This window comes from Lacerta agilis, chromosome 12, assembly GCF_009819535.1.
Source record: "Lacerta agilis isolate rLacAgi1 chromosome 12, rLacAgi1.pri, whole genome shotgun sequence".
Lineage (NCBI taxonomy): Eukaryota > Metazoa > Chordata > Lepidosauria > Squamata > Lacertidae > Lacerta > Lacerta agilis.
Genome location: NC_046323.1, coordinates 34,571,214 through 34,859,571, shown reverse-complemented (window position 1 = coordinate 34,859,571; position 288,358 = coordinate 34,571,214). Strand labels below are relative to the sequence as shown.

Here is a 288,358-nt window from a genome sequence, read left to right as displayed (position 1 = left end):
TGGTTGTGAGGTTTTGTTTTGTTTTTTTATATAGTTATGTTGTTATGTATTGTATTAGTTTTGTGTTTTGTATTTTGTATTTGTGTTTAGTATGTATTTTTTGTATTCTTTTTAAAAATATCAATAAATTCTTATATATAAAAAAAGAAAACATCAGAAAATAAGAACATTAGAGTTGCATTCTTGGAGCAAAAGCTTCCTGAAATAAAACTGCTCTGACCCGACATCTGAAACTTTGCAGGAATGGTGTCTGCCCACTGGGAAGAAGTTCCACAGAGTTGGGCCCACTATGCTGAAGGTATGACTCTTTGACATGAGTTTTGCTTCTGGACCACTAATCATGCTTCCCCATATTATTCTGGTAATCACTTGGGACATATGGGACAAGGCAATCCAGTAAGCATGTCTAGAATTGCCTGTGAAACTCATTCATATTATGTAGTTGGTTGTAATACTTACAAAAGAGTTAATGGAAGTATATGTAGCAGTGTTTTTGAGGAAAAGATATTGGTAGAAATGCACCTGTCGCAATTTGCCAATAGGTCAAACGAATATGGGCAGCATACAGAAGCCATCAAAAAACCCATTGTTCAGAAGGAAACATGAAGACTTCAACTGGGGAGTAGGGGAGTTACCAGAAGGTTGGTCATGGAGGAGGGTAAGATCCGAAGGTAGCATGTGTGCTCAACTGAATATGCTTACAAGCCTCCTTGTAATCAGGTATGCTGCTAAGATTGTATCCTGAAGGAGGATGTCGCTGTGTACCTGCTGGAACACTGAACAGAAGCACTCCTGTTAGGGCTGGTGAGACACTGCAACATTTGGGGGTGGGGGTCCCACTCATGTGAGACAGTTCTATGAACAAAAGCAATTGGTTGTCTCATCTCTCTAACTGTACCAAATGAATGCTGAATGTCCTTGTGCCTCATTAACGTAGTCAAATGTTAATTTATCCTGGATATTAAAAGTAAGTAAAACCATCAAACTCAACATTTCTTAAACTAGTATATTATTTTGGTCCATTCGTTTTCAGCAACAGGGGGTGGAGTTTTATATCTGCATGCAGTGGCGGAGTAAGGCTCCGCGGTACCCGGGGCGCCAAAGGAAATGCCCCGGGGGCGGGGCGCCGTGATGGCACACTGTGATGTCACAATGCCCCGCCCCCAGGGCGTTTCCGGGAGTGCCACCGCTGCTTCTGCAGCCCCCTTTTAAGCTCTGCGGCTCAAAAGGAGGCTGTGGAAGCGGCGGTCCGACTCCGTCGTCGGGCCGTGCGCTGCCGCTCCCAGGGTGACGCTCGCTCCGTTGCCCCGGGAGCAACAGCGCACGGCCGAGGGAGCACCCTGTCCATGCAGCGCTGCTGCTCCCAGGGTGACCGGCGTTGCGTGGGGAGTGGCGGGAGGGGCTGCCGCTTGTCACCCCTGCCACCCGGGGCGTGCCGCCCCCACCGCACCCCCCTAGCGACGCCCCTATCTGTATGTTTCCATTTTGGGGAAAGCCCACATGAACACAGAATGAGGATTAGTGCTGAAGGGCCTAGATTCGATTTCAAGGCCATTGGCAAGCTTCTAGATGGTATCATCGCCTTTTTGTCATTTATTTTAATCCAATAAATCTCAATAATAATGATCCACTTCACAAGATTGTTAAGTCCTGCAAGGTCCTATGCATATTTAAAAGAATACTTAAATGTTTAATAAAAGCTATTTGAGAGAAAGCCTTGCACATCCTATATCAATTTTATTTCCTATGAAATAATGATTGCATTTTTTGAGAGTATATTGTGTATTAAAACCCAGCATAAACATTTCCCCTTCCTGCTTCCCTTGTCAGGAAGGATAGGAAACTACATCTCCTAAACATTCCAGTGGGAAATTATGTGTCTGAGTGGCCAGGTCAGGCAAGGAAGGGAAAGGCCTACAAGGTCTTTCCAGTGAAATGTCCCCATTGTAGGAGACACCTATTCCCCTCACAGAGCTACAATTCCCAGAGTTCCTTGGAAAGAGGGATTGATTTTAAACCACTCCGAGGATTGGAGCTCTGTGAGAGGAATAGGGGTCCCTTAACAACTCTCAGCACCCTTAGAAAATGACACTTCCCATGATTCTTTGGGGGAAGCCATGTCTGCTTAAAGTGGCGGGGCACTGCTTTAAATGTAGAGTGCAGGTGGGGGTCAAGGTCTGTTCAGGTGATCATCTGGAGCCTCATCTCTATTGACTTCCAGCTCCTTTTGTCCATGGTCGCCATTTTGTCCATACAGTAATTGGCACTGGCACTGGCACACAAGCAACATTTTCAGAGGGAGTGAAGAAGACTGAAGCTCCACATGTGCCAGGGCTGGTTCAGATGCAGGCCAGAACTCAAGATGCAGAGAAAAGCAGAAAAGTTAGCTCATTTAAAAAACAAAAACAAAACAACAACAAAAACAACCAGCACACCAGGCAGCAATGCCTGCAAACAGGACTGGCCCTCATAAAACAATTACCAGGGCTGAAGGTCTTTGTCTCGTACATCCCACTAAGTCTCCTCCCCAGCTGGATGTCTCCCTTGCAGCCTTAAACTATGTCAGGGAGGGGCCACCTCTGCTATACTCAAAGCTCTCCGTAACCTTGGAGACAAGTGGGGAGGGGAGATTATCATAATAGGAAAAACAAGCTCCGTGGATGCTTCTTCAGCCTTCTATGCTTCAGGTCCTGAGTCTGCATTGCTTTCTGGCACCTGGCTCTTCTCTCTCACTCAAGCCTGTTGCTTCTTCAGCCTCCAACCATTCTGCCCCTGTAGTGGAAACTCGCGGAAGATCTTTGTAATCACGAGGAGTCAGGTTACATGTCCTATTCCCTTTTCCTCCTCTTATTAGCAAAGTAAGGTTGCTTGTGAGGAGGATGCAATTAGTCGAGAACACCTTCAGCTGCCAATGACCTTGGCCAAGCCACACTCAGGTGCCTGATTCCCTGACCATTCGGGAATGGTGCCTGATAGCCAGGTGAAAACAATCAAACTTAAGTCAGCTATATAAGCAAAGGAATGGAGGGGACAGATTGGGGCTTCGCCACAGACTAGGTCCTGGGTGCTGTGGGGTTTCTGGTGTGAGGGATCTCTCCCGCTGCTCTCTTGAAGCCCCGGGCGGCAGAAGAGGAGGAGATTTGTGTTTGAGCGTTGGTCAGGTACGCTACGTTTGTCTGATTGTATCTAGAAAATTAAAGCATACCTTTTTGTGTTCTTCTTCCATCTGTGTGTTTTATTGGATCCAGATTCAAAAAAAGGAGAACCCTGCCCCTTGGCAGAACATTTGGCGCTGTGAGCAGGATCTGGAGACAATGCCCTGGTGGAAGAAGAAAAGCCCTAGGCAGGAGGATGGCCAGAGCCACATCCCTGGTTGGCCCAGCACTAGTGCTTGGGCACCAGTGGCTCAAATTTTGAACCAGTTGACCCCACCAGTGTCATGGGATGCTGAGATGGCTGGGTTTGGAGGTGCTACCCCTATGGCTGTGTCTAAGTGTTTGCAGCTAATGGGGATAGAGAAAGGTGCGGGGCAGAAGACAGTGGGGGGGCTTGGATGGGTCCTACTCACTGCGCTCCGGAGTGTTTGGGAGCAATTAGAAGCCTCTCAGAGGAAGGTACAGCAGCAATTAGAGGACATCGCTGCTTTAAAGGACCAGCAGGCAATTCTTAAGGAGGTGCTAGAAAGCGCTCGGGGGAGGGAAGAACTGGCTAAGGAGCGGGCTGCCACTATGGCTATTCGCTTCGCTAAAATGAAACACCCAAAGCGGGTAAGAAAGAAGTGTATCCCTAACCCTCGGAAGGTTAGAGCCCTCATTGCTTCCCGGGAATGGGACCCCAAGACATGGAGTGGGGACATTTGGGATTCTAGTGATGAGGAGTCAGAATGGACAGAGGGAGAAGATGAGGGGAATGAAGAGGAATGGGTTGCTGAGGCACGTCCTCTAGTGACCAACAAGAGTAAGGGACCGCCAGGTAACCCACAGGCGGCCCAGGCCACCCGGATAGTACGGGATTACACTCAGCAGGAGTTGGCGGAAATGGCAAAGACAAACAGGCAAAAACCCGGGGAGGGGTTGAGCCAATGGCTGGTTAGGTTGTGGGACCAGGGAACTACCAGTCTTTACTTGACGGGGGAGGAGTTGGTAAAATTGGGAACCCTATCCCGTGATACATTGGTTAATCAGTTTTTGCGCATGCCTAATTTGGGTGCAACAGGTTCCCTATTTCAGTGGTGTGTAGAGGCTGTATACGCCAGATACCCCGCCCCAATGGATTGGGAAGAACAGCCAGGCCCCTGGCAAACCATTGAGGAAGCCATAGAACAGCTGCGTGGCATGGCTTTGCAGGCTGGGATCTATCAGCAAGGGTTCCAGGGACCAGAGAGTCAGCGTCTCACTGCCGGCATGAGGGCGCGGCTGTTAAAGGGCGCACCTTCACATATGCGTGGCCCATTGTTAGCGCTGCTGGGCCCCGCCCAAGGGAGACCTGTTGGTGAAGTTGTTCTCTTGATAGGACAATTAGGGGAGGCAGAGAGAGAAAAGAAGGCTCAGTTTGAATGGGGGGAGCTGCAGGAGAAAGCTCTGTCTGATGCCAAAGCGGCCGTGGCAGCTGCTATGCCTTTAGGTCCTTACCTTAAAGGGCAACCATTTGAGTTACAAGTCTCTGCAAATAAGGAAGTTGCAGTCTGGAGCTTGTGGCAGAAAAGCCTGCAGGGGAAGCGCGTCCCCCTAGGATTTTGGTCTCGTAAATTGCCCACCGTTCAGTACACCCCTTTTGAAAAGCAGCTTTTAGCATGCTATTGGGCCTTGGTTGAAACTGCTAGGCTAACTGGATCCGACCCTGTTGTATTACGACCAGCCATTCCTATCATGGCTTGGGTGAATGATAATTCTACCAGTCCCAGGGTAGGGAGAGCTCAACAATCTTCCCTCATAAAGTGGAAGTGGTATATTGCGGAAAGAGCTAGACCTGGTTCTCATGGGGTGAGCGCACTGCAGGAGCAAGTGTTGGCTGTGACTCCTACAGGGGAAGAAATCCAAGAAATTCCTAGCTTAGAACTTAAAGATCCCCCAGCACAGGAAGCTCCCCCGTATGAGCAGGTTACTCATGACGAAGTCTGGTTCACCGATGGCTCCGCCCGTTACCAGGGAAATGAGCGAGTCTGGCGTGCCGCCGCTTTAAATCCTCGAAAACAAATTACTCTGACCAGAGGAGGAAAAGGGAAGTCCAGCCAATATGCTGAGTTAATGGCTGTATTAATGGTCATGGAACATGCAATTGAGCAAGGAGGGGATGTTGTATATATCTATACTGATTCTTGGGCTGTGTTTAAAGGGCTGACTGTATGGTTTCCAAAGTGGAAACAGGATGGCTTTTGCATCCACAACCGACCATTGTGGGGGCAGGACCTCTGGATAAAACTGGATCAGATGCTCTCAAAAGTACAAATGCACATTGGACATGTAGATGGACATACAACAGGGACACCTGTTGCCCTGTACAATCAGGCTGCTGATCGGTTAGCAAGAGTACGGACAGCTACTCCAGAAGACGAAGAAGAGGAGTTATTGGTATTAGCACGCTGGGCGCATGTCAAGGCAGGGCATCTGGGGGCCAAAGCCACCAAAGAATGGGCCATCAAGAGAGGCATTCCATGTTCAGTGAGTGCCGCTGCCACAGTGGTTGCTAATTGTCAAGTGTGCTCCCAGGTGAGACAGATGCCTCTGTCTAAGACACCCATGGGAAAATTACATCGGGGAAGTGGTCCTGGGCAAATATGGCAGATTGATTATATAGGACCCTTACCCAAATGTGGACGTTGGCAGTATGCATTAACCATGGTAGACACCTTTTCAGGGTATCTTTTGACTTACCCCTGCGCACGAGCGAACCAGCAGAACACCATAAAGGGGTTGGAGATGTTAATACGGAGGTATGGAGCGCCCCTTCAGGTACAGAGTGACAATGGGAGTCATTTTGCAGGGGGGGAGGTAAAAGATTGGGCAAATGAATGGAATATCCAGTGGATATATCATATTCCTCACCACCCACAGGCTTCTGGGTTGGTAGAACGGCTAAATGGGTTACTAAAGCAAAAGCTTAAACAGTTGACCCCCACCCATACCCTGAAGGGGTGGGGTAAAGTTCTAGATCAGGCGGAATTTGAACTAAATAGCCGTCCACTATGCGCTGGCCAAACACCATTGCAACGAATGATAAGTTTGCCAGCGCCAGCACCAGTGGAGTACCTAAAGGTCTGGAAACTCCAACCTTATGGCCAGCCACCCCTCCGAGCGACGCCCGATAGTGCTGGGGCTGACCTCATAACCCCTAAGGATGTGGTGGTACCAGCCGGAGGGCAGGTACTAGTACCCTTGGGGATTGGGGTCACCGTTCCCCATGGAACCTATGGGCGCATCGCACCTCGATCCAGCCTAGCCTTAAAAGGCTTGCAGGTTTTAGGAGGGGTGGTGGACGCCGACTACCAAGGAGAAATGAAGGTGCTCCTCCATAATGTCAGCACTCAAGATGCATCTCTGCTAACAGGACAACGAATAGCGCAACTCATTTGCGAGCGTATCAGTGTACCCGATATTCAGGAAGCACCAGGTCCACCTCCATCTACTGTCAGAAGGAGAGGAGAGTTTGGATCTACAGATACCACTCTCACCTCTGGACAGAAGGTATGGGTGGTATACCCCGATCAGCCAAACAGACCTGGAGAGATTGTTAGTAAGGGACCTGGGGCCACCTACTGGGTGCTTTTGGCAAATGCTACTGCACCCATATGTTTAGATGCAGCCAAGCTGAAGCGGCGAGAATAGTGACTCTCCTATTTCTTTGTAATATACCGCCATAATAATTTTCTTATTATATGCTTCTAGGACACCATGAATTGGTGGTGGTGGGTAATAGTCTGCCTCTGTGCGCACATCTATGATCAATCGAATCCTCCTGAGTTGAACACGACTACGCTGCTGCTGTGTGAACAACCAGCTCTGTCTCAAAGGCGATGGCTCCCCGGCATCCATGGCAGATGTATGAATGTGACCGGACAGGGGACATGGATGATGTCTGCCAAATAACTGAACTTCTCCATCCCATGGACATATGATAATTTTACGCTGTCATGGTCCATCACATGGAATACAACGGATAACGCAGGGGAGTTGGCGGGATAAAGATTCCAGAGGACAGATTGAGGGGGGATCATATAGATAGTCATGAGTATAGTTTTTTCTTTGTAAATTTGATTAGAGGAATGATGTTAAAAATTAAACATGAGGGAGCAGAGTTAGTGCGAGTGATGCGAGATGTTGGGGATCTCACTGTGCATCATTGGTGGGACATATTCTCCGGATGGAGTCCCACCATGACCAATATTTTGAACCTGGCCTTGCATCCGGTTATCATTGTTTTGGTGATTATATGTATTTCCATGATCTTCACTTGTTTTTTGTTTGTTAAAATTAAGCAGCTGTATGCAAAGGTGCAACCTATGTGGGCTATACTCAATCAAATGACACCGAGGATGAAAAGGAAATAGGATATGTTAAGGGGTGGAGTGTAGTGGAAACTCGCGGAAGATCTTTGTAATCACGAGGAGTCAGGTTACATGTCCTATTCCCTTTTCCTCCTCTTATTAGCAAAGTAAGGTTGCTTGTGAGGAGGATGCAATTAGTCGAGAACACCTTCAGCTGCCAATGACCTTGGCCAAGCCACACTCAGGTGCCTGATTCCCTGACCATTCGGGAATGGTGCCTGATAGCCAGGTGAAAACAATCAAACTTAAGTCAGCTATATAAGCAAAGGAATGGAGGGGACAGATTGGGGCTTCGCCACAGACTAGGTCCTGGGTGCTGTGGGGTTTCTGGTGTGAGGGATCTCTCCCGCTGCTCTCTTGAAGCCCCGGGCGGCAGAAGAGGAGGAGATTTGTGTTTGAGCGTTGGTCAGGTACGCTACGTTTGTCTGATTGTATCTAGAAAATTAAAGCATACCTTTTTGTGTTCTTCTTCCATCTGTGTGTTTTATTGGATCCAGATTCAAAAAAAGGAGAACCCTGCCCCTTGGCAGAACAGCCCCCACTTCATCCTCCACCACTACTTCCCAGGCTCTGAGCCTTTCTCCTCTGAGGCTTGGCTTCCCTTGGCGGTTCCCCAACTGGTGCCTCTCACCACGCCTCTTCAGCCAGCCAGGCCCTGACAACATGCTAATAGACAGACATATGAAAGATCCACATATAGGTCAGCAGTAGATTTGGATACATTCCAAAAACAGATTTCAACATAGCATAACTCTAGCTGCACATATTTGCGAGTTCCACTGAAATTAATGGGAGCTACTATTCCGTGGCAGCATTCTTAGGCATAGGGTGTAAAAAGAAATAGTGTTAATTAATAGATATATTGAAAAATATTTGAATATTGCAATGTTTTGGTCAGCACTCCGGTAACCATCACAATTAGCAATCATATTTTGATTGAAATATATCTGTCCCATCAGCTATTACCCCACTGTAATGTGAACCATCTGATTCTACTCCACATTGCATGTATAAGCTGTGTGAAAATGAGTTTACCCGTTACAAACTTCACTTTTCAACCAGACGAAAACATTTTCCTTTACATTTACATTTGCCTGAAGAGTCTTCTGTTATAATGGGTTTTATTACACAGAAAAAGAGAATGCAGCAAATAAATAAATAAAACATTTCCATGCTCAATCAAAGTAAATTAGCCATTTTAAAACTCAACTCTATTTAAAACAAAACAAAACCAAACAACTTGTTTAAAAAAAATTACCCTGTAAAAATGAGTAAACTGCTAGTTAAATTTGCTTATGCTCCAAAGTAAATGCTTAGCTCATGAAAAGCCTGAGATGGTAAAAAAAAAGGGGGGGGAGGAAGCGAATAAAAAGGAGGGGGGTTCAAACTTCCTGCTATGCATACAAACAACAGAGACTATATTAGGCAGAAAGAACTTAGCTATGCTTCGTTCCCATTGAGTTTATAATAATGTTAACCAAGCCACACCCCTGTTTATTCTAATAAACTCTTATCTCTCATTTATTCATACTATCATTCAAAGGTAGCTGAGGCTGCCCCAACCTAACACTGTATCCTAACAATCAGCTGTAAGGGCAATTACACATGTAACAAAGCAAACACCTGTTGTATACACATACATATTGTGAATCCTGGTCTAAGCAGTGCTGCTTGATACATGCAAATAACTGTTTAAAGGAGGACTAGGATCTGGGAGACCAGGGTCTAAATCCCCTCTTGGCCATGAAGCTCACCTTGGGCCAGTCACCATCTCTCAGCCTAACCTACTTTGAAGGGTTGGTGTGAGGATTAAATGAGTATGCCACCTTGAGCGCCCATCTATTTTGAAAATTGGTTTGTCTGTCTGTCTGTCTGTCCTCTATAGATTCGAACACCTCTTGAGATATCATCACCAAAATTGGCACAAGGGTTCCAAGTGGAAGTCATGGTTTTCATTAGGACCTTAGAGACCAACTAAGTTTGTTCTCGGAATGAGCTTTCATGTGCATGCACACTTCTTCAGATACACTGAAACAGAAGTCACCAGACCCTTATATATAGTGAGAGAGTGAGGAGGGGTTTTATATTTTATATTTTATTTTTCATTTTATTTTGTTTTGACTATGGCAGACCAACACGGCTACCTACCTGTAAGTGGTTTTCATTGACGTTTAAGATGCTGGCTGCCATTATGAATCAGGATGGCAGACCAAAATGTGACTTTTGCATGACTATACCCATTTTGGGACATAGGTTCAGCCACCACTTGTAATTTCATCACCAAACTCAACACAAAAATGGTACAGTACCATTGCAGCCTATGAAGTCACTGTTCCAGATTCAATCTGCTGCAGAGCTAGCCTGCTGGCACTAGGTTTTGGGGGTCCCTAATCTCGTCTTCATTGCTGATACCAGTGAACATTCACTGCCCTTGGGTTCCCAATATACACAGTTAACCAAGGGAGAGGGCAAGGTGAGAAGAGGCTTCTTCTTACTCCTGCCACTGCTCATTTGCTTAGAAAAAAATACCCAGGTAAACAAGCAGTGACAACAAAGAGGTGATGCAGAGTGGCTCCAGGGGTTAACTTTGCCCCCACCTGCTACAATGTGGGCCTTTGCAGGTGCCCAAAAATGCCATCCTAACATGATAGAAACTCAGGAAGTTGCCTTATGTGAGTTGTGCTTAGAAATAGTTACTTATTTTCAAAGAGTGTCTTCTCCAGCCAAATAAGCACTCCATATTTTCCTTTTGGTGAAAATTTCCCTAACCTCTGTCCCCAACCAATCACTCACAACCAAGAACAGATGCTTATACAGACTCCCAGAGCCTCAAGCTTTTCCTGCTTCTTCCGATTTCAAAGTTGGGTCAGATGTTTCAAGAACAGCTTGTTTATATTCACCCTCTGATCAGAACACTGCCTAAAGCCCTCTGGTGTGAGAGTCTGCTGCTTACTTGAAGCTTCACTGCAGCCTCATGGAATAGTTTCTTGTGGGAATATGTTTGGAACTATCTTTTATTTAAGATGAATTACGCTTATGTTTGTTGTATCCTTCCGCTCTGGAAAGGAAAGTGAAAGTAAGGATCAACAGGCGTTTTACTGCCTGGTTCAATCCGCAGGACTTTATGGCTCCAAACTTAAAAGTTATCAATGGTCAGTTAGTCTGCTTTCCCACCCAAGTTGGGGCAACAACAGTGTTCTGATTGGTTCATGTTTATATGATGACGTTGGTTGTTCATTCAATAAAAGCTGCCGCTCCCTGTTTGTGGTGTGGAAAACGGTGGAGAACGCGCGGAAAAGCCCAGAGAGAGCGTTGCATGACAAGCAAAGAGAAAGAGAAAGCGAAACCATCCAGCCATGCAGGGCAGCTAAAGCCGTTATCCTCCAGACTGCAGTCTTTGTCTTAGTGTTTTATTTTCAGTTTTATTTTAAAACCTTTTCTTTGGCCGTTCAGTTTTGGCCACCTTTAGCATTATTTTCCTCCTCGGAGTTTTGTAACCCGACAGACGCTCGCAACCATCTACGAGGCACTCTTCGAAGAACTCACAGAACTCAAACCCTTCAGGTCACAGCCAGAGGTTCTCTTCATCCACGGCACGGTGTGAGCTGGCTCCGGAATTACCGGCCGTCCCGTCTTCAGGCTGCTTACGGCTGGTGCTCTTTAAGTGCCGGCCTCCCCAACCACCGGTACCCCGTGTGAGGCGACTCTGCAGCGACTCTCCGCGTGCGGTACCGGCTACCTATCCCCACAGTTTCTTGCTCCCCTTAGCCATCAGTTCTACCCTTAAGGTCTTTTCTCAGCAGGATTCTCTCTGACAGCCCATCTTACTTTTTCCCGACTAATAATAATAATTAGAATTTATATACTCCCCCATACCTGAGGGTCTCAGGGCAGTTCAGGACTGATAACCAATGGTCTCCAATTGATTATGTTCTTCCCCAGCTGGAACCTTTGTCCAATCATGTTCGTAGCCCCATCAGGGTCCTCACCTATTGGTCTTCTTTAATAATTAGTGGTTATATATGGACCTTCCAACCACCAATACCCCTTGACCCCTTCATTGTTCCAAATTGTATTTCGCCATATAAAAATAATTATAGCGTATCCCACTATAATAGTGGAATGGTGATGAGGTCAGGCAATCTGGTGGGACTGCTGCATTGGCTCTGCTGGTGCACCTGCATGGCCTTGACCTCATTTCCACCTCCACCTCAGACTACCTGTATCCAGATGTTCTTGGACTCCAACTCATCAGCCCCAGCAAGCGTATCCAATAACCAGGGATGGTTGGGGTTGTTGTGGGCACCTGTCTGTCTTGAGACAATGGGAGCCTGTGTCATTGGAAAAACTCTGGGGCACAAGCCTGGGAAGTGTATATGGAGGTCCTGGGCTGCCCAGATAACAAGACCCCCTTTCAGCCTCATTGATGTAGTCCAAAGGAAAGCAAAACAATACATTTGGCACCAGTTGGGCTGCAGGATTTGTCACTGGCATACAAGACACCACCCAACTGTCTTAGGGACACCACTCTAGATTTGTGTAGGGTTTACTCCTTGGCTTTTTCTTCTCCCACAAGCCAGTAGACATAGATTATTCCTCAGGGTTTACTCTTGAAGCCTTTCTCATGAATGAGTACAGCCACAAGGCAGCAGAAGTTTAAGGTCAGAGTTTTCCTTCTCCTAGATGGGCTACCTTCCCAGATTGATGAGCCCCATCTGCGGTCCAGCAATATCTGAGGGCTACAGGTCTACCACCCCAGCTGCAGCGAGGAGGAGTTTTCTTCTTAATTTCTTCATATACTGAGCCCCCTAGCACCCTAAACAGGATACCATAAGGAACCTGACTTTGGGAAGGAAGTGCTTGGGATTTGTCTGGAATTCTACGTCTGGTCTGCAGTTTCATGTAAGTAGTCTAAGCCATTGAATGCTAATTACATTTAATCATGAGGTAGCCTCTGTGGCATGGACCTCTGCCATCCAAGAACTCAACTGCTGTTTTTGTTCTCTTACCATTACCCTTATCAACTCCTAAACCAACCAATAGCAAATTATAGTGATTACACACTTTCTGCATAAACAGTTCCTGGCAACTAAGCAATACTACACTGTTAGGCAACAGCAATGATTTATTGTTCTTGGCTAGTGATACAGTCTTATGATTGCATATTTATAATTTCTTATCAACACATGCATTTTTCTTTCTTTTTTCAATAAAATAAGAGCATTTCAGTAGTCTCAGCTATTTCTAACACATTTGTGCTTTGTTGTTGTTCAGTCGTTCAGTCATGTCTGACTCTTCGTGACCCCATGGACCAGAGCACGCCAGGCACCCCTATCCTCCACTGCCTCCTGCAGTTTGGCCAAACTCATGCTAGTCGCTTCGAAAACACTATCCAACATTTGTGCTAGGTGATATTTTATGCTTCAGTATGACTAACAATTTATGGATGCGGGTGGTGCTATGGGTTAAACCACAGAGCCTAGGGCTTGCCGATCAGAAGGTTGGCAGTTCGAATCCCCGTGATGGGGTGAGCTTCCGTTGCTCAGTCCCTGCTCCTGCCAACCTAGCAGTTCAAAAGCACGAAGTGCAAGTAGATAAATAGGTACTGCTCCAGCGGGAAGGTAAAAGGCGTTTCCGTGCGCTGCTCTGGTTCACCAGAAGCCGCTTAGTCATGCTGGCCACATGACCTGGAAGCTGTATGCCGGCTCCCTCGGCCAGTAAAGTGAGATAAGTGCCACAACTTACAAGATAATATATAGAAGTTTCCCTACTGGGTGCAAAGTTAGTTACTGATACACTCTGCTTCATGCAGAAGGTCACATGAAACTTCCTGCTTGAAGAACAGCAGCTGCCTCATTGGACTAGATTAAAGGCTTGGTCTACACAGGATGAAGGGGCAGACTCCTTAGGTAGTAATGTTCCACATCAGAACAATAGGATAGGATTATGTTGTAATATATAGTTGCTGATTCACATTTGTGTGCATGAAAGGGTTAGCCTGAGTGCAGGTTGCCAGTGGGGGTTGGAACTTAGCAGGAACGCTGCAGCCTTTTGTTTTCTCCCTCCCATTCTTCTCTGTCTTTGTGCTTCCTGGAACAAGCAAGGGGCCATGAGATAAATGGCTCCCAGCTGCAAGAAAAACTAAGTGAATGAAATCTCTCCAAAAGGGAGATTTTACAGTCTGCATCTTTGCTAAACCAAAGATTGCATGATTCTTTTTTAAAGGAAACCAAGTACTTTTATTTTTACATCATTTGGAACCCTTTTCATCTTCGTTTTACTGCCAGTAGATGGAGACTTGTTTGATGTAACTTCTGGAAACTGAGCAAAATACTAATTTGCAAAGCTAAGTGTGATTTGTTCTAACCTAAGTATTTTCTTGGGGAATATTTGTTTAAAGGTGCATTAGGACACGTCCTAATCTAACCGAGTTTTTTTTTTTTTTTTTATAAGATTTTATTATTTTCTATTAAAACAAATGAAAAACATAACATAAACAACAACATTAGCAATACAAAAATACAATACATAAACACAACACAAAAACACAATCAAACAATTACAGTAAAAAGAGACATATACAAACCTTTAAACTAACACTTATCCTCTTATTTTTCTTGTTACTATCTTCTCTGTTTTGGGGGACTTCCCCCATTCCCTCCACTGTCTTCAAAATCATATATACCTTCTAGGTAGCTTTGTATCTTATTCTGTTCACATTTGCTCAATTTTTAATGTGCTTTACTTTACTTAATCATATCTTAACTTAAACACCAAATCTTAACATATTTTCTAACAATTAAATCTTTCACACAAAAATATCTTACTGACAATTTTATCTAACATATACCTGCTAAAGCCGCTATTCTATTTAATTCTGCTCAAATATTCAATTTTACTGATTTAACCAAATAGTCTTTAAATTTCTTCCAATCTCGTGGCACCTTCTCCTCCCTCTGGTCCCGGATTCTGGCGGTCAGTTCTGCGAGTTCCATATATTCCATCATCTTCATCTGCCATTCTTCCACCGTTGGTATCTCTTCGCCTTTCCATGTTCTTGCCAATAAAATTCTCGCTGCTGTTGTGGCATACATAAAAAACACTCTATCCTGACTGGGTATCTCTTCATTAGTTATGCTCAGGAGAAATGCCTCTGGTTTCTTACAAAAGGTAACCTTCATTACCTTCTTGAGTTCGTTATAAATCTTATCCCAGAAAGCATTTACCACTGGGCACAACCACCACATATGAAAAAAGGTACCTTTCGCATGTTTACATTTCCAACATACATCTGACATTTTGGTATTCATCTTTGCTATCTTAACTGGTGTCAAATACCATCTGTAAACCATTTTCATTATATTTTCTCTTAAACTATGACAAGCAGTGAATTTAATACCTTTTTGCCACAATCTCTCCCAGTCATCCATCATGATATTATGTCCTACATCTTTCGCCCAATCTATCATTGATGATTTAACCAGTTCATCTTTCGTATGCCACTCTAGCAAAAGATTATACATTTTGGAAAGGTTTTTAAAGTTCGATTCCATCAGTTCTGTTTCCAGTTTTGATTTTTCTACTTGAAAACCAACTTTTTTGTCCATTTTGAATGTTTCATACACCTGATGATAATGCAGCCAGTCGGGGACCTGGCTTTTCACTTGATCGTAGCTTTTTAGCTTAAAAGAGTCCCCTTCCTGCTGCAATATGTCCATGTATCTTAACCAGTTTGCAGACATATTCGGTCTCTTATAGGCCTTGGCCTCCACTGGAGAGATCCATCTAGGGGTCTTTCTCTCTAACAAGTCTTTATATCTAATCCAGACCTGATACAAGGATTTTCTGACTATATGCGTCTTAAAAGTTCTGTGGATCTTAGCCTTGTCATACCACAGGTATGCATGCCAACCGAACATATTATCATATCCTTCCAAGTCCAATACATCAACGTTCTCTAGTTTGAACCAATCCTTTAGCCAGCAAAAGGCCGCTGCTTCAAAATAGAGTCTTAAGTCCGGCAGGGCAAAGCCTCCTCTATCTTTAGAGTCTGTTAAAATCTTAAACTTGATTCTTGGCTTTTTGCCCTGCCATATAAACCTTGATAAGTCCTTTTGCCATTTCTTAAAGCAATCCAGTTTGTCCAGAATTGGTATGGCTTGGAATAAAAACAGCATCCTTGGTAGGACATTCATTTTTATCACGGCAATTCTTCCCATTAACGACAATTTCAATCTAGTCCATATCTCCATGTCTTTCTTTATTTCCATCCACAGTCTTTCGTAGTTGTCCTTGTACAGGTTCAGATTCTTGGTTGTGAGATTGATACCTAGATATTTTACTGTTTTGACAAAATTGAGGCCAGTGCCTTCCTGTATTCTTTGGATTTGTTCTGCACTCATATTTTTTCCTAAAACTTTGGTTTTCTGCTTGTTTAATTTGAAACCAGCTACAAGTCCAAATTGTTCGATTATTTCCAAGGCTCTGGGGACACTGCTTTCCGGTTCCTGCAGGGATAGCATCAAATCATCTGCAAAGGCGCGTAGTTTGTATTCCTTCTCTCCCACACGAATTCCTTTTATCTGTTTGTCCTTTCGTATCATGTTTAGGAGGACTTCCAGGACCGTGATAAAAAGTAAAGGGGAGATAGGGCACCCTTGTCTTGTTCCCTTTTCAACTTCAAACTCCTCCGATATCACACTGTTTACAATTACTTTAGCTCTTTGTTCTGTATAGATGGCATTAATTCCATTCAAAAACTTTTCACCAACTCCCATCCTTTCCAAATTCTTTTTCATAAATGTCCAAGAAACTTTATCAAATGCTTTCTCTGCATCGACAAACAATAGTGCCGCATCTGTATTTATGTTTCTCTCCAGTTTTTCTAAAATGTCCACAATAATTCTCGTATTATTACTAATTTGTCTTCCTGGCAAGAAACCTGCTTGGTCTCTATGTATATAGTCTTTCAACACTCTTTTCAGCCTCGTAGCCAATATATTTGCAAAAATCTTATAGTCCACATTCAAAAGGGATATTGGACGATAATTTTTCATTTGAGTCACATCCATATCTGGTTTTGGAATCAATGTGATAAAGGCTTCCTTCCACGTCTCTGGTGCCCTATCTCCTTCTAATATCTTGTTGCAAACTTCTCTTAGTGGCTGCGATAGCCAGTCTTTCAATGTCTTATAATACTTTGCTGTTAATCCATCCGGTCCTGGAGCCTTCCCCAATTGCATGTTATTTATTGCATCTTCTATTTCCTGCGTCGTTATTGGGTGGTTGAGAGTAACTAATTTTTCCTCTGGGACCTTTTGCAATCCGTTTTTTTCCAGAAATCGGTCTATTTCTGCTTCATCTATCTTCTCCTCCTTGTACAGTTGCTTGTAAAATCTTTGAAAACACCATCTGATTTCCTCTGGTTTCTCCACGTTTTTTCCGTTTACTACCAAGGTATTGATGACATTTACCTTTTGTCTTTTCTTCAATTGCCAAGCTAGTAATTTTCCACATTTATTAGCCGATTCGAATGTTCTTTGCTTCATCATTTTCACTTTCCATTCAATATCCTGGTTCATTATATTGGCATATTGGGATTGCAAGTATTTAATTTCTTTTTGAATTTTAACGCATCTGGGATGTCCTCTTAGTTCTTTTTCCTTTTCTTTGATTAATTTCAACAATCTCTCCATCTCTACATTTTGTTGTCTCTTCTTTTTTGCTTTTTCACTAATGAGAAATCCTCTCATTACAGCTTTACTTGCATCCCAAGCAATTCTTTTCTCCACTTCGGAGCTCCAATTTATCTGAAAATATTCTTTCATCTTTTTCGCCGCTCTTTCCACTAGCTTGGTGTTTCTCATCAAAGCGTCATCCATTCTCCATCTAAAAGAATCCTTGGAAATCATTTTTAAATTTAACTGTACAGGGTTGTGGTCTGAAAGAGTTTTGGGGCCAATTTCTGCCTTTTGTATTTTTGGAGCCAATTCATTCGAAATCCAAATATAATCTATCCTCGACCATGACTGCTGAGGTTCGCTGAAGTATGTTGCCTCTGTATCTGTGGGATTTTTTAATCTCCAAGAGTCCACCAAATTCAAATTGTCCACCATTTCGAAAAAGGTCTTTGGGAGTTTCCCATCATTCGTTAATTTAGTTCTTTGAGATCTGTCCATTAATGTGGAAACTGCACCGTTAAAATCTCCAAGGCAAACTAATTTGTAATCCAAATAGTCCAACAGCAAGTCATGTATTTTCTTATAAAAGATTGACTTTCCATCGTTTGGTGCATAAAGTCCCAGAATCAAGAATTTTTCGCCTTGTATGTTAATTTCAATTGCGATGTATCTCCCTTCTTCATCTTTAAAAAGCTGTCTTGGGCTATATTTCTCCTTTGCGTATATCACTACTCCTCTCTTCTTGACCTTATCCGATGATATAAACTCTTGGCCTAGTTTTTTATTCTGTAATAATCTTCTGTGACGTCGGGCTATGTGGGTTTCCTGTAAGCATATTATATCCAAATTCTTCTTTTCTATGCTGTAAAACACTCTGCGTCTCTTTGGTCTCTGGTTCAATCCCCGGACATTCCATGTCATTAACTTGAGCGCCATTTTCCTTTCTCTAGTCTTCTCCTCCAGTTGCTTCTCCTTTCTTGTCTTCCTCTGGATCCTTGCCTGGACTTGGTAGACTTGGTGGTGGTCCCGGCGGTGGTGGGAATACCTCTGGGAACCTGTAGAATTGTGCTGGGTCGAGTGGTGTGCCTTTAAATTGTTCCAGATGCTTGTCCAAAAACTTCTGTTTCTCCGCCAGGGACCTTATTCTTATCTTTTTTCCTTCAAACGTGAATGCCAGGCCTTCTGGAAATTCCCAACTGAAGGGGATTTTCCTTTTTCTAAGCTCAGTTGCCAAATCGTTGTAAGGAACTCTTTTGTCAAGGAAAAATCTGGGGATATCCTTATAAAAAATTACTTTATTCTGCTCTACCACCAGGTTGTTTCTATAATGCCAGTCCAGAAAGAAGTCCCTATCGTGTCGATCGTGGCACACAATCAAACAGTCACTGACTGTTTTGTTACTTTTCTTTCCTCTGGAACCTCTTGGACCAAATCTGAAGGCCTTCACTATGCGCGCTGAGACGTTGATTTCTTCTATCTCCCAAAATCCTGAAAATAACTTCACTATGTAGTCTTTTAGGTCTTCCCCTTCCACTTCTGGAAGATTTCTTAGGCGGATGTTGCCCTCTCTTTGATGTAGTTGCAGAAACGCAAGGGACTCTTCCACAGACCTCTGTCGTGTTCCAATATTCTCTATCTGTTCCAAATCTAAATTATCCAATTTTTCCTCCACCTTTTTTATTTTTTCCTTGACCACTTTAATTTCCTCTGAGTCCTTTTTCAAGGTGGTCACCTCTTGCCCAATCCTATTGATCTCTTCTCTGTTCTTCTTTACATTCTCCTCAATTTGCCCAATTGATTTTTCTAGGGTCTGCGTAGAATTTTTAATATCAGCTTTTATATCCGCTTGAAGTTTTTCTATCGCTGAATTCACTGCTGTATTTCCTGATGAGACTTGATCTTGTGTTTGCTTCAGCCCATCAGTAACGCTTTTCAGTCCTGCTGCAATTTCTGCCACACTAGCAACCAATTTCTCCATTTGTTCCTGTAGAGTTAGGGAAACAGAGCCTTTTCTTTTCTCAGAGCCAGTTCCTTTAGATCTAGTTTCCATTCCCTGTGGGCTCTGCAACTGTAATCTCAAGGTCACTCCAGTTGCTGTGGTAACAATCTCAGACATTCACAGTAGAAGGCCAACAGTCCCAAAAGTAAACACCAGGTGGCCAGCAGATCAGTTCTGAGAACAAAGAGACTGCTGAGCCAGGAGCCCACACCAGTCCCAAAAGTCCAACTTTTAGGCAAAGAGTTTAAATTCCAAAGTATAAATTCCTTAAAGCCAAGAAGGGTCCACTTTCATGTAGCCCAAGTCAGTAACAGTTCTTGGCTTGCAGTGTTACCACCAAAGTTTATAGAGTAGCTTGTATCTGGTTACAAAGAAGTCAAAATATCTCCACTGGTAAACAGTCACTGAGACACCAACAAAGAAAAAATGGCAACAATATATCACAGCCCGCTACTGACCCGGAATCCTAATCCAGAGGGTGAGGGGCGTCTTCTTTTGCCATATCAACTGTTTTTAAGTCTTAAAACAAACTTTAAGCAACTTTTAAACCACTTTTAAGAAGTTTGGCAGAGTTCGCAAAACTTTTCCGTTAGTCGCGGCTTTGATCTTTTAGCGCTACCACGCTCGCGCGAACAGTACAAAGGGAACAGGCTTCCTTTTGCGGTTTCCTCTGCAAGCAGTGCTCTTTAAACTTGTAAAAATAATCCAATTCTTTAACTTACAGAGTTTCTTTGGAGATTTCTATGCAGGAAGTGCCGGGTGCTCGAGTCTGGCGGGATCGCTGCTTTGATCCTCCGCAGGCAGACGCTTCTTCAGTCCCGTGCCGGCGCTCTGCTCGCCCGATTTTCCCCCTTACGAGGGTCAATCGGGAACGGAGACGGCACGTCTGGGACCCACGAAGCTCAGGTCCACGGGACGCTCTTCCCGTGGCTTTAAGGGACCCGTGGCGCAGGCACGGAAGTCCCTAAAGCCTAGCGGAGGACGGAGCCGTCGGACTCCCGTCCGCCATTGACCGGCACCTAACCGGAACCCTAATCTAACCGAGTTTTAATGTGCTTGAAGCAATTGCCAATGTGCCCACTCTGCTACAATAGAATAAATTATTTCTCTTCCAAACCTCTCTCTGTAACAGATCAGACTAAAGACCTATCTAGGTGAATATCCCTTTCCTACTTTCACAGGGGATAAATAGTCTAGCAAAAGTGTGTGAATATTGGAAAAGGCAGCACACCTTTAAAGTCAATATAGTATATCTAGGAAAGCTGAAATCCCATCCTAGTTTCAGGAAAGAAACAGTTAAAGGGTCGCTCTGAAAAATCCAATGTTGTTGCAACCCGATAAAACTTAACAAGATAGAAGTAATCCCTTTACTACGGTAGTGGCTAGTTTTAATCTCCCCACAGTGATTGCTTTTAAAGTAGAGGAATAATCGGCGTATGACCTCTTTTGTTTATCCTTCTTGGCTAAGTACTTTCCCTTCATAGCCTTAATATACCAGTGTGCCCACAGATAAAGCAAGTCAGTATATGTACTCAGCTAAGGTATATATATATTACACAAGTGGCTGTTTTGTTTGTTCATTCTGAGAGCAGAAAAGCCATGGTATGAGGTGTAAAGGAACCTAAAACCTTTGCCTGTACCTAAAAGCATTCTTTTGTTGCAAGGTCTCACATATATGCTCACCTGGAAATTTCACTTGGTTCAGTGGCCCTGTATTGAAGGACATTGATCGTTCTATCCCCCAGCTTCCGACTGAAGCTTGCCACATACTGTCCTTATATGCTTTCTGCTACCAGGTTAGTATGCATTTTCTTTCTTTCTTATTTGTTTACAGTATTTCTAGGTTGCCCTATAAAAAGTTCTCATGTGGACTCACACCAAAAAGACAAATAAAACTTTTAAAAATTCAGTAACTCAATAATAAAATTCAATTCAACCATTAAAGTACAAAGGCGGCATAAAAAGAGGCACAGAGTTAGAGAAAGACAGCTGGAAATACTTGGAAAAATGAAAAAAGATAACTGGCAGATGCAAAAATGACACAAAAAAACTGGCAGATGCAAAAATGACACAAACAGTGCAATCCCAAGCATGCCTTCTCAGACATAAGTCATATTGAATTCAGTGGGGTTTACTCCCAGGTAATCAGGGCACCTCTGAATCTACTCCATTTGATTATCTGGGTGGTGTTTATTGGCTTGCAAAAGCTACTCAGAAATATTAAAATAAAATAAATGACAAGAAGTGATGGATGACTTGCATTTGTGAAGCTTTCTCATTAACTCATAGGAAACTGAACCGTTGTTCAATGGAGGATCTCATAAGAGATGCATGACTTGTCTATGATACACATTGCTGAAAGCAAGAACAGTTTCTGCACATCAGCAACGGGGAACCTTTTGCCCACCAGATGTTGCTGGACTACAACTCCCATCAGCCTTGACTATTGACCATGCTGACTGGGGTTGGTGGGAGATAGAGTTTAGCAACATCTGGAGGGCCAAAGGTTCAGTGCCCCCATCTCTGCATAAACAGTTGGCGTGCTTCCACTTTGCCTTACTAATAGTGCAATTGTATTCATGCCTATTCAGAAGCAAGCCCCAGAAAGTTCAGTGAGATGTACTTCCAAGTGAGCTTGAATAGGATTGCCACCTTAAACTAGCAAGTTCCTATTTATCATAGTGACATGGAAGCAGTAATCAAACTACCACACTTTAACGAGGTTGCCTTTTAGAATTCAAATGTACATCTGTACAAAACTAAAGGAGGCAGCTGTGCATTTGAAGTCACCTAACTGAATGTGACTGAGTGCAAGAAAGATGTTTTAACTCATATGGAATAATTCACTAGGCCAGAATGAAGTTAGATATACATCACAAATTGATTAAGGGCTGCATCAAACATAATGTTGAAAGAAAGTCCTTGCAAGAATGCATGCTGGTAGAGAACGTAATGCATAATTAGGGACACCCATGGGGCAGCCACACGTTCCTGGCAGCAATTCTATTATCAACAGCCTGGATGAGCAGCACTTAGGGGTAGATCAATCTGCCTTTATGAATGGTCCAGGTCGTGTGGTGTTTTCATTATATGAATGTGTCTGAGTGACAGTCAGAGTGCATCATATGGAGAAGGTTGTGAAGATCTAAAAGAAATTCTTTGTGGTAGAAAAACACACTTCTGTTAATCCACACAGAGATGCACACAATTCCTCATTTTTTCAGCTCACTCTGCCATAACTGCACACTTTTACTTAACCACACTAACTGAATACCACTGAAGCAAGGTCAAAGCCAGAGACTCTATTTAATTGAGTTCTTTCTTCCTACTGCTCCCTTGATTAAGGGCTGGTTATGATTTCCTTCTAAAGCAGAGATGGGGAACCTGGGGCCTCTGGATGTGTTGGGCTCCAACTTACATTAGCCCCAGCATGATACAAATGTGTATCATCGTCAGGGCTGATGAGAACTGTAGTCCAACAAGAGCTGGCAGGCCATAGTTTCGCCAACCCTGCTTTAGAGAACAGTACAGGTGGGGAGCCATTGTGCCCCCCTCCCAACATTTACATCACTGCTGTTTACCTGGGTTGAGATGGGGCAGTGATAAAGTCGGGTCCACACAGCTGCACCAGTGTGAAAGCTGAATTAGTAACAGTGATGGTCCTGCTTGTGAACTCATGTAGGCCTGACTCACTGTCATCCTACCTCAGCCCCAACCAAGTGGCTGTGATGCCTGTGTGTTGGGAGGGTGGCTCTGTGGCTCCACCCCAGTGTACCCCCCACTACTGTTAGAAAATGCCAGAACCTGAAGAACCCAAGAAGTGAATAAACAGCTGGCCAGTACTACAAACACACAGGAAACAATTTTGGCAAGAGCAGGAGGCCAAATACCAGAGCACTGTGTTCATTCAATAACTGCATTCCATTTTTTTGTCTTTTAAAGATGCAAAAGGATATTTATAGTTTATTGTATGGTGGGTAGTTGGGAAAATCAGTGGTGCTATCAGGGCAGGACTTGGGTGTGAAAGTTGACAGCCCAATTCAGCAGAGTTAGCAGGAAGGACCCAAAACAGAGGAGATGGCTTACTGTTGGAGGGTCAGGTGGCCTCTGTGGCGAGGGATGTTATTTGCAGCTCTAGTTCCAGCTGGTTCCCCAGCTAGGGCCCTTTTTTGGACAGAGATGACTTATCCATGGTACTCCATGCTCTGGTAACTTGGATTACTGCAGTGTGCTCTGTTATGGGGCTGCCCTTGGAGACAACTCAGAAGCTTAAATGGATCGAAAATGCTACAGCAAGATTAATGGCTTGGGTTCCATTTATTACTCACATGACCCCTGTTTTAAAACAGCTGTACATCAGTTTGTTTCCAGGCTCAATTCAAGATACTCACCTTAGTGTTTAGAACGCTAAATGACTTAGGCCTCAAATATCAAATAAAATGTCTCTTTCCCTACAGTTCTTCTCAGTTGTTAAGATCAACAAAGGAGACCCTCTTGGCCAGGTTTCCTCAAACTCAGCCCTCCAGATGTTTTGAGACTACAATTCCCATCATCCCTGACCACTTCCATAGCTGTCAACTTTTCCCCTTTTTTGCGGGAAATTCCCTTATTATAGCATTGGGAAACATCAGGGAGGGTTGACAGCTATGCTGGTCCTGCTATTTTAGGGATTATGGGAGTTGTAGGCTGAAAACATCTGGAGTTTGAGGAAGCCTACTCTTGGCAGTTCCACCACCCTGAGAGGTTCAGGATAGTGTTGGCCCAGGAGAGGGTACTCTCTGCAGCAGCTGCTTGGTTGTGGAATTCTCTTTCCACCGTGGGGCATCTGGTACCTTCTTTATATTGCTTTTACTGTATGCTGGAGAAACACCTTTTCGTGTTGGCCTTGACACCTGAGATAAGTATTTTTGAGGTGCACCCTATTCCTGTGTGATTTGTTTTAACTGTTTTATAATGTTGAATTTTGGAATGTAGTAACTCTCCCTCGGACGTGCTGGTGGAGGTGGAGTTGTTGTTTGTAATACGCATTACTATCTAAAGAGAGATGCCACCCCTTAAAAGCATTAAATTCAGTGTGTATAACATGCCCTAACTGCACTACTGGAAGAAATGTAAGTATTTTAAAGCGTAAAATCTCATAAGAGATAAATATATGATGCACTGTATACACGCATAAGGCAGAATCTGATCACAGATAAATATAGATACATAAACTAAATGTGGGTGGTTTTCCCCAATGGAAGCACAAGCTCATATAAAGAAAATACGTAGTTAAATATGTCTGTATTACAGGAAACAGGCTTTTTTAAAAAAACCCTCACAGAACACTTCTGATAAATATGCATTTGATAAAAAGCAGCTCTCATATTATATCTCATAATAACATGCATAATTTTAGGAGTTGCCGTGGAAAATGATCAACTTCAAAACAAATACAAACAAGTAATTATAGTGCCTAAATATACTTCAAAAAGGGTTAGAAATGCACTCTTGATTGACTGATTTCCATATTCATAGGAGGCATGAAAATTCATTTTTTCACATCTGTATGGATTGCAAGCAGTAACTCTTAAGCAGAAATGTGAAATTGCAGACTGTAACTCTTAGGAATGAACTATACATTTTTATAGCTAGAAAAGAACTTATTGTAGCTCAACCCACATCAGAACAAGCAGTAATATTTTATTTGTGATTGGGAATAAATGTTGTTCCTTTTTCAAAGTAGGGAATTTATAATAAATGTATCAGTGAAACATTCACTAAAAGTTTAATAAAGACTTTAGCAAGGAGTATAAAGCTTTATTAGCAAAAATGAATTAGTATCCTAACATACTTGGCTCCCAAAGCCAAAATTGTTACCCTAAACTTATGGCAGTGTCATAGATGAAATAGTACCTTTCCTGAAACCAATAAGCAAAGGCGGCAAAAATATATCCAAAATCCCAGCTAGTCCCATGTTGCAGAAAGAGCTGGATAGGACATGAGTGTGTTGTTGCTTCTTTCTCAAAGTGATGGCTTTGGGGAAGCTGTGGGGCCTTTAAAGCTGCATCATACACTGCCCTCTCATTGGCTGTGTGGTATGAAGCCATTGTAGCTGACTCCACCCTGAACAGCTTGTGCTCCTTTCCCAGCAAGAAAGAGGCAACACTATAAATTATTATAAAGAGGTGATCTAGAAATGTTGTCCCCATCTTCAAAAAGTGGAAAAAAGAAGGTCCAGGTAACTACTGATTGGTGAGTTTGACATCAATACCAGGATAGGTCCTAGAACAAATAATTAAACAATCAGTCTGATCACTTAGAAAAGGATGCTGTGATTACTAAGACCAAGCATGGGTTTCTTTAAAAAAAAAAAAACAGTTCATGCTGGATGTATCTCACTTTTTATAGTTATAAACTTGGTAGATCAGGGGAATGCTGTGGATGCAGTATATCTTGATTTCAGTAAGCCTTTTGACAAATTCCCCCATGATATTCTTGCAGAGAAGCTGGTAAAATGTGGACAGGATGAAATAACTGGTAGGAGGATTTGTAGCTAGTTGACTGACCAAACCCAAAGAGTGCTTACTAATGGTTCCTCATCATCCTGGCGAAAAGTGACAAATGGGGTGCCCCAGGATTCTGTCTTGGGCCTGTTGTTGTTCAACATCTTTATAAACAATTTGGATGAAGGTACTGAGTAGATGCTCATCAGATTTGCAGATGACACTAAACTGGAAGGGATAGCTAATGCTGAAGACAGAATTGGAATTCAAAATGATCTCAACTAGGGCTGCCATACATTACCGGGATTTCAAAGGTGGAATTGATGTCGGGGGTGGGGCGGGGTTCCGAAAAGTGGTGCTTTGTCCTTGATCTTAGGGAAGTCAATTGAAAAATTGCAGGGTTTTTTTTGTTTGTTTTTTTACTATTTTGAAATATGGCAACCTTATCTTAACAGATTGGAGAACAGGGCCAAACCTAACAAAATGAATTTCAATAGGGACAAATGTAAGTTTCTGCACTTAGGCAGGAAGAAGTCACTGGACAAATATAAGATGGGGGACACCTGACTTGCCAGTAGTACATGCGATATTAATCTAGAGCTTAACATGAGTTAACACTGTGGTGCAGCAGTGAAAAAAGAAAAAAGAAAAAACTATTGCTAGGCTGTAACAACAGAAGTATAGTTTCCCAATCAAGGGAAGTAATAGTCCTACTCTATTATGCGTTGGTCAGACCACATCTGGAGTACTGTGTCCAGTTCTGGGCACCACAATTTAAGAAGGATATGGACAAGCTGGAATGTATGCAGAGTAGGGCAATCAAGATGATCAGAGGTTTAGAAACCAACCTGGTTCCCTCAACCAAGGAACGGTTGAGGGAACCGGGTATCTTTAGCCTGGTAAAAAAGAGACAGAGGAGAAATGATAGCTTCAGGTATCTAAAGGACTGTCCCAGGAAGATGGAGCAAGCTTGTTTTCTCTTGCTCCAGGTGCTAGGACCGGAACCAATGGATTCAAGTTACAAGATAGGAGATTCTGACTAAACAGTGGGAAAAACATTTGACAGTGCAACAGATTCCCACAAGAGGTGGTGGACCATTCTTTCTTGGAGGTTTTTAAACAGAGGTTGGAAGGCCATCTGTCACATGATTTAGTTGAGATTCCTGCATTGCAAGGGGTTGGACTAAATGACACTCCCAACTCTTCAATTCTATGATTGATGCAGTAAATGGAAGGGAAATGAGTATTCCATAACATTGGACATATTCCAGTCAAATAAATAACTTAAAGGTTGCAACCCTATGCAACCCTTGGAGTAAGTTGTTTAACTCAATAGAACTTACTTCTATGTAAATATGTCTAATGTTAATATATCACTCATTTCAATAGTAATGTGATTTTAAAGTTCTTACCTTTGCCTAGAATGTGTTCTTTTCATTTTTAACCTGAATGCAGGTTGGTAATGCATGTAAGCAAATCATCATACTTTAAAAATAAGTCTTAAAGTTTAAGATTGTGCCCATTACTTCCATAAGAGTAGTTTTTAACTACCCTAAACTATTTCTATTGTTAAATGTAAAGTTTCCCACATGGAAGCCAAGAATAATGGCATTTCTTTGCATTTTTGACTTACTCTTCTCAATGAAGATGTTTGTTGTCAGATGTTATTTCCTAATTATTTATACAGCTACAGTTCATATATTTCCAGGTGTGAATGTTGAGTGAAATGCAATGGCTGTCAAGACTGACTGAGCTCCTTTAATGCTAAAAATGCAGTTTTAAAAATAGCTTGCTCATTGGGAATGCCTTAAGCAAAAACTGTCATCGTGGGAGTGAGTTGAAATTTGATTCAATTTTCATTTAAAGGCAAGCCCATCTAATTTGCCCTTTATGTAACAGAATATGAACTAAAACACAGCCATTTTTCTAAATTTGCTGTTTCTGAATTTTGCAATACAATTCTTCAGTCCAGTAATGCACAAGGTTAAAGTATGTGTAACAATGCATATATTAGTGAAAATAACAAAAAGCATCATATATGAGGGAATTGCTTTGCAATACAGTGGTACCTCGGGTTGTGGACGTGATCTGTTCCAGGGTGCTCTTCACACCCTGAAAAGTCCACAACCCAAGCCGCGATATCGTGCATGCACTGAAGCTTCCGGGTTTGCCGCGTTCGTAACCCACACGAATCACAACCCGCAGCGAACACAACACAAGGTACAACTAATAATAATAAAAATACACTAGGCAAAATTGCAACCACACGTGTCTATTATCAGGAGACACTGGCCCTAAAATGCTGGTGAATTTTCATAAGGACTTTATTTTTCTCTAATCACAAATATGATGTGGAAATGTAGAAAACTGAAACTAAACACTGGAAAAATGAGAAACTGAAGCTGATATATTTGCCCATCCCTAACCGTGCTTACTCCTTTGTCTTCAGTGCTTCTCCTTCAGAAGAAGAAGCCAGGGTGGCTATCTGAAGAACTTTTAACTGATTTAAGATTTAAAAGGGATATGTACAAAAAATGAAAAAGGGGGGAAATCACCAGAGAGGAATTCAAACAAATAGCCAGCACGTGTAGAGACAAAGTGAGAAAAGCTAAGCACAGAATGAACTCAGGCTTGCCAGAGAGGTTAAAAGCAACAAAAAGGGCTTTTATGGGTATGTCCGTAGCAAAAGGAAGGACAAGGAAACAGTGGGGTCACTTAGAGGAGAAGATGGTGAAATGCAAACAGAAGACAGAGAAAGGGCAGAACTCCTCAATGCCTTCTTTGCCTCGGTCTTCTTCAAAAAAGAAAACAATGCCCAACCTGAAGAATATGGAGCAGATGATTCAGCAGGGGAAACACAGCCCAGAATAAGTAAGGATACAAGAATACTTGGCTAGTTTAGATGTATTCAAGTCTCCAGGGCCAGATGAACTACATCCAAGAGTACTAAAAGAACTGGCAGAGGTGATTTCAGAACCACTGCCAGTAATCTTTGAGAATTCCTGGAGAACAGGCAAAGTCCCAGCAGACTGGAGGAGGGCAAATGTTGTCCCTATTTTCAAAAAGGGGGAAAGAGAAGACCCAAACAATTACCGCCCAGTCAGCCTGACATCAATACCAGGAAAGATTCTAGAGCAGATCATTAAGCAAACCGTATGTGAGAACCTAGAAAGGAATGCTGTGATCACTAAAAGTCAGCATGGGTTTCTGAAAAATAAGTCATGTCAGACCAATCTGATCTCATTTTTTGACAGAATTACAAGCCTGGTAGAAGAAGGGAACGCTGTGGATGTAGCCTATCTTGATTTCAGCAAGGCCTTTGACAAGGTGCCCCATGATAGTCTTGTAAAGAAGCTGGTAAAGTGCGGGCTAGACAATGCTACCATTCAGTGGATTTGTAACTGGCTGACTGACCGAACCCAAAGGGTACTCATTAACGGCTCCTCTTCATCCTGGAGAGAAGTGACTAGTGGGGTGCCACAGGGTTTTGTCTTGGGCCCAGTCTTATTCAACATCTTTATCAATGACTTGGATGATGGGCTTGAGGGCATAATGATCAAGTTTGCAGATGACACCAAATTGGGAGGGGTGGCTAATACCCCAGAGGACAGGATCACACTTCAAAATGACCTTAACAGATTAGAGAACTGGGCCAAAGCAAACAACAACTCTGTCTTACAGGCCTTGCGGAAAGAAGTCAGATACCGCAGGGCCCTGGTCTCATGAGACAGAGCGTTCCACTAGGCCGGAGCCAGTGTTGAAAAGGCCCTGGTCCTGGTTGAGGCTAATCTGACTTCCTTAGGGCCCGGGACCTCTAGAGTGTTGCTATTTATGGACCTTAAGGTCCTCCACGGGGCATACCAGGAGAGGCGGTTCTGTAGGTATGAGGGTCCTAAGCTCCAAGCTGTTCAAACTTCCTGTCCCTACTGCATTCTTGCTCTTGTAGCCATTATAGCCTTGCTAGCAGAGCCTGCCCAGCCTTTAAGCAGGGTGAGGCCACTGCCTCAGGTGAAAGAAGCCCTCCAGGAGGCACGTCCGCATATGCCCCACTTCTCCCACCACCTCTGCCATCAATGAAGAAGCTGTGCCATGATTGGCACCAATTTTGGGCACAGTTGTGTCTGTTTGGGAGATCTCATCCCAAATTGGCTCAGTCTTGCCTGAAATCAGAACTGATGGTGGCATCACTTCTCCACCAGTGGCAGGGTGTGCAGTGGCAGCAGAAGCAGGTAGGAGGTGGTGGGAGCATTGGCAGGGCAGGGCAGCACTTCCTGTTTTGCCTCAAGCAGTGAAATAGGACACACTACCCCTGCTTGCTAGGTTCTGGCTTCTCCTGTAGTTGTCTCTTGACATATTTTTTCCACTTTTCCCAGTTCCTGGCCCTCACCTGGGAATCCACCCAGCCCTACTAACATACCTAGATACTTTGAAACTTTTATTTTCTATGTTTTGTATTTTTTTGCATTTGGTAAAAGTTTAAATAAAGTATGTTAAATATTTATGTCCTGGTTGCTTTGATTCTTCTATACTTTCTACAACACAGCAAAGATGCAGAAGTATAGGAGTGTGCTAACTCATTGTTCTGATCCAACATGGTAGTGCCATGTTCACAATTGGAGACAGACAGATAACCAATCTTGAAAGGCAATCCACTGTCAAATATCAACTTCACACAGAGGACTAGATTTGATGAGTATTGTCAGTGCAGGTGTACTTAATGCTCCCAGCAAGAAGTTTCATAAAAATCGAAGGTTGATGCTTAGAGCAGTGAAACTGACAAGTATATTCTAACTAGCTAACTTTATAGGTGGGCCAAAAAATGCTGGAGGATTTTTAAGAAATATGGATGAGTTTTTAATACATCCTGAACGGAAGTATCGTTTGATGTGGTAAACAGTTTTAGCCATTTTCTGATATGATAAAAAGAAGAATGAAAGTAGCCTCACGTTTCAGTAGCTTTTCCAGCACCTTCTAGTTCACAGTGTCACATCTTTTTTTTGCAAGCACCTTATTCCCTTTAGAAGTCTTTCAGATCTTTCTAACAAAGCCTCATTTCCCAATAGGGAAACATGGAAAAGGAAAGGTTAGAAACGGATGCATTTGTACTGGGGGGAAAATATTGCTAAAAGCCAAGTAGGTGAGCTGGGGATGCAGTGCAAAATGAAACACAAGCCAGAAACAAGTTCAGCGATACATCAAGAGCACGAAAGCAATTTCTCAAAGGTGGTGAAAGAAAATGTGCTCCTTTTTTAAGGTCTCTGGAAAACAGGTGCAAAACTAATTTTAGGATCTTTATTTTCCTGCAAAATATGCATTAAGAAGAACTCTTGATTACTCATTTCTGCATGGCTGCCTTTCCTCCTCCTCCTCTCCCCCAATCTTGGGTTTTCACAGGCAGGGATACATCACGAGGCCCAGTGTCCATACCCCTGGTCCTTCTCTTCTGTACACAAATAACCACAACCATTGGATTCTTCAGTTTGCTGTTGCTTATTAGGGGCAAGGTATTACATCACACACTCACCCCCCTTGAATATCCTCCAGAAGTTCCTTCTTAAGATACCTGTTGGGCATAGGCTGAAGCTGACACTTTGCTGTAGCTAGGCTACTTGCCCTTCCAATTCCTTTCCAGCACCTTCTCTTTGTTGAACTTTGGCTCCATTGGAAGTCCAGTAAAGCCTGCCCTTCCCAGTTATAAGGTACTCTGTGGCCTCACAGCCAACAGTTGAGTCTCTCCCCAGTTATTCCACATCTGGCTTATCTCCCAGGCATTCTCCAACAGGAAGACCTGCTGACCAGAGACCTAATCCTGCATCCACACAGGAGGGATGCAAAGTTCAGGGGGCAGTGAGGTGGTCTCTGGCAGTCCTTCATACCTGATTTTATTGGAATAGCCAGTGTGGTGTAGTGGTTAAGAGCGGTAGACTCGTAATCTGGGGAACCGGGTTCGTGTCTCCACTCCTCCACAAGCAGCTGCTGGGTGACCTTGGGCTAGTCACACTTCTTTGAAGTCTCTCAGCCCCACTCACCTCACAGAGTGTTTGTTGTGGGGGAGGAAGGGAAAGGAGAATGTTAGCCGCTTTGAGACTCCTTCAGGTAGTGAAAAGCGGGATATCAAATCCAAACTCTTCTTCTTCTTCTTCTCTTGGATTGTCCTTGGAGAGAGATCATAATAACCAACAATTCAGTAAGATTAATAACAAAGTAGCCACCAAAGTCAGTGGAATCACACTAGCTCCAGGTTTTCAACCAGTGTGCCGTGGCACCCTGGGGTGCCTTGAATGGTGGTCAGGGGTCACACTGGCCTCTGTGTCTCTTTCCTTCCCTCCCTCCTCTGATGCCCTCTCATGTCTCTGCCTCCCAAAGGCTTGCACAGCTGTTTATTGCAGCAGCCCTGGCTATAAGCTCCACAGGCAAATGGTGCCTCAGGGAGGCACCTCTCTTTAGGGCAGTGGGGGGCAGCTCAGAGACCGGGGGCAGCAGCAGCAGGACTCCCAAGGAGAGGGGAGAGGAGAGGAGGCTGAGGGAACACTCCACAAGAGAGGGTGTTTGAAAAAAAGGTGAGAGGCTGCCAGCTCTGCAGGCAATGGGTGACAGACCATACTTTTCCATCTATAAGATGCCCCCTTGTATAAGGACCCCCTATTTTGGGGGACTAAATTTTAAGAAAATGAGGGGAGATGGCCCAAAGTTGTTGAGCCTCTTGGAGCTATGGACAGGAAACACTCCCTAGATCATTTCCCAAGCGCAGTGGCATCGGGTGAATTTACACTCTCACCAGCCATCCAGTTTTTGGGAGCGCAACCTCTTCTGATGCCGCCACATGGGGAAAACGACCCAGGGAGCGCCAGCCGCACGCAGCGGCAGCGTGCAGCTTCTCTCCCCCCCCTTTCAGCTGCAGGCAGGAAACAACCCCCAGATCACACCATGTTCCCACCAACCAATGCCACTATCTGTGTATTGGACAACCCCAGTTTTTTGACGTGTTTTTTGAGTAAAAAAAAACCCTCGTCCAATACACGGAAAAATATGGTAACTGGGCACAGGGATGCCGCAGAAAGAATGTAATTGGTTAAGGGAGCTGTGGACTCGAAAAAGGTTGAAAACCTCTAGGGTAAGGTTACCAGATTTTTTTCAATGAATCAGGGGGCACTTTTCAACTTCCTACTAAATAGATGGATTTTGTCAGGAGACTGATTTGTAAATCCAGGGAAACAGGGACATCTGGTAATCTTACTCTAGGGCTAACTTTCATAATGAGTTGACTCCCTCAACATGCAGTTGAGACTCAGTGCAGCAGCCCAACAAAGTCCACAGCACTTTCTTTACATCCCTAGATAATGGAATAATACATAGGTACTTAATGCATACTAGTGGTCTCAAAGAGATGGTGCAGATTTCCCTGTTGTATAAATTTATAGGATGGAGTACTAGATTTTTGGTGTTCATCAGGACTAGCTGAAATATTGTTTCTCTTATTCCAAGCAGACTGGCTGCCAAAACTTAACTTTAATCCTGGTGACGAGACAGTGCTCTTCTCCACACCTGAGGGCAGCAAATTAATGAAGAAGGTCCAGATCCATCCTCTAAGACCTTGCTGCAGGTAACTCATTGGACCTAGGATGACATGGTTTTAGGAGCTGCAGCTGAAAACATTAGCAAGTTGCCTTGTCCTTTTCTTGGAACCATTGTGGAGTTGCACTCGCTAATAGGGCATTTTGTGGCTAACATAATAATCACATAATTAGCATCAAAGATCCCACAGCTGCCTGCAGATCAATATATCTACAGTACAAGATTCCAGACCATACTCAGCAGGTGCAGAGATTCACGTTCTGGTATCTTCCAAAGGCACAGGGAGTTGCTGCTAAAACAGATATATTTTGAGATTTAGTGGCAGTGTAGCTTAATTGCTACTCAGGGGTATTGAAGAGGGAAAAAAGAGGCAAAGTGACAAAAAAGCATGACTTCAGTGTCCAGAGAGGGATTTTCAGCAGGATAAACACTGGCTGCCTTCTGTGCCAAAATGCTCCTCAGATAGTTTTGTTTTAAGATGGGAGAAGCGGAAAGTGTATTTATGTCTCAATACATATTAATAACCATTTCCGATGATGCGAAATCCTTCAAGCGTTTTTCTTTTCCACAGGAAGAAGAGAGAGCTAACTTACCCTAATGCTTGAATACATTAATTGCCTTTGTTGGTGGGAGAAATGCAGGATCAGATCTAAGGTATAAGTGGAAGTCAGGCATGGAGCCTTCTGCAGGGACCTTCCAGCTCGCTCCAAGGTTTGGGCAGCTCCAAGTGCACAACAGAGATGCAAGCACAAAGCCGGTCCCGAAATTAATTGAAGAGCTGATGCTCACATGGGAACTCCAGATGTACATCAGAGCCTCTGGCTCATGGTGTGTGTATCTTTCTGTAATAAGTAAGGAGAATGTAGCTTTTCTGTTAGCATAGATTGATGTTTCCAGAAGGAAAATAACAACCAAGTTTGCACAGCACACTGAGCCACGCCTCATGGTTAAGCTTTCTCCTCACCAACCTTGAGTGCTAGGAAAGTGCAGCACAGCAGCCAAAAGGACCACCTATGAGGTCCTCTCTAGGAAAGGATCTCGTGCTTCATGTGGTCTTCCAGAGCCAAGGTGGTGCTGTGTGAATCAGGCCAGCATGGAATTTCCTGGCCATATGGGTTGAACCAGTTGTTTATTACATTTATATACCACCTGGTGGCTGGCCCAAGGTTACCCAGTGAGCTTCATGGCTGAATGGCGATTTGAACCCTGGACTCCAACACTGAAACCATTACAGTACCCTGGAATCAAGGGAGTTTGACACTCCTCTCTCCTTGGAGCACAATGACTGTGCATAGAGGAACTCATTAATTTGTCCTTAGAAGGGGAAATATTTGTTTTATTTTGGATGTTGTAGCAGTTTTGTTTAAGCAAATGTGCATACTCTGGGTTTAGGCAAATTAGGGGCCTGCAATTATTTGCTTGTTTAGCTATTATAATCATGATTAAAAGCTCATTAGTTTAGATATTCAGTAATTAAAATCACAAATATTTTTGTTATTCCACTTTGTTTTCATTTCCAATTTCTTTGAAGAGGAAACCCACCTGCTCTTCTGATGCCCTGCCTGTAACTGTGTTTTCTACCTAAATGCCATAACATTTGTCTCCCCGCTCCAAGGAATCTGGCATGCAAAATTTCAGCTGTACAGAGAAAATGCTCCCATTTCATCAGCAAAGACACTGGGATGGGCAGCCTAACTACTGTCTAAATGCTTTATAAAGAGAACTACTAACGACTCGCTAAGCATAAGTGAATGGGAAATAGAGTGTAATATAGTGTCGAATGGATTCAAAATACTTTAAGGAACTGCAAGAGGTAATGGAAAGGGATCTGTTTTTGCAGAAAGACAAAAGGCGTAACAACAGAAGGACCTGCAGACACATACTCTCCAAGGAGAAATAGCTCATAGTAAAAAAACAGGCAACCCCGACCAAGTATTTGTCTCCCTTTTAGAAAATACAAGTGCATCCCACCACCACTGTAACTGGACAGTTATATGTGGAAAGATATATGCTGGACATCTTACAGTGGCAATCTCTCCTCGCTCCTTTTCTCCGCACCTCTAACTTGACCTATGCTGGTTCCAAGGGGAAATGAATGTTAAAATGGCACCGAGTTCCAAATGAGAGACAAATTAATAAATGATGCTGAGAACCATTTCAGAACACTGGCATTTATTTTTTAATAATACTGAATGAAATGAATGGGCTACATTCATTTCAACTTTCCATTCATTATGAAATGGATGTGCACTTCTAGATAAAATGAGTGCATTTTTTAAAAGATGAATGGACACTGTAGCTCCTCCATCAAGGCACAGAATGTTATGCTCCTTCCATGCGTAAGACGGATAGCGCGCGCACACACACACTCTTAAAACTCTGTAGATAGGGAACAACAGGAATACCTGGAATTAGATCTTTATACTGTATTCTTATTTCCTAAGTGAAGTTTCTCCCCGTGTGTAACAAATTGGTCTCTGATAGCATCTAGACAATCTGAACAGTGTTTTTTTTATAAAAAACAACAACAACCAGAGACCAATTTGTTAAAATCCAGACAATCTGAAGGCAGTTCTATTTAAGCAATTAAGAGCCTTTAGCCTTGGAAGTACTGGGAGTACACCATAATTATATTTACTTCACCAGTGCCACAAATCTCTAGAGTCAACAGGAAGCTTCCCTGCTCCCTTCAGCTGAGTACCTGATTGCAGTCTCTTTATTTCCTCCCATGGAAGTGAATGGGCACCAGGAATTTTGCTTGTGATCTATAATCAAATGGCTGTTGCCATTCCCAGTCTTTCTGCTTCCATGTGATTCAAGGAGCCCTCAATGGTACTAGTCCATCTACTGGGGGGGGGGGAGTGACACAGCTCAGTGGCAGAGCATCTGAAGGTCCAAGATTCAATCCCTGACATCTCCAGGTAGGGCTTGGAGAGAACTCTCTCTGAAACCCTGGAGAGCCGATCCAAGTCATTGTAGACAATACTGAGCTAGATGGACAAATTGATTTGGTATAAGGAAGCTTCTTCCTATATTCTTATGCCACACTTCAGTGGTTCTTCAGCTGCTTGGGATGGTGCAGTAAAACTGCTACTCACCCATAAACCTAAGCATCTCTGTACAAATATCACCTTTAGTGATTGAAATAAACCGCTCTTGTGTTCCACCCCCCCCCAAAAGAAACTGTGCACTAGCCACTGACATATTGAAAGAGATTGAATGAATTCCTTCTCTTCATTTAGTCTTTGGGCTCTCCAGAGAGAGGATGTTCGGTGTTCTGGAAGCCCTTGTTTTGTATTTGAATTTAGTTTTAAACAACGTGTCTCTTTCACCATCTGTCTCAATAATGAGCTCTGACTGCCAGTGTAGTTACTTTTCTCTGCCCATTTGGGATGGCCCATCAAAAATCAGTGCCACTGATGACTCATCTGTCTGCTGGCTCTGCTATCGCAAATGGAACTGACACCCCTTGTTACAAACACAAACACAGCTTAAAGCAGGCAAGTCAACTTCGCTTCCAAAGACATTGAAGTCACACACCAATAATGTGATAGTCTCCCCAATAACACAAGAGATAAGGCCATGGCAGCCCTGTTCTCCCAGCTCAAATCAGAGCAAGGGTCTGTCTAATCAGGGCTACGGGAATCCTGGGCTCCTGTAATAATAATAATAATAAATAATAATAATAATAATAATAATAATAATAATAATAATAATAATAATAATAATATTTGTACCCCGCCCATCTGGCTGGGTCTTCCCAGCCACTCTGGGCGGCTTCCATCAAATATTAAAATACATTTAAAATATCACAGTTTAAAAACTTCCCTAAACAGGGCTGCCTTCAGGTATTTTCTGAATGTTAGGTAGTTGTTTATTCCCTTGACCTCTGATGGGAGGGCGTTCCACAGGGCGGGCGCCACTACCGAGAAGGCCCTCTGCCTGGTTCCCTGTAGTTTTGCTTCTCGCAGTGAGGGAACCGACAGAAGGCCCTCGGCGCAGGATCTCAGTGTCCGGGCTGAATGATGGGGGTGGAGACGCTCCTTCAGGTATACAGAACCGAGGGCATTTAGGGCTTTAAAGGTGAGCAACAACACTTTGAATTGTGCTCGGAAACGTACTGGGAGCCAATGTAGATCTCTCAGGACCGGTGTTATGTGGTCCCGGCGGCCACTCCCAGTCACCAGTCTTGCTGCCGCATTCTGGATTAATTGCAGTTTCTGGGTCACCTTCAAAGGTAGCCCCACATAGAGCGCATTGCAGTAGTCCAAGCAGGAGATAACTAGAGCATGTACCACTCTGGCAAGACAGTCTGCGGGCAGGTAGGGTCTCAGCCTGTGTACCAGATGGAGCTGGTAGACAGCCGCCCTGGACACAGAATTAACCTGCGCCTCCATGGACAGCTGTGAGTCCAAAATGACTCCTAGGCTGCGCACAGTTACCCCATTCAGGACCAGGGTGTCCCCCACACCCACCCGCCTCCTGTCCCCCCAAAACAGTACTTCTGTCTTGTCAGGATTCAACCTCAATCATTAACGCCCCTAACAGGAGTGTTTCTTTCAAGATTCATAGTCCTCCCTGCTTTTCTTTCCCAACCAACACTCAACATTCTATGCTTACTGAGCATGCTCAGTCCTCATAAGATGTTTGCTGTTGCTGTGTGTGACCCCGAAACTTGAGTTGTCCCCAAAACATGTTGCCACGTCGCCTTCTTGTTTCCCAGTGGCCCCATTTTGAACTCCAATCCTATCTGCGTTCTCCACTTGAATTTGCTCTGACAGAGAATGATGAAAATGAATGATCTTAGATAGCACAGCTCATTTTATTACTCAGCATTATTGATGCACGTGCCTCGCTAGAGGTGTCAGATAATTCAGATGAAAACAGGAACAGGAGCAGAAATTGCCAATATTTGTTTATTCATTCCACGTCCAGGAAGGGAATCAAACCAGCAAATACAATTGGCATTCACTGTTGTTGTGGTGGTTGCTGCTGCTGCTGCTTCCTGCCCACAAACAACACATAATTAATTCTGTCTCTCCTCTCCCCCCATCCACATTGCATTTTTTCATTGAAATGAATAGGGTTGAATAACATGATAATGTACCCTATGTAATTAATTATTTACATTATGTAAGTTACATAATTTCAACACAGCGAAGAGTAGGACAAATGTGGTTTTCGGCAGAAGAGGAACGACGGCAGAATGAAAACGCTGCTGCAAGGGGGGGGGGAATATAGGACGAAAGTGAAAACAATGCCTTCTAACATCCCTAGTGTCCATGCCAGGATGTGTCCCGGCATCTGTTTTCAGGATTTGTCCAAGGCTACCATCGTTGCTATCTCCATGTTACCAGGCAGAGGGCCTTCTCAGTAGTAGCACCCACCCTGTGGAACGCCCTCCCATCAGATGTCAAGGAAATAAACACCTGACTTTTAGAAGACATCTGAAGGCAGCCCTGTTTAGGGAGGTTTTTAATGTTTGGTGTTTTATATTGCTTTTAATTCTGCTGGGAGCCACCCAGAGTGACTGGGGAAACCCAGCCAGATGTGTGGGGTTTTATTTATTTATTTATTTATTTATTTATTTATTTATGGTGTGGTATTTTTGACCACTCTTCTGGGTTTTGTTCTAGAGAAGTCACTAACACCAATTTGTCTAATAAACTTGTAAGAACTGGTGGTTGTCACTTTTTTGTGGCAATGAATAACATGCTGTGGTGGTATTGAGAATTGTCCATCTGGAATGCATTTGAAGGATACAGTGGTGGATCTTGGGGCCTCAAATTTCAGCGGCGCCTGTGTGATGCCAGAATTTGGCTCCTGTCACACTTTATTCTAAATCATAGCTGTGGCGCCCCTGGTGGCACCCCTGAGGCTATCCGCCCAGAGCAACCCAACCGGTTGTGTGCCCTTAAATCTGCCTCTAGTGGGGTGCATACCTTCCAAGCTCCCCAGAAAAAAAATGGGACACCACATTTCCCCCCTCAAGAGATCTTGGTGGCCATTTTGGGTGCTGTGATCTTGTGCACTCTCACCCTGAAAAAGTGCTAGACCAGGGCTGCCATAAATCTGGAATACAGCAGTTGGAAACAGTATCCGGATGGAAATTGCTGAAATGTCCATATTGTAAGTGTAGATTTTGGCAAATTTCCTTAAAAATAGCTTTAAAACTTCACTTTTTGAGAGTTTGCCCCACACCAAAAAAGCTCAACAACTTTGTTAAAGAAAGCTTTTGTGTCCAGATTTTCACCTTTTGAAATATGGCAACGCTACACAAAGCTTCATGTTGCTCTGCCATTTTGTTTTCTGTGCTCTCCACTTTGCTGTGCCTCTTTCTTTCTTTCTCTATGCTAGGCTAATGGGCTCTGCATGATGTGAAGCTGGCCAACAGCTCCTGTGGAGCACTGAAGAACTCTGGATTACGTATTTCCTTTTAAGCGTTTTGTTAAAGCAGAGCAGTGAAGAGACTTTTTAAGAGTTAAAAAACGTTCATTTAACTTTTAAAGAAATCATCCACTGCTCTGCTTGGAGGGGTAAAAGAAATCCTCTGAAACTCCTTCAACACACTAGAGACATTATTAAAGGTAGACCCGCCTTTTAATGCTTACTGGAGGACATCTCAAAAGGCAAACAAGCCTCATGAAAGCTGAACTGGATGGGGTAAAGCTGTTGATTTTTTTAATTATTATTTTTTCAATCAGCAAACAAGAATATACAGCACTCAGCCACCTCTGAATAGAATCTGGAGTTCTAGTTGGCCTAATAAAGGTATTGCCCTAATATGGATTATGTAGGAAAATGAACCCCCTTTAATTCCCTCATTAAAAACAAACAAACCTGGACCTAAAATTTGGCAGGCCTAATTCACGCTGTAGGGGATCTTGTGCCTGTGAATTTCATTTGCTTCTGCCAAAATGGAAAAAGGCTATAACCAATTTTAGTTACCCAGTAAAAGTGAATGGGAAACACAGAGCCCCATTTTATATAGAGCAGCTTAAGCAGAATAATAATAATAATAATAATAATAATAATAATAATAATAATAATTTATTTATACCCCAGCCACTCTGGGTGGCTTCCAACAAAAGATTAAAAAATACATTAAAACAGGCACCCCAAACTGTGCCCTCCAGATGTTTTGGGACTTCAACTTCCATCATCCCTCACCACTGGTCCTGTTAGCTAGAGATGATGGGAGTTGTAGCCCCAAAACATCTGGAGGGCAGAGTTTGGGGGATGCCTGCATTAAAACATCAGCCATTAAAAACTTCCCTAAACAGGCTGCCTTCAGATGTCTTCTAAAAGTCAGGTAGTTGTTTTTCTCTTTGACATCTGATGGGAGGGCATTGCACAGGGCGGGCGCCACCACTGAGAAGGCCTTCTACCTGGTTCCCTGTAACTTCACTTCTCGCAGGGAGGAAACCGCCAGAAGGACCTCGGAGCTGGACCTCAGTGTCTGGGTTGAATGATGGGGGTGGAGACGCTCCTTAAGGTATACTGAGTTGAGGCTGTTTAGGGCTTTAAATCAAATCGGGGGCGTTATATACAAAAAGCAGGCACAAAGCATATCTTGGGGGGGACACACACATATACCACGTACAGACTACATACACAGTTGCCACATATCATGTGACACACATGCTCCTCCCCATCCCCACACTGTGATTGAAGACAGGGGGGATTCCATCTTTTGCTTTTCGCAGATTATTCTGTGGCCACAGTGAGAATGAGATGTGCCGTTGGCCTGATCCAGCAGGTTCGTCTTATGTTCTTCAGCCTGTGGGCTGCAAGTTCGTAACCTTTGTACTAAGGGTATTGATCACTTGTAAAACTGTACGGCATTACACAGCTGATTTTGTTGGCTGGTTTGTTTTATTCTAGCCATGTTTTCATGTCAGGAATGTCTCTCCATCCCTCCCTGTCAAGGGTTTAATTCGTAATCATGCCACAAACAATTATCCCATGGAAAAATGGCATGTCATCTCGTTACATAAGAAGATTCTTATCTACGCCACTGACAAAGCTGCATTCACATTTTATCTGCTGACGTACTGAGGTTTTTTTTTATTATTTGCTTCATCTGGATTTTAATGTGCCTTATTACATCCACCAATCTGCTGAGCATTTTAAAAGACCACTTGGCTAATGTCAGAAACACTATAGTCATCATCCTAAAAGCACCAGTCTGCTAAGCATCTAAGGATACTGGAATCCCACATAAATATTTTGGTACAAATTAATCTTTTCATGTAAACCTTTCACTAAAGAGCAGCTGGTCCCTACACAGTTGCCAAAGGAATGTGGCATGCTCTTTCTGCACAGCAGACCTCACTGCTGTTATGATTGTGCAAGCAGAAATTATTTCATTTACTTAAATATTTCTTAACCGCCCATCATCAGATGATCCCAGGACAGCACGCAAAACCATGACTAAAACTGTTCATACAACATGTGAATGCAATAATTTTTTTAAAAACACAGCAATATACAAGAGACTGCAAGAGAAAAGACAGTCAAAAAGCTGAAGAGTAGAGAAAATGGACTGCAAAAAGATCAAACTTATCCATCCTTAAAGAAATCAGCCCTGAGTGCTCACTGGAAGGACAGATCCTGAAGCTGAGGCTCCAGTACTTTGGCCATCTCATGAGAGGAGAAGACTCCCTGGAAAAGACCCTGATGTTGGGAAAGATTGAGGGCACAAGGAGAAGGGGGAGACCGAGGACGAGATGGTTGGACAGTGTTCTCGAAGCGACTGGCATGAGTTTGGCCAAACTGCGGGAGGCAGTGGGGGATAGGGGTGCCTGGCGTGCTCTGGTCCATGGGGTCACGAAGAGTCGGACACGACTGAACGACTGAACAACAACAGAGAAAATGGCATCTAAAACAGGTGTGGATAACTTTGGGCAGTCTTTTCCACTGTCAAACAGCTCACACCATCAGGAAGATATTCCTGACATTCAGTCTACCTCCTTTTTATTCTCATTTGAATCAGTTGGTTTGGATCTGACCCTCCTCAGCAACAGCAAGCCAATTTATTATACCATCTCTCTGACAGCCTTTTAAATATTTGAAGATGGCTCTCTCACATTGCCTCATAATGACCTCTTCTCCAGGCTAAGCATACCCAATTAAACAGACACAAACACACACTGAACAACCAAGCCACTGGGCCTTAACAATATGTGCAACATCATTGCTGGATCAGAATGATCACCATTAAAAGCTAAGGAGAACGCTTACGAAACATTTAATTCTGGATTTGTCTCACAGTCCAAATTTGTGCTTCCAATTATAGTAGCAGGATTCTTTGCCAATACTGACACTTAACCACAGACGTTGGAGTAAAGAATCATATTTGTATCATTTTCAATCCAATCAAGTTAAAAACATGGGAAGTATAGATGACCACAGTTAACTTCATTCCAGTCTTGCTTCCAGTATTTGCCATAGTGAATCAAAGCAGGCATGAATGGCATTTCCCTATAGATATCAGTACCACACGGTCACATGAATATGCCTATTGTCCAAAGTAAATGGATCCAGTGTCCTGAACCCTTGGCTTACCTGGAGGCAAGCCAGTATGTCAAGTCCCCAGTCCAGGGTTAATCCACATGTCAAAAGGAAGCAGAGTCCCACAGAGATCCTGGAGCACCCAAGCTGAAGTCCATCCACATAGGGGGTTAGGCAGAAACAGCACTTCAACTCTGCTGCCCTTTAGTACTTTGCATGCTGGTTGCAGCACCTGGGCTGAGGAGGCAGGTGACCCTCATCTGTTTCAAGCCAACTCCAGCTGAGGAATCACACGGCTCCTCCCAGAGCTAGTGAGCCCCACCTGGCCAGCTAGGGAACTGGGCTGTGGGTGCTTGCCTGCCTCAGCCTCCTTCCGCTGCTCCCTCAGAGCGCACTGTGTTTGTGGAGACAGGGCCCCCTCTGGGTCCTGCTGTTCTGGTACCTGTGCATTAACCCCCATCCCCTTGTCATTCTCCGTCACCCTGTGAGTACTTCCAACACCAACCTCTCCTTCCCCATCCCCAGCTTGCCCCAGTGTGTCCCAGTCCTGGCTACACTCTTTGCTGGGATCCTCTTCCTCTTCCCTGTTGTCCTGCCAAGTTCATGACACCCAGAAACTGCTCTCTGTGTATTTTCTACAATGCAACGGAATTAATGAATCGCCCCAATTCTCACATACTGGTTATTACCATAAAGCCTAGACACTGGTGCTTTTTGGGGAGTAACAACCAAAGATTGAACCTGATACATCATTATTTTTGTTTCATTTAAATTGCTGTATATATCTTTTGTATTATTTCAAATATTTGGTTTTCTAACAAGCAGGTAAGTGTACCTGGCCTGCCTGCCCCGTCCCACTGTCTGCTGCCAAATGACACAGGCATTTCCCCGTTTACAACAATGGCATACAACATTGTAAAATTATCTGCCATGGTTTATTCAGTTATGGCCCAAAGGCACAAACCACTGAGAAGTTCACCTGTGAACATCCCACAGAGAGGAATAGAAGCGTTCTAAAGCAACACAAGATAGTCTGTGCCCAAGATGTTCACTCTCATGTGACTCTTTCTTACCACCAGAGGTCCTTAAACTAGACGAATTAAGAGCAGTGTCGTGGAACGCATCTGTTGAGGAGGATTAACACTGTGTCGCAATGGCCATAACGGGGCTCTGGAGTGACATGAATTTAGTAAGTGGTACAAGTATCAAGCTTGGCACCATGAGCAAAATATGCTGTGCATCCATTCATGCGTCAAACTAACAGCAAGCGAACATTCAGTAATTGTTACATTAGGCCCATTTTTATTGGTGATTCATAATTTGCTGTCTGGTATTTGTGATCCATAAGAATGAGCATTTTCCAGGATTCTACATGTGGTGTATGCCATCTGAATTAACAGCCTGTGGCAATCAAAGATGCCCAGGAGCAAAATCAGAATCCCTTGGGCAGCTACAATGACTCCATGGCCTTTGCAGGCTCCACAATATAGATAGGGTGTCTGAAGAATGTCAGTCTCATTTGCTACACCATTAATTAGCAGTACAACTGCTGAGTTTCTGGGACTAAAGACAAAATGCATCTCCCCATATCTTATTAGTACCTTTGTTATTACAGAACATTACCAGCTATTGAAAATAGTAGGCTGTGTGATTGCACAATCATAATTTGAATTATTATTTACTCCTCACATTGCTGCATTGGACAAGAGTGTGTTTCCCTGACTGCATTTATCATTCTCCTCTTATACCACTGATGGAAGGTATTCAGTGGCTGTAAGAGAGGGAACCTTTGGCTCTCCTGATGTTATTGGATTCCAGCTCCTATTCTTGTTTATCTTCATCCAAGCTGATGGGAGTTCAACAGCATCTGGACCATGTGTCTCCATGCCATGGCAAAAGTATGGTGGTTCTTGTCCATGAGATGTTGCTTGCAGGTGACGCAGCCTTGACAGCACACTCCGAGGAAGCTCTACAAATTCAACAACCATTTTTCACAAGCATGCAGGGACTTCACACTCACCACCAGCCTGACAAAGACCAACATCTTCGGTCAGAATGCCACCAGCACTCCACGCATCAGCATTAGTGATCACGCGCTTGAGGTGGTAGATGACTTTGTCTACCTGGGTTCCATCATAACCAGCAACCTCTCCATAAACAATGAGCTGGACAAGCGAATTGGCAAGGCAGCTACACCAATGGTTTGCCTCTCCAAAAGGTTATGGGAGAATGTGATGCTAATGTCCGATACCAAGATGAAAGTATACCAGAAGCCCTTGAACTCTAATAACTGACTGGATGAGAGCCAAACAACTGAAGCTCAGTCTAGATAAGACTGAGGCACTGTTAGCGGGTGGTTCCCTAGACCAGACGGATGGGAGGTTGCCTGCTCTTGATGTGGTTACATTCCTTCTGAAGGAGTGGGTATGTAGTTTCGGGATGCTTCTGGATCCACTGCTGCTGCTTGAGGCTCACATGGCCTCAGTGGTGCAGAGTGCCTTCCATTAGCTTTGGCAGGTTTATCTGGACAGGGACGGCCTAACTTCTGTTGTCTACGCTCTGGTAACCTCTAGGTTAGATTACTGCAATGCATTATACATGGGGCTGCCTCTGAAGACAGTTCGGAAACTTCAGCTGGTGCAGAATCCAGTGGCCAGGTCGCTCACCAGGGCAAGACAGTTTGAGCAGATTACGCCAATCCTGGCCTGACTGCACTGGCTGCCAATCAGTTTCTGGGCTCAATTCAAAGTGCTGGTTTTGACCTATAAAGCCTTAAATGCCTCAGGACTGCAATACCTCAAGGACTGCCTCTCACCATATGAACCTACCTGGACCCTGCGTTCATCATCTGAGGCCCATCTTCATGTGCCACCTCCACAAGAGGTCCAGAGGGTGGCAGCCTAAGAATGGGCCTTTTCTGCAGTGGCTCCCCGTTTGTGGAATGCTCTCCCCAGATCATAGCTGTCAACTTTTTCCTTTTTTTAAGGGAAATTCCCTTATTCCGAATAGGATTCCCCGCAAGAAAAGGGAAAAGTTGACAGCTATGCCCCAGAGAGGCTTGCCTGGCACTTTCATTATACATCTTTAGGCGCCAGGTGAAAACATCCTTCTTCAACCAGACCTTGGGCTGTTTCACATCCAATACCCTTTTAAATGTGTTGTGGGAGGGGTGTGCTGTTGGTTTTTTCTTGTTCTTCTTCTTGTTATTATTTATTTTGTGTTTTTTCATCTTGTATTTTTATGTTGCGAGGAGCCCTGAGATCTACAGGTGAAGGGTGGCATACAAATTTAATAAAAGAATAATAATGCTAATAATGCCTCTAGTTTGTTTAATTGGAGGATACTGAGGTGTGTTGAGATAAAGGTAAACTTTACATTTTTGCTCCGTGCTCCTTTGCCTCATGCCCTGTCTATCAGTGGCCCCTGGAAGGTTGCTCAGAAGGGAATGCGGCCCTTGGACTGGAAAGGTTTCCTCACCAGTAATCTTACTTGGCACTCAGATGAATAAACATCTTGTTTCCTTCTGTACAATACAGCCGTCCACCCAGACCTGTCACTGGAAGAATGAATCATAGAATCAGAGTTGGAAGAGACCACAAGGGCCATCCAGTCCAACCCCCTGCCAAGCAGGAAACACCATCAAAGCATTCCTGACAGATGGCTGTCAAGCCTCCGCTTAAAGACCTCCAAATGGGAGGCCCCTGCACAGAATGAGTTCTGGTTTGTTACCAGGAAAAGGAAAAGTCCAGGAAAGGAAAATGCTAATTAACAGTTAACAGTTTTGTAGTTAAACCACTGCTTTCAGAAATGTCCCATCTTCTTCTGGATGACTAGTGGACACGCATCAAAATGAATCCAACAGAGGAAATAATGAATACAGAAAATACAGTATTGTATTATTTACTGAAGGAAATAACAAGTAAAAATCATGGAGGTTTTGTTTCCCCCTCTTTAAAAAAACCAGAACCATACAAGTATTGATGTGAAAATGTAAAGAACTGTGTTATAAAGGTGCAACCTGAAAAGGTATCTGAACAACCTGAAACTACTATGATTCAAGTGCTGCTGCTCATATGGAAGGTGAAATTAATGAATGGGTTTCACAATGCAATAATGTCCATACAAAATCTGAATAGACATTTTAGTAGCTCAATATATATTGCCCCCTTTCCATCCAAAGAAATATTTCACTGGGAGTTTTCTTTAAAAAAATATTATCTTTCCCAGTCAGGGAAGGAAAGGGTTTTGTTGTTTAAGAAACCGTGGCTTCCAGAGGCAGGCAAAGTTATAGCACTGCAGATAAATGAACCACTTTCCCTATACAACATAAAATCTTATTTTAATATTAAGGATTATTTTACAACTCAGTGGAAATATGCAGCAATGCAATATATTTCCATCGTCCGGATGGCAAAAAAGCACTCTTAACAGTCACAAGAGCCTGCCTTGTGTTAGCTATAAAAAAAATAGATTTATATATATATATATGTATTTATATATATATATGCATGTATGTATGTATGCAGCTACTATGTGCATTAAACAATACTTCTACGTGAATCTGCAGGGATTGCAACACATTTAATGTTTGTCTTGGGGTGGAACCAACAGCACTGTTCTCAAGTGACCTGTGACAGAATGGTAAGAGTTAAAAATGGTAATAATTTTCTTTTGTGTTTCCGGGCTGTTTTCCCCCCTGGCATCAGCCAGACACATCTGCCACTTCTGTTTCAATCCACATTTCAGGAGCATAAGCAATATCCCTGAAACTATCAGCTAAATACTAGGCGTGGTCACTCAAAACTGAGTCCCACTGAGCTCACTCCTAAGCGACTTACTCCCAAGCGAGTGTACCTGGCAGTGCTGCCTCTGTCTCACTTTCGTGAAGATCAAAACTGAATATTAGTCCAATTTCTCTGTATATTCCAGCAGGACAGCCCAATTTCACCATAGTGAAAAACCATGTCGCTTTTAAAAAAAAAACACGACAACTCTCTAATGCTTTGTCAACTATAGAACTATAGTTGTGATCAAAACAATAATAATCGCAGTTCACGGGATATAAGCCTACAGAATACAAGAAAGACTCCTGCTGTTTTCAGATGTATATCATGTTTCTGGATTTGGGTGGGTGGAGTTTATTTTATTTTTAGAAATGAAAATTGCATTACTCATGAACTGTAGAAAACTGCTCAGCTATGCTATCTGCATCAGATTGATCTCACCAGCACCCTTGTCAAACGAGGAGCATTGCCTCTGGGGCTGAAAGGATAACCCACCGGTAACAGCTGGAATAGAAAAACCGTCACTTCGCTGGATCAAGAAGGGAAGCACTGTTCTGAACTAAAGCTTTATATCTCGAATCACTCTACATCTCTGATACCTAGAGAGCATGGCAATTAAGTTCATCATTCTCCTACTGTAGGTGTTTCTGAGGGGTGCTACTGAAACATGGTGTGGTGATTTGCTGTGAGGGGGGCAAAAATATATATATTTGAAAGGGTAACCGGGTACCCTAGACACTTTTCCTTGGAGAAAGTTTATCCAGAACTCCATTCTGTCTCTCTCGGGTTTACAGCAGCTTAGATTTCCATTTCTTTCATCCGAGGCAGAGCAAATGTCTCACACCTGTAGGCCAGTACTGGTGATCTGCCTTAGAAAGCCTAGCACTGCTCTGACACAATGAAGCCTTCCTTTTCGCCAACAGGTTCCACCTCGGCATAGGCAGGGTGTCCAGAGCCTCTCCGAAATTTCATTGCAGGCCATCTGCTGGGGCGACGCTAGAAGAGTGGACACACAAACAAAGGCAGTCAGATTCTAGCAGAAGCTGTCCCTAGCTCTACATCAGTGTTAGCCAAACTTGGGTCTCCAGCTGTTTTGGGGCTACAATTCCCATCATCCCTGACCACTGGTCCTGTTAGGTAGGGATGATGGGAGTTGTAGTTCAAAAACAGCTGGAGACCTAAGTTTGGCCAACACTGCTCTACATAAATCTATGTAAAAATGTAGGGTCGGTTCCAGACCTAGGCCACATTCACACCACACATTTAAAGCACCACCATACTGTTGCATGCGAAGGGTGCTGAGAGTTATTTGGAGACCCCCTATTCCCCTCACGGAGCTACAGTTTTCAGAGTGGTTTACCCTCTTCCTCCAGGGAACTGCGGAAATTGTAGTTCTGTGAGGGGAGTAAGTGTCTCCAAACAACTCTCTGCATCCTTAAACTACTGTTCATTGAGATATTAATCAATGAGACTTCAGTTAGTCAATAGTTCTATGTAACTTGCCTGATGACACACAATCAAATGGATTCTAGAATTTCAGCAAAGCTGCCTGGAAATATTCACGTTCTTTGTGTAAACAACCATTTCTGATGTTGTAAATCAAAAATAAAAATAATCAGTTTATGTAAGATGGGATGCAGCTGTCATACAAGAAGCGAAAACCCTGCAAGTTACTTGAAAAACTTGAAAATTGTCCAAAGTACATCTTTCCACTCATTTTCATGTGGGAGAAGATTTTTTTTTTAAAAAAGTTTTGCTTCTGAAGTTTCCCATTAATAACAACATAGGCAAACATTCAGGGTTATCTAATTGTACCTGTCAAGCCATGAAACTTTGACAAGAGCTATTATTACTTCACTTGACTGAGCTACCGATCCAAACTCAAATATTTCAGCTATTAATTGATAATACAAATAAAAAGTTAATTGTCCTGGTGGGATGTGCAGCTCTTCAAACTCCTGCAGTCCAGGAGAAACCAAATTAACCTCTCATCATTTTTAGTCTTAGCAGTAGCCTGAGAAAGGGTAAAGGATGGGGAAGAAGTACCGTATATATTACAGACCTACTTCACAAACACTGATTAAATTTTATATACTGCATATGAATGGAACTTTTTTAAAAATTAAAAAATGTATCTACAGAATACGTCTCTAGGACTGGAGCTCCAACTATGGGCAGTGGTATTGTGGAAAGCATTTTAGCTCACCCCCCCACCCCCCGAGCAAGGCAATTATGCAATCTGCTGGAGTACCAGGGTAACTGATGAACCTCATTTGCTCTGGAAACTAAGTGACATAATCACTAGGTTATGAAGTCTGTGACAGTTTAGTATGAAAGCCGTTAAGAAAATGAGGGAAATAATGAAGCACAGGCTGGTTACTTTCTTCTTTTTCTTCAATGATGTTCTTACTTCACACTAGCTGTTCAAATGGTAGCATTTCAGTTAGTTGAAGATTAATTTGTTAAAGCTCAATGTGTTTTACACTTTTTCTTTTAATTCTCCCTGGGCCTATGGTTAAAGGGGCAGCCATGATGAACTGCTGAAATGGCCTTGGGACAATTATGACAAAACATTATCTACTTTATTCACACATATCTTTTTCAAACTAAATGTGCTTTTTGTAGTTCTCCTTATGATCTCTGCCCTGCATTGCAATGGTGGAATCTAGGGTTTCGAAACTGGTACCAAAGATGAAAGATGTAAACAGGAACCAAACCAAAAGTTTAAAACTGAGTGGGAGTGTTACCGAGTATACTTAGAAAAACATTGTCCCCAAACAAAATCCTTAATATGCTTTGATTAATTTTCACAAATTAGATAACAGACAGATAACGTACCCCATGTAAGATCAATGAACTAAAAGTTGAAAAAGGACATAGTTAAAAAGAAAAAGAAGAAGGATCCGCAGTGAGGTGGAGGGAAGTCATTTCTAAAGACTTAAGGTTGTTGTTGTTTAGTCGTGTCCGACTCTTCATGACCCCATGGACCAGAGCATGCCAGGCACTCCTGTCTTCCACTGCCACCCGCAGTGCCCTCCATCTTTCCCAACATGAGGGTCTTTTCCAGGGAGTCTTCTCTTCTCATGAGGTGGCCAAAGTACTGGAGTCTCAGCTTCAGGATCCGCCCTTCCAGTGAGCACTCAGGGCTGATTTCCTTAAGAATGGGTAGGTTTGATATTCTTGCAGTCCATAGGACTCTCAAGAGTCTCCTCCAGCACCATAATTCAAAAGCAGTGTTATTTGATGTTGAGTTATTCTGGTTTTTCTTTATGTACCTTATTATGTTTTGAAGAATGAATGAAATAACTGTACTAATAATCAAACTCAATGAACAATATTGGGGGGGGGGGGTCCTTAAAAAACCAAAACAAAGCTTGCTGAACTGAACTTTCCAACTAGATCAGATTTTTGCTTAAGTGTCCAGATGTCCTTAAAACAGAAATGAGCTATTTGTTATTTACCTTTTGAAAAATAAACCAGCCGGCTTCTCTCTTTGTCATGTACTCAAATGAATACTGTAAGCACAACAGCAAACACACTACCAACTGGGCAGAGAACACCAATCTAATTAAGATGATCTCCTGAATAGTCTTCTAACATCTAACAAAGATATCCCATAGTCTATTCAGATGTTAGCCTCACTGAGTACTTGGGGGACTTGTGCAATCAGACTCTCGGGTAAGTGAATATAGGACTGCAGCCACAGAATGCACATGGGAAGCATGGCTGCAGAACACCCTTGTCTTCCAAACAATGAAAACAGTCAGTTAAGGTATTTATTTACGGTGAAAGTGTTACTAAAAACAATGGGAGGGGGAGTGTTATGTGATTTTGTATGTGTGCACAGCAAACCGCTGGGACTAAAAAAAAAAGAAAGTTCTGGATGCTGTGAGCAAATAAGTAGTGGGAGAGATCTGTTATGCACATGCCACAGGGAGATAAAGATTAGGGGATAAGTGATGAAGGAGAAGATTGGTGATAGAATAACTGAACAGATGTGCTCACTGGGGTTTAATGATTTCCACATATTGCGCAAGCACAGGAATATGGGTATATTGGCATTTAATGACTATTTCCCCCATGGCTCCTGATGAAACTGAGAAGCATATTGTTATGCCTTATAATTTTTTATGTACACCAATAACGCTGTACATTTTACCTATTATTGTACAAGAATTCAGTTACAGCAATTACGAGCGCTGTGTATGCTCTGATTCAGTGTTAGTTTGCTGAGATTCTAAATAATCTCTTTATATGCATTTCCTTCCACGAGTTTATTCTACAATAAGCTCATAATGTCTGCAGTGGAGATCATTTCAGAAACATGTTGTTTTGTCCACCAATGCACACAGAAAGGGTGCCTGAAACTATTCTGCATGCTGAGAGACTTGCCAAACCCGAAACATAACAGTTTATCATGGGTGTGTGTGTCTCCATTACATTAAACATCTTTTTTTTTGTTATCTGCTGCATGCAGAGAAATGTAAATTATGAGGGGCCTTCAGTAGATTACTTGCAATTTTACTACCAATTTACTAAACAAGTCCTTGTGGTAACTTGCTACATTACAATATTTATTAAAGAAAGGGAAAATGATAGTATAGGGCTAAGCAGACAAGCAAGCTAGCAAACAAACAAACAAACAAACATGTTTCATTTTCATTTTTGGGAACCACTGAGTCTTCTCTCCCCACCTCCATCAACAACGCCACAGTTCTGTCACTGTTGCTGGTCATAAAGCCACACCCCCCTCTCTATAGACTGGTGAAAGAGCTGTGCAGATTCCAACGAGACATGTCTACTCAAAAGTAGTCTCATTTGAGTCTAGGGTTGTAGATTAATGCTCATATTGAAATCATTTGGCATTTGATTTGTTGATTTCTTTATTCATCCATCCATCCGCTTAGCAATGATGTTGGCGTTCCCATGATGAAATTGCATTGATGACGATCAGCATGCAGAATGGTCCAGTTGCTGTGGAGGTGGATTGTGTTACATATGTGAATTATTTCTACCTTCAGTTGAACCCAGTGAGGCACAACCACTTAACCTACACGAGCAGAGTACAGTTACACTGAGAGCAGTGCTGCTGTGTGGTACGAGAATCTTCACTCCAATTCAGCAGCTTGTCCAGATGACAAGGCTTTTCTCTTCATACCTGTTCCTTGCATACAGTTGTGCAGTGGGTGCATACTTCTGCTTGCATAGGCAAGCATTAAATGAGTGACCAACATGTTGTTGTTTAGTCGTGTCTGACTCTTCGTGACCCTATGGACCAGAGCATGCCAGGCACTCCTGTCTTCCACTGCCTCCCAGAGTTTTGTCAAATTCATGTTGGTAGCTTCGATAACACTGTCCAACCATCTCATCCTCTGTCGTCCCCTTCTCCTTGTGCCCTCAATCTTTCCCAACATCAGGGTCTTTTCCAGGGAGTCTTCTCTTCTCATGAGGTGGCCAAAGTATTGGAACCTCAGCTTCAGGATCTGTCCTTCCAGTGAGCACTCAGGGCTGATTTCCTTCAGAATGGATAGGTTTGATCTTCTTGCAGTCCATGGGACTCTCAAGAGTCTCCTCCAGCACCATAATTCAAAAGCATCAATTCTTCAGCGATCAGCCTTCTTTATGGTCCAGTTCTCACTTCCATAAATTACTAATGGGAAAACCATAGCTTTAACTATACGGACCTTTGTTGGCAAGGTGATGTCTCTGCTTTTTAATATGCTGTCTAGGTTTGTCATTGCTTTTCTCCCAAGAAGCAGGCGTCTTTTAATTTCGTGACTGCTGTCACCATCTGCAGTGATCACGGAGTCCAAGAAGGTAAAATCTCTCACTGCCTCCATTTCTTTACCTTCTATTTGCCAGGAGGCGATGGGACCAGTGGCCATGATCTGAGTAGCAAATCCACTGAATCACATATCAGCACAGGTGGCCATTTGCTTAGATACTCACATGTGCATTCAAACAGCAAAGGACTGAAGTAGATATAGTGGTACCTCGGGTTAAGAACTTAATTCGTTCTGGAGGTCCATTCTTAACCTGAAACTGTTCTTAACCTGAAGCACCACTTTAGCTAATGGGGTCTCCCGCTGCCGCGGTGGCCCAATTTCTGTTCTTAACCCGAGGTACTATTTCTGGGTTAGCAGAGTCTGTAACCTGAAGCGTCTGTAACCCAAGGTACCACTGTAAATCTTCCCTTCTATACCTAGATGTGCTTCCACATACACTGCAAAAGACAACGATCTGGACACAGCCCTATTGCTGAAGCTAAGTAGCAGCAGCAGCAGCAGCAGCAGCAGCAGCAGAGTTTGGATTTGAAACTCTGCCAGGAAGCCACGAAGAAGAAGAAGAAGAAGAAGAAGAAGAAGAAGAAGAAGAAGAAGAAGAAGAGTTTGGATTTGATATCCCGCTTTTCACTACCCGAAGGAGTCTCAAAGCGGCTAACATTCTCCTTTCCCTTCCTCCCCCACAACAAACACTCTGTGAGGTGAGTGGGGCTGAGAGACTTCAGAGAAGTGTGACTAGCCCAAGGTCACCCAGCAGCTGCATGTGGAGGAGCGGAGGCGCGAACCCGGTTCCCCAGATTACGAGTCTACCACTCTTAACCACTACACCACATAAGGTGCTCTTAGCTCTTGGAAAGAAGAGTAGGGTATAAATAATAAAGAAATGCAATTCCTACAGAAACCAGCAGTCATACACATCACGTTGATGCCCACAGCCATGTCTGGAACGAGGCTACTGTCTACTTTCCTATCGGAACAGTGATACTTCAGTGTTTTATTTTCGTAAGTCACAGAAAATGTGCAATAAAGGCACACTGAGTGAAGATGAATTATTTTTACTATTATTGATAATGTCATGTGTTATACTGATATTAACTAGCGTATCATGATGGGACAGTCACATTAATATGGCCAACTATTGCAAAGATGATTCGGAGACAGGGTTGAAAAAAGACTACTTGACCTCAGAAATTTATTCAGCAAACAAGTCAGTGATTCTCCAGATCTGTCACTTAACACGTCGTTTTGGGGGAAAGGTCATGCTCAAGTTCGCTGCAGTTAAACTGGCTTGAGATACACTCCCTGCCCGTTATCATACTGCCCAGCTAAAGGCCAAGCATTGTAAATCAAAGAAGAACAATAGCAACACGACAGGAAAAGACAAAAGCCAGTGCTTATCAGGACTCTGAGAATACTTCAGAGTTTCGGCTTACAGGAAGCAGACCAGCCTCTGACCAGGTTATAGGTGGAAGGTTTGGTGATCTAGTATGACAAACACATCTCACCTCAATAAAGAAGAGACTGGCTGCTGACGTCGGATGGTGGTACATATAAACTGTCACAAGTATTGCCGCTGCTACAATCAGGACCAGTATGAAGATCCCAACAATTAAACCCGCGTGAAGAGTCCCGCTTTTTCTCTCTGCTGCACTGTCATCTGTTGAGGCTGTAAAAAAGAAGAAAGAACACCATAAAACCCCAACCCAAATGGATTAAACTTGGCAAGATTTCATTTTGTTTTCCCTCTTTCTCATACACGCAACAAGGTTTTACCCTAGGAAATTGAGGCGCCTCTTTTCCTGTGAGCTGCATACTCATATATTGCCAATGAAAATGGACAATTTCCAAACGTTCTCTTTATTTCTAGCTCAATAAACAACATTAATATATATAGGGAAAGAAGACGAGTAAGGTAGGAATGGGACATGATCAAGATGTAGAACTTGGGGCCATCCAAGGAAGCTAGGTATGGAAAGAGTAGGGCAGACAAACGAAAGCAGTGCTCCTGCAAGAGACAGTGATGGGCACCAACTTGGATAGCTTTAAAAGAGCATTAGAAAAATTCATGGAGAATAAGCCAAATTCAATGGCTACTAGCCAGATTGCTGGAGGCAGTGTGCCTCTGAATGCCAGTTGGTGGGCATCTGGTCCTGCTAGTGGGCATCCCATAGGTTCTGGTTGGCCCCTGTGCAAACAGGATGCTGAACCAAAGGGGCCTCTAGCCTGGTCCAACAGAACTTTCCTTATGTTCATTGTACACAAAATGTAGGCATCCCAGCATTTCCAAATTAAGCCACATAATGACTCTACATTTTGATTTCCCACTAACGTATGCACCGCTGCCTACAGACATACATTAATTGAATGCTGCAGGTCATCATTACATCTTGCAAGCTTCCAAGTTACAAAATATCACAAATCATTCTGAGGAAGGGTCAATAAAATTGGGGAAGTGCAGAGCATCATCTCCCAAACTTCTGTGCTACAGTGGAGCAGATGGGCATTAAATGGTCCTCAAATATTTTGATCGGAACAGAGCCTAAGTACCATATAAAAATGCTGCCGAAAGCCATCACATTGCTAAACCTTTATGGCAACACGTTCCATGTTGTAATACGTTGACAGTTGAGAAAGGGACAAATCAGAGCAAGTACCATCGGCATCAAAACAATCTTCCAAAAGCTAGCCAACCAGAACTCTGTTTAAAACTGATGCCATGAAGTTTAGTACATTTAGCTAGTTTCTTGGCATCTGGCTGCCAGCGGCAAAGAACAATTGTGCTTTTGGATGCTCTGGACATCTAATGGGATACTGAAAACTTAATATAGGGTAGAATAGGCTGTTATGCCACAAATAAAACACTGCATGGGCATTTGACCAACATTGCCAGATAAATAAGAGTCATCAAAAGAGGTCTGGAGTTCTTAATGAATATCGTTCAAACCCAGGAGTGCAATCCTATGGTCCCTGGGCGGGGCTATATTGGCCACTACTCAGCTGGGAGCTGTATGCAATTGTGGCTCCCTTGTGAGCATACATGAACAGTGCATGGGTTTTCAAGCTTATGTCTATCGCATTCAGAACATGCCCTTAAAACATTTTTAAACATTGCACTGGCACCAGGAGTGGCTCGCAGGGACAGGTGGTGGCATGCACCTGGCTTCATGGCATTGATGATGCTGCAGGTTATTGAGAAGAAAGCGGGAAGCGAGGTTGGTGCTGCACTAATGGAACAAATCTGGTTCACCCATCAGGGTGTTCTTCTCCCACCTGGTAAGCTACAGTGACGTTGCTGCCCAGAGGCCACATGCACAACAATGCCACTCCATGCTGCCTGCTCTTGATTGACACCTGCTTTCCAGTGTCTTGCTTGGGGCCATGGCTTTATTTGAGAATAGGCTACACAGCAGGCATGACCACAGCAGTACTTTGTGAAAGCACTCTCTTCTAATCCAAATCAGACGGACCACAGACACCTGGATGCTAAAACTTGGGAGATTGGCACTACCCAAGTGGAATTTGTCAGCAGAGTTGCCTTTGGTTTTTCAAACTGGAGGACTGTTTTTTTTTTTTTTACTTTCGCTTCCCAAATGAAGTTCTCAATACAAGTGTCCCATTTCCTTGTTTAGAAGGGCAACTTCCGACAAAGCATGGTGGGCTCCTGTATTTAATTTCTGCTATTTGAAGTTTTAGGATCTGTTGAATCAATCATTTCATTCGTATGCCGTCTTTCAAAGGTCAAAACCATGGCCCAAGGCAGCTTACTCTCTCTCTCTCTCTCTCTCTATATATATATATTACACACACACACACACACACACACACACACACACACATTACATACCTACAAGCATAACAAAAGTAGTCATAAACAATAATCTAAACATCAAAAAGTACACAACCAAACTGAACAATTTCCACATAAATCACTAGATACAAAATAAAGATACAAAAGAATAATTATCAACAACAGCAACCCCCCCTAACAATACCCTAGCCCCTGCGTACCTGTACCTGCTTACTGCTAGTCTCTTAGATGATTCTATAACTGATGGATAAATTGATTTATTTAATTGGGTTGTTGCTGTTGTTGTTATTATTATGTTGTTTTATAGTATGTTGGGAAATGCTCTGGGATTCTTTTGCAAGAGAATGGTCTCTAAAAGTTTTGTAAGTAATAATTTTTGCTGCTTTTGTGCTGCCTGGAGTGACATCCACTGACAGACAGGTCACCACCAGAAATGAGGGGCCTGAGGCAGCAACACTAGCCTGTCACCGTAAAGATCTTAACAATGTGGTATGGGAGCAGTTCATTTGTGGTGTATTTCTGATTCCCACCAATAAGGAGCTACCAAATAGTCCCTAACGAGGAGACTGACGCATTTTCCAAGAGTCCACAATTTGCAGTCCAAAACTTCCTGTGGCACCAGTATGTGTGAGTTAAACTTCTCCACAGTAGATACAAGCAAAGCTCTGTTAATAAGAGAATCAGGCCTCAGACATCCTAGATAATGCCGGATTTCAACAAAACCACAAGCCAAGAGAGTAAGAACCATAAAAACTAATACTATCCATTTGATATTCATACCAGTGTTTAGCATCCAGGTTTGAAAATGAGAATTCTGTCACTTCCAGACAATATATATGCCAACATCTTGTCAGTATTTCTGCCAGCCTCCGCTTATGAAGCGCTCCATGTATATTGGACAAAGGGTTCAGCATGCCAAATGCAAAAGGAACGTGAGGTACGTGTATGTGTGCAATTTTAAAGTGTCAAACGGTATACCAAAAAAAAAATAATGATCTGCATAACTGAAGTCCAATAAATTGATAACCTCAAGGTTAAAATGTAAAAGGGAACTCGTTTTTACTCTGTTTGCACAGACAATGAAGAAGGTTGTCAACTTTGAAATACTTTTCGCTGGCAGAGATGGCACCAGACAGTTTCCTTACAAAGTGATGGAAAGGAAGGGAAAGGAAGAAGAACCCTCAGAACCTTTTGCGTGTGAAAAGAATGTATTACATTAACCACAGCTTATCTGATGCTGCCAGGACAATGGAACCCTGCTTGGCTTCTTGGCGCTCCTCTCCTCACCATCTCTGCAAAGTTCATTTGCAATTAAGGTGACCACAAGAAAGTGCACTTAAGTCTCTGACTGCTTTTGATGAAAGCGCTGATGCTGTGCTGTTTTTGCTGTAATTATTAGTATTATTTTAATAATTTCCCCCTCTCTCCCATTCAATATTCAATTGTTTTTTTAAAAAATTACCAGTAGTTTTCTTCTATGTTTTTAGCTGTAAGCTACCTTGAGTCCACGTCAGGGAAATAGATGGGATATTAATAAACACATAACAACAACAACAACAACAACAACAACAACAACAACAACAACAACACAAGGTTGCCATGCATTATTGGCAACATCTGATACAAAGCAACTCTATAAACAGGTAAGTTGCCTTTTTATTACATACACAGGGAAAAGGATTCAGCTACAAGCAACTGCAGTTAAAGGATCTCAGGTAGCAAGAAAATGAAATAATTCTACCTGAAGACCAAAGTAAACAGGATGCTAAAGCTAAAGGAGTCAGCGTAGCTATGAGACTCCAGAGAAGAATTATAAAACTTTTTTCTTTGTACTATTTCGCAATCTAAATTGTTCCCCCACTGGAAGCTGCTATTTCCATGTACCTGTATTTCGCCCACTAAGGATGAAATTACAGTTTGGAGGAGAGGGTTAGATCAGGTAAACAGCATTGGGAGAAAAGGTCCACATCCACCCACCAGATTCCTCAGTGATTCAATCAGGATCTATTTCCACCCCCTTCTGCTTTTAACTTTAAAAAGACAAACAAGCAGGGTATCCAGTAATGGATTTCCCTTCTGTCTATGAAGTGGGGCTGAAAATTTCCTAGTGCTTTATTTTTCCATTTCAAAACTTTATTAGTGACTATGAATGGATGCCCATTGCAAACACATTATGCAAGATTAGAAGTTTCAAAGTTTTTACATTTGTTTACTCCACACAAGTAAAATAAACATGCTAAATTAGATCACTCTCCAGGGCATCACATATTTTAATGATGCAAAATGGGGGGGTTTTCTTATGCAAATCACCGTATGCAAATAACACAAATTTGCTTGGGAAAATTATAATTCAAAATTCTCTGGAAAAACCACTTTTGTCAATCCCCTGCTCTCTCACTGTAGATGACAGAAAACACCAACAGGCTCCGCAGTTATAACTCAGATTGCATCCTGCGGACATTCTGAAATCAGTTGTAGAATGAATGAATCCACTATCATTCGGAATCTCTGTCTCTTCTCCATTATAAGATCCCAGCCCCCCCCCCCAAATGCAGCAGTAATGTTGCATGGATATCACTGAGCATTAGCCTTATAAAGCAAGATCAGAAAGCAACAAAGTATTATCCAAAGAATTCTCCTTCTATGAACCAAATGAAAATTAAATTGCAATCTTCAGATCATTTACCCAGGAATAATTCTCTCTGGAATCACAATAATTGCTGCAGAATTAAGTGATTTGCAGACCACATCTCAATTCCTTTTGGGATTACAAATTCTAAAAGAGTAAATTGATCAAGGAGACATCTTTTAATTGACCTGCATATGCAGGCTTTTGAATGCAACAGAGATCTTCTGTTGGCGTTCTGCGTATTCTCAATCCTGGAGGCTGTTCTGATGCAGCACAAGTTTAAATTCAATGGCAGTCATTTTCCACCTTGCCATTTATATAACCGCTTTTCAAAGCAAAATAAGGTTTTGGCATCCAGCATGGAGAAAAGAAGTTACATTCCCATCACTTTAGGAAACAAACAGTAGTGATTTGAATAATCTCTTTGTTTAATTTCTGCATTATTCTGAACATTTTCAGTAGCAAAGGCTGCAGTCACAAACGGTGCTTAGTGAAGCAGGGGGCTGGGAAAAATCTGGAGCAAATCCAGGCATTTTATACCAACACACTTTTGAGCAAACTCCAAAACCCCATGAAACAAGCTGAAGTGAAAGCAATTTATCAGAGTGACTAGATTAAATTTCCTCAAAGTAAAGATTATTAATCTGGGAAGCTGTTTTCCCAGGATGAATGACTTCAGCACTTTTCTCTTCCGGCAGAGAATTTAAACAAGCCCTTTGTTAAGAGAGAAAGAAGGAGTAAACACCCAGCTCATCATTCCTTGAAACAAATAGCACCACTTCCCTGAGAACCTCACAATGAAAAAGCACTGAAACCTAGCCATACCAAAACAGAAAATGCTTGAGAATAAACAAAGCAATTTTATGGCACACACACACATACATATATATTTTACAAATTTCTGTTACCGGTATTTTTAGCACAGTTAACCAAGACTGCTGATAGCACTGGCAGTGAAAAATGGTTGAGATGAGGCAGTCTGTTTCAAAAAGTGATGGATGTTCATTCAACAGTCATGCAATGTACTGGAGAGCCAGTATGGTATAGTGGTTAGGTTACTGGACCAGGACTTTGGGAGGGCCGAGTTCAAATCCCCACTAAGCCATAAGGATCCCCGAGCCAGTCCCCATCTCTTGGTCTACTCTACCTTGCAGAATTGTGAGGGTAGCACGAGGAGGAGGAGAACCTCGAGCTCATTGAAGGAAAGGTGGCATCCAAATGTAATAAGATGTAAAAACATTTACCACTCCACCTTTCAGGAGGGTTGGGGCTGGATTTTGAACCGTTCAATTATCTATTGAGGGCTCTCCTCTTCCTTTTCCTCTTGTGCTTGGCTTTGATTGTCTCTTGGTTCAGAAGTGCATGCAAATGGGTTGCTTGTGCACTGATCTGATTACAACGGAAGGTTTTGGTAATTCTCCTACAGATGCAGCTGATTACAGAGTCGGATTTCAAAAGGGTATATAGCATTTTCAGAAGAAATAATCTTGTTGCTCATATGAACATAGGTCCAGTAATTAACACTTCTTTGAGATAAAGGAATTTGGTGCCAGAAAAGAGTTTTGGAATACAGAAGCGGGTGCAGTTAAGAATCAGCAATCAGGAGACTGATGAAATGAACAAAAGGAGGAAAAGCAGGGATCTGGGATGATGCCAGCAGGAAGGGTGAACAACATGAGAGGATGGCAATGAGACCAGGAAGCAGTAGTGGCCAATGTGGTGGAGCAGAGTTACTAAACCGACCATCTGGAATTACTGACACCACTTTTCTGACACTACATTTCAAGGCTTTACATTTTCAGGGGGAGCAACAGACGCTTTAGAAGTACTGCAGATAAGAGGAGCTATTACTAAACTTTAGCACAAACTGTTCTAGCTTGAAATTTCACTTTTTAAAAGTCAGCGCAGAAGGTCTAAATGGCTCAAGAGGTTGAAAAATCTTCCAAGATAGGACTTAATTTTCAGCAGGGGTGGACCAATTTGTCAGTTTTGGTTTCTCCTTCTTCCAAGCTTAAATTCAGTTCACCAGATTTCCACATTTTTTTTTTGCAATGAAAAAGAAGTCATCACCAAAAAAAAATCCACAGCATTTTAAAAGTGCACCTCTTCTAAAATAACATTTTTGTATGCAGTTTTGCCTAACATACACATTTCTGAAAGTAACATATCCTAATGTTGTTTTCACATATACATGCATTTTAATGCACAATGTCCCCATACATGTGCAATTTTGGTCCACATATTTTTTGGGGCTGGAGAACTGCATTGCAAAACTCAGAGAAGTGTGAATTTCACAGGATAGCTTGTTTCTCAGTTCATGTATTGCTTCCGGAAGTGCAAACTAAATAGATTTGCATTAAAAGACAAACTGAATTTCTCCCTCATCCCTTCTTAGGGCAGACCCCAGACAGAACTGCTTTGCTGCCTCCACCAATCAACATTTACAATATTCCAAAAAAGCTGAGCTGGAGGACATATAGTGAGACAGACTGTACCTTAAAAAGACAACACACATCTGGATAAACTGTATTTCGAAGAGGCAAGGAGAAGCCAGTAAAAGGGGAATTTACAAAGAGAGACCATTCAGCATTCCCACAGGGGTTTAATGCTTTTAATTACAGGTGAATTCCCCATAAATGTAAAATAAAATAAAAAAGGTCAGAATAGTTTGACCTAAGCCGGCAGTAAGATTTAAAATGTAATTAAGTCACCATGTGATAAATTCTGGCCTTAAGTGTTACAGTGTGAAAGGAATGGCAGGATTATTAAGAATCCTTTGGTTGTTTCTAATCAAGTATTGACTGTGGCGCCCCAAAGGAGCCCAAGTAACGACAGAGCCTCATTGATCAGATATAACTCGCTTCTCCAATTCAATAAGAGTTTAATAGAGGATCTTATTTTGGGAAAGCTGATGGCTTTTTATTTGTCTGGCTTGGGATTGTCTGAACTGCCTGAAAGGCTAACAAAGCACAGCTAGAGAAGTTTTATCAGCCTAATCTGAGAGCTAGGATAAAAAGCAGCGCATAATTGAGGGTGTACCATGAACAGAGCTCCCAATTTAAAAGGTAGCAGTTAGCATTTGGTTCTTCCTCCCCATTTTGTTTGTTTCAAGCAGTACTGGGAAGAAGCCAACAGCATAAGCAAAGTGGGCTCTCTACATACGGTAACTACAGCTTTTACAAGACTTTTCATGCTGAAGTGTCCCACAGACATTCAGAGGAAACTCAGGCCATAAACAAGCTGAGTAAAGACTGACTCAAATGGCGGCCAGGGTGGAAGGGAATCAAGTGCTTCTAAGCTGAGTTGCATGATTATAATAATCATGAGAAGTCAGCCATCCACAGACATGAAATTCCATGCTGCATAATGTAGAGTTTTACAGGTTGTCACTGGAGGCAAGCAAACCTGCCCTTTTGCCCACATGCTTCTAGCAAAAGCTGAGGCCATGGAAATACTCAGAAAAGGAAGTCCGTAACAGGAAAAGATCTATTGCTGTTTTATTTTAAAACAACAACAACAACAACACATGACTGATTTCCAGTATTATAAATTGCATGCAGCAACTCTTCTTTAGACCTGGAAAGCTACAATCAGAACATACTGAGTGTTGAACATTCTGACCTTTGCTGTGAAATGTGCTTGAAATGCAGTGCAGATGAGAGGCAATTAAGGGCTGATTTGCTCTGTCTTCAGAAAAAGGGAAGGGGGGGAAAACAACACTTCCAAAGCATGGTTACTAGCAGAACACAAACAACAGGACTTAAAAAATAAACAATGAAATGAAAAGGAAATGAAAGAATGAGTTGGGGGAGAATTACTGACTCCTAAAGCATCCTTGACATTCTGAAACACAGAATTAATTGTGGTTGACTGATGAAGAGCTACAGTACATCAATAGGGATGGGAGGGTTGTTGCTGGCTGATCAATGTTATTATTCTGTCCCAAATTTCCTCTATATTGTCAGGAGTTGAGCAATGTAGTCTTCTTTGTCTGCCTAAGCTGACAGGTCCTGGAAACAGAAGTAGTTTGCAAGTGAAATGTGTTTTGCACTAGGAACATCAGAGGCACATACTTGAACAGTTAAAAGATAATAGAAGCTATATGAACCTCTGTGACCATATGAACACAGGGAATGAGCACTTAACTTTTGGGAGTATGCAAGAATGTGAAATGCATTAACAAGATACCTTGGGTGGGAAGGAGATTCTTAAGAGAAAGTGCTCTTTTAAGGAACCCGACGGAAGAAAGGGTAACTGTGGTAGACAGAATTCTGGAACCTTTATGAGTTCATCAGATCTGAGCTTAGGCCAGGGATGAGACCATCCAGATGTTGATGGACTCTTAAATCCCACCAACCCTGATCACTGGCTATGTGGCCTGGAGTTAATGGTAGTCCCCATCCCCGGCCTCAACCGAAACTTAGTCATGGAGGCATGACTGACAAAATTAGCCCGTTCTTTTCTCTATTAGAATGTATTGTCCTACATCTACCTTTGTTTTCCTAGTTAGGCAAAGCAGGGCATGTATATATTCCATAAACAAACCAACCAACCAACCAACCAACCAACCAACCAGTGTCAAGTATGTTTGACTAACTGGGAAAACGAATTATGCATTTAATAATGTCAATAATGTAATAACATACTGTGTACTCTCCTAGAATGTCTTCCATAGTATTGTGGTACCAAAAAAGAAAAGAAAAGAAAAGAAAAAGGCAAGTGACTTCTCCTGTGGGTTCAGGACAAGGCTTTCTCTGAGACAGATTAATGTGGTTCCATGGAATGTAGCCAACATTATTTGAACACAAAGATTAGCTGCTCTTACCTCCATTGTCTTTTAGGTGTAGAGCTATCTTGGTATCATCTAGAAAAAAGACAATCAAAGCTATTAGAGCACAGAACTCTGGATAAAAATATGATATAATGCTTTATTTGTGATTCTTATTATTTCCAGTTTATCCTTGGTATTCTATTTGGTCTCACATTCACAATAGGCTGTGCACCTCAGTAATTTCAGAGCATTTCTGCACTACAAATACACAGTAATTTGAAGCAACTAAGGATTCTTGACATTAAGAGGTGCTGATGTTGTGCTTTCCAGTTTCAAATTCCCCAAATGAGGGGTGCTAAGAACTTGTAACATGACTTGGGAATTCAAAAGTTGTTTTGATTAAATTAATACAATTTAGTTTTGCCTGGAAAGTAAACTGTGTGCAGAATTGCATGGAAATCATTAAAAATTATTGCCAAGTGCTTGCAGGTGTTGCTATTTTAACATTACCTGTCATTTTCAGAAGGTAAAAGTAAAATTCTTTGTTTTTCCAAAAGTAGTTTATGTGCTTCTTCATCAAAAAATATACTTATAAAGCTAAATGTTGTCCAATCCAATCACAAAAAATAATAGCAGTTTTGAATTCCTCACACCAAAAAACTGTATTTTTAAGATCTCTCTCTGAAGAAATGTGCAAAAGTTAACTTTCACCCATATCCCCTAAAATGACATGCCCTGCATGATGCCAGAATGTTAATGTTACCTTTGTACAGCAGGGTGTTTTCCTTCCACACTCACACAACCCTCTCTAGCCTCCGTTCAGGCAAGCAAGAGGGTTGATCAGAGTTTGAGGAGAGAACCCATCAAGGAGGGTGCAAAGTGGAGATGCTGCAGGGTGTGGCTCATGAAGCATTCCATGGGTCAGAGAGAGAAGCCAGGAGGTCTGCATTCAGCCACTGGCCCTCCCTTGGTTTGTAGTATCCTTGGATCAGAATCATTACGCAAGGATTGCTTTCCCCAATGTGCTGGTGTCATGTGAGGTTTTCGCCCTAGGAAGCTTAGCACAACAGATAACCCCTTCCAGTTTAAGTTACCTTCTGTGGGTAGGCTAGTTGGCAGATGGGATGTCGTGGCTCCTTTGGTAGTGGTTAAAACTCTGGATCTCATTGTTGTCTGCTGGGCAGCAGTAGTGGTATGAGGAGGGATTTGCGTCGTGTCTACATTCTTCTCACAAATCTTATCTTTAGACTACAGAGCAGGGAGTGGGGGGGGGGGACACAAACAAGAAAGGAGAAAATTGGTTCTCAATGAAGGCCATTTGTCTCTGATCTACAGACATCTAAAGCAAGCACAAAATGTCAGACCGGAGTGAGTGAAAATGGAAACCTTAAATCAAGACCTTTTTTTAAAAAAAATCAAGACAGAATACTCTCTGCCTTGATTAAAAAGAAAAAAGGAAAGAGGCAGTGTGGAAATCTGTAAGATGGGTGAGGATGAATTGCAATGATCAAGTTGGAGTAGGGAAGGATCTCTGGGCATGCTCAGATTCTCTGCTATGCTGGGAATGCTGATTTGTCATGGAAGGGCCACACACATTAGTGGCTGTTGCACTACACAATTCCCTTCATCCCTGAACATTGTTGGCTGGGGTTGATAGTAGGGTCCCATGCTGGCTACCCCTATTTGTCATCATTACTTCACATGCTCTAAAGCTGAGACCTAGGTGTTCCAAACATAACCCAGGGCTTGTCCCCAGCGTGACCTGACATACAAGACCATCAGTATCTACAAAACAATTGGCAGGCTAGTGCTTTGGTACTAAGCCATTCGTTTTGTTACTGTCCAGTGTTTATAGCACATCTCATATTTTCCAATACCATGAATAACTAATAAAAGGAAACATTGCTAAATCTTAAAACTTCAGACCTACTCATCATCTTTAAATGCCATTAACAGCTATTCAAAATGACAAGGTCGTTATGCGTGGATAATACTCTGGGATTCAGCATCCATGCCCAAAAGCTGCTGTTCGGGAATGTGAGGAAGGGGCACCCTTGTAACCAGCATCAGGTGCTCATGGCAACAGTGATGGAGCAGATGTTCAGCTGTCAACCTTGATTATCTCCAGGGGAAGCTGATCCCCCAAATTCTCCTTTCAACACTGGTTAGCAGAGGACAGTTGTATCTCTGGATCAGGGCCACAATCTCAGGTTTGTTTGTTTGTTTGTTTATTGCCCCAGCTGTTCACAAAAAATATTTATTAAACATGGGATGTCGAAACATTACCTCTTCAGGGCATCCACCATCTACCCAGTCTTGCCGATGACGATCAAATCCACTGGAACATCTTTAAACGATGGTAAGGGATTAAAGCGATCCGGATGCAAATGAAAAATAGATTGGTTGGATAAAGAGGGAAGGGAGGGGAAAAGTAAGTACTTTACTGTTAAACCTTTATGATCAACAGAGTATTCACTTCATTTAGGATGATATTCCGAGTCAAAATGATTAATTCTCTCTATAAGGAACTAATTTTCACGATTAGACAATTTGACATGTCAGTGTCTTTTTGCTATGGATAGTTAATTGTTTCATTTTACTATGCAGCAGGAGATTAAGGTTTGATCTCAAGCCTGTGGATTTAAGCCAATTTAATTTATTCTGTCCAGTATTTTCCCTTCATTTTGTATAAGGCCATAAGAACACACTGTACCAAGCAATATGGCTCTGTTTCATCATACTAGGCGATCAGAGATACCAAGGAATCCATAAATGTCTGATCAGTGCATGCCAGGTTTTAGGCAAGAATCCATCCAAAACAGTCTCAAAAGCAACTTTTGAAGAAATTCTTTCCTTGAACATTTCATTTTTACCCTAATTAACTGAAAATTAATGAGGTTGACACCAAATTATAGTGTATGATATACAATGAGTGCATTTTCAAAGCAGCTGGTAGAATTATGCTTTAATTATTCCCAGGGAGCATCCAACAGTGCAAGAATTGTCATTAATTGTTTTAAGGTGGCTTGAGATCTTGAATCGGAAAGTGCTGCAACTATGTAACTTATTAAGCAAGAAGATGTGGAGTAATCAAGCTCAACTTATACGTGAGATGTTGCTCAACTATAGAAATCAACCCAGCGCTATATTGAGAGAAATTATTCAATGCTTGCAATTTAAAAAAAACAACAACAACAAAAGCAAAACACATTCATTTATTTTGTTTCATCAACCATGGCTTGTTGTAAGCCACAAAAACTGGCTCACACCTTAACACTCAGCTGAGAGTCTTCAATGGATATGAAACTAAATTACACAGAAGTCCTGCACTAGGGGCGGGGGAGAGGAAGGGAGAGGCAGTGTGTGGAGATGTGCGCACACAGTGTTAGACCACGGTTCAGTGTGCAATCTTATGCACACTTACCAGGAAGTTACCGTAAGTCCCATTGCACAAATCAAGGCAGCTTTCTGCACTACTGAAGCAGGAAATCTCTGTCTATTAACTGCCTACCTATTCTGCATGAGAGGAACTGAAATAATTCCTGACCAAAACATGTGGAACAAGCAAGTTATCTGGATTACTCTGCCCTAAGGAACTTGAAAGACCTAAGGGCACTGCTTATTTGACACTTTCTGCTGAGGCACTGGTGAGCCTAAAAAGCCTTACTGAAAAGCTGCATTATCAGAAGTGATAGTTTTGGCTCCAAGTGAAGCTATCTGCAAAATGTTTCCAAAGCATATGTCAGAGAACCATCCGTCACGGAGCATATAATCATTGTTGCATCCCCAAATTACGACTCTGTAAGCTATCATTACAATGTATTTCCTGCTTAGAACACAACATTTAATAAGCCTTTCATTTACTGGCACAGCGATAATTCCCCATTGCCATGAAAACACCATGGTAGATTTGATTAGTTATGCCATTTGTACCATCTGTCAACACAGCCGTTTTATAACAGCTTCATTCTCAAAGGATGACCCAAGTCTGCTCCTGGAGAAGCAATTAACAGACCACATTTGAGGACAGGGGAACAAGGGCCTTATTTGAAGGGGAGAAGGGAAAAACCTGAGGATTCTCTGCTTCTCTTGTTTACATGGAACACAGAAATGTGATGTTAGGAGTTGCAGTGGGACATTAAGAGATGTTTACAGACATAATGGTGATGGTTTGAACTGGCTAGTGGCTCTTGATAGGGAACCACAGGGAACAGAGCAGATTTATTCTAGGGTAGTGAATGTAAGAGACAGAAAGAAGCAGTAAACATCTTGAGGTCTCCTAGGGGGTCATTTGTCCCTATTTTTGGCACAGAAAAAATAAGGCTGAGTGTTTATTTACTGTGCTACCTGAAAGTTGTTTTTTTAAAATAAAAATCTTCTCCTTTTATAATGGTCAAAATAGAGAAGTCAAAAACTACCAGCATCTTTAGAAGTTTCTGCATAATGGGATGGATTCAGCATGTTTCATTTGAGAATGCTTCCTGCCCACTACAGAGCTGTCAAGGGCAAAGGGGCACTGCCAGGAAAAATGTGGCAATCCTAATTTAGACAACACAGCCAGAAACAACTTGCAAAAAGGGTCAGTAGTGGGGCAGGAGAACCACGGCTTGGACCCCCCGGGGCCATCTCTTTATAACAGCCATGGTCTGTCAACAAAAGAGAAACGAAAAGATTTTAAGCAGAACTGTTGACTTTAGACCAGGAGAGAGACTAAAGGCTGGTAAGTGGCATGTACTGTCTCAGAATTTGTTAGTTTGCAGCAATATGTGAGGAGACTTCAGAGTATGCTGAGGCCTGTACATATTTTTTGTGGTTGGAAAAGTGGGTGAAGGATGAAGTGTATTGAGGAGGGACGTGTTTTTTGAACATCGTTCAAATCAAATGCTCAGCTGAGTCCACAATGAATCTTGTTCCACAGGAAGAGAAGAGGTATTTTTAAAGTCTGGGAACTGTTTTCAATGGTATGCATGTCTGCTCAGAAGCTGGTCCCATTGATTTCAAGGTATTCGCAGGTAAATGAGCTGAAACAATTATACTAGAAAAATCGAACTAATGATTTATCAGAAGGAGGGTAACGGGTATCAAATAAAACATAATTTCTAAAAGTGCTAGTGTTCAGCATTGTAAACATGAAGACCCTAAAAAGTAGACAGCACCACTCTGTCCTGTAGGCCAGATTTAAAAGGTGTGTCTTTGCACCCCACCTAAAATTCAGTAAGGAGTGAGTCAACCTTACCTCTAGGGGGACAGAGTTGTGCTGAAGGGGCACTACAACTGAGATGGCCCTTCTCCACACCACCTCCCTATATGGTAGTTGGCAGTGGGATTGCAGGGAGGGTCTCCCCAGAAGATCTTAATGCACAGGTCACCAGATAATGGGAGAGGTTCTCCTTCAAGTACATGGAGCCCAAATAATCCAGGGCTTTATAATTGGGCAAGAAATTTTTGAATTGTGCCTGGTAGCATACAGGTATAGGTAGTTAAACACTGTGCAATATTGGTCTTATATGGTCCCAAATAAAACAACCACTCACATCCCTGGTGGTTGTGCTCTACACTAGATGTAGCTTCCAGACAGTCTTTACAGATTTCCTCATGTACAGCACATTATAATCATCTGAACATGAGGTTACCAGGGCATGGTACTTGTTGCTAAACTACAGGTGAAACGCGAAAAATTAGAATATTGTGGAAAGGTTCATTTCTTTCAGTAATTCAACTTAAAAGGTGAAACTAATATATGAGATAGACTCATGACACGCAAAGCGAGATATGTCAAGCCTGTATTTGTTATAATTGTGATGATTATGGCGTACAGCTGATGAGAACCCCAAATTAACAATTTCAACTTTGGGGTTTTCATCAGCTGTATGCCATAATCATCACAATTATAACCAACAAAGGCTTGACATATCTCACTTTGCATGTCATGAGTCTATCTCGGGGGTCTGCAACCTGCGGCTCCGGAGCCGCATGCGGCTCTTTTGCACCTTTGCCGCGGCTCCGGGCAGGGCCGGTGCGTTTAGCGCCGAAATGTAGGGGGCGCTGCGCCGCGCTGCTGGCCCGCCTGTGCCCAGCCACTTCTCTACCTTGCCGGCGGCTGTGCTGCTCATGCGTGCCTCGTTTCATGCCAGCGCAGGCGCAGCAGCAGACCGCAGCAGCTTCCCTCCTTGGCGCCTGTCCCGGCGCTTGTGTTTGGCTGCTGCTGGTGGAGCTGATGTCTGCTGCGGTTCAACGAGGCGCGACGACTCGACGAGGTAAGGAGGCAGCTGCGGGCTGGGCCAGGGGCGGCGGGCGGCGGGCGAGGGGGAAGCCCTCTTTTAAAAAAAGTGGAAGGGCCCGGCTCCAGGACACGTGGCAGTCTGGGAAGGAAAAGGAAGCCCGGCTGTTCAGCTAAGGGCGGCCCAACGGGATGAGATGGGCGTGGGAAAAAGCTCAGGGGACGACCAGTCCTGGGCTCTGTTTCGGGGGCGCACAGGAGAATTCCCTTAAGCAGCGTGGCGAAAGGGGCCCGAGCATGGGCGTACCGACGGGGGGGCAGGAGGGGGCAGTGGCCCCCCCTAGAAGCCCCCTGCCCCCCCTAGAAGCGGGAGTCCCATGGACTGAAAGAAGGGTTTTATCCATTCTGAAGGAATGTTTTCCCGCGACTGCAGGCGGGACATGATCAGCCCCCTGCTTCAGCCCCTCTCAGGTGCCTTGCCCAGCCCCTCTGCTGGCCAATAGTGATTGGGGCAGTGTGCATGCTGTGTGCTTTTGCATAAGTTTGCTAAACTTTTAGGGTTGCATTTGTGCTGTTCATGGGGCGGAAGTATTCTGGGGGGTTGGATTTCCCCTTCTAGATTTGCCCCTGCAGCGTCAGGCGTCCGGACGGTTCCTTTAATACAGTGCTTGTTGTTTGGCTGGAGGGGGGGAGCGTTTCATGATATTTTGCCATTTTGCCTTCATTACCTGCTCTTCATTACCTGTCTAAATTGTGCTATAAGCTTCTGGGTGTTTATAGTGCTTGGAGCCTGTACTTGCATCCGTGTTGGGCAGTGGTTTGGGGACATATTGGAGGTCACCATTTTTGGTGGGTAAAAAACTTTGTGTTTTAAAAGTTACCCTGCTGCATTTTAGAATTGCCCTTTGACTTCCCCCCCCCAGGCACTGTAGCTTAATCGCTGGCCTCTTTGTTATTCAGTTGCCTTGGAATTAGCTACATTGTTCTTTAATAGCTGGGCTATTACCTCGCCGCAACTGGATTCCCAAATTGTTTTTTTTTAAAAAAAGATTTTCTTGGTTTACAAAGTGTGTGCAATGAGAGAAGGGGGAAAGAGGTTTTTGTGCTGTTCATGGGGCGGAAGTATTCTGGGGGGGTTGGATTTCCCCTTCTAGATTTGCCCCTGCAGCGTCAGGCGTTCGGACGGTTCCTTTAATACAGTGCTTGTTGTTTGGCTGGGGGGGGGGGAGCGTTTCTTGATATTTTGCCATTTTGCCTTCATTACCTGCTCTTCATTACCTGTCTAAATTGTGCTATGAGCTTCTGGGTGTTTATATTTTTGTGGGCCGCAATGGTTTTGCGGCTCCCAGTTTTTTTTTCCTCTTCGGAAACGGGTCCAAGTGGCTCTTTTTGTCTTAAAGGTTGCAGACCCCTGGTCTATCTCATATATTAAACTCCAGTAGCTAATGAAAACAATTGCTTACATAAATGGACTTCCCCATGATATTCTAATTTTTCAATTTTCACCTGTATTCCATTCCAGTAACGGCTGTAGCTGGCAAATTCATTGCTACTGAGGTCACCTGAGTATATAGTGTAGAATCAGGAAGGATCACCAAGCAACAAATCTGCTCCTTCAGGTAAGGGCAAACCCATCTAGCACAAACCATAGCTCCAAACCCTGGACATGGATCTGTCTACCATCAGAGCCTCTATCTTGCTGGAATTCACTTTCTGTTTATTTACCCCGATCCAGCCCAATACTACCTCCAGGCACCAATCCAGCACTTGCACACCTTCACCTGGAGAAACAGGAGCTTGGTGTCATCTGCATATTGCTTCCATGCCATTTACCAACAGCGGTGCCTAATTCAATGTGAATATGAGTTACTGCCCTCAACAAGCCTTGCAAATCTGAAATCAATGGAACCAATTCATCAGGATTTAACTCAACATCTATTAATTTTCATGGGAACTAAGTGGATCCAGAAAAATGTCTGTTGCTAATTTTGTTTAAAGGATATTAATAGTGAGTGTTCACATTCTACGACGACCTCAGGCCTGACTCTGACCATCAATCATTTATATCCCATCTTTCAGGATATAAATCCATCTAAACCTCACTCATAAGAATATACACTGTATTGATTTGAAACTACATTTGTGGTTGCCACCAGATTTAGGGTTGAAACATAAGAAGAATTCTTCTAGATCAGGCCAAAGGTTTGTCTAGGCCAGCATCTTGTTTCCCAAATATCTATGGGAAGGACAAGAGTATAAGAGCCTCCTCTTGCTGTTGTTCTCCAGTGACTGGCATTCATAAGCATGGTGCCTCTGGTCTTGGAGAAAACATATAGCCATCACAACAACCTCTGAGTTTTGGAAGTTCTCAGAGATCATGAGACTAAGGAAGATCCTCCCACCCACCTCTTACTTGGGGCTGGGACAGCACCATAAATGTGCTCACCAGAATAATAATAATAATAATAATAATAATAATAATAATAATAAACCATGCTTGCCACCGGCAAGAGTATTAGCTGAATGGCTGCCCTGCTATTCCAGATGTGGAAAGCCTAGACAAATCAGTAAGGCCGACTGACATAGGCAGATGAACACAGTAAAACTCTTAGACTGATTTAATCAACACAGACAAGAAACAAGCTAAGGAAAGCCTTGAAGGTTCCATGACAGATGGTGTTTGTTCATTGAGCTTGGATGGTGTGGGCTCTAAGTTTAAGGCATATTGGGGTTTCCCCCTCCCTTCCCCTCTGGGTTACATTTGTCTTTAGATGAGTGCAAAGTCAAATTAAAGTGAACACACAGCAAAAAAACAGTCAAATGCTGATTACTGATGAATTATAGAAGAGTAGGGGCTCATCAGTTTTCTCATTAGGAATACCCATTAGCACTCATTACACCTAGAGGTGGGAAGCAAATGGTTTAATTACTGCTATTATGTAATGCGTGCATTGGAGGAGTCAGCAACAAAAAATATCTAGGGTGGCTTTTCATGTAACCTTTCGTAGTTCTTGTTGTTACTGGAATCTAAAATGCACCCATTTTAGCATTGGAGGAGAATTTCATTTGCTCTTCATTATTAAGTGAAGCAACCTAATTCTCACCTTGTTCCAAATGGTTTGGAACAAGATTATCCTTCGGATGTTGCACTTCTCTGAATTTTGTGATACTGTTCTCTGCTTAAAAGTGCATCAATATGTGTAAACAGATGTGTATTTTATGATAAAATGTGTTTAGAAATGCATGTATCATGATAAAATACAGACTGATCCATTAGCCTGCATGTAAATGTTGCCCCATTTCATTTTAAAATATGTTGGAGAGGAAGCATGTTTGCATATTTCATTGGCAAATTGCCTCCTTAGTGCACCTACCCACCTTCCATGACAGATCTGTAGCAGTTGTTGTTAAATTTATTACCTGCCCTTCAGCAGCATGTCCCCGGATGGGTTGCAACAATTTAAAATTCAATATTAAAAACAGTTAAGACAAATCGCAGTCACAGGAATATAGCACATGTGCCTTTAGCTATCTCTGTCCAAGTACAAATCAGCGTGGGAGAAACTCTGCAAAACAAAAGCGCAGAAGCACCATGGGAATGACTAGATGCAACTGGACCAGTCTCCCTCAGAGGAAGTCATGTGCTATTACAATCAGGGAGGATGTGCATAGCTAGTTTCCCACACAGTGTTTATGCTGGTCTCCAGGCTGCATACAACTTGGGAAGCACTTCCACATGAAGACACATAAATATATTCAGTCATAGACAGAAAGGTTTATAAATGTATGTAAACATTACCTCCAAATACTAAAATATATAGAAGATAGCTGGAAAATAACCTGCTTTCAAAGTGTTTAATACAACTTTGCATTGGGCCATAAGGACCTTATGAGACCTAAACCAGGGTTGGCTAACCCTGTTCAAGCCAAGGGCTGCATGGGTCCGTGATCAGCAGTTGAGGGGCTGCATGTCAAAGCTGGTGTGTCTGACGTATAAAATTGTGGGGGGGGGGGATTTTGCTGTGGTGGGGGCCGCAATAATCTTTCGGAACCACAGCAGAAAACCTCTAAGTGTGGTTACCTCCCCTTTTAATTGCTTTTTTGTGGGGGAAGAGGAACTTTTTGTTATCACAGTTTCAAACTGAGGTACCTATGGGAACAGTCAGTGAAAATAAATGAATTTAAAATTAAGGAAGAAGACCTGAGCTAAAAGTGCACCCCCGCTTCAAAGATATTTGGTATCATCCAAATGCAAGCAATCCATAAATACAACTGATGCCAATCATGTGAGCCTACTATATTGTCCAGGGTAAACTGAAAGCTTGCACTCTCTCGTATCAACAGTTCCGTACACAGCATATCTGTATGTGCAGCCACACACACCCATTCTAAAGAAGGCAGGGAAAGATCTCACAAATAATCAGAAAAGCTTCCGTATCACAGGAAGGTTTATTGTGCTCCTACCAAATATGCCTGATGGATCTCTCTGATTCAAATCCAGATTAGCTCCACTGTCCTACACAATCGTCATAATATCAACAGTGCATTTTCAAATAATAGGTGACTTCGTATTAGGTAAGTATCTACCTAAGTATCTACCTATGCCCCTACAGTTTTATGCCCAAGTAAACTTCAATATAATAACTTTACAAAGCATCATCTGCGTTACTGCCATTTACATTCAAGTCCACGTTACCTTAGTGTCTGTTTATAAACTTAAACTTAATTTCTTTCTTGGGCAATTACCTTTATTTTCGAGAGAACTAATTATTTCATTAGTATGAGAAAGCAGGGGACACATTGCATGCCCTTTAATCAAGCCTGCCCATAAACGCTTTTGCTGTTATGGATGCTCAGCAATGGTATATCAGTTAGTACTTCTGTATACATGCTTGGCTAAACCTAAGAAAATTAGGGCAGCAAATTAGGGCAACCAATCACATCAACGACAAGTGTTTGGTGAGACATCTAGAGTCAAAGCAAAACCCTTCTGAATTGTATGTAGACGGCTACAACAAAGACCAAAATGGGAAAATAGAAGCGGAAGAGAACCATTAGCAACTTCAGATCCTCAAATATAGCAATACAGGCATTTCTTTTCATGATAAGAGCCTGTGTTTTATAACAGGGATAAGGAACCTCTGGCCATCCAGGTGTTGCTGGACTCCACCTCCCTGCCTACTGGCTGTTCCTGACCATTGGTGATGCTGGCTGGGGGGATGGAGTCCAATAATGTCTGGAGGGCCACAGCTTTCACATTCCTGTGCTGGAAAATCAGGCAACCAGTTTACTAAAGGTCATTACAATTATAGTGACAAAACACGCAGTCATTACAATTATAGTGACAAAACATGCAGACATCCAGTCAATAAAAGCTTTTATACAACTAAGGATAAGAGGCGCCTCTCACTTTCCTCCTCATTTTCCTCTACAAAAGCACATTTCAGGTTTTGTGCCACCACAGCAAAACTGGATACTTCACATGTTAAGTGTTTGTCCTTATTGCACAGTGGGAATTTTATTTTCGTCAAAGGTTATGGGCTTCTGTTCGTGTGTGTATGTGTGTGTTTTAAAGGAGAATTGGGAGTTTTAATTTTTATTCTTTTGCCCTTTCCTTAACTGTAAGGAACTTGAAGAAAATATTAATAGGAAAAGAGCAGGTCATATATATGGGACAATGCAATAGATAATGCCTAAATCTTCCACAGTTTGCAGTCCAAACAGAGGTGCAGAAACCATGTAATATAAATTGATTGCAAACAGAAACAATGGCAGACCTGGAAACATCTTTTTTCTCTATTGGTAAATAAATGGCACAGGATGAAATTTTCAAGCCATAAAGGCTCTTTGCAGTAAGTCATGGAAGGTAAAGTCAAGGAAACGACTTTTCAAAATGTGTCTCTCTTTAAGATGTTGGAAACAAGCCCAAGGTCTGGATGGGTTCTACGTCCTGTTCAGTATAATAATCACTTAATTTATTTTTTAATGGTTTGCTGCACACGTATTACCGTGTTTCCCCGAAAATAAGACACTGTCTTATATTTCTTTTTCCTCAAGAAAACACACTATGGCTTATTTTCGGGGGATGTCTTATTTTAACCGCTCCACGTCGGCACACTGCATAGCCATGCCTATCCAGGCCATCTTAAGTGAGGCGCCGCATCACTATGGCTTATTTTCGGGGTACGGCTTATATTGTGCAAATGCATAGAAATCCTGCAACGGCTTATTTTATGGGTATGTCTTATTTTCGGGGAAACACGGTAGATACACCTTTTTTTAAAAAAAGGTTTTGCTGATCCATTTCCAAAAGCTGTAGTTTATAGTTCCATTAAGACCACTGGCTATTTCTGTCACTGCATTTTGGCTGTTCCAAGTAGCATTTCTTTGGTAATCTGCTAATGTCCATCTGTTCTCATTTAACCTGTTATATGATAGCAGGTAAGTATATATGCACTGCAGTTGACGTTAACCTGAATCCTACACTAACCTGAGTTGCTAGAACAACCTGCTCTGATAACTGCCTCCTCTGGCATCATGGGAGAAAGAAAAATGCTACTTGCCTGTAATTTTTTTAAAAAAATAAAAATCCAATTCTCAGAGATGGCAGGGTAAGGTGGTTGCTCCACTCTGCTTTGTGAACCATGTAGCTAAATTCTTAGAGCTAGTCTAGATGCGCAAAGAAATGCATGTGTGGAGGTGTCATGCCAGTGCAGATTACGGGACTGGAGCGTTACCACACACTGCTTGTGGTCACGTTTCTAGCTGTGTTTGTTGCCTTATTACAATCTCATCTCTTGCTGCTTAACTGCAATACCCAACTGTTACACCTTTCTTAGAATCCCGATCTTCCCAGAATGAACTCAGGCCCTGGTCTAAACTCGAATGAGCAGGTATGCTGGATTTTATTTTATTCCAATACAACGTAACATCACAAATTGCCACCAAACTCCCCCACCCCACCCCATGCTGGCTTGATGCTAAACACTAATTTGTGACGTTGGAAAGGGCTCTTTGGTTTTCAAATAAATGTTCTATTTTGAAAGGTACCATTTTCCCACAACAGGAGCTAAAACTCCAAGACCATGTTATTTGATGGAAATTGCAGTTCATAAAAGCAGTAATACTGTGAATGAGGAAATGGACAAATGCAATGAAACAGCAGTAATCAATTTAGAGGCATTTCCGTTCTTACCCATAGAGATTTGTGAGTAGGCCACCCCACCCTGACACACTTTTTCTTTATTGGAAGCAATGGGACAATGACATACTTTACCAAAGGCAATCATTTACAACACACAGCATGCTCTAAAAACACAGGAGATAATTTTGTGGGGTTTTAGCTGTTTTTAAAAAGCAAAACATCCCCCCCACCCGCCGCCACCACCACCATGAAATACAGAGAAACAAACACCCCAACATCACTGCCAGTTCTTCCCTTTATCAGTCAATGTGGCAGTAGGAAAAGCATTGTCAGGATGGGGGTCTAGTGAATTATTTCTAGCTAGTTTTCGGATCAAATCAGAAATGATAATGGCTGTGTTTGACTCATTTTCGGAGCTCCCAAGTGGCAATCCCTGCTCCTGGGCTGGATCTTGATCTGAGCAGGCAGCTTGATCCTCGTACCCCTTGTTAGCCAGCACCGCTTGTTGCAACTCAGTTGCCAGGTCTATTACAGTCCCTCTATCATCTATTTTATCCTCTCTCCAATCCCAGAGGTGGTCTACAGACCATTCGTGTGGGTGGGGGAGGGGATTTTCTAAATTTCCACATCCTTTTTTTCCCAACTGGAAAAAAGAGGGGACCTTGATCTGCTTTTTATTTGGAGGGATATCCTTGTCACATATGGGTAATATGCCCAGTTCTTTATAGCATTGCCTTGTCAGAACCATGACTAATTTCAAGGTGGTCAGAGCGACTTTAACGAGTTCACGGTTAATCTGACGGGCTGCAAGAAGGGGGAGAGGTTTAAAGTTCCTTCTAACAGAGTCCTTCTAGCAACTCCCGGAATTTTTTGCTGATAAGACTGCTGGTTTGTAGTTATTATTTCTGAATTGAGACTCTTCTCAGTCTCTTTATCAGCGTATTATTGTTATAAACACTCTTACTCACGTAGACAAAGCAGAGGGGTAGCTTGCCTTGACGCCATTATCCCGGAAGTCGATACCCAACAATGATAATCAACAAAACCATTGCATAATGCATTGTGCGGGGTGGGGGTGGGGGAGAAGAGGTTGGGATCTAGAATTTTAGGGGTCTACTTGTGAGGGCCTCCAGCCATTCGCTCTACAAGTGATCCGACAGCTTCAGAGATAGCCAGGTGGGGAGATAAGGATCTGGCCTGCTGGGTCAAAAAGATTCCTCACCCCTCCTCTAGAGGAAGCATCCTGAGAGCTCATGGGACCTCAGGATCCAAGCTGTTGACCCTCCCTAGTGAAACCTGGATCCTTCCCCCAAATGCTCACAGATTCTAACAGACATCTGCGCTCTTGGGCACTGGAGGGAGAGGCTACATTGGGAACTGCGCTGGAAAGGACAGAACTGTGTGCTTGAGTACATATGGACCGGAAGCTACAACATTAACAAAGATGGGTACATCTTACAAAATCTTAGCATGTTTTGAACTTCCTTTGCTGACCAACCCAAATCATGCACACTCAGATTCTGATAACAAGGATTAGGCTTGTAAGGAAGCTATAGCTACACACAATGTAAACAGTTTGGTTTATGGGGAAATGTGCACCGAGTGCTTCCAGGCAACGGCTAAATTTGGTAACAGGTCATTGGGCTTTCCAAAAACAGCTCATTGGCAACTGTGCTTTTGTTTGATTTAGTGGATTTTCTTCATAAAGCATGAATAGGGATTACATTGGAATATCCCCATGCATTTTGATGTCAATGAAGTTGTGAGAATGCTGCAAAATTGGGGGGGGGGAACCATTGCATGCATCAGGAGCACCCACTATAACACAGTCAGGACAGGGGGTAAGTTAGATTTCAAAAGCGATGGGGGAAAGCCTAATACAATGCTGCTGCTTTTGTTACATGCAGGTCTGTTTGGCTCTGTGCCATAATCTTCTTCTATGAAAACATTTTATTTAGGTATAATATGTATAATGTATGTCAAATATTGTTGCCAAAACTAATTGACAAATTAATTAACTGATCTCAAAGGGGAAAACTGAATGACACAACTCATCCCAAGAGGAAACACTCAGAATTCCAAGAACATATGCAACCTTTTAATGTCAGTGAGCCTTTGTCTGTTCTCTCCCAGACCCTCATTAGATCTCTGCAAGCCCCAGAAAAGCTAAAAGTCTTCTTTTCTTTGTTCATTTTCCTTTCACTAACAACGAGAATTTCTGAATCTAATTTCTTGGGCTAAAAGCACAACAAAACATAAAGCAAAAATGAAGCACTAATACAGCCAGGCTTGCATAACAGGAGTTTCTGTTGAATTCATTCAAGCTAACCAAGGTCAGCAGCTGGGGAACGTTTTAAAAGCTAAGACTGTGAAGAATGATTGTGCTCTTTATATTCCAGCTATTTTGTGACTTACAAATTGTCCCTACTGCTGCCATACTGGATGAAACAGTGAAACATTCAATGTCAGTCTTTCCCGATGACCCAAATGAGTGTACAAACTTTTTACCTGTCTACAGAAATAGGCTCCCATTGCTCGGTCCCAGCTCCTGCCCACCTAGCAGTTCAAAAGCATGTCAAAGTGCAAGTAGATAAATAGGTACCGCTCCGGCGGGAAGGTAAACAGCGTTTCCGTGCGCTGTTCTGGTTCGCCAGAAGCGGCTTAGTCATGCTGGCCACATGACCCGGAAGCTGTACGCCAGCTCCCTCGGCCAGTAACGTGAGATGAGCGCCACAACCCCAGAGTCGTACACGACTGGACCTAATGGTCAGGGGTCCCTTTACCTTTACCTTTACACATGTGGAGTTACTCACATGTAACATTCACAAATTTACAGTCTGTGTACCCAACACCTGAGCTGTAGAAACTACCCAGTGCAGACTCTTTTACACAAACACTTGTACCCATTTCTGTAAAACATATGAACAAGCCTATTGTTAGCAGTATACAGTGGACCCTTCGGATACAAACTTAATTCGTCCCAGGGGTCTGTCCGCAACCTGAAAAGTCTGTATCCGGAGGCACCGCTTCTGCACATGCGTACAGCGAGATAGAGCGCTTCTGCACATGTGGCGAAACCCGGAAGTATACACTTCCAGGTTTGCGGCATTCGCAACCCGAAGTTTACGTATCTGGAGGGATGTGTAAGTAGAGATACGACTTTACTAGTGTTTGATTCTGTAACAGTGGGACAATATATTGTCCCCACATGGTGCATTTGTTTGTCAGTGACAGCATTTCTTCAAAGGTTTTACCCAGTGGTAAATTTTGAAGTGCAGGAGCTCATCATGACAACCACCACAGCCCCCAAGGATAGGCATAGGAACACTCTCAAAGAGGGTCAAAATATGTAGGCAACAAGTGTTGAGCCATTATTTAACACAGATATGCATATACACCTGAACCCACCCACCCAAGAGCAGCAGTTCATAGCGCACTGCTCAGTTTATTAGGGTAAGCATGAATGAATACAATCCTGTGCATAGTTTCCTGGGAGTAAGCTCCCTTGAAAAAAGAAAATGGAAATGAGATAGAGGCACAATATGGTGCAGATAATGTTGTGGTGCTCCTCACCAGCATACATCTGTCAGTTAGTCACAGACCTCAAGGAACTGCATTTCACACAGCAGTTACTATCAGAAAAAGCACACTAAGCAGGAATGCATCCCTCCCCCACCCCCGGCAACAAAATATGTAGGCAGATCAGCAAAGAGAGAGGACCTAGCTAAAGGACAGATTTTCAATTTCTTGCAACGACTGTGCAACAATTTAACTCAAGCAAAAATGTGGCCCATCTGGAAATGCCCTGAATATTAAGAAAAGTCCAAGGACCTTTAAGGCTGCTCCAGTCTATTTTCTCTTTTGACTTAGCAACACGTTCCCGGTCTTCTAAACCATGGTTTAGAAGCCTATGGTAAAGGGTACATTGCCCTGGAGGTCAATGCTTACTGAATGAACCTTTCTCCCTGAGCGTGGAGTATGCTGGCTGGTCCTACAGTGATTCTGAGGAAGGAACCTTATTACTTTTATATATCGCAAATTGAAAGGTCAAAACCATCACTTCAGTTGTCAGTAGGAAATAAATCAGCCCAATTAAAAGAATCCCTATGCATTACATAGGGCAAGAGAAAAATGGATTCATTATCAGTGCCATTGTATATCAAAGGCCAGAATTAACTAGTTTTTCTTACCTTTCGAGTTTATTGCACCAGCTGCAGTTGAAGCCAATCTGAGCCGTGACACATGGCCCACAGCTGTTAAACTGGAGGCAGGCTGCAACAAGAAAAGACCCAGGCAGATATAAACTTCACCCTGCAAATATTTTCTACCACCAATAGTTTTCTAGGGAGTAAAATAATGTATTCTCCTTAAAATAATTGGTGAATAAGTGAGTTCCAACCATCTGTCATTAGAAACAGGCTACTATGACACACTATGGAAATAGGCACCACGTATGAAATATTGATCTTTGAGATTCAATTTTAATCCTGTTTGTAAGTATACTACCATTTCTGCAAATCTTCATTTCTTGCCCGGCTCCTAAATTCGCCTTTTGCCATGAAAGCATTCAATTATTTCTTTATGTCTCTTTCCTTTTGAGGTCTTACATTTCATGGCGTATAGCTAATGTTTTTGTCATATAGACGTAATAAGCGGGGGTAGGAAACTGTGTAAGAGCTATAATTGGATTAAGAGGGGGATGGGAGCCGACTCCAGTTTCTACTGATGGTTTGTCTAGCAATTTACATTCCAAGCTTTCTTTAAAGTGTGTGTGTGGATGAGATACAAAATAACCACTTGTCACTACTTCCTTTGCAGGGCTTATTAAGCACCCATGATCACTTGGTGATCAATATACAACTGCCAGATATTGGATGTTTGAATATACTGGCTATTATCTAGAGAGTAACCAGTTAGGTATGTCTGGCCTTTGAAATGTAGTTCTTCACATTTTCTTTTGTTCTGGTGTGTGCCCTGATGTCTCTCTCATGTATTCATGTATTTCCTTATTTAAAATAAATATACAATAAACAAAGGAATTAATATTGAAAAGTACAAATGCAACAAAACAATAACACTGCAGTGTGTGGATGAACAGGAAGAAAATCGTGGCTGCTTAATCTTCTGCCTCTCCTGCTGTGTTGTGCTACTGGGAGCTAAGCCACAGTTTGACTTACTGTTAGGTTCATGGTTTGTTGCTCTTCAAATAGCCATGAGCTGTAACCAAGGTTTCTTATTGGCTTACCACTCACTCATGGTTTGTTTGAGGAGACAAACCATGAGCTTGGATGCAGATATAACAGTAAGCCAAACCATGGCTTAGCTCCCAGCACAGCAGGAGTGATGAAGAATCCAAGAGGTTTAGCTCCTAGTAGCATGGCAGCAACAGGAGCAGAGAAGCAGCAATTTTCCCTGTGTGTGTCAACGTGCTGTACATTCAGCTTTAAGCCATGGTTAACTATCATTTAAAGTGACATGTGAACCAGGCCATCATGCGCTAAGAGGGAAGATGTCTCTAAAGAATTTTAAAACCAACAGACTGTCTTTAAGAACGATATATATCATGTGCTTGTTGGGTCTGTACTTACTGGGTAGAGGAATCATCTCAACAGCTGACAGATTGGTAACCTTTGACATTTGAAGCTCAACTCTGTGATACTCATATATCGTTCTTCTACGGACATCTACCAGGAAGGAAACAACAACAACTTTAAATTCTGCGCTGCAGGAAGCAAGCCCAGCCAGTTTAAATGGTTTGGAGGTGGACCTGAGTGAAGACATGCTTGACCCAGGTCCATCCCCAAAATTCTGCCCAGCAACCTGGCCATGATTGGCCAATTCAAATTCAAAGTGACAAGGTGTCCTGCCACTCCCCGCAACCGGCCGAACCTGATGACGTTGCCAGTCACCTCTGCAGGAAATTTGTGCCCTGCTCTGGCTTGCCTGCAGGCATGCTGGGTCACAACTGCTGCTTGCCACCATAAATGGTAAGCAGTCTTTTCTGTCATGGTGCCCAGAATACAGCAGGTCTTATCCAGCTGGCTCTGGATGATTTTTGATGACTATTGGAAGATTTTTTTGCAGGGCAGTCAAGACTCAATTGTTTTCACAGGCATTTTGTTGCTGAGTATAATATGATTTATTTCAACGCTCCTGGTGCATTTCTTTTGTTTGTGCGCTGCTGTTCCATCCAGTTATTTCAGACATGTCGTTTGTAAGCCAACTTGTAAGCCAATTTGATTACTGGTGACAGACAAGTGGGATAAAAAAAATCCTCAGAATAATTATGTATCACTGGTAAAATATAATAGCAGTTTATCATTCAGTTTTGTTTACAACGTCCTCCTGTGTAATGCAAAACTTTCTCTGAAACTTGGGAGAGTTCACCGAAAAGTTTAAATGGAGGCCAGGAAAAAAATATCACGCATCAACATGTTTTCATTGTATCATCCCACATTATCTCAGAAGTAATTTTGGACAGGATTATAGTTTCAGCTGGTATAGAACTGATGCCAGAACATCTCCTCAAGGCAGAATGTTAATTGCCAAGTCATGAATTGATTGCTTTGAAAGGGTTCTGCAAATACCACTTATAAGCAAAAAGATGATAAAAAATTAGCATCTAATTCTAGCTTTCCTATTCATTATTTTATTATTATAATCATGTTCAGGCCTGTATTACCTTCATGACTACAAGACAATCTTGCATTTTCATACTGTAACACCGAGAAACTATGATGACCTTTTACTCTTGACTTCCGAGTTCTTACAAACTTCTACTAAATGCAATTAAATTCATATTCCTGGGGGTGGGGTGAGGGAGAGAAGGCACAATTTATAGGCAGGCCAGGAAACAAAGTGCCTATGACTAGATGAATGGGTGATTATAATGCAGGAGGTAGGAGAAGGGTAATTAATGGTGGGGCATCCGTACCACACTGAGCATCAAGCAGAATTGGAGAAGAGAGCAGAATCAGAGCAGATATGGATTATTAGATCTCACAGAGAAGCCCAGCATGAAGAAGCAACACTTAGCTGGATAATGAACCGGAAAGACAGAATCAACCAATCTGCAGGATCAAGAAATCCAGATCAACATCATTGACCCCTTTCTCACTGAGGGAGACAAAGGAATCAAAACAAAGACCCACCCTCCTGGAAAAGGATTTTGATCAAAGGACAGTGCTTCACTCATATCCCAAAAGGACCTGGTGAGCAGAATCCTTATAATCCTGAAAAGGATTAATCTAGCTCCCAAAGAGGAAGGCTTCCTCTTCCTCTGGCTTCTCCGCATTTTCTTTTCGCTTTCCCATTATCTTGGCATGAGCAGCTGAAAAATAGGGAATGTAAGGAGTACAGGTAGCTGCCTCAGACAGAAGGCAGGCCCACACCCTACATGTAAAGCATACCCAATGCACATTTAAAGCACATGACTTCCCTCCAAAGAATTCTGGGAACTGTAGTTTGTTTAATGGCACTGGGGGTTTGATGAGGGGGAAACTATAGTTCCCAGTATTCTCTGTGTGGGTTGGGAATGTGATTTCAATGTATGGTGTGGATCTGCCCTAAGTCCATTAAGGTCAGTACTGCCTGCACTGACCAGCAGTAGCTCTCCAGGGTTTCAGGCAGGGGTCTCTCCTGGAGAGTCAACCTGGGACCTTCTGCATATGAAGCGGGTGCTGTACCACTGGGCAAGGTGATATGGGGGTCCTTGACATGTTACCATTTGGGACCTTCTATGAAAGAGGAACCTTCCTATCCCATTTTTCCTACCTTGATTTCCACCTTACTTCCACTGGGGTACTGAAACCCAGACAGACAGAAACCATTTGCAGAAAAAAATACATTCCCCACACAGCATTTAAAGGGATGCGTTCCCCTCTCAGCTTAGTCTACCTCACAGGGTTGTTTCGATGATAAAAATGAGGTTAGTGGCAAAGCTGTATCCATTGCTCCGAGTTTCTCAGAGGTTAACAATGAAAATCAATCAGCAGATATGATTCCTCACTTACCTGCAAGCAAGATGGAGCAGGGAGTGGTATAATCTGCGTGTCAATGTAAGGATTACCATTAGCGTAGCAGGATTCTCTCCCCCACCCCACTCTCTTTGTCCCGTACCCTCCTCAAATCTGCTCTGGGGGGCTGGGGGAACCTCTAGAACAGACTTAAGGGTCAATCGGGGGAGGAGAAATGAAGTATTCCGGTCACACAAGTGGCAATCCTTACATTGATGGGACCCTGCCTTAGTGTGGCTACAACCCAGTGAGTTCAACAAAGCAGCCAGTACTGCCTGTTTAGCAGCAGTAATTTCTGTTATATACTGCCAATGCTCCCTCTACCCAGAGCACAGTGGAGGGTGCTTTTGTTCTTATCTTGTTTCATAGGCACATACTGGCAGGATGTGGCACAGAAACAAATCCACAAATTATTCTACTTAACTTCTTATCATGGCTGAGCACCATCATTGCCAATTAAATCAGCGTGTTATTTAGTTTAGGGCCAATTCTTTCAAACCCTCTTGATGAAAGGCCTCCCCCCCCCCGCTTTTCTCTCTCTTTCCCTCAGATGTGAACGTAACATCCTAGTAAGTGAATAAAATTACTGCCACCCAGCCAGTCTGAATGAATTACTAGGAAGATTCTGGGCTAGATATCTATCCTGGAATGTCTGATACCTGTCTGGCTCTCCAAATGCATTGGGCTAGAACATGTGTGCCGAGGCTAAGCTTATTTGGGCAGGACCTGAGAACCTCTGTTGCCAAGCGGGGAAGATTTATTCTCCCACAGTGACTTGCCCGTATGATGCACCTGCCAAGGCTGAGCACTGCGGGGATGTATTTGAAATGAACTCCTGCCAGCGCCAGAGGCTTTAATTTGTTTCCCCCAAAGAAGTCAGGTCCTTCAGTCCAAAAAAGCAAGCCAATGAATACCTAAATAAAAATGATGGTATTGGCACTTCAGCTGAACCTTTCAGTGTTCCGTCATTAGCAAAGGTTAACTCAGGGCACACTGGCTTGGCATAAGCTGGCAAATTCTGAATGTGCTCCTCAGGAACAGTATGAGAAAGGGACTGTAGGAAGCTATTAGGCCTTTGTGACAACACCTCCCACCAGAAGGGAAAAGAAAGAAAAATGCCCACAGCTGAACTGCTAAGGTGACTGGCTTCTAATAGTGTAAGGCTGCAATCCCATGCCAATTTATCTGAGAAGAAGCCCCACTGAAATTAATGGCACTTACTTCCGAGTAGACATATACAGGAATTTGGGAGGAGTGAATGTGTCCATTTCAGCTTCTCCTTTTTCTAATCTTAAATTCACTTTCTACGTATATATCTGTATCAGTTTGCATTTTAAAAAGGCCTCATGGATATTGACCAGCATTTTACTGCGATTTTCTCCTGATATACATTTTTGCATTCAGTTTTGCCAAATACACACGTTTCCCCAAAGCACTTTTTCCTGATATAATGCATTTTTGCTTGTTAGTTTCACTAACAACCATCAATAACCTCTCCACAGAGAACTCAGAATCATAGGCACAGAGAGCTCAGGATCATAGGTTGGCGCCCTTAACAAACTACAACCCCCAGAATTCTTTGCAGGAAGAATTTTGTTTGCAGTGGTATCGGAGCATTTTAAATGTGTGGCATGAATGTGGCTCAAGAGCACTGCTGGGCCCCGCTGAGGCTCTCTTTTGTATTCTAAACCAAATCCCCACGACCCCTCATCAAACACAATATTAAAAGCTGCTTTTTAATGGATGAACACTTGAGGAGCAGAAAATGTGACTTGAGGCCAAGCATTACAAATATGGCACAATAAATCTTACAGTGTAGTGATTACTGTGAGCATCCTGGCACATCATCTCAGAAGCCAGGATCCAGGAGACACAGATGTAATGCAAAAAGGGGACTCCTGGCGCAAGCACATCACTACAAACTCATATTTCCTACTGACCTGTCAAAGCAGATCCACGTCCTTTAACCTTCCTTCTCTGTCACTTGCCCAGTACTGATACCTTCCCCCATCTCTGCCTGGAGAAGCCAAACAAAGGGGATGCACAGCTAGGTGCTGGGCTAAGACGGTGCTCGCATCTCAGGATCTTGACTGAGTTGGCACTCTGCAACTTTATCCAGTCAGTGAATGAAGAAGAAGAAACCATAGAGGGAGGATCAGGAAGCTAGAGAGTCAGGAAGGACAAGACTGAAGGACTTGAACCTTCACTACAGCCACTGCTTTCAATGCCTGACACCTAAATTGAGAAGGCAAGGTCACAGCACAGATGAGGAACGTGCTACCAAGCCCTCTTTCTTATATCTATATATAGGTTAACTGAAGGAAGTTCATGGAAGGAAAGTGTGCTCTCCCTTCCTATTCCCCACATCCCCATAAACCCTAGCTGGAAGGCTGGGGACCCACCTGAACAATGTGGAATGAGTTACAGGGAGAGGGAAGAGCTGCCCCCAATCTGACCTGCATTAAGGAAGTTCAGAGTTTTATGCAGCTTCTTCCCCTTTCACATATGAAAACCTCTTGAGCAACATTGGATGGGTTGCAGGAGGAGTAGAGAACTTCTCCCAGTTGGTCTTGGTTTTCAAGGTAAGTTGAACTTCACAGAAGAAATCTTTCCTGTACCCTCCTTCCCTTCTGCCCCCAGAAAGCCTCAATGGAGATCCAGCAGTCCTCCTGAACAATATGGGACAGGAAACAGGGAAGTTACTTAATTTAAAGAAGTTCATAGGAAGAAAGCTTCCTGCTGCCTCCTTACCCCCAGCAGCTTCTGTGCCACCTTGTTCAACATTTTTGAAGAGGGTTGAACAAGATGGGAGATTTTGGTTACTGGTACTTAATCTATTTTAGGCTCCAATCCTTAAGATCTATTCCTCCAGAACCACCCACTGGACCTTCTTCCATGTACTCCTCTTTTGAGTTTTCCAAAGCTCTGCTCAAGTATATTAGTGTGGGTTCACAGTGTATCTGTTTTCTTCACTCAGAGCCCAGGGGGATGCATTGGGTCTATTTTTTTGTTACATGGCTATATCATACATTTAAAGATTTCTGGGTGACACTCATCACTGAATGTCTTATGTTGAGTTTTGTAGGAGAAACCAATGACTGCACTGAATCCAAAGTCATTGATTTCTGTGAGTTATTATCAAACAGATTAAAAGTTTGTTATATTCCTATCTATCTCAATTTTAAGAGGATAACTACATGAGTGAATGATTTATTTCTAAGACAATCATTTGAATTGATTCTTTCTTACAACCGAGGCGATAAACTGTCTCAATGTTTAGCCATCTATGGGAAAATCCTGTAGGCTAGATCAATATTTATACTGTCTATGCTCAAGATCACTTAACACAGATTAATTACCCCTTAGCACACCTTCACTGCCCCTTTGTTCACACAATCTGGACTATTAAAGGCAGGAGAAATGCTAAACCCCTCCATCCTCAAATGCATTCAAAGAAATCTAACAGGTGGGGATCCATGGTCCTAACTTTAGTCAGTGGCCGTGCTCCTGCAGAAAATGACAGTCTTGACAATGATGATTTTCTTTAGAGATTACTATCAGGCAACTTCCTGCAAGTTAATTTACCAGTATATGCCAGTGTGAATATGCCCTCTCTGTTATAAAATTTCCCCATCTATCATAGCCCACATGAGTTTTTGACAGAGTACAATGAATACAAATTGAAGGACACTTAAAGGCCTTTTAAAATGGTTCAATCCCCAATGCCGAAAACAGTGGTGGTACCTGTGGCCACATTGCCCAGAGTGAGTCCCACCCTACCATACCCCTGTCCAGTGTTAGTGGTTGCTGAGTTATGGTAAAATTTCCATGCCATGTGGCTTGATATTAGAGAAATTCTATCCATGTCTATTCAGAAATATCCAAATAAGTCCAGTGGGACTTAGTCCCACGTAAGTGTGTATGGAATTGCAGCTTTATTCTCCATGTGATGGTTGTCATCGCTCAATGAGTTACCACAGGGCAAATTGTCTTTTATCTACTCTATATCTGGGCTTCAGGCCAATTATTATTAATCGGACTGTGAAGAATTATGTACTGGTCCAAAAATTCTTTTGCTAATTCATGAGTTTGTGTACATCTGTTGTGCAACTGTTTCCATCCATCCATCCAATTCTATACTATATCCGCAATAGAATCATAGCAATCTCTGTGCCAATACATGCTTTGCTATGCCTCATCCCAATAATTATTTTCATTAAAGACAGAGAGTTGTGTGAATGGTCTTTGGATTTCTCCCCATGGCATTTGGCTCACGAAAAGTTGCCCCAGACGGCCAGAGGGAAAGGTTGGACTTCTAGAATAAAGTGAGTAGGAAGCAAAGGATGGGGAAACTGGCAGAAAATGGGTATGGCAGATGCAGGAGTGGGGGAATGTCAGAAATGGCCCTTTCTTGCATCGCTGCATAATGTATGCCTCCCAGTGGTAGAATGCTCAGTTTGCTAATTTAATTATTTCATAAAATCCACACACCACTCAAATGTTAAAAACAAGTGGTATACAAAAGATAAAACCAAGAAAAAAAGTACAACTCTAAAAGTATGCCCTATCCGAAGAATGCCCTCCCTTGGAATCACATATTGTGCTTATGCCTTTTTATCATTTTGGCACCATTTGTTGTTTGGGCATCTGTAGGCTCCTGGAAGGACAGATCCTGAAGTTGAGGCTCCAGTACTTTGGCCACCTCATGAGAAGAGAAGACTCCCTGGAAAACACCCTGATGTTGGGAAAGATGGAGGGCACAAGGAGAAGGGGACAACAGAGGATGAGATGTTTGGATAGTGTTCTCGAAGCGACTAGCATGAGTTTGGCCAAACTGCGGGAGGCAGTGGATGATAGGGGTGCCTGGCGTGCTCTGGTCCATGGGGTCACGAAGAGTCGGACACAACTGAACGAGTGAACAACAACAACAGGCTCCTAGTGTTTATATGAAGTAAGGTTCTATGGCTTTTATATACATTAAAATGTTATATACATCGAAATGTTCTCCTGTGTTTTTATCTATTCCTTTCTATCTGATTGTAAAGAGCTTGTGATTTTATTTCTTGCCCAGCCTGGGATTCAGTCCTTTATGTATTTAGGTGTAGGGAGACATAGAACAATGCTTATATATCTCTAAGCCTCCTGCAAGGAACAAATACCGTAGTCCCACAGAACCATCGAACAGGCTAAGGAAAACTTTCTCACATCTCCCTTTTGCAATAATTGACTGGGTTGATTTATGGCCCGTTTAGCATCTTTGAAAAGACAAGAATGCAGGAACATGCACACTTAAGGAAAAGCTGACATAGACTCTCAGTGGCCCAACTTGATTTATTTTGTCAGGAGAGTGGTATATTGCCTGCAGTTTCAAAAATATGTATCTGCTTTGCAAAGACAGCTATGAATGAGCCTTTTCTTGAATATTACATACCAAAGGAGCCAAAAGCAACATTTTTTTTAAATAGGAAGTGGGATACCCACCCTTTACAAAGGAGGATTCTCAAATAGCTGCCAGTACTTTTGTTTCCAAATCCTGAAGTTGTGGGACTGCTGGCTGCCCAGCCTCCTGTGCCTCTGTTCAAGGTCCTTCCACAACACATAAGACCTTCTAGAAACAGCTTTCTAGAAAGGGTTATCATTCATTAGGCAAGGCATACCCTCCTACCCCAGGTTGACACATCAGGGCCATGATAGTGCTAAGCATGGAAGTGCCATCACAGTGTTGATTCTAATGGTCTGTGCTGTGATACACAACAAGGACGCTGGAAAGGGATGGTCTGTAATCATTAGTTTGCCAACAAAAGGAAGAGTGAATACTAATTTTAACCTTGAAAGCTAAACCGGAGAGCCAAAGCAAAGATGGTGGTACCAAAGTATTAACACACCGTGAGACGTTTTCCTTGGTTTTTAATGAAGGTATCCTATATTTTCTCTAAACGGTGCTGTCTTAATGAAAGGGAAATCTGTACAGCTGAACAGTTACAATTACGTGAGCAGCTGGGATTGGTTAATTTCAACAAATTTACGTGATCAGCCCGGTACAGGCTCCTTAATCTCCGTTCAAAGAATGAAGAAGAGAAGAGTTTGAATTTGATATCCCGCTTCATCACTACCCGAAGGAGTCTCAAAGCGGCTAACAATCTCCTTTTCCCTTCCTTCCCCACAACAAACACTCTGTGAGGTGAGTGGGGCTGAGAGACTTCAAAGAAGTGTGACTAGCCCAAGGTCACCCAGCAGCTGCATGTGGAGGAGCGGAGACACGAACCCGGTTCCCCAGATTACGAGTCTACCACTCTTAACCACTACACCACACTGGCTCTCTGCCCATGGGAAATTCCAATGTATGGAATTCTCTTCAAAGCAAATATATTCCAGTGGTAACTAGCATGGTGCCATCTAGATGTTGCAGCCCCATCAACCTCAGCTAGTATGATCAATGGTGAAGGATGATGGTAATTGTAGTCTGACAACATCAGGAGGGAACCAAGCTTGCTACCGCATGCTGTTCTGATAAATATTGTTTAATTTATTTCAGCCGGCTTAGAAAGGCATCTTATGTCCAATTTCTTTGCCTCTTCCAAAGCAAAATAAGAAACAACAACAAAACCACAACCATACAATTACTATTCTGGAAAACATGAAGGAGTATCCCATGGAATACAGAATTATACCATCTCCCCCTTTGGGCTAACAGCCACATTTGGCTTTATCGGTTCAAGACAAACAATGAAGCAATGAACAGCTGTGGGAGCTGTAAACCAAAATGAAATTGTATTTAAATTAACAAACTGAGACTTCATAAGCATTTTGTTTTCTGTTTAGTTAAAACGTATTTCCGATCTCTTTAAATTTGTTTTCCACTCACATATCCCCTCCTCTTCAAACACACAAACACACACAGGTTTACGTCACATTCATTAAAAAACATACTGGGAATTTGCTGGATCCTGTGGACAACCACAAAGGCATCTGACAGGCCCACCTTCACAGGGTGATTGGTTGAACTGATCTGCGTCACTGAGACAGGAATCTGCAAGACAAAAATAGACAAATGCCATATGCATACCTATATATAAAATGCTCTTTCTACCTGTACCCTACAATTTAATTGATAGAATCAAATGCTAAACAGAGTCAGAGCAATGCAGCCTGTTGCATCTGAACCCCTACCAATAGGGCAGTTGCCCAGTGATGCCAACCTGTAATGGCATTTCTACTTACCAGCACAACCTTGAATTGTCTTCACATTATCTAGATTCTCTGTACAGCACATGTTAGGCCTTTTATTTTTCCTTTTAATGAAAGGGACAGCTGGATGGGAGCTGACAAAAATAATACTGAAGTGTACTATGAGATTTGGCTCTGGTTTAGTACTTCAGTTTTGATGGACTTGTTAATCAATCCCTCATAAGTACTTTAGCAATTACAATTTCTAGCCTACCTTTCAGTAATCAACGAGGAGAAAGTAAATTTACTTTGCGCCAGCCAATTATAGGCTTCATTGTCAATTCACTGCAGGGAAGGAACTCGCAAAACCTTGAAGTACAATGAATATTTTTTCCTCAAACAGTTTAGCTTGCTTATTGTGTAAACAGGCTCCTTTTAATGCTGTTTCGCTAACACCTAATACAATTCTGCACACAGAGCCACACAGAAACTATATTACATTGGGAAATGAAATCCGTTTCTATTACTGAATATTTCATAGAAATTCTGTTAACTTTTGTAAGCACTAAAAGCGATAACCCATTTTGGCTAAGAGAGGGAAGTGGACTAATATAGTGAATCTAAGAACAGTTTTGTTTTAAAGAGCTGTGCTGTCTATTGCAGAAAGCAATCATTTAATCTTTGCATAAGCGGGAACAAAATAATACTTGTAAGTAGTGCTAATGTTCAGTACTGCAAGTCTTCCACACATAATAAACCACCACTGAAATATCTCTACATTATTTGGTTTAATTTTTTTTTCTGAATTTTCCTAAGGCGACAACTCTTGCCTGCTCATTTAGGCAGTAATGAGCCTCCAGTCATATAATCACCAAGGAGCCATTACAGAAGTTATAACGTTTGCTGCCTTTGCAGAATGCATTGTGGGTGAGGAAGGAAACAGAAAATAGCCCTGGGATAGAGTGTGAAGAGTTTCTTCGGCTACGTGAACACAGGTATGTGATGCTGGAAAGCAGCCAGAAATGGCTGGATCCCATGAGGATTTATCTGCTAAGAGACAATAGTGACATTCAAGCATCACAACATGCTTTCATGAACTTTGGGCTCGTGTGCTTCCCCTTCTTCCTCTCTTCTTTGCACAAAATGGGACCAGATTCTGGTCAAAGTTTGTAACAAAACAGTTTCTTGTTTGCTAGCTAACAAACTAGGATATGGTTTGAACCTGGTTTTATTTATTTATTATTACGTTTATACCCCACCTTTCCTCCAAGAAGCTCAAGGTGGTTGTCACGCTCCCCATTTATTCTCACAACAACCCTGTGAGGTAGGTTAGGCTGAGAGGCAGCGATTGGCCCAATTTCATATTTGATTAATGAAAACATTCTACGCAAATGCTTTCGACTGTGGTTCGCCTTGTGCATCGTCCAGGAATTTCATCTCCAGCGGCACAATAGTTAACAATATTTCGTACAGGCCACTGTTTCCATTTAATCCAAGAACAAGAAACAGTAGTTTGTAGAAACCATAGTGAAATCAGGATCAAACCAACTATGGTTTGTTACAAACTTTGGTTGGCCTGCAACGGCCTGCCCCCATTTAACTGCTCGTTTTTGTCCCCCAGAATATACACAGTGCTCATGTCTGCCTCCTGAGAAACTTTACTGTGAACCATTGGTGTTGCGGAGGAAGAAAGATCAAAGCACCCAGTCCACACCATCAGGTCATGCTGCTGTTTTGGCAAGGGCTGCCAACTGAGAAGAGCGATTGATAGTAGGAAAGTCCCATGAGCAACGCAGGAGTGAGGAAAATGCAAAGGGTATCAAGAATGACCCAGAGGCTACTGCCAGAGGGCAGCTGAGTGCTGGGACCCAGAAGGCAGGAGCTGAGTTGAGGAATCAGAACTGGAGGGACTAAACCAGGTCTCACAGCTAAGGCCCACACAAAGCCAAACCAGAGCCAAAAACACCTTGCTGTCCAGACATAGTCCCAGACAGACAAGGAAGTCCTTCTGGTCTAGGACAGCTTAATGACAAGCCTTGTTAGGCAGGGCCAATCCACAGCCTGAGATTATTTCACCAGCAACATGTTCTTCAATAGCTAGAGTATCAGCAAGATATTTCCAAGCTGCAGTTTTGATAACCCACCATGTGGGGCAGAAGCACCCAGAACTAAAGTTTGAGAACAACAGCTCTAGCAGGTCCTGACATTGTGCTTTGTATTTTTAAAGGTGAATCAGTGCTTAATTTTCCTTTTAAAAAAACTGGATCTACTATTTATGTTGATGGCGTGAACAGGTGACAAGAAAATCATTACGCTGTGACGAAAAGGCTAGGGCAGCATCTGATGACAGGCAACGGACAAGCTGACAGGAGAAATGATTTGTTTTCATGTTAATATTTATTGGTTGAAACAAAAACTTCTTACTGCACCTGAGAGTCGTAGAAACCATCCCCAGGATAAGGTTTTCTCAGTGCCAGCTGAGACATTACTAGAGTTGGCTGGCAGGTGCAAATCAATAGCAGCTGATGGGGCAAACCAGAGCTGGTCTCCCATCACTGCAGCTTACCTGGGGTGGGGCGGTGGCAGGGTCACGTCTGCCCAGACACACAGGTGGAGCCAGCCAGGCTTTTCCAACTGGTGCATCCATACAATCCTGACTTGGCCACCGCCCTGGCCTATCCTGGTAAGCTGCCACAGCGCTGGTGTCTGGAGGGCAGCTCTGTCCAACCACACCAGATTTTTAAAAAAGATTTATTAAATTTGTATACCGCCCTTCACCCAAAGATCACAGGGCGGTTCACAACATGAAAATACAAAATGAAGACACAAAATACAAAATAAACAAAAGCAAAAGCGAAGCAAACCAGTAACTCCCCCTTTCACAAGAGGACCTGTATGGGCAATCCATCCAGAAGACATTTGTATTTTAAGGAGTTTAGTGATCTAACTTGGTCATCTCTTCCAGCCTCTGTTTACTTCCCCTCTATATCTCTTGTTAAAGTTCTTTGATAGCTGAGAGCAGCCTTTAATTTATAATCTGGTGGAAGGAAGAAGTGACAGTGATGGGTACCTTCTGACCTTCTTCGATGGTAGACATTGTTTGGAGGAATGTGCGGTATTGGAAGAGGGGGCTAGCTAATTAATAATCTGCACTAGCTAGTCGGGCAAGGCACGTAGGCTAATAAGTTAGTGATCTATAAATCGGATGGTTTGGGGGCATAGTTCTGAGAAGCTCGTGCATGGACTGATAGAAGGGCCGTGCAAACGAAGGCTACCGAGGGGTCACTTCGCCACCTCTTGAGGGATTCACAGTGGCAGATCGAAGTGCTTGCTTGGTAATGTATATAATGCTTGCTGTTTAGAATAAAATATTTAATCTTCTCACTCACTTGTGTTTGTATTGCTTCTGAATCTCATTAAAAGAACCACCTTGCATTGGGCAAGACAGGACCTCACCTCTTATTTCCATGGGTGTTAAGCTTGTAAGAGGCTTGAACCCTCCAAACCAAATCCAAATCGTATGGGAGGGCACACAGAGCTATTACCGTATTGGCCTGAATATAAGCCACACCTTTAAAATTGGAGGGAAGAAAAGGGGAAAAAATACCCAAATATAAGCCGCTCCCTTCCTCACTGCTCCTGGCTGCATACTTGGGGGGGGGGGAGCCGTGCTGTGTTGCCAACGGCCTTTCCCCTTCCTTCCTCGCTCTCTCCCTTCCCAGCCTTGTGGGAGAGGACAGGGGACTATGCACGGGGCGGGCACCGCTTTGCTGCGCTCCTGGTGCTGTTTGCCTCACACTCCTGGCTGCATGCCGTAAGGTCGCGAATATAATCTGCACTTTAACTTTTCACGGTTGGAATTTGAGGGGGAAAGTGAGTCTTATATTCAGGCCAATCCGGTATATTTAACTAAAAAGACAGCCAAACTGTCACATTAAAGGGCCTAGGGATGTGAGCAGTGAAATATCAGGGCAAGTTAGTACACAATATTTATTCCATAAAATGGGATTGCCGGTTTCCCTCATACTGTATCTTAGAAGAAGCTGCAGCAATCTTCTCTGATGCTATATTGCACACAAAGAGACTCCCTTGTGAGAAGAGTGCTATTTACACCCATTAGATTGCTCTAACACAGGGGTCCCCAAACTAAGGCCCGGGGGCCAGATGCAGCCCAATCGCCTTCTAAATGCGGCCCTGGGAATCAACGTGTTTTTACATGAGTAGAATGTGTCCTTTTATTTAAAATGCATCTCTGGGTTATTTGTGGGGCATAGGAGCATAGGGGTTCATATTTTTTTTCAAAATATAGTCCGGCCCCCCACAAGGTCTGAGAGACAGTGGACCGGCCCCCTGCTGAAAAAGTTTGCTGACCCCTGCTCTAACACCATCCAAACTTTCCTCTAAGCTTTCCATCATGAAATCAGCCTGACGCCTTAATGTGATGTCAACTTGCCCAGTGCCTGGGCAGAGGCTGCACAGATACCTAGAAGCCCCTCTGCAGCTCCAGGAAAGGGTTGGTGTGGGAGGAGGGGGGTGCAGCTAATTCAAAAAGGAGGATTTGGGACCCTGAATTCAACTAGCTCAGTAATGTTTATTTGCTCTAAATAAAAAAAAAATCATTGCAAGTAGTAGTCTTAAACAAATGGCATTATATCTGCACTCTATAACAGTCAAAGTCATTTTCTGCACACTCTTTGTTCCTTTTTCTTTCTTGTGGGGAGAATAATTCCTCACTAAAACCTCTAACCACTGTGCCATACCTCCCAATGTTTTCTGCTATAGCTTCTTCATTTCCTGGATTAGTTCTGGAGGCAGATTTGGTCTGTGTAAAAATGTTTCTGTGAAGCAAGGGAGGCACCGTGTGGTTTTGCCTAGTTCTCCCTCTCTCCTGGGATGACCCTGACCATTCCCTACAGCAATCTCTTAGATGGGAAAAGAGCATTCTTTGAACAACAGCATCTAGTCTTGGCACAGAAAAATAAGTCTTCTGCGTTAAGATGGCAGAGCATTGGGGCTGTCACTCTTTAAATATTTCAGCAGCTTGAAAGGAGCAGGGTTTTAAATTTAGTAAATCATTTCTGTGCTTGAACTCACCTCTTTATAGCCGAATATGATACGCCCATCGTTGAGAAGTGTTGCTTGAAATGTGAAACTGCCCAGATTGTAATTATCTTGTAGATGTACGTGATCCCACTGGACAACCAATGCAGTACCTGTCAAGTTGAAAGTTGCGAAGAGCAGAGGAAAATGTCACCGTAAATTATAGGGTAGCCATTCAGCAGCATCTGATACCATACAAAATGTAACTTTATAGCAATATTATCACTACTACTACTATTGCTAAATAGGCCTTACAGTAGATAGAGCTCTTTCTATTGTTCAGACATGCTTAGCCTACAGAAGAGAAGATAACTTGACCGAGGGGTGTTCAAATACACCTCCAAACATCAGCCGCCCCCTCAGCGGAAAACAGAAGGGAAGGTGGGTGCAGAATCCTGGCATCCAATGAAATGTGAACATGTTAAAAGAGGGTGTTTTCAATGTCGGAGAGCCCAAGACAGTGCAAATAGGAACTGAGCAGCAAGAAAAAACAGTCTTTTTCACACAGCGTGGATTTTTGAGGGGGTATTCACTAACATGTTCCATGAACACCCCAAGAGGTACTCAAGCACCCATGGGTGCCATGCTGGTCACCCCAACTCTATGAATTTGTCCAATCTCCTTTAATGCAATTGAAGCCAGTGGCTACCCCTTATCTTGCAACAGCAAATTACAGTTTAATTAATACTGCAATTTTGTGAAGAGGCTTTATATTTCCTTTAGATCTGTGACTAATGTTGTAGGGTTTGGAGTGGTTATAACAATGCTCATCAAATGAACTATTATACCATTGGGATAATAAATGCCTCCACCCACAGCTGTACCACCTGCCTGAATCTGAGGAGAGGTGATGGGCCAGCCAAAGCCTTCCTCCACTGGGATCAACTGCCATTTGGCTTCACCTCTCCTTATTTTCCTCATCCCTCCTTGTTCATTCTTCTTCTTGTATCATAGTTTGTAAGACATTGTTTTCTATTGCAAACCTCCCTGAGAGCTTTGGCAGAAAGGTGATTCATGAATGAATGAAGATGCACACAAGTGGTCAGGATTGATACTCTGGTACCTAAGAACATGATGTGTTTATTATGGGCTGTCTAGGCTAGTGCCTATACATTGATGCTGGCATACCAAAAAATTCAAGCTAGTCCTTAGAATATATTTTTTTTCAGACTTGGAAGCCACAACAGGTCAGGGCTGAGTGAAACAATGATGTGATATTAAAAAAAATACTCTCTCTGTGTGCAATTGTTTAAAATATTGTTTCCTCTAAATCAAAACTGCTCATTTTCTTTCACCATGGTTTTTTCACTGTATTATTTAGTTCATAACTCACTGCCTATAAAACTTAAGGATGTTTACCAAAATGCTGACACAGAAATGTTAATATTTAAAGCATTCCACTTTCACTTCGTCCATTTATTATGCATAAGATTATCTTTTCTTATCTACTGCAAGCTTTCAGAGTGGCAAGGTATTAAATAATATACATCATTGGTGGTAAACATTAACTACACTGGCTAAATAGAATCACCATGAATTTATGGATGATGCCCATATTAATAATGGTGTTGAGCATCTTAGTTGCTCTTGTCCCACTATTCTTTACGCACGTTGTTTTGTTGAATCCCCATGGACCAAACTGTAAGTCTGCACTCCTTCAGACCTACCAAGCTGGATGCAGCCTATTGTTAAGATTTATACACTGCCCTTCATCTCAGGGCTGCCCTTCATCTCAGGGCTGTTCACAAGATAAAAATACAAAATAAAACATAAACAAATCGTTAAAACAAAAACAAAGGCCCGGTTGAAGAGGAACCTTTTCACTTGGAGCCTAAAAATAATGAAGGCACCAGCCGAACCTCCCTAGAGAGAGCATTCCATAAACAGGGAGCTACTGCCGAAAAGGCCTGTTCTTGTGTTGCTACCCTCTCAACCTCTCATGAAGGAGGCACACAAAGAAGGGTCTCAGGTGATGAGTGCAGAGTCCAGGTTGGTTTATATGGGGAGAGGCAGTCCTTGAGGTACTGCGGTCCTGAGCCGCTTCAGGCTTTATAAGTCAAAACCAGCACTTTGAATTGGGCTCGAAGCTAATTGTCAGTCAGCGTAGTTGGGTCAGGATCGAAGTAATATGCACAAACCATCTTGCCATGCTGATCAAAGCCCTGGCATTGTGGCTTACCATGTGCTGGAAACCCCCAGTTTTTGCAGTCCTGAATATAAAATTCCTGTTGTGTCTTTTTGTTGGGTCAGCAGCTTGAAAATGTATTCCCAGCTAACTAGCATGTCCTACAAAAGTGGGGTAAATCCTTTTTTAAATATAAACAAGGGTGACAATTCTCAGTCAACACATCATTTACTATCAATTTTGCTGACTATTCGGTATATATTGCCTTGACTCCTTTTATAAAAGTGTCTCCACAGCTCATGTACTCGAAAACTTTAAACATAAAATCCCAGGAGACTTTATCAAATGCTTTCTCTGCATCTAAAAACATTAAGGCTGCTTGTTTTTCATTTCTCACTTGTAAATATTCTATTATATCAATTATATTCCTCATATTGTCCTTCATTTGTCGCCTTGGCAAGAATCTGGCCTGATCATGATGGATTACCTCTTTTAATACAGTAAAAGCGGGCAAATCCTGATATCGTCCTGAATACAAAAGGCATTAGGTTGTATTCAATCAACTCTCACTCAGAGTAGAGCACTTGAAATTACTGTACCTAAGTTAGTCATGGCCACAAAGTGTAAGAAAAGCCTGCTGGGTTAGGCCAGTTGCCCATGTAGTCCAGCATCCTGTTCTCACAGTAGCCACCCTGATGAGAAACCTGCAAGCAGAACTGAAGAATAAGAGCACTCTGCCCTCCTGTGGTTTCCAGCAACTGGTATTCAGGAGCATTACTGCCTCTGACTGGAGGCAGAAGATAGCCACCCAATCCTCTTTTAAAGCCAACCAAGTTGGTGCCTCCTGTGGGAGTGTGTTCCATAGTTTAATGATGCACTGCATGAATAAGTATTTTCTTTTATCTGTACCCAAACTTCCAACATTCAGCATTGTTGGATGTCGACATGTTCTAGTGTTACAAAAGAGGGAGAAAAACGTCTTTCTATTCACTTTCTCTGTGCCATGCATAATTTTTGTAATCTTCTATCATGTCACCTCTTACTCACCTTTTCTCTAAACTAAGATGTCCCCAAGGTTTTTAATTTTAACAGGTCTACTCTGAGTAAACATTAGCTGGATGCAACTCCTCTTTAGTAAATATATCAGAGTTTATTTCAGGCATGTGCTTACAAAAAAATGCCTTTTGGACTCAGAACTGACTCATTCCCTCACAGCATATACTTTGATTCACATCTCAACAAGTTTTCCTTGTCAGAGTGACCTAACGACAACTCAAAATGGGTCAGTGTGATTCAAGCTCAATGCACCGTGGAGAATATCTTAAAGCATCACGATAATAGTTCAACAACAACACACTGTAATTTATTCTTGTTTCTTACTAGCACTTTGGCGGAAATAAAAAAAGCAAGTCATTTAAGGGAGGGAATTGAAGCATGTTCATTATGTTATTTTCAAATGGAACTTTCACAATCCCACTGCATAAATTATTTCACTGCATAGCGCATCACTGGATGGTGTGAAACAGACAGACATGTTTGCAATTTACTTTCTGAATAATGATCGAGTTGCTTCTATTTTATTTAAAAGCAATTCTTCCATACAAATATTCATTTTGTCTCGCAAATATTTGGTTATTATGCATATGCAATATGTGCATATATCGGTCCACAACATTACATAGCCTATTTGGTGATTTGACAAGAGATAGATATATATTCATTTCCCGGTAACGAAACCTGAGAGTACATTCCTTGACATGATGTTGCCACTAGAGACTCAGGTGGCCTCACTGTCAAAGATTGCCTATTTCCAGCTCCACTTGGTTCGCTGACTATGGCTGTTCCTGGACCAAGATAAGCAGGTATCAGTAATTCATGCTCTGATGACTTTGCACTGAGATTACATGGGGCTGCTCATGAAAACTATCTGGAAGCTACACCAAGTTTAGAATGCTGTTGGCATGTCATTAGGTGGGGCAGCAAGATGGGAGAATATAACAGCAATCCTAAAAGCACTGCATTGGATTGCAGAGACCTATTCAAAGTGGTAATACCTTATAAAGCCTGAAATGACTCATGCCCCAAGTGCCTCCTCCAATAGCCAACTCGATCCTTATCTTGAACAATGTTCCCCACAAGGATTCATTGTGGGGGGATTTGGTACAGATGGGCATTTTGGGTAGTGGGGCTTCAACGTTGGAGTGATTCAGGCAAGATTTTCACCAGCCTTGTATGCAAGTGTTCCATCACTGTGCTGCCTCCTGGCTCCTCTTTTCCTGGTAGGCTGTGATTCAACCTTCCTGAGCTAATTAACCTAGTTTCGACATTATGCCCAAACTAGGAAATTCCAGTTATCAGGATCGGAACTAACCAGGATCTTAATCCATGGCAAAAGGTGGTTTAAAGGGCTCAAGAAGGTACTTGGGAAAGGGCAGCGCAAGTCTGGCCCCCACAGTTAGAAAGATCATCAACATCCCAGATTAATAAGCCAATATACAGGTATCCATGCCAAGTACAGCATTCTATCACATAAAATTCCGTACCAGGTATTTGACCTTTGGGAGCTGTAGGTAAAGTAAGGCTTATTAGATTATTATATAGGAGCACTTTGCACACCATCTTGATGAGGGTTATTAACCTCAGGCATGCTCTACCTCTGGGTGAAAAATGACTCTAAGCATACAAAATGGTTCCTGTTTAATGTACTGATGGTACCAGAGGGAGCATATGCTTTTGGAAGACTAGAGGGTTGCCTTTTTCAGCTGATGAAGTTAATTGAGATTCATGACTAAAGTAAGATTTAGGACTTTAGCAGCTTGGATGGATTATAATATTGGATAATGTTTTCCAACACAATCTACCAATAACATTTTAAACCACGGTATTTGACTCAGATGGATGGCTAGCCAGATGAATCAAACTTCTGAGAGCTAAATATTAACAAACCGTCTTCAGTGTTTATTTTCCTACAAAGGACAAAAAAAAGAACAGCTAAAGGGTATTCTGGCAGAAGGATTAATACCTACCATTATCAAAGTATCTGACAGTCGAGTTTCTTGACACACTAGGGTCAAAGTTGGCCATCAAAGGTGCGATGTATTGCGTAGCTGTTAGCATTCGATGCACAACTTCCCCTGTATATATAAAACCTATAATAAAGAAACAAAAGAGCAGAATCATGTCAGCCACAGCTGAAAAGTTAATACATGCCAGAGTTAATTAGGTGCTGCCAGAGCTTCAAAGAGTTACTGAAGGAAAATTAATCTCATCACCAGGTTTTAATAATGAATCAAAGAACTGCAAAAGAATACAGAAAAAACACCATAAAGGCCAAGAGAAGAATAGATTCCCATGAGGAACAAAAGTCAGGGCCATATTGTTAGGGAAATAATTCAGGCCAGTGTTCATCAGCTGGGATCTTTAGGCCACTTTTGAGAGGTGGGGAGATCATAAAGCCTGTTGCTAACATTATGTGGAAGACAAAGAGTCTTTCTGGTTTATAGTTCTGTCCCTTACACTGCAATTCCATGCATGCTTGCTCACTCTGTTCCATGGGGCTACCTTAACTCTGTAAAGTGCACAGTATTTATTTGCGTATGTGTTTGCTAATTATTCCACCGTCAAGCTCATAAAGCATTTGCCCTCTTCTGCATTAAATTCTAGCTCACAGTCATATCTTGAATTGTGCAGAGATGCAGAATTTCTCTTAAGAGCTTTTGTGTACTTGGTGTTGAGCAAGCCCCTTGTGTTGCAGTTCCTAAGCACCCAATAACCAGCTGGCTGAAATGCTGTGCAAGAGCTTTTCACAAGTGGGTGGAACAACCCACCTACCAGCTGTTTGATATCATAATGATGTCACTCGATTGACAGGTGGCTTGTCCCATCCACCTGTTCAAGTTGGTGGGCACAAAGTAGACGCACTGCAATCAACACCTGTTGTCAGATTGCATTTACTGTTTCATTGAAAGCAGGGAAGGGGAATGTGTAGCCCTCCCTCCCTGATGCTGTTCGACTACAGCTCCCATCGTCACTGACCACTAGCCATGCTGGCTGGAAATGATGAGCTCATGAACAACTAGGGAAGATCAGTCCTCCCCCTCCCACCCCAGTCTAAAGCAGCACAGCCACATCTGACCAATGCCGCAGCTAGATTCACTAGGACCTAGGTAATACATTTTCAGGTGCCGCTAAAATACTGCTCTGTCAGTAAATGTTGCACTGTGGATTGCTGCCACCCCTGCTCCCAAGTTACAGGAAGAAAGAAAAAGAAAGGGAAAGTAACAAGATGGATAACTACAAGCCAGGAAGCATTTCTGGGATCAAACGTCAACTCTAGACATGCTTCAGTACAACTTGGAAAGAAACACAGGGTAAGTTCAAAGCATCCCACAGATTCAAAGCTTGAATGGACTCCCGCTGAACAGGATATTTTATCATTTTCACTAATACCCTGAGTAAATCGCAAATGTAAACCAAGCATATTTTTGAATAGGCTTGCACAGACATTTGGCAAGAGCTGGCTTATACTGTCTATGACCCAGTTTTCTGATGGTTACATTTGCTCTCTGTTGATTCATTGTGGCCCAGCAAGAATGTTCCAAACCTACAGTTTCCTGAACTACTTAATCTTTCCTTTGTGGGAGGGGTTTGGCATTTCCGGAAAGACTCTACAGCTTGAAACATAAGACACTGTCTTCTGAACTGCCTGAGTAAATTAATCAAGTTACAGCATGGAAAGTTATTAAAGAGGGGATTTAAAATTGTATCATATAGCTTTACAGAAAGACTTTAGACCAGGAAAGAAAAAATTTATGAAAAGCACAGACTGATTAGGGATGACTTGCTGATACAAGTGCATTTCTTGTTGTTTTTTGTTTTTTTACTGTTTTATCATGTGTTTGCTGCCCTGGGCTCATTTGAGAGGTTATAAATTTAATAAATTATATTCAATAAATAATAATAATGATGACGATTCTAACAGTAATAAATAACAACCACTACCACTGCTTTTATTTTTATTACGTAGCATGATTTAAAGGGCTGTCCCTCATTCTGCAACATAAAAAAACAGAACAAAATGCATGCACCCAATGATATAGGATTCTATAGTAATTCTTACATTAGATGATTTGGATCCAAATAACATACAATTTGTTCTGCTTGCCCAAGACAAATCCAAGTGTCTCAGCAGCCCACAAATAAAACATGAAGTCATAGGGAAGGGCCATAGTTCAGTGGTAGAGTACATGCTTTGCATGTAAAAAGTTCCATCTCCAGTAAACCCAGAGAGTGCTGGTAAGGACTACTGGCTGCAACCCTGGAAAGCTGCTTCCAATCCATGTTGACAATACTGAGCCAGACGGACTAATGGTGTAGTGTAAAGCATCTTCTCATGTTCCTAACTTCTTTTGAAACTGAGGGGAGTCAGTTGGTATCTGAAGAAGTGTGCATGCACACGAAAGCTCATACCAAGAACAAACTTAGTTGGTCTCTAAGGTGCTACTGGAAGGATTTTTTTTTATTTTTTATTTTGTTTTGACTATGGCAGACCAACACAGGTACCTTACCTGTAACTGAGGGGAGGCAGTTTGTGATAATGGCATGGAAGTCAATCGTAGTGGTGGTAGGCATTTAGAAATCTTATTTGGTGTACCCAAGCTGCTCAGTGTACCTGCTCTCTGTATCCCAGCCAAATCAGTAAAGGTAAAGGGACCCCTGACCATTAGGTCCAGTCGCGGACGACTCTGGGGTTGTGGCGCTCATCTCACTTTACTGGCTGAGGGAGCCGACATTTGTCCACAGACAGTTTTTCCGGGTCATGTGGCCAGTATGACTAAGCCACTTCTGGTGAACCAGAGCAGCGCACGGAAACGCCGTTTACCTTCCTGCCGGAGCGGTACCTACGGTATTTATCTACTTGCACTTTGACGTGTTTTCGAACTGCTAGGTTGGCAGGAGCAGGGACCGAGCAACTGGAGCTCACCCCATTGCAGGGATTCGAACCGCCAACCTTCTGATCAACAAGCCCTAGGCTCTGTGGTTTAACCCACAGCGCCACCCAAAATAATTTAGCAACCTCAATTTTGGGGCATGCTCATTCCTTCACACTCTTGTCCTCTCCCCTCTTGCATGCATTTGATGAAGTTGACTCTAATCAATGGAAGCTTATGCTGTTAAAAAAAAACTGTTATCCATCTCCCCGGATTCCCTGCATAGTTTTTATTTTGTCAGTTTCTGAAAAGCAGTATCCTTGCACTTCTGAGTTAGTGTACTGAAGCATGAGTGCATTGCTTGAAGAACCTTTCTTCTCTCTCGTGAATCTGCCTGTCTAGTAAGGTTGTCTGTTGCGGCCCTCTGAGGCTCTGACATGTGCCATTGCCTTCTGAGGCAGAGTTGGTGGCGCCTTGCCTTCCTGCTCTAGGAAATTTAAGTTCTCTTCCCCCTTTACTTGTGTTCCAATGGCAACTCAAAGAATTAATTTTCTGAACAAGCGTTTGATTCTGTTGCTGCTTAATGTACCAATTTCAAAGGCTGCTCTTTGCTTCACTGCTTAGTTTTGTTAGTTTGTGTTTTAACAAATGGAATAATGTTTATATAGTTGCTTTTTTTTGAGTGAAGAGAAAGCAGGGTGTTGTTACTTCTTCTTCTTCTTCTTCTTCTTCTTCTTCTTCTTCTTCTTCTTCTTCTTCTTTAAAAAAAGAAGTTGTGAGGTCTCCTTGCTCTGCTCAAAGTTGATTAGGTTGTCTAGGAATCGTTGGATTGAAAAAATGACCTTATTTAAAATGTATAGGAGTTTCTGCATTGACTTAATACTGTGAAAGCCTAAGTTGGTAAGGCTCCATAGCCTCAGAGTCATATTTCAAGCCTACCTAGGGAAATCAGCTGTTTGTCAAAAAAAGACTAATTTACTTAATATAATTTAGATAGTGCTTGGTAGAACCATATGTTAAAAGCTCTGGCTAACACAAAGGTCGGTGCTTAATTAGCTGGAAAAGCAACTGTCTGTCAGTGATGACAGCACAATGAAAGGTTTTGTATGACAGAGGCTTCATCTGGGCAAAACATGCATGGCTCTTTGAGCGTGGAAGCCGATTTGATGTTATTGGACAGGTTGCAGCAGCATATAGAGTAGGCCGATAAGTGCACAGAGTGCCTTTTAAGAGATTCGAGGTCACTTCCTCCTCTCGTCCTAGGGCATTTGGAGACAACAACAATATTGCTTAGAAAATCACTAAATCTTACAGCTTTCCTCTCAGCTTTCCTCTGAAAATGCATTAGTCAGCAAAAACAGGATATAAGAGATACACTCAAACCTTCCAGTCTCTTCAAATTTTATCATCTCTCCAGTTATTACTTAAGCCAAGAAAGAGGCCCTTTGGGAGGAAAGGAGGGATATAAATTTTAACAAATAAATAAATAAGCACATTTCTATCCAAAAATAATTGCACCAGGACACAAAGTGGCTGAAATAGTCTGACCTGGCCTATTAATTAGGCAATTCTAAATTACAGCCAATGGCATATCTTACTAGTTTTATCAGATACCAGACCTACAACATGGCTGGAGCTGCGGCCCACAAGAACCTCCTCCTGCTTTCAGATAGGCTGGCTGAATGCAGAAAATTCACAGGTGCTCAGCCTAGCAAACTACCATCTCCTCCAACTGCTAACATGCTGAAGCTGAGCAAGCTGTTTGTTTGAATCAAGCTGCTTGCCAAAGACAGACCTCTACCATATTAGGAAGTGCATCAGAGGTCCTACTGCCCCTCATACCTCCACAACTATTTGAGCACATAACTCCAGTTCTCAAAAGCTTGCACTGCCTTGCACATTACCAGGCCAGCCAGATTCAAGGTTCTTGTCTGATTTTTGTAAGGCCATTAACAACTTGAGTCCAGAATACCTCAGTCTAGGATTTGTCCTAGATCATGGTCTGTGGGGGCCAGCAGTCTGGAAATAAATACGATACCACTGATGCTGACATCTCTACTGTAAAGAACACAGATAGCCAAGCAAAGGAGCAGTCAAACCCATAAGCAGGTACAGGGTAACCTGAGACCACTGCAGTCTGAGATCAGCTCTGCCTGTACCTGTTTGACAAACATCTCAGATTGAGAAGCCAAGCCAGAGTCAGAGGTTTATAAAACCCTCATGCCCCACCCCCACCCCAATTCTTGCAAAACTGGCAGTTCCACTACCACTTTCTGGCTAATGCTTGTATAAGCATTAGGGATATTTAAAAAAAGGGGGGGGGGGGAGTAAATTAAATGAAGTTTAAAAGTTGGTAAATATAACCCAACTTGTTACATTTAAGGCTTGACCTTTTTTGGGGAGAGGAAGCAGTAAATGGGGCCTACTAAAATGACAAGATTGCACACTTATGTTGCGGTACACAACCTATGTAATTTTGTTTTGGCTCCTCTATGCTCAGATAACCAGCAGAATGTGTGTCACCACACAAAAGGGATGAGTTATAACAGAGGATGTTCTCTAAAGGACCAACACATAAATGGATTGAAAAGAAAGAAAAACGGGGGGGGGGGGATCTTATGTAGGCGTTTCCTGCACTATTTTTCCATAATAGAGAGGAGCTGCCTTGAAAGCAGAGCACTGGAGTGTAAATTTTAAAATCTCCCTCCTCTTTATTGGTGAAACTGCACCCATACTATTGCTATTGCCAGCATGCTGTTCTGCTGCACCAAAGGACAAATAAATACACAGGAATCAGAGAATAGTTAGAACCACAGAACTGTTGTCAGGGACTGGGCAGACGAGGAATGGCGGAGACCACCTTCCCAGCCTGACCCTTCCAGAGAAGAGGAAGACAGTTCAGAATTGCAACAGGGGTTTGAGGGAGGTCACAGCTCAGAGGAAGATGAGGGGGAAAGGTGGGAAATAATGGGAGAGGAGGAGCAGGCAGAGCCAGAGCAGCAGCTGGCTGACACGTTTTCATTAGAAAGCATTCCAGACCCACCATCTCCCAGAATCTGGCGAGCCTTAAAAGTAGGAGAGCAAAGAGCTCAAAGACAGAGGGCATTAAGCGGCACCCATAGAGGAGGTGATGATGATGACAAATGAGGAAGTGGGAGAGAAGCGGGGTGGAGATTCACTCAGGACAACAGCATTATCCAAGAGGCTGTGTTCCAAAGCCTCTCTCTGTAAATACTGAATAAAAATCAGATGGTAAGAAACTTTTCATTGTCTTTGTATGTTCCTGTGCAACTGGCTGTGGAAGTTGCTTGCAGCTGCCTGACAACTGTAGAGTTGGAAGGGACCACAACAGTTACCTAGTTAAGTGGTTTTCAAACCAGTGTGTCATGGCACCCTGGGGTGCCTTGAATGATGGTCAGGGGCAACACTGACCTCTATCCCTCTTTCCTTCCCTCCCTCCTCTGATGTCCTCTTGCATCTCTGCCTCCCAAAGGCTTGCATAGTTGTTTATTGCAGCATGCCTACCTATAAGTTCTGCAGGCGAATGGTGCCTCTGGGAGGCACTTCACTTTGGGGTGGGGTGGGGGGCAGCTCAGAGACCAGGGACGGCAGCAGCAACACTCCCAAGGAAAGGGGAGAGGAGAGGAGGCTGAGGGAACACTCCACAAGGGAGAGTGTTCAAAAAAGGGCAAGAGGCTGTCAGCTCTGCAGGCAAGGGGTGACATAACTGGGCTCCTGAGCCCCACAGGGGTGCTGCATAAAGAATATAGTTGGTCAAGGGAGCAGTGGACTCAAAAAGGTTGAAAACCTCTGATCTAGTCCAAAATCCCTGCAATGCAGGAATCTTTTGCCCAACGTGGGGCTCAAACCTATGACCCTGAGATTAAGAGTCTCGTGCTCTGCTGACTGAGCTATCCCAGGAGAATCAAACTTATAAGGAAGGACCATAACTCAAGGCTGGAGTATCTGTTTTGCATGCAGAAGTTCACAGGTTCAATCCTCGGCATCTCCAGGTAGGATGTCCCCTGGACAGCTGCCGTCATTCAATACAGCTAATACTGAGCTCAATAGACCAGCTTCCTGTTTCCTATAGTTGCTAGACTGCTTTCCAAGGGTGGGTACCCACCTACAACAGCAGGTGAAGGAACTGTTTAGTCTCAACAACTACTGTTGATATCACAATTATATTATGTTGATCTTTTCTAATGGAATATACTGTTTTGCACTCAACTGTTTCAAAGTGGTAGGAAATGCTGTACACCACCTTCTGGAATGCTTTGAATTGAAGCAGTTTTGAAGATTTGTTATGTCCTTCTGAGTTGTATATTTACCAACCCTCAGATTTAGCAGGGATTTCGTGTGCAGCAGAAGCAAACACATCGGGCAGGAGGCACTCATCTTAAAGCAACGTAAGTTTAGCTTAAACAAGCTTTCAGCACAGTAAATTGCATTTTGCTTTTTTGCAAAGGATTACAGCCAGCCAGTTAAACCAGCTACTGATACTGCTGATCCAGAACAAACTCACTGTTTGGTGGAAATCAACTGAAAAACTCTACCAGAAACCAAGAAACCAAGTTGTGTCCCAGGTGACTTGCTGCTGATTTCAGTGAACTTCTCATTTCACAAAACTGTGAAGATTACTTTCTATGCCTTGTTTTTAAACCAAGTATATGATTACAGTTTTCCCTGATACCAAGAGGACGTTTTCTTGATGACTAATGGCATGAAATCAGCCACCTGGTTCACTACTGTAGGATTTATTTCTGAGGAGGTAGCTTAAAGCTGCCTTGTGATATGTGAATGAGCATGGAACAAATTTGTATACAATTTCATTTTTGATCTCGTGTGTTTTTTATACTTATCAGCCAAGTTGGGTTAATACACTTCTCCTGGCACAAACCCACATTACTTCTTCATTCAAGTTATACAGCATCCTGATATTGCATCAATGGCATCATGCAATTCTTGTTGAAATGCAACACATTATGTACAATAATACTGTATTAATGTATAGCATGCAAATTATATGTTCAATAGTATCTTGAGCAATGCTGATAATATTCCACAATTAGGTATACAGCCAGTTATAAAAACTGAAGCTAAAATGTCAAATGTGCACTTCATAACAAAAGCCAAAGCTTAAATGCATAAACATTAATAAGATGTGCATAGAATTCAAAATGGATTTTGGAAGGCACATTGTAATGTTTTTAAAAGGAAGATGCAGATGAAATAGATTTAAAATGGTATCATTAAATTTACAGTTCAGTAGACATTTATGACCAAATAATGGTACAGCTTGAATTTCAGCATTCTTATTTTATGTCTAAACCTGACTGGAATCCACAAAGTGTAGCAAAGGAGGAGGGAATGCATACAAAGTCTGGGTATCGAGATAACATATATATTTGGTTTTAAACCACAATGCTCAATCTCCTGTGAAACTTCCGTGGTTAAGAGCAGACAGGCACAGTAACACAAGTTTAACTACTTAGATTAAACTTCCAGTCTAGAGATTTCAAGCTATAAAAAACCCACCACAAACTTTTTAATCTGAAAATTAACTACTATGTTGATAAATGGGAGCCTTAAAAAATAATCTGCACCATTCTGTGTCACATTGCAAGACTGTAGTTTCCACTGTTATATTCATTGTCAGAGATTCACTCATTCATTCTAGAGAACAATGGTGTTTTTGTGGACAGAACTCTCTTTAAAAGGTTAGAACTCAATAGTAGCCTTACTCATACGGGTGGTTTGCCAGCTTGAGCCTGTGCTGATGAATTTGCTGCGAGTTCAGTGCAAGACCATGTTACGTTAGTAGGGTGCCTCATTCGGCCTAATTCTTATTCTCCCTAAATCACATTGCCTTTCCCCTTCAATAATTCCTTCTCCATCCATCCAGTAGCACTAGACACAGTAAACCTGCTGAGAATGTGGTGGGGTTTTTTTGTCCTGGAGGGAGCGGTGGAGGGGGATCACAGAAGAACTCAGCCGAGACTTTTAAGCGTACAGTAATAGGTAAATGAGCAAAAGGGAGCACCAGGGGAATAACATTCACTGGGAATCACACTGCACACATTCATTAAGCAAAGGGAAGAAACGTTTTTACCAGTGCTTAGTTTAAATGATTCCCTATCAAGAAAACAAATATTTAGACAAAATATTATTCTCACATACTTTAGTTGATCAAAGTCAAGATTTTGTAATGTTAGATGCGAGCAATATAATTATTACTTTTATACAGTTGGTGTATTTATTATTTCATTGTTGCTTGAGCAAGTAATTTGGACTTCACTCCTACCAAAGGACTGCAATTTTGTGCTCGACAATGTAGCCCTGGAAGAGTGCCACACCTTTATAATTACACTAAGATTAGTGAGTTGGGGAAACAAAAAGACAGAAATGATTCCACATCCCTAAGACAATATAAGAATGTTTAAGTAAGAGAGCCTCGCACTCTAATAATGAGCTTGGGACTTGCACTCAAGATTGGGGAAGGAGTGAAGCAAAGTCTCCCACGCTCTCTTATATCGCTTTATTTCTGGACAGGCCAGAGATTCCTTTTGCTTTCTTCCAGCTGACTAGCACTCCATTGATAAACCTTTGTGCCTGGCCAGCAATGCCCACAGAACATCCTTGCAATGCCAGCATACAGTCACCACTTGTGATGGGGCAACCCTTAAGCACTGAGTCTTTGCATTGTGCTATAAAGCTGGAGTCTATATTCTTCTCTCTCCCCCACCCCCCTCTCTTTTGAGAAAGATGCCTCTGAGGAAAAAGCACACACAGGCCACATAGATATGAAGGGTCAGTATGCCAGCCAGCCGACTACCAGCCTATTTGTTATTTATTTATTTGCACACTTTCATGGAACATATCAGGGTGCATTGCAGTCAGGGTGGATTTGATTTAAATTAAATCCATTTAAATCACGATTTAAATCATTAGTAAAGACTTGATTTAAACCATTATATATATATATATATTTTACAGAAAGGCATTCTTGCCATATTTACAACCAGATGAAGGTTTCATTTTTGGAATAATAAATTTTCAGAGTAGTTTTTACAGCTATATAAAAAATTACGGATTTGGTTATACTATTAGAAATACATAGAAAGAAAATTATGAGATTATGGTGAGGTTTAATAAGTTAACCATTTATATTTGGACAACTTTTCTGCTGGACTTTATTGGAAGGAGAAAAAGAACCATTTCCTTAATAACAATTTAAACAATTTATTTAACTAAAACAATAACATTATAGCAGATGTATCCATGTTTGTTAACTGATGTGGTTAAACATTTTTTTTTTAAAAAAACTTAGTCTGATTTTCAGCACACATGGAAAACCTTAAAACAAATCCTTGTTTCCTGATGGCCTTTGGGCTATAATGTAACTTAAACAGAAAACTATCTTTAGAAAGCTTTTTTTCCTCCAAAAGCATTTTATTTTAAAAATCTGATTTAAATAAAAAAGTATCGATTTAAATAAAAAAAATCCGATTTAAATAATTTTTTTATTTAAATAAAAAATCTGATTTTTAAAGTTTTGTTTTTTTAAAACCCATTGATTTTTATCCACCCTGATTGCAGTATATAAAATACAATTAAAATGGTCTATAAATATCTACATAAAAGACATTGATAAAACGTCAGTAAATACTGGTTGGCTCAAGGGGTGTGTGTGTCATACTGTGAAGGCCTGTCTAAACAGTGCAGTTCTCAGAAGATGTCTGAAAGAGGGCAGGAACAGCTCATACCACACTAAACCAAACCACAGGAGGGTGGGGAACCACCAGAAGTGCCCCATCAGAGGATCTCAGTAAATGAGGTGGAGTATAAAGGATCAGGTAGCCCAGAAGGGCTTTGGAGCCCAACTTGTTTAGGGTTTGGTCATTAACCCAAGAACCCTGTATCTTGCTCAGTAGCAAATCAACCAACTGATCAATTGTCAACCTATTATTTGACTGTTGTCAAGTATCATCAGATATTCCAGCTGTGTAGGAGAACAGAGCAGTGTGTGTTACACAGTCTGTCCTGCCCCTTTAGTTCGTTTGTTGCTCTCAGGTACAGTGGAGGACGGTGTTCTTCTACCATTAGTGAAGTAAAATTAAAGCTTCAGGTTACATAATGAGGACAAGGCACTGTCCTCCCTTTGCCTCAGGCAGCTAAATGTCCACTTCTCGTCTATGCATCTTGTTAAGTCGTGGGTGAACACAGCAGACAACACAGTGATTTCCAAACAGCTCTTGTTTATTATCAGGCTGGAACAGGACTGAGCCGAAGGGCTCAGCAACCTGCTTATATAGAACTCAGCTACAACGCAACAGTAACAACATTCTGCAGCTATCCAATCCCTGAGTGTCAGTTTATAATCCTTCATTTGCATATGCTGACCTGAGTGAAAACCGCAGCAGAATGAACTATATACACACACCCCTGGTGGCCAAGGGTGAGAACTTCAATACATAACACATCTCGTTTATGAAAGCGGGTGCCACAATAAATGTGTTAGTCATTAAGATGCCACAAGATACTTTCTTGTTTTCTTCTTTAATGTAGAATTAATTGAGCTCACTAGCTGTTTAAAATACTTTAAAAAGAAAGGGGAAACCCATTTATTCTTATTAAATAAAATGATATGCAGAAAGTGCAATATGTAAAGTCATTTTCATCTCTCCATTATGGGAATAAATAAATCTTTCTCCATCTAGCAGCAAAGGCAGTAACGAGTGCCAAGGGTATGTGGTTAGCAATGACAAGTTGGCTTGTAAGTTAAATGTCAGGATTCAGTATTTGAACCAGTTGGTGTCTCAAATCCTTCACAGTTGTCACAAGGTCCCTGTGCTATTTGATAATTTAGGCAACCTTACATGCAGCCTCCCTTTTCTGACATTTATCTGACGGGGTCAGTTTGCAGTTTGTGAATCCCCTGACACTTTTAGCATTACTACTTGTTAGCCCTGCTAGACGGACAACTTGGTTGAATAAATATCAGTTAAATCCCCTGTGGGCTAAGAAGCAAGTAGGAAGACTGGATTTGTAGGAGTGTATAGAAGAACAAATTGTTTAATAAGCATTCAAGGCATTTACCATGATGGATTATCACATACATGTTCAGTGCACTGCTTTATGCAACCTGAAAGCCATTTCGGCCAAGCAGCAGGACAGATGGCAAACACGTGTTAATTGCTCTACAACCATGCTCAGAATGCAACTATGAGCACACATGTATACTGTCATCCACGCACTAACACTAACCCGGGAGCAAGCTCCATTGAGTAAGCATGCGGGATTTCACATGTAATTGTGCAAAGACCAGAAGGAACACTGGAAAGAGATTGCATTTAGTTCTACAGATGAAACTTCAGCTAGTAGCAAATGCAGGAATTGACTGGGGAAAGCATTCCACGAGAGATAGAGGAACAAATTCCAGCAATGCTTCATGGCCTTCAAGTACCACTCCTTATTCCCGTGCCAAATGTGGGCAATGTAATCATATGGTAAGTTACAAGCAGTGGCAAAGCATCCGTGTTACCTTCCAAGGGAGTACTGTGAAATTAGAGGGTGCCTGCAGGGCTGTTTCCACTTCCCCAGTCAGAGTGCAAGTTACAATGTACTTATGGCTAGACTTAACACAGGGTAATTGTGGCATGTAGTTATGGCACATTTGCCGCAAAACCCCATTTGCTTTCCATGCAAAGAAAACATTTGTTTCGTGAAGAATCTGAGAGCCCTCTTAGGCTTGGGAACTCGCATCGTAAGAGCTGATCAGTTAACCACAGTTAAAAGATCAACAGCAGGCTAGACAATCATGCACCCATTCATGCAGGATAAGGCCCACAATGGTCACGATAGCTACAAATTAATTCAAGTATCAGAGAGTGTGTGCTCTTCATGTATTTCTGGGTAAGACCAGTGGGATTGACCACTGTAGGATTAAAATGCTACTGCATTTTATATGATTCTGCAGAGCTCTTCTTTACATTCAGATGCAGAAATCCTTCCTTCCCAACCAGGATTTTTTCAACAGATTTTGAAGCTAACAATAATCTTGCGGAAAGTCTGGTTAAACCTGAACTTATTTTTAAAGAAGAAGAAGCATGAATTCACTATGGAAAGGGAATGTTTCATTCCACTGCCTGCTTCCAGTAACTTAACCACAATTAAGAAACATGTGCACTGTTCCACCATAAGACGTTCCGGATGCCATACCTTTGGCATGCCCATCCTTCCTTACTTGTTCCCCAGACTTCTATGACCTCATGGTGACTCAGCAACAGAGGAGCTCATTGCTTCAACACAGAACAACCAACTCAAATTCATTGCCCTAATGAAGTTAAGGGACGTGTCCTGGCAGAGAAGACTAAGCTGAGCTGGGAAAGAGAAGCTGAGCATGGCTAAGGGCTGCACATGGACGAGCCTTCTGCCTACTAAGCTTTTCACTCCAAATAAAGGAAGGAACAACTTTGCATTTATTCTGTTGCTATGACCATATATATTCCACACCTTATCGAAGCCTTATGGGTACATGGACTGGAAAATATTAGCTGTGGGTCCTGGAAGACCTGCTTTCTTGACTTCCAAGGCCGTTTTTCACCCACTCTGGGAGGGCAGGGCCCTGACTGCGGAAGCTGGGGGCTGAACAGACTCTTGGGCTGGGGTATTGTCTAGGGAATTTTGTTTGTGGGTTGTTGTTTTTTTTGCTGTTTTTAATATTATTATTTTGCAACTTTATTTTAGATCTTACTATGATTCATGTGGAAATGGCTCTGTTTGGTTGTGTAGTTTTGAGGTTTTGTTTATTGCAGGGGTCAGGAATGTTTGCCTTGCCTGGGCCGGATCAGTCCCGTGGAGATCCCTCCGTGGGCCGGTTGGCCCCCCCCCCAATTTCTGGTGTCTGTGCATGCACAGACGTGATTTCCGGTGTGTGCACATGTGAGATTTCCAGCATCGCAGAAGTGAGTCCCCATGCCACACTGCGCCCGCTTAGTGCAGCGTGCCAGGACTCGCCTAGCGGGCAGCTTGGTTCTGGGGCAGCTTGTGGGCTGGTTAAACAGCCTCTGTGGGCTGCTTCTGGCACATGGGCCGCACGTTGCCGACCCCTGATTTATTGCATAGGACTACTTTTGTTATGTGGTGGTGCAGCAATAAAAATGCTAGCACAGTTGCAAAGCTAAGCAGGGTCTGGTATGGATTCAAACTAGATGGGGAACCGCGTGCTGAGGGTCCTGCATTGCAGGGTGTTAGTCTAGATGACTCTCCGGATCCCTTCCAACTTCACAATTCTATGATTCTATGTTGCAAGCCGCCTTGAGCATGCTTCTAACTATGGAGAAGTGGCATACAAATAAAATCATGGTATGATGGAAGGTATATTTTTGAGGGTGATATTTATTAAACTTTGTTGCTACTTTTTAGCTATACAATTTAACACTCTCCAAAAACTGTGCGTTTTAAGCTTTGAAATAACACCTGCATGTGGACACTATATGAAGATCCAAGATTTTGGGCACCAAATTCTAAGCTGGGACAACCATTAGGATTAACATCTAACTACACTTGCCTAAAACGCATTACACAAGTGTTTTTCACTGTGGAAATCTATTGTAGAAGTGCGCGGGGGGGGGGAGGATTCCTATTTTAAAGTGACCTGGAGGCAATTTATATCCTGGCCCATAACTGCATCAACTCTGCTTACATGGGTTACCTGCCAAATTGCAATCAATGGCAGTCAAAAATAAACAAGGCCAATGCAGCAAGGTGTCTTGTGGTACCAAGACTAACACGTTTATTATGGCATAAGCTTTTATTGAGCAGAGTCCATCAGGTGCATGAAATGTAATATGTTCTTGGGAGGTATATATACACATTGAGGGTGGGAGGAATTGTAGGGAGTAAGGTAATGTAAACGCAAAAAAAATACAGACAGTGGCAATTCTATTCAAGTAAGAGAGTTCTTATTTTGCATACACTCTATGTCCCTTGTGATGCTTTGAAACCAGAGACCTCAAAATGAAGAGGGTAGAGGGGGGTCATGTCACCCTAATATTGAAGCGGGTGGGGGGACTAAATTCCATTGGGATGATAATCAGACAAACTGTCTGACACTGTAACCGTCTCCATCGGGAGGTTGTGGACTCTCCTTCCTTGGAGGTTTTTAAGCAGAGGTTGGATGGCTGCCTGTCGTGGATGCTTTAGCTGAGATTCCTGCAATGCAGCGGGCTGGACTTGATGTCCCTCGGGGGTCCCCTCCAACTCTATGATTCCAACCCATTTGCTGTTACAATTAAGGCTAATTGATAGAGGCGAGGGAGAGATGCGGCTGTGTGACGCAGCAATTGAATGCAGTTACTTGGCTTGGGAGCAGAGCTTAGCAGTGGAGGAAGGAGCCAAGCTGAGCTGAGAGCTAAGGAGAGAGGCAGGCAAAGTTGAGGTTGAGAGTGAAGAGGCTGAGCCATCGACAGTGAGTTTCTAGTTCTTCTGCTGTTCTATAATACTCATGGATGGTGTTTTCAGTACAGCTGAGATCCCTGTTCAATTTAATATTTAACACTGGACATTGCTGAGCCCCATTCCCACCTTAAGAACACTTCTGGAGTGTCTGTATGCAACATACATGACAATGTGTCTTAGAGGCATGCAAATCAGCATGTAGAAACAGCTGCACTGTTATAAAAGGATTCTTTGGATTTAACTGGTCTTTGAGAGGGAAAACTCTTCTGTCAGTTCAGAAGATTTAAAAAATGTGTCTGACACAGCTTTACCTGCAATTTTGTACAAACTGCAGAGTAGTCAAGTTCTTTTTTTATGTGGCACTCTTTCCCTTTCCAAAGCATTCCTAGAAAATTAAACCCATGAAGCATGCAAAACCGAGAGAGAGACAGAGAGACAGACAGAGAGAGAGCATGTGCCATTTCAAGTACAGGAGCCCTCAATATGAAAAGCAGCTACCTCAGAACTATTATGATACTGCTTCCCAGTAAAAAAAAAAGAAAAAAAAGAAAGAAAGCTACACACAGCATGTTTTTCCAAACCTCCATATACAGAAAATGTTATTCTGGTGGCTGCTGTTGTACAAGAGGCCTCCCAGCCATCACCCCCCCTCTCCTTATCTACAATTTTTGTGTCAGGAAATATAAATTGTAAGAGGTCCCTTATATTTTAAAACCACTTTCTCCTTTCCTATTCTGTTCTCATTTCTCACTCTGAAGCCTGACCGTTCCATGTTGCTTTCTATCTTTGAAAATAACTCTATCAAAATTAGCAAATCGCCTACAAAACAAAACTACACAGTTGCCAATAGTGACAGACAAGACAACTCATGCCGCCGCCCCCCCCCCCATTAACTTTTCAGTGGCTTATTTTCTCAAAGCAACTTAGCAGGGATGGAGCATTTCTGATGGCTTAAGATGCATCTTCCCTAGGTCTCCTCCTTATCTATTTTCACAGAGTGGAAAAGGGGGAGAAAAAGCTTTCTTGCCTGGAATTACAGAGTCCATAACATAATCTTCTGTGCACTGTACTTAAATGAAAATCAATAAAAGTTCAGGCCATAACTCTCCATTCTCGTTTCGTAAAGTCAGGCACCAAAAGCCTTCAACATTCAGCCTGTTTGTCAGTGTGTGGCCGACCCACAGTGTGACTGACGTTGGAAACGTGTCTTTTTAAAAAACACGACGACACCTAGCTAAGTGAACAGAGAAAAAGACAGTGCAGGCTGGGAAATGAGAGAAGGGACACAGGATAGCATAAACAGAATGGTATCATTCAGAAGATATGTGGTGTTTGCTCACTATTAGTGCTGAGTAACTGCTCACTGCTCACAGCACACCAGCAACAGATTTCTCTCAATAAGAGATTTTTCTTCTCACTATTTACGGTTATTGCTCTTTATCTAGTTGCTCCTTGCTTATTCTCTCTCCCCCCACCCCCCCCCCCACCTTCAAGCCTGCTTCATTCAGCCTTTTGAAATTGTGGTTGGTCTGCGTATCAGAAGATTGCTCTATCAGGGCTGGCCCAAGACATTTTGTAGCCCCTGAGGCAGAACAGCAAGTGGATCTCCTCTCGCCAACTTTGAAGGCGCACACAAGGCTCGCCAAGTTACTTGGGCACCTGAGGCAGATAATCCCACAAGTGCCGCTTCCTTGGAGTAACAATACATCAATATAGAAGAAAAAGAAAGCAATATGATGCCCAGAATCAGCTGTTTCACTATGCTTTCCAGTTGGGCTGGCTGTGCACTTTATACACCAGCCCAAAACATCTGCACCATTACATATCTTCAGTGCCACAGCTGCTCGATGCATCCAGTTGGGTGTTCAAAGATTCATGCCCTCCTTTTTTCAAAGGGGAAAACAAATCAATGTACACACTAAGATTTGCTTACTTTAATGAACCCAGAAAGCTTTTCAGGGATGAGCATCCACCTCACAATCTATTCACTGATCTGCCACGGTGCAGCCTAACACTTAGCATCATGCCATTATTTTATTTTGAAAATTTCTAAACTGAGACTTCAAAGCATCAATTTCCGAGGAGGTGTGCATAAAAATCTAATATCAAGACAATACCAAATACCATTCTAAAATATAGGCGCGCTTTTACTATCGCAAGACTGAATGTATTGCCCTCGGCTGTACTTGAGGGACGATTCCAACAGATTCCACATGAAAAACGCTGATGTCCCTGTGGAGATGGCAGTCCCGAATTGGTGGCGCATGCCCTTCTGGCTTGCACCCTTTATAAAGACTTGAGGAATGAGATTATCACCCCTCTTTTATTGTCCATTCCGGGTCGCCCAACCACTGCCACAGTGTCCTTTCTCTTGGCAGGTGACAGCAAAGGTTGCAAGGTTTTTAGCTGGGGCAATCAGAGTAAGATCAACCATTTGACTATTGATTAAAAACCCCAAAATGTATTTTATATAATTGACTTTTTATTTCTATTCTTTGTAGGGCTGGTTCAAGACATCTTGCTGCTTGCCATCAAAAGCAAGATGCCACACAGACTCATTCCATCTACTGAAGCCAACCAGACTGTTCTAACCTGTCTCCCTTTCAACCCATTAACTCAATATGTGGCCTGGTTTAAAGGGTGGGTCATGGTGACATTTACAGTCCTAAGCATCTATGGCAGGCATGGCCAAACTTGGCCCTCCAGCTGTTTTGGGACTACAACTCCCATCATCACTAGCTAACAGGACCAGTGGTCAGGGATGGTGGGAATTGTAGTCCCAAAACAGCTGGAGGGCCAAGTTTGGCCATGTCTGATATGGGAACATCTGCTCCCCTTCTTTAACAACTGCTGTAAACCTGAAGGTCCTTGAATAAGGGTTGCTTGGTCCAAACGAATAAGGTATTTGGCATCTGTTGAGAACCTGTTGCATTCTTGGAATTCATAAGCAAATATTTAATCTCAACTATGTAGAAACCTACTGGGTTATTTATTTATCAACAAGTTTGTTGATTTGAGGGGGGCGATAGTTGAGCAGCAAAGCACATGATTTGTATGCAGAAGATTCCAGGTTCATTCCTCAGCATCTCTACACAAAAAAACTGTGCCTTAGACTCTTGAGGGCCACTGTTTATCAGAGTATACAATACTTGGTTAGATGGATAATTCTTCCTGGTATAGCTCTTTTGTCGGTGGAGATAGAAAGGAAAGTGTGCCGGGGGTATTGTAGTACCCCAATTGTTCACTAGGAATGAAATGGCAAGCTACCTACATTTATATGCCCTGGTTGTTCTGCAATGGTTCCCCAAACCTTTAAGCCCTTTCACCACAACATTTCAGGCCACAGGTGAAAGCATTCTATTTTCTGTATGGAAAAATATTTGGACACAAGAGACTTCACTTTTTGTAGATGATCATGTTAAGGAGACAGTTTTCAAGGTTATTAGGGCTCAACTAGACGTGACATGGAAGGGGGAGTCTATGTGGGTTTATATTTTTATTTCAAAGCAGCTGCGTGGGTTGCTAATTTTATGGAGGAAGCAGCTCTGGGAAGTGATGAAGGAATTGTTTAGCCCTCCTGTGCCTTGTCTCCAATTTAAATTACTTTACTAAGGCTTCAATTAAGTCTACAAGGGGCAAAACCTACAGATGCTGTACCTGTCCTTAGTGGACAGTACTTAAACCCAGAAAAAAAATTAATAAGCAGGGATGGAAGAGAATTTTGTTCGGATTGCATTTTTAAGGGAAATGATCTAATTTGCATTTTATAAATGAACACAGGGATTGGAACATAATTATCCTTTGAATTTCACACACTCTGAATATTGAGATACGGCTGGGGAGAAAAGTACCATAATAACATCACAAAATTTTAGGATAAAATACATTTAGAAATGTGTACATTGAGTTAAAATATGTTATTTAATTACATGTTTCGTGATAAACTACACATTTAATTATGAATTTTGGTACAGATTCAGCTCACACATTGATATAAAAAAGGATGGGTTTTTATGAATGGACACATGCAGAACTGACACACAGACAATAAATAGATTGATTCGTCGATCCCATTCATAAATCAGAAGAGGCCAGTGGTAAGAAGGGTACTTTTCATATATCTGCTGGAAATTATCAATGATTCAAGCCTGAATTCAAAACAAGTATATGAAAACTAAAGCGAAAAACAAAACTAGATGTCAGATTGGAAAATCTTTTTTAAAAATCTGCATATACATATACATACACACACACACACACACACACACACACACACACACACAGTGTGTGTGTATCTATATCTCTGCTGTAATTCTGTCAGTGAATCAATGGTTATACAGAGTATTAGCTCCACAATATGAGAACGCACTCACAAGAAATCAATCAACAATGAGCCATGCTAATCCTGAAGATTTCCTACTAATATGGAAGCCTTTTCTAGCTTACCCAGAAGTGAATAAGATCTTAAAATTAACCTCAGATGTCTGTATTTATTTTTGTTTGTGTTCTACAGTATAATCCATTGCATGCCTACTCCATACCCGCCAACTGCCCCAATTCCACCGGGACTGCCATGGAAACTGTGAAGCAATCATGGTTTCTCACTATACCCACAAATCCTGGTTTTTGCAAGCAGGGCAGAGGGGGAATGTGACTGGTGCTGCAACACCGAGTGCAGGGCTTCTGTGGCGGTGCAGCAAGTGCCACCACTATTATGAAGGCAAAAAGCGGAGGCGTGCACCAGATTTGGGCATCACTGGGCGCAAGTGAAATTTCAGGCACCAAGGTCCGCTACTGATAGGGAAAGGGAGCAAGACTGGTCCCTCCTTCTCGTGCCTCTTACAAGCCCCAGCTCCTCTCCCTGCACTGCTTCTCTCTTGGCTGCAATGCACCTCCTTAGGAATAAATACTATTAAACTCAGTGCGACTTTCTGCTGAGTAAATGGGCATATTGTCAGGATTCTATTAGGGCTTAAAAAAACCCCACCTAAGCATCATCAACATCAGGAATTATTACTTCTATTACTACCAGCAAATAACAACAAAATTGTTCCATTGCAGAATTTACCTATTCAAATACCAGAATTAACTGTAAATGACACTGGGATGCCAGCTGATTTGGAAAGGGTATTCACAGCAAAGCCCATTTTAATTAATGCTCCAAATTCTTCCCAGATGTTGCAACAAAGGTTCTGACAGGTCCTTGACCATAAAACAGCTTGAATTCCAATGACATTCAAAGTTAGGGAATTGGAGTTGCAGCATCCAGATTAGCACTGAGTGATAGAATAGAATCATAGAATAGAATCACAGAGTTGGAAGGGACCCCGAGGGTCATCTAATCCACCCCCTGCAATGCAGCAAGTTTTTGCCCAAAGTGGGGGTCGAACCCACAACCTTCAAATTAAGAGTCTCATGTTCTACCACTTAGTTTAGGCGTACTGTTTGCTTATGCAATATACTGATATTTTTCTATCTAAAAATAATAACACAGTGGTACCTCTATTTAAGAACAGTGCTGTTTACAAACAACTCTGTTTATGAAGTCCGCAAAACCAGAAGTAGTGTTCCAGTTTGTGAACTTTACCTCGGTCAACAAACGGAAACCGAACGGTGGAAGGGCACCGGCGGTGGGAGTCTTCATTAGGGAAACGTTCCTCTTCAACCAGGCCTTTGGCTGATTAATATTCTACAGCCTTTTAAATGTTTTTTTTGGGGGGGGGGGGAGTTTATTGTTTCTGTTTTAGCATTTTATTTGTGTTTTTATCTTGTGAACCTCCACTCTGTGATCTTTTAATGAAGGGCGGTATATAAATTTAATACATAAATAAAAATAAATTTCTGATCCTGCTCCCACAGCTACAATCAAAAGATAGAGCTAGAGTAAAGGTAAAGGTAAAGGACCCCGGATGATAAAGTCCAGTCAAAGGCAACAATGGGGTGCTGCACTCATCTCGCTTTCAGGCTGAGGAAGATGGTGTTTGTCCACAGACAGCTTTCTGGGTCATGTGGCCAGTATGACTAAACCCTTCTGGTGCAATAGGACACTGTGACGGAAGCTAGAACACATGGAAACATCTATTACCTTCCCGCCGCAGTGGTACCTATTTATCCACTCGCACTGGTATGCTTTAAAACTGCTAGGTTAACAGAAGCTGGGACAGAGCAACAGGAGCTCACCCTCTTGTGCAGATTTGAACTGCCGACCTTACAATCAGCAAGCCCAAGAGGCTCAGTGGTTTAGACCCAGGGGCATAGGAAGCCTCTGCGCTGCCCGGGGTGGCCGCACTGTGAAGGCACCACACTGGGGGAGGGGCACGACGCGTGCGTTGTGACGTCATCGTGACGTCACGGCGCACGTGGATGCAGCTGAAAGGGGGGAAAGGGGAAGCTTCCCCTTTCCCCCGGCTTTTTTTCTGCGCGAGGGGTGGGCCAGCGAGGAGGGGGTGTCATGCCAGCGACAAGCGTGATGCCCCCTCCTTGCTGGCTCGCCCCTCACACTGAAAAAAAGCCGCTGGAAGGGGGAAAAGGCGGCATGCCCCTGTTGGCAGGATAAAGGGGGCGGCCAAAGTGTCACTCCCCTCCCCTGGAACCCAGGGTGGGCCGCCCCCACCCCTTGCTCCGCCCCTGTTTAGACCACAGCGCCACCCGTGTCCCGGTACTCTTTTAAGATCTTACAGTGAATAGGGGTGGAAACCGCTAATGAAATGCCAGAGCCCCAAACCCTACGCACATTAAATTAATGCATGAAAAATATATAAAAAGGGCAACTTTACCTCTTTGCATTCTAAAGATAAAATGAATTCCGTAGAGGAGGGCTGGGATACAAATTTGACAAACAAATTAAATAAATTAGTTCCCTTCTAAAATAAATTGTGCATTTTATATAAATAAATACACAAAGATGTTCTCTTCTAAAACGGTCTCTTCTCTTTTCTTCTCTCTCTCTCCTCTCGCTCATTCAGTGTTTGCTGGCTTTCACTAGGCATTTAAAGGAGTTCCTCTTCTAATTAAGCTTCTCCTGTGGCTTTAGTTTGTTTAAAACTGAACTTCACACAGTGTGACATGTTATTTTCTCAGCCAAGCCCACAAGTTAATTAGGGAATGTGTGTGCTATTCTGATATTACCTTCTCTGTTATTTTAATTTAATGTTCAGAAACCTCTGCTGTTTCTACACAAGTGGGCACTCGTATCTCAGCAAACAAGACCCCAGATGTGAACATTTCTGGAAAAACAACAACAACAACAAATTAACAAACCTGAAGCTCTCCAGCTTTATTCAGAACAAGGTACAAAGCAGGCCTTTTCAATAAAGCAGTGTGTTTTCTTCAAAAAGAAATCCAGCAAATATCCACAGAAAAGAGATACTGCGTGGCTTTGAGCTACAGAGTCAGTTTTTCTGCAAACAAACAGTTGCCCAGATCCAGGCTCCATCTTTTCTCCTTCCTCTTTTTTAAAGAATGAAGCAAAGTGGGGGGGAAAAACCTATATCCATTTACAGGACTTAATTGCACATAACGCAAAGCCAAACTTTGGCCAATCAAGAATGTGCAATCCGGTGGGTCAACTGGAGTGAAAATTGCAGCCACTTCACTCCTTCACTCCACTTCACTTCACTCAGAGCCAGTTTGGTGTAGTGGTTAGGAGCGGCAGACTCGTAATCTGGGGAACCGGGTTCGTGTCTGCACTCCTCCACATGCAGCTGCTGGGTGACCTTGGGCTAGTCACACTTCTTTGAAGTCTCTCAGCCCCACTCACCTCACAGAGTGTTTGTTGTGGGGGGGAGGAAGGGAAAGGAGATTGTTAGCCGCTTTGAGACTCCTTCGGGTAGTGAAAAGCGGGATATCAAATCCAAACTCTTCTTCTTCTTCTTCTTCTCCCCAGTCCTGCTGTGGCTATGATACCTGGAGTTAAGCCGTGGTTTGGCTTAGTAATGAAGGCAAATGCAGGTTTCATTGCCACCACCGCTAAAATTGGTGCAGTCTTCTGGGGCCAGAAAAAATGTGTTTGGGAGCCTAGATCAGGCCCCTGAACTGGGAGTTAGCCACTTTTGGTGTTGTAAAGGTGGTGTCTCCCCTTCACATTAACAATATAAGGTAATTACCGGTAGGTGTGTTCTCGCCACTGAACTATGGTCTCACATAGTGGGACTTACTGTGCATGCATGTGTGGGTCAGTCCAACCCCCCCCCCCAGGGTTATAATTGCCAAAAGGGAATGTCTAGTTGCCATTTTGGGGCCAGATGGCTCAAAAGTCGTATTTTTCAATATGACTTTTTGGTTCCTGAATTTCACTCCGATACTGCAGATAAAATATCATGGATAGAATTCTAGAGGATGTGTTGCTACTGTGTGAAAACAGTCAAGATCCCCATACATGCACCTCCATGCACTGGTAAGATTTAGACCTGCTTAAGTTTGGCAAGATTTCTTAATCAGGTGCCATCAGTCTATGCCCTAGGACTGCCTGCATGCATTAAAAAATGGAGAATAGAAGCAGAAATAAACTTCTCTTCCCCAACATCTCTATAATGGGAGAAGCAAGTCTAGGAGTAAACTTGCAAGGAACAGGGAAAGTGCATAGGTGCGGAAACATGGAAGGATTTGCCTTGTGGGACACTGCATGGCAGAGAAAGGGAACTTGTGGCTCTCTGAATGTTACCGGACTCCAGCTTCCACCAACCCCAGCCAGCATGGCTAATGGCAGAATAATGGGAGTTGTAGTCCAACATCCTCTGGAGGGCCAGTTTCCCTACTGTAGTGGTTAGCAGTTATGAACTTAGTTGTGCCAAATTCGTTTTTTTTGTCCTTGTGCTATGAAAGCAGTTAATAGGACTTTTGCACATTCTGCAATTCCACAACTATGAGTATGGCTCCTGGGTGCAAAAACAACCATCCCGAGAAACTCAGCTTTCTTCCTCCAGAATTGTCCCACTGTGCTCAATGAGGATTGCAGCCACAGAAGTATGTGGGGAAACACCTGGTGGCATCTGAAAAGCTGGAGCGTTTTAGCAAACTTCCCAAGGGGGCTGCATAATACTAGTGCACAGCTCTTGTCCAGGACTAGCAGGGCCAGAATTATGCAAATGCCAGCAAATCAGTGCAGAACTGTTTAGTTACAGCAAATGCTGGCTGAGAACTGTAGATGCTTATGCAGAAGAAATTCTTATTGCCTGTTCAGTGGACCAGACACAGGTGCATAGGATACCAGGTGTAGGCAAGCTGCAAACTTCAGCCTTTTTTGCAATGGAATTTAGGTTACCTTGGTACAAAGTTTTCATAGTCTATGAGCACAGACTATACACAGGTTATCATCAGCACTTCTGCAGGGCACAGCAATTTCAGCTAAATTGTACAGTGTATAGAGACATGCTGGAGGTTTCTGTTTGTGTTATTTATAAAGTCAGTTCAGTGGCCTGCTGCATCACACAAAGTATCTGCAGAACGTTGATAACGGTAATGTTGGGAGGGGTGTTTGTTTTCTTAAAAAATCTGCTTTAATCTTTACCTGGCGGGCAAGACACTGTTTTGATCAGGCTGGGTCTCGTTTGTCAATTTCCAGCTGCGTTACTATGGAAACTTCACAAAACATATGGAGTGTAGGCGATGCTACAGACCCATCACATTTGGGTAATGGACTGGGGGAGGGCAGTGCCAAAACCTCTTTTGTATTTATTGCCCACCGAAACTAAAGACATTCCTTGAGGGCTTTAAAAGGTTAAGGGGGTTTTCCACGGATCTTTCGTAGCCAGTATAATGAGAACCTCCCACTCAGTATCTCCTTAAGAATCTCTCTGCTCACTTCCCAACAAAGGCACTATCTTTTATTCGGTTCCTCGTGGGGTTTATTACCGAGAAGCTACTCGTCTAGAGCCTGCTTGTATGCCTTCCCACAAAACAGGAATTTAGGCTGGTGCTTCCAGTTCAGCCCTTAAACTCGAGCAGGCGACACACGAATGACTTCATGAACTATCTTTTGGTTTTTCAGAATTGATGACCGGGATGGGGTCCAATGCTTTTTAAAGCTGTAGTAGTCAGCATACAATTATTTACAGTAACTGGAATGGAAACCCCTTTCTGAATTTCAGTAAAGCATGGTGTCTTCAAATCCACGAATTGTAAGAGGCATTCCCGCAACAAAATGTGGCAGCACAGAATGCTGTTGTTCATTATGGTGGACACTTGGTTTGATCTCGCCTCCCTGTATTTCCATTCTTCCATTCTCAATCAGTATTCCATGCCCACTGGCACATTCTTCGTTTTGAGTCCCCACCCCCCCACCCCTTTTATGGCTTTTCTTTTTTTAAAAAAGCTTGGTATTTCTGCATACTTTCAGTTACCACCCCCCCCCCAACCCCACCATTACTGATACATCCCTTCTTATGTGTGAACAGTGCCATTTTGGCTACATAAGCCATGACACTCACAGCATGACCATTATAAATAGAGCTGAAGAGAACATTTTCAAAGAACACTTTGCTGCAGCTCTGCTATGGAAATATCCACCTTGGTTTTGAGGAGTCCACAGTTCAAACTGCACCACAGTCTCACTAAGGCAAGCCATCTCAATATGGGGTTAAGTCTATCCTCTCAGATAATGCATGTAAAGAGATTTGAAACCAATAATGATGATGATGATGATGATGATGATGATGATAATAATAATAATTGTTATTATTATTAAAGCTCTAGCTTTTGATTGTTTTTAATTACAAGGCACCTGGATGACAGTGGGATATAAATGTAAAAAAATATCAAATAAATAAACCATTTTATAAACAAACAAACAAACAAACAAGCTATGAACAGGAATCACCAAAGGAAGCTATTTGGCAAAGTCTGAAACTATAATAAAAGAGACAAGGGAGAAGGGGGAAAGGGTACAGCAACCCCCCCTTAAAGTCATGAGCTACATTTTGCATCAGGATATTGGCAGTCCGTCCCACCAACCTCTTTTTCCTAACCTAATAATGCTGCAGATGTGTTTATTGAGAAAACAGCAATAATGTAGGCATCTAAATATAATCCATGGAGACGGCTGCAGGGGTGTGTGACGACAAATCTGCTTTTGCTGAAAGGCCAGCCTTCATTCTGTTTCTGAAGCAGGTAATAAGTGAAGAGAGTTTCTGTTAAGTGCAAATGACCTTTAAGATCTAAGATGACTGCAAAATGGTTAATAATGAAATAGAAAGTGGGAAAGCCCTCTATTCTTCCTGACAGTTCATTTCAGGCTTGCAAATGTTTGTTGATTATGTCCAGCCAGCTTAGTGCTATCCCCCCATAAGAGGTACTCTCAGCCCATACGACAGAAAAATGCCACCCACGGTTTACCAATATCGTAACACTTCTTTCGTTTATCAGGCAGGCAGGAGAATACATTAGGCAAGGTGTTTCAAAACAATTTGCGGGATCTATTCAAAGAGTTACGACTACAACACTGAAGTGATTAATCAGATGACTAAAACATTTTGATCAACTCAAAAGGTGCCCTCAACTAATCTGGCATTTTAATAATAATAATAATAATAATAATAATAATAATAATATAAACTGCAACTTGCAAGGTCCATATTGTAAAAAATTCCTCTTGTGAGAGAGAGAATAGGACACGCATCTTCTAAGATTATCCCTGTTGTGATATATACATGCAAATGCTAAAATGAAAGATTAGGCTCATTTCTTTTGTTTTTTCCTCTCATATGTAAACATAAGAAGACTGAATCAATTAATTTTTAGAGGTAGCCCTAAAAAGGTTCAGGCCCACAATAGCTCAAGGACTGTCTCCCTCCATATGAACCTACCAAGACCCTGAGATCATTCTCTGAGGGCCTTCTTCGTGTGCCTCTTCCACATGAGGTCCAGAGGGTGGCAACATGAGAACAGGCCTTTTCTGCAATGGCTCCCTGTTTGTGGAATGCCCTCCTCAGGGAGGTTTGTCTGGCGCCTTCATTATATATCTTTTGGTGCCAGGAGAAAACCAGACTTCCCCAACCTGGTACCCTTCAGATGGTTTGAACTACAATTCCCATCAGCCCCAACCAGCATGTGGCTGATGAGAGTTTTAGGCCGAAACATCCGGAGGGTACCAGTTTGGGGAAGGATCCCATCATTCCTGACCATTTACCATTATGTCTGGGGCTGATGGGTACTGGAGTCCTACAACTACTGGAGAACCACAGGTCCCTGTCATAAGACAATATTCAGACACACCTTCCTCCAAGTCGAAAACAATTGCTTAGGTTCACTAGCCTCTTACATTTGAAAAGTGCTACTCCTGTTTAATGCAAGATTAGATTTGATGGTACAATTTAGATTTAAACAGTGTTATTGAAAGGGGGGCACGTGAACACGCTTTACACTGCCCTTTATTCTTGCTGCTTTTCATTTTCTTTGCCGCTACTCTGACAACCCAATCCCACACCTGACTTCTAAGCCCATTGCCAATGCTATATTATTCTCTCCTAAATGAAAACATCTGAAATGTTCTGTCAGGAAGACTTTCTATCATCAGAGAACTGGAAGGCCTCTCGTGGTTTCCTAGGTACCAGAATTAGCATACACAGGAATTCCCCCATGACAGATACGCACCTCTAGAAGAACAGGATTTGATTAATTATACTAATAATGGCAGTGCAAACTGATTTACCTCACAGACATGAATCAAGTAACCTTGGTAAAACATGGACTGAGGGAAAGGATATGCTAATTGCTCAAGCCAACCCATGTGAGTTTCTCTCTCTCTCTTTTTTTCCTCTCTCTCTCATATTAATTGAGGGTCAAAAATCATAATTCAAGACTGCTTGGTAGTGAAATACAAAGGTTGTATGGATGGTAAAAAAAACAAAATTTGGCTTTCTTGATCTGTTATAGATATGATGGAGCTCTTTGCTTGCCATTTAGCACTGTGATATTTAAGGAGAATGCATCGTTTGAGCCCCTTAAAGGAGAAGAAACAAACTCTTTGTTGACATGATAAAAATTGGAAGTCCTAAAAAAACAAGCTTGGCTCACACTGTCACACATAGCCACTGACCAAACCATTGTGATGCCTAAGGCTTGCATGTTCCCTCTTTTACCCCCTAGCATGCCACATCATTTTGGGTCATTTTATGAGTAAAGTGACTAAATCATCATCATCATCATCATCATCATCATCATCCCTCTGGCACCTACTGATTCACTAAAAGCAGTTTTACTTTATGTGTGTATTAGGCAAAGTACTAGTTTCACAAAACATAAGCCATAGTCACTTGTTCTCTCCCCCACTCCCCCAAAATGAATACCATTGCCTGAAGGTCCTCTGTTAGTTGCTCATGAGTAAGCAGGCAAACTCTAAGTTTCCTTTAAGAGTTTTATTGTGCAAACTATGTACAGTGCAGAGCTAATAAGTTCATGTCTATATAAAGTGTCGTCAGAATCCGGGAATGGCCCCTTCCGGTTCTGACCCCAACAAAAGAGCTTCGGTATACGGAAACCCCGCCTCCCATCCTTTCGTTTTACCCCTCAATGCCTTTGGGGCGCCGAAAGCTGCGTGTCTCCTTCATTACCCCTTGAGTGAGAGGAGTGCGGGGTCTCTCCAGCATCCTCAGAGCCTCTTCCCTCCATGCCCTGAAAAGCCTGCCCCTCCCCACTAGAAGCCTTGCTGCTCCCTCTGCTACCAGAGGAGGTGCTGCTGGTCAAGTGGGACCGGGGCTCTCTGTAGCATCCTGAGAAGCCCTTCCACCACCTTGCGCTGCACCGGGGACAGTTCCCTGACAGGACAGCAGGGGAAAAGAGGGAAGAGCACATTATTTCCACCTTTTCCCATATCCCCACAGCCTCCCACATGACTGAGACTGAATGTCTGCAGTGGAGAATCTGCTCTCTGTGGGTAGGCTCCCCACACAATTAAGAACCCTGATATTCCAGCAGAGCAGGCTCCCTGCTGCATACATTTGACCTTCAACATGAGGGGTCTGCAGGAAGAGCAATGGGGACATGCAGTCCTTTTTCCTGTTCTGCATAAAAATAGGGAACGCTGTGGTCTAAACCACTGAGCCTCTTGGACTTGCCAATCAGAAAGTTGGTGGTTTGAATCCGCACGACAGATTGAGCTCCCATTGCTCTGTCCCAGCTTCTGCCAACCTAGCAGTTAGAAAGCACGCCAGTGCAAGTAGATAAATAGGTACCGCTGCCACAGTAAGATAAATGGTGTTTCCATGCGCTCTGGCTTCTGTCACGGTGTTCCGTTGCACCAGAAGCAGTTTAGTCATGCTGGTCACATGACCCGGAAAGCTGTCTGTGGAAAAACGCTGGCTCCCTCGGCCTGAGGCGAGATGAGCGCTACACCCCATAGTTGTCTTTGACTGGACTTAACCATCCAGGGGTCTTTTACTTTTACCATTGCATACAATAGCAATTGCATTGAGGGGTGTGTGTTTGTTATTTAATAAGGCTATGGTTTGCCTCCAGACCACAACTGGAAATTATGCTTTAAGAGAGATTTTAATGCTAGTTTAGAGGTGAACCATCATTTACTCAATTCTGATGTAACAACAAACTATGGTTTGCACAAGTGAGAAAGTGCAGGAAGTAATCTGCGTGCACACATGCTGGGGATTGCACAGGATGCCCTTAGAACACTGATTCCCCCCTGAGAAAGGTTTCTTCTTTTTTCTTGGACAAACAGTAGAATAATACAGGATATTTCTTTATCTATATTTGGTCGGTGATGCCTACTTATCTCATCATCTCGAGAGTTTGCAGGTCTGGTTGAGCGAAGGAGTGCCAGACACTTTTATCTCTTTCATTCCTAAGTATCTATGCCATCCTTTTGTCGCCTATACGTCAACCCCTTTCCTCCATTACTAACCTTGCCATGAATTAAAAGCACACAACCCCTGCGTTACCCCCTCTTAGGTCTGTTGTTAGCCATTCCCTTCCTTTTACAGAAAAACCTCTTTGCCCTCTCAACTCCTCCATTCTAAAGAGCTAAATGACAAAACTCGGATTTGAAATCCTCTCCCCTCCCCTATTCCTTTTCAAAGATGGTCATACATAATTGGCACCCCACGTATCTTTCCATACAGGTGGGTGTCCTGCTTTGGTAACAGGGAGTTATTTGCACAACTTTTATTGTAATGGTAGAACAGCAATCCTCATTGCAGAAGCGGAAGAAAAGCAGTTGTAGCAGCCTACACAAAACACAAGTCTTCTATGGGGCAAACTAGACATGGTTAAGAGCAAATCACATGCTGCTGTGTGATTAAAAGAACATTACTAGCAAGTGCAAGTGAGGGCAGGCTTTTGCAGGAACTGCGGGTGAAACAACTTTCTCCCCTGCAGCCCTTATATGCCACAGGAAAGAAGCTCCTTTTGGCATCAGCGATAACCTCCCTCCTATCTCTAAGCCCTAGGAGGATTTTCTTTAGCTGCAGCAGGGGAGCAAATGGGTAATCTCCTCCCTCATGCATAGAACCCAAGGAAAACTGTCATCCTGCACCTACAATTAATAGTTTCTTTTAAAAAATAAATAAATGCTTAGTTCCATATCTACTTTGATCCTATGCACCAGCCATTTCAGAACTGAAACACTTGCCAATTGATCAACCATTCACAGCAAACTCTTAGCCAATTAACAGTGTAACTGATGCATTTCTAAGTGGCTTGATGGATTGTTGTTCATATGTAAAAGTGAATGAAGAGGTCAAAGTTTTCCTATAATTAAATCTATTCTCACTTTAATATATTTATAGACCACCTTTTAGGGTTAAACTTCTCAAGGCAGTTTTCAACATGTTAACAATAATCTATAGAGTTGCAAATCATGAAATGATGAAAAATGAAGTGTGTGGTGTGATCACACGGCCTTTATAGGTCAGCAACTCCCTTTCCCTTTCTCCCACCATGCATCTAATAGTGAGGGGCCAGGAAAGGTGTATAGAGAAGACATTTATTTAAAATGTTAATCAAATTTTCTGATCCATGGTAAGCACTATTTATACCAGTTTGCTGACACAGAGGACAGGGTGAATTTGAATGAACTGGTGATCTGGCCTATCCAGTTTTGGATAATGCAAGCTCTACCGTAATTCATTCTCTCTCTCTCTCTCTCTCTCTCTCTCTCTCTCTCTCTCTCTCTCTCTCTCAGAAACCTGATTTAAAACATCTGAAACTCTTGTCAGATTATTCAAAAGTGAAACGGGTAGAAAGCCACTTACCCCCAGTTGCCACAGTAATTTCACGTAGGAAATGGCCATAAAATGGAAAATCGAACGATAGATTCACTCTCTGCAAGGAACAACACCAGAAAAGAAAATCAATAATGTAAGGAATAGTAGAGACCCCATTCAATTTAAACCCAGTTCACTGCTGCTTTTGCCTTAAGGTGGTTTTGTTTTTGTTTTTTTACAGTAGCCTTATGCCATCCTGAATTTTGAATCATTTGTCAGTACTAAAAGTGGAAACAATTCTGCATACCAGATAAAGCTTGGAAACTTATATAGGGAGCATGTAGGGATCCCTAATTGCCAAGAGTTCTAAATCATGCATATAGAAAACCTCCCACACCAGAAGCCCTGATCAACACAGAGGGGCAGGAGGAGCCGAATGGCTTTAGGGGTTGAGCGAAATGCAGAGCCCCTTTCACTGCACTTTGGACCATGTACTATCCCTGAAGAGGGTTTGGCTTGTCAGTAAATCCCAGCAGCACACATAGGAAGGAGCAGGAAGCGTCTCTGCAATGGACACTGTCATTACGTAGCCTGTGTGCTGCCACCAGCATGGTTGCTGAACTGTGCCGAGGAAAGTAGTGAAGAGGCTGCCAAGAAGAAGCATCAGCTGTGGAAGAGCTCACAAACCTATGGAAGGAAAGCACCAGGGGGCACAAGCAACAGGGGGCAGCTCTTCAGAAGCCAAGCTTTGCACACCCTTCTGGTGCCAGTGTCCTGTGCCAGGCACATGTTATATTCTTCTTGGGAAAGAGCATGAGGGGGCCATTCTCTTCAACTGTTGCACAGAAGCAGCCTTTTGCCACTATATTGCCAGGCTTCATAATTTGCTATTAATATATCCCAAACTGGCCTAGATTCTAACTGGGAGAAGAACTCAGAAGTTTGTCCTTCCTATGAGTCTCCAACTCATGCTCAGCTGCACTGCTTACCTTGTTGCCACTGCTGCAACGATAGTGGCAGGAGAAGGAAGGAAGGAAGGAAGGAAGGTTTTCCCATTGGTGTTGCTATAATAGCAATTCAAGTGCCAGGAGCACTGGGAAATATAGTTTCTCATGGAAAGTCTTTCTCTTGGGCCTCCTATGACAGCAAATCAGTTGTAGTACTGGTAAATATACTTTTCTCATGGCTCCCAATGGATGGTTGAAGACTCACGGGTGGGTGAGCAAGAGGTTTGAGAGAGCATGGGGTGGAAGAAGGAGTTCAGCAGCTCCTGAGTGCTGCGGGCGAGAGATTTCATTACACTTCAGTTGGGTAAATTTGACTTCATTAGACTTGTGGTGGGGGCAACAGTCTGGGTTAGCTCACCATGCACATTGGTGGCATTAAAGTTAAAAACGAAAACAAAAAACTGGCAGCACCTGTCAGATATCTGGGAAGTGATGCTGTTGTTTTGCAAATATCAAATAAAAATAATCTTCATTTCCGGATCACATTGGAATAGCACAAAAGGGGTAACAGGACAGAGCGGAAGGGCTGTAGCTCAGTGCAGAGAATGCAACCAGTTCCAGGTTCAATCCCCCGCATCTCCAGGTAGGGTTAGGAGATCCTGGGTCTGAAATCCTGGACAGCTGTCGCAAGTAAATATAGACAACATAGTGTAGGGCTTGATGGACCAATGATCTGACTCAGTACAAAACAGTTTCTCTGCTTCTTCCAAATAATGTTGCACATTCCATTCATTGCAAGCAATTGGCCATGTTTAAAAATCTTTCAAACATTTTTTTTCTAACTAAGCTTATGTCTGTCTCATTTTAACTTTCATATTGCCTCGGATATAATTGGTTTCCCCCATCTCTCCAGAAAGGATTAGTTTCTCCATCTATCAGGTATTTTTAATGACTTATTTGGTATGAAATTAATCATTGAATATTTACAGCAGCTTCAAATTAGATTTCTTCTTCTTTTTCATTAGAAGCCAGAATTTGAAAGGGTTTATTTACACATATCTTGTTTAGAACTGGAAGAACTAATTCCATTTAATAAACAGCTCGTCCCAAGGAGGCGGTTGTAGGAGGAACTTCCAAGATACAAGATTTATACTAATTGAAATATATTCTCCTATCTGGTTATTTTATACCTTTTCACTACTTATCAGTATTTAACATGGAATATTACCATTGGAAAAGCCAATTTGGGGGCTTATCTGGTCCCAGAGCAGTCTCGGTAGGATTAAAGCAAAATAAAAAGTGATGTAAATCATTGGTGGCAAAGTGGAAAAAAGCAGAAAATAAGAAAATAAGATATGAATCCATGTTACTGGCAGTACAGCAGTTCACTTTACAGCTTTAGCAAGCAATTCTGCTTGGTCAGTAGGTATTTTGACCATATTTAATGTACAATCCTATGGAGCTGGGGGAGTGTCTTCTGGTGGAGGAACCAAACAAAAGGTGGATTCCTTCCTTCCTTCCTTCCTTCCTTCCTTCCTTCCTTCCTTCCTTCCTTCCTTCCTTCCTTCCCAGTGTTGTGTGTTCCAGTTAGAGTGTCAGACTAGGACCTGGGAGACCAAAGTTCTAGTCCCACTCAACCATGAAGCTCACTAGGTGACCTTGGGCCAGTCACGGTTCCTTAGCCTAACCTACCTCACATGGAAGGGAGAAGAGAAAGAATTATGTATGAAACCTTGAGCTCCTTGGAGTATAAGTGGGATGTAAAATGAACAAACAATTTACCTCCCACTGGTCCCAATAAATATGCCAGCTCCAGGCCTGCTGTAGTTTCCCTCTTCTTGTTCCTGAAGCACACACTCATTGCTGAAGGTGGTTCAGCAATGGTGGCAGCCCTTCCTACCACAGTGTTGGGAAGGTTTCCAACTACTGACCTCCACCTCTGAATGTGGGCCACTTTTTCTGACCATGGAGAGGGAGGACCCCAGCATCCAACAGCCTACCATCCATTCTCCCCACCACAGAGTTGCTCCCTTAGATTTTGCTTTAGTCATTTCCTTTTCCAACTAATCACACTTTTTTCAGTTTTATTTCATCCAGTGGTTTGCAGCAGCAGCTGGTGCAGTGTGGCAAAGTTCCCAACACTGCCACTGCTACAGTTTACCTGGATGGGTCTGGGGCAGGAAGGCAGGAAGGGCAGTGAGACCAGCAATGTGTGGGCACAGCAGAGCGGGTGCCAGATCGACTCTGCCAGTGTGTCTACACAGTCCTACCTTGCTGCCAAACAGCTCCTTACTGGTAATCTGTAGCAATGCCATTGTCAAACAGCAGCTGTGTAGCATTGCCACACAACACCAGCCACTACCACTGGTGTGCAAAATCCAGATCCATGATCTGCTCCTCTCCCACCTTGATTGCTGACAATGCTTCCTACAATACAGCCTGAAATTAATTTGAGACTCAAAGTGAGCTATTACTAGAAAAAGTAATGGTCACGACTCCACACACTTTTCATATAGCAGTTGGGGGTGGGGAAAGACTCCATGGGCTTATATGCACTGCAATTCTAAGCATGTTTACTCAGAAGTATGCCATACTGAGTTAAACTGAGTTTACTTTGCAGAAAGCAAACTTAGGATCACAGCCTAAATTAGCTTGGAACATGGTTCCTGGAAAACCACTCTTCACATATTCAGGTTTAATTCGATAGCTTCAGTTCAGAGTGGGGGGAAATGGCCAAAATTCAAAATGTTGGGGAAAGCTCAACTGCTCTTTTTAAAGTTCAGTTATAAAAAGTCTCCATGGACATCCTCAGATCTCTTCCCTTACTTACCAGCAAAAATAAAGCCAAGATTTTCACTTCAATGCTCTTCACTTTATCTTTCTGTTTTTTCCTTCCTTATTATAGTCCACTTATTCTGTTCTACTATGAAGTCCCAGAACACACACTCTTGATGCCTCTTAGATCTTTCAACTGCCCTTCAAAGTTTACTTCTTCCGCAAGGCCTTCTTTAAACTCTACATTTCTTTACTTCTGCTCTCTGACTTACAAGGACCTGTGTGTTCCAGTATGTCCTACAGAGATATATGAGCTAACTATCTTCAAAAGGAGAGTAGGGATTGTTCTTTCACCCCAGCATGCCTTGCTACAACCTGATGCTTTTTTTGCCACAGGCACAATTTAAACCAGTTATGAGTGCAATCCTATGCTTATTTACTTGAAATATGCATGCCCTTCTGTTTCCTCAAAGCAATGTGCATAGGATTGTAGTCTAGTCTATGTCTACAAAACACATTTCCCTTTTTTCTTAAGACTGTTAAAAGCTGCAGGTGCAACATATATTGTCATGTCCACCAACATCCTGCCTTGATTTGGACATAACATGATTGATAAGCCACAGTTTATAATGAGCCAATGTTACTGAAATAAATACTCACCCTTCCCTTTCTCTGGCTCAACCGCAAAGAGATTGGAAGCAACAACTTCTTCATTTCAGCAAGCTGTAGTTTATCACCACATTGGAACTGCAGTTAGTTTAAACTACAGTTTATTGAAACAAACCAGGATCAGAAACCATGTTTTGCTTTTGACATGTTTCAGTAAACCACAGTTCAAACTAAAAACAGTTCAGTCCGATTGAGATGTAATGGCAAACTATGATTACCTTACAGCAGATGCTTCCAATCAGGGCGGAGCATATGCCTGCCCTGCCAAGGGCGGGCATGCTCCAGAGGGAGGCATGGCACAGAGTGTGCCCTCCTAGGTGCAGGATAGCCACTCAGGTGCACACGGACCCTGCAGTCAGGGGCAGAGCGAGCCACCCATGGCGGACATTCAGTGCACTGTCCGCCCACAACTCCCAAGCCATCCCCCCTCAGTGAGGGCACTAGGGGCGGTCCGCCCCCACCGCTCCCCCTTCCTACGCCACTGCTTCCAATCTCTTTCTGCCAGCTGTGCCAGAATAGAGGGGGCGTGCTGTAGCCCAAGGCCCAAGCAGGCTCTTTTAATAACTTGGAACTGTGGTTTGGTGTTACGTCTGAACAGGGTTTATCTCCCTGACCACTCCAGCTTTTGTTGCTGCTTAGTTTAAGAATCCAGCATGAATAAGGGTTCTGGTAACACTGAAAACTTGCTTAGCCATTTGTGCCATTTCAATTGGTCCTAATATAGGCATTGTGCTACCTGTGCTTTTTGTATATTTATATGCCTCCTGAGTATTTTCACACAGGCACGAACTAATCCAAATACTTGAGTAACCGCAACTATTCTTTGAGATTAGATCCTCTTACGGCAACTCCCTCTCTTCCCCTTCCCTGTCCAACCTTGAACAAAAAAGCAGACTCTTTATTAGTAGAAAAAGGGACAGTTCTTGCTTTGCTCTCCTAAACATCACAAACATAGGTCACGTTTTGCCTATAAAGCCTTGTTGCCTTGTGCTTTTTAATTCTGCCTCAAGTGTACTGAATCATAAAGGTCTCTGTATCTCACTAACTGAACTTGTTCCAATAAGATAGATAATCCTACAGTACCTTCATTGCACCTCTCATCTTCTGGGGCAGCCAATATGGCAAAACAAACAAACAAAACCAGAATACAAAAAAAACACAAAACTCCCCATGGGAAAATATATTTAAAAATCCTGAATTCAGCAAGAATGGAACATTTATAGACAGCTTATTGCAAATGTATTTTTTAAAAGTGGAATTTGCAGGGAAATTTTTCCGGACATCATTTCAGAAAACAATTTTCCAACTCATTAATATCCTAGATTCAGTTTAGTTTAGGAGATTAAGCATCATTCGTGTTTTCCTATATTAATTCAGCCTTCTACCAATTTAGAAAGCATCTGATGAATGAGCGTTTAACTAATTTAGACCCCCCTTTTCCTTGTAAACTGTAAGGAATAAACCTTAAGATGCCATTTTTATTTTTATCACTTAATATTTGCATGATGCGAAAATTGTCATTTACTGGCTAATGATGGAGATTCATCTCTTCTACAAGGGCAGAGAAGACATTTCAGACAAGCTCTGAACAAGACAGCCCTTAGATTTTTTTTTTTAACACTCTAACAGTTTTATGATTCCTCCCACCCCCACATACTTTTTCCAAATTTATTATCTTGGGAAGTTGGAAGAAAGCATAAAAAAGTGAAGCGGTGTCAAGTCCAACTAGAAGCCACATTTTTCTTCTTGCACCTGCAGGTACAAGATTAAATTCTTGATTTAACCATAATCAGTATACTGGAATTTTTTTAAAAAAATGTTTAGTTTGAATGGAAGGATTTGCTAAGTGACATGCTTGTACGCTGAGTGGATTGCCAAGGTGACATTAAGCGCATATCTGATTGCACAGCCTCTTACTGGGAAAGAGTCACATTAATTGTGCTAGGAAGCTTGGATCCAGCATCCGTTTGGAGAGTTTGGCATTATAAAACTATTATTCTAAGAATGCATAGCTACAAGATCATTCATGCAAAGGTGCTGATATGCAAATAGGGGATCGAATTATACACATCAAGTGGATAACCATTGGATGTGATAGATTACTAACCAACCTCTTGGTAATTCATGCCATGAAAATATTGCAAAAGGGAAGGAAGTGACTCGTGTTGCCGTTTGCTAGCAAGATTCCTCAAATGGCAGAATTGTGTCAGACATTCTCCTGAGTTTGAGTTCCTGCCTAGGCAACTGTCTCTTAAAGTTTTCACCAAGAATTTTCAAAGCAACACATGTGGCTGTGAGCTTGATGACACACACACACACACACACACACACACACACACAGCTTCTTCATGAGTATATACTGGTCTCTTCAGAAGCTACTAGTCAACACCACAATGGCTGTGTTTTATCAACCTCCACTGTCTGAGGCAGTATGCCTCTGAATACCAGTTGCCGGAAATCACAAGTGTAGAGAACACTGTTACATTCAGGTCCTGCTTGTGAGAACAGGAAACTCGGCTCAATGGGTTGTTGGCCTGATCCAGCAGGGCCTTTCTTGCGTTCTTAGTAGAGGACAGGTACGTCTCCTACCAAGTCCCTGCCCCATCTGTTTCCATAGCCCCCCATATCTGCTGGCCTTTGCCTCTATTTCCAAAGGGACACATGAAGATCACACCAAAGGTCTATGCATCTTGCTCATCACAGAGGGCAACCAGATGCCTATGGGAAGCACACAAACAGAAGAGGAGAGCAACAGCTCCCTCCCACTCTCGTTCCCCTTCTCTTATAAATGCTCATGCTCCAGGCACCATTTCAAATGATGCTGCATATGCAATTAATCTAAAATAAGTCACCATATGAAAGCAAATTGGATATTAGCAGGGCCAGTGTTCTCCCCCCTTTCCCCTTTGGATGGAGACTTACGGGGCTACTCGTGGAAGCAAAAACACTACTAACCAAAGCGGTCCTCAGTTCTAATTCCCAGCAACTTAATTGGACAGCTACAACAATCAATGGCCTTTTAATTTACGGCTAAAGAGTTAATATAATTACTAACGGTTCTCATTAAAATTAGGAAAACAAACACATTTATACCGTTCGCACGCAACGCTAAGCCAAGCCATGGCTTAGTGCCAACAAGCAAACATGCAGGCTCATGTATAGAAGATCACGAGCTCCCAAATCCTCTGATCGTGAGTCTGAACAGCACCTCTGTATTCATACAAGCTTTTGGCTGCATCAGCAAACTCCAATATAATATACACCGTAATTTATGTCCCTATAATCTCTCACTTCAACAGAATGAATGCTCTATGCATATGTATTATATACAGATAAATCACAACAGCAGAGTGTGCCTGTTAATTCAAAAGTTCTTGTCTTACTCCCTCATCACGTTGGTTTCTTATTTTCTTATTTTTAGGCTGCTCCAGCTCATGTTTAGCTTTAAAGTCCTCACAAAGGCCTTCAAAGATGCAAATCATTGAAACAATCCTTGCAACTTTATTGTTCCCACAACTCATCTGAATTCAGTGTTATTTAACATTGGGTCAAGTATCCTGGCTGCATGGTTTTGGCTTGGAAAAGAGAGGCACACCTACAAAAATGGTTGCAATTCCTTTGACGAAAACATCATTGCTTTTTCATCTTGCTCTTGTCTCCTTCCCAATTCACTTCCCAAGAGTGCTCAAGAAAAGATGTGTCGGCAGAATAGCCATACCATTAAGCATCCTTATTTGCTTTTTATTAAACACCCAACCATGTCTAGAAATCTCATATAACTGATACTGTGCTGTATTAGGTCCATTCTTAACTCAGGAAACTGCCAGGCTCCAGCATTTCCACTCTGCTTCATCTATTTATTAGCTATTCTTTTCAGTTTGGCTGGGAAAAGAGAGCTTCTATAAATTATGTTGTGTCAGTCTAAATCTGGAGGGTTTATTACCTCCCTCTCCTCTTGAATCCTACAGAGATTCTCTTCCACCTACTACTCTTCTCTCAGCCTGTCACCTGGTTGGTGAGTTTATTGGTCCTGGGAAATGATATGACACAACCCAATGGAGAGCAGAATTCTAACTCCCTTATTTCTTTTCCGCTCGTCCTCTCAACTGCAAATACTTCCTTCTGTATTTTTAAGACCGTGAGCTATCCCTTAAAGCTATTTACTTTGACTCCCCCCCCCCCAGTGTCAGAATTCCATCCAGTTGGTCTTCAGTCCAATGGAGCAAAAATCCATTCCATCACATGACAATGGAGTTGTCATTTTCTGCTACTGAATTTATATCCCCTTTAAGGTCAGTACTGACTCTTTTCTTCCAGGAGCTTCCAGTGCTTAGGTCAGCTGTGGGAATACCATTTTGGAAGTCTTACAGCATCCAATTATACTTGTAAGGTAGCGGCTTAGTTTAGCATTCTCGCTACAAGGAGTGCGTGATCAGAATTAACCAACACAGATCTTTGATGTGGAAATGGAATTATACCTGCCACCTCTGTTATCATTTGACAAGAATCAACAGCTGAAAAACAACAATATTTTGACAAGGATCTAATAGTTCTCAGAAACTCAGGTACCACGGCTCCTCATACAAATCTAAAGGGTAAATACAGGGCTGCTACATTTTAGTTCTAAATATGGCAGTTAAGCTAGTCAATTTGTAAGATAATTCGCCTGTCAAGTGAACTCGATGGCAAAACAGCCACTGACTTGAATGACACCAAGATTACATATATTTTCCCTCCCAAGGTATTTTATAATACTGCTGCAGGTCTGTTGAGAGATTTAATGCTCATTGGCATTGGAGTAAGGTTTTCTGAGGGAAAAATAATCCTACAGGCACATATGCTGGGCATTTTAAAGTAATGTGGGGAAACCCACAAAAAACCCCATAGAACCAGTTACAGATCTGAGCTACAGGTTCAGAGGTGAACACCCTGGACTAACCATTATTCTACACACATTATAGTGTGTTTATGCCAGAGGTAAAACAAAAAAACAATAACCAACCACCAAGTGGGGGTATATCTTTAAAAAAAGCAGAAGGCCATTTCAACTTTAGAAATCCCACAAGTATTAAAAGCAAAAAGCTTAATGTGCCATAATCATTAAATCCTTTGCAAGCCACCAAATATATTTTGCCTGTAAACTAGCCTTCTTCCCTGGCACAATATCACAACAGTTATGATTATGATTTCGCATATTGAAAAATAATTCCTAGCCTCTCAATCCATTCTGGTAAAGCAATGGTCTAGCAATGCTGTCACCTCTAATGTAGGGACCTAAGAAGAGTTTGCTAGATCAGGCCAATTGTCCATCCTGTCCAGTTTTCCTTTTCCAGCCAGAGCCAATGGGAGGCCTGCAGGCAGGTTCTGAGCACAACATTCTCCTCCTGCAGTTTCCAGTAACTGTATTCAGAAGCAGACTGCCTCTGACAGTGGAGGGAGAGAACACAGCCAGCCATTGCAGGTTTGAGTCTTCCCGTTTCTTTCATTGGCCTGCTGTGTATCACAGAGGGAGACAGGATGTCAACAACAACATAAGATTAAATAGCAATGCATATCAAATGCCTTACTGCAGCTTGCCGGTGTGTGTTGGAGAGGATCCCATGAATTTTCACTTTATCTTTTTCCATTTTGTCAATGTTCACCCACAGATCTCGGCTGGTAGAATCAAATGGGCCATATGTCCTTGAAGTATAATAATTGTGATCCATATCCTCCTGGAAGAAGAAGAAGAAGAAGAAAAGCCAAACACAGATTTAAAATGACTCAATTTCCAGAGGGGTTTTTTTTTTAACTGTTTAGAAATGCAAGATTTATTCATTTCCTGCAGAAACTTGGTAAAGTTTTATTTCCTTGTCCCATAAATTAAGGTGACTGAAGAAAAAAGGTGGAAAAACCCACCACATTTTATTATGTGAATACTAAAACAGGAAAGCAGAGCATCAACTCAGCTTGTAATAAATCTCATTTTACAAATGCAATTTTTGCATCCTAAGATCTCAGACAAGCACCTGCTGCAAATGCAGAAATAATTCTGCCCTCTGATGCAGCAATGGCCAATAAATGTTTTGGCAACAGCTTCCCCAAGTAGCTTCATGTGTTAGTGACCAAGCTTTTTTGTGGTGGCCCTGAAGCTCCTGTCCGACATGCCATCTCCTCTCCTCCTGTGGCCTTGGGGAGGGGGGGGGGTGCTCTGAGCATAGCTGTCAACTTTTCCCTTTTTTAAAGGGAAATTTCCTTATTCCGAATAGGATTCCTTGCAAGAAAAGGGAAAAGTTGACAGCTATGGCTCTGAGTGTTGGCCAGGAACCCAGACCACTTGCATGTGGAACTCCAGTCTAGGGCAGGGATGTCCAGCTCCATTGGCTCTTCAGGTGACTGGCATTTGGAGATCTGCTGAAGGGGATCCTGCTTCTCTTCCAGGGAGACCCCTGGTACAGCTGACCCCTAGTTTGTTCCAGATAACCATCGTTTCTTAGTTTAGATGAAATTGGGAACTATGGTTAATTGAAGACTTTCAGGTTTAACTGCTGCATGCCAAGAAAAGAGAAGAGGCTGGGGGGGGGGGGTCAAAAGTGTAATTCATATTTCCGTTTATTAAGCCAAGATATGATTATCTGAAAACAGCCACACACATGTGGTACTTTCATATATTTATTCAGCACAGTAGTTTCTAGTAATTAACCACTTTAAAAAAAGATTCCTCTCTTTGCATTCTCTAAATATTTTTAAAAAGCAGCTTTGTGGTTTGTTGCTAACAGCTGAAACTGGAGGCAAATGAAAGCAAAAATTGAGATCTAGTTCATGTGGAGCCAAAAGGACAAAGCCACTTAACCTCATCAAAATTAGTTAATAATTTGATAAATGCAAAACTGCAATGCTATGTGCAGAACAAATTGCCAACATTCTCAGAACTGGTGTGATTCCTCTGACTGATACTGTCACAAGCAAAAAAGATTGTTTACTAGCTCTTTTGACAGGCACGGATCTAACAGATATGCCTCTGATTTTCGCATCCCATCCCATCCCATCCCTCATCTCATACTTACCAAAGGTAGAAGGTATAATCCATTTTTATCTGAGGCCAATGGAAATGACAATGGAGACTCATGCAAGTTCATGCACAGCTATGCGAATCCACAGCACTAAACTCCCCTATGTAGTATTTCATGTTCGCAAACTTGATAGCTTGATAATGAGATTTTTGAAGCTTTTCAAGGACTTAACTCTAGCATACACATCTCAAGAGATGCAGATAATAAATTTTTGCTTATCTGGGGAAAAACACCTGTAATTTATTAGTGATCATTATGAAACATTGGTGCCCCACTGTTTGAAAATCAATACTGCTTTACCCTTGAGGTATGTTTTTTTTTTTTAACTTACACTGAAAAGTTATTTGCTTGGGCTATGTAGGCCTCTAATGCACATCTGACACATGTTGTTCACCGTGTGCCCACTCTGAGCAGCTTCTGATCTTACATCATCCTTAGACATTAGATGAATGCACAACTTGTGGCTCATCGAGCTGAGGTTTCCTGTGTATATTCCCCTTGCCTTTGCAATCCCACACAAGTGGGTCTCTACACATGGATAGCAGATCGTTAGTTGAGCAGATCTGCACAAGTTCTCTTGGCTGCTCAGGAGACAGTCATGGCCAAGAGTGCACCGTTTTTTGGATAGATCAGATTTGGCCACAGTCATAAAGGTAAAGGGACCCTTGACCATTAGGTCCAGTCGTGTCCAACTCTGGAGTTGCGGTGGTCATCTCGTGTTACTGGCCGAGGGAGCCAGCATACAGCTTCCGGGTCATGTGGCAAGCATGACTAAGCTGCTTCTGATGAACCAGAGCAGCGCACGGAAATGCCGTTTACCTTCCCACCGGAGTGGTACCTATTTATCTACTTGCACTTTGACGTGCTTTCGAACAGCTAGGTGGGCAGGAGCTGGGACCAAGCAACGGGAGCTCACCCCGTCGCGGGGATTCAAACTGCCGACCTTCTGATCAGCAAGCCCTAGGCTCTGTGGTTTAACCCACAGCACCACCTGCGTCCCTGGCCACAGTCATACATGCCTCCAAATCAGAAAGACAGAATTTAGAACCCTGATATAAAACTCCTTGTATTGGTTGCTGATCCACTTCCAAATCCAATCCAAAGGTCAAATCCACGGGGCTTTTGTAAATAGGTGTGCTGAAGTGCTCTTGGTTGTTGGGTTTAATTTGGACCAAGTCATATGCTTTTAAATTATTTTGGGGTTTTTCAAATTATTCCCCCCGCCCCAAATCTTACCCACCTTGAACATGACCAGCAGGAGATACAATCCCTTGAAAAAAAATAAACTTGTCACATCACTGTTGTAAAGTCCAAAGGGAAACTTGGGCAGAAAATATGGGGAAAGTTTTGTTATGCTTGTACTTGTTTCCTTTTTGACATCTGATGACTGTAAATTCTGTAACACTGGAAGCTGCACTCAGCCATGCTATGTGCCAGGCAAGTGCAACTAGCCTGAATCCATGCCCGGGATGTTAGCATTATTGCTCTGATAGACAACTTGTGCTCCTGCTTGTAAGACGAAGAGCCTTGGGGCCATTATCACACTACATTCCTTGATAGTTCCGCTTAAGAAGCTTATAGAAGAGCAATCAGAAGATGTGCAATGTTATTACTTGGGAACAGTCAGAAATGTGCCTTGGGGACACATGGGTTTGGTTAATTCCACAAAGTTTGTTGCACATCTGTCTGAGATATGTATCCAACACAGTTTAGAAGTTACATAGACAGAACGCAGACAGCGACGTGAAAAAGGCACTTGGCAAAGGTTTGCTTTGATCCCTAAACTAGTAAAAAAATTAAGAGGAAACTTGTTTTTTAAATACATTAAATGCTTTCTTGAAAAAACAGCAAAGTAATAAAAACAAGGAACATGTAAGGAATTGTGGATCTCAGGAATGGACAGCACCAGGAGACCTAGGCTCATCCAGACTTCCTTTTGTGCCATGTTTTGCGACACAGGTCCAGGCTTCAAAAGCTCTGTGTAAGAGCTGCTTTTTTTTTTTGTCCTGGCACTTTCCCCAGGAAAACCCATGTTTTATTGCTGAATCGGAGCAAATGGCAATCAGGTTTTTCAGGGATCACTGTTTGTTCCAGTTCAGCAGTACAACATGAGTTTTCCCAGGGAAAGCACAGGGACCAAATAAAAAACTGCTCGGACATTGAGCTTTAAAGAGCGGATCTGTGCCTGGAAAGTGCAGCATAACAGGAAGTTCGGATCGGCCCATGCCAGAGATGGCAATTTTACCTTTGGTGATGCCATGGCAGTCCACCAGAAAAAGGAGCCATTGTCCTGCAATCCTCGCCGTTGGGTACCACAAATGCAGCTGGCTAGAACAAAGTTATTCAATTTGCTGATTCAATGGTGTAAGGTTTGGAGCTTTCAGGGTTAAATAAGCTCAACAGCACACCCCTCCCACAGGGAAGATGTGTCACAACACCCGGGGTATCTGCTGTATGCGAAGCCTATGTGATTTATGTGACGCACTGTTTATTGTCAGTCCTACTTTTGGTTTTGACCGGAGCGGAGCGGAGATGTCCTCCGTGAGCCCCGGAGAGAATGTCTGTTGATTTATGCTTGTAAATAAAGCGTGCTTTACTTGAAACAAGCTAGACTGTGTGGGAGTTTAACTGCTGGCAAGAAAGGCACACATACCGTTGGGCAAGAAGAAGTTTGAAGTTTGAACAACTCTGCAAAAGCACTGGAGAAGCAGGGAAACGCAGAAGGAAGCGTAGCTGGACACCACTCCAAGTGCTATACTGGTTTGGAGGCTTTTCCAGTTAAAACCTAAAGTCCCAACAAATGGTTACCAGGCAATGGCCTGCTTATATTTTTATAAACAAACAAATAAAAGGAGGGGTAAGTGGGATTTCATCTGGCCCTATATATCCTCAGACTTTATCCTGACTCCTGAGCCTGAGCAACTTGCCCGTAGAGAGGAGGTTAAGTTGCTTCAGATTCTTGCTCATCAACATATCTGTCTCTCCATGCTAATGTCTCTCCTGCTTTACCTTCTGGCTTGCCTACTCACTGATCACCAGGGTTGACAGTTCCTCCAAGACAAACAGCTGTGGCACCATCCCAAGCAGCTTCACAGAAGCAGAACACAAGTTGGATAACGAAACATATTCTTTCTGAATCATTGTTTTTTGAAAAATCTGCAGTTATGGTTAAGAATCATTAAGAGATGCAAGATGTCATCTGAGCATTGTAAAAATGACACCAAGCATTCTTCAAATGGTGGAAGCTAAGCAAAACAAAGGCTAACTAATCTCTAAAGCAACTCATGTCCATATGTATAAAGTCTAGTTTCACCCCTTGTTATAAAAACAAACAACTCTAGGGGGAAATCAATACACACCTACTTCTTCCTTTGATTGGGTTACCCACAATACTGCATTAATTGTGTTTTTATCTTGTATTTTATTCTGTGAACTGCCCTGAGACCTTATGATGAAGGGCTGTATGTATTTTTAATTAATAAAAAATAAATAAATCTTAATCATATTGAGCGCCCGTGGATTGTAGTAAAAAAAAATGTACAGCTGTTACCTACCTTTAAAAAAATTATAATAAGGGAACAAAAAATATTCCATATATAAGCTTTAAAACTCACAACTGCAATGTGCAGGATGCAGACATTAAGTTAAATGCACTCTTGAAATGGAAACTCAACCCATGCTTTTCTTTTAACAACCAGCAAATCAAATATTTAATTATAGCCTCTAGCTCAACAATCTAGGATGCATGTTTAATAGCTGGTAAACAGCTACTCAAGAACAATCAGAGCCAGTTCCAATTAATATATCATTAAAGCCAAAGGAATGAGAACTGTTTAATAAATGTAATAGGAGAAGCTTCCTTTCTGACACTTCCACAAGAAATAATTTCTGAACACCTTACATTTTAAGTAAGAAAAAACACACACTGTGTGAAGGAAAGGGGAATGCACATTGCCTCTTAAAATATTTTGTTTGTGTATCTTGATGCTTCCAGAACATCTTTAAGGGCAGCCCCACATACAGTGAATTACAATAATGTAGCCAGGATGTCACCAGTACATGAGTTACTGTGGTAACAATATTCTTGTCCTAGAACATCTTTGCCACTAAGGGCACTTGAGTCTCCAGATAGAACACTGCATTTAGGAACAACGCCATTGTCTTAAGGGGACTGCAACCCTATCTAGAACATGCCACATACCCAATTCCTGGATATGAGAACATCTGTCTTGTTGGGATTCATCTTGTAAGCCCTCATCACTCTTATTCCCTTTCCACCTTCCACCTTCCACCTGTTAGGTTATTGTAGAAAAGAGTAAATCTATAGATGCATCACAGGTCCTCGTCCAGACCTCCCCCAGCATCTCTGTTCAAATTACTCCAAATCCCAATCTTTCTATTCATGGGTGATAATCTCTTGCCAATGGGAAGATGAATCAATCATACTGTAATAAATGGTCTTATTTTAATGTTTGTATAATACAGAATTTAATGGTAGGAGAGGTGTTGCTGCAAATTTGTACTACCACTGAAGCATGCAACTCTTAAATGGCTACTTGATATAAAGTTTCCATAAACCGGTTTCTATTTTGTTCGAAAACAATCTTATCATTTCCACTGGTGGATTTAATATGTCTCAGCATGGCATTCCTATACCGTAATACAGTCTACCATGGCTAGATTTATAGACATCTTGAAGAAGCGAAGCTGACATACTGTAAAGATTTATTTCAAATTGTCCTCTGAGAGATAGGTATGTCATGCTGCAGATCTTGTAAAGCAGCTGAGGACAAGGTAAAAGGTCTGGAGCAGAATCAAATATTCAGTACTACTACAAGATAGTGCTGAGTTTGGGAGGGGGAGACCTCCACTTTAAATAATAAAAAGCTGTCAAAATAGGGTTGTTTTTTAAATAGCCGATTGCTCTCTAGTGGACATTTGAGCTCCCGTTTGGAGAAAAACAGGATAAGTCCTCTGAGTCAAAGGAGTAGGACAGGGCTTCTCCTTCAAGCAGAGAAAAAGGAGATATTTCTGGCTTAAGGGGGAACATATTCAATTGGTTTAATCCGACAGGGAAGTTGTTTTGGAGGGTCTCTGCTGGTGTGGTTTCTGAACTCAGTTTTAGTTCAGATAGTTGCAAGCCTGAACCCTCAGCTTATCAAGTGCTTCTTTGTACTGATCAATCTACCCATTATCACCTTCCTCTAAAACAGCAAAACCCAAAGAAGTAATGATGTGTCCATCATTACTTCTTTGGGTTTTGCTTTGCTAGATTATTAAAATACATATGCAGGTACCCAATGAGGACTGAGATGCTCAGTGTCCGTGAAATGCTTTCAAAGTGAGGAGGGAACTGAGGGAGGGCAGAAGTGGAACAGAGTGGCTGGAAGCCTAAAGAGGAAGCCCTTCACACTGCAACATTTTGTTGCCGATCCGACACATATAGAACATACTAGGGTGGGGAGAGGACAAAATATTCAGTCTTTACTGCAAAGGTCACAAGTAATCAAATGAATAGTGCTATACTTTGTAAGCATCCCATGAACCACCCTTTAGAAATTGTTAGCCTTTCTTCTCCTTCCTTGATCACCCCAGCTACAACAGTAAAGGTAAAGGTAAAGGTACCTCTGACCATTAGGTCCAGTTGCGGATGACTCTGGGGTTGCGCGCTCATCTCGCTCTATAGGCCGAGGGAGCCGGCATTTGTCCACAGACAGCTTCCGGGTCATGTGGCCATCATGACTAAGCCACTTCTGGCGAACCAGAGCAGTGCACAGAAACGCCATTTACCTTCCCGCCGGAGCGGTACCTATTCATCTACTTGCACTTTGACGTGCTTTCAAACAGTTGTTGTTGTTGTTGTTCAGTCGTTCAGTCGTGTCCGACTCTTCGTGACCCCTTTCAAACAGTAGTATTGTCTGTGCTTTCACAAAAGATGTGCTTTCAAACAGTAGTATTGTCTAAATACAGAATGCAGACCTGTGCTTGCTTTGCCTGCAGTGCCTGGTGTCTATGCCATAGAGGAGAGGTGGGGAACCTTTGGCCATCCAGATGTTACTGAACTACAACCCCCATCATCCCTGGCCATTGGCCAAGCTTGCTGGGGCTGATAGGAGTTGTAGTTCAGCAACATCTGGATGGCCAAAGGTTCCTCACCACTGCCATAGAGGAACCAACCACCACACAAAATGAAACCATGATGCTTATAATTGCTGTATATTATTGAATGGTCTCTCCCAATGCAAAAAGCTGCACTGTAATGACAATCCTAACTTTTACATATGCTTCATAAACAGCAGTGCCACCAGGGTTTTCAGAGAATATGAAACACTTCTGCTTCATTTTTCATGGTGGCTTCTCTTCTATTGTACGTCTAAAATTAATTTCACACTGTTTTAAGCAAGAGTGCTGTGTGATGGTCCACAAACATAAAATGAATTCTACGTCTGATTCCTTTCCCCCAACAGTGAATGCGGTGGAAAAGGGTAAGAGCTGACAATATTTGCAGCTTTGTCAACAGAGTAGGACCACAGCATCGAAGCTGCACAAAGCGCCACAGAAAAGTATCCTTAGCACGAAGAGCTCAAGATAGACTAAAACACACAGACAGAAGAGGAAAACACTACAGACAGACAATAATAGTCTATATAAGAGGTATATGCCCGGGATAGCCATATGTTGTTGGACTCAGCCTTAACCATTAGGGCCAATGGTCGGGTATGATCCAGATCAACATCTGGAGCGCACCATATTGGCTACCTTGTTATCCCTTTATAAGGATTTGCACTATCCGTCCAAAACTAAGGCTGAAATTCCCACTTTCTTTGGCTTCAGTTTAGACAGCTGCAGCATGAGTTCCTGGCACAAGAGAAAGATGGATTTCAGTTAATCTTTATGCTGTACATTCTTCAGATTGTTGATTATGCCAGAAAGTTCACTTGCCGTCACTTGATCACGGAGACTTTGAATATACAGAAAATTAAGCCGCTGCTAGGATCTTGGCAGTAAGGAAATTGCAAAGAGGTTCATTTGCTATGTGCTCGGGTTTAAAAGAATTGCAGTGAATTAAGCCATTACAAGTATCTCGGCAGTAAGAAAGCTGCAAAGCTGTTTCAGGAATGAAAGTGAGGTAACTTTTGAGATGCTAATAGTTTCTTTCATACAAAAGCTTTTGCCATGTGAGAAAATGCAGCGTTGCTTGGAACAGAATTTTAAAATGAGCAAAAACTGGCTTACTTGAAAATTGGCACATGTGAAGATTAACGGTGCAGTCCTATACACACTTACCTAGGAGTAAGTCTCATGGAACTCAGCTGGGCTTACTTCTTAGTAGATTTGTAAAGGATTGCACTGTGAGGGTGCAATTCCATGCACACTTAACTGGGAGCAAGTCCCACAGAACACAATGGGACTTACTTCTGAATTGATATTCATAGGCTTGTATTGCAAACTATATTATTTTTTTAAAAAATACACTTATAGCAAAACCCTAGGCATGTCTATTGACAAGTCAGTCTCAATGAAATTAGAGGTACTGGTAAATGTGTGTATGCATGGATACACAACCAGGAATAAACGCTGATGGGGTAATGGGAGGAATTCCAGATGACTTTGTGGTCTTCCTTGACAGATTTAAGATGCCCAGCATATGGCAGGGTATTAGATAAGCTGCTACACCAAAGTTATTACAAAATAACTGCTTAATTGCTCTCAAATGCATCCAATTGCTTGGTAGTTCTCCAGCCAAGAAACCAGTGAAACAAAACAGAAAGTTGTTATTAACTTCCTTATTTATTGACGCATAAACTAGGATGGCTATTTCCATCTGGACTATGAACTTAATTCTTGATAATTATCAGAGACACTACTAAGCTCAAAAAATCCTTTGGATTAAGTTATCTAGACTCTATTTGAATCAGTTGCTGGAACCAGGGTTATAACAGCATGAACTATTAGACAATATTAACTAACGCCTCGCTTTTCCCCCAAATTCCAACCGTGAAAAGTTAAAGTGTGGTTTATATTTGTGACCTTATGGTATGCAGCCAGGAGCATGAGGCAAACAGCACCAGGAGTGCAGCAAAGCAGCGCCAGCCCTATGTGTCTCTCCTAAGGCTGGGAAGGGAGAGCGAGGAAGGGGAAAGGCCGCTGGCAACTCCATGTGGCTCCCCCCTGCCTGCCCAGTATGCAGCCAGGAGCAGTGAGGAAGGGAACGGCTTATATTTGGGTATTTTTTTTCTCCCCCCCTCCAATTTTAAAGGTGTGGCTTATATTTGGGCCAATACAGCACTTTAGACCTGCCCATATGAGCACATTAAGATGCCTTGTGCTGAACTCAGGTAAGGAGAACGTGTGGCCCTCCATGTGTTGGATTTTAAATCCCCATCAGCTGTGGGCACCATGGGCAATGGTTAGAGATGATGCATAGCCACAGTTCCCTCATGCCCAATATGGCTTCTGAGCCTTGCTAGATAAGATTCTTTTAACATGACATGCCAGGGATTGATTTGCTCATAATTCCTGGGTAGTGGACCCCTAAGACTTCCTACTATTACCATAACTTTTCTATTTTGTTGTCAGCAACGTGAACAACTTACTTGGAGAGAGGCTAGGATCGGAAGACTGTCAGGAGAAAGGGGAGGCAACTTCTCAGTAACTTAAACTCCAAGTCAAAAAGTGAAAACCACCAAAACTGCTTGCCTACTGTACAGTTCTATGTTGCCTCAGTAACATATCAAGTCCCAGCGATGTGGGCTGACATGGATCATATCATTCTTCCCCATCCCAGTGTGGCTCCCCACCCACAACTGGCCCACTGAGGTGGACATGAGAAAAGCAGGTGCATCCTGCATGATGCCAGGGCACCAGAGCCAAGTGAGCCACAGGGGAGGTTTTCCTGCAACTACCCCACCATCATCTCCATAACATATGAAGTAGGCATAAACCAAATTGCAAGAGTGAATGTGACAAATCAGTGATTCTAGACCATTCATGAGGTTTCTTCCTCATAATATAGCTGATGGGAATGTTTAGGATTTGTGAGCATGTGAGACAAGGCCTTCTCAGTGGTGGCCCCACAGTTGTGGAGATTTGTCCTGTTAACAACCATTTGGCTGATTCATCTGGCATTCAAGAAGGCCTTAAATATGTATTATTTTACTAAAAGAGAATTCTAGTGATTTAAGTCATTATCTCTTGTGCATCTATATGTCTGTATCCACTCAGTGTTTCATACTCTGCCTGCAGTTCTGCTTTTATTTATCTCCGTACAGTATATTACTTTGCAAGGGCTTGGGCCTAAAAAGCAACTAAATCACAGTGTGAATAAATAAATCAAAATTATTAGTTTAGGGCCTCCCCAATTCACTCTCTGTTTTCCTAACCCCTGCCCGCACCCTGACCCTTTCCTAGTCTTGATTCTGCATGACTGTCCCACTCCCAAGCTTCTCTAACAGATTTAAATTTTAAGGGCAAACTCATTGTGACTTTGTATGCTTTGGCCTAGTGTAAAAAAAGTGCTGGTTTTTAACCTTGGCTTTTATCTCATTTCCTGGGTTAAGTTCAAGCATGTGGTCCTTGGGATGCTGCCAGGCAGCCAAAAGTGGATGTTAAAGCAGCTCAGATTTATTTATATAACACTCATTTTGGTTTGTCAACAAATTCTCCCTTACAGAACACACTTCCACACAGCATTAGGAAATCACATAATAATATCTGCCTCTCCCCACCCCTCTCCACACCAGATAGGAAAACATGAAACCTTTTCTGTGCGCTGAAGGAGCCTCTGACATGGCACATGCTTTGGCCCCTGGCATTTACTTCTCTGTAACACATTGGTGATGGGTTTTTAAAAATCCTGCTACAAATAGTAGGCTGAACTGTCATTCAAATCATCCAGCCTTTCACAAGGGAAACTAGCAGGTCAGGGAGAAGCTGACATTCTAGTCTTCTATGTGCAGGGGGTTAGGCACACACACACACACATTTTTCAATGCACAATATGTTTTTTGCTTTAAAAATAGTCAAAAATTGGGGGTCATCTTATACACAGATGATATAAGGGGCTTCGGGCTTCGGCTCTGGTGTGAACGGCCTGGGCTCAGGTTTAAGTATGGGCTCTGGCTCAGGCAGCCTGGGCTCTGGTGCGGGTGGGTGGCTCAGGCTCTGGCCCGATTTCTTAATTGGGGTTAAAAAACAGGGGTTGTCTTATACATGGGAGTGTCTTATACACAGAAAAAGACAGTGTGTATTAGGCCTGGGCGATATATTGGTATATCGCCCAGGACCGGCATGACTAGCAGATCGCAATGTCGGTTTCACTCAGCGGTATATTGCTGGTGAAACCGCCCCTGTTCCAGAGTCCCTCTGCTAGCAGTCTCCGCTGGAGGGAGTCAAAAGAGTTCCTTCCTCCAGCAGGCACTGCTGGCAGAGGGCAAAAGGAAAGGCGATGGTTTCACCAGCGATATATCGCTGAGTGAAACCGCCACCCCACTCTGCCCTAATACGATGGAGAGGGAGAAACAAGCTGTATTGTTCCTCCTTCTGCATCTTTAAACTGCTCGACTGAGGAGTGTGCAGCTGCCCTTGCCTCAGTCAAGCAGTAAAGGAGCCCTCAGCCCGGCGCTGGCTCCCACAAGGCTCGCAAGGTATGTTGAATCAGAATACTTGTTGAATCAGAATACTTGACGTGCATAATATTTCTGGAAACTGTGTTGGTCCTTATGCATATCACTGCTGGTTCAGATGAGCTGGTTGAACAGCACTTGGGGCAAACCTACTGCAACAGAGCATAAACCCTCTTATTTAGGTAGTTTCCCACCCATTTCTGCTTAATGTTATTGCTGAAAGAAGCTGTCACTAAGAATAACAGTGAGATATTCTTCATTCTTTACCATTTCTTACAGTTCAAGGAGGGGTGGGGGAGCTCAAAGCTAGGAAATAAAAATATAGTACCATGTGGCTTTGGTCAAGATGCATGAAACCATAAGGAGTGCTGTGGCGGAGATCCATTGCTCTCTTGGGAGAGGAAACAGCAGATATCTATGTGGGTCTGCTTCCCCTCCTTTCCTTCTTCCTGTTCAGTTCTGCCTCCTAAACAAGGAGCTAAGTTTAGCACCTAAATAAAGAGCCTGTGAATACATTTACTCTAAAATATCAATCAGGGCTGGGAGTTCACTCAAAATCACTTTGTATACGGGGTGAAAATGGGGGAATCAGAGCATGATGCAGCTTCCATGCAAGAAGACATTGAGTAGCATCCTTATTGCAGTAGCCATTTCAGCTTTTAACTGTGTCTTATATAATTTAAGTGTTATATTAGATTGTCAGTCAAATGGTGCGAATGTATATGGGGAAAACTTGGATGAGGGATTGCTGAGCCCTTGCATAATAAACAAGTTTGTTTCCCTATCTCTATCTGGTACCATACAATAACTTTTCTCAGAGTTCCAACACGCCTTTCATCCCAGGTTCACTGGGCACAAATAACAAGCCCCCTCTCCTGCATCTCCTGCCTTCTTCATTCACTGCCATCACATGGCCCTTCCCACAGCCTATATGCTTATCTTACTGCTGTGCATGTTGCACAATGCACAACTTCCCTGGGTCATACTTCCCATATAAACATCCTCAGGGTGGCTCGCTCACACAGTAAAACTAAAACAAATACAATATACTAAACAAAAATGTAAACACATGAATAAACTGGGAGCAATAAAAATAAGCACAGCGTAACAATTAAACAGTTGAACAAAGAAGGAATTGCTTTTGCCTGGTACTGGAAATTTATCAAAGGAGGCACCAGATAAGCTTCCTCAGGAAGAGAACTCCATAAATAGGGTGCCAACACTGAGAAGGCTCTCTCCTCAGTTGCCACCTGCCTCACTGCTGATGGGAGAAATGCCTCAGATGATGATCTTTATGCGTGGGCAGGCCAATGTGGAGGTGATGCTCTGATATCCTGGTCCTAAGTCATTAAAGGCACATTCCTGGCAGGCCTTTGGGACAGATGTCCAGGACACCACTAAGCAGCAAGAGCTGAAGGGCCCCTGAACACAGCAGGGTTGGCTTGCCACATTTTGAAGAAACACCGGTACACATTGCATGCAAAGTGCCTAGCTGTACCACTGGATCTCATGCAGGGCTTTAAATGAAAGAACTGCTGCAACCACAGCTTCTTGTTTCTCTATGCTCCTCACAATCAGATCACAAAGGCAATATAATAAATGATTTAATATTGTTTTTCTAATTCACCCTGCCCAGTCTGCCTATTTATTTGACTGATCTATTGTTTTCCCAGTGTCTAGAACTTCAAGAGGTTACATTCAGGCATGAGGTTAAGAGAAAATCTGTGTCTTGGTTCCTGGGCAGAAGCTCTCCAGAAGCCTGCCCCTTATGGGATTCCAAACCATGTTATTCACCCGTATTTGTATATCACCTTCCCTGAACCTGTGTGGATAGGGATCAGCATACAAGCCCAACCCTTTCGAATCCTCATGCACATCACCCTGCATGGGAAAAAAGGGGTGGAATCCCTTGCCCCATGACCAACGTCTATTCAGGTTCTGGTTGTCTTGGCCTTGGCAATGGGGCAAAGGGCAACCCTTTTCCAGAAGGAGAGTAGCAGAGGTCCTGTTTCGGAAATCTGCTCCTATCATACAATCCCACATTAAAAACACAGTGACTTTGGCAGTCCCATTCCATTTGGCAAGCTCTTCCACTTCAGGTGAGTTACATGTGGGAAGCACTGCCCCAGGGGCTTTATCTCCATGTGCATAGCTCAGTCTGAATTGCAGGATACTGAGACAGCAGATAACAGTGAGAGCAATGCCAGCACAGTCCCTAGCTCTGCCATCTGTGAAAAGCCACAGACACAACTGATATCTTTCCAGAGAAACAAAGGAATTCCTTAACAATTGCCTAAGTTTCAAGGATGCCTGGGGGAAATGGGTAAACACGTAGTCATTTTTCTTATTTAAGCGGTTATTCCATAAAGATGGGAAGGCAGCAAACAGGTGGCAGGTGTTGTTCACGTGCTTTCAAATAGGCAAACATGTCTGCAGATGCTGTCACCACAGAACCCCTTGAATTTAGGGGTCTGGTGTAAACTCGCAGTCACAACTCCTGCAACACATTCAAAATGCAGCTTTCATTAATCCTGCCAACATCTGGAGACCCAAAGCTGCAGAAAGGCTGATATAGGCTAGGAATAGCCAATGTGGCGCTCTTCAGTTAAGAGTATTTTTAGCTCCCCTGCTACCTTAGGTGCGAGGAATGTTTGCTGAACTACAATTCCCATCATCCCTGGCCCATTGTTCATGGTTGCTAGGGCGGTTGGGAGTTTTCATTCACCAAAATCTGGATGACAAAAGGATTACAGAAAGTACCTGCCTGTTATCCTTTAATGTCGGGTTTTAAATTATTTTCGGTCAATACATTTTTTTTTGTATACAGGATAGCAAACGAGGTGTTCAGTTCCCATCAGCCCTGATCATTGGCTATGCTGGCTGGGCTCAACAGGAGCCAAGAGTCCAACAACATTCGCGCAGTACCTCATTGACCAACCTTACTATAAATATAATAATCATCTTCAAATTTATTACCCAGCCTTCACCAGCAAGTCCCAAGGCAGTTTGTAAGAATGTAAAATTCAGAATTAAAAACAGTTAAAACAAATTACAGTCACAGGAACAGGCAGCTACAACACCTGTGCTACACAATGGTAGACCTAGCAACTATGCTGCCTTTGACCTAGTGCAGATTCTCATGCAAATGAGGCTGACATCCTGAATCAGAACATAGGCTACTGTGCCTGGCAGTTGTCCTTCATGGTCTTGGCAGAGGTCTTTCTCTCCCCACCGCTCCTTTTGCTTAGATACGTCCCATCCCACACCAGCTTTATTTTAACCTTACCTGGCATGGAGAAGTTTTTGCTGGAATTTCCCTGGCAGATGAGAAGCTTCAGTAATTGGGAGAGAAGTCTCTCTTTCACACAAAGATTGTAATAATGAACTATATGTTATTCATGTAATACCAAACCAGAACCCTAGAAAGCATCCTCATCACAAGACAGCTAAATCGCCAGCCGTTACAAGGGAAAGAGGCAAACAGCTTGGGGGAGATCACTAAGCATCTGTTCTCCATCAGGGGTAAAATCTATAAACAACTCTGACAGCTTTATGATGTCCAGAACTCTTTATCTGACATTCACTGGTGGATACACCAGTTTAATAGGGATTTTTCTCCATATGAAGAATCGCCATCTTAGAATATGGGTTATATTTTGCGCAAAAATAAAAATAATAGAAACTCATTTTATCTGGATTTGATTTATAAGCCTTCTGGATCTCATTAGCAACTCTCCTAAAGTAGTAGCAAACTCAAAGTACATGGAGCCCTCTTCGTGTTTACATTCCACAACAGAGTTGAGTTAAAACCCTTAAGCAATCTGTGCTGCCATACATTCCCTGCAGAGTCCAATGTTGAGCAGTGGACCAAGCGCAGGAGCCTTAGGGTATGTTCACATTACCACTTAACTCCATATCCAGCATACAGTCGTACCTTGGTTCTCGAACAGAATGTATTCCAGGAGTCCATTCAACTCCCGGAACCGTTCGAAAACCAAAGCACGGCTTCCGATTGGCTGCAGGAGCGTCCTGCAGCCAATCGGAAGCTGTGCCAGACGTTTGGCTTCCGAAAATTGTTTGAAAACCGGAACACTCATTTCCAAGTTTCGATCGTCTGGGAGCCGATTTGTTCAGGAGCCAAGGTGTTTGGCTTCCAAGGTACAACTGCACTCCCATGGCCAGTCCAGTTTTTGAAGCCATATTCGCACAACATTAGCCACAATCCATCTCTCTCTTGTAGTTATTTGACAAAAGTTAGTTCGATGAGATTTTTCACAAGCCAGCTTCAATCTGATTAGAAAACAGTGTTCACTTCGTACTACAGAATGGTGTGCACATTTGAGACTGCTGACGCACATGGGCAGAGAAGCACACATGCACAAGGTAACGCCTTAATGAAAAGGTGTTCCATGGGCAGGGTTGCCATGGCAACAAAAAAGGTCATGCAGATTATCTCTGCTCCATTTCTGATGTGAACGACCCCACATAAATGTGGCTTGAAACACAGTGGGCGGGGGTAGGGGGATATGCCATTGTTTACTGCTAAGATCTGGCCTCACTCTCTGACCCCCAGCCATCAACCTTTGCGTCACCAGCGCTACTGAGGGGAAACCTCTGTACATTACAGAAGCAAAAGGTGTGGCAAACTGGGGTTGTTCTGTGTCTATTTAGAGAAATGTGAGGTTTATGGATGAAATGGTACTCAGCAAAATATAATTGTTATACAGTGGTACCCCGGAATGGATTAAGTACGTAATCCGGATTACGTACTTAATCCATTCCGGGTTAGCGGAGTTCATAACCCGAAAAGTAGCCTACGCAATCCAAAGCATACATAACCTGAGGTACGACTGTAAATTGTTGAGACAGGCAAACCCAGGAACAAAAGTACAGTACTGTCCACTCCAGGGGTGGTGAATCTCTGAGTCTTTAGCCTAATTAGGCCCGCCAGGGCTTAATAATGCTCAAGAAGATTCATTGATTCATAGTTGGGTTTCCGGGAACAACACAAAGTACAATTTTAGCTCTTTAAAGCCTGTTCTCCTTTTGCCCTTTTCCCCTAGCTCTGTTTGTTAACTGAGCAATGTCATATGCAGTAAAGGCTTTATAGAAGTACTAGGAAACGGACTATACCTACGGTGCCCAAGTTTTTAGTATGTACATCAGGCTACCTGGAAGCACCATTTTAAAGAACTGGCACAATGTTCGAAGGCTGAATCTCAGCTTAAAATATTAGGCATTCTTCCACCTATGAAGACTACATTTTTTCCTTCTTATATACTAAATAAAGGGTTGGTTATACCCTCCCCGCAAATAATAATACCTAGTCTTAGCAATGTTAATTGCAGGAAAGATCTTTTCCAAGCAGGAAGCGGCATTTTTGTATAAAAAAATGTTTGCAATTGACTAGAGTGAAAAATGTTTGCTGTCAAACTGCACCAGCAAGAGAGTAGAATAAATAAATTCTTTGAAATGAAAAACTAAGCAATCTGGCTTCAATGCTCAGTTTGTTATCGACTCATGTCAGCTACCACATTCACCAAAAAGAATTAGAAATGAAGCTTCGTAGATTTTTGAACAATTTTGGTGTGTGTGTACACACACACACACACACACACTGCTTACATATTCTGTCATGCAACCTGCAGCTGGAAGGATGAAAGGAAAAGACCTCATTGTATTCCTAGAACGCATACTCACTAGGTGCTTAGTTATTAACTTTTATTCAATTTTTTGAGCTGCCCGAGAGCTCAGCTAAGTTTAGCTCACGCACCACAGTTTTGCTGCCCTTGCTATTTTAAATAGGTTTCCAGCAGGAAAGTTGAAGAGCAAAGAACTGTGCAACTGAGTGAAATTGTGGACCTCTTTCTGGAAAGAATACAGCACTTACCTACATTACAGTATGCAAGGCTAAAGAGCCACACAAACAAAAGAACTGGGAGACGCATTTGCTGGCATTCAGAGAGGAAATACTGCATAAGCACTTGCTAATATGCATGCAAGCCTAATGCGTTACCAGCTTTTCAATGGGACTAAAGCTTGGCTAACAGATCTAGGTGACTGAAACAGGTAGGGAAAAATCGTAGGCCCATGTGTGCCCACAGTGGAGGGTATATTCTATATTCTGTTGCAATTGTTGCATTCTGATGTGGATTGCTTTTGTCCCTGTCAACATAGTGGGGGGGGGGGGGTTGACCAGAGGTTCAGACTGTGGCTCAATGCAGCAACAAATCCATTCTTGAAAGATTGCAAGGAAGAGCACAGTTGTAATCTGAACACACGGAAAAAGCCACACACAGTTGCTTAATCATGGACGGAATTCAGGGTAACCTGGGCCTAAATTTAAGTCAGGCAATTAAACTGGCCCTAACCTAGCCTTGTAGGGATGTGGGTGGCAGTGTGGTCTAAACCACAGAGCCTAGGGCTTGCCGATCAGAAGGTCGGCGGCAGTGGCGGAGTAAGGCTCCGCGGTACCCGGGGCGGCAAAGGAAACGCCCCGGGGGCGGGGCGTCGTGACATCACATTGTGACGTCATGACGCTCCGCCCCCCAGGGCGTTTCCGTGGGTGCCGGCGCCGCTTCTGCAGCCCTCTTTTAAGCCGAAGAGCTCGCTTTTAAGCTCTCCGGCTCAAAAGGAGGCTGTGGAAGCGGCGATCCGATGACAGAGTGCGCCTGCGCGTGCAGGCGCACTCCGTCGTCGGGCCGTGCGCTGCCGCTCCCAGGGTGACGGAGGGAGCGGCAGCGCGTGGGAATGGTGGGAGGGGCTGCCTCTTGTCCCCCCCACGTGCCGCCGTTCGCTCCGTTGCCCCAGGAGCAGCAGCACCGCACACACCGTGCGCTGCTGCTCCCGGGGGGACGGAGCCAGCGGCAGCGCGTGGGGCTGACAAGCGCCGGCCCCTCCTGCCACTCCCCACGCTGCCGGTCACCCCGGGAGCAGCAGCGCTGCACGGACGGGGTGCTCCCTCAGCCGTACGCTGTTGCTCCTGGGGTGACGGAGGGAGCGGCAGCGCTTGGGAATGGCGGGAGGGGCTGCCGCTTGTCACCCCCATGCGCCGCCGCTCGCTCCGGTCGCCCCGGGAGCAACAGCGCATGGCCGAGGGAGCACCCCATCCGTGCAGCGCTGCTGCTCCCGGGGTGACCGGCGTTGCCTGGGGAGTGGCGGGAGGGGCGCCGCTTGTCGCCCCCACCCGCCGCTTGTCGCCCCCACCCGCCGCTTGTGGCCCCTGTCGCCCGGGGGCGTACCGCCCCCACCGCACCCCCCTAGCGACGCCCCTGGTCGGCGGTTCAAATCCCCATGATGGGGTGAGCTCCCGTTGCTCGGTCCCAGCTCCTGCCAACCTAGCAGTTCAAAAGCACGTCAAAGTGCAAGTAGATAAATAGGTACAGCTCCGATGGCGGGAAGGTGAACGGCGTTTCCATGCGCTGCTCTGGTTCGCCAGAAGCGGCTTAGTCATGCTGGCCACATCACCCAGAAGCTGTACGCCGGCTCCCTCGGCCAGTAAAGCAAGATGAGCGCTGCAACCCAGAGTCGTCTGCAACTGGACCTAATGGTCAGGGGTCCCTTTACTTTTACCTTTAACCTAGCCTTGTAGGGACGTGGGTGGTGCTGTGGTCTAAACCACTAAGCCTCTTGGGCTTACCAATCAGGTCGGCAATTCAAATCCCCGCAATGGGGTGACCTCCCGTTGATCAGTCCCAGCTCCTGCCAACCTAGCAGTTGAAAAGCATGGCAGTGCAAGTAGATAAATAGGTACCGCTCCGGGGGGAAGGTAGACGGCGTTTCTGTGTGCTGCTCTGGTTTCGCCAGAAGCGGCTTAGTCATGCTGGTCACATGACCCAGAAGTTGTACGCGAGATGAGCGGCGCAACCCTAGAGTCGTCCGCAACTGGACTTAACTGCCAGGGGTCCTTTACCTTTTTTTTTAACCTAGCCTTAAAAAAGCAATGTGAAATGGGGGTGGTCCCTGAAGCAGTGCTTCAGCTGTGTCCTTTTTTGTATAGGTAAATACTAATCCAGTGTACAAGCCTCGTGTTCTGAGGCTCTGCATTGCTGAACTTCATATCCTGCAGACTGGACATAAAAGCATAGGCAGTAATTAAAGTGCCCCATGACACTTCTTAAGAGAAAAGCGGCACTAATCCTGGCTTCCAAGCTTGAGACTAATTAAGATAAATAACAGGCTTCTTTCTACATTAACACAAAAAGGAAGCTTCTGATAAATGAGATTTGGTTCTTAACCTAATACCACACAAATTAAAGGCCATTTCCCTGCTGCATTCCAGGCAGAATTTAAAGTCTTGGGAAACCCACGGAGAAGTTTTTAAAAAAACTGACTTGGGCATACAACAATTAATACACAAAAAACTATTTTAACACAGGTGTGGGGAATAGGGTGCAGATCCTCAGCTCCCTCACCTCTCGCTGACCACTTTGGCAGGTGGGCAAGGCACTTTCCTATGATACCTGGTGACCCAACTACAAAGAGAAAGGATCAGGAGAGCACACTTGTTTCTTTCTTTTCTTCATCTGCAGCCCAGCTTGAATTCAAACCAGCTTGCGAAAGAAGATCCCTGGCAAAAGGGACTTGCAAGCAGTGCCAATCAGCTGATCAGCGCTTACTGAGGACTTTGTTTTTGACAGTGCTTGGCTGCAGTCCAGAGTTTCCCAAGTGCAACTGGTCCCAATGAGGTTTGCAGTCAACGCTGATCAGCACTGACTGCAAAAGCTGCTTTCCGCAGAAGCAGCTCCACTTGGGTGCTCCAACTGGAAGCACACTTCCAGGCTCTCAAATGTTCCTTTGCAGCCACTTTCTTTACACACACACACACACACACACACACAACCATAATTCTCATATATTGTATCTTTAGCAGTTGCATACAACAAAGCAATCAAAGTAAATATATAAAATATTATTTGGCGATGCGCATTCAGCAACCATGTTATATAGGGGGCACAAGTAACAGCCCTTGATTTATCTGCCCCACACCTGATGTCATATATAATGGCAGGCATGGAGGGCAAGTGGAGGCGGGTCCGGGAAAAAACTGCTTTGCAGGCTAAATAAGGATCCCTGCCAGATCCAGTTTGACCTGCAGGCTGGAGATTCTGCATGCCAAATTTAATACACAAAGGTTTTTCTTTTAATAACCATTGCATAAAGTGTCGTGGGTGGAATCTGTACTCTCTGCTGTCCCCTCTTGCAACTACACCTCTGGCAAGTTATGAGAAAAAGCAAAGTGTCTCCTAGTGGATTTAAGGAACAAGCAGTCAGATCTCACACGTGGCCTTGGATAAATGGCAGTCTGTCAGTAATCTCTGAAGCAGGGTGAAAAGCAGAAGAGAAATCCTGATTATTAGTAGCAACAGTCCTTTTCATTGATCAAGGCTTTACTCAAGGCCAGCACAGGGAACCGTGCCTTCACAACTACCCCCATGTGCCAAATTCCTTGAACGTGTATCAGAGACTTATCAGGACTTGCAGTGGAAACACTGAATCGTTCACTACTTGGGATGCATTTGTCTGACAGAAAGTTGATAAAAGCTAGGGCGCCCATTAGATAAAGCGCTAGCTTATTGTCTTTGGAGACAAGTTTAATCAAAGTTTTAATCAGCTAGCAGTGGCCCAAATGGTAGTTGCTCAGCACTGGAAACAAGCTTTTTATACTCAGTGACTGGATAATTAGAGTAAGAGAGAAACTAATCCAACATCACAGGCCCATGACCATGACCAATTTATGGATACATGCAGGGCCGTCTTAAAGGGATCGGCCGCCGTGGCGCAACGATCCCTCAGCGCCCCCGGCGTGCCGCCTCTCCGCCCGCCTCCCTCCCGCACTGGCTGCCCCTCGGGCGTGGGGGCGGGTGCGGGTTGGGGGGGTGCCCGGTATGCCGGCGGGCTCGCGGGGGCGCCCCTGGGGGGCCCGGCGCCCGGCGCCACCCAGCATCTATGACGAGATGGCCCTGGATACATGGATGCCATTAAAAATATATTGTGAGCTTGGGGGATTCCATTGCTGAAGTAGCCAGACCAGCTTATTGGTAATGGCCCTAAGTATGGATTTGAAAGGAAGTTGCTTTGTGCCAGAGGGCAAATGGGTGGACCATCTCCTCCCTCACCTCGCTGGTAGTGAAAAGGACAATAACAAGAGTTGAGGTGTGTTAGAGAGCTGGTCTAGGAGCAGGCAGAAGCCAAAGGGTGACAGCCATACTTGACTTCTGCTGGAACCCAAGGCTGTGCCTATGGGAGAAGCAATACCTTCTGGGGTGTTAATGTTGTGAGCCCCTTCATCGTAGACTCAGATGGTATATATGTGTACATAAACCATCTATCATAAAGACACCACAGTCTCCACTGTCTCTCATACCAAGGAAACTGAATCCCGGGTAAGCTCCTAAAACCCCTGGAATCTCTCATTACTTAGAAATTGGGGAGACATGCAACAACGGGTAAACAACAGGCTGTCCATTTTCAACCCCCTAGGGGTCCAAATATCTTTTTGGAATGATTGCAACCTCCCCAACTGCTTGTGCTCCCTGATCTGAAAAAACTCCAAGGGAGAAGTTATCCCAGGACAGCTTCCTTTGAGCTTTTTTAATTGAAGCACAGGAAGGCAGGGAGTCTGGCTACTGAGTGCTTGAGATCACTGTGGTCGCTGATTTTGTTTTTAAGGTAAAATCTTCATTTTATCTTAAATCCTTCTGCACTGACTTCTTCAAAAGCAAAAAAGAATTCACTTAAGCAGCAAGAACAATGGGCATCTCTCGGGCACACTGTAGGCAGCCTCCTCACCTTCCCATGCTTACAGGAAAGCTGAGCTGAAGCCAGCATGAGCTTTTCAGGAAATGCAAGTACACAGAAAGTCTGCAAAGTGCAGACCACCAGGGAGATGTTTTGCAGGATGAAAAGAAGCATGATACTCACAAATACCCCTTGGCCACACTGAAAGGAAACTAAGTGTGACAAAATCCCTGAGAATTTCAATGAATCTTTTTTTCCCCTTTGAATTTATTTTTGAATGCAATTTCTTTTCTCATAAATTGATGGTGAATGTGTGCTTTTTATTTAAAAAGAATAAATTTTTAGCATTGCACTCATGAGAATTCCTACCACTTCTGCCCCTACATCTTCCTCAAGATACTTAGGAAGGGGGAGGAGGAGGAGGAGGAAGGCTTCAGTCATGATGGATGGTTTGCAGAACTATTTCCAGTCTTCAGATTGAACATTTTAAAAGCACCAACCATTTTTGGGTTGAGTAGGAGAGCAGTCAACCAATCTCTACCAACTGTTCATAACCTCTCAGGTTATGATGGAGAGAAATCAAAGAATGAGGACATTTACCAAAAAAATAATAATGTCAAATTTAGTCCATTAGGCTTGGAAAATGACCAAACCACATCCCTGTTCTTATATTTACCATGGCATGGGTGTAAATGTCAAATATATGTCTTGTGACTCAATCCCTTCTGACATTTAGTGGTACATTTTAAGAATCACTAAGAGCCTTCAATAAATGGCAGGCTTTAGTTTCGTTGCCATTATTTACCAATAGTTATTCACATTTCACATTTACTGGGGCAGGCAGGGCAGGATACAAATGTAGTAAATAACATAGGCAGTAAAAATGTGAAGTGTGAAAAAGTCTTAACAGCACCAGTTTTGTGACACAGCTGTGTCTGGGACTCTGCTTATAAATACAAGATACTTGCCCATGACCCTTTCAAAATAAGTTCATATATTGTGCAGGGATAGAAGTACAATGTGTCAGATTTTAAAAGGTCCCAAAAATTGGAGTTTACCTTCAATTTTTACCTTCCAATCATACAGTTTACCTTCCAATCATACAGCGCACGAAATGCATTAGCTGACAAGAGGTGCTTCTCAAACTGTTCACAACATTTAGCTAATTCCATTTAGCCATGACAAGCACATATTTCAGACTCCATTTTCTCCATTTTTGCCCCCTTTAAACTGGGCTTTCAGCCATGTCTCTGTTTATTATCTTCTTTAAAGAGTCCACATCATTCACTGATAGCAGCATCAAACCTAACACAGCAGTCTCCGGAGGTTATGATACTTGTTATTTACCTTGCATACTAGTTTTAGAAAAACATATTTATCTTAGGAAACTCAAGCCATGCTGACCCAGTTTTTGGGTTAGCGATCAATGTGGACACATCTTGCTGAAGTCATTGCCAAACCATGATTTAGACAGATCCGGTCTCTGTCCAGGCTTCCTGATTCTAAAGACTCTGATAGACTCTGTGTGCCCCATGAAGCCATTTCACGTTCTGCAACGTCTGCATGGCAGCCATTTTATGACTGGCACCTACCAAACTCTCTCAAAATACCAAATGTGCTCACTGGCTCAGAAAGCTTGGCACCCCTTGGCTACCAGTTTGGACCACACGCTTCTCTCAGCCCCTGAAACCAAGAGAAGATCCCTGGTGAGGCCTGAAAAAGGTACAAGGAAGGGTCTTCCTGGCCTATGATATGCAATTGCGTGTCAGAAAAATACCTCATATGAGCAGGCTGAAGATCTCTTGCAGACAAAATAAATATTTTAAACCGGAGGTACAAACTGCTACCTTTGCAATTCCTTTTATCAGTGGGATCTATTTAAACTTTGAATCTCTCAGAACTTTCCTTAACCTTCAAGCAAGAACCTGAAGGATTAATTTCTTCTCAGATAACCACTTCTGATTTTCCCTTATAATCCCCCCCTCCCAAATAGCTGTACGGTACTGCAGTGTGCCATGAAAGCATAAGGCTGCTTGGTCTGAGCGAGTCAGAAGTGAAACCCACCCTGTCATTTCACCTACAAGCTACGTTTTGGCAAGCGATTCTACTGTTGCCAAGATGAGTTGCTTCATTCTAATTCTAGCTGCAACGGGGGAAGAGCATGGATACCTATTTAGGAAGGGGGAGGAAGAAAACAACAACAGAGACTGGAATTCTATGAAGGGGTTCTTGTCACTTTATCACGGAGGCAGGTTTTTCCATCAATGTCAGCATTCACCTGAAGGAAACGTTTGAGGGGGGAGCAGGGACATGCCAGTGTGCAGAACCACACACATACACACATACACTCCAACATTGTTTCATCCATCCATCCGCCCTAAGCATCAGAAGTGAACAGGGGCAGTAGCACAGGTGGGTGTCCTGAGGAAGTGAGGAAGGATGCGGTTGAATAAATGGATGGACGTGTGGCAAAAGGAAAACAGTTGGGGGAAGCAGCAGGCCGCCAACCACCTGGACAGTCAGGCAATGGAGGAGGTGTAGTGGGGCAGTGGGCTGGATGAAAACACTTTGTGTCTGGCTCAGAGTCTGTCCTGGTTCCTCCTGAGCCTTCAGATGCAGAGCAGGAGTGCAGACCCTCCAAGCACCCCTATTTTCCAGGGACAGTCCCAGATTTACAGAAGCCGTCCTGGTTTCTGATTTGATTCCGGAATGTTCCACTTTTCCTTAGGACATCCCTATTCTCATCGAAGAAATGTTGGAGGGGATGTCTCTATTTTCATCAGAGGGCGGCGGAGTGAGCTGCCCAGGGGGCGATCAGCGTGGCAGTCAGCGCCCAGTAGGGCAGTGCAGCAATCCATCCTGGGGGGTTTTGTCACACACCCCCCAGGGATGACACCCAGGGCGGACCGCCCCCTGTCCCCCCCTCCTACACCCCTGGACCCAAGGACTGGGCCTTCCCAGCCTGTGGAGGACAAGGAAGGCTGAGAGGCCTAATGTGCTGGGACGGAGCAGAAGAGTTCTGAGGAGGAAGAATGCCCAACCATCTCTCCCAGGGAGAGGCAACATATCAAGAAAAGAGATTCGTTTCCCTCAGAGAAGATTCTGCCTCCAGGCCTAGAATGATTGCAGGAATGGGGTTTCTCAGGAGTAGCTGGGCTTTCATATTCATTGTACACTGCTGATAAGGTTTTGGGTTTTGTTGTTTTTGGTTGTTGTTTTTTTTTTACAATCAACTGGTATATAAACATTTTAAATAAATATCAAAACACTGCTTGATGCAAGGCATCCAAGGAGGTGTTTGCCTTACTAAAATCATAGCAGGAAATCCAGAGTTGGAGCATCCTGAACAGATGGCTGCCCAGCTTCTGCCTGAAGATCTCCAGCAAGTGAAATAAATGAGCACACGCACACCCCAAGATAGTTTGCATCACAGTCAAACTGCTCTTACTGTCAAGAGGTTTTTCCTGATGCCCAACTGAGTGCTGCTGAGCTTACTCCTTAAAATGATCAGTGCGTCTTACTGCACAAATACTCCTTAGTTAATCTCAAAAATTCCTTCATGATAAGAATATTTGTGACAATTATTACAAGCTAGTTCCTGTAAGACCTTATGCTATCTTAATCCGATGCAAAGCTCGCTATAAAAAAATTAGACCAGCTAACCCAGACCTCCTACCAAGCATATTTGTCAATACCAGCTTAACAAATGTAATTGAGAAGTAGGGGGGGAAGAAGCCTAGAAGAAAATAAGACAGTGATATATTAGTTCACCAGCTGCCTAGGAGCATATGACATCACGGGGTGAACAAAAACCAGCTGGACGGTATATACAGATGTAAATGAATTATAATCCCATAAGAATTCTGGTTTCAGATCCAAATGCCAAGCTTCTTTTTTGATTTATGAATGGTAAAACATTTCACTTTCCAATTTTTCTTTATTAAAAGCACCTTAAAAGAAAAGGGAAGGTGAAGGATGTAACAGAAATACATGTGATTTACATTTGATTGTGATTAACATATTAAAAAATCAACACGCTTTGAAAAGGCTCCAACTCTTCTTTTAACTCTGCGTTAGGGAGACAAAAATTGTTCTCCTCCTCCCACATACACAAACACACACCCCTTCTCACTGCCTGAACACAGAGGATTTGATTATGCATGGAATAAATTGTATTCTCTGTTTAATGGCAAGGTAATTTTCTGGAATAAACTCTTGAAAAGCTTGAATGAAAACAATTTAATACAGCACCTGGGACTCTTCAGCATAACAGAATAGTTTCCTAAGAAGAAAATGGCAAATTTGTTTTTCTGCAGTCCCCTAGGAATAACAGGAAAAACCTTTGCTTTCAATTACCAACTGGTCTTAGCATCCACGTAGAAATTTTATTCAAAGCAGCAACATATTACGTTCTGGAGTAGATTCCATTTCCACTACATTTTAATTATTGAACAGTAAGCTACCACAAGGAAAATGATATTGTCCACAGATAATTCCAATACTCAATCTTGGTACTGGCAGAGAGAACCTACCCCCCCCCCCCAAAAAAAAATTCTGTAATATTTGAAAGTGCACAACTTACTTGCCTATGTAACTTAAGGTACAATGTTCAGGCAAATGCTCAAAAAGCAGAAGTGGAGGCAGGGCCAGTTGCGCCCTCCCCACAACATCCCTGTGTGAGTCCAACCCCAACCTTCCCATGTTGAGTGCTCTGCAGAGGGTTTTAAGTCATTTCTACTTGCCTTAAAAGATGCCCCAAGCAAGTGTGACTTAAAGCTGCCTGAAATGGCTTGTGTGTACGTACAGTGGTACCTTGGTTCTCAAATTTAATCTGTTCTGGTAGTGCGTTCGAATCCTAAATTGGTTCAAAAACCAAGGCGTGGTTGGAAGCTGCGGAAGCCGCATCGGACATTTGGCTTCCCCCCAAAAAATCGCAAACACTCACTTCCAGGTTTGTGGCATTCGGGAGTTGATTTGTTCGGGAGCCAAGCTGTTTGAGTACCAAAGTGCCACTGTATATTGGATGCGCAGAGGATGTGACCTCCATGTGTTCACTGGAAGTGTGATTAATGGCTTCCACGTGCGTATAGCTACACATGCGCAGAAGCACTTTCATGCAGCTGCACACTTGCAGAGGTTGGGGGAGAAGCCAGAAGAAATAATCCACGCATGAAACAGCTTCTGTTCATATGCCTTCAACTTTTTGTTTTAAAAATATTAATTCACTCCTGCTCAGCACAGCGCTGAGTCCATATCCTTCATAATCACTCCTAAATGACACCCCTGTGTTAGCAAAGTCAGCTGTTTTATCTCTCTCTCTTAAAAAAAAAAGAATCCTGTAACGGAGTCATTGTTGAGTGTGAATTGAACTGTGAAGGTAATCTGAGCTGTTTGCAGTTTTGAAGAGGGCAGGAAAGGGGTGGAATTAGAAGCTGCTTTCATGTGCAATTAACTCAAAAGTTTTAAAGAAAGAAGATGTCCCCCCACTGATTGCTGTCTGCTCCTTCCAGAGCTTAATTTCTAAACTGCAAAGTGACATGGCTTAATTGTCTCAAAGGTGTGATCTCTAACTAAATTGTCTTCCAGGTGGGACTGGATGGGAGAAAGTGTCTGCTTCAAAGAGAGACAGACACATACACTCTTGTTTTAATATTTCTAGCCCGGTTGTCAGCTTTGAGATTACACTTAACTAATTGGTATCTGAAGAAGTGTGCATGCACATGAAAGCTCATACCAAGAACAAACTCAGTTGGTCTCTAAGGTGCTACTGGAAAGAATTTTTGATTTTGTTTTGACTATGGCAGACCAACACGGCTACCCACCTGTAACTTAACTAATAGGGATGGTTGATTAATCTGGGAATTCCATTATGCACCGACGGATCCTCGCATCCCAGACTAAGGTTACCCTCTGGCTTCACACTTCCTGATATATATATATGCATTTTAAAATGTGTGTTTTGAGAAAGAAAAAAATGGTTTCAGATTGCTATTCACACAAGTGGTTAAAAAAATTAATAAATCACAAATTACAGCAGAAATAGGACAGAAAAGAATTGAACAGTGAACACCAGTGTCCATCCCTACTTACAAGAGAAATTACATTCCAAACTCCCCACCCACAAAATTTACAGTTCCGGAGATGCTGTAATGGCAATCCATTCTAAGTAATTACCTGCTTCATGTGACATGGTAAGTGTGGGACCAGCCTGGACTGTGGCAGAGCATCTGCTTTGCATACAGAAGTTCCCAGGTTCAATCCAGGTAGGGCTGGAAGTCTGGGACAGACCCTCTTCCTGAAACCCTGCAGAGCTGCTGCTGGTCAGTGCAGACAATACTGAGCTAAGTAGATCAAAGCCTTGACTCAGTATATGGCAACTTCCTGTGTGTTGGACTCCCAAGAGAAGAGCATGGAGCTGCTTTGCTCTTCCCCTGTCCTTTTCATCACTACGCTATGCATTGCTGAGCCAAGTTGGCTTAGTCTGACATCCACGCCAGCGTACGCGGTTAAGCTTCCCCTTCACTAATCACAAGATGCAGTCAGATATATCAAGAGCATTTATTGTGGTTGTTTTTCTATATACATCATGATAACTATAGCAGTGTTATGAGCACAGTTCAAGCAGTAAATCCTTTTTCAAGAAATGAAATCCCTGCCTTTGGAATTTATACCTAGTATGTAGGTCATTTAATTCTTGCAGCAATTATAACTCAGGGCAGTGGTCTGAACATAATGGTAAACCATGGCTTAGCATCACATCAATGAGCTGCAGCTAGCATCAGGCTTGTGCGTTGCCCCATATCATCTGTGCCTCCGGCATGCAGCAAAGAAAATGAGAAAACTCCTCTATTTCTGGTTTTAATCTTAGCAGAGTTCCCCCATTACACCCAAAACTTGGAGTGGGGGGAGACGACTTTGGTTAGTTTAAGTTCTAGTTGGTGAACACTTCAGGATCTTACTAGAGTTTGATCCTGTCTTGTTTAAAATATGTAGAGTTTTTATCTAACTGGGATTCCCAGGGAAGTCTGGTTAAGGACATAATCTTTTGGTCTCCTCTCACATGTGCAAGTGGGAGAGAGAGAGAAGGGGAAGTATGCAGTCCCAGGGCTCCCTGCACTCTTCCACAGAAAGCTGAACAATGCTTTAGCTATAACATCAAGATTGGCCTGGCATGAGAGCCCAGTGAGCTGGCCCAAATTTCTGGTAAACCACAGTGTGCCATTACATCCAGACAAACTATGGTTGCCTTCAAACCAAGCTGATTTAGAAACAAATGATAGATTTCACAAGCCATTGTTTGCTCAGTTTGCATGTATAACCAAATGACAGTTCGCAATGAAATGGGCTGTCAGAGAGGGAATTGGAGCATGCAAAGGAAGGAGGGACACCATTTTTTTTTAATAGTAACCTAAGGAAATGGGTGAAGAGATCCTAAGAATGTAAATATAGCTATATTTTGGCACTATATCAAAATACATTGCATTATACTGGAGAAAAATGTCTGATTTTTTTTAAAGAAATGGAATCTCACTTCATAGGAATATCATTCAATATAAATAAAGAGACTATAATCCAAAACATAAACAGCAAAATGTGAAAAAGAAGAGGAACTAAGATCAATGCCACTGTGTGGGGCTTTTGATGAGCATAAAGCATTGGGAGAAATGATGGTTATTCAGAACAGGCACAAACACACAGCTACCTCTACTGTGGTTATCCATTAAGGACCACCTCGTATATCAAGAGTGGACTAATATGGTTGTTACAATAAGGATTTCGAATGGAAGCCACTCAGACATGGAGGCATTAGCAAGTTTCTTTATTGTGCAGCGAAGCCTTTAAGAAAAAAAGCAATGGCGGGAAGGAAACTGGATCTAACACAAAAAGTTTTGAGCACAAATCTTGTTAGTGTGTGTGTGTGTGTGTGTGTGTGTGTCTAGCATCGTTACACAGCAGGGAACCTTATTCAGCCCAGGGTCATATTTCCTTCTGGAGCCACATTCCAGTCTAGCAAAGACATTCTGGGTGTGAAGGAGGGCTGGTGAGAAGTGTGGCCTGGAGAGACACATTCAGCCGCTGACCCTGAGCACCCCCTGCTCCCTAAACGTAAAGGTAAAGGACCCTTGACACTGCCTGACAGTTAAGTCCAGTTGCGAACAACTCTGGGGTTGCGGCACTCATCTCGCTTTACTGGCCGAGGGAGCTGACGTTTGTCCGCAGACAGTTTTTCCGGGTCATGTGGCCAGCATGACTAAGTCGCTTCTGGCGAAACCAGAGCAGCGCACAGAAACGCCGTTTACCTTCCCGTCGGAGCGGTACCTATTTATCTACTTGCACTTTGATGTGCTTTCGAACTGCTAGGTTGGCAGGAGCTGGGACTGAGCAACAGGAGCTCACCCCGTCACAGGGATTCGAACCACCATCCTTCTGATCAGCAAGCCCTAGGCTCAGTGGTTTAGACCATGGCACCACAATCCCTATATGGTGACAAGTTTTCATATCCCCTTCTCACCATGCAGATATCTTAAGTCAACAGAACGAAGATAAATAGCTCCCTACCTCGATCTGGGTAGTGTTGTCGTGTGTGTCATCAAGCAGCAGATCTGTGAAGCCCCCAGGTTCTGAAGAGTCCTGCCCCACACTGGCTCTGTTGGTGTCAACTGACTTGAGGAACTCTGAATGCCGTTTCCATCTGTGGCTGTATCTGTAGGAATCCACGCGAATGTTCTCCTCCACTCGAGGAAAGCTTGGAACAATTTCATAAAATGCACCTATTTGACAAAGAGATTTTTGTTGGGGGAAAGGGTTAAAGTGAGATAGAAAAAATAATATTCCAGCAACATTCTTTTGATATGTATTATTTACGAGTGGATCTTGGGTTTTTTTTTTCAATTTTGCAAACTTTGGGGCCTCACTGAGTCAAATGAAATCTCACTCTTGTTCCATTTTATTAAAATATATATCAAATGCATTTTATTAACATGTTGTAGTATGTTTTATTTTGAAGTTACCTAACTTCAACTATCTATAGCACTGAAAGCTATTCTGCTGCTACAGTTGACACTAATCTGCTAGTAAAAACCTTAATAGAACTGATCTTTGGGCCAATTCATAACTGAACACTGCCTTTTGGAGGTCAGTTTTCTGAATAAATTCATTATAGGCAGCAGCAGTTTAATTAAAAAAAAAACCGGTGATAGATAACCTTGACCAGATGAGTGCATATGCCTTTCCAAATCTTTGTCCTAATAGCATTACTCTATGATAAATTCACATTAGGGGAGGAATGATATGAAGGTGTGGGCATTAAAAAAAAAGATTTTGACTTATAATAGCTAAAATGTCTTTAGATGTATGTAAAGAAAACACTTATTTAGTTCATGGTGTTGATGGCATTTTAGAATCATGCATTAAAATTTTCAAGATTCTTGAACAGGGATCACCAGATAACATACTTTCCAAGTTTTCTTCCAGCTCCTTGAAAACCTTTTCATAGTCTATGTGAAACTGTGCCCACGCTGTTTCTTGTCTCAAGTTCACCTTCAACCACTTACACATATTTAAACGCCCCCATCATTCCTTGTGTTTTCTTCTAATGTAGCCCAGATGGTACCATCAATTTGCACAACCAGCAGGCTTGGTGGTGGGTGGGGTGCAGTGGGGGGGGGGGGAATGACAAAGCTTGAAACATTTTTAAGTGCAGCTTATCCTGGGAATTCTATGAGCATCCATACCTCTCTGGTTCTGCAGCAAAAACTGCACCTTAAAACTTTACTGAACAGGTAGCTGGTTTGGAATCATCACAATCAATTTTATTTATTGCCTTCTACACAATCATCGCAAGGTGATGTACAGTAAAAACAGGAAATAGTAGTTAAAAAAAAACCCAGCAGATGGATAGATAGATAGATGGGGAAGTTTTTAATGTTTGATGTTTTTATGTGCTTAATGTTTTTGATTTGTTGGAAACTGCCCAGAGTGGCTGGGGCAACGCATAAATAATAATGATAATATATATCTAAAACAAAACAAAAGCAGGACAAAATAGATACCGGTACTCGTTACTGAGGGATTTGCAAAATGAATGTGCAAGGCAGTGCACAGTTCAGCCAAGGGCCCATGTGATTCACAGTGATGATTTCTATCTGCATTGACCCCCTTAGAATGATGTTTGTGGTTTAACATGGAGAAAGCAATGTGCAGTGGTACCTCGGGTTACAAACACCTCGGGTTACAAACACTTCGGGTTACAGATTCCAAGAACTTTACCTCAGGATGAGAACAGAAATCGCGTGGCGGTGGCGCGGCAGAAGCGGGAGGCCCCATTAGCTAAAGTGGTACCTCAGGTTAAGAACAGTTTCAGGTTAAGAACGGACCTCCGGAACGAATTAAGTTCGTAACCAGGGGTACCACTGTACAGATAAGCCTGCTGTACATAATAATATTCAAGTTATATGCATAGTGATTTGGATCTACCCTGCAGAAACAAAAGTATCCGCTTTTGTTTGCAGGAGTCCCAAACAATAATGCTGGTTTGTGGGAAAATGGATACAGCGATGTAAATAAAGGAAAATGTTTTGCACATCCTAGTTTCCCCCTGCTACTGTATTAACTTTCTCTGTTTCTTCAGAGCAATAGCTGAATGCAGCTAATGACCTCTGCGGATAGAAAGACATTAGACTCACAGGAAATTTTATAAGGGACTTGGACTGTTATCACCGAAGATCTCAGAGTTTGCACTCAATTAGCAGTGCAATGTCATTCAATTCAGCTGGAAAACAGCCAGATATTGTAAGGGCATCTGACAAATGGTTCCATCATAAGAGAAGGTAGCACTGATTAGTAGCAACTTGCTTTCCAATTTATGTGGACAGAGGCACTGCTGCAATAACACTTCGTACTTCGTGCTTGAGAAACACAGTGCACAAGGCTTTTGTTGTTTATAATCCCTTCACTCACTGCCACACAAGACGAAACCTTGCAGGAAGCTCTCCCCCAGCAAAGATCTCACAGCACTGTTTTGGAAGGAGCGAGATTAGCAGCAAGAGGGTTTATAATGAACACATAATTAAGCCTGCGTTTTGCTCTAATGATTTTAGCAGCTGTCCTTGAGGTTTGCATAAAATTAGAAGCTAAAGTGATTAGGCTGGCAATTTTATTTCCCGCTTATGTTGAATTTAAATTTAAGATGGGAGCTCTACCTCGGAGGAAAGCGGCATGAAGGGACGGGGAACTGGCAGTCTTGACAATCTCTTACTACGCTGAGATCAGTCAGAATTAATGAATGGTTTGTTGGCTGCATTCAGGGCCACTTGTGGCTGCTGTTGATCAATCCAGCCCTCTCCAGTCAGCGCAATCAATGAGAGAAGCACTACACCACAAATGTGTGTGTGTGTCTTATAATTCACTCAACTCAGACAGGTCTCAAAAGAATACTTGAGCAGAGAGGGTGGGAAGAAACCGCAATTTTTTTAAAAAAGAAAAAAGAATAGCTACCAGCTAGGCCTTGTTCTGCTACAGAGGCATTTGTGCTAAATTGCTTCCTGAGAAATAAAAAAAACAAAATAGAAAACATGCTCAACTGTGAAAGTAGAAGAAAGAAGCAGATTCTATTTTAACCAATTAAGCTGGAAACAAATTCTTAATTTGTTTTTCAGGGCTATCCATCCCAGAGCCTGCACCTAATACTGTACCACATACAGCTTAAATTTGGAATCAAATAGAATTAAGCCCTTAAAACCAATTCAGGGGTCATGTGTGTGGAGAAAACAGGCTTTCTCATGTATACAGTGGTACCTCTGGTTACGTACTTAATTCATTCCAGAGGTCCGTTCTTAACCTGAAACTGTTCTTAACCTGAAGCACCACTTTAGCTAATGGGACCTCCCGCTGCTGTTGCGCCGCCAGAGCACAATTTCTGTTCTTATCCTGAACCAAAGTTCTTAACCTGAAGCGTTATTTCTGGGTTAGCGGAGTATGTAACCTGAAGCGTATGTAACCCGAGGTACCACTGTACTCTTAACTGATTGAGCTTACTGTCTATGCAAATGGAGCTGCACAGTGGAAAACCAGCAGTGGAACTTTTGGGGGGAGCAGAGCTGGGGAAAAGCTTTCCCACTAGAAAGCATATTGTCTCAAGGGCTGCTTTTCCTAGCATATGTCTCTGCATGGTCAATCCCAGTAACTGTGAACAGCCAAATTTCTGTGGACTGATATTTTCAATGAGAATTGAAATGGTTGCCTCAAGCAGTCTTGCGGCCGCAGTTTTACATGGAAAGGAGCTCCATGTAGGAAACATCGTGAAAACCATGTCTCAGAATCATATGCCAACTGTTTATTTCTTTGCACATCTACACATTGAACCAATCATCACATAACATAATCTAGAGTTTGCATGCTGCTACTATCAGAAGTACGTCCCTGGTCAGTAATGTCACATTCATGTACCCCCTGAGCCCCCTTTTCTTTTAAAAAATAAATCATTATCATTATTATTACTAAGTTTTTACATCAAGTTTAAGGCACATAAAAGTAAAATGAATAGATAGAACAATAACAGCAACAAACAAAACAAGTGTGGGACAATCAAATTTTAAATCAATGCCAAGCAGGTTCCATATCTATGTCAAATATAGTCCATCCTATTCCACAAGCCACCTCTTTCAAGTGACATTTCCCCTAAATGAATATAGAAGCCAGGCACAGAGAGGAAAGTGTTCTATATCCAAATCTATGAAGTTGCTTAATGCTGAGTTGGGCCATTGTTCCACCCAACCATATAATAAGTTGCCTGCTGGATTAGGTCAAAGCCCTATCTAGTCCAGCAGTCCGTGACCACAGTCGCCAACCACTTGCCTATGGGCACTCCAGGTGTTGGGCTTCAACTCTCACCCTGCCTGTCCTTTGGCCATGCTGTCTGGGGCTGATGGGAACCGGAGCGCAACATGGAGAGCCCACAAGCAGGATTATGTGTTTCCCACTCATGCTCCTCAGAAGCTGGGATTCAAATCCACAATGCCTCTGATATGGCAGACATTATCTATCTATCTATCTATCTATCTGTCTGTCTGTCTGTCTGTCTATTTATACATACATACATACCCTGCCTCTCCCACAACACCGGGACTCTATGCAGCTCACAAAAATGAAAACAAATAAGATAAAGCACACATTGCTAAGAACATATGAAAGGTTATCGTTAAAAAGTAGTTAAACTATATGGGATTGAAACAATGCAAAATTGTATCCACTAAAATGCAGATTATAATTAATGAATCCCAGGCCCATAGAACTGTAGAGATGGAGGGCACCAAGAGGGGTCATCTAGACCAACCCCCTGCGTTGCAGGTGTGGGAATCGAACCCAAAACCCTAAGAGTCTTGTGCTCTCCGAACTAAGCTATCCCGCAGGTTAATAATAATTAATGATTAATTGGTAGTACATAACCATCTCCTTTTTTAAACAGCTCATCACTGCAACTTGTGGTGGCAAATTTCATCATTTACATCTATATGCTAGGTGTCAGGAAGGTCTTCATTTTATCTGCCTGAATCTCTCACCAGGGTTCTTGTTTTATGAGAAAGGGAGAAGCTTCTCCCCGTCTACTTTCTCCACACCTTCCATGATTATATACACCTATGCCACATGCCTCACATTACTTACTTGTCTTTTCCCTAAGCTCAGAAGTCCCAAGCTTTGTGACTCTCTGTTTTTAGGAGAGTCCAGCCTGGTAATGTCTAGTCTGATTGATAACAGCTTTCCAGAGTCTCAGACTTTCCTGTCATCTCTGGCCTGAGCCTTTCTCACCACTGGAGATTCTGGGGATTGAATTGTCCTTTTGCATGCAAAACATCTGTTCTGCCACTGAACTCTGGCCGCAGAATTACAATGTGCAAGGAATAAATCACACGCTTATTGCAAGCTACAACATGCATGCAACTCCACTGGTGCGCTGAGGGCCTGCATCAACTAGTGGCCACTAGGTGTCAGCAAACTTTTTCAGCAGGGGGCCAGTCCACTGTCACTCAGACATTGTGGGGGGCCGGACTATTTTTTTTTTTGGGGGGGGATGAACAAATTCCTATGCCAATTCCTATGCCCCACAAATAACCCAGAGATGCATTTTAAATAAAAGGGCACATTCTACTCATGTAAAAACACACTGATTCCTGGACTGTCCGCGGGCTGGATTGAGAAGGCAAATGGGCCGGATCTAGCCCCCAAGCCTTAGTTTGCCTACCCATGGGTTAGGAGGACAGCCTGAAGGAATGACTGGTGGATGTCACTGTGATATACTGGAAAAAAAATAAAAACACAAATACAAGCATTTAGCTGTTAGAAGAAAAAATATCAGCAGAAAGTTTGCTTAATTCCTAGAAGTGTAAACTGCCTATTTGCTCTTGGGCAGCTATTCTTGTTTTTAAATGGGCTGCCCTTTGCAACTAGTGCTTGGAGACACATTGGAAGAGTGTAATAAAATTGGTAATGCACAGAAACCTACCATATAGCTTCAAGGGACAGTGCAGATTTTTAACTCTGCAAAGTGTTTTCTTAAACAAAAGAAAATGCTCATGGCAAAAAGAAATCCTGAATAAACTGGACAACTGGCAGGCCTTTTCCTTATGGGCTATTAAGCTTCTCTTGTGGGGGGGAAATAAACTAAATAAACTGTTCTTTAGAAAAGAGACAGACTCAAGGATGTACAGGCAGTGACAATGGATGCCAAATGGGGGCAGAAGGGGGGGGGAGGTAAACAGGGGCAGGGCACCCACCAATGTACGTGGAAGCCGGGAAGGGAACCCGTGTAAATAATTTTAATGGAGTCTTAAGAGGTGGATCCAGACATAATGCCTTTTCATGAACTAGCTCTGTGCTGGAGCACTGCCTGCTCCCCTCGCTCCTCCCTTTTCACTTTCTAATAATAGCCGCCCAGAGTGGCTAGGGAAACCCAGCCAGATGGGTGGGGTATAAAGAATAAATTATTATGATTATATTATAATTTCCCCTCTCACTTCTGATCAAGGCTGCAATCTTAACCATAATCGCTCAGAATGAAGTCCTATTTAATTTACTAGGGCTTACTCCCAGGTTAGGACTGCAGCTTCAGTAGCAAACCATATACAGCAGAATACAGCAGGCTATGGCTTGTGCAAACCATAGGTTGCAAGATCTGGATGTAACAGCGAATTATAGGTGGCAGCTAAAGCAGAAATGAGAGAGGAAATCAGATGTGCAAAAGGAGGAATGGGTGTACAAGTTCAGGGATCCATTCATATAGCAGCAAGCCAGTGTTTGATGTTATACCCCGCCCATCTGACCGGATCTCCCCAGCCACTGTGGGCAGCTCACAACAGAATATTAAAAACATGATAAAACATCAAACATTAAAAACTTCCCTAAACAGGACTGCATTCAGATGTCTTCTAAAAGTCAGATAGTTGTTTATTTCCTTGACATCTGATGGGAGGGCCTTCCACAGGGCAGGCGCCACTACCAAGAAGGCCCTCTGCCTGGTTCCCTGTCACCTCAATTCTTGCAGTGAGGGAACTTCCAGAAGACCCATGGCACTGGACCTCAGTGTCTGGGCAGAACAATGGGGGTGGAGACGCTCCTTCAGGTATACTGGGCTGAGGCCATTTAGGGCTTTAAAGGTCAGCACCAACGATATCAACTGTTGAAGCATTGTCATTCAAAATGTCCTCAAAGAAAGGAATATGGCCAACATATAGAGAAGTATTAATTGAACAAGAAGGAAAATTAAAATTGAAATAGTATGAAATAAAGGATTATCTTCAGAGTTGGTTGCACCATATGACAACTGAATGAAATTTTTAAAGAGGATAACAAAAAAGTATTTGCCTATACAGTTTCCAAATTCCAAAGGGATGTTATAGATGACAACTCTAAACTGTTAAAAAAAGGCATATGGCATGCTTTTGGAATGGGAAACTAAAGATGAGGAAGTCAAATGATTAAATGGGCACAGGACATAGGGCATAATATTTGATGATTGGACAAAACTTTGGAAAGTGGACTTGAAGTTTACGGATGGTATATTGTTAAAAGAGAACTATATGAAGATGATGTACTGGTGGTATGTTACACCAACAAAATTGGCAAGAATGTATAAAACAGAACAAAGGAACTGTTGGAGGTGTAAAGAAGGGGAAGGTACCTTTTATCATATGTGGTGGGAGTGCAAGAATATTCAAATCTTTGGGGAAATGATATATAATGAATTGAAAAAAATCTTTAAAATGACATTTGTTTAAAAAAAAGCAACCAGAAGCTTTTTGGATAGGAATTTTAGGACAACTGCCGAAAGAAAAACAGACATTATTCATGTATGCGACAACAGCAGCAAGAATTCTGATAGCACAGAACTGGAAGACTGGAGAAATACCATCAAAGGAACAATGACAAGAGAAGCTAATGAACTATGCAGAGTTGGCAAAGTTACCGGTAACAGATAAACTGCATGAAAAAGACAATAGTGACTTTGAAAATTAATGGGAAGCTTTTACATCATATCTGCAGAAACAACAACAAAAATAGAGTCATTAGCAGGATTTAAATAAACATTTGCAATTTTACTCATAAAAAACAAGAAACCCAATAGCATGACAATATAGAAGTATATATAAACAGCAGAATGTAATGAGAGATGTAATAAACCAGGGATGGAAGCTGAGGGAGGTCAGTAGGGGAGGGGGAAATTGAAATTTGAATGCAAGGTAATATTATAGATATTGTTAAAAAAACTCAATAAAAATGATAATAAATAAATAAATAAATAAATAAATAAATAAAGGTCAGCACCAACACTTTGAATTGTGCTCGGAAACATACTGGGAGCCAATGTAGGTCTTTCAGGCCACTCCCAGTCACCAGTCTAGCTGCCGCATCCTGCATTAGTTGTAGTTTCCAGGTCACCTTCAAAGGTAGTCCCACGTAGAGTGCATTGTAGTAGTATAAGCGGGAGGTAACTAGAGCATACACCACTCTAGCGAGACAGTCCACGGTCAGGTAGGGTCTCAGCTGTAGACAGCTGCCCTGGACACAGAATTGACCTGCGCCTCCATGGACAGCTGTGAGTCCCAGGCTGTGCACCTGCTCCTTCAGGGGCACAAGTACTCCATTCAGGACCTGGGAGTCCTCCACACCCGCCTGCCTCCTGTCCCCCCAAAACAGTACTTCTGTCTTGTCAGGATTCAACCTCAATCTATTAGCTGCCATCCATCCTCCAACCGCCTCCAGACACTGACACGGGACATAAGGGTCTACCCATTATCAAGTGGGGAGAACAGGATATGTACAGAGGGAGCAACAATGACTAGTGTCCCACATCAGTCTCCTTTGGGAAGGATTGTAAATCTGTATGAGAGTACACACATCTAGTTGCTCCTGAGCTTAATCCTATGAATGTTTACGAAGAATTTCTACAGAGTCCAATGGAACTGCAAACTTTGTCAAATACGAATCATTCATTCCTACTAATAATATGCCTACTAATAAAGCACTGGAACTCTATCCTATAGCTCAGTGTTTTCACATTGATCACGTGAGTCGCAGCCTTTTTTAAAAAAAAACCATGTTTCTAATAACCTTCTTTCCAACTGTTAAAACAAAATTGCTTCATCCACATTTATCACAGTGGCAGTTTACATTTTAGAAAATAAGAGGTAACTAAGAGCCAGCCAGTTGACTGCTCAAATAATATCAACTGACTGCTTCCCGAACCTTAGTTTTTAGAATCATTTACCATTTAAGAGAAAAGTGGAACCATCTAATCCTCCATTTAAATGCAAATTCTCATTCTGCTCTTGAGGGGTTTCCAGAGAATGCTAACTCCACCTTATTTAAACACATTGGACATACACTTAGAGGGATTTTTTCCAGTCAATTACTGGATTATAAATACTTCCGCAAGATCAAGCACCAATGTTTCAGAGAGCCTCATCTATAATACAGGCGTGTCGGTTCTTCCCCTGCTTGGAAACCAGCCCACTCAAGGTTTCTCAAGGTTGTCACAAAACCATGCCACCCAGGAAGAGAGGGAACGTTACTTTTTGGCTTGGTCTTAGAACAGTAGCAGTCTTTTATATGCAAGAGCACTGTGACAGATGTCTAACTTTAAATTCCTGCTGCCGTTAATTAAGACATTTTACATAGGTGCTATAATTAAAAGTAAGGGAATGACACTGATTATTTCCCCACAACTAGGCAGGAACATCTTGAAATATAAGGCAAAAATTCATTTTTATCATGGAACAGATCTTCGTTTTATCATGTATTTTTCTCCCATTGTCATTATACCAGGAATTCTTTTTCTGCTTCTTTAGGTGATAATGATGTGTGGTTGTATCCAACTAAGTTCTGCTCAGAGGAGACCCATTGAAATTAATGGACTAAGTCAATCATGTCTATCCTTTCAAAGAATCACAGAATTGTAGAGTTGGTAGAGACCACAAGGATCATGTAGTAGTCCAACCCCCTGCAATGCAAAAATCTTTTTGCTCAACATGGGGCTTGAACCCACAACCCTGAGATTAAGAGTCTGATGCTGTACCAACTGAGCTAGTAACACTAATGGATACAGCACATGGTCACGATAATATGGTCCATCAAGCCAAACACATCCAAATTAGCTGTATACTGTGGCCTTCCTTCCTTTGTTGTTGCTCCAACACCAGGAAGGCATTAAGAACAGGACACTTTCAGTTTCAAGGTTGGTTGCAAGAACATGCTGGTGGTTCATGTTAGGCTTGGCAGACCATGTAGGACTGGTTTTTGAGGTCAGACCTACATGGTGATTCCAGATATTGTCCTTGGGATATTCTGAATGCAAATTGTGTTCTCTCCCACTGGACTATAGCTCCTTCCTTCTTGATGCACATTGTCCAAATATAAACGGTGGCCCACTTTTATATTATTAACAACCATCTGCATGGTTCACAAGAAGCTGCTAGCAATCTCTTCTATCAGAACATGGCTGCTTATTATTTTTCATTTGATTTTTGTCCCATAGTCTGAAATCAAAGGAGAAAGATCAGTAGGAAACATAAACAGTGGTTGTCTGGAGTTAAAAACTATGGATGCTATGTTAGCCGTACTCAGAGTAGACTGATTGATATCAGTGGCCTTGGGTCCAATGACCAACATTATATTTCACCCTAAATATGGTAACCTTAAACAGTGAGATGGAAAGGAAACTTTGGAGTTTCCTTCTTATTTGTCACAGTCAAAGTGAATTAGCCATTATTGTGCATTGTGCACAGTAATTTGGGAGGAAAAACATATCTGTTGGGAAGCGGCCTGTCTTATTGGAAGGGGGATAAAATTAGCCTGTTGAGTTTTGTTTTGTTTTTTACCCCTAATTCTTTCCACCAAAGTTTGCATTTCTAACAAGCATATAGCAACATTGACCCAACAGATAATTTCCATCCCTGCCAAAACAAGAACATGGCCAACAGGCATCTTTCATCATCCCCTCCAGCTTCAGTTAAGGTAAAACATCAGCCAGCTATAAAGACCAAGAAATGTTTAAACAGCCTGGCAATCTTTTGCCTAACAGAGTCCTTTTTTTGCCAAGGTTTCAACCCACAGACTGGCTGACAGCCCATCTTCAACCACAGAAGCCACCGTCAGGTTTGGAAAGAAACCCTTTACATCTTGTGGTAAAGAATGGATTCTGGAATAATCTGATTTGTCGAGTGCTGTGGAAATACACTGAGCCTTATTACATTCTACCTACAACAGAACGGAGAACAACTTTAGAAATCACACTTAATTCAGGCCTGTAAACAATACAGCTGCCTAATTGCTTGTGGGGAGAGATAATGGCCTCCAGGCAACCCCGCAGATAAGCATTTGTGAATCAAAAAGAGGGTTGGCTCTTTTGGGGTTTTTCTTTCCAGTCATCATTGTTCTGCCCATCACCAACATGGGTAAGAGTAGGAAAGAAGGCTAGTTAAAAGACTAACTTCTGTGAACTTATTTGCAAGGCTGCATTTAATCGATTTTAGAAGGATGAATGCAATCTTCTTACTTAAATTCATGGGTCACAAACTTGAAGCCCATTATTTGTTTTAAACTAGGACTGTCACCTGACTAAATAAATGCTAATCACGAATCCTATCAGTTTGGGGACTGGTCCTAACTGAGGACAGAGGCCAGAGAGTGATCGATTCTTCACTGCCCTTGGTGGAAGTGGGGGGGCAGGTTTTATATTTTGGGGCACGCTAACTCAAAGCAGAATGTTCTCTTTAGGAAATGCATACCCTCCAACATGTTGAGTCCCAAAACTAGGACACGCGTCTTCCCACCCATGAGATCATGGACACGTGAGACCACGTGTCCCACAAGACACGGGCTCTCACAGCGCCCAAAAATGTGCATTCTGGAGTGCTGTGTGAGATTGCAGCCCTGAAGGAACACTTTTCCCAGAGCAAGATCTTGGTGTGAAATTGCACAAGGTCATGGCATCCAAAATGGCTGTCATGCTCCCACGGGGGAGGGGGGAATGGGATGGGATTTGGATCCATCACAAGCCCCATTCTGCCCTCATAATGCCCTGTTTGGGGGGCTACTAACAGCAGCAGTGCCACCCACAGGGACAGCCGAGGAATCCATGGCAGCGGAGCACCTCCATTTGTGGACAACAGTGGAGAAAGACCTCTGCTGCATCCTAACCCAACAGCAAGGATAGGAGACCATGATTGCTTGTCAATTAACTGATTGATTCACTAGTTTTTAGATGATGTGTGTGTGAGCATAATTTTAGCTGCAGTCTAAAACCTGTGAGATAAAAGGCAAATCCTTATTTTAAGATGGTCCTTACAATCTACAGGTTTTGTTTTTTTTATAAAAATGAAGGGGTGGGGTGGAGATTTTGCTGCCCAAAATGTTAGTCAAACAGAAACATATTTAACCAATTGTAACAAATTAATTGGTTAATGGTTGTTGCCATTAAATATTTAAATATTTAAAATGTTTACATTCCACTTTCCTGAGGCTCAAGGCAGTTGATGTAAGACACAATAAAGTGGTTGCAGACATTTCAAAAGGGCATGCGGAGGATCTGGTGTTGATAAAACGATTCCCATGTTCTATGGAACAGCATTCCTGGTGAACGAAGACAAGCTGCCGCTATCTGCACTTTCCAGGGGGGAAATGAATACACTTTTGTTCCAACAGGCTTTTCCAGCTGGATTAATAGTTCTTTACCATGAGTGTCCACTGTTGGTGTTTTAGTCTTGTTTGAAATGTATCTGCTCTGTGTGTGTGTGTGTTGTTTAAACTGCTTTTAATTACATGTAAATTGCCTTGAGATGCTGGTTTAGAAGGTGATTAGTAAATCAGAGATGATAATGATAATAATTACTATTATTCCAGCACCTCAGAGAAATGGCAAAAGAGGACCTGCTCATGCAATGGGTAGATCAGAAAAATGATGGCAACACAAGCATTAAAACGGAGAGAAACAGTGCCATGGACTGGTTGGATGCAGGGGAGTGGTGGAAGGCACCAGCTGGGGAACCCCCAAGGGAAGAAGGTCAGAGTCAGGGGATTGGTGGTGGGATGACCACCAGCACCCAGAAAAATGCAGACAGGAAGCCCAGTTGCTACAGAGCTGGCTGAATATATTATTACTTCCCATGGGGACCTTCTGAACTGGCTTCAAGACAGCTGTGAGAAAATAACATTACAGCCCTCAATCTTTGAGGTTACAAAAGCGGGCAGAAGTACTGTCAGACCTGTCTGTTCCAAAAAGGGTTGGGACCTATACCACAACTTTAGCTGGCTATCTGGTTCCAAGTTCCAAATCTGATCCAACGGAATAAGTACAACACTCACACCAAAGCAAGCAGAACTACCCTCAGGAGTTCTAAGATTTCCCTGCAGAATCTCCTCTTGGCAACTTTAAACAATCCCAGTTCTAGGGAGAACGTACAGCTTGGGCTACTAAGCAATGAACTTGAGGAAACACCATATAATACATCTTCCACGCAGGTGGGAATATCCGTCTAAAACAGTATCTTGAAAAAGGAGTTCACTTCCACAGTGCTTTTTATTTTATTTTATTTTACATCCAGTCTGCTGCTCCCAGGAACCTTACAACATGGATCATCAATCGGGTGCCCATGGGCACCATGGCACCCACAATAGCCTTCTTCAGTGTCCCCAGGATGCACCATAACTCCCAGATTCTAAGCGTTCATTAAATAATAATTGCATTTTTAGAACCTGAGACATGAGGCAAATCGTACAGGCACCATTCTTCCCAGTTTTGGGGTGTTCTGCTCTTTTAGTGTTTCACCTGGGCAGGTCCCCCATCCCCCAAAAATGCCCTTCCTAGGAAAATTCCTGCATGCTTGTGAGAGAGGGAGAGGTGTACACATGTAGTCAGTGTGTGTGTGTGGGGGTGTACATATGCCTGTGTGGTCTGTGAGAGGGAGGTAAGAAATAGCAGCAGCAGCAGCTTCCTTCTAGTGCTCTCTGGCCTACTTGACTATGCCACTGCATTTTTCTTTTGCCCTGTCAGCCCTTAGACCCAGGAGCAGAGTGAGCTCTGCTGACAAAAATGTCCCTTGCCTGCTCTTTGGTAGACTCACACCATACTTTTAAACTGACATACAGAAGCTTGGTACAGCAAAACTTGATAACTTCCACAACGGAGCTGCATGGAACTGTGTCAAGCTGACGACAGTAAGAAGAGTTTGGACTTGATATCCCGCTTTTCACTACCCAAAGGAGTCTCAAAGCAGCTAACATTCTCCTTTCCCTTCCTCCCCCACAACAAACACTCTGTGAGGTGAGTGGGGCTGAGAGACTTCAGAGAAGTGTGACTAGCCCAAGGTCACCCAGCAGCTGCATGTGGAGGAGCGGAGACGCGAACCCGGTTCCCCAGATTACGAGTCTGCCGCTCTTAACCACTACACCACACTGGCTCTCAATAGACGAAGGGAATAAATCTCACTTCAGCTGCCAGTTTTATTAAATTCAGAATCATTCTGCTCCAGGCTCCAATGCCTATTTTCTTTGAGTCTGCACATAACAGCTCCTCCAAGGTTTTCCTGCTTAAGACAGTGCGTGGCTTCAAAAACCACCGGCCACTTCCAAGGACATGAACGCTGCCAACAACACTGGGTTTGACCAGAGTGCTAATGCCCACTCACTCTCTTTCCATCGGTGGTCAACCAAAGGATCGCCACTTCTTCCCACTCGAAAATTAGCAGCATAGAAACAGCACTGTCACAATTCCATCCCTGTCAGGGTGTCCTCAAGGGCAGGCTTCCATATGCAATCTGCTTTCTTATTACATGCTGCTTAAGCAATATCCCAGAGCTATTTTAAACATCTGTTTAGTTACTTTTAATTCCATGTACGGATAAACCCTTCTTCCCATTTAATCCTGTGGAGAGAGAAAAAATCTTAGACAGAAAGCATATTTCATAAGAAAATGTGCATGGACAGAGAAAATACAAGTCCAAATTGTTTCTGTCTGCATAAACCAAAGGTCGGAGGGAACACCCTGACATATAAGGCACTTTGGCTGTCTTCCTTCAACTGGTAAAGACATTTTTATACTAGCATTTTTATTCCATTTTGCCTCCTAGGTATCTGGTGTAAAAGGTCATGTTTTATCTGTCTTCGCTGTATCTTCAATATTATTATATTTCAAATACTTTTATTGCATTTTATGACATTATGGTATTGTGATTTTAAACTGTTGGAAGATGCCCTAAATAGTGCATAGTACTAAAAATGGTAATAACTGTGATCCTTATATACCGGGCCGAGGATGGCTGAGAATACTCAATATTTAAGCAAAACCAGCAAATAGTGTTTAGGTACCTTAAAGACATTAGAAATCTGATACATTTCATGAGATGCACTGAAAGGGATGTTCACCCATCACATTCAATGAGTATGCAATCTGTATACACAAACAGTTGTGGTGTACATTTGTATGTAGTGTACATTAACATGCAATGCTCAACAAATGTACAATCTCAGGTGGGTAGCCGTGTTGGTCTGTCATAGTCAAAACAAAATAAAAATTTAAAATTTAAAAATAAAAATTTAAAAATTTCTTTCCAGTAGCACCTTAGAGACCAATTAAGTTTGTTCTTGGTATGAGCTTTCGTGTGCATGCACACTTCTTCAGATACCTGAAGAAGTGTGCATGCACACGAAAGCTCATACCAAGAACAAACTTAGTTGGTCTCTAAGGTGCTAGTGGAAAGAAATTTTTATTTTGTTTTAAATGTTCAATCTGCATGCACAACAGGTGAAATGTGCAAAATTGTATGCTCAGTTGTACATGTGTAGAGACAGTTTGTAAATGTGCTTAGTGTAATGTGCGTATAACTCACCCCTATTCCTATGACTCATATGTTTCAAACGGTTTTCAGTTTTAAATTGTTGTCGCCCACCATGGGATGGTGAAAGGAGAATAATAAATTCAGACAGACAAAACAACTTCATTTTCATCAGTGTTGCTAATGCTAAGCATGAGTACATCTGATTGGGAGACCTGAGCTTGTATAGTATTTTTCTTTAAACAGATTGTGATGTGAGATTGTCAATGGATTTTTTTTTTTTATCAATTCCAATGTCAAACATAAAGAGCTGGTTTTCTTTCTTATGACAGCAGCAAGACAAATAGATGCTTCCAAACTGGAAAAACCCCACCCCTCCCATCACAGAAACATGTGTGGGATACAGCACTTCTCGAACACTTAACTCACCATTGGAGGGCAATAAGATGAATAACAAAGAGAGATGGGTGTGACTCCGTATGGTCTCGATTTATATTGTTTATTAACAACAGTACAGCAATCTCCCTTCTGTCTCAGCCACAGTGGCTACTATGAAAAAAATATTTTGACGTTTAGATTGAAGTATTCCCTGTGAATGGGAGCTGAATTTGTAATGCAAAATATTTTCCAAGTTTGTTTTGATGCCATGTGGCTGACTATATACAAAACTCCACATGTATTTTTCGTGGAAGACAACACTTTGTGTTTGGAAACTGATTTTAATACAGTATTTTCAATAACATTTAAGGGGGAGGGAAACAGAGGTGGTAATAACTAAGTCTTTGTGGTCTGGATCTAACCATGTTTCTGTGGTGTCATGTCAGTCAGCAAGCAGGGGTCTCACAGGATAGGTGTTGGGTCTGGACCGGCATGCATTCCAAGTGAGAAGAAGAACTCATATGCAGAAGTAGAACTAGAAGCTACCAGAACAGCTCTGATGCCTATCAGGCAAGAACATCTCTTCCTATTGTTATGAACAAAACTTTTGGTAGTATCTTTAGCTGTAGGCATGACTGCATATGAGCCCCTCCACACATACTTGGATGACTCACTGGCTAGCTAAAAAAACATTTTATTTACTTACTAAGTTAGAAAACAAAATGTTTTAAACTAACATGGACAATACACTAGAGAGTTCCTTTTGCTTCCCGCCCCCCTTCAGAACTTCCTCTCCAGAGTTGTTTTTGATTGTGCTCTAAAAATAATTAACCAAATGCCAAATGAATGACAATATGTTCATGAGACACAGAAAACACACAGAGAGATTATTTGTAAAACACTATAAACCACTCCTGGGAGGGCAGCAGGGAAAAAACAGTCAACAACCTACCAAGGTTAAGCACAGCCTGCTCCCCGTCAATCAATGCCGTGGACAGCAGACTTTGCAGCAAATCTTGCAGAATGATCAGAGATGGAAAGAACAAGGCTCATCTTATTTGCAGAAAAGGCCACAGCAAGGGCTGTTTACAGGTTAGTCTGTTCTACTTGCATGCTGTGACATTCATTTTCAAGACAGTAAAGCAGGTGCATTTGATGTTCTTGAGTGAAGGTGTTGCACAACAGGTCAGAATAAGAAAATAGTAAAAACTCTGGAAAGAATGACAGTCCACCAGTCTACAGAAGCAAGGCTGAGACCCACCGAACCAGGCAACTAATTCTACATGGCCAAGGGTAACTCCGGCAGGCATTTTTAAAGTCATAGCCCACCATGCCACATGCTCAACCACTTTTGTAAGTCACGCTTGGGAAACAGATTGTGATACAACATGAGAGTCTGCTGTTCAAAGGCAGGGAGGGGAGTCAGTAATTCCATGGGATATGCCTATGTTATCTTTGGAGAAAGTGCTTTGTTAAGACAAAAAACGATCACAAAAACTGGATCATGGATTTCGCTAAAACATAGAAAAGGACAAATCAGAGTTTAAAAATGATAAGTTATTTTTGTCCTGTCTAATAAAATCCTAATTAAATACAGCCCTGCCATCTCCTTTAGATACTGAATCTGTAGTCGGTAATGAAGCTAATTTGTGCTTGGCCAAGACTCTTACAGTAACTGATTACATACAGATGCCAGTTCTCCAAGAGGAAATTTTGCAACCACCTGTTTTCAATTTCAGGACTGGCAGTCTTGTGCTTTCAGAGCTTATTGGCATAGTGTGCGGGTGTGCCATCTGTTTGGCACAGCTTCCATGTTCAACCAACCAATCCATACTCATAGAAACACAAACGTCTGCGGCACTTCCAATACAGATGCATGCAGAAAAGTGCCGTCTCTGAACACCTTCTCTCATATATTTCTCCACAGAAAAAAGAACCAGGTTTAGAATAGGTAACCTTGGAACAGAACCAATGTGTGTGCTAAATCGCATACCGTGGGTCAAACCCCCAATTTCTGCTACGTTTGAATGGACGTCTGCTACCCCTGAGTGTATCTGAAAACTGTGGTAGTTGTTGGTTTACAATCAAGCGGTGTATAAATTGTATGAAATAAAGTAACTTCAGGACAGGCTTTTCCTCTTTAGCTTGACCAACTTCACCCACTCAGTGAAGGGGAACATTCTCCATAACTCAATTTCTTTCAAGGAGTGCAATCCAGGGCTGGCTCACCTATGAGGCAAGGTGAGGAGACTGCCCTAGATGGCATGATCCATGGAGGCAGCATATTCAGTCTCCAAGGAATGCATTAGCTGCTGCTGCCACAGTGGCAGCGACAGTCATGCCACGCTCCTCAGAAGACAGATCTGCCGCCTCCTTGGCAGCCATCCCCTAATCGCACCTCTACAGTGGCTTATTGGAAAAAAGGATGTGCTTCTGGTCTTCTCCTACCCCTGGTGGAGGCTTCCCTCTGGGGTCTCCTGGGGTTTGCACCCACCCAGTGTAATTCAGAGTGGTCCCCATGACAGCCTTTGATTCCCACTTCAACCACTGGGTAAGGCTGATTTAAACCCCACTCGATTCTGACCAAACTAAACCTCCTAGAGCACAATGTACATCAGGAGGCTTAGTTTGGTCAGAATCAAGTATACACTTCCAGAGTTAATGCTAAAGACATTATTTCAGGTAAATGAGCCACCATAGCCGCTAGAGCAGTGTTTTTCAACCACTGTTGGATGTTGCCTGGTGTGCCGTGGGAAAAATTGAAAAAATACTTTATATATAGTCAATATAGGCACAGAGTTAAAATTTTTAACATTTTCTAATGGTGGTGTGCCTCGTGATTTTTTTCATGAAACAAGTGTGCCTTTGCCCAAAAAAGGTTGAAAAACACTGCGCTAGAGGGCTGTGAAAATGTGTGTCCCAGGCTTTTTAGACTAATCTACTATCTGTGGGTTAAACCACAGAGGTTGGCACCGTGGGTTAAACCACAGAGCCTAGGGCTTGCTGATCAGAAGTTCGGCGGTTCGAATCCCCGTGACGGGGTGAGCTCCCGTTGCTTGGTCCCAGCTCCTGCCCACCTAGCAGTTCGAAAGCACGTCTAAGTGCAAGTAGATAAATAGGTACCGCTCCGGCGGGAAGGTAAATGGCATTTTCGTGCGCTGCTCTGGTTCGCCAGAAGTGGCTTTGTCATGCTGGCCGCATGACCTGGAAGCTGTACGCCAGCTCCCTCGGCCAGTAATGCGAGATGAGCGCCGCAACCCCAGAGTCGGACATGACTGGACCTAATGGTCAGGGGTCCCTTTACCTTTACCTTTACTATCTGAAACCAAAGGGGCATATTGGTTGCCAGGTGTGAATTCCACCCCCCAGCTCTCCTCCCCCACTATATAACCAAACAATACCTAGAGGGCCACAGGTTCCCAATCCCTCTCTTAAACAAAAGGACAATATCCAGTGAATATCCACACTAAAAGTGTTTAGTATTCTTTATGCTTACCAGTCTAAGGCAGACGTATGATTAAAATGTTACTTCAGTCCACAGAAAAGAATACTTGGAATATAATTTCAGTGTATTTGTTGAGGTCTCAAATGTACCACCAGATTTATTTCAGCCAGAAGAGAGTGTGCATCTTAATTTTGAAACTAATTCTGACTCTGTCAATCAACAACATTATTACATAGCATCCATCAAACACAGCAGTCAACTGTGGGGGGAAATGATAATTAGATTATCAAGCAAATCGGATCTATCCCCTTGGGGGCTTGCTATATATTAAAATGACATCACCTTTGGTCCAGAATTGTGCTATACTGTAGGGAACTAACTTACCATTATGTACTATTAAACTGAAATCAAATTTCATGGACTATGGCACATACTAAATTGGGTACCTACTTAACCTTAGGCATGTGTTTTAATGTATTGCCTCTAATGAGTTGTAAATATGTGTTTAATACACTCATCTGGAAAGGTATAGAATGAATTACATGCGTAGGTTCCACACTATGAGAGAAGCACTTTTCCAAACAATGGCCAACTTAATACTAAGGTAGAAGTCATGGACAATGGGGGTCAGGTGTGGCATTTAATTGATTCAATACAATTCTAAGAGCTCCCTGTAAAGAGAGATTGATTAGTTAAACCACTCCGGAAGCTGTAGCTCTGAGAGGAGAATAGATGTTTCCTAAAAACACTCAGCACCCTTAACAACCTACAGATCCCAAGATTATTTGGGAGAAGCTGCAACTGTTCAAAGTTGTTTCACAGCACTTTAAAAATATGGTGTGAATGTGGCCTAAGAATACAGACCAATCCAAAAATGCAGAATGCAATAAAATCACTCTGGCATATGCAGCATATACTAATTTGTATTTTTAGACAGATAAATGATAGATAGATGATAGAAAGATAGATAGATAGCCACAGATAAAACACGTGAGCCAATAGCCTTTCTTTTGATTTAAAAAACCAAAATGGAGTAATGTTAGAAAGTTAATCAAATAATAGATCTTATTCTAATTGTCCCTACTAAATATTTTGCCGTTTTTGCTGTCACCTGCCATCTCTCTCTCTCTCTCTCTCTCTCTCTCTCTCTCTGTAATGTGTGTGTATGATGGTAAGCCCCAAAATGCAGAGCTTACAATCTATAAAATGGTATTCACTGAATATTTTTTCCTGCACACTTTATGAATTAAGGGAAATTATCTGTCTGGAAGGGAACGTGGTCTTTTGTGTGTCAAGGCTTGAGAGTGGCTCTATTTATTTGGTATATTTATATATACCACCAACATAAGAAAAGAATATACTGGCAATGAGCAGCATAAAATCATCAATAACATTACGTTCATAAAACAAGCACTGTCCTGACCAAAAGCAAGTAATTTGCTATCCCTTAGCAGCTAATCTAAACCTACAAACACTATTAATAAACAAAAGATGGAGGCTGCTGGCTTCCAATCAGTGAATTAACATTTTTTATTGGAAGTGCAGATGACAGACCCACGCTATTATGAACCCACTGCAATCATCACTGAGAAAGAAATGTTCATTCACCACAACAGAGTGGATGGACAAGAAATTGTTAGCATAATGTATGATGTGCTCTATGAAAACAACAACAACTTGTGGATGTTACAAACTGCAGCTCCTTCAGGAAAGGGTTCTTCCTTTTCAGAGCATTCTGGGGGCATATTTCTTGAAAACCACTTAAGAGGCATTACTACAGGCAAGCAGTATATAAATAAAAGATCAACAGCTGTTTACTGGTTCATTGCGGACATTAAAAAAATAAGGCTCATCAGTGTTTTCTGTAAATCACATGACAATCTGCTCCATTTCTTATTCCCTTTCTCGTTTTTTTTTTCTTTCCCGAAAACTAGCTGTACAAAATTCCAATGGTTTGACTTGTAGGGAAAAGTCAAAAGGTCATATGCTCTAATTTTCTACTCCAGGATGCTAGAACTAACAAACAACATTTTCAAAGAAAATCTCTGTTTCCCACCCACAAGTGTAATTTTGAACAAGAACACCAATAAAGGACTTTTTGAAGACATAAACTTTTGACCAAAACTGGGGGGTGGGGGGGAGAGGCGGACTGACAAAGAAAGTCTTTCCAGTTGTCTTCTTCGCAAGCAAACCAAAAGCCTGACTTTATGTCAATTAAGCTATCAACTATGGGAAGCCATCTGGCAGAAACCAAATTTGCACTGATTTCAAAAGACTATGAAACCATTCTTAGCAGTTAACAAATCTTGAATTGGAGGTCTCAGAACGTGAACTCCATATGCCCTGCAAGGACTTTTGAACTGACGCCACAAGGGCATCAATAGTGACAAGTGACAATGCAACACCAAATACTTTATAATTATTCAGTCCTTGATTTCAGATCGGCTACAGCAGGGCAACTTCTAAAACACGGCCACAGGCTTGCCTGTGGTATACCTGTGGTGTGTGTGTGTGTGTGTATCCCACTAGAATATTCCACTAGAAATCTAGAGAGTCTGTGAAAAGAGTAGGGTGGAGGGGATATGACTCTCCAAAATTATGAGAAATAACGTATCAGCAGACCACAGGGAGTAATTATAGTAACATCTGTCAGCAGAACCCGGATGGTGCTTGGCTTTAAGTCAAGGGTTACCTCCCTTCTATGTAGGCTTTGTTCTTTAAGTTATCAGCAAGTCTATTCATTCACTTGGGAATAGTTCAAAACTTTGATATTTAGATTCGATGGAATGGCGATGAATAATATCCAGTGTAATCTGTGTGATTCCTACTATTTGCTCAGATCTTCACACACAGAGAGAGTGAGAGACCGGTGCTTTCGTGTCCAGGCACCTCGGAGTTCCCAATCTCAGCTGGCTTGAAGTCATTGCCTGTCAGCTGATAGCCTCTGACTTCAAGCACTGCTTTTGGCAAGCACAGTAGGTCCAAGACATTTTAGCATCTGAGGCAAACTACAAAATGGCATCCTGCTCCGTGTTTGCAGTCATGGGATTGTTTTCTATCACATGACGGTGTATGTTTTCATTCCACAGAGTGGGAAGTGATGGAGACAGGATGTTTATGCTACTGTGTTCCGTGAAGTGGGACTATTGTCCTTTGTTCTTTTTCTCTTTGCTGTCTGATGAGAAAGAGGAAGGAGCTAAGTCAGAATGCTCCGAGTGTATTATATGTAAATAAAGTAGATTAGCCAAAATGCTGTGCTACTGAATTCTGTTACGCAAACTGCAAATACTCTGCAGGATCCCTAAGTGTGCTGATGCCTCTTGGTATCAGTTGCTGTGATGTTCAGGCTGGAGAAAGCTTTTGAAGCTCCCGAACGAGGGAGGGAGAGAGCATGGCAGCCAGACATGTATCTTTGCCAGGGTCCTAGATGCAAGTAGGACGATCCTAACCCAGTGGGCAGCCCCTGCCATTTCCTCCCTTGGGCTCAGAGGCGACCAGCAGCACCTCCTATATTTTATTTATTTATTGCTTATACTCACAAGCTATATACAGGTTACTATATACAGACACAAACTTCATCACTCTCCAAGCACTCCAGAATACTCCTAACTAGCAAAACAATGTCATAGGTCATGCTGCCTATATGAAAGACCTCAGCCAATCACCAAGCTGTTACTAGGTCCTCTTATCTCCAGGCAAACTTCTCCTGTGCACTGTCTCCCTAGCCTGTAGTCCAAACACTAATTGCTCACTTGCCAAGCTGCACGTAGACTATAAACTCCAACAGAAAAGTGGTCTGACTCTTTTTATTTTATTTCTGATAACATTATCCCTAAAAGGTTTAATGCTGCAGCCTATTCTAGTGGACCTGCTGTCACTGCTGACCACTGTTGACAGCAAGCCTCCCTTGCCAAGAAACAAACAGGGGTGCACTTTTAAGGTTCCCAATTGTTTGTTGGAAGCTGCAGCTCCACACGCCCCAAAATAACATATGACATTAGGTGTGGAGCAGGTAGGCATGATTTGGGGGAAGCAGCCTTGCAGGCCAAACTGGGATCCACACTGGGGCAAATAAAGCCCATGGGTCAGAGGTTGCTCCTTCCCAGATACAGCAATTGTGAATAATAGCTTTGATGCTGGACCAGGCTCAGTGACGAACGGAGGGAAGGAGGAGTCCCTTCAAGAGGATCCTCTTTCCCCTCCCTTTTCTGATCCAGCTTCACTTCTGCTGGCGTAAGGCAATCTACAGAAGTTGCCTTTGTGAAAGTCAAACGAAAGACACTCCCTACACACACACACACACACACACACACACACAATAAAAAATCATTTATTAGCAATACTCTTATTTAAAAAATGTTTCCATCTAATTTTATTCAGTCTGGACTTGTCATCGTGTCTCCCAGTCACTTTGCCCGTGATAGCTTGAGTCAGGCGTCAAACACTAATTGACCGTGCATTTCAGCAGCCAAAAAGAAAAGGGAGTATCAATCTTCACTTTCTTTGCAGTGCTAAATGAAATCTGAATACAATTGGCAAGCCTTTGATGAACATCGCTTTATACCAGAACATTCGCTGTCACATTTCAAAGAAGTGGGGGGAGAGAGAGAAGATAATGGCTTCATTTCCCTTTATTCTACATCAAAAAGCAAAAGACTACAAGAAACATACTTCTCTGTGTTCTTATTAATACACTGGACATGAATTCCAGAGAGGGGGGGGGTGCATTTAGAAAAGGCAATCAGATAGGAATGGAAATCCATCTTATGTTCTAGGACAGACTTTCCCAACCTTGTGCCCTCCAACTCACATCAGCCCCAGCCAACATAGGCAACGGTCAGGGATGACTGGAGCTATAGACCAAAACATCTGGGGGGCACCTTGTTGGTTAAGGCTGATCTAGGGGATGAGCATAATATTAGGAAGAGTGTGCTTGCACTATTCCTGCTCAGCAATATGGAATAATTCAGAGGGCCACATTCAAATGGAAATGATAATTCAACCATAAACATCATATTACTGTCAACAATTTGGTTCTGTCTGTCAGCAAGTCTAACAGCTGGTGTGTCATTCCTAATTGCCAACATTCCTAATTGACATGGCAAAACACAACCGCTCGTTTAAAAAATTAAATCCAATCAGCAGCCACACAATACTGATGAGAATGACACTGGGTGGCTACAATTCTGGACAAGAATGGAAATGTGTCCCTGATAGGTATCTAGCTGCTCTGTCTGCAGCGACAAAGCTTCGCAGCAAAAGTTCTTCAAAACTTAAAACCTTTTCAAAGGACCTGAAAGCGTCTTAGACTGGTATTGCCAAACAGATAAGAGGGAGTGAATTTGTTATGCTTTCCACTGTATGCACAGTAGCAAGGAAAATCAGTAACACAGTCGGCCCTTAGGCTAGAGCAGTAGTTTTCCAGGGAGCCCTGGGATTCGTTAATGAGATCACCAATGGCAAACAAGCTCTTACAGATCTTCTTTACCGCCCCTGACCATCCCCCATAACATGCATAGCCAATATGGTAGCCTCCAGTTGGGCTACAATTGCCAGTCAGCACATCCAATGGTCAGGGGTGATGGGAATGGTACTCCAAATAATCACATTTGGTTCCCCTGCCCTACAATTTGCAATGGAAAGAATGTGTAAATCTAGGTCACACTCTCAGCTCAGGTGGTGAAATCCAACAGGAGCAACTAACTCCCCCTGGGTCAACTTGGACTCCCTGGAAAAGTTCCTAACATCTCTGGCATACACAGGGTTTCCACTGCAGCTGAATTTTTGCAGAAAGACTTCCTATAATACTTTCTTAGGCAATAAAAATCAACTGCTGTGTCAAAAGTATTCATTACCTCAACACCGATGGGTGGGAAGAGTCTTCTGGGAGCATCAACTGATGGAGCAGACATTGAGAAACTAAAATATTTTGATCCTAAATTGTTATTTTGTCATGTAGCTAAAAGTAAGCAATCTGGAAAAAATATATCTTTACAACTGGATAGGGTAGGGAACAAACTGCTCTTAACAATCTATAATTTTAGTGTGAGGATGTGGGATCCAGAATACATAAAGTATTCTGAAGTCAATCTTTTTTCTTCTTCTTTTAATTGTTTCCCAAGGTCTATTCACAAAGCATTACGAAAGTATGAAAACATTGGCTGCCAACCTGTAACATGTTAATTGTGTGCTTTTGCCACTACGCACAGGATTGATCCACATAGAATAATGAAAAGTGACTTTTATCACTGGAATGCAATTTAAACTTGCCATGTCATTTAATGTACCAGCTAAGCAGCTATCATGAGATAATTCGGAAATGGTTACAAAGTTAAGCATCAGATCGGATGGAAGTACCTTCCACAAAAACACAGGACACTAAATACAACATACTGGAGAGGTCACAGGTTAGAAATATAACAAGATCAACGTTAGTAACTGAGATTAAACTTTTTTCAAGTCAAGCCAACAACTGTAACAACTACAAATACTGATAAATCGGCATAAATATATATCTCATTTTATACTGTCTATTTTGCTAATCTGCAGAAACAACCCAAAAATCCTGAACTGAATTGTATGGGAGATGCATGAGCCAAAAATTCAAATGTCCTGTGTTCAGAGTGTCGGTGTTTTGCTTTTATTAAGAAGGGAAACGTATCTAATAATGCAGTCCTAAACGTATTTTCTCACAAGTTAGTCCCCTTGAGTTCAATGAGATTTATTCTTAGGTATTGCAAGGGTTGCTGCTTAAAAAAGACTGTAATTAAACTATGGCGCATTGGGAAATCTATTCTAGATTAAACAAAGCGACTTACTGGAATATGTCAAACATGTAATTTTGTGATCTGTCCCATACGAGAACTGACACTCTCACAAACTGTTCACCGCCTGTTTGCAGCTACTTCTTTCACTGACTTTCTTCCAGTCTAATTTAGCAAAGCAAAAGCATAAAAACAACAAAACCCAGCACTTTTTTTCAAAGGCAAAAGGTACCTCAAATCTGCATCCAGCATTCATGAATTTATTAGAACGAGGGAGATGTTTCTTGCTTTCTCCATCCGAACATTTTTGTGTGATTTCATAATCAAAGGGCTGCTGAAATCTGAAGCAAGGATTTTTCTATGTAGGTCAGTTTGCACAAAATACAGCCCACTCCCATTTCAGGCCGACCCTTATATTGGGTATCTTTATTTTTTTAAAAAAACAAAAAACAAATGCCAAACAGAAGCAGCCATGGGAAATGTAAGCTTGCCAGGAAAATGCAAGCAAGCTTTAATTTATTTCCCCCCCAAACCAACTATAATGATGACACTGAAGCCTTTGCTTAAAGGTAAAGGGACTCCTGACCATTAGGTCCAGTCGTGTCCGACTCTGGGGTTGCGGCGCTCATCTCGCTCTATAGGCCAAGGGAGCCGGCGTTTGTCCGCAGACACCTTCCGGGTCACGTGGCCAGCATGACAAAGCCGCTTCTGGCAAACAAAGAGCAGTGCACGGAAATGCCATTTACCTTCCCACCGGAGCGGTACCTACTGGGTATTTATCTACTTGCACTTTGATGTGCTTTCGAACTGCTAGGTTGGCAGGAGCTGGGACCAAGCAACGGGAGCTCACCCCATCGCAGGGATTTGAACCGCCGACCTTCTGATCGGCAAGCCCTAGACTCTGTGGTTTAACCCACAGTGCCACCTGGGTCCCTTTGCTTAGATTACACTATAAGTCTCTTCACTTTCTTACCAAATTGATTGTAATGGTGGCCTTTGACTTGCCTGTTCAGAACCGCCACCCAAATATTGAGTGTGGCTGGACAGTTCTGAAGGCAAGAAAATCGGGAGAGTCCAGCAAGTTGCAAGTAGAAAATACAAAAGGCCCAGTTCCAAAAATAAAAGCACCTCAAATTGGGCGATGTATTATAAAAGCCTCTCCCTTCCACAGGAATACAAATTACCTTTAGTACTGCTTTCTCCTCCAAATGAACCAGTCATCAAATAATTTCATTCCCTGGAGAGACTGTTTGATAGAGTTAAATACATATGAAAGAGTAAAGCATTACTGTAGTTCAAGATGTCTCTCTGTCAGCTGGAATCCCTTGGGGGCGGGGAGCAGGGAAATATGGTCCATTTCAGCTAAGGAGAAATAGGGAATGAAGAGCATATAAATTACATGCAAAGCAGAACAGACTTGAGCTCTGATAGATCCTGAGTACTAAATTCAAGCTGTTAAGATCAGAGCCCCAAAATAAGGTTGCACGCTCACAGATTTGCTTGATTTCATGAGTTAAACTAGGGTTCTTCAAGGTACTGTGATTTCATAAATGATCTTGGCCAGTTGTGAATTGTACCCTCCCCCCCAATACATACACGAAAACATAAAAAAGATATGTACAAAAATATGCACAGTTCTCACTTTACTGCTTTGAACATAAGAGAACAGCAGTGTAACTTTTAGGGAATTGAATTGCAACGTTGATATGCAACCCACATTGTCAGGAGATACAGAGCAGCCTAAAGGAAGTACTGTAGTACCTCGGGTTACAAACACCTTGGGGTTACAAACACTTCGGGTTACAGACTCCGCTAACCTGGAAGTAGTACCTCGGGTTAAGAACTTTGCCCCAGGATGAGAACAGAAATTGTGCGATGGCAGCAGCAGGAGGCCCCATTAGCTAAAGTCGTACCTCAGGTTAAGAACAGTTTCAGGTTAAGAACGTACCTCTGGAACGAATTAAGTTCGCAATCAGAGGTACCACTGTACTTCTTCATACACTGCATAGTTAAAACTACTGAATTCACTAAATTCAAGATGCAATGTTAGGCACCAGCTTTAAAAGGGGATTAGACAAATTCATGGAGGCTAGGGATATCAGTGGCTAATAGACATCACAGCTCTATTACCTTGCCATAAACTATGCACCTGCTAAAATTCCCCTTCTACACAACTAAGAAATGTACAAGAGTCTTGTCCTCTTTTTAACCTGACCACCTTACATGCTATGCGCTCTCTCTCTCTCTCACACACACACACACAATAACTCAAATTTGAAGTAAATGAATAAAAATCACCTTCCGATTAATAAAACAATCCTTTTGATTTCAGACATCCCACAGTAATTAATCCTGCTAGCTGCATGGGTACATTTTTTCTTAAGAACCAATGCCACATGCACAAGTCTTTCGGTAATAATAGCAAATAAGTTTGCTGACTGAGACTTCAAAGCATCAAGTGACTTCAGTAATTTTGTCTTAGTTATTTGGAGACTTCTGCAGATGTTCCCCCAGCTGTGTCATAAAATAACCACAGGGGTGAGTATAAGCAATAAATAAGCCTGCTTCACAAAATGGAAGGTAATTTTTTAAATTAACTTATCTTACTACTCACAGATGGTTCTACCTCACTCCTCAGAATCAGCTCTGACCCTCAACTTTTTTCATGCTTCCCTTTGGGGAGTACACTGTCTGCTGCATTCACCATGGTCTTGCAGATGTGTGGTGAAAAGACCTCCTTTTAAGATCCTTTTCCATATAAGATGTTTTCTAAAGATCTACACTTAACTGAGCACAAAACAAACAAATATGGGTGCTCCCCACCCCAGTTTTGGGGGGTTCACAAGTATATAAATTACAGCTTCAAGACACAAACTATGATTTACCCTAATAGGCAAATGTGTTTCAGCAATGAGTAGTTTCATTTAATTTCTTTTAAAGTATTTATACTCTGTCTACCAACCAAAGTTCTTGATGCAGCTTACATACAATAAATCAGGCATAGGCAAACTCGGCCCTCCAGCTGTTTTGGGACTACAGTTCCCATCATCCCTGACCACTGGTCCTGTTAGCTAGGGATGATGGGAGTTGTATTCCCAAAACATCTGGAGGGCCGAGTTTGCCCATGCCTGTACAATATATTTGAAAAAGTATAAAACGGGCAATAGGACAATTGTTAATAGCATGGGACAAAAATTGTATATGAAATTTCTGCCCCTAGTTCTCCAGTGTTTCAACAAGTGCCATTCTGCAGCTGACTTTCGTGGCCGGGAATTGTGAGGCAATTGGATATTAGGCGGCTGGTGCAACTGTCTCTTACAGCCTCGGGCGATACTGATACTTGGTGATGCTGTCATTGTCTGGCAAAGATTGAGGCCCACTTTTCACAAATAGCTGATTGGGTGGTAAAGCTGCTATCCTCTATAACCATCTAATGGGATTTTCTTCCAAGTATACATGAACAGGATTGTACTGCCGATCTGTTTCTTGACCAAACTGTAAGTGGGATATTTTATCAGCTTTGCTCAACCCATGGCCCTCCTGATGGTGGGCTGCAAACTCCCATCATCTCTGACTGCTAGCTGGGGCTGCTGTGAAATTGAATCTAAATCGTCTGGAGGGTGCCAGAATGGGGAAGGCTGGCCTTATACTATGATTGAATGTTCACTCTCCCAAAAAGCTACTTCACACTTAAAATAAACATGCGCTGGAGAAGACTGGGTCAAAGCACTTTGCCCCGACATTTGGTTGTCTACCCTTTAAAAATAAACTCCAGTCTAATGAGCAGGAGTATCAGCAGGACTATAGCAAATATTTTCATTGTGCATAGAAAAACACACACCATTCATTCCCATTTATGCCTAGGCAGCATGTTGTGCTGATGCACAAACTCCTCCGACAGAGCTCCAGAGCGTGACCGTGTGTGCATCTGCTTAATTCTTCAAACACAGACATTTTTCCACTTGTACTAACAAAAAAGGCAGGCGGACATTACTACTTGTCAACATAATAACAGACCACGTATATTCAGTATCTTAAACCATTTTAAGTATGTGAGGCTGAATAGACAGTGGCATGGCATGGAACGTGAAACTAGAACCAAGATTGTTGTTGACATCCATGTGTCTCAAGAGACAATGGAGTGCACCAAACTCCTGCGTTAGCAGCACCAAAGTGACTTTCACAGACTGGAAGCCTGGGCAGTGTGTATAGAGGTCCTGGGCTGCCCAGATGACAAGACTGGTGTAGCCTCGCTGATGTGGTCCAAAGGAAAGGAAAGCAATACATTTGGCACCAGCTTAGCTGCAGGAGTTGAAGCACAAGAAAAATCTGCAGTAGCGAGTTGTTGCATGGTCACTTTTAGACAACGATTTACTGTTAATCTACTGCAGTTTCTGAGATTGATTGAACAGGTGATGAGCTGGCCAAAGGTCTGCTGAATTCTATGGTGCCCCATTGCCAGGTGAGGGGCGCAGACTGCTTTGCCAGCCTGGAGCTGGTGCAGCAACAAGGAAGGAATAAAACAGCGCCCCCGCACACACACTTTCTGTCTTGTCTGGCGGGAGCCAGTAGGGCTTCAGATGCAGTGGTGTTCCACGGCTCCCACCATCCCAGGCAGGGTTAGTATTGCTGTGTGTTGCTGCTATCCTCTACACACAACGGAACTTACTTGTAAGTAGACATGCATACCAGCGAACCATTAAAGTAGCTGCAAGTCCCAACATTGAACCCTGGGGGCACATCAAGATTTGATTAACTAACTCAGTATAAGGCAGCTTCCTGTGAATAAGCAAGACTATTGGCCCATCTAGCTCACAGTTGTCTACACTGACTGGAAGCCACTCTCTAGGGTTTCAGGCAGGAGTATTACCCAGTTCTACTTGGAGGTCCCAGGGACTGAGCCTGGACCTCTCCTGCATGCAAAGCCAATGGCACTGAGCCATTATCCCAAAACCCAGGGCCAAAATCACCATGCAACTGAAATTTCACTCAGCCCAGCCTTTGCAGATGAATTTGTGCCTGCTTTTTAGTCTGCCAAGATCAGTTTTTAGAATCCAGTTTGCAAGCAATAAAATCAATGAAAGTGAAATTCCAAGCAAATTGCTTTGCTATTGGCAGGAGAGTTTACATAGTCTTCCATCCTCTGCAAAGGAAATCCCATGTGACTCAGGATGATTTAATATAAACAGGGAATGGCTTTGATACATATGCTGTCATCCCTCATATTTTCGAAAATGTTTTAAAACAAACAACATTTGGAAGAAAGCATGCCCTAATGTATGATCCTTGTCTGGGCACAAAGAGATACAGGCTATCCGCTCTATGTGCTTTCTGATCCCCTACTGCTTTGCTGTACGTTTTTACTTTTCACATTTGCACATCTACAAACCTTAATCTACAAAGCTTAATCGGCAAGGCTTCCAAGACATCTCAGCCCAAAATCTGATTTTGCTTATCTCATTTTATGTATGTTTGTATTTATTTATTTTCTATTAAATTAAACAATTTCAGCACAATGATGTGGCTTATCTGATTATTTCTTTAAATGGTGCAGGTCCTTATATTGACTAATGTCTTCTTCTTTTTAATGTTAAGAAAGATTTAACACCTGGAAAACTTACTCTTCATATGGAGCAGATGGAGGCGGCGAAGGCATTCACTCACCTCAGCCTGAAGTAAAGCGGAAGGTAAAAATTCCACATGGAAATCCAGTTTATGTAGTTCTCACCCCCCCTTCCCAATTTCCATTTATTTATTTAAAATATTTATATCCCACTCTTAAGTACTGTATGACACCATGAGTGCATTCTGATGTGGGGTTATTGTGTTGGTTTCTCTGGTTATAATGCTAGTGTTTCTGTGGCAGATTCTAATGCTCCTTTTACACTGCATTATCTGTTGTGTTATGGCACCATTGTACCTCTAAAAGGTAAAGAGACCCCTGACCATTAGGTCCAGTCGCGGACGACTCTGGGGTTGTGGCGCTCATCTCGCTTTACTGGCCAAGGGAGCCGGCATACAGCTTCCAGGTCATGTGGCCAGCATGACTAAGCCGCTTCTGGCGAAACCAGAGCAGCGCACGGAAACGCCGTTTACCTTCCCGCCAGAGCGGTACCTATTTATCTACTTGCACTTTGATGTGTTTTTGAACTGCTAGGTTGGCAGGAGCAGGGACCAAACAACAGGAGCTCACCCCGTCACGGGGATTTGAACCGGTGCCTTCTGATCGGAAAGCCGTAGACTCTGTGGTTTAACCCACAGCGCCACCCGTGTCCCTCTATGACCTCTTTTGTTGTTGTTGTTCAGTCGTTCAGTCGTGTCCAACTCTTCGTGACCCCATGGACCAGAGCACTGCCTCCCGCAGTTTGGCCAAACTCATGTTAGTAGCTTCGAGAACACTGTCCAACCATCTCCTCCTCTGTCGTCCCCTTCTCCTTGTGCCCTCCATCTTTCCCAACATCAGGGTCTTTTCCAGGGAGTCTTCTCTTCTCATGAGGTGGCCAAAGTACTGGAGCCTCAACTTCAGGATCTGCCCTTCCAGTGAGCACTCAGTGCTGATTTCCTTCAGAATGGATAGGTTTGATCTTTTTGCAGTCCATGGGACTCTCAAAAGTCTCCTCCAGCATCATAATTCAAAAGCATCAATTCTTCGGCGACCAGTCTTCTTTATGGTCCAGCTCTCACTTCCATACATCACTACTGGGAAAACCATAGCTTTAACTATATGGTCTATGACCTCTATGTCATGCTAAATTTAATTCACACCAGTGGCTGTGGTGTAACACAACAGCAGACATCATTGCACATGTTGTGCTGTCCGAATGCAACCTAAATACATCACAGCAGATTAAGACAGCAATAAATTATGCAAAGGCCTGTGTAAATAAATGGGTCTTTAAGTGGTACCTGAAACTCACAATGGTCCTCTCCAGGCTTATTTGGAATGGGAGGAAATTCCACAAAAGGGAGGCTGATACTTCCATTTTTCCAAGGAAATGTTGCAGAAAGAGACAGGAAATAAAGAGGCGGGCATCATTCCTCTTGTGTAAAGACTCACAAAATGTCCAACATCCACAACTAATTGCTGCAGCAGATTTAGTCTCCCTACTCACCCCTCTCTAATCACCATCTTCCCAGGAAGACCACTTAGGCATCATCAAAGGAAAAATGTATCAGCAAAGAGAAGACAACTGGAGATACATATTAGCATAGAATTTGCATATGCTAATTTCTATGTATAAATACAAATCTGGAAATAACTACTATATTTTAAATAGAAATATACCTGTGACAAAGGGGCCCATCTGTACTATACTACAAGCAGTTCCGTACCACTTTAAATAGCCACGGTTTCCCCCAGAGAACCTGGGGAACTGTGGTTTGTTAAAAGTACTGACTGAGCCACGGTTCCAGAGTGGATTAACAATCAATCCCACTTCCCAGGAATTTCAAGCAGGCAAGAAATTCTGGTTTTTCATGCCACGGCATTCTAAGACAAATAATAAAAAAGAAACAAAAAGAGTCAAGGAACAGAAAACACGCTGAAGAAATTATGCATAATTGTCAGGGCTTTTTTTTCCATTCGGAACTCACTGGAACTCAGTTCCTGCACCTCTCAGATGGGCGCCATTGCCATTCTATGGGAACAAGGGAGGCGTTCATGGTGACTTCTGGCACCTCTTTTTCTAGAAAAAAGTGTAATAGAAGGAAAGGAAGGACAAACTACTGTCACCCCAATCCTTACCCACTGCTTCAGAATGGTTATCTAAATTCTGGCACTCTTAAGTAGACATTCTGAGGTTTAGGGCTGAGGTGCCAGAGAGTTATAGAGAATAGTAGGAACTGTCCCTACCCGCCCCATAGTACTACGGCCTGTCAGAAAAGACTAATAAAAAGAACGGAGCATTTCACCATGACCTGTATTCAGCCATGCAGAGCAAAGGAAAGGAAGCAACTGTTCTTTGAGTGAAGAGAAAAGGGTTGGAGGTTGGGGAAAATGCAATCCTTGTCATCCATGGTTACTGCCTCCACATCAAGCAGTAAAAACAATACATCAGTTCCAACTGAAAGTATACGAGCTTAATAAATTACTGTTACTTTTTTGGGAGGGAGAATGACCAACAAAGGCACAAGTTGAAGGAAATGACAGACTCCAAAACAGAACACGCCAGTGTTCTCCCGTTATTTTAATATATGTATTACAGTTTCTAAAAGGCTGAAATCTCAAGCATCCCTTTCATAACTTTTAAAAGAAAATGGCATGTGCTTCGGCAAGATAACATTGCGAAAAGGTGGGGGGCAAATTGCAAACTTGCAATTGGTTCATAACAAAAACATATTTTTATATCAGCCTGACTGCTATAGGCAATTTATATTCCTGCAGATAAGAGTCAGTCATTGTGATGTACTGGGCAACTTTTCCCATAGCAACTTTTGTCAAACTGTATATCCTGATGTACCACCTGTGGTCCACCACTCGAAGTGTTTTGAAACGATATGAATGCAAGAGCACACAAGCTTCTAATTTTACTCAATTTATGCTCTTGGGGCTTTCAGTAAATGTATGCAGGTTCTTATAGTTTTATTTGGGACATATAAGTACATTACTAAATAGGAAGTAGCAAACAGGTTGAAAATAGAATGCTCATTTTACAAGATTCCCCCTCCCTCTGTCTTGGAATATATATATAGAACATAGACCCAAGACCTTTTTCAGATGTGCATTTTTTGAGCAAACTTTTAATTTTGGAGAGGGGAGGGTTCTGATTTCTGTTGCGTAGAGGTTTGGAACCTCCCCCCCCCCACCACATTCTTCCAGGGATCTGCATGCCAGTGGTGGCATTGAAGGAGGCAGAGTGAAAAACAGACAGATCAATGGATATTGATTCTTATCTTTGTACAATAGGCTGCACACCAGTCATGCAAAAGCCAGAGACATCTGCACTCACCCACATCCCTTTATCTGGGCAAGCAAGGGACATTATTACAGTTCAAGGACACATTCCAGTAAGGCAAAATGACTGGTGTGGGGCACAGAGTAGGGCCCTGGGGTGTGGCCTAAGGAGAGCCAGACAGGCTTGGAGAGGCACATTTCTCTCTGGGTCTGAGATTCCCAACCCTTGCTCTAGAGAAAGCAGCGTGCAACATGCTGTTGTTCAGGACTAGCCTCATGTGTGGCTAATAACCACATGAAGTGACCCTGGCAGAAGGTCATCCATTGGGTTCATAAAGGTGTATCTGGAAGGTACACCTGCATCAACACTATGCATTGTTCATGGAGATGGACAGAGCAATCCTATACATGTCTACTTACACATCTGCATGTATAGGTTTCTCTGAATCCTGGAGCCCTGTGTGATCAAGGGAAGTCTACAAGGGTAAGCTTCCCTGCCACCTGTGTTTAGTGCCCAACACAGGGCACAGAGCCCTGGCCAGACAGTCAGTACGTGTTTTACTGCACACAGTGTAAGTGGGATATTTAGAGAGGAGAAGGGCCAGCTAGGAATTTGATTAACGCTTCCATTTTTCTCTAAGCTGATTTCCTATTCAGCCAGACCCATACGAGACGTCCTATGCTTTGGGTCAGAAAGTAACAGGGAAACGCTAGAGGGAGGATGTCGCAAGAGGGCTAAAGGTTGAACACATGAACACATACACACACAGAGCAGGTTCTCGGAGAGCCAGTGTGGTGTAGTGGTTAAGAGCGGTAGACTCGTAATCTGGGGAACCGGGTTCGCGCCTCCGCTCCTCCACATGCAGCTGCTGGGTGACCTTGGGCTAGTCACACTTCTTTGAAGTCTCTCAGCCCCACTCACCTCAGAGTGTTTGTTGTGGGGGAGGAAGGGAAAGGAGAATGTTAGCCACTTTTAGACTCCTTCGGGTAGTGATAAAGCAGGATATCAAATCCAAATTCTTCTTCTTCTTCTCCAAAAATCTTGGTTCTCTTACCCATATTTGCCACCAAACATTTAGATCAGGCCCTAATATTAAATTTTTTATGCCTTCCAATGTTGTGGTTTTTTAACTGGGAATAGCTATGCATACCTTGACAACAAGAATATTATTCAGTAATAAAATACAACCAAAGCAAGTCCTATTATGGCATATAATGGGTACTGAGAAGCCCCTCGAAACATAGCTTTTATTTTTCATAACCTTAAACCTTGAATGCAATTGCTTAATTTAGCCAGTCTTTGGTAATAGCTGCTCATTACATCTACAGAAGCAGCATCAAAGGGGGGAAAAAAGAATTCATCTGCCAGGACTGCTGTTAAATAGAAAATCACTTCTGCCATACCTAAAATACAATTTACTGTCAATACATTGCTGCAGACAATAAAATGCCACTGCTAGTTGTATAGTCCTCACAAAGCAAATTAACAGGTAAAAGGAAAATGAGGAATATGAAAACCTCCTTCCTCATGAAGACTAATCTATGCAATAAAAATGTGTTGTGGTGGAGAAGGCTATCAATGACTACTGGTGCTCTACCTCCACAGCTGGAGGTAGCAAGGCTTCCAAATACCAGGCACTAGGAACCATGGGAGGGGAGAGTTGCTCTTGTGCTGTTTCCCACAGGCAGACTAGAAAACCCCACTCAAGTCCCCCTAACTTTTACAATAAACATGGGCATATAACCATGTAGTATAAAGACAAACAAGAGCTTAATTCTCAATTGGGGTGCAGCTTCCAACCAGGAGAAGCCATGGTATTTTGCCCTTATAGTTCAGTGGATTCTAAACTGCTGGCACATTAGCAGTTTCTGCTCCCGGACCCAACAGTCCTCGAATTGAATGACACAGAAGGAGCTCACCATGGCATTTTTACCATCTCCCTTTTACTTCCAAAATCCCTATCCTGATCAAAGACCTACCCCAGCCTCTGCTTTCCTCCAGCAAGTGTATCTATCCTCGCACTCCACTTCCCATACCAGAAAGGGAAGAATACCAAATACTTCTGCACCAGTTGTCTTCCCAAGCCTGGTTATATATGAAAAACTAAGAGAGTTTCTCACAAGGGGGTTTATGAGAACAGTACACTGTGTCTGAACAATGAGATACTGTATATTAGTTTGCCATGGAAATCCCAACAATGGCAACGTTTGGGGGGAAACAGTAAAAATCCCACCCCACAAAAACCTTTTAAGCTAATAAAACATACCACCTATGTAAAAAATTCCACCCCACCCCACCCCCCAAAATACTTTTCTTCACCTAAGCATGAGCAAGGCATGGATTCTTACATAGTCTTACTCAATTCTAGACTATTCCACCCACCCCAAAATGGCCCAATTCACCTATTCCACTATATCAAAGAGGTTTACAACTTGGTCATAAAACCATTAAATTACCCATCAGTGGAATGTTAAATAATTGCACTCTAGGCCTCAGAAGGCAGCTCTTACATTGCTCTTCTCTGCGTTGCAACAGTGCTGAGGGCTGACTCCACACTTCTGCACAGGCTACCCCCAGCTTAACTATTTCAGATGCCAACATTCCCTCTGGAGAAACAACTTCAGATATATTTATGTTGCAAAACTATGAAGTTGCCAAATATTTTGAGCCCTCTAAGATAAACTAAACCTGATGCCTTTCTGATATCTTTCAAAGGACTCAGGACTGTGCAACTTTGGAGTAGCTTTCTATCACCCCTTTCATAACATGTGTACCTTTTTAACCAGGCCTTTTGTTAAGTCGTGGGTGGACACAGCATACGACACAGTGATTTCCAAACAGCTCTTGTTTATTCTCAGGCTGGAACAGAACTGAGCTGAAGGGCTCAGCAGCCTGCTTATATCAGTGTTTTTCAACCTTTTTTGGGCAAAGGTACACTTGTTTCATGAAAAAAATCACGAGGCACACCACCATTAGAAAATGTTAAAAAAATTAACTCTGTGCCTATATTGACTATATATAAAGTAATTTTTCAATTTTTCCCACGGCACACCAGGCAACATCCGGCACACCGGAACAGTGGTTGAAAAACACTGGCTTATATTTTGTTGTTGTTGTTCAGTCGTTCAGTCGTGTCCGACTCTTCGTGACCCCATGGACCAGAGCACGCCAGGCACACCTATCCTTCACTGCCTCTCGCAGTTTGGCCAAACTCATGTTAGTAGCTTCAAGAACACTGTCCAACCATCTCATCCTCTGTCGTCCCCTTCTCCTTGTGCCCTCCATCTTTCCCAACATCAGGGTCTTTTCTAGGGATTCTTCTCTTCTCATGAGGTGGCCAAAGTACTGGAGCCTCAACTTCAGGATCTGTCCTTCTAGTGAGTACTCAGGGCTGATTTCTTTGAGAATGGATAGGTTTGATCTTCTTGCAGTCCACGGGACTCTCAAGAGTCTCCTCCAGCACCATAATTCAAAAGCATCAATTCTACGGCGATCAGCCTTCTTTATGGTCCAGCTCTCACTTCCGTACATTACTACTGGGAAAACCATAGCTTTAACTATACGGACTTTTGTCGGCAAGGTGATGTCTTTGCTTTTTAAGATGCTGTCTAGGTTTGTCATTGCTTTTCTCCCAAGAAGCAGGCGTCTTCTGATTTCGTGACTGCTGTCACCATCTGCAGTGATCATGGAACCCAAGAAAGTGAAATCTCTCACTGCCTCCATTTCTTCCCCTTCTATTTGCCAGGAGGTGATGGGACCAGTGGCCATGATCTTAGTTTTTTTGATGTTGAGCTTCAGACCATATTTTGCGCTCTCTTCTTTCACCCTCATTAAAAGGTTCTTCAATTCTTCCTCACTTTCTGCCATCAAGGTAGTATCATCAGCATATCTGAGGTTGTTGATATTTTTTCCGGCAATCTTAATTCCAGTTGGGGATTCATCTAGTCCAGCCTTTCGCATGATGTATTCTGCATATAAGTTAAATAAGCAGGGAGACAATATACAGCCTTGTCGTACTCCTTTCCCAATTTTGAACCAATCAGTTGTTCCATATCCAGTTCTAACTGTAGCTTCTTGTCCCACATAGAGATTTCTCAGGAGGCAAATGAGGTGATCCGGCACTCCCATTTCTTTAAGAACTTGCCATAGTTTGCTGTGGTCGACACAGTCAAATGCTTTTGCATAATCAATGAAGCAGAAGTAGATGTTTTTCTGGAACTCTCTGGCTTTCTCCATAATCCAGCGCATGTTTGCAATTTGGTCTCTGGTTCCTCTGCCCCTTCGAAATCCAGCTTGCACTTCTGGGAGTTCTCGGTCCACATACTGCTTAAGCCTGCCTTGTAGAATTTTAAGCATAACCTTGCTAGCGTGTGAAATGAGTGCAATTGTGCGGTAGTTGGAGCATTCTTTGGCACTGCCCTTCTTTGGGATTGGGATGTAGACTGATCTTCTCCAATCCTCTGGCCACTGCTGAGTTTTCCAAACTTGCTGGCATATTGAGTGCAGCACCTTAACAGCATCCTCTTTTAAAATTTTAAATAGTTCAGCTGGAATATCATCACTTCCACTGGCCTTGTTGTTAGCAAGGCTTTCTAAGGCCCATTTGACTTCACTCTCCAGGATGTCTGGCTCAAGGTCAGCAACCACATTTCCTGGGGTGTATGAGACCTCCATATCTTTCTGGTATAATTCCTCTGTGTATTCTTGCCACCTCTTCTTGATGTCTTCTGCTTCTGTTAGGTCCTTTCCACTTTTGTCCTTAATTGTGGTAATCTTTGTACGAAATGTTCCTTTCATATCTCCAATTTTCTTGAATAAATCTCTGGTTTTTCCCATTCTGTTATTTTCCTCTATTTCTTTGCATTGCTCGTTTAGAAAGGCCCTCTTGTCTCTCCTTGCTATTCTTTGGAAATCTGCATTCAATTTCCTGTATCTTTCACGATCTCCTTCGCATTTTGCTTGTCTTCTCTCCCCCGCTATTTGTAAGGCCTCATTGGTCAGCCACTTTGCTTTCTTGCATTTCTTTTTCATTGGGATAGTTTTCGTTGCTGTCTCCTGTATAATGTTACGAGCCTCCATCCACAGTTCTTCAGGTACTCTATCCACCAAATCTAAATCCTTGAACCTGTTCTTCACTTCAACTGTGTATTCATAAGGAATTTGATTTAGATTGAATCTTACTGGCCCAGTGGTTTTTCCTACTTTCTTCAGTTTAAGCTGGAATTTTGCTATAAGAAGCTGATGATCTGAGCCACAGTCAGCTCCAGGTCTTGTTTTTGCTGAGTGTATAGAGCTTCTCCATCTTTGGCTGCAGAGAATATAATCAATCTGATTTCGATGTTGCCCATCTGGTGATGTCCATGTGTAGAGTCGTCTCTTGTGTTGTTGGAAAAGAGTGTTTGTGATGACCAGCTTGTTCTCTTGACAGAACTCTATTAGCCTTTGCCCTGCTTCATTTTGATCTCCAAGGCCAAACTTGCCAGTTGTTCCTTTTATCTCTTGACTTCCTACTTTAGCATTCCAATCCCCTATAATGAGAAGAACATCCTTCTTTGGTGTCATTTCTATAAGGTGTTGTAAGTCTTCATAGAATTGATCAATTTCGGTTTCTTCAGCACTGGTAGTTGGTGCATAAACTTGGATTACTGTGATGTTAAAAGGACTGCCTTGGATTCGTATCGAGATCATTCTATCATTTTTGAAGTTGCATCCCAGTACAGCTTTCGCCACTCTTTTGTTGACTATGAGGGCCACTCCATTTCTTTTACGGGATTCCTGCCCACAGTAGTAGATATGATAGTCATCCGAACTGAATTCGCCCATTCCTGTCCATTTTAGTTCACTGATGCCTAGGATGTCAATGTTTATTCTTGCCATCTCATTTTTGACCACATCCAGCTTACCAATGTTCATGGTTCTTACATTCCAGGTTCCTATGCAATACTTTTCTTTACAGCATTGGACTTTCCTTTCGCTTCCAGGCATATCCGCAACTGAGCGTCCTTTCGGCTTTGGCCCAGCCGCTTCATCAGCTCTGGATCTACTTGTACTTGTCCTCCGCTCTTCCCCAGTAGCAAGTTGGACGCCTTCCGACCTGAGGGGCTCATCTTCCAGCGTCATATCTTTTATATGCCTGTTGTCTTTGTCCATGGAGTTTTCTTGGCAGGGATACTGGAGCGGCTTGCCAGTTCCTTCTCCAGGTGGATCACGTTTGGTCCAAACTCTCCGCTATGACCTGTCCATCTTGACCTGTCCATAGCTTGCCTGAGTAATTCAAGCCCCTTCGCCACGACAAGGCAGTGATCCATGAAGGGGGGCTTATATAGAACTCAGCTACAAAGCAACAGTAACAACTTTCTGCAGTTACCCAATACCTGAACGTCAGTTTACAATCCTTCATTTGCATATGCGGACCTGAGTGAAAACTGCAGCAGAATGAACTATATACACACACCCCTAGTGGCCTAGGGTGAGAACTTCAATACATAACACCTTTGGTCGATATTATTGACATCCAACACCTTTTTAGAATGTGGCTTTTTTGGGAGTGGGGTTTATTGGGTTATTGCTTTTGGTTTGATTTTATATGTTGTAGTCTTGTTGTAAACCGCCCTGAGACCTCCAGGTATAGGGTGGTGTATAAGTTGAATGAATGAATGAATAATGAAGTTTGCTGTAGTGACTCCATACATTCTAATCAGTGCTGGATTTATGTATAAGCTAAACAAGCTATAGCTTAGGGCCCCACTCTCTTGGGGGGTCCCCCCAAAAAATTAAAAGGGGAAAAAAACTGGGTGCACATTTCTAAAATATAAGATAAAAAAAAATGCCTTTAGATACCCATTAGGTCCATAAATTACCATATAGCATATATTCAACACAAAAAACAGCGACAATTTGTTGCTGGCAAAGGACAGCTGGATATATAAAGGGCCCCATTACCTTCAGTAGCTTAGGGCCCCATCAAACCTAAATACAAAAGGCACAATCGCATTTATATTGAAAGCTGATGCAGAAGTAAGTCCCTCTGTGCTCAGAGGAGCTGACTCGCTTGTAAGTGTTTAGGATTTCAGCCTAAAAAGAACATTCAAAATTTACAGACCAAGCTTGATAGCAACTTTATCACTACAGCTGAAAGGATGGAGACAAGAGAAGCTTTTAAAGGGAAAAAAAATCAGCTGCATAATGATACTTCATTAAGCCAATTCCAATTTATGAAGTTACTATGTGCACGCATGTAGAGTGTGGCAGAGTTCCCTTCAAATATTATATTTCAATTCCCATCAGCCCCTGGCAGAATGGCCAATAGTTAGAGGTGATGGGAGTTGCATTTTAGCAACAACTGTAGGGCTACAGGTTCCCCATACCAACATTAAGAAGGCGGGATTGAAACTGTGGAGTTGTGGGAAGGCTCTCCAAATCTCACTACCCCTCAGCTCAAGAATTACTATTTATATGTTTAGTCAATCGTATTTTTTAACATTTAATTTATGCTTTTAGTGAAAATGCAGGAGCGTTTGGTGCAAGAAAACCCCCCAGAATCCTCTTTAATTGGATTCCCTCAAATTAGTACAATTTGTTAATTGCTTTATTCTTTAAATAATTTATTAGCTTTCAGAACTGCTGTCACTTCCCTGGTTGGACCTGCCTGATTTGAAGGGGTTTTTACATTAGGCTGCTGATGCGGCTGGATGGTTGAGATAATTGCTGTCAGAAGTCCACATTCTTGTTTTAACAAGCATCTACATGCAAAACTGTGTGTTTAAAATCATTTTAGGCAGGCAACATTAGCACCATTAGCATTGAAGCCTGTTGTCAAGCAGAGCACTCCCTTGAAAGAACTCTGGAAACAGATCTAATAATTATTTTTCCCAAATTCACTGTAGCTCTACCAGTGAAAAGGCACAGTCTCTTAGCAAACTGGCTTTTCAGAAGGTGCATTAAATATATATAGTTTTAGGAAATCTTATCACACAAAGACAAAGGACATATTTTCCATCAAAAATACGCCACAGAAAAATTTGTATTTAAGAACACAGGAAGATGCCCCAAACTGGATCAGACTATTTGTCCAATTTATTGAATTGTTGAAAGATCCAGCCAATTCCCTCTTGCTTCCCAATAGGCTCGGAACTCTGTTCTGACATGATGTATGAGAACGCCCTTTGCGATTTTTACCACAGGTGCTCATACAGACAAGAAATGGTGTAGCAGCTAAAGGAGTGCTTTAACTCTTCAGCTGCCGGAGGTTAGCTGAATAAATAGCTCAAAACAAATCCATGTAGGGTAACAAAGCAGTGATCCTTCTTGATTGGATTGGGACATTAAGCAGCGCTAGACATTTGTGCAACTGGCAATTTAGTTTTTAAAATGTTGTCCACATGTTTCCTAGCCACCACTCTTTTTGAAGCATCTCCTCTTTTTCTGCGCTCCTTTTTCTTTACCTAGTTTTCCCTCCCTCCCTCGTACATTTACTTTTGAAAACAGAATCAACACAAACCTTCAACAAAAAAGATAAAACAGCGATGTTTGCCAGCATACAAAACCCAGGAAGAGATTTGAGTGTAACGAGGGACAGATGATGATGGGTGCTGAGCAAACTTGTCTGGAACTGTTCAAGTGTGCTTTGTTCTGACTAAGTCCAGCAACATTTGATAGCAAGAAGCAGGCTGAATGGGAAAAAAAGCCAAGGATTAAAATGGAAAGGATTATAAACTTGGCACAGAAAAGGAGACTGAGACTGCCGCAGAAGTGATGTCCTGATAATGAAACCCGAACTACGGCACTGTGCTACTTTTATATCTAGTTCATCTTTACAAAAGTTATTAATATGGCTGGGGTTCAAAGAGAACATTAGTATGTCTAAAGCACTTCTGAGATGAAATTTTTGCCAATTTCCCTTTCTGTCTGCTGCAGCCTGTTATTCTGTGTAGCAGGTTGCAGTAGACCACTGGTCTTCAACTGGTGGGTCACGGTCTGATCCAAGGTGGGTCACACAACAGATTTTCCAGTGAAGCTTGTCAATTCTAACATTAGAGGAATGCACAGAATTGTGCTGAAACTCAATTTCCTAAGTATTAAGGACTAGCCAACAGGATCTGCACTGCTCTTTCACCTATAGCAACATAGTACATTGTTGACACTGTTTTGTTCACCCTTTCATACTTTGGTCTTCCCTACTTTGCTAATACTTTTACAGTTGCTATCTCATTTTATTACATGGGTTCTTTCCCTGTATGTATCCCACGATGGACCATGTCTTGTTAATATCTGATAGAACACATATGTTTATGGACTTGGGTTTTTGCTAGGTCAGCATAAAAATGATTAACTTAAAACTCAACTCTATTCCCACTATCTAGCACAGGCTTCCTCAACCTAGGACCCTCCAGATGTTTTGAGACTACAATTCCCATCATCCCTGACCACTGGTCCTGCTAGCTAGGGATCATGGGAGTTGTAGGCCAAAAACATCTGGAGGGCTGAAGTTGAGGAAGCCTGATCTAGCACATACTAAAGAACTGTAGAAGACACACAGGGCTGGTTCAAGACATCTTGCCGCTTGCCATCAAAAGCAAGATGCCACACAGACTCATTCCATCTACTGAAGCCAACCAGACTGGCAACTACAGCACTGGCAGCAGGACAGCGTCCTCCACAGCACCAGAAGACATTAGGCAGGACAGGCCACATGGACACAGAACTCTGTCCTCTTATGACCTTGTTGCTGCCTTCAGAATAGCACAAATCCAAGGATAATTAGTACTCTTCAAGCAGGGGGAAAACCAATAAGGGAGACAGCTCTTGGATCACAAATGCATAACACTGTATACAAGTAAGTCTCAAATGATCCCTCAGTTCAGGGGTAGCCAATGTGGAGCCCTCCAGAGTACATTGTCAGAAGAAGAAGAAGAGTTTGGATTTGATATCCCGCTTTTCACTACCCGAAGGAGTCTAAAAGTGGCTAACATTCTCCTTTCCCTTCCTCCCCCACAACAAACACTCTGTGAGGTGAGTGGGGCTGAGAGACTTCAAAGAAGTGTGACTAGCCCAAGGTCACCCAGCAGCTGCATGTGGAGGAGCGGAGGCGCGAACCCGGTTCCCCAGATTACGAGTCTACCGCTCTTAACCACTACACCACACTAAAGGCTAAAGGCTCCCATCATCCCTCATGATTGGCCAAGCTGGCTGGGGCTGATGGGGGTTGTAGGCCAGCATCATCTGGAGGGTACCATGTTGGCTACCTTAATTTATCAACACACATTCTCGAGTCCTTTGTTTCTAGTACTTCCCATCTGTTACTAAGCTACCTTCAGACAGATGTGCATGCCATGTTCAATGCCTTAGCTTTTATCTACAAAGCTTCGCTGTGCATTATCTAAAAGGAAGCGCTATAGCTCCGAGGCAAGAACGGCAATTGACAGCCTTTACGCTCCAAACAGAGCAAAAGCATATAAACACTTGATGACCTCATCAGCCCAGCAATCAAAACATTCTGAAGAGTCTGTACAAGACAGCTGAACTTGCTCTCCAAAAAAAAAACAACCAGCAGTACCGTTTCTCCTGCCTCCCTTTCACTGTCAAAAAACAACAGCCATGAAACAGCTTCTGGAGAAAGAGAGGTTGAGACCAGTCATTAAAGAATCCATGTAGCTAATTAGGTTACACACATTTCCTTGGCTAGTGTAATTTTTTTTTTTTTTTTTTAAAAAAGAAGCTTTTGTACCTATAAGGTCAAAGTCAGACATCAGGTTAATAGAATTAAAGGTGATTTTCCATTTTTTTGAAATAATGTATAGCTACAGAACAGAACTCAGCACTGGTAGACAGTTGTATCAGTGTTATACTATCTGTGTGCATGTACAAACATGTACACAACTCACTCAGTAACTGCATTACCAGTGTTAGAAACTGAGATATGAAAGCCAGGAGTTAAATGGCACCTTAAACCTAGGTTATAGGCACAACAATGGAATGTCTAGGCACACTTTTTCATAACAAGAATACAAAGCTGAAAATGAATGAACTGCAGCTAAAATCTTAAATTAATTTTTCACACGGTCTAGACCTCATCTGAAGATTGCAAAAAAGAAGAAGCCATGCTTCCCCTGCCCACCCCACCCTCTAATATTCTTAAGAGGATCTCTTCTTCAGTCTTCAGAGAGTGGCTGGAAGTGGGGAGGCAGAAAAAGGTCCTCCTTTCCTTCCACTCTGCAGTTTTAATCTGAAATCTTAGGCACAGTACTGCACCCAGAGCTCAGAAACAGCTCGCGCTAATGAAATTCCCTGTCGCATAATGCACCTAGAACAATAGGAGTTTTGAACGGTGTGCACCATCAATTTATAATTTGCACAGGTGAAATTATGCATGGCAGGCAAACCTTTAAAACAATTGGTCTGCCCAGTTCTGAGGGATCCTGGCCCAGTCTGTACCTTTTGCAGCTTCCATGAGATCACCTGCAGGAATATTTGGGCTCAAGAATCACAGGGAGTTGCCAACAATAGGTTTTGTGATTAAAAGGGCACCCACAATTCCATGATTGTGGCCACATGTGCAGCCCCATAAAAAGATAACAACTGAGGCCCATGAACTTCATGGATGATTCTGTGTGAGCCATCAAAATAGGCCAGGGTACAAATTTCCATATACCACACATTTACTGGGTTTCTCCAGCTTCCTTCCCCAGTATAGTCCCTGCAAAGACCCTCCTGAAAGGCAGAGAATATAGCAGAGATGGATTCAACATGGCGTAATGAGATGTAGCCAGAAGTGTACTCTGCCAATCCTTCCCTTCTTGATTTTTTCTTCCTAGCCATGGCCCGGGACAATGTAGGGATGTCAACCTATTTGAATCAGCCTGACGACAGAGAGAGCTGCTTCCAAATGCGCTGTGGGGAGTGCATACACACTTTTAAATTAAGGGGGTAAACCTATAGTGCAGGACTAATGTTAGGAGTATCTCTTGCTTCATTTTGGGAGGGGGAGGAAGTGGAAAGAGGGGGGGTTACAAATGCTTGAAAAGGGAGGATTTGAGTATTCTATCTTAAAATCCATAAATGGAAAAATAAACACAATGAATATAGGTTAATACTCTAGACATATTAAGCTTTTGTTTGGAAAGTATCTGTGGCTTCTGTTCTTTTTCCATGTCCTCGTATTTGGAGTTAGGGAAGAATGTTCCCTCAGATCAGATTGGCAAACCTAGGTGGTTTGTCACAATGCCCATCACATTTTCCAATTATGTTAATACCTGTATGTAATTTAGATGTGGCATTCCAGCGAATATAGTCTGTGTCGTCCTCAGAGCTAAGCAGCCAGAGGTAAATCTCTATTAGCTTTACAGCCTTCCTGTGCTCTTCCCTGATTGCAGCCTGACAGCTTGTTCCAGCTCTCACAAACATTTAATGTTTATTCATGTTCCTGCTGAAGTCCATGATTAAATAAGTCAAATACTGACACCAACAAAAGCAGGACCCGGCTCACACCTCCATCCCAGAATTAACCGTGAACGTATTGAATAACATGTGTCTTTCAATTAAAGACAGCACACAATTCACCCTGAGGAAAATGTCAGGTGCCAGTAAAAGGCTATTTTCAAGGAGGCAGAACATTACCAGAAAATAGCTAGACTTCAAGCGGTGATATACAAAGCTATAACTTTGTGAGCCAGATTCAGCATCGGACAAGTGTTCCTGGTTTGCAAGTTAGCAACTGCATAGAAACAATAATCCTGATCCATCTAGGGTGGCTAGTTAGATGGCACCGAAACCAGGGAAATGGGCTGCACTCAACGAAACTCTACTAGGAGTACATCCATTGAAATGAAAAGACCCAAGTGAGGTATGTTCATTAATTTCATGGGTCTGCTCTGAGTTTGATGGTGTTGGGAACAACTCCATGCTTCACTAAAAGAGAGAGAGAGAGAGAGAGAGAGAGAGAGAGAGAGAGGGATAGGTATTCATAAAATTTTATAAAATAAAAGTCTAGGTATTTATAGGTTTATGAATAATATATATTACCTGTATGAAAAATGCAGTACAGTAGGGAAGACTGTGACCAAGCTAACCTGCATTCTTACTCAGTTTACTTGCCAGGTGCTGACTGTTGATAGACAAATCTACAGTGGCTCTCCTATTCTTTTCTTTCTTTCTTTTTTTAAAAGGCTGCCCATCACCTCCCACAGTAAGACAGCTAGGCAGATGATGAGGCAGTTGCTGTGCCAACAGATCCTGCCCCATCAATGTAAGGTAGGAATGCTTGGACCATGTTTTAATTTTCATCCATTCACTCCATGCTGACCCTGGGCCAATTGTGCTGTATTTATGAATTCTAAACTATAATTTGGGCTGAGGTTGTGTGTACAGTGATGCTCTTCCATGAAACATGCCGTCCATTCAGAAAACCAGTGACGCTGAAGCTGTATAAACCAAAACTGAGCCACAACAGAAAAAAAGATACAATAGCTGCAAATTTTCACTGGCATATTACCAGTCATCACAATAAGCCCTGCTAAAGCTTTTTTTTTTTTTTTTTTTAACAAAATGTACGTATAGAAAGAGAGAGCTGAAAATGGAAAATGCAGCTCCGTTTCCCTTTGCTCTCATGCTGGGAATATCAAGCGTGCACTGGCGACTGAAGTGAATTGATTGTTCTGGCTTATAAATGCATTTACTTGTTATAGCTGCATTGGGTTTTAACAATACCGAATACTTTTGTGCATGCCTCCCACCCCAGAAAAAAAAATCATAATCCTTATATATACAGAACAGCACAAGGATTAAGGATAATGTGATTTTATGATTCTTATTATTTTAAATCACACAACCACCTGGGCATCATGCTTGTCATAGCAAAAGCTTCTACAGGCTATACAGCAAAAGTAAATCCTCCACACCAAACTCTATGAAAGCCTATCAAAAAAGCATGACTGGCGAGATATGATTGTGTTTGTCAGTCACATCAAAAGCTGGATTATTACTGCGTTTCACAGTGATGAAGGTCAGCACAAAACCTGTTAGTGGATAAAAACAGACCCAAGTCTTCCAATACCACAGGAACGAACCAAGCTTCAACTACAGCATTCACTACGATGGGCAGACCAGCCAAACCTCAAGCGGTGGAAACAGCAAAGGCGAGAAGACGTCTTGTCATTTCGGTGACTCCATGAATGCAAGCATTATTTATTAGAACTAAGTGCAACACGATCGCAGCTGCGTTCTATACGCAAAACAAACACAATGTTTCCACATTAACCACGCTTTCAAATTATATTAAACCTTGTACAAATATAACTGGAGCAGTCACTCTGCCTTTAAAACATTCATATTTACATGAATTTCCATAATCAGTATTCTACTGCCTGGTCACAAGATACTACTGGATGGCACCATCAGTGCCACCAAAAGAATACAAATGTTTTAATATTGGTGAACCAATGGCAACTAACTAGCTTATCTCTCTGTTTCTGTCTCTCTCTCAAAACCTACCTGTATTGCAGGGTTGCTGCGAGGATAAAATAGGGGAGATCATGGCTGCCACCCTGAGATCAGTATGAGAAAGCGTGTTCTCCTTCATGGAGAGCACGTGTTGCGGTGGGGGCTAGCAAGACACCCCTCTGCTGCTGGGCGGGTTTGTATGGATGGCCACTACTGTGATTGGGCTCTGGCTGTCATTGGGGAGATTCATATGTTGCAACTTGTTGATGGACAGTCCAGAGCCTATAAATGACCCTGCATTCAGCGTCGGAGCCCTCCTGGCTTCGTGCATTGGATCGCCCGCCCTCCCGCCCTGTTATTAGGCCTCTGCATTGACCTTGCTATGCCTGTCATGGGGTCGTCTGTGTTGTAGCTGGGGCCTGGTAGGAATTTTTTTTCCATTTGGCTGATTGGCTGGTGCCACTTGGTTTTCGCCTACTGCGTAGCAATTAGTCACAACTTGTAAGGTTGGCGGTTAGGCATTGGTTATAAATTGGTTTGGGAGGGGCAGAGTTGGCTGTGGTTGCCCCTCCTATGCTGCGAAGGGGCAGGTTGGCTGTGGTTGCCCCTTCAAGGCTGCTGCTGCAAGGGGAATTTCGTTGAAGGAATCCAGGGGTTCACCATGCTTGTCCGTTTCCCCCGGTCGGGGGACAGGGCCCACGCAAGAGCCCCTGGGAGCATTTGGGGAGAACGGGCGCACATTCTCTCCCCAAAGCATTTTCCCCTATACTGACTCCACAGGCGGGTGGATGTCAGTTCTGTCCCCAGAGGGACAGATAGTCTTAACCAATGCCTAAGCAACCACTCACTTATTTTGTATTCAATAAAGTTGTGGCCAAATTAATGCCAAAAACCTTAAACTTATATCTGGTGTGAAGTGTGTTTTACTTGAGGGGTGGTTTGGGGACCTCGACACGCAAAGACAAGGATAAACATATAGTGAATAAATGTAGTGTCCCTCTTGTGATGCATGCCCATCCTCCTGTCTTCTTTCAACCACACTCAACCCAGATCAGAAAGGATAGTGTTGGAAGGGGGCTTTCCAAACATCACTTCTAACGTGGGCATGTGAGATGTGCCCTTTGGAATGGGACTGTTCCCAGACCTCAGCTCTCAGCTGTGATGAGGCAAAATATTGGGGCACACGAGATGCTACCCACTGCTGGAGAGAGGAGTAGAGCAGGCATAGGCAAACTCGGCTGTCCAGATGTTTTGGGACTACAACTCCCATCATCCCTGGCCACTGGTCCTGTTAGCTGGGGATGATGGGAGTTGTAGTCCCAAAACATCTGGACGGCCGAGTTTGCATATGCCTGGACTGGAGACTATTCCATGCTATAGCTCACCATTCAGACACCACCACCAGGTGAGCAAGAAATGGGAGAACTCAAGTGTTGCATTTTTCTATGAGCTGTGGCTGAGGGGGAGAGTGTCTCCTTTGAAAGCCCTGGTTTCAATCTCCAGGTAGGTTTGTGAGAGGACCCTGTCCAAACTCCTAGAGAGCTGCTGCAAGTCAATATAAACAATTCTGAGCTAGATGAAGTCATGGTCTGATGCGATGTAAGGCATGTTCCTAAGTTTACATGTACAACTGCATTGCTCTTTGTTGAAGGAAAACCTTGGATAACAGGCTGTGGATGGGCCCTGCCCAACTTGAGTGAAATATTTTTTCCCGATCTCATTGATGTTTTTTCTTCAGGGGGCAATGGCTTTCCTCTAATGTTCCAGTTGCCCTCTAATGTTTGGGAAGAGGAAATCTTGCCAAAGAGGGACTCTGCTTGGTTAGTATAGCCAGCAATAATCCCAGAGCTTGTAGCCAAAGAAGACATTTCTGTTCAATAAGACTAGTTTCCATTTTGTTCAGTGGCTTAGTGCACTTGGCATGCCACAACTTGAGGCAATCAGAGCCAAAAGAATAAAACGCAAGATTCACCACTGCTAACAAGCCTCACCCAAACTAGTTGGCAACAACTTCTTCTTCTTTTTTTTAAACTAACTTCTCACTCGCTCTCATTTTCTTTACTCATCACAGCCAAACTTCAATTTGGAGTCTTGCTGGGAACAGGAACATGTGCATTCGTTCTTAGGACCACCAAGACACAGGAAAAATCATGGCAGCTGATGTGTTGGAGGTTGTCATTCATTTGCAGTAATCCATAAAAATGGCAGATGGAAACAGGCAGACCAATCTACTCCTGATATCCTAACAAGGCAAGGGCCAAAAAATAAAAATCAGTTGGTATGCCAAAGTCATTTGAGAGACTGGATATAAGCATAAATGACACCACGACGTGCACATAATTAACTGTTCCTATACAAAGGATTCAGGCTGACTCACCAATAATAGTTTTAATAAATGGCTACACAATTTCTTAAACCCCAGCAAAGTGTTAAAGCTGCTCTTCACGAAAACCTGGCAGTTCAATTGCTTGTTAATACGGTAAGTGCCAAGGAGTATGCTCCAGTAGCCAGCAGAGATCAATAACCAGCAAATCAAGGACTCGGGCTTGAAAAATGGAAATCTACTATTCTCTGCTAAACATTGGATTGATTGGTATCATTTTCCAATACTTTTTTTTTTTTTTAAAGCGTATTTGGCACCCACAGCATCGCATTAAACCCAATCCATCATCTGCCTCTCTTTCCTCTCCCCATTTGCAAAGCTGTTGACTTCACAAAGGTCACCAAACAATGGAGAAAACTACGAGCGGAGCCAAAACAACAAACGGTACAAAAGATCATTTTATTTACTTGGGTGGACACATTAATGAATTTTGCTTAGTCTGGGAAAAGGCACAGTGCAGCCCTGGCAGAACTTGCCACGTACAGAGAGTGATGCAAGAGCTTTGCCTGTAGAATGTACGGTAAATGGTAATTAAGCAATTAAACATGAAAACAACGCGGGGCAGGTTGAACTAATGCTGCCTCATTCCTCTCACAACTTCTTCTGCCTCAGAAGTTCTTATAGTCCCAAAATGGCACATGCCCTGTTTGGCTAGACCAGAGTCTTGCAATTGTCAGAGGGAAACTGGCCCAACTCTCTGGCCCCACACAGGGCAAGATCGCCTTTGCACTGATCTCCCTACCTCAACCCTCCTTAACTAGACGATGACCCACACGCCCTACTATATGCTAGCCCTCTGTGTGCATGCAATTTCCATGAGAACTGCATACTCTTCTTCAGTGCCTGCAGTTTACTCTATCATGAAAGCATTCTCTATTAAATCCTCTACTCTCTCACTCTGCAAAACAACTGTCTAATACTTGAGTTGTTTCCTGTTGTTGCTGGGTTTTGTTTTGTTTTTTGCTCCACACTTCAAAAGTCCTCTGTTGTACCTGCTTCTCTCCCAACTCCATTTCACCTCTGCAAGTTCACTGCTCTCCATCTTTAATTTTATTTTTTAAGAGCGAGGGAAAGAAATCGGACAAGCAGTGTGTTACTTCCAGGCACCTAGCCCATTTTATGCCACTGTGCAGGTGAAATAATAGGAGATGGCTACGGAGGTGAATTCTCGTCTAAGGCCACAGTATTATCCATAGCTATGAAAGGTCAGCGTTACTGGTATACAAGAGTGCGTATTTCTGCATTGATTTATTTTTACAGCCTTTTCTTAAGGCTCCAAAAATGGTGGAGACCTACCAGGAGGAAATGTTTCCCCAGCCACTTCTGCAGCTACCTATCATTATGTGAACACCTACTGGACGAGATAAATGTTTAAAAGGACAAGATGATTACTAGCCTATCAACAGCTTGCAACTTCTAAAATAAATTGTCTGACCTAAGGTAGACCCAAGATAAACCCAGAAGGGTAAAGTGAATGCTGGCACTTCCCTTCTTTATTATTTACTCTCTCTTTTTTGAACAATACTTCCTTTTTTGAAAGCACAGAGTTCAAATGTGAAAATGCAAAAAATAAATAAATCTAAGACATAAATAGATACTCTTAAAAAGCTGAGCCACTGATTGTACCTAACCTGACCCCTGATGCCCTAACAGGCCCCCATCTGCAGTCTGCAAAGCAATGCCATTTTACTGTGATAAATGGTCACTTCCCTCAGCTAGCACAAACTGCACGACAGACGGTGCTTCCCAAAGCCATCTTTTATCTCAAGCGTTTTAAAGAGAAATGTTTTTCTCTCTTTTTCCTATTTGGAGGAGCAAGGGGGAGGGGCGAGGGGAATCAATAACAACAAGGCTTCAAGAAGATCCCCCAAATTCCAGTATTTTCTGTCTGGCCAGGACAAAACAGGCAAATATGAGGTAAAATATACAGACAGGGGAAAAAATCAAGAGCAAGTTAACTTCAAGGGTGGTATTCAACAAAGTTTCAGTGGACACACTGAAATTAACCAGCCTAATTTAGTCCTGATCATTAATTTCAGTGGGTCTACTTTGTTGTTGTTGTTCAGTCGTTCAGTCGTGTCCGACTCTTCGTGACCCCATGGACCAGAGTACGCCAGGCACGCCTATCCTTCACTGCCTCCCGCAGTTTGGCCAAACTCATGTTAGTAGCTTCGAGAACACTGTCCAACCATCTCATCCTTTGTCGTCCCCTTCTCCTTGTGCCCTCCATCTTTCCCAACATCAGGGTCTTTTCCAGGGAGTCTTCTCTTCTCATGAGGTGGCCAAAGTACTGGAGCCTCAACTTCAGGATCTGTCCTTCTAGTGAGCACTCAGGGCCGATTTCCTTGAGAATGGATAGGTTTGATCTTCTTGCAGTCCATGGGACTCTCAAGAGTCTCCTCCAGCACCATAATTCAAAAGCATCAATTCTTCGGCGATCAGCCTTCTTGATGGTCCAGCTCTCACTTCCGTACATTACTACTGGGAAAACCATAGCTTTAACTATACGGACCTTTGTTGGCAAGGTGATGTCTTTGCTTTTTAAGATGCTGTCTAGGTTTGTCATTGCTTTTCTCCCAAGAAGCAGGCGTCTTCTAATTTCGTGACTGCTGTCACCATCTGCAGTGATCATGGAACCCAAGAAAGTGAAATCTCTCACTGCCTCCATTTCTTCCCCTTCTATTTGCCAGGAGGTGATGGGACCAGTGGCCATGATCTTAGTTTTTTTGATGTTGAGCTTGAGACCATATTTTGCGCTTTCCTCTTTCACCCTCATTAAAAGGTTCTTCAATTCCTCCTCACTTTCTGCCATCAAGGTTGTATCATCAGCATATCTGAGGTTGTTGATATTTTTTCCGGCAATCTTAATTCCGGTTTGGGATTCATCCAGCCCAGCCTTTCGCATGATGAATTCTGCATATAAGTTAAATAAGCAGGGAGACAATATACAGCCTTGTCGTACTCCTTTCCCAATTTTGAACCAATCAGTTATTCCATATCCAGTTCTAACTGTAGCTTCTTGTCCCACATACAGATTTCTCAGGAGACGGATGAGGTGATCAGGCACTCCCATTTCTTTAAGAACTTTCCATAGTTTGCTGTGGTCGACACAGTCAAATGCTTTTGCGTAGTCAATGAAGCAGAAGTAGATGTTTTTCTGGAACTCTCTAGCTTTCTCCATAATCCAGCGCATGTTTGCAATTTGGTCTCTGGTTCCTCTGCCCCTTCAAAATCCAGCTTGCACTTCTGGGAGTTCTCGGTCCACGTACTGCTTAAGCCTGCCTTGTAGAATTTTAAGCATAACCTTGCTAGCGTGTGAAATGAGTGCAATTGTGCGGTAGTTAGAGCATTCTTTGGCACTGCCCTTCTTTGGGATTGGGATGTAAACTGATCTTCTCCAATCCTCTGGCCACTGCTGAGTTTTCCAAACTTGTTGGCATATTGAGTGTAGCACCTTAACAGCATCATCTTTTAGGATTTTAAATAGTTCAGCTGGAATATCATCACTTCCACTGGCCTTGTTGTTAGCAAGGCTTTCTAAGGCCCATTTGACTTCACTCTCCAGGATGTCTGGCTCAAGGTCAGCAACCACACTACCTGGGGTGTATGAGACCTCTATAGCTTTCTGGTATAGTTCCTCTGTGTAATCTTGCCACCTCTTCTTGATGTCTTCTGCTTCTGTTAGGTCCTTTCCACTTTTGTCCTTAATTGTGGTAATCTTTGTACGAAATGTTCCTTTCATATCTCCAATTTTCTTGAACAGATCTCTGGTTTTCCCCATTCTGTTATTTTCCTCTATTTCTTTGCATTGCTCGTTTAGAAAGGCCCTCTTGTCTCTCCTTGCTATTCTTTGGAAATCTGCATTCAATTTCCTGTATCTTTCACTATCTCCCTCGCATTTTGCTTGCCTTCTTTCCCCCGCTATTTTTAAGGCCTCATTGGACAGCCACTTTGCTTTCTTGCATTTCTTTTTCATTGGGATGGTTTTCATTGCTGCCTCCTGTATAATGTTACGAGCCTCCATCCACAGTTCTTCAGGCACTCTATCCACCAAATCTAAGTCCTTAAACCTGTTTTTCACTTCAACTGTGTATTCATAAGGAATTTGATTTAGATTGTATCTTACTGGCCCAGTGGTTTTTCCTACTTTCTTCAGTTTAAGCTGGAATTTTGCTATAAGAAGCTGATGATCAGAGCCACAGTCAGCTCCAGGTCTTGTTTTTGCTGAGTGTATAGAGCTTCTCCATCTTTGGCTGCAGAGAATATAATCAATCTGATTTCGATGTCGCCCATCTGGTGATGTCCATGTGTAGAGTCGTCTCTTGTGTTGTTGGAAAAGAGTGTTTGTGATGACCAGCTTGTTCTCCTGACAGAACTCTATTAGCCTTTGCCCTGCTTCGTTTTGAACTCCAAGGCCAAACTTGCCAGTTGTTCCTTTTATCTCTTGACTCCCTACTTTAGCATTCCAATCCCCTATAATGAGAAGAACATCCTTCTTTGGTGTCATTTCTATAAGGTGTTGTAAGTCTTCATAGAATTGGTCAATTTCAGTTTCTTCAGCACTGGAAGTTGGTGCATAAACTTGGATTACTGTGATGTTAAAAGGACTGCCTTGGATTCGTATCGAGATCAATCTATCATTTTTGAAATTGCATCCCAGTACAGCTTTCGCCACTCTTTTGTTGACTATGAGGGCCACTCCATTTCTTTTACGGGATTCCTGCCCGCAGTAGTAGATATGATAGTCATCTGAACTGAATTCGCCCATTCCCGTCCATTTTAGTTCACTGATGCCTAGGATGTCAATGTTTATTCTTGCCATCTCATTTTTGACCACATCCAGCTTACCAAGGTTCATGGTTCTTACATTCCAGGTTCCTATGCAATACTTTTCTTTACAGCATTGGACTTTCCTTTCGCTTCCAGGCATATCCACAACTGAGCGTCCTTTCGGCTTTGGCCCAGCCGCTTCATCAGCTCTGAATCTACTTGTACTTGTCCTCCGCTCTTCCCCAGTAGCATGTTGGACGCCTTCCGACCTGAGGGGCTCATCTTCCAGCGTCATATCTTTTATATGCCTGTTGTCTTTGTCCATGGAGTTTTCTTGGCAGGGATACTGGAGTGGGTTGCCAGTTCCTCCTCCAGGTGGATCACGTTTGGTCCAAACTCTCCACTATGACCTGTCCATCTTGGGTGGCCCTGCACGGCATAGCTCATAGCTTCCCTGAGTAATTCAAGCCCCTTCGCCACGACAAGGCAGTGATCCATGAAGGGGTCTACTTTAAGTTAACTTAATTGAATCTAGGAGTCTTGGTAGACCATAAACTTGACATGAGTCAACAGTGTGATGCAGCAGCTAAAAAAGCCAATGCAATTCTGGGCTGCATCAATAGGAGTATAGCATCTAGATCAAGGGAAGTAATAGTACCACTATATTCTGCTCTGGTTAGACCTCACCTGGAATACTGTGTCCAGTTCTGGGCACCACAGTTCAAGAAGGATACTGACAAGCTGGAACGTGTCCAGAGGAGGGCAACCAAAATGGTCAAAGGCCTGGAAACGATGCCTTATGAGGAACGGCTTAGGGAGCTGGGTATGTTTAGCCTGGAGAAGAGAAGGTTAAGGGGTGATCTGATAGCCATGTTCAAATATATCAAAGGATGTCATATAGAGGAGGGTGAAAGGTTGTTTTCTGCTGCTCCAGAGAAGCGGACACGGGGCAATGGATTCAAACTACAAGAAAGAAGATTCCACCTCAACATTAGGAAGAACTTCCTGACAGTAAGAGCTGTTCGACAGTGGAATTTGCTGCCAAGGAGTGTGGTGGAGTCTCCTTCTTTGGAGGTCTTTAAGCAGAGGCTTGCCAGCCATCTGTCAGGAATGCTTTGATGGTGTTTCCTACTTGGCAGGGGGGTTGGACTGGATGGCCCTTGTGGTCTCTTCCAACTCTATGATTCTATGAATACCACCCCAAGTGCTTGACCGCAGGGACCTATTTAAGCTAACGTGTGAACGAGAATATTTTAAACCAGTGGTTCACAACCTATTTGAGACAAGTATCGAATTGCAATAACTATTGACCAGTCACTCATATTCCCTTCTTAATGAAGGTAGTGGAGGGAGTTATGGCGACACAGCTGCAAGCATTCTTGGCTGAGGCAGTTTATTTAGATCCTTTCCAGTCTGGGTTCAGGCCTGGCCATGGGACTGAGCTGCCCTAGTTACCTAGTTATGCTATGGGATGCTGCAGAATACTAATTTATCCCTAACAGTACTTAATATCTGTGTGAAGCTGCTGGGAATGGTCATTACGAGTTTTGAGGCAAGGTGACACTAGTATGTTGGTGACACTCAAGCTCTCTTTTTCCATATCATATGAATCAGGTGAGACCGTGTGGGCACCAGACTGATGCCCAGACACAGAGATAGGATGAATGAAGCAATGTAAGTGGAGCTTGAATCTTGGCAAGTAGTTCCTGAGTCTGCTATTCCTCTCAGAGAGCTACAATTCCCAGAGTTCCCTGGGAAGAGCGATTGATTGTTAAAGCATTTTGAAAGTTATCGCTCCGTGAGGGGACTGGGGGTCTCTTAACAACTCTTAGTACTCTTAAACTACAGTTCCTAAAATTCTTTGGAGGAAGCCATGACTGTCTAAAGTGGTATCACAGTACTTTAATGTTTGGTGTGAATATGGCCAGAGTTTAAGGAGCCCCAGCAGCTTCTGAAGAGTATCCAGCACTAAGGTTGCGTGTTTTGGTTTTTTAAACCTCCAGTTTTGTTTGTACAGCCATGAGACAGCAGAAGAATGCAATAACAAGACTCTCAAGAAGTGGCCAGTAAAAATCAAGAGCTGTTTTGGATTCTCATTATCGATTAGGATTTTTAGGCCATCACTTCAATTTATGGGAGTGCTTCTGTCTATTTGACTGAAGATTGAGTATCACTTTCAGTGAAGTGTCTAGCCAATATAGGTAAATCAAGTGAGTGGAAATATCACACAGCCTTCAATAATTTGGAATCGAGTCATTTTGCAGCTGGGGTGAACAGCATCGTCGAGCATTTTGGCAGTACGTTCTTAATGCCTACCATTTATGATCTCCATTTAGGGCGCAAGGTGGCAATCCTTCTTTCTCACGTAATTAAACCTTGCTCGAAGAGGTATGCCTCATTTAAATCAATGAGCCAAGGACTGGAGGTGAGTGACAGAAATGCATATCCTGGAAAAGGTCTCGGGGAGGCATGGCAATGAAAACAGAACAGATTGTTTTCCAACACATTCATTTTAGCCAATTATGATTTACAGATGGGAAGTCACACTCCTCCACACATGATGCATGGGTGACCTACACATTTACTGAGCATATGCCTCTGACACAAGGCTGAGTTTAGAGTCAATTGTAAACAGACAATAACCTCTGATGGCTTAATTGTTCAACACAGAGCACTTTCCTTACTGGAGACAAGAAGAAACTTAAGGCTTAAAAGAGAGAGATATCAATGTGAAGAGCCAGGAAAATGCCAAATGTTCTATAGCAGCAGAATATAGCCTATTCAAAAACAACAACACAGATATAAATATTTATTAGGGCAATAAGATAATCACTGCAGTTTCTAATTATGTGTGAGTTAAGTGTAACACTATAGTATTTAAGATTTAGCCAGGAAAATCTATTGATTCCAAAAGAGGGTCTAATAAAGCATAAGGATTAGAAGATTTAGCCTATAATAGAAGTATTGTAAACATCTGCAATTCCATCACAAATCTGGCAGCATTAGGAGCTACCTAGAGACTGGAGAGAAACGGGACAAGAGGAGACACCACAGCTCAGTGACAGACACTTTGCATGCAGAAGGCCCTAGGTTCAATCCATAGCAATGCATTTTGTAGATGTGCTGTGCCACTGTCTAGAGGCAGTGATGGACTGGATAAGGGCCAATAAGCTACAGATGTATTCCAGCAAGACAGAGGTACCATGGATAGGCAGTTCTCAGGGTCAGAAACTGGGGATATGACCCGTTCTGGATGGAGTCACACTCACCATGAAGAAACATATACCAACCTGCCCTAGCAGGGGACCATAGGAACACGGATGGCACTGTGGTCTGAACCTCTTGGGTTTGCCTATCAGAAGGTCAGCAGTTCGCATCCACAGGACGGTGTGAGCTCCCGTTGCTCTGTCCCACCTTCTGCCAACCTAGCAGTTCAAAAGCACACCAGTGCAAGTAGATAAATAGGTACTGATGCGGCAGGAAGGTAAACGGCATTTCTGTGCGCTCTGGTTTCCGTCACAGTATCCCGTTGCGCCAGAAGCAGTTTAGTCATGCTGGCCACATGACCCGGAGAGCTGTCTGCAGACAAATGATGGCTCCCTTGGCCTGAAAAGTGAGATGAGCACTAGAACCCAATAGTCACCTTTGACTGGACTTAACCGTCCAGGGGTCATTTACCTTTTTTTTTTTTTTTTACCTTAGCAGGGGACCTTCCAGATAAGCAAGGCTACTGTGGACACAGACAGCAGCAACCTCCAAGGGTCACACTCCAGACAAGCAGTGGCTCCAAAAAGGGCTCAGTCAAACGGCAGTCTAAATTTTGGCTCCTGATAAGCAAAAGGTCAGGATCAGGTCCATGCACTGTGCTAGTAGCAAAACACTGCTCCAACAAGCTCACCCAGCCTTACTCTAGGCTTTTAAGCTAGAGCTTCCAGAACCCTACCCTGAGCCCAGCTGTGGCCTCTTAAGAGGCTTCTGTGGGGAGTCCTCCTCCTGAGTAGCCCTTTACTCTTCTGCCACCAAGCACTCCTGACTGTGAGGGTCTCATTCTGCCACTTGAGCTGCTGGTGGTTGTTCTGCATCAGATGCCCAGCTCCCTTTCTGCGGGACTTCCTGCAGCAACCCACATTTTCCTCAGCTGTTGTTCTGGGATGTTTCTTGGGGAGCCAGATCATCCTAAAAAGAGAACTAATCTGACAGGGGCATCGCTACATAGCTTGGGGAGGATCTTGTGGCAAGGAATGCATCTTCTCACCTCCAGATGCTTTCTCTTCTTCTACTAATTTATCATTAAATTTGGCAAACAACAAGTGATAGAACAACAAAAGAGCTCCACTTAAAAGTCTTTCTGGAAGCCAAAGGTCTTCAGTAGGTGCTGAAAAATCAACAGAACCACCACATGTCTATATTCATGGGGAGGAAATTCTGGGGGGTAGGTGCTATAGCACTAAAGGCCCAATACCTACATGGTGTGGAATGACCTCCTAACAAGATGGTATCAGCATCTTGCAGAGCACAGTGATCAATTGGGTATAGAAGGGGTGAGATGATCTTTCAAATATCCTGGTTCCAAAATGCATAGGGCTTCATACACCAAAACTAGCACTTTGAACTTAGCCCAGTAGCTATTTGGCAGCCAGTGCAATTCTTTCAACAGTGGGGTAATAGGCTGACAATATCCTAACCCAGTGAGAAGTCAAACTGCCACAGATGCAGCTTCCAGACAAACCTGAAGGGCAGCCCCACAGAAAGCACATTGCAGTTTTGAGAGCAACTAGAGCAGAATTGCAGCTGTTGACCATTTCTTTGACAATCCTCTTGCAGACCATTTGAAACCAGTTATGAAACAGATAGAACTTCCAGTTCCATTTACAATCTGTAGTGCTGGGGGAGTGTCTATGTGTGTGGAGAGAGAACCTGTAGCCTTTAGATAGGATCACAGCTCCCACTTTTCCTGAACACTGGCCATGTTTGCTGGAGCTGATGAGAGTTGGACAACAGCACCTGGAACATCATAGGCTCCCTAGTGTCGCTCTAAGTAAACTCTAAACAACAACTAATGGTTCTTTCCCCCTCCCCCAAACTTACAGATGTTTCCTCCCAATTAAACAGCTGCATTACTTCATTGTCTCTCACAAAAACAAATGCTTGGTCCTTTAATGCATTGAAGTCACAGTCTTACCAAATGAAGGAAAACCCACAAACTGCATGAATAATCCCATTCTCGTTGTTTGCTCTTTGTCAGATTTTGGCAACACTTGATCAAGACATTAGCGACAGCATCACATTGCTCATTCAATTAGATTCCGAGTGCTGCATACAGAAGCAGAGAGTGCACATCACACCTATGCAAGGCATGCCGAGAAAGCATTTTGTTTGTCTAAACTCTTCCCCTTCAGCAGATTTAAGTCGGAGAGTGAATTTTCACTGATTAGAATTAACTCTTTATCCTGCCTCCTGGCTAGAGCTCCACCCGAAAGATTTCTTCTTGCAGATTTTCATTTATCAACAGGCCATGTACTCTAGAAATACCAAATCAAAAAACAATAATTTTAAGTATTAATGATAAATACTGTAAGTCAGTAGAAAAACCCAATTCAGCAAAGCTGCTACATGGGTGCATGCCAACACGAGAGATCACATTTTATTACTGCTGCTCTTGTTGTTGTTATTTTATATAACCCTTAATGCAAAAACAGGATTCTAATCTGCTTACAATATCTGGAACTTTAAAATATAAATACAGTGGAACCTCGGTTTTTCGAATGTAATCCGTTCTGGAAGACCGTTCGACTTCCGAAATATTCGAAAACTGAGGATCAATGGGCGGTCGGCAAAAACCATTAGGAAAAAAATGGAAAAAACATGCAGTGGAAGCAGTTGGACTTCCTAGGTGCGTTCGAAAACGGAAGCAATTACTTCCGGGTTTTCGGCGTTCTGGTTCCGAATAATTTGTCAACGGAGGCATTCAAGAATCGAGGTTCCACTGTATCCTGAACTGATCCATTAAAGCAACACAGTAATGATGCTCCTGTGCACTGCTAGGCAGGTGACTGAGCTCTCAGTTCCAATAGTGATGATCTCCTATTGGGGAGGGGGAGGAGTCTGAGCACCACTCCTCTGCCCTTTCCCCGGTACGTGATCAGTGTTGGACCTCAGAGCAAAGTTCAGCTGAGAGACTGAGATCCTTGCAGGCAGCAGTAAGAAGATCAGCTTGGACTAGAGCCATAATTGCACAAGCATAGCTGTGTTTTAATGGATATTCTAATGCATCTATATCTTATTGGACCAGTCCGGTGGAATGCTCTCCCAACAGAGATTCATCAGGTGACTACTATTTCAACCTTAGACATTTGCAGAAAAGTTTTCTTTGCTTCCAGGTTTATGCAGCCCACTTAAGGAAAACATTTTCTGTGATATTCAGCTAGTGATCAGTTTTAATTTTTGTGTGGCTTTTACTGTATTATAATGGTTGTAAACCACTTGTAAAATATTTGTATACTGAAATTTCATTTAAAAAAATTAATGTGTCTGTGATACCTTAAATATATCCTGTCACAACTAAAGAGCTAGATTATTACTCAACACCCTCCCCCTTTCCCCTCTCATCTTGACATCTTTAAATCTGGCACCTTTATAACATATCTATTTAGGTGCCAGGAGAAAACATTCCTCTATAACTTTGGCTGATTAACACTCTATGGCCTTTTAAATGTGTTTGTAGGAAGGGGGCTATTGGTTTTTAGCTGGTTTGTCTTATTATATGTTTTGTGTTCTCATTTTGTATTTTTATGTTGTGAACTGCCCTTCGTCTTCAGATGAAGGACAGTATACAAATGAAATAAATAAATAAATAAAAAAGGTTTGTATTTGGCTTGTATAAAAAAAACACATCATATTGTTAACATTAACCATGGTTTGTCTAGTTCGGATAACATGACAAACCGTAGTTAAAGGAGTTAAGATGAAAGTGAATGCTTCCAATTCCTTTATGCCACACCAGCATAGAAAGAGGGAGTGGGAACACGTGAACCCAAAACTCACCGCAGCTCATTCTCATCATACTAAATTATGGTTTAGCATGGCATCCAACCCAGGCCACTAAGTCCTAGTAAGTTTCACATCCTAACTCACAAACAGACCAATTATAAATTGGAAACTTGTGATTTACCCTGGTGTTTAAAAGGAAACATGCCAAAGCTGAAGCCTTCACCTGTTTAGGAGAGTTACTTCCTAATCTCACATGTCTGTGCCCAGAGTCTTTTCTACACTATTATACATGATCTGCACATGCCCCCAAATGCTGTTCTTTACTACTTCACATTTTACATGTAATCAGGGCCTCAAAAAAAGAAATAACACAGATTGTCCAACCTCCAACACCGAGCAATCTTGGACTGTGATCAACTCGTTTGTGCTAAAGCTGTCAGTGATTACTAAACAATTATATTAAATTAGCTTCCACAATTAGCAGTCAGTGTAAGCAAACAGAAGTGAATTTAGCATATGGCGTTCTAAGCCATTTCAGCAGAAAGATGGGGGAGACTGATAAATATTCCACATAATAATGATCTGCATTCCGAGAGAAGCTTAGAAACCAGCAAAGTTTCACAATTAAAATAATTTTGCCTCCTCCCTATCAAAAAAAGTTGCTGTTAACAACCATTTATGCTACATTGGTTTCCTATCCTATCCAAGAGCCAGTGTGGTGTAGTGGTTAAGAGCGGTAGACTAGTAATCTGGTGAACTGGGTTCGCGTCTCTGCTCCCCCACATGCAGCTGCTGGGTGACCTTGGGCTAGTCACACTTCCCTGAAGTCTCTCAGCCCCACTCATCTCACAGAGTATTTGTTGTGGGGGAGGAAGGGAAAGGAGAATGTTAGCCGCTTTGAGACTCCTTAGGGTAGTGATAAAGCGGGATATCAAATCCAAACTCCTCCTCCTCCTCCTCTTCTTCTTCCATCCTGAGGTGAAGAGAAGTGATCTTCTTGAAGATCCTTTCAACAAACACTGGGGGTGGGGAACAGGCTTTGAAAGATGGTCTAACACACTACCAAACCAAAACGCTTATAAAGGATGCACTACTCTAATACGACACAAGCCCTTGCATCAACTGGAAGTCAATTTGTAACAAGATTTGACTCTGGAGATTAAGATCTCCTAGGAGAAACAGCTTGCATTGGAACATAGGTAGCTGCCTTATACAAAGTTGTAGAATCATAGAATTGCAGAGTTGGGTGAGGCCATGAGGACCATCTAGTCTAGCCCCCTGCAATACAGGAATGGGCCAATGGGTCAGACCAATGGGCCATCTAACTTGGTACTATATACACTGGCTGGCAGCAGCTGTTCGGTGTTTCAAACAGGAAGTGGAGAGAGTGTTGCTGCACGCGGGTCCTGCTTTTGAGATTCTTCCCTCAAGCACCTGGTTGGCCATTATGAGAACAGGATGCTGGACCAGATGGGTGTTTGGCCTGATCCAGCAGAGATAATTATCTTTTTAACATGCCTTTTCCTCTTGAAATGTGGTTCCCCTGGCTGGTGCTTCTGAAGCAGGGGGCCTCCTGTGCAATTTAGAACTCTGATCATCTAGTAATACCCCAAAGAGGTACTGTTCAATCTTTGAGAAGCGTGTACATTCCAGTCTCTTCTCATAAAAATACCAGTGATCAGCACCTTGTCAGTTTGCTTCATCAAGGGCCCAACCCTTTTAAAGTTTAACCTTGTCGGAAAAGCTTGTTTTTAACGCTGCTGGGTGAGAATTAATGCTCACGTTTCAAGTGAATGACTTGAACTACATGAGTGTATATTTGCATGCTAACTCACTGAACATTTGAATTAGATGGTATTAACTCTTCATTACTGACTTGAGAACCTTTCAAATGAGAGGTAAGAACTTAATCCAAAATCAAACATGAGCTTACGCCAGAGCTGTTCCCAGGCACAGTTTGAGCTGTCTATCCTACAGTGCGGGTGTGGTGATGGACAAAAGGTGTGGCACTTAGCAATATTATCTGCTTTCTTATGTACATAGAATCACAGAATTGTAGAGTTGGAAGGGACCCTGCGGATCATCTAGTCCAACCCCCTCCAATGCAGGAATATGCAGCTGTCCCATACGGCAATCGAACCTGCAACTGTGACATTATCAGCGCCATGCTCTAACCGACTGAGCTATCCAGTCCAGGACCGTGCACAAGAAAACCCAGTATTTTATTAGGGTAACTAATCCACATGTTGTTCTCATGTCTGTCAATGTTCACAGAACCAATCACATCATTTCTTCTAGAAGTCCTCTTGTGATGTGAGTACTGGAAGACTTGCTCCCTACCTTGCAGGCTATTTTCCATCTGGCCTGGGAGGATGGAGCCCTGACTGATTGGGGCGGCTGTGGGGGATTGTTGCTGTTTTGGAGATATATATATATATATATATATATATATATATATATATATATATCTATCTCCCCTTCATGGATCACTGCCTTGTCGTGGCGAAGGGGCTTGAATTACTCAGGGAAGCTATGGACAGGTCAAGATGGACAGGTCATAGTAGAGAGTTTGGACCAAACGTGATCCACCTGGAGTAGGAACTGGCAACCCACTCCAGTATCCCTGCCAAGAAAACTCCATGGACAAAGACAACAGGCATATAAAAGATATGACGCTGGAAGATGAGCCCCTCAGGTCGGAAGGCGTCCAACATGCTACTGGGGAAGAGCGGAGGACAAGTACAAGTAGATCCAGAGCTGATGAAGCGGCTGGGCCAAAGCCGAAAGGACGCTCGGTTGCGGATATGCCTGGAAGTGAAAGGAAAGTCCAATGCTGTAAAGAAAAGTATTGCATAGGAACCTGGAATGTAAGAACCATGAACCTTGGTAAGCTGGATGTGGTAAAAAGTGAGATGGCAAGAATAAACATTGACATCCTAGGCATCAGTGAACTAAAATGGACAGGAATGGGCGAATTCAGTTCGGATGACTATCATATCTACTACTGTGGGCAGGAATCCCGTAAAAGAAATGGAGTGGCCCTCATAGTCAACAAAAGAGTGGCGAAAGCTGTACTGGGATGTAATTTCAAAAATGATAGAATGATCTCGATGCGAATCCAAGGCAGACCTTTTAACATCACAGTAATCCAAGTTTATGCACCAACTACCAGTGCTGAAGAAACTGAAATTGATCAATTCTATGAAGACTTACAACACCTTATAGAAATGACACCAAAGAAGGATGTTCTTCTCATTATAGGGGATTGGAATGCTAAAGTAGGGAGTCAAGAGATAAAAGGAACAACTGGCAAGTTTGGCCTTGGAGTTCAAAATGAAGCAGGGCAAAGGCTAATAGAGTTCTGTCAAGAGAACAAGCTGGTCATCACAAACACTCTTTTCCAACAACACAAGAGACGACTCTACACATGGACATCACCAGATGGGCAACATCGAAATCAGATTGATTATATTCTCTGCAGCCAAAGATGGAGAAGCTCTATACAGTCTGCAAAAACAAGACCTGGAGCTGACTGTGGCTCAGATCATCAGCTTCTTATAGCAAAATTCCAGCTTAAACTGAAGAAAGTAGGAAAAACCACTGGGCCAGTAAGATACAATCTAAATCAAATTCCTTATGAATACACAGTTGAAGTGAAGAACAGGTTTAAGGATTTAGATTTGGTGGATAGAGTGCCTGAAGAACTGTGGATGGAGGCTCGTAACATTATACAGGAGACAGCAACGAAAACCATCCCAATGAAAAAGAAATGCAAGAAAGCACAGTGGCTGTCCAAGGAGGCCTTACAAATAGCGGGGGAGAGAAGGCAAGCAAAATGCGAGGGAGATCGTGAAAGATACAGGAAATTGAATGCAGATTTCCAAAGAATAGCAAGGAGAGACAAGAGGGCCTTTCTAAACGAGCAATGCAAAGAAATAGAGGAAAATAACAGAATGGGAAAAACCAGAGATTTGTTCAAGAAAATTGGAGATATGAAAGGAACATTTCGTACAAAGATTACCACAATTAAGGACAAAAGTGGAAAGGACCTAACAGAAGCAGAAGACATCAAGAAGAGGTGGCAAGAATACACAGAAGAATTATACCAGAAAGATATGGAGGTCTCATACAGCCCAGGTAATGTGGTTGCTGACCTTGAGCCAGACATCCTGGAGAGTGAAGTCAAATGGGCCTTAGAAAGCCTCGCTAACAACAAGGCCAGTGGAAGTGATGATATTCCAGCTGAACTATTTAAAATTTTAAAAGATGATGCTGTTAAGGTGCTACACTCAATATGCCAACAAGTTTGGAAAACTCAGCAGTGGCCAGAGGATTGGAGAAGATCAGTCTACATCCCAATCCCAAAGAAGGGCAGTGCCAAAGAATGCTCCAACTACCGCACAATTGCACTCATTTCACATGCTAGCAAGGTTATGCTTAAAATTCTACAAGGCAGGCTTAAGCAGTATGTGGACCGAGAACTCCCAGAAGTGCAAGCTGGATTTCGAAGGGGCAGAGGAACCAGAGACCAAATTGCAAACATGCGCTGGATTATGGAGAAAGCTAGAGAGTTCCAGAAAAACATCTACTTCTGCTTCATTGACTACGCAAAAGCATTTGACTGTGTCGACCACAGCAAACTATGGCAAGTTCTTAAAGAAATGGGAGTGCCGGATCACCTCATTTGTCTCCTGAGAAATCTCTATGGGGGACAAGAAGCTACAGTTAGAACTGGATATGGAACAACTGATTGGTTCAAAATTGGGAAAGGAGTACGACAAGGCTGTATATTGTCTCCCTGCTTATTTAACTTATATGCAGAATTCATCATGCGAAAGGCTGGACTGGATGAATCCCAAACCGGAATTAAGATTGCCGGAAAAAATATCAACAACCTCAGATATGCTGATGATACTACCCTGATGGCAGAAAGTGAGGAGGAATTAAAGAACCTTTTAATGAGGGTGAAAGAGGAAAGCGCAAGATATGGTCTGAAGCTCAACATCAAAAAAACTAAGATCATGGCCACTGGTCCCATCACCTCCTGGCAAATAGAAGGGGAAGAAATGGAGGCAGTGAGAGATTTCACTTTCTTGGGTTCCATGATCACTGCAGATGGTGACAGCAGTCACGAAATTAGAAGACGCCTGCTTCTTGGGAGAAAAGCAATGACAAACCTAGACAGCATCTTAAAAAGCAAAGACATCACCTTGCCGACAAAGGTCCGTATAGTTAAAGCTATGGTCTTCCCAGTAGTAATGTACGGAAGTGAGAGCTGGACCATCAAGAAGGCTGATCGCCGAAGAATTGATGCTTTTGAATTATGGTGCTGGAGGAGACTCTTGAGAGTCCCATGGACTGCAAGAAGATCAAACCTATCCATTCTCAAAGAAATCAGCCCTGAATGCTCACTAGAAGGACAGATCCTGAAGTTGAGGCTCCAGTACTTTGGCCACCTCATGAGAAGAGAAGACTCCCTAGAAAAGACCCTGATGTTGGGAAAGATGGAGGGCACAAGGAGAAGGGGACGACAGAGGATGAGATGGTTGGACAGTGTTCTCGAAGCGACTAACATGAGTTTGGCCAAACTGCGAGAGGCAGTGAAGGATAGGCGTGCCTGGCGTGCTCTGGTCCATGGGGTCACGAAGAGTCGGACACGACTGAACGACTGAACAACAACAACAACATATATATATATATATAATCTTTATTTTAGATCTTATTATGATTCATGTGGAAATGGTTTGATTTGGTTGTATACTTTTTGATGTTTTGTTTTTGCTTATGACTACTTGGTTATGTTTCGAATTATGCATCTTTTCATATTGTAAGCTGCCTTGAGCATGGTTCTGAAAGGTGCCACACATATAAAATTATGTATGTATATGCAGTGCATTCCCTTGTATGTCTACTCTGAACTAAGTTCTATTAAGTTCAATGGGTTTTATTCCCAAGTAAACATAAACTGGATCACAGCCTCAAGTAAACCTGTTGCTTGTGCAAATCTACTCCCCATGGGAAAGGGGGAACAAAATAGTATCTCCATTAGCATCCAAACTTTTGAGTGCCTCCAGACTGTTGCTATTTTCAGGTAGGATTCAATCACATACCAGCAAATTCAGGTTGTGTAATTACAGCTGAACTAGCACTCCTGTGAAACAAACCCACTTGTGTCGTCCCCCCCAAAAAATCTGACTTTTTGCAATAAGGAAAGTGATGAAGTGATGAGGAAATGCAATGGAAAGTGTGGGGTAACATTTGATTGATACAATGTTGTCTAACTTCCAAGTGAACAAATCAGAGCAATTGCTCAATAAATAGCTGACATCATCTAACCTGCCCGCAAACTTTTGGGCGCACAATAAACAGGTTGTCTGCAAGCGACCTTTGCTCTATGCACTGCAGCACATGTCAGCCAGAGGTATGGCTTTATTGATGTTTCTTTCTGCTTAGACATGCAAATGCCCCTATTCCTTAGGAAAACAGTGCTCATTACAGGAAACCATCGTTAAGACACCCATTCTTCAAGGAGCTGGGTGTACATCTCATGAGTAAGTGATGTTTTTGTAGTTTCTCATGATACACTGTATACTTAAAACTTTTGTCTCGGAAAAACAGCTAGAATTGTCCTTAAGTAACAGCCAGTATGGGAAAGTCATTGCAACCATTTTGCTGAAGCCCAAATCCTTCACTAGCCCCAGTTATGGAATCCTTATATTGAAGCAGACCATTGGCCATCTAGCTCAGTATTGTTGGCACTGGCAGGCAGCTCACCGGGGTTTCAGAGAGAAGGCATTCCTAGCCCTACCACGTTTTGCCAAGGATTGCATCTGGGACCTTTTGAACATAATGCATGTGCTTTGCTGCTGAGCAACAGTCCTTCTCAGTTACTGACTTTCAAGGCAACAATCACAAACAAATAAATTAATTAACTGAACAATTAATATGTAAGGTCTGGGAAAGGGGCAGGTTCTTAGCATACCCTACGTGAAAAAGTGCCATTTTTAGAAGAGAATAGCAGTGATGAAGCTTGTTTGTATTTAAAGAGAAAAAGAGGGAAAGAGAAGGAAATCTAATAAAAATGTGTTTTTTTTTTAAAAAAAATCTTCTTGAGCTGTCAAGCTCTTAGATTTAGCCAGTGCACACTTCTTACTAACAATACCTTCCTGGCCAAGGTAGCAACAGAGCATTGCACCCCGTGCCCTGGAGGACCAATTAAGATGGGGCTGCAATGTTCAGACCCAAGTATAATGCCGAGCCTGATATTTCATCTTCCAACAGCACTAAATGCCATCATTCTAAGCAGACCAGCTGTCTGTATTCCAACAGCAGGAAGAGGGAGGGGAATTTTTATATTACTTTTTGCAAAAATGATACCAGCCCCACAGCGCTGCAATGTCAGCTGGCAGCTGTTTCAGTGACAATTCCCCAAACTAAGGAGAGTTTTGCACTGGAATGTGTACAGATGTTTTTGTCAGAACAGCTTCAGCACAAATTCCTGCCTTGGCAAAAAAAAACCAAAAATGAACAAACAAACAAACAAAATCCTCCTTCTTATTCGTAATTATTATCTCTAGTTCCTGGGACAAGATGTGGGAAAAATAATTCATTCTGTTTTTATCATGGCTAAAAACCCATTCAATAATTTTTGGTTTGTTATTCAATCATCTGCCTCTTAACTCCCCCCCCCCCAAAAAAAAACCTCCATAAAATATTTCTCCCTCTCTTTCCTTTGCTGGCCTTCTAGGACCATTAGCAAGAGGTAATTATATTTAAATACTTTGCATATTGTCTGACAAGGACTGGAGAGACTCAGGTCCAATTCCCTACCCAGACACAGGCTCACTGGATGATCACGGGCCTGCTACTACCTTTCAGCCTAACGTACCTTACAGAATTGTTTTGAGAATTGAAAGCTGGGAACCACATAAGAACCCTTGAGCAACTTGGATAAAGAGCAGGATTTAAATACAGCACAATCCTGTATGTGTCCACTCAAACATAAGTGCTTCAGGGCTGTCCTGAGAAAGAACAGCAAATGGTTCCCCCCCACACACACCTGTCCCACACATGCCAAGTCAAGGTACATAGTGTCCAAGGCTGGCCAAGTTATCTTGGCACTGAAGCAGATAATCTTGCAAGTGCTGCTTCCATGGAGTAAAAATGCAATTATTAAAATAAATGACAATTTGCTGCACCTTCATGTTATCCAAATTCAGCTACCTCACTATGCCTCATGGGAGAGCCGGCGCTGTTTCTTTATTAAAATAAGTACTGTTGGAAGACTGATCGCCGAAGAATTGATGCTTTTGAATTATGGTGCTGGAGGAGACTCTTGAGAGTCCCATGGACTGCAAAAAGATCAAACTTATCTATCCTTAAATAAATCAGCCCTGAGTGCTCACTGGAAGGACAGATCCTGAAGTTGAGGCTCCAGTACTTTGGCCACCTCATGAGAAGAGAAGACTCCCTGGAAAAGACCCTGATGTTGGGAAAGATGGAGGGCACAAGGAGAAGGGGACGACAGAGGATGATATGGTTGGACAGTGTTCTTGAAGCGAGTAGCATGAGTTTGGCCAAACTGCGGGAGGCAGTGGAAGACAGGAGTGCCTGGCGTGCTCTGGTCCATGGGGTCACGAAGAGTCGGACACGACTGAACGACTGAACAACAACAACTGTTAGACTCTCCGTGAAACTAAGATGTCCCTTCTATTTACTGTGTTCTATCCTGCTAGGATGCCAATCGCTACTGGCCTCTCATTGTGACATCAGTTAAAATAATTTCCCTTACATCTTATACCTGACATTTGTATTCCACTGAATAAGGCCATCTGTTAAACATGTGCTTTTTAAAAGCAGAATAAAACATTTACACAAATGACACCCGCAAACTCCCCCCCCCAATCTCTAACCCTGTCTTCAGGAAAAATATTTTTTTGTTAGCCAAATTCCTTGGCCAAAAAGAAAAAGAATGAAACAGGATAGGGAGGGTGTAGGTGGAATGCAACTACAAATACTCTAGGATGACTATTAACTATTATTATTTTTAAATGCATACAGCTTTTCCAAAAATGATAGAAATTCCAACAAGACACACTGCAGCTGCATGAATGAGAGACTGAACTGTTTAAGGACGGGGAGTCAATATGTCCTTCAGAATTAAACCAAAAAAATCTATATGCACTGCAGAATTACAAACCCTTAGTTTTATAGGAAATTAAATTTCAGCACGGGGAGGAAGGACAGGTGACCGAGAGAGAGAGATGTCACAGTCATCCATATCTGTCTCTTTGCCAGATAGCAGTCGAGGGCCAAAATAGCTAGCTATGGTATGCCACCATTCATACTAAGCACTGATTTAAATAAAATATTAATCATTTTAACATTTTCTAGCTTGCATAATGCATTGCTTTTGGCTTGCTAGCGCTTTGCATTACCTATCCATGATGCCCATGAGAATTGGAACTATTTATTTCATTAATTAGATATCCTGCTCTTTGGCCCCCGAAGGGACTACAAGAGTGGTTTAAAAGGAAATTGCAAACACACACACACACACCACACACACTCACACAAACTACTAAGGTCACAATCTGGCAGTAAGCCACGCCCTAGACTTATTTCTAGCAAAACTTTATTCAAAATCATTCACATACCTCTTAATATTTCAGAAACCTCTGAATGGCAGACAAGTTTATGCTTGAAACAGTGGTCAAAGCAGCTGGAGTGACATTTACAAAAATTGCAATGGAGACTAAATTCAATATCTATATCTATATCTATCTGACAAAGTGAGCTCTAATCCATGAAAGCTTATGGTACTGGAAATTCATTAGACTCTAAGATGTTGTGAGACTCTGACTGCCATCATCCCTCACCATTTGTCATGCTGTCTGGGGCCAATGGGAGGTCCAGCAACATCTGGAGGGCCACAGGTTCGCCATTCCCTGCTTCCAAGGGCCACAAGACATTTTGCACAGCTCTCCCTTGAGACGCAGCTAAAATATTTCTCCTTTTCTTCTTGTCTCTCAGTACAGCAGTTGTTGTTTTTTTAAAAAACCTATTAATAGTCTATATGTGTATTCTCCTCCCTTACCTAATAAATTATGATGAGAAACAGCAACCCCAAAGCGAGGTGGCCAGCTCAGGATAGTAGTTATATAAATGGCTTTCCTGAAATGTACCCAACACCTAAATTATTCTGATTACCACTCTTTTCTAAAACTGGCCAAAATAGAGTTTTTCAGTACAGATGCCACTGTGATTTCAATTCCTGCTTTATTATGCCTTGGCTAAAGGTCACTTGCAAGGAAGTTCGACTGTTAGACCTGAAACGAAACATTCTGAACAAATATTTTAAGCAGGCAGATCTTCACCCAGCTAAAAGACTTTTCAAAGGAGATTTATTAATTTTAAATATCACTGTGCTATTAAAAGGCACTGCCTTTTTTGCACCCACCTGTGAATTCCCCCTCCCCCCATTACCGCGCACAACATGAAATGGCCACCCTGCTTTCAGTTCCAAGCCTTCGACTCCAAGCTCTTCTCCTTCTGTACCTTCACGTTTGAACATTTCCCCCCCTTCTTTGTGTGCATTTTCAAAAAAAGCACACAAAACAACACAAGCTGTAACCAAAGATTGTTCTTGGTTTACCATTCATGGTTTGTCTGTTAACAGTAAGCCGAACGTAACATAACAGTAAGCCAAAGCATGGCTTACTTGTGAGTAGCACAGCAGCACCAGGTGAGGAGTGCAGCTGCCAAAGTCTTTGCTCCATGGAGCTGCTAATTTAATCATTACACTAAGCCAGTGATGTCCAAACTTTTTTCAAAGGCCAGATTTGGCCTTTTTTAAGGGTTACACGCAGTTGTTGAGGTTTTTTAGGATTTTACCCCAGGAAATGCCTGCACTAAGCCATCTTTCTCCATACATGTTCCTTGTTTGAAGCAGAAAGTGGTGGCTGCTCCTCTGGGCAATTAACTTCCACCTTTTTGTTTTGGCTCCTTTTTTGCTTATAACTGTCATGGCTGGCAGCAAGGGGCAGGCTAGGCCAAGGATCCAAGACCTCAGGGCTTGGGGCCAGAACTCTGCCACCAGATTCTGAGCTTGCCTTTAAAATAAAAGAAGAAGCAATTTCCCAAGGGAAAAGCAACAAAGCAAAGCACGCCCAGCAAAACTGGCGACACCTCAGCCAATAAGTGAAGTCAGAGTTGTGATGAGTGGGTCACTTGTCTCACCAGGTGACAGGAATCCCTGAGGTCATAAACAGCTACTACTTGCTATTTTCTTTCCTGACTGTTTGTATCCCCTTAGACTCTCCAGAGCAGGCTTCCTCAAACTCAGCCCTCCAGATGTTTTTGGCCTACAACTCCCATGATCCCTAGCTAGCAGGACCCGTGGTCAGGGATGATGGGAATTGTGGTCTCAAAACATCTGGAGGGCCGAGTTTGAGGAAGCCTGCTCCAGCGAGAGTCCTCTCTTGTGTTCTGTTGCCCTTCATTTTTTTCGTAGAAAGCAGGAGAAATCAACTTCTAGGGAGTACCCGTCCCAGAAGATATTTCTACTAACTACTAAATGCCACCACATAACCTGTGGGTGAATGTTAAACACACACACACAAATGCAAAACTCTGCAAAGATAAAGCTCAGGCAGTTGACATGCAGTACAAACACGTATGTGTTTACTCAGAAATAAGACTATGCTTAATAGGGCTTGTTCCCATGTAAGTTAAACTGGATATAGGACTGCAGTAAGACGGGCTGAACCTAACAGAGGAAGCAGAAAAATATGGCAGTCCAAGCATCTAGCCCCAACCACTGCCAACACTACCAGGTGCTGCCAGAAGCAGCATCTGTAGCCTGAGAGCCATGCATGTGCAAAGCCATTACCACAGACCAGCTTCTTATTCTGCCGCCTTCCAACATAATCAGAGAACCCTTCCTGCAATCAACAATGGAGCACTGTCCCTCATGGGTGCTTAACATGGCAGGTGAACACAGGCCATAGGAGAAAAGGCAGCAGCTCCACCTTCTGGACCCTGGACAACAGCCCCACCCCCACCCCAATACAATGAAGGCTGAAATCACTACAGGAAAAAATCCAGCAGGTGAAGCTCTCAGGGCCACAAACACCAGCGTTGTGATGCTGGTTAGCGAAGGAGTTTGGGGGATTGCCTGGAATACTGTCTTATGATGTACGTAGGACCAAGGGATGTGGAAGGTGAGGGAGCTTCTGCAGTGACTTGCAACACATATGCCATGTTTGTCTTCATGACTGAGAACCTGCAGAACAAGACCTGCAGCAAGTGCTAGCTGGCTGCCTTGCTGGAAGAGAAGGTACAGCAACTTGAGGCCTGCCTATCCACCCTTTGTGCCATCGGGCAAGATGAGGACATTCTTGCTTGACCAGAGCGGACAGCCCTGGAGCAGAGATGCAGGTGGGGTGCCCCTTAGCAGGGAGGAAGATTGACCAATGTAGGAAACGGACCCCTCAAGGAACATGACACTAAGAAGCAGGACTGTCATGAGCCATGCTGTGTCTCTGAAGCTGCAAAATCAATTCCATGTCCTCACCTCAGACACTAATTCTTGACCAGAGGAGCAAGAACAGCAGTTGCAGACCTCAGAACACACCCAGGTGGCAGTGGAAGGTAAAGTGCACATAACAATTCCTGCCACTCCCCAGGGAAGGAAGAGATGTGTGATGGCGGCAGGCGACTCCCCTTGGAGGGGGGTGGAGGCAGCTGTTAGTGGAGGAATGGCTCATGGTTTCAGCTGCCTTATACTAATGCACCAAGTATGTGGAATAAGCAAGAAGAATTTGACCTCTTAATACTGGGTGACATATATAAGCTAATAGGCATTATTGAAACCTTGTGGGATGAGACTAATGAATGGAATCTAGAAATTGAGGGCTGTAACCTATTCAAAAGGAGTGGACCAAATCTACGCATTCAATCTGAACTTTCGTGACTCTTGTCTGCATTCTCTAAAACTGCACTGCTTCTAATAAATTATTAAAATATGACCCTTCCTTCTTTCATTTTTCCACATAAAATGAGCGCAAATGATTTCGTATGCTGGCTGCTTCAGAGCCAACTGCATGCTGCTTGAAAGGAAGGTTAATCATAGGTTGTAGAGCATTTAATTCTTCAACAAAAGAGCAAGGTTTGCATTGTTTAAAGATGTTGGTCAAATCTTTTTACTCCTGCTGGGTGAAAAACGGGACACACCTCAACCGCCACTTTCATCCTCCAAATCGAGCAATATACTGCCCTACACACAGCAAGGCACCGCAGTGCTGTCTACAATCCCAGTACAATAGACTTTAGCTTTGCATTGCAGAAGCAGAAGTAATCTGATCAAAACCGCCCGCATGTCAAAGCTTTGGCATCTGGAAATGCGTGAACCGACAATGCACCATTTCAAAACGGGCACGCTGTCATATCTGCTGCTCGCTAAACTATGGGAAATGTTTGCAGAGAACAGAGGATTAGCTTTCCCTAGTAGATTCCTTCTGTTCATCCACTGTTGAGCTCAATAACGCAAGCCGGCCGTGAAATCAATAGTTTCCTGCTTGCACCTTTTCTCTCTCCCTCTTTGAAAGCAAGGCACAATGGTGTTTATTAAAGAGGCTCAAGAGCTGCCGTCAAAATAAAGCCGATAGGACTTAGAGGCCATTGATCAAAAAGGACGTCAGACGCACCAGAGGCCCTAGAACAATCTAACACCACCTCTTGTTTCAATGGAATCCCCAAACCATAGCAGGTGAGGGAGGAGGGGATTCATCAACCTTCAAAGAACTGGAGAAGGAACAATAGTGAGAGCTGGGGAAGTGGCTGAGAGCCTGGACAGGGAAATTCTGTGTTCAGGTCTCACCTTGGCCATGTATCCCACTCTTTCTCAGCCTCTGCTCTCCTTCTGTGAAACGGTGAGAATATCAGCAGTTGCTTAGAAGTACTGAGATACTATATCGAGGATGGACAAATCTGTCCACTTTACTTTCTCTCCATTTCTCTGTTTTTCCCCTCAGTTCCCCCTGTTTCTGCAGCAATTTGCAAATTTCTTCCTAATTAAAAGGAAATCCTCATAAAAATGCAACATTTATTGTGTTTCTCCTAATATACACATTTTTGTATGCATTTCTGACTATAGGCACACTTTTGCAAGCAATTCTCAGTCATACACAAATGTGTTTCTTATTTTCACTAACACATCTTTATGCACTTTCCCCTAATCCCTGCAGTTTTGTTTTGCAAGCGGCATAGCAATAAAACTGCTAGCACATTTGCAAAGCTAAGCAGAGTCCAGTGTGGTTTCAAGTTGAATGGGAGACTGTGTGTTGAGATTTCTGCATTGCAGGGGTTTGGACTAGAAGATCCTTGGGGTCCATTCCAACTCCACAACTCTGATTCTGTTGGAAAACTGCATTACAAAATTCAGAGGAGCGCAAATTTCAACGAATAATAGTGTTTCAGTTTGCATATTGGTCCAAGAAGTGCCAATCTCATTAAAATACAAACAAAATCATCCCTTTGTTGTATCCATCTTCATGTTCAATGGTCACTGAACTCCCTACTGCATAGGAATGCAGCCATACAGTTTACCTGGAAGTAAGCACCACTTAGTTCCAAGGAGCTTACTCCAAAGTAAGTGCACACAGGATTGCAGCCATGAAATCCAATCATATGAACGTTTATTCATATGGTACCCATGTGTTCAATGGGGCTTCTTCTCAGGTAAACTTCTGCAGGACTGCTGCCTTTCTTCATTCAATAATTCATTTTGCAAAAATTTGAGGCAGCTTATTTAAGACAGAATATAAAAATCAATAATATATTATATACAACAATCAGTAAAGCATCCTAGACAGACCTGTAAAGCATGACAAGCTAATCTTTTAAGACTGAACAGCTTAAAGATTTATCTGGTTAATGATGAGTGAAAAACCACCATTTTACATGGTCTCATTTGCTTTGTCAGCAGCTCCCTCCCTCTCCACCCTGTGTGGCTCATAGCAGCATGTCTACTGGGTAACAGCAGACACAGGTGATGGTGGAGTCATGAGTGAGATGAGAAACTACCTGGCAGCTTGCTGGAGCAGGGAGTGATGTTTGCCAGCTTACCCAACTAACACTACTTGGTCGGCTGCTGTGCAATTAAAAGCAATTCCAAGTTGCTGAAATCAGCAGGTGAGACGGTTCATCGACTGGAGGTGAACATTATCACCTAGTGCCTTCATCTCAAACTAATGTAGAAGGCAGAAGAGCAAGAGCTGGTTTAAAAACCTGGTAACTATGTTGAAAAATGCAAGGTTTCTCCTTTAGTATGAAGCTGTAATCTCACTGAAAAGGGTTCATATCAAGAACCATGAAAACATACTTACGAAAAAAGATACAACGCCCAGAGATAATTACAGCCTTCATCTCCCCCAGTACCGTCCCCCTTACGAATGCTGCTGGTTACGCGCTCCGCTAACCCAAAAGTAGATGCCCCTTGTTGCAACCTTTGCTGCAAGCGGAAGCCGCGCTCCGGCAGTGCGGCAGCAGCGGGAGACACCATTAGAGAAAGCACACCTTGTGTTGCAAGTGGTTTCCTGTTACGAACAGACCTCCAGAATGGATTACCGTAAGTACATAACACAAGGTACCACTGTATTCTAAAAACCAGACCTGTGTGCCAGGCATTCATGTACCAACTAAAGCCTCTCCTGGAGAGAGATTGGCAGAGTTATTCATTCCCTAATGCTAAACTCCAGATTAGACTACTACAATGTATGTGGAGCTGCCTTTGGATACTACACCCAGAAACTTCAACTAGTCCAAACTACAGCTGCTACAAACTGGGACCAGTCAGTGCAAACACATCTCACTGGTTCTTAAACAGCATCACTGGCTGCAGGCCATTTACAAGCAAAATTGAATGTGTTGGTAATGTGGCTTTAGACCCAGGTACTTGAAAGGACAATCTCCTTCTCTACAAACCTGATGCCATACTAAGATCATCTTCAAAGTCTATCTTCTAGGCACCCCCCCCCACCATCTGAAGCTAGGCAGGGCGGCTACAAAAGAGCCCTCTCAGCTGTGGCATCCCAACACAGGAATACCCTCTCCAGGGAGATTGCCTACCATCTGCTTTTATGACTTTTCAGCACCATCTGATGAAACCCTTTTTATTTTCCAAGTTCTTTTAAAACTCTGGCTTTACGTACTTTGTTCTGCTGCCATGATTTGTATGGGTTTTATCGTTCTGCCGCCTCTGTTGTTTTATGATCATCTGGTATCTTGGGAATTTTTTTTTAACTGAAGAGTGCATATCCACTTCTAGATAAATTCCAAAAAATAAATAAAAGATCTACCCTTCCCATCACCCCAACCTGGCACAGTGACAGAGCCACTATTTATTCCATATCTTCAGCTTGAAGGTCACTTTATTGAAGTCTGAGCCAAGCTTTTCATTGGTAGTCAGCTCGTTATTAATTTAACTATTAGCAGTTAGGGTCAATTTGCTGTTCTCTTTTCTGGCTTTATTTCAGTTTGATGCATTTTATCCCCCGCTCCCCCAAAAAACCTGCAGCTTGATTCCATTCAGATTCTACAGTGCATTTCTGGTTGCTTTTTCTTATATAGGAAAACTACATTGCCGTGCATAGAACCTACTTGATGATCAAAAGACTCAGCTGAACTCAAACTGTAACCAAGTAAGTCAAAGGACACCAACCATGTCTCCTCAGCCAAGGGGGAAAGAGCAGAGCACTATGGGTATATTTTTCCTCTCCCCTCCTCTTTCTGCCACACCAGAGAACACAAGTGTACCAAATAAGTATGGTCTTCCCATTCATGGAAACACAGGGGCTAAGGCTACACAATGGAAATCTGCTTCCGCAATGAGAGTTCTGGTTTCTCTTCTCCCTACTCCTTCCCCCTGCACAAACTGTGCTCATACACGATTGTAATGGAATGCACCTGATGGGAAGAGTAGGTTTATTAGCTCCTGAAATCCTGAGAACTACCAGCAGTGGTTACATATTCTTATGAACACTGCTCCGTAGAAAATTGCTTTCAATGTATATTGAGGTATGCTATAATGTTACATTATTATTGTTATGTTGTATTGTATCATTTATAGTGTATATATTGATTTCATGGATGACTGTGATACATTTCCATGCAGGTTTTTGTTTATTTATTTGTCTATTTGTTTTGCAGTTATTTGCTGAAGAAGACGTACATGAAACAGTGTTAACACCGGATCACTGTCCATTGTCTTACTGTTATTATACATGATAGAAAAATATATACTAGTTGTATTGGCTGTCGTGGTGCTTGTTTTTGGTTCTGCTTGGAGACCCAAGTTTGAGCAACACTGCTCTAGAAGCTTTCCCAACTCTCTGGAGATGATTCTGTGAGTGCACAGGGGCTGTAGCAGGGAAGAAAGGAAAGATAATCCCCTTCATCTGAGCAGGTGGCCATTTGCACTATGCTGGATTTCATCCAAGGCTTTGGAAGGCTCTAGTAGTAGATCATGCTCCAAGTTCTCCCAGGTGAAATCCCTGATCCCTGCTGCCCCAATCCAACCCAGCCAAATGATATCAGGTACTATGGCTGGGAAAGACTCACTGGCCAAGACCCTGGGAATTCACTGGCAGCTGGAGATAGCGGGCCAGATGAACCAGCTACCTGACAGTGCAAAAACAGCATCGCATATTCATAGCTGCGGCAGTCTCAAGCAAAGGCACATATAGCACCAGGAGTTGTAGGCAGGCAAAGCATTTGTCACTCAGTGGCTTACCCCCTAGATGAGCAGCAAATTACAACAGTTCCACCAGAGCGAGCAGCTGGAACACTTGGGGCTAAGGGGCAGCTCCCCAGCCGATTATAAGGAGGCTAGATAAGGCCACTTTTTATTGACTAAGAGTAGAGACTACAGAGTCTGCTTGTCTGTTACATGGGTAGCCTGTAGCAGAGATAGGAACCAAAGCTACCATCTCTTTTATTTACAGCATTTACTAGCTGCCTTTCCAGAGACTGGTCAAAACCAGTTTCCCGAAGTCACTCACTGCAAAAAAAAAAGCCTCAATTTTTCAATGTGTCTTGTTAACAGTTGCTGAAATGTGTGTGTGTGTGTGACTACATACCTGCAGAAACTGTAATACTGAGAAATGCCATTGTAAAAGGTGAGAGTGTGAAGGAAGGATGGGGATGAAATGCTGTTATGCCATGAAGCAAATATCGCTGTGCAACAACCAGCAGTGCAGACATGTAAGATCACGCAGAGAGCAAGGAATAGACAAGGGCGCTGTAACCTGTCAGGATGCATTAGGGGACAGGGGCGGCAGGCAAATAGAAGGTGAAAGCAAAGGCAACATGGCAAGACTCTGGGCACTGCATAGAAATGTCCAGAGGCCTCTGCGGCATGCGAAACAAGCAGCACCTGAAAGAGCTGGTAGAGAGGAAGGAGTAAGCAAAGGGTGATTGAACTCGTAAAGCAGCAAGCAAGCAGAAGAGGCGACCCGCTTCTGGCAAACAGCTCTAGCGATACGAAGCATAATGCTCACATCACCGCCTGTTTACCTTGCTCTTTCTTTTAGGAGAAGGGATGCAGTTCAGTGGTGGAGCATCCTCTTGGCATGCAAAAATGCCTAGGTTCAATCCCTGGCATCTCCAGATAGGGCTGGGAAAGACTCCTTGAGAGACATTGCTAGTCAGTGTTGTAGACAATACTGAGTTAGGTGGACCGAAGGTTTGTGCTGCAGTTTTTGGAGCGTCAAATCAAGCCAAACAAAATCTCACTGGGTTAGCAGAGCCCTCTGTTGTTGTTCAGTCGTTCAGTCGTGTCCGACTCTTCGTGACCCCATGGACCAGAGCACGCCAGGCACGCCTATCCTTCACTGCCTCTCGCAGTTTGGCCAAACTCATGTTAGTAGCTTCAAGAACACTGTCCAACCATCTCATCCTCTGTCGTCCCCTTTCCTTGTGCCCTCCATCTTTCCCAACATCAGGGTCTTTTCAGGGAGTCTTCACTTCTCATGAGGTGGCAAAGTACTGGAGCCTCAACTTCAGGATCTGCCCTTCCAGTGAGCACTCAGGGCTGATTTCTTTGAGAATGGATAGGTTTGATCTTCTTGCAGTCCATGGGACTCTCAAGAGTCTCCTCCAGCACCATAATTCCAAAAGCATCAATTCTTCGGCGATCAGCCTTCTTTATGGTCCAGCTCTCACTTCGTACATTACTACGGAGAGAGTCCTCACAGGAGCCTAAGTACCTCTTGGACACAACAACCAATACAAACTGCATTGTTTTAAAGCAGGGGTCTCCAAACTAAGGCCCACGGGCCGGATATGGCCTGAGCTAGCCAATTATCCGGCCCGCGACGACACCCCCCCCGCCTGCTCTTACCGGCGCAGCTGGACAATCTCTGGGTCGGTTGGAGCGCTGGAAATAGCTTGTGTGCATGCGCAAAGTCATTTCCGGTGCACTTCTGGGTCGGAGGAGGCCCATGCGCATGCGCACAAGCTATTTCCGGTGCTCCGCCGACCTGGAAGTGCGCCGGGAAATAGCGTGTGCGTCCGCGTATGGGCACGCGCTCCCCCACCCTCCGGCACACCACGCAATCAGCACAGGAGGAACCGGCCTGGGCCGGGTAAGTTTGACGACCCCGTTTTTAAAGTCTTAAAAGTTTTCTGTTGTGAAACCATCCTGTGACCTTCAGTGAAGGGCAGTATACTAATTAAATGAGTGAGTGAGTAAATAAATAAATAAAAACCTCTTTTACAAAAAAAGTCCATTCTCTTCTACTAAATGCTCATTTTGCTCAGCCAATGCCTTTTAGATAGATTTTTTTAAGCCACAGGAAAACCACACTGTTCAGTGAACTTTCTACTAAAACCCCTAGTAGGTGGGCAATTAAGGCTCTTACTAACATCATATGCCTCTGTAGAAGGAAGGGGAGAGAAATGTTACAGTAATTCATGGGAAAGCAAGGAGAACAGTCAAGGATTTGCTTTGGCAGACACAGACAAATGATCTAACGGGGTACCCACCAATTGCAGACAGATGCAAGTTTACAGAGGGAGCCGTTTGCATTTCACAATCCCCCCAGCAGAAGAAATATATGATTTCTTGTTATATGGCACTCTAACCAATTCCCCACTGCTGCCTCCGCTTGCAAATCTTAAGAAAACCAGAATGACATAAGATATGGTTACTTTGCTGGACCTTCGGGCTAAACCGCTACTTCCACAGTAGAGCTGTAAACATATAGAAAACTCCCAGAGGCACAAAAGCCCTGACCCTAGCCCTGTTATTATGCATCATTATTCCTTCTCACTCTCAATTCCTTCTTCAATATAAAACAGGTTTTATGAGATTGCATTAGTATCCTCAGGAAATTATACCCCTTGGAAAGTCAAGATACCACTTTCCTTGCAAGCAGAAGCAGGTGCTCGGCAATTATAAAAGGACACCAAAAGACTTCCAAGAATTCTGAACTGACATCCCAGCTGATAATTTAAGGCCAATGAGTCTTTTCATTCTTCTTCCAACAAATATTACATAACAGCCAGTGATAAGAAAAGAAAACAGTGAGGAGCAAATATAAACTTTCCTTTTGATGATCAAGTGGAAAGAGAGAGAGAGAGAGAGGGAGAGAGAGAGAGAGAGAGAGAGAAGGCTTAGTCATGCTGGCCACATGACACCGGAAGCTGTCTGTGGACAAACGCCGGCTCCCTCTGGCCCATAGAGCGAGATGAGCGTGCAACCCCAGGAGTCGTCCGCGACTGGACCTAACGGTCAGGGGTACCTTTACCTATGCCTGAGGAGGCATCTAGAAAAATAGCATCTGATGCTTGTTGCCCCTGTTCAGCAATTACCTAAGATACACCTGTAATTGTTATATCTAGGACCATAGTCTACCCACAAAGGATGAGTCAGGCCTTTATAAAGTCACGCTGATTTACACCGACAGACAACCTGTGCCCCTGACTTTGCTATTGCTTTCGCAGGCAAAGCAATCTTAGAAGCTGAAAGGCAAATTACAACTTGCAGAATTAGAGGCAATATCCTGAAAATTCAGCTCCCATAAATTATGGCCTTAGCTGAAAGGAAAGAAAACAAACTACAATAATAATTATTCAGAGGAAGAATATTCAAATTAGCTTTCTTGCTGCTCAGCTGAGGCGTGTGACAACAGTGCCTTTACACTCCTTTATTTATTGAATGTGTCCCATTGTGAACAACTAAGGAAGAATAAGTATTGTTTTTAAAAAAGGCAGAATAAATTCTAGCATTATATTGCATAAATGTTAATGGCACTACTTATTAGAAGTATGTTCATGAACTTTTTAACACAGCCATTACTGAAGACTGTAGCATAGCCTTGTGCTTTCAAATTAATCATGTTTAAGTTTCCTGTGGAGTGGAAGGCTATGAATACAAATGGAGTAAACCCTTAATAAAATTACCAAGGAGCAGCCGCACTAAGTCTTGTGCGGCAAAAACAACCAATAGTCTCGTGGCAACTTAAAGAGCAGAACAGATTTATTGTGTAAGGGAAGCTTTCTGTGGACTTTGTCAGATACACAAAAGTGGGCTCTAGTCCAGTGGGGCTCATGTGGCGATGAATCTGTTAGTCTCATAAACTGGCACAAGTCTCTAGGTTTGTATTTAGTACTAAAAGTCATTTTTGCTGGAGCCTTTTGTCTTTGATAAATCTCTCCTGGTATGCCCCACGGAGGACCTTACAGTCCGCAAATAATAACATCTTGGAGGTCCCAAGCCTCAAGGAGATTAGATTGGCCTTGGCCAGGCCGAGGCCTTTTTGGCAGTGGCCCCGGCCTGGTGGAACGCTCTGTCACAAGAGACCAGGGCCCTGAGGGATCTGACATATTTCCTCAGGGCCTGCAAGAGAGAGCTGTTCCGCCAGGCCTTTGGTCGGGGTTCAGTCTGACTCCCCCTCCCCTTTCATAAGAACTTGCATGAAAGTGGCCTCCCAATTTTTCTCACAGGCTCATATAAATTCAGCAAAAACAGTTGGGCCTGGTGAGCATTTAAGGTCCCCAACCCTAATCTGCAGGTTGCCATCTGATTGGATTTTATTCTGATCCTGATCTGATTTTAGGATGTATTTTAACTGATTGCCTGTTTTATGTTAATGTGTTATACATTTGATGTTAGCCTCTGAGCCCGTTTTGGCTGGGGAGGGTGAGGTATAAATAAATGTTGTTGTTGTTGTTGTTGTTGTGTAAGTGTGTCGGGTTTGAAGAACCAGCAGCCCTCCAGATGTTGCTGGACTATAGCTCTTATCACCCCTGGTTACTGGCCATGCCATCTGGGGCTGAGAGTCCAACAACATCTGGAGGACCACACTTTCCCCATCCATGGGTTATGTCAGAGGCTTCATCTCAAATGATGCTCTTGAGAGCATAGTAAACCTCCTTACACCAAGACAGACCAATGGACCATTCATTGAGAAGGAGTCTGGGAAAGTCGTGAGGTACAAAGAAAAGGCAATGGAAGCAGCAATAAATTACTAGGGACTGCACAGTGATCAGGCTTGTTAGGCACTGGAGAAGACTGGCTATAGTTAAGCTGTTACCTAGCTGGATATGTTTGCAAAACCAGAATAGGGCCAAACCCGCAGCCCAGTCAAAGAGGTAAACAGAGCTGTTTTATCTGTCTGGAATGAATACAGGGATTTTCCCCACCCTAATATCTCTGCTAACAACCATCTTTTATGATAAAGGCTTCAAAGTGACTAGAAGAGTCATGATTTTATAGCTGGCAAGATCATTTATTTTATAGAATTTTAAAAATGATGAACAACTTACTATATTTAATTAGGTTAGATAAAAGATAGGCAACCACCTCTCTCTTTTCCCAATAGCTGCAAATATGAAAGGTGATAACTGAAATTCAAGGACCTCATAGTATTAATAATACGTTGTTAACGTAATTGAATAATACGTTGTGAACATGAAGATTACAAGGGCCTGCTGTTTAAAATATATGTAATCTTGATGAAAATGGAAACAAGAGACATCAGATCTAGGCTATTATGAGAAGGGTTCTGAACTTGAATTATTGCAAGAGCATGCTGTCCAAAATATATGTGATCTTGATGAAATGACATCAACTCTAAGCAATTATGAAAAGGGGATCTGAAAAGAACTGCCGTCTTTAAGAAAAAGAAAAGTGCAGGAATACATCTATGACTGGTCCTAATTATTTCATTCAGACATCGCCATGAATCATAGTTTATTGTGTTGGGAACAAATGGCATCAAGTCTCAGGCTCACACACTTCCCCCTCCCGTTCTCGAGAAGGAGATCAGAAACTTTCACTTCTGTTTTTTAACTAACTAGAGATTGTCATTTCATCCAAACCCAGCAAACTGTGGTTAATCTTAAAAAGGGTTTGTTTGAAACAAGTTACTTCAAAGTATGCAATACATATTTTTTGTTTCTATATTTTTCTTATAAGTCAGATATTATGCAACAATAGAAGGGTGAGAAAATATTGGGGAAGCGTTCCAGGAAATAACAGGTAATGAAACACTGGAAGACTTGCTCCCTGCCTTGCAGGCTTTTTTTCCACCTGGCCTGGGAGGGTGGGGGCCCTGACTGACTCCAACTGCAAAAGGTGAGGCTGCTGAATAGACTCTTAGGCTGGGGTATTGCTTAGGGGTTTTTGTTGGGGTGGTTGCTGCTGTTATTGATACTGATTTTTGTATATTTATTTTAGATCTTATGATTTATGTATACATTTTTTATTTGGTTGTGTACTTTTGGATGTTTTTATTTATTGTTTATGACTAATTTTGTTATATTTGTAGTTATGTATTTTTTAATGTTGTAAGCTGCATTGAGCATGGCTTTAACTGTGGAAAGGTGGCAGACAAACAGGGTGGATAAAAATCAATGATTTAAAAAAATATCAAAAAATCAGGATTTTTTTTATTTAAATCGGATTTTTTTAAATAAAATGCTTTTTGGTGAAATATATTACCATCCAAAGGTTATTCAATCATGAAATAAAGATTAGTTTTTAATTATGTAGAATAAGGCTGTATATGTTTAATTTTTTGGTAAATAAATTCCATTAATCCATTCACAATGTCATTTATGCTCTTCCAGAGGTTTTTGTATGATTATTGGGCAGTTCTCTGCCTACAAGATATTATCACAGATGTTGGTTTACTTTTGCAGTTCTCAAAACTGAATTTGACTCAGCAGAGATCACATGCCTCTTCTTCACAGCAAAAATGTTATACATGAACAGAGTTGAGAAAAAGACCTTAATCCTATTGTTCTACAAACCTATGAATACAGAATCAACCCCTTCAGTGTTAACTTTCAAGAAATTCAGTGAATAGAATAGAAACAATATTTTTCTGATTGTTTGGAGTGGAATGGATCTAATAAATATATTTAAATTGTTTATTAAGGTAATGATTATTTTTCTCCTTCCTAAGTACAACAGAAAAGTTGTCCAAATATGAATGATTAACCTATTAAACTGGGGATAAAAAAATAATATGAAAAGTTGTTATTCTAAAAATCTTCATCTACTTGCATATTAAAGTTATACCAGCAAGAATTAGTCTTTATGTAAAAACTGTGATTTAAATCAAGCCTTACTGACTAGTGATTTAAATCGTGATTTAAATCAGTTTGATTTAAATCAAATCCACCCTGCAGACAAAATTATGTATGAATATATGTATTATGTAATAGAAAAGGATTTAAACCTGAAGAATTTGTCAATAATTATATATTATTTAATACAATCCTTGTTATTATTCGCTGGTCTTGCTATTCTCAAATGTGATTAAATCCGAATAACTTTGTTTTTGTATCTCCCCCTCCCTTTTGATGGATAGGTCTTATTTTTCTTTTTAAAAATATCAGTAAGATACTACAACTGATACATTGACACTAAACAGATTATCATATCTGCTTAATAAGACAAGACGCATATTAGTCTTTAGTCCATGATAACACCCCTTTTGCTTCTACCTTTGTACAAGCTAGGATTAAACCAGAAAGTCTCTAGTTAGTTAAGAATTTCATATCTCAGCCAAACCAGGAAACTATGGTTATCAGCTTCAGAACAAGGCAGGACATTAAACCAACTTCAAACCATGGTTTAATAACCTGGGCTTGTTCTGAAGCTGTAACCACAGTTACCCCAGTTGGATGAAATATGGATGGCTTATTATCGAGACTCATGCGGCTCATGCAAAGGGAGGAGAAAGAGGACTGCATCCAGGTGGCAAAGATTTAGGGCACATCCACACTACACATTTAAACAGTGCTATTTTTCTAGAAAAATAAGTACTGGAACTCACCAGGAACGCTTCACTTGTTCTGTCATAATGGCAATGGCAACCAACTCGGGAAAAGACCCCTGAACTTAAAGCATCATTATACCACTTTACATGGCTTCCCACCAAAAGGCCTAGAAACTGTAATTTGTTAGCAGTGCTGAGATATGTTAAGAGACCCCATATTCCCCACATAAAGTGACAGTTCTCTGGGTGGTTTAGCAAGCAATCCTTCCCAGGGAACTCTGGGAAATGTAGCTTCATGAGGGGAATATGAGGTTCCCTAGCAGCTCTGATCACCCTTAAAAACTACAGTCCCACAATTATTTGAGGAATCTTGACTGTTAAAGTGTCTTAAATATACGGTGCAAATGTTGCCTTATTCATCTCTCAGGTTGTTCAGCCAATCCACAATCACCTGAACACAGCCACTGTATGCCTGAGTCTGAGCTAGTGATATATTGCCCTGGGACTGAGGTCAGGCTGTATACTACAGAAAGTCGAATGCTGGGCTTCCAGTCCATAAATTTTTGAACTGCAAATAAACTATTAATCTATTATGTTTATGGCAGCTGCAATCTGGCAGCCTGCTCTCTTAATTTAGTCCCTAATGGATTCCACATTAACTAAGTAGCAAACTTGAATAAGAAATGTGTCAGGAAGCCAGGCTTTGCCGCTTAGAAAGAGGTGCTGTTCACTCCCATCATCTTGTGACAAACTTATTTATGAAGCAGCAACATTTCAAAGGGAAAATAAAATAAAAACCAACAAGCGTTTTGAAAAGCTCTTCACAAGCAGTCATGTTGCTTCAGCAGTATTACAGGTGCTTTGTGATGCAGGGATGTTATTAATGGCTTCCAAAAACCTTGTGGAAACGTTTCCCTTCTAAGCAGGCCCATCCAGAGCTTGTCTGAGGTCTGGGGTGGGAGTCTTGTTAAAATAAAGTGATAACTATTGGCATGACTGTGTAAGTCCTGCAGGCTCCTGGCTAAGCCCTCCGAGGACTGGGAAAAGTATAGGCCTACCTGACTGCCCAAATCCCAGGTCTGCTTCTAAGTTATTGCTGACTTTCGTTAAAAAGCATAAGAGCCAAAGGCCTGTGTAGTACAGCATCCTGTTCTCTCAGTGGCCAAGATGCCTGGGGGATGCCTCAAGCAGACCTAGAGTGCAAACAGCAGTCTCCCCACTTCTGATGCCAAGCATAATGCCCTGACAGCGATGGTAGCCACAGTTAAGCAAACAAGTGAAGGGATGGGCAGCAATACAACAGCACTATCCTCAAAGAGGTTCCAGCCTAATAAGTATCAACAAATATTTGATTCAAGCATGAAACACACACACACACACACTTATTTCAACTGCTAACACCTTGACCCTGTCAAGAATCAGGCCCAGCTTAATTTGAAATTCCTGCATGTTAACAGACGCCACAAATATCTGCCTAATCACCATTTCCCGACTGTGGTATGGCAGAATTGAAAAGAGTTCCACATGTCAACTTGTCCAAGATCTGCATGACTGATAGCCTCATAAACAAATTGCAAAGCTTCAACCGTAATTTTACAAGAGAGTTACAAACAAACAAACAAAAAATTTTTACAGGACAGAATAAAATAAAGGTGGCAGAATACTATCGATCTGAGAAATCAGTGAACTGAATCCTGTACTGTGCGGTGATCAATTATAAGTAAAGGATATAAGCAGTAATTAGCAAGGGTTTCATGGCAATGGGCTACCTGAAGCAAAGAACAGTATGTCCGGGCAACTATATACATATATACTAGAGGATTTCATTAGCATCCAAGCTGCCATACTGAATACCAAATGGAGGAAACCTATGTGTTCAGATTTAAGTTACATATAAACTGAATGAGCAGCAGTACAATATTGTGCATTGTGTGAACGCTCCTGTCAGATTATTGTCATCCAGGCTGCCCTCAAAAACAGTGATTGCTCAACCCAAACCAAAATATTCCCTTTCACTGATAATTGGCTCTCTAGGCATTAAAAATGATGTTTCAGATTCCTAAGCACTAACACACTAGAAATGCTTTCAGGTTAAAAATTGCTACTCACAAACTTAAGGACTGCTTTCAAAAAGTGGAATTAGTATAGCAGAAATATGTTGGTGTTTCTCATGTGTATGTGTATTACGCCACACATAAAGATATAAAATAGAAGATCTGTATCAGCACCAGCCGAAATTAAACAATAGCAACCGTATTTCGTATACAAAAAAATAATGGATCACCTCAAAAGGCAACACAACAAAACTGAGGGGGTGTTACTATATACGAGGAAAGGACTAACTGACATAGCATGGATCATATCCAGACTGGGTTCTGGAGAATTTATATATGGCTTCTAGCAGGTCTATCAAATTTTAATGCAGGTATGGTTAAAAAGATGTGTCCAGTTTGTTCATAAGGAAAAGGAGGAGAGGAAATTAAAGTTGTTAGAAACAGGTATTTCCACACTATAATGTTACACCTCTTTTGAATTGTGTAGCAACACATACAAACAAAATATGTAGCACTGGCTGCATTCTGTTGATCACTCTGTTCTCCAGACAAGAGCAGAGAACTCTAGGACCAGAGACACATCTTTCCAAGAGAGCCACTGTGGTGTAGTGGTTAAGAGCGGTAGTCTCGTAATCTGGTGTGAACCAGGTTCAAGTCTCCGCTCTCCATGTGCAGCTGCTGGGTGACCTTGGGCTAGTCACACTTCTTTGAAAGTCTCTCAGCCCCCACTCACCTCACAGAGTGTTTGTTGTGGGGGAGGAAGGGAAAGGAGAATGTTAGCCGCTTTGAGACTCCTTCGGGTAGTGATAAAGCGGATATCAAATCCAAACTCTTCTTTCTTTCCAATTAAACTCAGCTCATCACAAATGCAACCATTCAGTTTTCAGGGTTTCACAGCTATAGAGCATATATATTCAGATACAGTGGTACCTTGGGTTAAGAACTAATTCGTTCTGGAGGTCCATTCTTAACCTGAAACTGTTCTTAACCTGAAGCCCCACTTTAGCTAATGGGGCCCCCCGCTGCCGCTGCACCGCCAGAGCACGATTTCTGTTCTTATCCTGAAGCAAAGTTCTTAACCTGAAGCATTATTTCTGGGTTTAGCGGAGTTCTTAACCTGAAGTGTATGTAACCTGAAGCGTATGTAACCTGAGATACCACTGTACAGTAATCCACATGCACCATAATGCTAAATCATTCTTTTAAAATTACAGGACAAGCCTATACAACCTTAAGGCTGAGCTTCCGGAAGCTTTTACTTCCGTTTTGACTAACCACAGCTAAGCTGTGTCTGGCTAAACTGTGATAAGTCTTAACTATGCTTTACTCTAAAACAAGGCAACTTCAAAAACTGGTTTATGAAGCTAACATTTTTTTAGACTTAACACTAAACTGGTTAAGCAAAAACAGAAGTGGAAATTTCAGTCTCTTCACAGCTGCACTGGAGAAGATGAGGTAATAGATGATCCCAGGGCTCAGACACAGCGTCATCCTTGTAACACTAAACCATGGTTTTATACCATGTGTGAATGTAGCCACTGTGTCTCTGAGCTCTTTACCTGGGAAACCCCTAAATACTGAATGGCAGCAACTTTATTAAGGGGCACAGCTATCCATGATAGGCTGAGTGTATTTGGCAAGATACACTTCTGCTCCAATCTCCAGTTCACTTGCTTGGAGTAGAGTGACTCAGAAAATGCAGAAGCTGGCCACATCCCTGCTTTATATTATAAACTGCACATATTTTTACAGTATACACCTTCCCAAAATAAGTCCAATCCCTACAGTTCTAACGTTAAAATAAAATTGGTTCATGTAAACATTGGATTCCTATGCTTTGGTACAATCCTATACTGTTTCCTGGGAATAAACCCAACTGAGACTTATTTTTGAGTAGGCACGTCTGGGATTGTGCCGTTAAATCTTTTCTTTCTTTGGCTTCTGTTCATCAGTTTCAAAACAGCAAACATCACCTTAAGCTCCAATGACATGAGCCTACACAGCCAAGTAAGGAATGCCTTCAGTGGAATTATTAAAATCTGTCTAGCAGTTATCTTATGGCTGAATTATTCTGCTCACTGTCAAAACAGCCTTTCTTGGAACCCATTCTGATTTTAATGCCTATAAATTATAGCACAATTCTAGCATACATTATTGAGACAAAACAATTGGCTACCTTCCATTTTTATTTTTATTTGAACGACACCACACACACACATACACAGTAGCTTATCTAGGGTGACAAGAGCAGTGTCCTAACAGCAGGCCACAAGGTCTGGAATACGTGAATGGCTTCCGCTGATTGAGTGTAGTTGAAATGAATCTCCACACATTCAAAGAGAAGTTTCACATTTATTTAGGTTTTTTTTTTTTTTTAAAAAAAAAAGATTAATGACATACAGGCAACCCCCATTTTCGGTGTGACATACATGAGCGATCACACACACACACACACACACACACACACACAAACATTGGTTGAACCTGTAAGTGACCCGGAAACTTTATAAAAGATTGTCCCTAAAAGGGTGGAATAGGAAGGGCGTGTTTCTGTTTGAGGAGCTTTTTTCATTTAATTAGTATTTGTTTTTGTAGCGGGGCCAAAGGGGGGGAAGAGAGAGAGAGAGAGAGAGAGAGAGAGAGCACGCACATATTTAATGCAAGATGAAGGGAAATGTTGTTGCTGTTATTTCCTAAATGCTTGTTTGTGAGCTTGTCAGTGAATTTCTAAAATTAACTTTTTGGGGGCTCTATGCCTGCCTAGATATCACACTGACTGACTCCATATCCTTCCCCAAACCTGGAAGATATCCTTCCCTACATCAGCAATAGAGGCTGATGGTGATTCCCCTGGTATGCTGTACTCTGCACATAAACAGAGGCTATTACTTCACATTTTCAAATCAGAGTGATGCTGATGTGCCCTGGATCAAGTGAAATAATCATTTTTGTCTGCTGGTTGGAATACTTTGCTCCTTTAATTTAGAGGGGGTGTGTGTTTTGGACAACGAAGTGGAGGGAAACTGCATGGAACTGGAAGCAAAAATGTGTCACTTTTAAAAGTTTCCGTGTGGTGGGTTTGGTTTTTTTGTTTTTGTGGGGGGGTTTTTTGACAGTGGACGCGAAGGTGTAATCCAGTGTTTTTCAACCTTCTTTTGGGCAAAGGCACACTTGTTTCATGAAAAAAAATCACGAGGCACACCACCATTAGAAAATGTTAAAAAATGTTAAAAAAATTAACTCTGTGCCTATATTGACTATATATAAAGTAATTTTTCAATTTTTTCCACGGCACACCAGGCAACATCTCGCGGCACACTAGTGTGCCGCGGAACAGTGTTTGAAAAACACTGGTGTAATCAACACTGGAATTCAAAAACAGATGTCATGTGGTATGGCATACTTGCTAAACAAGAGGTACAGAGTCAATCTTGTCTGAAAGTCACGGTTAGGCCCTCTTACATGGGACCTTTCCCCCTGTCCATAGATGTATAGAAATAATTGGCTTTCTTTGGTGAAGAAACAGTAGCACTCTGCACCATGCATAGTGACACCCCTTCCTAATTAGAATCATTAGAATCATAGAGTTGGAAGACACCACAAGGGCCATCCAGTCCAACCCCCTGCCAAGCAGGAAACACCATCAAAGCATTCCTGACAGATGGCTGTCAAGCCTCCAAAGAAGGAGACTCCACCACACTCCTTGGTGATGTACAGATTCTATTGTGATGAAAACAGCAAGAAAAAGTTGCAGCCCTACTAGGTCAAAATGTTACCAGGCACCACAGACTGTAACTTTTCTATTTAATTACAATTGTAAATCTGTAGCTTTAATAGATAAAACCTCAGTATGGTTGGGGGGGGGCACAATATATGGTTCACACCCTGACCCATGTGTGGTTTGTTAAGGCACTGCACACACGTGGGAGCTAGAGCATTCTTAAAAGCTCTCTTCCTGGGAAAAAAAACTTCAGCATTTCCTAGGTCCTCAGTCAAAAACAACCTAGAGTCTTAATTGCTGGCTTCGCTTCCAAACAAACACTTCATCCAGTTTAACTTGCTCGGTGTTTAGTCTCGCTGATGCAAAGCATAGGTAAAGCGAAACCTTTCGGTGGCCCAACTTCTGCCTCTCAGTTCCTGCAGCTGCCATGGCAAAAGCATTCATGATAAATCTTAACATGGAAAATCTTATAAACTGAATAGATTGGCAATCAGGCTAATAATGCTCAAGGGCGCAGGGGGGGGGGGTCGCCAAGTGGCTTGAGACGACTTATGCCTGCTGAAACTGCAGCAAAGGCAGCAGTTCTGCCCTCTAGTGGGCAAATGTTAGCAGGAATGAATTTATTCACAGAGATTTCCGCAATCAGATCCTGGTTAATAATGCTAACAGTTTCACAGCTTGATCTACAAGGAAGATTCATTTTGTGTTACAAACGCAAACACAGAAAGGCTAATAACAGCAAAAGCTGAAGAAGAACAAATTCTGTCTCTCGGAAGAAGAAAAACTACAGAAAACCATGGCACATATAAGGAGCAAACTATATGATATATACTAATGCCTATATACATTTTTTTGGGGGGGGTTAAAAAGGTGGTTTAAGAGGAGTGGGATTTAAAGCAGGGAGCAGAGGTGAACGAGGGTGCTTAACCATTGTCCTTCACTGTTAGCACATTTGCAAAGCTGAGCAGGGTTCGGTATGGTTTCAAATTGAAAGGGGGACCATGTGTCAAGATTCCTGCATCGCAGGGGGTTGGACTAGATAATTCTTGGGTTCCTTCCAACTCTACAATTCTATTCAATACAGATCCATAGTTTAGTGCTACATGGACAAGCTATAGCAATCACAGCCAAACTGTTGGGCTCATACGCTTCCCCTCCTGTTTCAAAGAATGATGACTTGTTTCACATGAACAAAGAATCATGGACAACCCGGGGGTTATGAAGCTGACTTCTTTAACCTAACCAGAATTCATTGCAAGCCAGAACTTCTGGATCATACAACACTAAAAATTAGCATTCCTAATCTCCACCGGAGAAGCAGCACACCATCCTGATTCATTGCTTGGGGTCGTTATGCGTTGCCCACATAGCGTTCAACCTCACTTTAGTGTTACGTGGAAATGCAGCCACAACAAATTAAGGAAATGGCGGGGTGTGTGTGTCATGATGTTGCTCTGGTGTCACAAAACCTTCACAGACTTTCTGACATTTCAGGCATAAAATTTTGTGATATCAGAGCAACATACCCCATGGTTAAAAGGTAAAGGGACCCCTGACGTTAGGTCCAGTCACGGACATCTCTGGGGTTGCAGCGCTCATCTTGCTTTTACTGGCTGAGGGAGCCGGCATATAGCTTCCAGGGTCATGTGACTAAGCCACTTCTGGTTGACCAGAGCAGTGCACGGAAATGCCATTTACCTTCCCGCCGGAGCGGTACCTATTTATCTCCTTGCCACTTTGACGTGCTTTCGAACTGCTAGATGGGCAGGAGCAGGGACTGAGCAACGTGAGCTTACCCCATCGTGGGGATTCGAACCGCCGACCTTCTGATTAACCCACAGCGCCATCCGCATCCCTTACCCCATGGTCTGGAGAGTGTACTCTCAACCAACCGAAGTCAGAGTCCTGGGGCCTGGCCCTGCAATTTTCAGGAGAGCCTGGCAGCCTTCAGTCAGGTTGCATTCTTACCATCATGACCCACTCCCAATTCATTTTAATCCATTCATTTTAATGGGCCTAAGCACTCCTAATGCTAGGCTGGATTGTGGCCAATGTATACATTTCAAACTAAAAGTAAATTAATGGGGAACTGAATATTGAACATATGAACGTGCCTTATGCAAATTCAAGTCATTGACCTGTCTCACCCAGTACTGCCTACTTCAGGAATATGTTAGACTTCAGTTCCCATCATCTCTGACCACTGGAGAAGCTGGCTAGGGTTGATGGGAGGTGGAGTCCAACAACACCTGGAGGGCACGGTGTTGGCTACCCCTGCCAGATTTTCTCAAAAGCAGTGATAGCTAATGTGGTGCTCTCCAGTTGTTGTGAGACCAACTCCCATCAATCCCAGGCAACAGGGTCAAAGTTCAGAATCGTAGTCCAGCAACATCTGGAATATATCACATTGGTTACAGCTGATCTAAAGCCACAGACAGATCTTTCTTCCTGGCTTTGCATCCTGGGTACCCTTTTAACTAAAAATATTAGCAACTGAACCTGGGACTACTTGCATGTAAAGCATGTACCTTACCACTGTGGCTTTCCGCCATTCATTCCTTGGTGAACATCCAGGTATAAATATGCATGCCACCCTTAAGATTACATTATTATTTTTTTACTTTTTCTGGATGGAAAAACTGATGTGCTTCTGTGGAAGACGGAACCCACTATTCGTAAAGCCTTGCTCCTGGCATATTGCCCTGCTGTTCAGGTGTTATGGAATCACAATGTTACGTTGTGCAGTGATATGCTGGCTGGCACAACATTTATAGTCTCAGAGCTGCAGGGGTCTAGAGAGACAATCCTGCGCCGCTGGAGAAAATGCAAGATTTGACATTGATTTCTGTGGGAATAGGGGCTCCGTCTTGGTAGGCAATCAAGAAGCAGTCTAAACCTTTGCTGCTTAAATATTTTTTACTTAACCTATTAAGGCCCACAGTATGAAGAAATCAATAGCGCTTAAATGAATAAATATCAGTGGTATTAGTAAGTCTGTGCCGCTATGGTGGTAGATATGATTAAACTTATTACATTTACAATTATAAGAGCTAAATGACCATATCTGATGCAGAATAACTGTGTTCTCTTAAACTGATTGATTGGTTATTATCACTGATCAGGCATCATAGGAAAAGCTTTATTAAGTTATCAAGTGCTGAAGCTGGGGTGGGAAACCTGTGATTCTCCATATGTTGTTGGACTCCAGTTCCCATCATACCTGACCATTAGCCATGCTGGTTGGGGCAGATGGGAGCTGGAGTCCAATAACATCTGTACCGTCATAGATGCCGCCACAGATGCCCCATTAAGTGCTAAAGCTCATCACTTAATGATCACCACCACTTCAGTTACAGGTGGGTAGCCGTGTTGGTCTGCCATGTTGTTGTTGTTGTTGTTCAGTCGTTCAGTCGTGTCCGACTCTTCGTGACCCCATGGACCAGAGCACGCCAGGCACGCCTATCCTTCACTACCTCTCGCAGTTTGGCCAAACTCATGTTAGTAGCTTCGAGAACACTGTCCAACCATCTCATCCTCTGTCGTCCCCTTCAAAATAGAAAATTCTTTTCAGTAGCACCTTAGAGACCAACTGTGTTTGTTCTTGGTATGAGCTTTCGTGTGCATGCACACTTCTTCAGATACACTGAAACAGAAGTCACCAGATCCTTAAAAGATCCATCTCACCCCTTGCCTTTCCCTGCAAGACTAATTGCAGATCCATCTCACCCTTTGCCTTTCCCTGCAAGACTAATTGCAGCCGTTAAGAGTGGTCAACAGGTTTTCCACACCTATCAGCTGATCACCCATTCCCACCACCCTTCTGAGTAATACCCCTCCCCACTCCCTCACTATATTTAAGGATCTGGTGACTTCTTTTTCAGTGTATCTGAAGAAGTGTGCATGCACACAAAAGCTCATACCAAGAACAAACACAGTTGGTCTCTAAGGTGCTACTGAAAAGAATTTTCTATTTTGTTTCGACCACCACTTCAGTTCATCATATTATCATATCTTCTTAAAGACAGCAAGTATGTGACTTCTATATTTTCTCCTTAGCCTCACCTAGTATATTAGTACTCAGTATATTGAATTGTCATTTAGCAATTCCCAAGTTTACCTGTCAACCTCCTTCTCCCTCCCCCAGGCCTTCTAAGGTATCTTTGGGCTGCCAAATCTGGCACAGGGCCACCAAGGTTTTTCAGGCTCATTAGTCTGCTTTTTACAGGCGTCAATTACTCCATAACATCTACTCACCTAGCAAATGGGAGATCTTGCCTGGTTGTATCTTATGTATCCGTTAGTTCACAGAGCTTAGTCTGATGTTAATTTGTTAAAAGGGCAGTAACAGGAAAGACTGTGATGAAGGAATCTGACACAGGGAGACACATGTGTTGATTCCTTATAATTGATTTGGCTGCATTCTCCGTGGCCTTCCAGCCAAAGACTCTGATTTTAAAGGCAGCTGCCTTATACATTTCAGACTATCTGTCCATCTAGCCTAGTGGTATCTACTCTGACTGGCAGCCGCTCTTCAAACTTCTCTCCAGCAGAGAGAGGTTTTCTGATGTGAACTCAGTGTGGTATTAGAAGGGAAAGAGATTACAGTGAAAGACACACAGACGACGCCACAGGTGGCCAGAGGAGAGATGGCTTAAAATGCCAGGAAATGGAATTACCTGGTGGCCTTGCCCAGCTCACTAACCTCCAGCCTCCATAACCTCCGTACTGGAAATATCAATGGCAACCATCCTCCATAGATATTCATGTGTTTTTAAATTTTCATTTATGAATCGCTTCACATAAAGCATCAATAGTCAAACATAAATATAATTTCTAAGCCAATACAAATAAAGAGTGAACTGCAAATCTCCACTTCAAAGACTTCTTGGACGAGGAAGGTCTTCAACAGGAGGGAGTACCTACGGTTAGGTCCTGCCACATTAAAACTCCCATTCCAACATGATGTTTAACAGACTTCCTGAAAAGATGGCATCTGCAGGAGATGCAATGACTCAATGAATATATAAGGAGTGAGATGATCTTTTAGGTACGTGGTCCTGAGCTGTATAAAGCTATGTACACCAAAACTAGCACCTTGAACATACCCAGGTAGCTTAACTGGCAACCAGTGCAAGTGTTTCAGCAGCAGCGTTACATGATGGCGGCATTCTGCCTCAGTGAGAACCCCAGCCACTGCATTTTGCACGGGCTTCAGCTCCTAGTCAACTTCAGGGGCATCCCTGCATACAGCACATGGCAGTAATCTGACCTGGAGGTTACCGGCACATGAAGAACAGGGGTCAGGCTGTCTCAGTCCAGATCACAGGTGAAATTCTAAATTGTCACCCGTGACCAGGAATCTTATTCCATTGTTCAGATCCTCTCACTCATTTATTACTGCGTGTGTGTAAGTTCATGAGGCTCCCTGGCAACCTCCATTCAGATATTGACCTGGCTGAGACCAGCTTAGCTTTAACAATGTGACAGCATCATCATGTGCCCACAGACCATCTGCTGGCTCCTTAGCAAGCTATCTTTGGGCAAATATTAGCTTGAAGAAGGCAAACACTCTGAAGGAGCAAAGGGGGATTCTTCTTTAAGACAATCTGATGGAAAGCAGATATTCAGAAGCACTTTAAAATTATGTAAGCCCTAATGTGCTTTAATCACTGCTTTGTACTCACAATCAAGATTGATTCCCCTCAGCCCCACTTATGGCTGCTGTGCTTTGCAACTCTTAAACAGCGGTAATAATTGTGTACAATCGAGATATGGTGGTTATTTCAGATTAGCCTTAGGTAAATGAGTAGGATATGTGCACTCTCACAGTTTAGCTTGATTTTAAGGTTCAGTATGCACTCTGTGTAGGTTAGGATGAGCACAGTGTAACAATTCTGCATAATGATTCTTAAGGTGAAACAACCTGAGCACCTAGCTGTCTATGTTAACAGATGCCACATAAAAATGCCACATAATTATAGCAGCAGCAACATCCGCCATACCATCAGGAGCTCATTCACTTGGACACCCTCCAATATTGCACACAACATCACTCATCGACAGCGACAGCCTTCTGGTGTCTACACAGGATGAACAGATCAGTCTCTACAGATAAATGGACCCACGTTTGAAATCCGAAGCAGCAAAGTTGAGAAAACTCACCATTCTTCATCCCCCCCCCCCCAAATATCCCTCCAATTGGAGGCCCCAGTGCAATATGGTGGGGAAAGATCTTATAGGAAAATTTGATTCTATTCTCATTCAGGTCTTGACCAAAACCCAGGCTTGCTATGAATAGTCACTATTCTGATATGCCACAGGCCTTCTGGGCTTTGGGGATTTCATGCCCTTTTGCTTCTACGGTGCTTTTCCTCTCTGTACACCGGTGCGTGTGTGCGCACACTCATAGGTACAACCTGCCAAACACATATAACGGTGAGTGCAACTCCACAAAAACTTATGCCAGCATAAATTCTTAGCTTTCAATATGCCACAATGTGACAAGACTAATGCTACAAACCAACAAACACTTCAGAGTAAGTCCCACTGAACTCAGTGAGATTTGCTGCTGAGTAAACATGCACTGGATTTGTGGAAAATAGGGGGGGGGCATTATGCCATAGAATGCACACCACCTCCCCCAACTGCGTGAACAAACCTTAATAGCACAAAGCCTTTGATCTAGCCCCCCCCCCCAATTTCCCTACCAGCTTAACAGCAGGAAATGAAAGGACAGGAAACAATATTGCTATATATCTGAGAAGAATGTGAAACCTGGGTTCACTCCTTAAGGAAAAGCAACACTAGCACCATTAAATATTCACACCAGTCATTTTTTTTTTTTGCACCCTTGTAAGAACAGGAAACAGAATGGAAGGAAAAGATGCTAGCTGCTGCTTTGAGCAGGAACCATCTTCTCACATAAAGAAGGGCAGAAAAGAACAGATTAGCACTTAAATAAAAGTGTGGGGCTTAATAGAGGGGGGAGAAACAGAGGTGCTGGAATCCACTCTCCCCCACCATCCAATGCACAGATAAAAGAAGGCAAAGGAAGTCCACTGGTGCCTCTGTTATTATTACATATGGAGATGGGAGAGTCCCAATGAAACGGTAAAGCTGCTTTGTAAGTGCACAAATGTTAACACTTCACATTCTACATTCTTGATGCTAGGATATATATTTTTCTGGCAAGGTTTCCATGTGCCTGTAGTAGCTGTGTGGAAAGGAGAAGATAGAATGAATGTGGTTGTCCCAAGCACACAAGGTGGGCAAAACATCATCAGCTGAACTTCTACTTTCATAAATAGGTTAGAGGCACACAGAATTCAGCAACCCCATGCACAAGGGGAGATCGGACTGCCCATTCTGGATAGGCAGGCTGGTTTACAGGTGAAGATGCCAAGGCACCTGTGGCTGAAACAGGAAGCAAAGGTCTGCAGCCAGGACAGGTTACCTGCTCCCACGGAAACAGGTGGAATCCACTCAATCCACAAGGAAGAAGATTCTGTACTCCTCTTTGGAGTCTGTTGAGATTTTCCTTCACCTCACGGCAAAGTCTGCCAGGAGCTGACCCTGAGCTATGTGCCTAAGAACTCCTCAAGCAGACAGGAATTCAACAGGTGTCCATTTCTCACCTCATTCCAGAACAGTGGCAGAAGTTGCACCAGCCCTGACATTTTTAGCGGGCATGGCAAACAGCTCTTTAATAAGGGTTTGGAGGAACCAGATTAATCTGACACGTCATTAAAATCACACAGAGAAGGCGCCCTGAAGACCTTACCATCCCACATCCCTCATCTAAGGGAAGGGTTCTTGACACACAAACCCACGTCTGCCCTCCACATTACACCCTTGGGGGACAATACTAAATTTCATCATTCAGGCAAACATGTGCCAGGAGGAGGAGGAGCAAGCAAGGTACGCTGGGCAAACAGTGGCAAGTGCAGTGAATTGATCCAGCTGAATCCAAACAGACCATGCCAGCCTACTGTACATGGCTGGGAAGGGCTATGATAGAATGATAGAATCATCAAGTTGAAAGTGACCAGGAGGGTCATCTAATCCAACGTGGGGCTCAAACCCACAACCCTGAGATTAAGAATCTGATGATCTACCAACTGATGGTAATGGATGTTAATTAGTCAGACTCTCAATCATGCCTGGAACATCATTTGTTCCAGAAGCAATTTTTTTTGGGGGGGGGGGTTGGCCCTACAGGTGGAAACTGGTTGCAGTCCCCCAAGGCAACAAAAAGAAACGCTGCACATGCTTCAAAGCCTCCTCCTTGCATAAAACTAAATCTCAGGGCTCAGAGAAATGGGTCCTCCTCAGTAAGGCAGGATCCTCTCACGCCAAAGACATTTAACCCTACTTAGCCCTGGCAAATCTAGATTTATCACTTCGCCTGGATGAGGAAGATCCAGTGTTGCAAAGCGCAAGGCGGTGGTCGTCCGTTCAAAACTTCCAAGTGCGACGATTAACTTTGCCACTTTGCTTAACTCTGCCCACCAACGCGCGCGCGCCCACACGCGCGCCCCCACCCCGTCCCGCCAGGCCAGCCTCCTCTCCTTTCCTTACCGTGACTCTGCTTCGACTTTAGGGCGCCGACGAGCTGCAGCCGGTCCGCCAAGCACTGCAAAAGTAGCAGCACTCCCGCCGCCGCCGCCACCTGGGCTCCCCCCAGCTTCGCCATAGCGCCTCGCCGGTCCGCCTCCCGCTGGACTCTCGGTGCGCAGCTTCGGGAACCGAAAAAAGCAGCAGCAGCGCTCAGGAGGAAAGATTCGCGCGCCTCCCTCCCCCTTCCTTCCCTTTAAATCCGGAGTGGAGGAAAGTCACTTTTTATTCCGATCCGATTTCATTGAGCCGGGCAGGAGAGGTGCCGACGTATCCCAGTCCCGACTGCTGCTGCCGCCGCCGCCTTTTTGTTTTTCCAGCCTGCGAAGCCAAAAGGCGATCTTAACAAGGGGGAAAGGGTGTAAAAGGGCGTGAGTGCGTTTCCCCGCGGGCGGGTGTGTGAACAAGCGAAACCGAAATCAAAGCCGACCACTAAGTACCAAAGTCGCCCAAAAGGGAGGGGGGGAGTGCTTTAGCGTGCGTGCGTGTGATCCCCCCACCAAGTAACTCTCCCTTTCTTTGCTACCCCTGAGCCGATCTCAAAGGGAGGAGGGGCGGCCGGCTTCAGAGCCGACGGCGATCCTTTCCCAAAACAAAAAACAAAACAAGAGCCCTTTCTCTGGGAGTGTCCCCACCACACATGCGTTGTCCTCGCAGACCCTCCTCCCTTCCTCACAAACTCCTCCAAGCCTTGACTTCCCGCCGAGCGATCCAGTGGAGAAATCCAGGGGGCAGAGTCTTGAAATGATTTCGGAGACAAAACAAGCCCTCTCGCTCTTCCTGCGTGAGGACGGGATGGAGCGGGGACGAGAGTGGCTCTCCGAGGAGCCTGAAGGGGGCCGGGTCCAGTCGACCCCCCCCCTCCCACTCCCTCCCCGCAATTGCCTTAAGGCGATTGCTTGAGATTAGGCTTGAGTCTCTTTTTTTTTTTTAAGAAAAAAGAAAGAGGAGGCTCGTCGGCTGTCCAATTAAAAACAAAGCCAAAGGGTAAGGGCGAGGGGGCTGGAGGAAAGCGCCTCCGAAGCGCCCGCCGAGATGGAACTTGGCCGAAGCCACGCCGAGGTGGTCTCTCGCTCGCTGCTCACGAGGGAGACGCCCGGGCAGATGCTGGATGCGAAATAGTTTGGCTGCTTGGCCGCCGGGGGAGGCGGGAGCGGCGCGCTCGCTTCCCTTTCGCCAGGCAGCCGGTGCTTCGCACTTGGGCAATGGGGCTCGCCTCGATCAAGGCACAGCAGCGGCAGCGGCAGCCGCCCCGCTCCCCCTCCTCCTCCCCCCACCTTCCTCTGCCGGAAGCCAGCTGCCCCGGCCGATGCTCTTCCCCGGAGGAAGACGAGAGACCAGCAGGAGCAGGGAAAGGCCGGGCTGGTGGAAGGAGAGAGAGCTCGCCGCCGCCGCCGCCGCCGCCGCCGCCGCCGCGCCTCCTGCTGCTGCCTCGCGCTCCTCCTCGCAGGCGGCAGCGCTGCCTGGCAGCCGATGGGCGCCTCCGCGCGACTCTGCCTCGCTGGGTTTGGTCTCCCAGCAGAGACGGGTCACATGCGCCCCTCCCTCCCTCGGCCTGCGCGGAGGGAGAGCCAGAGAGAGGCATCGCTCCTGCGCGGAGGGAGAGGGAGCAGCCGGAGGCTCCCCCAAACGAGCGCATGGGACCGGAGGGGATATCCTATCCGAGGAGGATTGGGCGCAGCCGAGAGAAGCCTTTCGAGGAGCTGCAGAGTGTCCCCAGGAAACCCCAGTCCCAGCTGTGCCTGCCTGCCTGCCGTGGGGCTCGTATCTCCCTTTAAAGCGCGCGGGAAACTAGGAATGTGGGGACTTTGGGTTTTCCTCAGGCTGAATTCCGAGCCTCTTTACAGCGGTGGCGGGAGAGAGGGGATTCAGCTACGAGGGAGGAAATAAAAGGATCTGCCCGGCCACCCGCCTTTCCTATGGCCAGGCTACAGAGCTGCTGTTTGCATCCCAGTCTGAACGGCTCCTCGCCAACCCCGTCGATGGTTTCTCAGGCACCCCCCTCCCTCCAAACCTGCTTCGCCATGGGACGTGCCTATAACTCGTGGTTCTGATGTCCCAACGCTCCCACGGGGCACATTTCATTCAGGCAGAGGAGGGGATCCTTGGCCAACTGCCAACAGGCAGAAAGGACTGTCCAACAATGCGATTATCCACACACACACATCTGATCCATGGATTAACATCAAAATCCTTGCATTAAAGCTCACTCCTAAGGAACCAGTGGGTCATTAGGCTTTCAGATGCACTTTGAACAAAGAAATGTTCAAAGGGAAAGCTGCTTTTAATAACGCCACACACACACACCCCCGCTGCTTTTTACAGGTACTATTGGTCTGGGTCTCATCCAGCATCTTTTCAGTACACCCAGTTAGGATGCAGCAGTCCAGTTGTACACTCTTGGGTATTCAGCATTAGCTTAAGGCATGCAATAATCACGGGCCCACTTTTGCAGCGTCTTCATAGCATCCAAAGTCGGTCTTGGAATGCTCTCACTACCTGTCTTAATCACACCCTCCCAAGTGTTTACTTGTGTAACACGCCCTACCATATCTTGCAAAGAAGCACTTCAGAGAGGGCCAAATCGTCATCCTCAGACTTGGTTGATGATATCTTAATTGACCCTCATGGCTCCTTCCTGAAGTTGAGCTGCAACATGGAAGCCATAGGAAATGTTTCAATGTGGTTATTCAACCAGTGGTGGACTTTGGGCTTCACCGGCATCCTGTGTGAAGCTAACATCCAGGCCATCCTCCCCACCTCTCACACTCCATTTGGGAAGCCCCTCCATTGTACTACTCAGTGCATTTGCACATGTCACACTACCATAAAATTGTCTGTATATTCAACCACACCACAGTAACTATAGATGAGAATGAAGAGACCCTCACCGGTTAACCATCTAATGTAATGATGACACCAGGTGACTGACAGGTAGGTGGTCCTGCCCACCTATCAAAGTTGACCCCTGGGGGTAGGAGGAGAGGTCTGATTCAGCAGTTTGTTCCCAGCAAGAAACTACAAGCAGAGAGTTCAGCTGCACTCTGCAAGGTTCTGTTCCATGCTGGCAAAACAGCACCCAACAGGATCTGCTCATCGGCAGATGAGCAGATGGTTCAGTCTTGTTCTCTGCAGCACCCAGCAGGGTTGAAACCTGACACACACAAACACCCAGTGATGGGCTGGTCTTCAGAAGATTGACAAGTGGTCCAATGTGGACCCTCTAGTGGTGCAAGATTGGCCTGTGGGCCAGAGGTTCCCCGCTCCTGCACTAGATGTGGAATAGATGTATTGCACATCTGTATTCCTGCCTATGTTGTCAGGGGGATCCAACAGTGAGCATCTCTTGCACGCAACAGCTGCTGCATGGCATCTCTGCTATACAGCGCTATACACGACTCCCATGTGTTAGCTGTAATGTAAAAATCAGCCATCAGTTCACTGTTGCATACCAATACTATGACATTCTATTCACTTGTATGCTTTTGAGAATATCATCCTTAGTAATTAACAAGACCATTCACCTTTCAAATTGTAATTATATAAATAGGGCTGCAGTGCTTTAAACGTAGCAGCTAAATACAGTCATACATTAGCCCAGAAGGATAAGCAGCAAATCAGATTTTATCTAAGCAAGATGTTTAAAGTTGCATCAGTCTTATAATTAATTGTTTTACCCTTTCATGCTTTGGCATTCTGGTGCAATGAAGCAGAACTCTTAGCCTCTGTTGTCCCTTGATCTCTCTGGTTATTCACTGTGAAACACAAGATGGGTTTTTGTTTACAGGTTTGGATTTTTATCCAAAAGGATTTAAATTGATTTAAATTGGCAGAGTGGGGAGAACAAACTAAAAAAATAATAATAATAATATAACCACAGTACGCCTCTGATATGCCAGACTCAAATGTGCACACAGAGATGTGGCTCCATGAATTAAAACAATCAAGGCAGCTTGCAACAAGAAGAAATACACAATATAAAACCGTAAGAGCCCTGGCATTCAATGCCCCCAAGTAAGAAATGTGCGCACAGATATGCATACTGACCATACCATCTGAGTTATCGGTGAGAAACATGGGGACAGCATCTGACTGAAGGGATCCTATATGAGAATAGATGTCTGCATGAGGGGCACCCTCCATGGTGATGGAAGCTGAATTGGAGGTTCTGAACCCATGGAAGAAATCCCAAATGTTGAGGGAGTAGAGAGGCATTATTTTCAATTCACATTTAATAGTGAAGCTGCCTAATCTGTACTCTCCAAAACAATGCAAGAACCAAAGCAAAGTCATCCTTTGAAATTTGCACTTCTCCAAATTTTGTGCAATGCAGTTCTCCAAGCAAGTAATGTGTAGAAAAATACATACACTGGGGTAAAGTGTGCATTAAAATGCATTATATTAGTGAAAATAATGTACCTAAATGCATTATATAACTGGGAAACTGTTTTGCAAAAATTGAGCAAAATTGCATGCAAACATGTATACTGTATTAGGAGAAATTTGCACCAAAATGCTAATGAATTTTTATGAGGACTTATTTTTTTTTTTAATTGAACTGAATTTAAGACCTCAGAGGATGGTCTCAGGGTCTGGGTAGGTTCATATGAAGAAAGGCAGTCCTTGAGGTATTGCTGTCATGAGCCATTTAGGGCTTTACAGATTAAAAAAGGGGGGGCACTTTGAATTGGGCCCAGAAACTAATTGGCGGCCAGTGCAGTTGGGCCAGGATCGGTGTATTATGCTCAAACCGTCTTGCCCCTTTGTGCAACCTGGCTACTGAATTCATCACCAGCTGAAGTTAAGGTAAGCAGTTCTGCCCCCACCAACTGCTACTGAATATCCCCTTTTGTACGTTCAGTACCCACAGGTACTGAAGGTACAGTACTTAACACCTGAATAGGGCTAAGTTAAAAGATAAACAAAGACCAAGAGACAGCAGATAAAAGCCCAAGGAGTGTAGAAAACATATTCCAAGCTGCGAAAACAAATCAAAACACTAATAAACGTCATATGTAGCAGGAAGGTTTGATTATGTTTTTGGCAAATGCTGGGGTTCTGCTAAGGTTCTAGCAGAATGAACTTCACAAATTCTTTGCACATGCTCATCTTCCATGCCCTCCCTTTCTTCTTTCCACTACATGCGTTCAGACACTTACCTGCTTACTATTACAAAGCCAACAACCCTGGAGTCCATTTAACATCTTTTCATTTTTAAATGTTGTGCATATGACTTTGAAAATAGTGACTCGTGTCACTATTAAACAATCCACTACCGTTTATTGAGATGCACATGCTTTCTCTTGTTACAATACATAAAGCAGAGCATGCAGTGTTAATTTTGCAATTGGAGAGAGAAGAAATTGTCAAGTGTCCTGGGGTCCCCCAAAGACTTTCACTTTCTTCATTCTCTTGCTAGTAGATCTGGAGGAAGATGGCAGCTGTTACGCTTCTTGAAGCCTGTTTGGTCTGTTAATGCAACATTAGCAGATTTGTCTTTTTGAAAGTGAAGTTCTTAAAGTGGGAAGTAATTGGTTTGATACGTTTGAAGAACACCTGCTGGGATAATTACCCATCTATCTCACACTGAGGATGAGAAGATGAATGAAGTAAGAATTGCAAAAGCTTTATTGGCGTAGTGCAAGATCAGGGATATTTGATGTTAAGGAATGAGTTCAATGTCTGTTTCAGAAATTAAGAGCCCACCTTCCGAAGTTGCCAAAGGGTTTCCATTCATAAAAGGCATAATGTATTTACCACCAAAGATTCAACTGCACATGTTGTCAGTCTTCCATGGGACACAGGATTAGGAAGGACTGAAGCGCTTTGGCCTTCCCATGCATTCTTATTCTATGAAAATAGAACGTGGACGTTGGTGGCACTGTGGTCTAAACCACTGAGCCTCTTGGGCTTGCTGATTGGAAGGTTGGCAGTTCGAATCCGCACAATGGGGTGAGCTCCCGTTGCTCGGTCCCAGCTCCTGCCCACCTAGCAGTTCGAAAGCACGCCTGTGCTAGTAGATAAATAGGTACCACTGTGGCAGGAAGGTAAACAGTGTTTCCATTGCACCAGAAGCGTTTTAGTCATGCTCGCCACATGACCCAGAAAGCTGTCTGTGGACAAACAAACGCCGGCTCCCTCAGCCTGAAACGAAATGAGCACCGCAGCCCTTTGACTGGACTTAATCATCCAGGCGTCCTTACCTTTACCTACCTATTCTGTGAAAGGAATTCAAAAGGTTAAGACAGCCTCACCCTTCCAGGTCCAGTCAGAGCAAAACGCTGCCCAGTTTGACAGTGCATCACAAACAAGAAGTTGCTGGAATCTGTGCATTAAATAGACTAGAGGGGAAAACCACAGACCCTCCAGGCCTTTCTATCAGGCCCTTTCCCTCAAATATTGTTTGGCTTGACCGGAATGTGTCCTTGAAAACTGATAGCATAGGATGGCTCTGGAAATTTTCAAGAGGCCAACATATTTTTAAAACAAACAAACAAACAAACAAACAAACAAGGCAATGCATACCCCATGGTGCATTGGGAAGTGACCGGAAAGAAGAAATGATAGGCTACTGTAGATGTCAGCACATGTGGAGAGGAAGGAATAAAATAGGAGACAGGGAGAGAAAAGAGGGTATTCAAGTACCAGGGTTAAGGGTCAGAGGTTATAAAAGATCCGGCTTCCTTCTAAAGGCTTTAAAAGTCTCAGGCAATACAGTAACTTCCACAGCTGTTTATGATATCCGTATTCAGGACCATAACACTGGTCAAGTTCCAAGCAGACAGAGACTGCTTAGGCCTGTAATTTTATGGTCAGCTTCAGGGAGCATTAAGATTACTTTGGTTTAATGTTCTGACATCTTCTATGAATGTAACTCTCAATTCCTGGGTAAAACTCCCATTGAGGTATTATTATTTCCTTGCATCTAGTATATATGTTTGTTTAAGAACTGCAAGCTCCATAACTCTATAGTTTGGTCCTGAAATTTACATTAAACAGCTGATGCATGCATTTGCTTTCCAAAATAGGCATCAGGGCCAATACACACCCAACCCACATGTGTGTGTGATTACATTAGGCATGCTTTAAAAACAAAACAAAAGTAAGAACTTCCATGACACAAAAAAGTACCAATACGACCATTGCCCCTCAAATATGGACCCTTCAAATTCCTTCTTCTGTGGCCTTGCTGGGTGGACTTGGGCAATGCATGCTCTTGTGTCTCAGCCTCAGTTTGCCACCTATAAAATGGACCTAGTGTCACAAACATGGTACGATGGCAACCCCACCCCCGATCAAACAAAATAACTTCTTAGTGAACAAAACTGTAATTGCCAGCTGTTTTCATAAATGTTTAACTAAAACACTCTTATGATCGGTGTTTTGAAGAATGTGCTTGTTATCTTCCTCCTCTGCATTTCCCCAAATATAACAAACAGCATCCAGGCTATGTTAAGTCGAATACCCTAGGGATAAATTCCTACCAATTAAGAACTGGACTCAAATTCTTCCAACATTGCTCTCGCCCTTCATTGCTTCTTGCTTTCCCCGTTAACACCATCAATCACTAGGGGGGAGGAACGGAGAAATCCTTGCCTCAGGTTCTTGCACTGCACTGCGCACTGCTAACTTCACTGTCTCTCCATTTGTCCAGTGGAATTTCTATTTGCTGTGTCATCTTGCACCTTGATAACTTAACTTTCTCTGGAAGCTTTGCAAACCGTTTTTGACAAATAAACATCCATTGCTGGGGTGAGTTGTTCCCCCAGCATTCAACCATTCTCGAAATATAACCAGTAGGTTATGGGACAAAACCAGCAGCAGTCACAGTGTGCAGAGGACTGAGTGGGAAGAGAAATAAGCCAGGGGTAGGGGAACTATGTGGCCCTCCAGAACTCACACTCTCTGGCCCTTGGAGCTCTCCCCAGAACACACCCCTCACCAGCCATACTTCATACCCTCTTGCAGTGTTTTTTCTCTGGCTAGAATGTGCCCTGGTTCTCTGCTATTGCCTCTTGGTTGCCTGGATGGAAGATAGAGAGGGGTGTGAATGTATGTAGAAATCAGAGCCAAATAAATAAATAAATCACATTAGTTGCTTTGTTCGCTTTTATTGCTGGCATTATGTCCCCCACAGAAGGTTGTGCAGAAGGGAAATGCATCCCTTGGTCTGAAAAAGGTCCTCCACCTCTGCTTTAAGGAGTGGGAAGCAAGAGTGAGGATGGGGGAGCAGCATGCAAGTCCGCAGTGGGCATTGGAGAATGCAAGCACACAACTGGATCAATCATCCCAGGACACATGCATACTGCTGCTGCCATCAGCAGCAATGACTGCTCCATCTCAGCCATGGGCTTTCAGACTGCTGGCTGCAGTGGTGGAGGAAGCTGCTCAGGTACCTGGGTCGGCGCACCCAGGGGTGAGGTGCATCGCCTATAGGGGTGGAACGCACCACGGGGCCTCTGGAGTCTGCCTGCCTCCTCCCCCACGTCTCTCCCAGGAGAGACACATGGCTCGGATGCGCTGCAGGCCCCCCCCCCGTGAGTGCTGCCCGGCATTTTGCACCCCCCTCGGTGGTGACACCTGGGGTGGCCCACACCTACCGCACC

At 42.9% G+C, this 288,358-nt stretch overlaps 1 protein-coding gene across 3 annotated transcripts; it reads right to left on the bottom strand.

The window, feature by feature from the left end:
* Window positions 1-47,779: 47,779 nt before the first annotated feature.
* Window positions 47,780-280,091, bottom strand: PLXDC2 (plexin domain containing 2). Of its 3 annotated transcripts, XM_033164881.1 has the most exons (15): window positions 279,717-279,776; window positions 203,787-203,964; window positions 176,252-176,463; window positions 144,843-144,989; window positions 134,933-135,002; window positions 103,368-103,490; window positions 98,211-98,329; window positions 92,880-92,979; window positions 83,523-83,618; window positions 82,125-82,206; window positions 66,857-66,917; window positions 65,665-65,818; window positions 64,625-64,663; window positions 54,868-55,028; window positions 47,780-48,575 (listed from the first exon to the last, which is right to left on the bottom strand). In XM_033164881.1, the coding sequence occupies exons 2-15, from the start codon at window positions 203,821-203,823 to the stop codon at window positions 48,459-48,461; spliced, it is 1,518 nt and encodes a 505-aa protein (XP_033020772.1). In that variant the 5' UTR covers window positions 203,824-203,964; window positions 279,717-279,776; the 3' UTR covers window positions 47,780-48,458. The 3 variants fall into 3 exon arrangements, with proteins under 3 accessions (XP_033020772.1, XP_033020771.1, XP_033020773.1); XM_033164880.1 differs by lacking the exon at window positions 203,787-203,964 and having other exon boundaries at window positions 279,717-280,091; XM_033164882.1 differs by lacking the exons at window positions 203,787-203,964; window positions 279,717-279,776 and adding an exon at window positions 227,980-228,013.
* Window positions 280,092-288,358: the final 8,267 nt, after the last annotated feature.

Bases quoted from the DNA above. Each gene is read 5' to 3' on its own strand.
- PLXDC2 (XM_033164880.1), bottom strand. From the start codon at position 279,831: ATGGCGAAGCTGGGGGGAGCCCAGGTGGCGGCGGCGGCGGGAGTGCTG. The intron at 176,464-279,716 runs GTAAGGAAAGGA...TTTGTCAAATAG, and splicing joins AAAGTCGAAGCAGAGTCACG to GTGCATTTTATGAAATTGTT. The intron at 98,330-103,367 runs GTAGGTATTAAT...TCAACTTGACAG, and splicing joins TGTCAGATACTTTGATAATG to GTACTGCATTGGTTGTCCAG.